The sequence below is a fragment of the Lygodium microphyllum genome, chromosome 24 (assembly GCF_053477565.2).
Source record: "Lygodium microphyllum isolate KBCC chromosome 24, Lygodium_microphyllum_v1.1.10, whole genome shotgun sequence".
Taxonomy (NCBI): Eukaryota; Viridiplantae; Streptophyta; class Polypodiopsida; order Schizaeales; family Lygodiaceae; genus Lygodium; species Lygodium microphyllum.
This window is the reverse complement of record NC_141158.1, coordinates 135495885-135784242: the sequence shown is the minus strand read 5'-3', so window position 1 is coordinate 135784242 and position 288358 is coordinate 135495885. Positions and strand designations below refer to the sequence as shown.

Below are 288358 nucleotides of genomic sequence, written 5' to 3'. Positions count from 1 at the left end.
TTGCATTGGAGCTGTGCTTAACCAAGAGCATCATACAGTAGCATTTGAGAGCGACGCCTCAAAGATCATGAGCTACATGCTCTAGTATATGAGAAAGAGCTTATGGCAGTGGTACATGCCCTTCAAGTATGGAAACACTATTTACTTGGTGCAGATTTTGTTATTAAAACATATTACCAAAGTCTAAGATACTTCCTCACTCAGAAGAAGCTCTCAGAGAAACAGATGCACTGGGCAAATTTCTTATCTATGTTTCATTTTCAAATCCTTCATACATCTGGAACTAAGAATGTGGTAGTAGATGCTTTATCATGGAGACCTCGAGTGAATGCAATCACAATTGTTTACCATAATGAGTTCATGGATTTACCCAAAATGAATGCAATTGATTCCGACTTCTCAACATATGGGATCAGCTTAACTCAGCAAGTCAGTCAATTATACCTTACTCAATTTGAGATGGTTATTTGTATCATCATCAAGCAATTTGTATAGCATTACCATTGAGACACAAGGTAATGGATGAAGCACATGCATCTCCATATGCTGGACATAGGGGTATTCTACCCACTACTCAAGCATTGGAAAGATATTTCTTTTGGCCCACTCTTAGAACTGGCATTGAAAGATATGTCTGTGAGTGTAAGATATGTCAAAAAGTAAAGTATGAAACCACTTGGTCTATTGAAGCCATTACCTATTCCCAATGAACCTTGGGAAAGTATAGCCATGGACTTTATCATGGAGCTTCCTCGCACACAAGTAGGCAACAATGCAATCTAGACTATCATTGATAGATTCGGTAAGCAAGCTCACTTTATACCTGTGCAAAAGACAATCAAAGCCGATCATATGGCTAAGCTATTCATTGTTCATATTCAAGCATCATGGCATGCCTTAGTCCATTATAAGTGTTCGAGATCCCTGCATGACTAGCCTCTTTTGGCAAGCTCTCTTCGAGAACCTTGAGACTCAGTTAAAGTTTTCATCCTCTTATCATCCTCAAACAGATAGGCAGAGTGAAAGTGTTAATTCTATTGTTCTGGACCTTTTGAAATCCTATGTCTCTAATAATCAAAGAGAATGGGAAAAGTATTTTCCTTTAGTAGAGTTTGCATACAATAACACGGTACACTCTAATACTGGTAAGGTACCCTTTGAGATCATCTATGGTAAGCCTCATTTACCACACATCCTTCTTACGAAGGATAAGATCTTTGCAGCAGCACAACAGATGAGTTTTTTAGAGACATTGATATAGCTTTCACTCAAGTAAAAGCTGCTATCTAAAGAACACAAGAGAAGCAGAAACGCGAAGCTGATAAGCATCGTTGTAAGTTAGATCTAAAGTTGGGACAACATGTTCTTCTTAAGTTTGAGAAGGCTTGCTTAAAGAAGCAGAAAGGTCAAAAGGGTAAAGTGGTTAAGCTTTCTAATCTCTATTATGGCCCTTTCAAGATCACAGATAAGACAAACGATGTGACTTTTTGTTTGGATCTACCAAGTCATTGGAACATTCATAATGCTTTCCATATAAGTTTGCTTCGTCTCTATATTGGAGAACCTCCAATGGAACCAATCAAGGAAGATTTGCCTGACATAAAAGAAAAAGAAGAGTTCCTTGTGCCTGAAAGAATTTTACACCATCAGGACAATACTCTAAGGTCAAGTAAGGTATTACGAAGGTATCTGGTTAAGTTTAAGAATTATCCCCCATTGGACGCTCAGTTTATGATTGAGAGAGAACTACAAGACTTTCTAGATCTTCTTAAGGACTATGTATCCCCTCTACAGTTGAGGTCAACTGTTTAGAAGCCAGAGGTATGTCACTAAATTGATTGCTTATTACGCATTGTCTATTTAATAAATTTATATCAATAAATTAATGACTTACTTTTCTTTAAGTGTTGATGATGATCTAGCATGGCCATGAGACCATTTAGGAACCAGTATTCCTAGTGCATCACTTAATGGGGTGATCAAAGCACTCTGATGGGGATATCTAGTATAGGCAGTACAAGTTATGAAGGGAAAAAGAAGTGTCTTCCAAGTGTAAGAGTGTACACAAGAACCAAGGAGTTACACATAAATGAAGAGGGATTCAGTTTTAAGAAGAGGAAGTGCATTAGCATTGTGTACATGTATTTATGTGTGCATCCGGGGATGCCTACGAACATTTACTTGTAAGTGTAATGAGCATTGTATTCATTTGGGGTCATCCTCTCCCTTACAAGTCAAGGTTTAAGGTCTTTTCTTTCATTAAGAAAGACAAGAGAGGTAATTCTCTCACTAAGGAAGATAAGAGACGTGATCCTATAAAAGTGAGGAGAGAGTGATTTTCTCTTTCTAAGGTCTAAAATGACACAAGATTTTGTGTGGAATCTAATCTTAAGGTTGAGGCCCAAGGCAATCTAATGAACTCTCCTTATCTATGACTCAAGGTGGTTGCATGGATCACAAGTTAAGAGTACAATTTAAAAAGCTGTTTTTTTTTTAGACATGGAAAATCCATTTTTAAAATATCTCGCGATAGAAAAATGATCTCTAAAAACAGGCCACTAGGGTTATCGAAAACAACGAGATCTACAACTTTCATGTTGGACATTTTTTCATCCGAACAATGCACAGAGAGATATCTTGAAATTAGTGCTACAAAGTAGGTCCTGGAACAACCATAACTTGCATGAAGATCAACTCAAGTCTCTCTCCAAGAAGAGAAGCTCTTGAAAGCCTATAAAAGAGGAGGCTCTCCTTGGGTGTGAGGGAGGTGGAAGGAAGCATCACTTTGCATGCATCCAAGAGAAGAAGAGAAGGTGCAACTGTTGTAGAAGCTCTGCTGAAATCAAGTACTGTGGAAGCTCTGCTGAAATCAAGTTCCAAGAGGAGAAGTGGAAGCTCTACTAAAATCAAGTTCCAAGAGGAGAAGAGAAGGTGCAAGTGTTGCACAAGCTCTGTTGAAATCAAGCGCCAAGAGGAGAGCCCTACACATATTGTGTAGGAGAGAAGAGACTCAAGAAGGATCAAAAGGTGCCAACTTCCAAGTTGTGTAAGTGTTAGCCGATTGTATACGGTGAAGGAACCGTGATCTTTTTTCCAAGATCTACAAGTAAGAATTGGTTTATGTATAATGGAGGAGCTTGCTCCTTGTCAATAATATAACTCCACAAGGGGGGGGACTGGCCCATCTTCTAGTCCCTAGTGTGTTGTCAGTTTCTCTCTCTCTCTCTCTCTCTCTCTCTCTCTCTCTCTCTCTCTCTCTCTCTCTCTACATATTTTTTTTCTCTCATCTATTCTCCCTCTGTGCTAGCATAATATTCTCCATATATATTTTAAGTATATAAGAAAGTCGAGTGTGTATCTCGAATCTTATAATACACTACCTAGGGGGTGTGTCTACCTTACTGTGTGGTGCATTGTGCTCATGTGAGTGGAACTAGGAGCTAGGTCTTACCATAGGTAAGCTTGGGTGGTGTCCCACACTTAAGGACCTAGTTCATGCATAAGGGAGGTGCGTGGTGGGTGCCACTTAGGGAGATAGGTCTAACCATAGGCAAGCGTGACCTCCCTAGGTATGTCTTGTCCTTGATGTGCCCTAAGCATGTGTAGTGAGAAATCAAAAGGGCTAAGGGGCTAGAACGGAGCCGACCGAATGAAGCCACCAAACACGCCTAACTTGAGAGCCCCTAGATGCAGTGCTTGTGGCCTATGTGAAGTAAGGTGGTCTAATTGCTTTGCTTGTGAGGTGCTTCTCTTTTCTCTTTGTTCTCCTCTTTTTTTTTTTTTTTTTGAATTACATAGTCATGACGAGAGCTAGTCTTCGTCATTTGAGTGGGGTGGAGATGGGAGCCTAGAGATTTATTCAAGAATTTCTAACTCTACAAGTATCCTTTGAGATTCAAGCATACCTGTAGAGTGGTAGTAGAAAGAAATGGATTATTGCAATGTGTAAAGCAACTATCATTCATATCTTCAAGGAGGGAAAAGCAAAATAAAGGGAGAAGAGCAGCTCACATAATCAATTGAGTCATGGTGTAGATGTCTATGAAATTGGGATCAAAATAGAGGGTTGGAAGCCCGCGTTCTTGTGGAGTGGGATCTTGCTTAAGTAATATTTTGGGTAGTCTAAGGTAAGTACAAGTAGTGATGAAAGTAGGGTCGGGGCAAGAGGATAATTCATCTACAAAAAGCAGACTATAGAGTCATACAAATCTTTGGATGTGAAGACAAGGGCCTCTTTAGGTTTAGTACAATTCGCATTGTAGATTATAGGGAAGTCGTATCGGCCGTGGACATTGGGGTCAAAATCCAATCCTCTTCGAAGGTACAACATGGACGTTGGGTTATTCCATCGAAGGGCAGGATGTTACAAAAAGCCATACAAGTGTCCATATTCATATCACATATGCGCCTTCTCCATGTGGGTTGGCACTCATAGCCACGCACAAATCTAGGCACTTCAAAAACTTTATTCTGCCAAAACTTGGCGTCTTCTGTGCCCCATAGGGTGGGATTCTACTCTCTTTCAGCCAACCATTTCTCCCCAAGCTTACTTTCGATATTAATCGCTTCTTTCACCACCTTGATTGAGAGAATCCTGCGCAAGTTGGTGGGGAATTGGAAACTAAGATCGAAGGGGTTTCTAGCAGTTTCTTGTTGTTCCTAGATTTTCGGGTCAGCGTGGAAGCTTGATGGGAAGTCGTACTGGCTTGGTGGGATAGGTACAGAAGGCCCTACAGCCGATTTAGCACTCTATCTCCTCCATGATTTCTTCACCATTTGCTTCCTCTTTTATCTAAGTGCAGCCTTTCTTTTTGTGGAGGTGTCTGCTTGTTGTTGTTCTTCTGGGCCCTGGTGGGGAAGGAGGTTGTGGGACTAGTTCCTCTTCTTGAGGTCCCAACTCAAAGCTTGGTCCACCATCCCCTTCTCCTTGCTGGTCTCCATGTGATGCTCCCTCTGTGAACCCTAGTGCATCTATTTCCTATGGTGTCAAGGCTGCTTGCAATAGGTATCTTCATTGCTCTTCAAGGGTTAAGCTGACTCCCACGGGTTGCAATGGCATCTACGGGCTTGCTCGCAAGGCGTTGCATGCAATCCCTAGCTTTTTCTTTATGGTCTCAATGACCTCCCCTTCCTCTATTAGAGCGGCGTTGGGTTTCCAAGCCCACTTGGGTGGCTTTGCTCTACTCTCAGCTAACACTTTATCTCTTTCTACCTGAGCCAAACGACGTGCCAAGGTTTTGACTCTTCTCTCATTGTGGTTTGCCTAGCCTTCAACTCTCTTCTTCATTTCCTCAAGGCTTTCCCCTTGCCTCCAAGCCAGTACCATTAGTCTCTACTCTTGATCTTCAATCTCTCTTTTCAGTCTCTATTGCTCCTCTTGCTCCAAGGCTACTTCTTGTTTCAAGTTTTTTATTTCTGTGTGTAATCTAAGGGTTTGCTCTTGTCTATATGTTTCCAATGTTGCCATGGCATCCCTGATATTTTCCATTTCCACTTGTAGTTCTTTACATAACTCTCCCAGCTCCACAACATTTTGCTATATCCTCATGAAGCTCTATTTTTCTTCGGCCAACCTTGCCTCCCACCATCTATCTTCTCCTTCCTTTGCTTTGAGTTCTTCTCTCAACTCGTATATTTCCTTTTGGCACATGGCCACTTGTGTGGTCTTCCAACTCAGCCATTGTGTTATTTTCTTCTCCTGCCTAGCTTTCTCTATGTGTGAGAGCAGCTCTTTGACATACTCATCGTAGTCAGTTGTTTGGCGTCAATTGTTGTAGGGATAGGAGTCGTAGAGGTTTCCACTTTCTATTGTTTTGGATCTTGTCTTGACTCGGTGTCTGATGCTGACGGTCTCTTTTGCCCAACAATTGTGGTTTCCACACTCTTCCCCTGTGTTAGTTCCTTATTGACAAAGTACTGCACCCAGGCCATGAGATTGCTGGCATCTATAGTCACTGTAGGTGGTGTAATTTCTGGTACATGTGCACTCAAGCCTGGTCCTTCATCTCTTCCCGAGCTCAAGACACCTAGCTGGTCTTGCCTGCCTTGTTGTTCGATGGACAAGCGCCTAGCTAGCGCGACATCCTCCTCTTCCTTTCTCTTCAATTCCTCCTCCTTTTAGTAGCCTTTCTTTTTCTCTCCTCTTCAACTCTTTTCGATTCTTCTTTCAATCTCTCAAACTCTTCTTTCAACACCATATTGGGGAATAGGGAAATTTCCCATAAGTTTGAGACATGTGATCAAATCTTTGGATTTGTCATAACTTGAACACTATAACTCCAAATAGAGCACTTTATAGCTCAATAGATTTCATTTTTCAAGTGCTTTTCAATGATAGGCCATATCATATGGTTTTGAGAAACTTATGGGCATGTTATCTAGGTGCCACCTTTTTAGTATTCAAAAAATGGGAATTGGGAGATTCCCAAACTCACTAATATTGTGTTTTCTCTTTCTTATTCCTTTGCTCCGCCTCTTTCTTCGACTCTTTCTTAGCTTTTTGCAAGTCTGCCTTCTCCTTTCTTCTTCTTGCTTCTCCCGTGTCGTCTTTTTCTTGGGATTTTTTGGTTTTCTTTTGTTGGACTAGGGTTCTGGTTCTTTCTCCTCCTCACGAACTGTTCTCTTGCTTGACTGTTCTTATTCATGATGGGAAAGTGACCTTCCAGGTGTTTCATCAGCTCCTTCCTCTCCATCCTGCACCTCCTTTACTACTTCTTCAATGATAGCAATCAAAATTTCCCCATACCCGATGAATGAGGCTTTGGATGACGGTTTCTTTCTCTCATATCCCTTTGATGCCGAGGATTCTCCACCAACCGGCTTGCTTCCCAGGGCTAGTGCCTTAGCGGATTGATCGATGGTTTTTCGCACGTAGCCATTCTAGTCTATTTCATCCAACGAGTGAGATACCAAGCTCTCTAGCATGGACACACTGATTCTATGCATGAGGGAGTTGTATCTTTGGCTGAAGAAGACAGAATGGATGACTTTTGCATGCATTTTGATTTTTGGGTTGGGGATGTCTTGAATGCTTATGCCATCATTTGTCAAGACTTGATCCTTCTTCATATTCAATATGGCATATATGCCCCCCTTCTATCTCCTTTCCACCTTGGATTCTAGACTCAATGCGTTCTCCACCAAGGCCTCACTGAGCTGAATATTCACTTGCTTAGCTCTGTCTTCCCTCCCCACAATTATCGTCCCACATTCCCTGTCATAGGGTTGTAGGTCCTAAAAATTTCCACACATTTGGTGTGGTCTTGTCCAAATTTCTTGAGGTACTTGGCTAGGTTGCATTGCTCCACAATCCTTTTGGCAAACTTCTCCTTAGCCATCACCTCTTCAATATTGTGGATACTTTGAAATTTGAGCTGGTTATAGGCGCAATTTTTTAGGAAAAGGCCATACTTCACTGTTTCCTCGTCCGTGAATGGAAGATGGTGGGCATGATCCTATTGTGTTGCCATCTTCAGCTCCTCCTGTCATGAAACCATGGTTCACCATTAGCGTTCTTAAGACACTTTCTTGCTAGAAGATAAGCAAGAGTTGATTATGCTTTTATGGAAAGAAGAACATGCTTAAACACAAAAAGAGAATTTTCCTTCAAGTAGTTCTATTCATTTTCAAAATTTTATGACACTTTTCCTCAATCACAAGTTAATTTTCATCTATTTTGGACCTTGATTGAGACTTTAAATTTTTCCTTGCGTGTTTCATTCCCCTTACATGTTTGATTGCACCTGTCGATTTCACCTTACTTCACCTTACCCCCTGCCCCCTTGGGAATGAGAAGAATCCTTCTAGGATTAGAGGCTGAGAGGTCAAGGGCATTGAACTCGTGTTCTTGGTGCTTTACTTCCACATGAGCCAAGCATAGAAATTCAAATTTTATTCTAGATTAGCATAGTGGTCCATGTTGAAAGGATAGATGCCTACTTGAGTGATGTAGGTGAGAACATCCATGAGGAAGTCATCGGAGTCTACTGGACTTGCAATGTGTAATTCCTCCTCAGTCAGAAATTGATCTAAATATGGGTTGGTCAGGAGGTGCTCTTCAAGGGGTCGGTTACGAATGGTGGTCAACACCCTATAGGAGGTTGGAGCTACATAAGTGGGGTCATACTTTGAGGTTTTGATGGCACATCATTGCTCAACATTAGTCATGATTTGGTAGCCCTCTAGCTCGATTTAGGCTTGCTTTCCTAGGCTTTTGAGGTTCTATGGGTTTTGCAGCTTGAGTATCTTGTGGCATGTGTGCCTGATTCATCTTGATGCTTTGGGTGGTCAAGCTTGAGGGCGATGTTTGAGTAGTGCCCTTAGCCATCTTGGCTTTAGGTACCCATATCCATGTATTACCCTCGTAATAGCCTTGAGCTTGCAATAAGGTCTTGGAGACCCATCACGACATTGACCGTTTGTCAATGTCGGTAGTTTCATCTTGGCCTTCTAGGTTTTGAGTGTGCATTCTTAGCCGTTCAGGGTTGTGGGAGTCTGCTTCTAGATGGCAAGCCTTAATGTTTAGGTATCCATTGAAGCTTTGGTTCATAGGCCTTAGCTTTGGCTTCAGTGATTTTCCTATCTTGAGGTTTGGGCGGGTTGGTTGTGACGGGTCATCAAGACCCCCCTCCTTAGACTTGACAGTGGGTTTCTCTACCAGTGGCTTTGTAGACTTTGAAGGAGTCCCGCAATCCTTGCTAAAAGTAGTGACTATACATACATTGCCTGTGGCGAGGTGAATACGCTGGGACCCGTAGTTGACATTGCAATGAGCTTGCTTTTTAAATGTTGTCCTTACAACGATTCCATACCTATATCTTTAGTGTTTGGCAACACATAGAAGATCATTGGTATGCTCTCAAACTTAATAGAGTTTGCTACTTTGCACTTTCCAAAAAGTGCATATGATTGGCCCCTAAATGGGCTAAGTTTGACGTTAGTGGGCTATATCGCGGCTTGCCAATTTGGGTCCAATGATCGTGAGTTAGAACATTAAAGTCACCTCCCTCATCGATTAGTGCATTGAGGGTGGACATGTGCTTTGGCAGTGACCATTATGCTTAGGTAAGCTAGTTATATTGCTTCCTCATCCTCCTCTTCAATCTCCGTAATTGTGGCCACTCATACATTGATAGGGGATTCTAGCATTGGAGGCTCATGTAATGGGTGCATGGGAAGGTAGTACTTCTTGATGTGACTGCCATTGAAGAAGCCTATGCTTGCTCCCTCTAGGGTTTCGAGTTCCACATTACCAATTCTGCTGATGGTGTGGACTCTAAAAGGCCCTAACCCTCTAAACTTCATCTTCTGTTTATGACCTTGACTGAGTACAAGAGTACTAAGTTTCCCTATTTGAAATCTTGCTGCTTGATATGCTTGTCAAACTAGATTTTGTGTCTTGCCTTCTCACATATCAATGTATGGATGGCTAGAAGTCAAGTTTCTGATAGGCGTTCTAGCTCAATTAGGCACTCTGTCCATGCTTCCTTTCCATCCCATTTCTCTTGTAGAGCTATTCTCAAGCTAGAAACAAAGAACTCCATGGGTAGAATTGCTTCAGTCCCATAGGTCAACCTAAAGGAAGTCTATCCTACAGCTATTTTATAGGCTATGTAGTAGGCCCACAAGGCTGCCATCAATTTGTTATCCTAGTCGCTGCATGAAGCAGAGACTACTTTGGTCAGGACATTCACTAAGATTTTATTAGTAGACTCAACTTGGCCATTTGCTTGAGGATAGTAAGGCAAAGACTTTTGATGATTAGAAAGGTATACAGGAGCTGAGTGATCACTTCATTAATGAAGTGCGTGCCTTGGTTACTAACCAGTTCAATGGGCATCCAAATCATGAGATCACCTACTCCCATAAGAACTTGGTAGTGGTCCTAGCCTTGTTCTTCCGAGTTGCTCGTGCTTCAGCCCACTTCGTGAGATAATCTATGGCAACAGTGATATATTTGGCTTGTGAATATTGTGTCGCATGACTAATCAACCCAATGAATTCAATTCCCCACTTCTCAAAAGGCTGTTTGCAATGATAGGGGTTAGCTCCATCTGATCCTTGCGAATCGGGACCTTGGTCCGTTGGCACTCATCACAGTGTTTACGAATCGTGTTGCATCTCGAAAGAGAGTAGGCCACCACAATTGAGACTGCAACACCTTGTGGGCTATGTCATATCTTTGTTAAAGTGTCCTCCTGCAATCCCGTCGTGTACCTCTGCCAGTACGTCATGCATTTCATGCTCACACACACATCTATGCAGCAACCAGTCTTGCCCTAGTCTATAAAGTTGGCCTACTAATCAGCTGATAGGGTTGGATTTTAAGGATGAGTCGCCTAAGTCAGGCCTTCTCAATAGTTCATTTAAGGAGTCCATGCTCAAGCACTTGGACTATGTCCTCTACCCAATATGGCATCAAATCAGCTCTAAATAAATCCCTCTTGCTAGACAGGTGAAACAAATGCACATCTAGAAATTCTCTGGGAAGCCCTCTCTAGCGACTTCTCCTGTGGGTATGCGAGACATATGGTCAACCATGTAATGTTGCTTCCCCTTGCGTACCACCACGGAGAAGTCAAATTCTAAAAGCAGAAGTAGACATTGAGCAATGTGTCCCATAGTGCAAGGCTTATTAACAAGATAAAGCAATGCCTAATGGTCAACAAAGAAGGTAAAATGCGTGGCCAAAAGGTAATGCCAAAATTTCTTTATAGAAAATACCATGGCTAAGCCCTCTCTCTATTATTGAGTAATTTATTTATGTATCTGTGAGTTTTCTGCTAGCAAAGCTCACTGGATAGTCTAGGTTGTGTTCATCAAGTTGGCACAACATAGCTCCCACAGCAAATTCCAAAGCATTGATGTGAACATGGAAGGTGATTGTCCAGTCTGGGGCTCGTAGAATTGGTGTAGTGGTTAGAGCCTTTTTTGATTCCTCATATGCTCGTTGGCATTCCTCGATCCACTTGAATATAATCAATAACTTGTATAGAGGTCTAACAATCAATGCATAGTTCAACACAAAGCACCAATAGTATTCTATGTGGCATAATAATTATTGAGCTCCCTTGCAATCCGATGGTGGTGGAAGATTGTAACTTTCGAGAAGTCCATGGAAATACCGTTCTTCAACACCACATGCCCTAGGATGCATTCGTGCTTTACCCAAAACTGGCACTTTAAGGGGTTCAACAAGAGGTGATAAAACCAACATCATTCAAAGATCGCTTGGAGCTTATCTAAGTGTTCCTTTCATGTAGAGTGAACACACAAATCATCTATGAAAACCTCTAACTCCTTCCTAAGCATGTCTTTAAAGATGGCACACATGAGAATCTGGAAAGTAGCTGGTGCATTAGTCAACCCAAGGGGCATGACTATGTAGGCGAAGGCATCCCACTCAATGGTGAATGCAGTCTTATACATATCATCAGGATGCACTTGCACCTGATTGTATCTCGAGAAACCGTCTAGGAAACTATAGGCTTCTTTACCATCCACTCTCTTGAGCATGTGCTCAGTGTATGTCAATGGATAATTGTCTCTCTTCATAGCAGTGTTTACCTTCTTATAGTTGATGCACACTCTGATCTTTCTATTATTTTTCAGCATGATCACTATGGGTGAGACCCAATTCGTGTGCTCAATCTCGTAAATGAATCTTGATCTCAACATCTTATCAATTTTCTCTTTCATTTTGTGAGCGTGCTTGGGATTCATTGGATATGATTGTTGCTTGACCAATGTTGCATTGGGTGTCATGGGTATGTTGTGAGTCACTACACTCAGATCTACCCCTTTTAGCTCATCAAGGAACCAAGCAAACACATCTATATACTCTCGCAAGAGAGCGATGAGACTTGCTTCCTCTTCCTCAGCAGTCAAGTCATCGGTTATAAAGACAAGTCATGGTATCTCCCCTTCCTTGGCTAAATTGACCTCCTTGACCTTGGTGGGTTATCCTTCTATTGGTTCACTAGCTTGCCCTTGGTGTTTGGCTCCCAACAAGATCACCACCCTATTGCCTTTTTTGAACTTTGTGAATCGCTTTGGTAGGTCTTTCAAATTTTTTTGCTCATTAGCATGTGGTTCCTTGGGCTGCTTCCTCGGTGCCTTAGGTGAACGGGTAGGTCCACTTTGGCGCATCTAGTCTTAGGAGGTTGAGGTATTTCAGGATCACTATTTGAGCTTACTTCCGACTTGGAATCAAACTCTCCGTCTTCGCTAGAAAGAGAGCGTCTCTCTTGGAAGTCACAGCAGCTCAGAGGGTAAATCCGTCCTGAATAATGGTGCAGCACTTGGTTGGACTAGGCCTACTTGCTCGTAATCTATCACTGCTATGTGCTCCAACCATGTGCAATTGCAATTCATGTGCATGATGCCTTTCTTGCTCCTAAAAACATTCCTCTTGCTTGGTTTGGAGTCTGCTCGTATCTGTTCTATCACTTGTCCCTCAATGTCGTATTCTATGGTGTCCATCTCTCCTTCACGTTGGTCGCTAAAGGAACAACATTCCTTGTATTCATCATTAGAGCTATCTTCATCCGACTGCTCGTTATCTCCTAAGTCTTGATATGGCTCCTCCTTTTCATTAGTGACTAAGTCCCAATTGTATATCAAGTTTAAGTCGTGCACTTTGGTCCATCGCCACTTAGGTTCATCCAAGAGATCTTGGAGAGGTTTAAGGTTAGCAGTTGGGTTGCTTGCCAGCTTGTTTGTTGGATGCTCTAGGATCTCAAGGAGTTTTCACTTGTTGCTGGGGATATGGAATTTGATAGGGTTTGGTCATTCGTTTGAGCTTGTAGCCATCATGGAGAGAATGGCACTGAAGGTTTGTCTCTGGGCTTACTGATTGCCTTAGTAGCCTTTGCTCATACTCCTCACCATCCAAGAATGGCATATCAATAGTGGCTAGCACGTGCATCCAATCTCACTCATCTTCTAGACAAGGGATATACTTAGTCAACAGCTCATAAGATTTTTTAATATGGGCGTCACCTTTCAGCATATGGCTAAGATGGCATCTAGGTCGACTAGTGTTGTCTTCCAAGTGTCCATCTCTACCCTCACTGCTTCTCTTCTATTACCCAAGAAAATTAGATCATTACCCCAGTCCTCTATGATGTGTGCATTGCACATCCAGGGCCAGCCTAGCAAGATGTCATAGTCCACCCCCTTCATGACTATAAAGTCAACGGAGAATTGGACTCTTGTGATCTTCAAGGGCCAGTTCTTTAGCACTTCGAATAGCCTTGCCTTCATTCTGTTAGCTAGCATGACATTAAACCTAGCATTCTCAACAAGCGGGTTAACCCAAGCCTAGAGTACTGCGTGGCTAAGCACACTAACTCCTGCCCACATCCTGTGTCTACAATTCCCTTTCTTGTGGTATCTCCAAGAGCTAAGACCGCAAGACAATGTGCATTTTTGTGCCTTCCCACAAAGCATTAACATGCAAGGATTTGGGCATTGAGTGCAGCGTCAAACTCGATATTTGCATCTCTGCATCATGTTCATGTAAGTCTGCAGCAACTTGCTCCATCAAACCTTCAACCCGTTGTTTCAGCTCTTGCCACAACATCAAATGCTACCTAAGCAAGTCCCCTAGGCTTAGTGTCACAAGGTTGGTTAGTAGTGTGGTGAGGAGGTTGCTAGCTACTTGCTTTTCTCCAAATCCTACATTTCCAAGCCAATGGCCTTAACTGATTCGTTGGCTCACATTTTTCGATCTCTGTCTAAGCGGAACTGCTTATGGCGTAGTCGTGTCTCTCAATTTTGGTCATGGTGGTGAGACTCACATGCTTATGCTTGAGAAATCATCAATCTCATCTTCCAATATGGACTCAGCGTCTTTTAAGTGTTCTTGGGCCTCTTTCACCCACTCCTTCACTTTTTTTATGTCTTCGAGTTGGTGCTTTTGGTTGGGGTATTCCTTGACCTTTGCACTTTCCTTCTCAGCCATCTTTGGAGCCGACGTTTCTGCCTTTGCATCTATCACCTTTTTTCTAGCAAGTAGCATTGTGGCACTCTCCATTTTTAGCGTGACCTTTGCATCTAGTTTCTTTTTTCTTTGCCTATTATGACTCTTTTTTTCAATTGAGGCTATGTCTAAGTTGCTAGGCCTTGGCAATGATATGCCGTTTGCTTTATTCGCACGTGGTTCATGACATGCAACGGGATGGGCATGGCCTTCCCGTTGAGTGTCTCTTGACAACAAACAACCTCGATGGGATTGATGGGCCTAATTGTTGCTGAACTAGAGTATGGTTTTCATCTAGGGAAATTGGCAAAGAGATGAGTGATTCCACACTCTATGCATCTAAGATTTTCCTTGTCACGGTTGGCCTGCTCTCTCTCGGGGCAACGCGAGGAGATATATCCTAGGTGACCGCAAGTCCAACATGAGATTTTGGCTCTTGGGTCTGTCGTCCTAAGCCTCTACCTCTACCTTTACCTAATGCCGTCATCCATATTGGTCTGTAATCCATAAGGATTGGATTACCCTCTTCGTCATATGAGACGTAAGGGTTCACATAATGTTCTTCGTCGTTCAACTCCTCCACATAGTGGACTCGCGCGTTGCTCGGTGGATGGGTTACGTAGGGTGCAAGTGGTCTGGGTATTCCTGTGGGGTTTATCTCCATCCTAGGAATGGCTGGTTTAGCATAGTTGGGTGCCAAGAGAACCAATGGGACTCCCCTTCTGAAGAAGTTTGATGGCCTATTCGCTAGATAAGAATGATTGTAAGGTTGCTAGTACGGAAGTCTCATTAGCAGTCTGCAATGCATGGCATCGTGGCCGAACCTACCACAATTTGGGCAAGGTCAAGACCTAGGGTCTTGACACTTAGCTAGCAGGCGGTTTTTGCTACAATACACACATTGAACATGAGGGCGTATTGGTCATCTCAACATCTCTTATAGTTTGGCTAGCTCCATCTTCATCTGCACTAGCTCCTAACTTGGGTCAGTGCCCTTTCCTTGTCCTGAGTACTTGGGCCTGATCTTTTGCTTGACGTTGAATTTCTCTCAAAGTTTCTAGGATTAGTCTCTTCTCGGCTTGAGCTCCTGGAGCTGGTCATCCACTCTAATGGCCTCTTCAAAGACCCTCGTTTAGTGTGTCTTACTGCAAGCTTGAGTTACCTACCAAGGCCTTGTAGAGTTCTTCACTCTGTATCCCATTGATGAAGACTGTGGGCATTGCTCTCTCTATGGATTGTTCATTCATCGGGATTCTCTTTAAGAGACTTCTCACATGGGTCACATAATCCTTGATGTCTTCCTGATCTCTCTTTTTCACGTTCATGAGTCATATGATAAGGTTATCTGAGCACCCAGCCTCCGAGAATCTCTTAATGAAGAGATTCTTGAGGTTATTGAAGTTATTGTGCTCTACAACATCTAGACTTGTGTACCAAGTCCTTCCCTTATTGCCTAAGCATAGACCGAAAGCTTGTGATCACTGAGCGAGATTGGTGATGTTGTTGGCTTCATAGACCTAATCCAATTGCTCTACAAAGTTGTAGGGATCGTTGTTTGGCTGGTATTTATCTAGCTGCTTTGCGACGTTCTTTGGGTAACAATTTGTATAGTCCTTGCTAAAGATGATGTATTGCTTGATGTGGTTGTATCTTTAAGCATGAATTTATGCGAGATTTATCGATAGAACCATTGAAGGACCTCTAATAAACTTTTGGCTTTGTGTCTTCCACCTCCATGTCTTGTGTGTCTGAAATATTTTGTTCTTGCTTGATAATGTGATTTTTCCATACCTTGGGTTGACCAGATAGATAGAGATCCATATTGTTTAATAAAGTATGGAGCATGGTTGTATAAAATATGCTGCATAGTCAACAAATAAAGAAAGTTATTAAAAAACATTATATGAATTCGACAATGAAGAAACAGACATATACAAACTTCTTGCCATATAGTGAGTAAAGTGTTGATCACCCCAAGCTTCTGTCATTGCCTTTTTGGAAAGGTTCAATTGGTTTTTAAAGTCTTTGAGATCATCATCATTCCATTCCGTCTTATCACAATTAAAAAACACTTTGTCTAGTGTTTTCCAAACTTTAGCTTTTCTATTCCGAGCTTGTCCATTATCAATGTGATCCTTAACTGCATTATGTAGGGATTTCCACTGATTAAATTTAATAGTTGAGCCACCATTTCTTGATTTTATCTTGCCAAGTCTCCCATGAAAGCCTAGAAACCTTCTAGCCTTCACTCCACCAATAGATGGTTTTTTTGGGACACAATTACCATCCTTAGACTTCTGAAGATCTGGTTCAATAACAACCATGCAAACCAATTGCAGAGAGAACTTTTTCAACCTTTGTTATAGCATCTGTTCTAGTTGATAATGGCTTCAGCTTCCATGCAAATCCTGTATAGAGATGAACAAGCTTTTCAATTATCCTGCAAAGTGCATGAAGTGTACAAATATGGGCATTCGCGAAAGCAATGTCCAAGTCTGGTTTAAACTGTGGATCCTTATTGTGCCTAGAGGGAGAACTATTCCAATTGCTTGAGTTTAACACTGCATCTGGTGACATGCAGTATAAGCAAGGAGATCTCGAGTTGGCTCCCTTTGATACATTATACATACATTTGGGTGTCTTTAGGTCACCAGCTATGTGCCACTCAATCCTGTAGTTCCCAAATCCTTCAACAAATAGCTCTTCTCCTGCTTGTTGCCTTTGAATAACATTAGGTATTGATGTTTGATGAAAAACCCAATATAATATATCAAAATTCTCAGTATCTACCTCAAATGCTCCTAGCCACCAGATGTTATATTCAGATTGAACACTAAATGATGTTGAGTGATTGCAATGACCTGACGAAAGTACTCTATTCATCAAGGTGATAGAGATTCTCTCCAATTTTTTACATTTCAGAATCTCACTTTCATCAAGTTTAATCACAAATCTAGCCACTCCCTGTGCCTCTGCTATTGACAAGTCATAAAATTTGATCATTAAGCATTGTAGGGTGGGCAAGTCAAGGAAAATATTGTTAAATTCATTGAATATAACCTCCTTTTTCTTGCCCTTGAAGGTAGCCTTGATATGAAAAGGCTCACCTAGAATCCCCATCACTTTGTTATTAACTCTCTATCTGATAGTCCTAACCACAAATGGCTTCGAAAGTATGCAATTGCGTACCTGTCCTTGCTTCATATTTGATTGTAAAGGCTGGAAAAGTTGCATATAAGCATCTTGACTGATACCAATACTATCCAGTGTCTTCTGTACTAATTCAGAATCCAAAGAATGATCATTTACAAATGACTCCAAGCATTGTTTCTTTGCCTTTTTAAATTTCTTCTTCTCCAAAATATCCTTTGAAACTACTGAAGAAAGAAGATGATAATAAAACTGAGATGCTTTTAAAGGATCTCTTTCACTTGCATTTGGTTGTAGAAGAGATCTAAGTAAAATTAACATCACAAATCAATACAAGTAATTTAAATAAAGCCATATTTAAGATTTTCAAAGTGAAAAAAAAATATGCCTTGCTGCTTGGATTCTTTTACCACAGCCTCCTCCTCCTCATTTGAGATTCTCAATATTTTTAAGAGCTCTTTGTGGATTTCGAGGGCCTAGTAAAGTTTGCTTTTGTTGATAAGCTTTGATACGCTTTTCCAATGAATGAATTTTTTGTTGACAATCCTCTAGCTTCTGCAACAACTCTATATTGTGTTTCATCAAAAGATGATTCTCTAGTCCAAGGATATCCTTTTCTGCAACAAGGTTAAGTGTATAACCTAAAAATCCATTGTATCCATCACCAATAAACCTCATTAATGATGAGCTATTATAGAAAGGAGGAGTGCTATTTCTGCTAGGATCTTTGGGATATAGCTTTCCATCTAACCAAAGATCAATGTTCTTCTTTCCTTCAAACCTCAGTATATGTTTCATAGACTCTGTAACCGTGATAGATTTTGTTCTCTTTCTTATTGGTTCATACTCACTATCCAACTCAATATGAAGATGATAGAGAGGTCTTTTATGAGAGCTACAGAGATCATTGGATGATTGATCCATAGCTGAGTTACAGAGATCATTGGGTGATTGATCCATAGCTAAGGATATGATTAGAAGCAAAAACGAAAACAAAGAAGAGACTACTAAGGAGGAGAAAAAAAGAAGAGAGAAACGATGGAGGGAGGCAATTGAGTATCCACCAAAATTCAAATTGAATATTAGTTTTCACTTTAATGAGGAGAGGTAAGATCTTCATTATGACAACCTTTGCCAACTTTATGGCGACTTAGATTTCTAGGTTTGATGTGACCACGAGAATATCACGACAATGACTTATTAACGAATTTTGATATTTTAACTTACCAAAATATAAACCTTTTAAAAATTCTATAAAATAATTTTATTTCTTAAATTGTTTTCTCTCTCGAGGATCTCTTACAGGGCATTTTCGAGACCTCAAAACTCCCCTAATGATAGCTAGATTAGCAAGATACCCTCCATAAATAACTCATTTTCTTGGTCATGACTCATGAGAAACCTCCTTCCCTTTAATTAAACTATAAATATGAGGTTTGAGAAGTTGTAGAATACATTAGATTTGAGACAAGAGAGGAGACTCTACTCGAATCAAGAGAGAAGAGCAAGATAGAAAAGGCAAGAGGAGAGCGAAAGATAATTCTTATTGCGAAGACAAGGGAGATACTTTGCCGCATTTCTAAGCCAAACCCCATCTCTTCTACCTTCATTCCCTTTTAAAATTGAGACTCTACTCTATTTCTTCTCAAATTCCTAATGTCTCCATCTTTATCAATTAAATTGAGATGACACATAGCTCTATTACTGAATTCTTCTCTACAATTCTTTGATCGAAGAATTGGACCATGGCCTCAAAGAGAAAACTTGCAAGAGCCGCTAGAGTGGGAGTCACTAATAATGCTATGGAATGTGCAGGGAGTGGGAGTTGCTAATAACACTACGAGTATGGCCACTACAAAAATGGAATGGAAAGTATCGGAATTACAAATGAAGTTGCGAATCCCAATAATAACCAAGTACTCGTTTTGAATCCCCAGCTGTCATATTTGACTAATATTCTAAATATTAAATATGGCAAATAGATCATTATCTCATGAATTGATAAAGAAAAATTGCATCCATGATAGTACTGAAAGTAAAATTTACATATAATCTCATGCATAGAAAATTTACTAAAGAGAATTTTTGCCTTAATAATTGTACTTCAAAAGAAATAATTTAGATTGCATGGGATTTATTACGAATAACTGGCATGGAAAATACTACCCTACATGAAAATAATTTATGATTTTATTGCATTAAGTAGGAATTACAAAGAATTACATTTAAGCACTATGATTTTTGTAATAAAAATATTTAAGTAGTTAGTTTTCAAATCCAAATTTGTACAAAATTGATGTGTAATAACCCCCCCTAAATCATTAAAATTAATTGAATTTTTTTTACTCCCCCCCTTGTCGACGTTGCCAGCTGGCAGGAGGGAGGGGGAGCTGAAGATGGCGATGACGAGACGAAGAAGGAGAAGATGGTGATGATGATGATGACGAGGGGGAGGCCGCGTGGCCTACCACCCTCTAGCTCCCTTGATCAGTCTGCATGGGCTCCCCGCCGCCATGCTGATTGATGAGTGGTGGTGGGTGGGGGAGACACCACCACCACCACTCCACTTCCTCCCCACCTCCCCCGTTATACCCCCCACCCCCCAATCAAAGGAAAAAAGGAGAGATGGCATGTTGCAAGGAGAGAGAGATAGAGAGAGAGAGAGAAAGAGAGAGAGAGAGAGAAGGTTCTAAAAGGTTTTCCCCTCCTTAGAGGGTGTCTACACGCATTCTTCCTTTTCCTTTTTCCCACGAACTTATTCCCTATCCCGCAAGCTTTTCCCCCCTTTTTGCCCCTCTACTTGAGCAAGAGGCTGCTGAAATTCCTGCGAGGGTTGCACCTAGACGAGAGGAAGATTAAGAATGGCCCCCAAGCAAAGAATATCGAGTGCAGGTGGCAATCCCACAACTAGCAAACAAAAAGGTTCTTTGCACGAGTGGATCACCTCCATGGTCACATCGTGGATCAACCTGAAAAGGGCACTGCTCGATTCACGGGCTGAAGGTGGAGTGGTGAAAAGGACAACCACGAGAATAATGTTTCACTCCTAGGTAGCTTGCGGGTCAGGTGGAGCTCTGGACACCCCTTGCCAAGTCTGGAATGGAGTTGAGGACCTCCGTGCCCCCAACATCTGTGGCATTGAAAGATCCTATTCTAGATGAAGGATGGAAATTGTGCTGCCATGTGATTTGGACCAATTACTTCTGCCGGACATAACGGACATATAATTTCTCTTGTATGGGTAGGAGAAATAGATTAACTTGAAGATAAGTTAAGGAACTTGTTTGTCAAAAAGACTGCTTGCTCTGTTTTAGCGTCGATACTATAAATTACGCGAACGAACCATGTTCCCTAAAAGGCTTAATTAAGGAAGTTGATTTTAAATGTCACATATAAATGTGGTATGACCAAATTAAATAACTAAAGAATGCTTATTGAGGGAAGCGGGTGGGCGGAACCCCCGACGGGTCTGCCTTACGACAGGGTGGTCCTAGAGAACTGGGAGGCTTCTCACAAGGTTTTACTAACATCCCACCCTTAGAAATTGTTAGGTTAGAACCTCGATTCATGCCGTTTTAAGGGATTGGAATGGGATTATACCCTATGGGTAGAGAGGTTGAGCAGCGCATCCCTCCCATTTTCCATTCTCCTTGAACCAAGTGCTTGGGTATCTTTGTGTAAAGTAGGATGTCCAAGATCCAATACTAGAATGCTATCAAGAGACCTGACCACTAGGAACCCTAATTTCAGGTCGATCCCAGTGGGTTCAGCCGCAAACATTCCATTGCGAGACGACTTGAGAAACCCTAGGCCACAAACCCCATAACATTCCATGGGAGTGTCAGGCAGCGTCTCTTAGATTCGTCTCTCGATGGACCGGTAAAAATGTGCCTAGACAATCAATAGGCAGGCACATTACATGATGGAACCTCCAATCGATAGATACAGATGTTAACTCTTAGAAAAATCTTGAGATATAATTATTAGAATTCTTTTAACACTAAAATATCTAAGGGTTTTGAATCTAGTGAGTTATCACTAGACAAAGGACCAACAAAACTCTGCTAAAAAAGATCATCGCAAAAGCTTTTGCTTATAGAAGTCCTTTAGAAATCTTGGAAGGATTGATGGGTTGTCTAAACCCTAGAGGAGGGAAGTTTTGAAAAATAAACTCTTTATTAAGATTTATCTTGGGCAATATCCAAAGGCAAAGAGTAATCTGAGAGGATTATTGGAAAATATTGCCACTTAGGCTAAGTTTAGCCTTGATATTGTCACCCTTAGGAAAATGATTGTCTTGGAAAAAAATTCATTAAGAATGTTATCTGTGATACACTTAAAGTAAGTTGTTTGTGGCTATAAATTAAATTTTTATTTTTCTTGAAATTTATCAGGATAAAGAATGGATAATAGGACACAAATCGACGATTGAGGCAATGTTCTTGAGCACAGACTGCCGAGACGGAGGCAATGTTTCGATGGGCACAAAATGCCGATTGAGGCAATGTTCCGTGATGATGCTAGACCTCCCCAAGGTCAATGTGAATAAAACCTACTCTAAGGGGTTTTTATTTTCGCATCAACAAGTATGGATCGACCATGATACAAAAGGTCCTATTGTAGGGAATTCTAGTTTGGCAAGAGGAGATGAGGATAGTAGGGGGCTCTAGTCGCAAATTCCTTAGACTCTTACGAATTGTCAACCATCCTTTGAGTCTAGATAGTATTCTAGAATTCCCAATACTAGTCTAGGGGAACTGAACTTGGTGGAAATAAAACCTTTGGGTTAACATCATATCCAAATAGGACAGGAAGCATTGTAAAAATATATTTTCTTCAAGAAAATGTTTGAGAAAGAATTGCTTTACATTGTTTTTGTGTTGTGAAATAAAGATGTGTACGAATCTATGCCAAAAGATAATCAAAGAAGCTATTTTTATATGTCAAACCTACAATGATAGGTAATTAGGTATTTAAAAATACTCTATCGAGGGAAGCACGTGGATGGTCCCTGACATGTCCAGACCTACGATTGGGTGGTCTTGGTTAGCCGAGAGCTTTCGCAAAAATTACGTTAGTAAATAGGCAAACAAATGGCCAACTAGATATTAGGTGGAATCTAAAGCATTGTTTTAGGGGGCCGAAATGGGATTTTGCCTTACGGGAAAAAGGATCAACATGCTACACTTCCCTTTGTTTCCCATTCTCTTTAAACTAAGTGCAATGTAAGTGCGCTTCAATTTGATTGATCCTATGAGAAATGGAAATTTGAGATATTGACACTAGCTGACCGATAGGTGACTTGACCAATATTAGAAACTCAAAACTCAGGTCGATCCTCGTGGGAATGTAAAGTACGGATGCTACTTGACCGATAGGTGACTTGACCAGTATTAGGAATCCATAACTCTAGTCGATCTTCATGGGAATGGTTGAAAACTTCCATTGCGAGGTAGGCTCAAGGGACATGGTGTAGAGGGCTCTGACATATAGTGATATTACTATTCTAAAAAACAAAAAGAGAAAAATATATTTGGTTATGGCAAAAAAGGGGAGAAAAATTAAAATTTTTTATTATGGAACAAAATGATAAAATTCCCTATCATAACAGGCCACCCCTCTCCAAGAAAATATGGTAACAAGGCTTGGATGGGAAGCCGATTGTGGAAAAGATAGTGACACCCCGCAATCCAAACTAGTTGAATCATCAGTTCATATTTCCATGATTTAGTTCCAAAGCCGCTTTCCTTAGTGCACTATGCCATGTGACTTCACTATACATCTGACTCCTACAAACAAATGGAATTTCTTATACACATTACAAGTTTCTAATATGTTGGCTATCTCTCTAAGTACGCATCTTCATCAGCAACGATCCAAAGCTGCTTCACTTGGCACACTATGTTTGAGGGGTGCCCTTATGATTTTAATTAAAACTTGATTTTTTTTAAAAAATAATTATTTTAAAAACAACAAAAAATACTTCCCTTCCTCTTCCAAACTCTCTCTCTCTCTCTCTCTCTCTCTCTCTCTCTCTCTCTCTCTCTCTCTCTCTCTCTCTCTCTCTCTCTCTCTCTCTCTCTCTCTCTCTCTCTCTCTCTCTCTCTCTCTCTCTCTCTCTCTCTCCCCCTTACCTCTCTCACTTGCCTACAAACCCCCAAAAAACCCTCCTCACTCTCTTTCTTCTTCTTCCCCCACCACCACCACCACCACCTCCTCCTCCTCCTCCTCCTTCATCCACTTGCCATGTCTTTCGCTCTCCCTTCCATTGCCCCCTTCCCTCTTGCTCCCCTCCTACCCCACCACCTTAAATCTCCACCACCACCATTATGGTTCCTCATTGTGTTGCCACCTTGCTATTGTCATGATGCCACTACCGCCCATGGAAACCACTATCGTGCTAACTACCCTAATGAGCTAACACCCTAGAACTTGGGTTCCCTTGCATTGTTGTGTCTTGAGCTTGTAGGGCCTCTCACTCCCTTGCTACCTAACTCCTCCAACATCCACCACTCAACATCATCATCGACATGTGCCCTCAACTATCCACTGTCACCCCCTTGACACTTTCGCACCTTGGCCACCCTTCATTGTCGTTGTTAACCCCAATGCAAGACAGAGAAAAAAGAAAGCAAAAGAAAATTCAAGAAAATTCAAAAATATGAAAAAAGGTAGACATAAGGAATAAGAGGAGAAAAGGCCAAAAGCACATGGGCAACCTTTAATGTTCAAGGTAAATGCAAAAGGGAAAATGTACATTTTAAAATGTAAAAGTGCCCCTAAATTTCTATAAAAGAGTGTCAAGATCCCTCTGTGCAATTTGTAACATGTAAATAGGCATAGGTAAATTGACAGTGTAAATAGAAGGGAATAGGAAAAGAGGACCTAAGCAAGATGGCCAGTCATGTAAAAAAGAGGATGGGTGCCCAAAAGGGATTAGGGCATGTATAAAAGCCAAAAAGTGAATAGAGAAGCTCATTCTTGGTGTGTGGAAAAAAGTCATTCTCCTCTTCTTTTTCTCTTCTTGTTATTCTTACTTGTGCTCAAGAGAGGGATTGAGGGAGTGAGAGGGAGTGAGGGAGTGTGTGTGTGAGGGTGAAGGACCATGGTAGAGAAGTTCTCCATCTTCTCCTCTCTTCTTCTTCTTCCCTTCTTCTCATCTCTTGTCTCGTGCAGCTATGAAGCATGGAGCTTAAAAGTGGAGGATTGAGATTGCTTGAGCCCGCATCTTGAATCGTGGAGTTACCAGAAGGTTCAAGAGAGAAGGGCACTCAATCAGGCATGGAGATAAGCTCACTACACTCGTAGGGTAGGGTACGCAAGGCTATGAGAGAGGGAGCCATTAGCATTCAGCTCAAAATGCTTGAGCAATAAGCGGCCCATGGGTCTTGGCAGTCGAGCATAAAGCTCCCACATTTTGGTTTCATTGCCAAAACCAACATATTTGAGCCTTGAGTGCTTGTGTACCCAAATCGAGCATTGGAATAGAGTTTTCTTTCCAAACTGGTGGTTGAGCTAGATAGGTAGGAGAAGGGACATTTGATCTTCATTGCAAGTAGGTGTTTTGGATTCTTGTGTTCGGAGTAAAGGCGCCTCCACCTATTCGCCCGTGTATTACTACACTGTGACAGTACCCACACCTACACACTATAGGCGGTGGCCACCCATCCCCATCACTTTATTCTTTATTCTTTTAGTGATAGATGAATAAAGGGAAGGCTAGTCACACATTGTGACTGTTGGAGTTCCCACATTGTGAGTCTCTCTCTCTCTTGCTCTTGCTCTCCCGCCATAGCTCTCCCATGCAAGCTTCGATCCTTTGCACCTTTCAACTGGTATCAAAGCATGGTTGCTTGAGCATTCGAGCTTGGTCCATGACTCTTTCAACATTCATTCGAATCCCTACACCATCGATTCTCACTCTTGGCAGCCCATATCCAACTCCTTCGAGCTCTGATCACTCCTCGGCTTCTCGAGCACCTACCCGGCCCATTTGGGCACCCTTAGGGAATTCCTTCAGAGGTATTGAAGCATTCTTTTGAGTGTTTATTTTAGCTTATAGGGTATAGCAGGAAGGGGTCCAACCATTGAACCCCCCCATTTCATATCTTGGGTCCTGCCTGATTAGGCTTGAAAAGGATTTGTATAGGCCTTCTTTAGGCCCTACTTGAGCCCCCCTTCCACCCCATTAATCCCACATGGACTAGTAGCATACCGAACAACATCATTCTTGTTTGGGCCAACTTGAAGACCTACAAAAAAATCGTTTTTTACTTCAACCCTCCCTTGGCACTCATTGGCAGCTTGAAAACACTTCATTTGTCACTTGGGAACACCCCCTTGATGCTCGACATTGGTGGTTATCATTGGCATTGATTTGTGGACTGATTTACCTTAGTCTAGGACTCTTTTCCACAGTCCACAAGTAGCCACAAACAATGTTACATCAGCACTTTATGTTTATGCTTGGTTGGCATTGACATTTGATGCCCAATTGGTCTCAAATGGTCCCCGAATGTTAGAGGAATGTATGCCTATTGATTGGCCATCATTTGGAGCTGATTTAATGACCTGAAATACTCAATTTTACATAGTAAATCACTGATGTACACTCCATGGCTGAAGCTTATTTAGTCACTATGCTTTTCCTATTGGTCAACAACGGGTGCTTCTTGGGTGTTTCATATGACTATTGGGATGCAAATGAAGGTTGGAAAATGCTTTGGATGGTTTCAGAATGTATTTTGAGCCTTTTTTGATCTCCATATTGGTTGACATTTACTTGACATTGGTCTACATTGGCATGCTTTGTGACAGAGGTTATACATATGGTCTATGTATGACCCATTTGTACATGCTTGATGCTTATGTTACCTACACATGTAGTTACATTGTTTGGACTTGAATGCTACTGGAGCTTCATTTGGACTTGACTTTGGATATTCTGGAGCTTATTTTGGTCTTGCTTTGGCTTGTCAGAGATTGATTGGGATTGTCTTCATGACATGGATGCTATGATTGGATACTTGAATATGCTCTGGATGTATTACTGATGTATGATCTTGGATACTCCATCATTGGTGCTCTTACATGCTTTGTTTAAGCTTATTTTCTTGACACTTATAGCTTTTGTGCCAGTGGGAGCATCTTTGTATGCTTATCACACATTGAGCAATGCAGGTTATGCATATTGAACTTTTGGATCTTTGAGATAGAGATCTCCTCATGGATTATGTATGATTGATATACCTTGGTCCGCATAGATGTACTTGGGCTGATTCGTCTTTGTATTCACTGAGAAAACACCAACTTGTGTCAGGTCTTGGCAGTGGTATGTACATTTTACCCTGTTGATTGGGGGTGTAGCAACTTTACTGATGGACTTTGTCTTGGATGTTGGCACATGTCAGTTTGACTATTACATGCTTGTTTATGCCCACTTGATGCAAGTTTTGCATTGACAATCAATGATTGACTTTGAATATTGGGTTTTGCCTATTGTCAGCTCTCATTGTACACTACTATTATAAATTACAGCAAGCATATATCTTCAAACTATCATGTATTTTTCATGTTAAACCATCTTGGTTTGATTTACTTTTGATGGTACTTTGTGGGAATCATCATTAAATACTCATTTCTCGCCATTTTTCCTTATTTTTTGTGGTTTTTTGGTCATTTTCTGCAGTTTACAACAAGCAGTTTTGAATTGTCTGCACTGTTTCAGCTTGCAGCACAGCATCTTCTTCCACTGACAGTGCTATCTTCAACATTACTAAGCTTGATGGTACGAATTATGCCTATTGGAAGAGCCAAGTTTGGCAAGTATTGATGCAAAAATCGCAAATAAAGCCACTAAGGTTGAGTGGAGAGCAGCATGAAACTATGACTAATGACGAATGGATGGAGCTTGATAAGTTATGCAAGTCCACCCTCATCTTGTCTCTCACTGAACAGATGCATTACAATGTGGTTGAGGAAGCATAGAACCTCTATGACAAGCAAATTCCTGCATGTCAAATGTATTGACTGAAACAGCTTATGGATCTTCCCATGAAAGAGAATGTGACCATATCAGCTCATTTGAGCCAGTTTCATGCTATTATTAAGAACTTGGTTTTGCAGGGCATTGATTTCAAAGAGGATGTCACTCCACTCTATTGTTCTTTCTTGGAACCCTTAATGAGTCTTGGGATCTGCACTACTTTATGTGCTTCTGCCACTACTTTGAAGCTATCTGATGTTGAGAGCTCTCTTCTGTAGTAGGGAGAGATAAACCGTCAGAATTTGGATGCCTCTCTTGTGTCTCATGCTTTGACAATTAGAGGCCGACATGATGGAAATGCAAAGAATGATCGTGGTAATGGCCGTGGATAAGATTCGTAGAAATCTCAATCCAAGTCACATGGCAAGTCGTGTAGTAAGTCTCATGGGAGAAATGCAAATCTGACTTGTCATCATTGTGGGAAGAAAGGCCACAGTGTCATGAATTGTGCAATGAAAGATGCAATGCAAGAAAATTTTTCTAATCACATCATAATACCTACTAAGTCAAGCATTAAAATTGAAGAGATCAATGTTATGCAGCCCGAGGATAGTGATGGGGATTATATCCTTGCAGCAGCTTTATCTAGTGCTTTGCGTATGTCAAACATACACTCTATGAATGCATAGTGTTGGCTCTTGGACTCAAGTGCATCCTTTCATGTGACACCTTTCCGAGAGTGGTTCCATTCATACCATTCTATTTTTCGAGTTTTGTGCGCTTGGGTGATGTGACTAGTCTAAAAACCCCAGAAATGGGCCGAAAAATGGACTCAGAAATTAATATGGGAAGAATTGTGCGTTGGAATAGCAAGCGGTAAAAATGAAAAATGTTCGGAAAAAAAAAGAATTCACAGGGCTGGCACATCAAAACTCAGTTTGGGGGAAATTAGGAGGGGTTCACGTGGAAAAAACATGAAAAATGCACTCAGGAGATTGATGGGCATGGGATGAGATGACATCTTTCCTCATCCTGTTGTACTATCTTTTCTTTTTCTTTTTCACTCCTCACTAAGGAAGATTCGCCTTTAAGTGGGAGGTTTTTGGGGGTAAAGGCGCCTCCACCTAGCCGCCCGTGTATTACTACATTGATAGTACCCGTGCATACACACTGCAAGCGGCAAGCACACATCACCATCACTTTATTATTTATTATTTTAGTGACATATGAATAAAGGGAAGGCCCCGAGGCCCCGATCACACATTGTGACTGTTGGAGTTCCCACATTGTGAGTCTCTCTCTCTCTTGCTCTTGGTCTCCCACCATAGCTCTCCCATGCAAGCTTCGATCCTTCTCACCTTTCATCTTGAAGTTTAGATAGATTGGTTTGGTTAGCATCAATATTTTCTTGTGATTTATAGGCAGCATTTAGGTAGGAACAAATAAGGGGAAAAGAAAGAAAAAATACAGTCTGGTTTGGTTGTAACAGCAGGCCTAAATTGGGGTGCAAAAGAGGAAAACAGGGTTGAAATCCGTAAAAAAGAGAAAGGGCCATCAAAGGAGTGTTGAAAAGGGGGTTTAAGACCATGAGGAAGGGAGAGAGAGCTCATTTTCACTTGCAGGATTGAGAGAGAGAGAGAGAGAGAGAAAGAGAGCTAATAGGCTGTTGCAGGAGACCAAGGGAGTGGAGATCGCATCAATTCGCACAATTCGAGTGCATATGATGCCTATAGGTGAGCCACCTCACTTGTTTATATCCCATAGATTGTGTCTGGAGCTTACATGTCCTTGGGCTTGGGAATCGAGCCCAAATGAATCGAATTTGAGCCACATTGTGCATTCACACAGATAGGATCGAATAGTCCAATTCCCAGAATATCAGACGGTTTGATTCAGTTAGAAACATCTAATGCTTGAAAATCAAAATCGTACTAAGCCTCTCTGTCTGATTTTTTACATGCTTTGACCTTACCAAACCAAATAGGGGCCAAACCCTAGCCATAGGACACCCCAATGTGCTACCAAGTAAGTAGACAGGGCAAATAGCAGATTCTCCCAAAGATTTGGCACTCAATAGTCCAGGAGTGAGTGCAACTACTAATCGCGCCCAATAGAGACCCTAAGGAAACCAAGAGGGTGGCTACAATCCATGCCTCAAAGCCACATTGGACCGAAACCGAACAAAGGGGGGAGCGAGACTTGCATCGAATCTACTGCATTTGCACATCACAATATTTAATCACTTAAAATGCACATGCAAAGTTGAAAGCCTAATTTTGCACAGTGCATGGTGAAGAGCACTATTCACAAGGCCGTTGCTTTAATTAGAGGAGTGTTTGGAATAACAAGGAGCTCATACATGATAACATAAACTAAAAAAACCCACCATTAGGAGAAGACCCAGAATTTCATGCAGGAGACTCGAGGAGCCAAACCTCTTAGAGAAAAAGAGAAATAGCACCATTAGGGACTCAACATTGCATGGCCTAATTAACCTAATTGACACCTTAGTGGCTCAAGAAACAGCTAATATGTTTGGCCCTAACACCAATTGCAAAAATGATGAGGCTAACGTCGTGGGAGATTTCCTAGTCAATATCCGGCAGATGATCAATCAATATGACTTGCAAACCAAGATGGAGGATCACGGCAGGCCAGTTGAGGACACCATAGCTAACCTTGAGGAAGAGTAGAGATTGGCAAGGAAAGCGCTGCAAGACATATCCGCACAAATAGCAATGGGTCTCTCGACCAATACCACAACCTACTGCCCCTCAATTGACTCTATCTAATGCTGCTTGTGTCCCAACCACTTCACAAGTAGTAAGCAACTCAACATCTGTGTTGCAAACCGCGTCTATCACACAAGTGCCTAACACGTGCCCTAGAGTCAATCGAAGCAACAACCACCAATTGTTGAGTTATGTAGCCTAGTCAAACCCCAACCCCCTATAGGACTTAGACCCTGTTATGAATGAAGATCCATTCTTACATTGGCCTCTGATCTAGCTAAGATTATGTGGGATGACTTGGTCACATGCATTAGATGCTTGGATGCCACCTTCATCGTGCTTGTTGAAAGCTATGACCAACTATTTGGACTTAGGTCTCCTTGACGATGAGCCTTTGGTAAACGGAAGTATGCATGCTGCCAATGCACCTGGGAAGAATCAAAATTCATGTTTTCAAAGTCCCCATGGTAGCTAAGGAGTTGATTGCCAATGAAATTTCTCAAGAGAGCAAGCTCGTAACCAAATATCTATCACATCCTATAGGAAGAGCAAGGTCTCTCCAACTAGTCAAGAACTCAAAGAGCTAAAAACACAAGGGTTGACTTTGACTCTTCCTTTCTACAAAAATGGTATGTTCTCCATCTCCAATGGGAACAAGAGGGCTACCAAATCATGACCAATGTTGAGCAGAGACGTGCCAACAAAACCATGGAGTATGATCCAACTTATGTAGCTCCTACCTTATTCAAAGTATTGGCCATCACTCGTAGTCGACCCTTAGAAGATCATGTTATGGCCCATCCTTGCTTGGATCACATCCTGAGTGAGGAAGAACTACACATTGCTAGTCGCATCAACTCTAGTGACTTCCTAACTAATGTCCTAACCTACATTACGTGTGTCAGCATTAGACCTCAAGACATGGACTGTCATGCAACCTTAGAGTACAACCCATAGTTTTACACTTGGCTCATGAATAAGTAAAAGCATCACACCCATGCACTTATGACCTTAACCCTTCATCCTCGAATCCTAGGAAGGATTCACATCATTCCCGTGGAGGAGGAGGTAAGGTGGAGAAGAAGGGGGTAAGGCAGAAAAGAAAACCTCATAGAAACACAAATAATAAAGGCACAAAAAGGGGAAGAAAACAGGAAGAAAACTTTAAAATCAAAACTCGAAAGTAAAAAGACAAATAAAGAGACTTTGCACTTAAGAATAACATTTAGGAAATGCTTGGTTGGAATTTACAGACTATTTGAAGCAAAAATTTCCATTTTATCTTTGAAGTCCCTTTGTTTCATGGCGTAAAGTTGAAATCCTTTTACCTTCATGTTGGACAATGGCCTCACAAGTGGACTAACAGAAGCTATTGTATCTTGACAAATGGTAGTACAAATTTCATTCTCAAAAGAAGAGCATAATAGGTACCGATTGGCTATCGAGATAAGAGTCTTCAACCAACACAAGTACCATAGCATCAGCAACCTGAGAGAACTAATAATTGTTGAAGATGTAGTGAAGAGGAGGATTGACCAATACAACCTTCACAAATACATGGAAAAAGCTGGACCATAGTAGAGGCACATAGTTCTTGAGAACCTTCGATGCAAGCAAGGGCAATGGCACTATAGTTGTTAGGTGAGGAGGCTCTCCCAGGAAGGTCAAAGCTACACTAAGGCCAGAACTGGTGGAGAAAGCATTAGGGCTTGCAAATGTTCAAGGAAAAGAATAGAAGAGGATGTATACACCATATTGAAGATCACAAAGGCAAGGGTGCACACTAACGACGAAAATAGCTTAGTGGACATTCCTGATACTACCTTCCAGCTGCAAGCAAAAACAGTGCATGCACCCTTCTCTAGTCATAGGTACAACGCACTTATGACAAGAATCCAAGTGTCCATGCTTGAAAGCATCATGACAGGATCCCTAGAGGAAATCAACATGAATGCTTATGTCTAAAGAACCATTGAAACTTTTGCCAAGGCACTAGCATCTAGGCGAAAACTGGCAAGGGGGTGAGTCACTGGTTGCCACCTTCGAATCTGATTGCAGAATGCCTACATCCAAAGCATCGACCATAGGGTTTAACCGCCATTATCCAAGAGGCAGTGGGAGCACTAGAAGGTGAAGAGGAAGTGGGGGAGACCCCTGAGAGATCACCACTCCACGAGCAAGATGAGTCAAGTAAAAGAATAGTGAGTGAGGGTGGAGAACAAGAGACGCCACCTAGCCAAGGAGGGACAAAGAAGGTGCAAATTAAGATTCCTCTGGAGAAGCAACAGGAAACCGAGAGGATGATGAGAAAAGAAAAGGGTGAGCTCCAAAAAAGATACAAGAAGAGTCAAAAAGTGTCGAAGAAGAGAGGGTGAGGAAATTGGAAGAAGAAGCAGAAAGACTACGCAAGGAGGAGAAAGAAGACACGATGAAAGTTATTCGCATGTCAATATAATAGTATGCCAAGGAGGGAGGAGGAGTTAGCTGCCATGAGCCCTTGCACATCCAATCCCACCAGTTCTCATGGCCCCGATTGCAACTATAACAACCACCCAAGGCACCACAAACACAGTGAACAAAAGCAATCTAATGGCTTGGGTATAGTATCTAGTGGGTAGAGTGCAAGAAATAGCCCTAGACTCAAGTGGAGGAGCTCCAATAGCGAGAATGAAGAGACCGACAGTTGCTACGGATGTTGAATCACATCAAGATCCTAAAAAGAAAAAAGTAGAGGCATCAACAATGTCGATACCCACAGCATTGCCTCCGTCGATAAGCTACGATGAGTATGTCAAGGAGCTCCTTGCGTAGCTGGAAAAAGAAAAAGAAGAAAAGAAGATAGCTATGGTTGAGATAGAGGCTAAAAAGGAAGCCTCAATAGCATTCCAGATGGAGAGGATGCACCAATTGGAAAGGTATCAAAAGGAGATATATGAGCTGAAGGAAGTACTCAAGGCCAAGGAAGAAAAAGACAATTGGCAAGAAAGGTTTGAGGAGGAAAGACAATAACTAATAGGGTTGCAAAGAGAGTATAAGTTCCTTATCATGCAACAAGAGGAATTAAGAGAGAAATTGGAAAGGATAGAGGAGGCAACAAATAGGCTTGCAGTAGAAGACACCTCAAAAGCCCATGAAGAGGAAAAGCATTATAAAGAAATGGAGGAAATGGAAAATAAGCAATTGTTAGCATTGGAAGAGCAAGAAAGGCTGAAAGGAGAGATGAAGCACTTGGAAGAGGAGAAAGAAAAAGCTACCCAAATGTGGAAAGAGCAAGAGTCAAGAGTGGTGGCTTTAGTCCCAAGACAAAATGAAAGTCTAGAAGAAATGAAGTAAAGAGCCCAAGAGTGGGTAGCTAAGAGCAAGGGAAGAGTGAAGGACTTAGCAAACCATCTAGCCCATGTGTGGAAAGCAAGAGGGTGCTAGCAAAGAGTAGGGCAAAAGTTGTGGAGACAAGAATGGTGGGCCAACAACATACTTTCCTCAACACCATTCTAGATGTCACACAACCAAAAGAGGAAGATGCCGCAAAAGTCTTGAAGAATAAGTTAGAGATTGCCCGCAGATCCATAAGGCATGGCTTGTGTGCCCAAATGCAAGAAATAGAAACCAGTCTAAGCCAGCAAGAGCAAAGAGAAAACTTGATAAGGGTAGGGTTGACCACCCAAGAAGTAGAGTTGCTAGGGTATAAGGAGGAACAAAGACCACTAGAGCCCACAGGAGGAGAAGAGAAACAAGTGCCACCTATTGAAGGGGGGCCGGATTTTGAGGTGGGCAAACAAGAAGAAGAACGCATCCCACAACCAAGCCCTCCACGATCAGAAGCACAACAAGAAGTGCCATAAGAAGATCCAACTCTAGAAAGCAAAGTTGAAGTTAGAAGGAAGAGAGAGAAGATGTTGGAGCAAGCAGCACGAAGAAGGCTAAGGGCACAACCCCTAGTAGTTCCAAAAGCCCCTATCCCACAAAAAGAAGAGTGCTTTCCTATCAATTGGAACATGGAACTCGCTGTATGGAAATAATGGGAAAATAAAAGCAAACCCTTTGAGTTTACCTTCTGATTCCCACCTTGCAATGAGTCGAGTGATATCCCCTAGAGTGGTGGAAGAGGTGACAAACATGGGTAGAAAGCTTGGGGACCGATGGAATGAAGAATTAGAAAAGATCCCAACACTGTGGATGATAGAATCACTAGACTATTGGGAAGATAAGGTCACGGAAGTGCCCAAGACTGTGAAGGGGTATGAAGCACAATCCAAGTGGAGGATAAGAATTTGGGATGCAAATATGGATGCATGGATGTCTTTATGTAGCACCCTACCCTACGAGAGAAATGACTTGACCTACATGCCATATCCAAGAAGGATAGGTATGGATTTCAATTCCAACATCCACGGCCTCTATGACTTCCCCAAAATATATAATATAAATGCCACTAAACCAAAAGAAGCCCTCACATTTTCTGTAGATGACTATAGGCCCTCCATCTCCCACTTCCTTACTAAGTTTTCCTCTTTCCCTAAGTCTTCGTTACAACTTGAAATTACCTTAAGTTACTTAGGGTTTTGCTCATGCAGGATCCTACTGCTCAAGAATATTGCCTACCACCCCTCTTTTTTGACTTGAATGCCGGCATACACAACTACGCAATGGTTAGACTCATGATGCGAGCCACACTTTTACCATCTTTTTTCATGGCTCTACTAGAGGATATGAATGATAGCCAATTCACTAGATGTAATCATCGATTCTTGTCCATAACCCCTCTAAACATATGCATGAATCTAAAGGGCTACATGCAGGGTAAGAATTTTCCTAGCAAGTCCCTGAAGCCCCCAACCTCGTCCTCCCATGACTAGGAACATGAGGAAAAAGATTTCACATACCTTCAAAAAAAAAGAGAAAAAGAAAAAATAAATGAAAAAATAAAATGAGTAAAGGAAAGGAAAAATCAAAAGAGAACATAAGCAATGCATCTCGCTTTTGAGGAGCGCTACAATCACTGTACCTAGGGGTTATCAAGTTAAGCATATACGATGGCCTCTATCAATGACCCAATTCCCAATTCCACTAGCACGCACACAATGCACTACACAGTAAGGTGGACACACCCCCTAGGCACAGTGCACCTTCTTTTCCTTTTCAAGTGAATCCAACACCCTGCAACCAACCATTGACTTCGAAGGCCCATTGCGTAGTAAATCCACTCTCAGCCTCCACAACCTCCACCATTTTGAAATGCTTCTTCTCCATGTCCAATCCCCACAAGGCCCCATCATCGATCCACATGGCAATCTTTCAAACCTTCAAGGTCACTCCCTCATCACGTACATTGCTTCTGCTTCTCTTACATCTCTGTTTTCTATCCTATTTCCTTAAATTTTTCACTCAACATCTAGTCTTTATCTAAACTCTGCTTCAATCTCAAGATTACATCCTGGTTCTTATCTTACACTCTCTCTATGGGCTCAATATTCTCATATTCTTATGGTCACACACACAATTCACTTCAACAGTGTGCCACTATCTCTTGAACAAATGCAATTGCACACACTCTTGGCTTCCTCCAACACATTTGGGATTCTCAAAATGTTTCCAAGTGCACATAAAAATCCTATCTCCTTGAGTTTCTCATTTTCACATCACTATCTCTCATTTTGTAATCCTAAATCCCTACACAAGATGTTATCCTATCACATTCCATCCACACTATATTTATTTATGTCCCATCAATCCCAATCTATCAAATCATCATTTCTTTCTATCTTATCCTATCCTACCTTCCTCTTGCAATCATCTTGCTCTAATTGTATACCCAAATCTCAATCATTATTATATGTTACATGGAAAAAACCTCATCAACAATCACAACTATTATCTCTTCCAAGTTTCTCTCAGTATCATCATGAAATGGTCTATCTCCTAACTTACCCGAATCATCATCTACAGATTTTATATTTCTCAAATCAACCAACTATCTTGGCCTTCCAAAGGAGGGGAAAGGAATGGATCAAGTATAAAGAAATGCATGAGTACATTGGTACAAACTACTTTGTATGGATAAAACAGCACATTGACACTAAGTATGCTATTATTGAAGATGTGATACTCAACTCTTGGAGTCCTCTCAAGGACAATATGCTTGAAATTTCTCATCAATCACTTGCTATTTTACACTTTTCTATTCATCAACAGCCTTTCCAAAGATCATGTCACAAGCACCTTATCAATCTCTATCTTATTATGGTATCTAGTGACATAGGGATCATATTTCCATCTACAAATATGCTCTCACCGTCATTTTACTCCACAACTATCAAGCTCCAATTGGAATATATCATCTATTTATATGATGAGCCCATCTCTTATCAAGTCTATCATGAAGCAAACTATGGTAATCAACTCTTCATCAAGGTATCCATCAACCAAAGACCAAAGATCTTCATCATCAACTTACATCCCTTAAATCATTGCAAGCAAAGATTAATGTATATCTTCTTCAACAACAAGGACAAGGTCTCATGCTATAGTCATCATTGTAATCTTACTTCTCTTGTAGCCAAAATGATTGGTAGAAAGTCTTTGTACTACAAAAGAAAATCCTATTTTCTTTTGAGAAAGGAGGAAGAATGTTACAACATATTGTTAACCTTTTCTAGAGAGGGAGAATGTTAGAATATTAGAATGTACTCATATGAACATGTACTTAGAGAATATCTAGGAAGACAATATCTAAATATTTAGAAGAACTAGATAAGATGGATCTAGAACATGTGGATGATACTTCACTAAGAGAACCTACCATATCCACACCTTCATTGTATATATATGCGTACTCTCACTTATTCCAATGCAAGAGTGTAAGCAAGTGTGCAATACAAGTGTGTGGTTCCTTCTCCATCTCATTGTCTCATTATCTCTCTCTTTCTCTCACTGTCACTTTCACTACACTTAAGGTTCTCTATCTACCGTGAAGCAATCAAGGTGGAGTAAAATGCATTGAATCAGGGTGGTATTTGAGAAATAAGAGGTATTGTCATGTCCTTTGAGGTAATCGCCTTTCCTCCATTCTAGACTTGCATCCACAATTGTTGAAACTTATTGGCATGCTCCCATATAGATGAAGACTTGTTAGGACTCAAATTCCTCATCTCAACCTCGAAAGATACCCACTTCTTCACAATTATCCAATTATGTAGTTGATCAAGCTCCAGCCATATCTCTTGAGCTACAGTTAAGTGCTCAATCATGAAAAAAAAGGGATGTTAGAATTCAATTTGTTGCAAGAAATAGCAACCTTGCTCCTTCTCCATGCACAACATGTTCATTGAAGCCTTCAATGGCTAAAAACTCAAACTTTTGTCGTGAAGAATCCTCTTGATCAAGTTTGACCACAATCAATCAGCCCTTCTACGCTACTCAATACCATGTCAAAGTGCAATGAATGCAAAAGCATATGGACAACACTAAAAGACAATGAACATGATAGAAAGGGAGAGAGAAAAGAGAGAAGAATGAAAAAATCTCGAGTCCATGAATTGTGGAATGAAGAGGGTAGATGTACAAGGGTTGTCAGTGTATCTCCTCGAGCTAGATCTCTCCTACAAACTTGAAAACAAACAAGTGAAGAGGGTAGGCTGAAATGACCAATAAATAATCATGAAATAATGGGAAAAATATGTCAAGTTAGCCAGTCAAATTTGGCCAATTGCTACTAGATTTGGCTGATCTACCAAATCTAGTGGAATACCACTAAAACTAGCCACCTAGACAACTGTAATAAATGCCATGTACTCAACTACTTGCTTGGCACTAAATTGCCAATGAAACTTGCTCGGACACAAGCAATTGTTGGAAATAGTGCCCAAACAACTGACAAGAAATGCGCAAGTCTCTCCAAGAGAATTGATTGCACCAACTATATCTTGAAAATGCTAGTCCTAATCTCTAACACACCCCCTCCCCTCGAAATCAACCAAATAAAAGCCAAACAACAACCTTGCAGACACATCATACCCTCGCCTATAAATCCCCCCAACCCCTATTCACACCCCCTCCCAACATGTAGAAACCACATCAAGCCACTCATAAGTCTCATTTTCACACAGCCACCATACAACTCCCTTCTCCCCGTGTGCCTTGCATCTCTTCACATGCAAGTGTGGTGTCTATGTGTCCCTCTTTGCCATTGTTCACACATGTGCGAGTCCATGTGATGCCTCAACGCAATTGTTAGTCGTGGTTTGCATGTGCTTTCCATTGTTGCATGTGCATGTGGTTTCTTGATTCTTGTTCATGTGCTCTGTGTGTGTGTGTGTGTGTGTGTGTGTGTGTGTGTGTGTGTGTGTGTGTGTGTGTACAAAATTATTCCATGAAGTTGTTGTTCACTTGTGTGTGTGTGTGTGTGTGTACAAAATTATTCCATGAAGTTGTTGTTCACTTGCCGACAGTCTAGGTAGATGTTGTTACTACCCATAATTCACGCATCCTTTTTTGTGGTGCTTGCTTGAATGGAAATTTGAATTTTGAAAAAATATATTTAAATAATAAACTTTAAAAATGTCAAAAATAAAAAATATATAAGGAAAAATTTAATTAAAAATAAAAAAGAACAAAGAAAACAAATTAAGGTAAATCAAACAAAGCACCCTAGGACAATTTTCTATATATAAACCCAAACCTTGCAAAAATGGCCATGAAATAATTAATATCAAAAAATCATAAATTGAACCTTTTTTTTTATTTTAAAGAACAACAAATCCCACAAAAAACCCAAAATTTTCCCTTGTGTCCCCATCTCCACACATAACCTTTAAAATGTATCTTAGAGCTTTTTTTATAAAATGCATCAAGAAAAAAACCCCATTCAAATCCTACCTTCCATGATGACATCCATTTTGTCCCATCATAATTATTTTATGATTATTTTTGAAAAAAAACCAAACAAAAGGAAATACCAGGAACAACCACACGTACATACAAATTCAATTCCAATTGCATACCATAATCACCATATATTTTTCTCTTTTTTGGCTTGTTCACATTTTCCTTATCTTCTCATTGAACATATTCTTTTGATTGCCATTGTGCCATACTTTTGTGGGCATGTTTGCATTCAATCATTTCCATTGTGCCACAGATTTAAGGTGCATTCACACACCCTTCAGGTTTTCTTCATTGCCCTTTTTCCTTACACACCCAACTACACCATTAATTGCTAACAACAACAAACCCATCCATAATTCGTGTGCATCCATGCTCAACCCAAATCACTTAAAGTAAAATAAACCTGCCATTCACAATCACATGTGCTTCATATCCTAAACACACCATTTAAATTTTTAATAAAATGAACAAGTCGTCATTTACGCATTGCAACAAAAGGTGCTCCACACATAACTTGTAAGAAATGAACTTGCATTTAGAGACCATTCCAATTGGGTCCATAGTCTAGGAAATGTTAATGCACTATGAATATTTAATAATGGATAAAGGGCAAATAAAATGAACTGACGTTTCCTTTTTAAGGTTTAAACCTAATATTTTTCGTCATTAATAATAATAATTGATTGCAATCAACCTATCATTAAACCTAAATCGAACTCCATTGCACAATCATCATATAATCAATGAACACGCTATGAGGATTTAACACAATATTAGTGAGTTTGGGAATCTCCCAATTCCCATTTTTTGCATACTAAACAGGTGGCACCTAGATAACATGCCCATAAGCTTCTAAAAACCGTATGATGTGACCTATCATTGGAAAGCACTTGAAAAATGGAATCTATTGAGCTGTAGAGCGCTCAATTTGGAGTTACAGTGTTCAAGTTATAAAAAATCCAAAAATTTGACCACGTGTCCCAAACTTATGGAAAATTCCCATATTCCCCAATATGGTGTTATTTTTGGATTATGCAAATTGTTTTAGTGTCTCTAACATAGCATTGTCTAGTATGTAGTCTAGTTGTGTGGGTGTTTTGTGGTTTTGTCTAATTGGCGGTGTATTGTGACGATCATGATTTTATGAACAAGGGTACACTATATAGTTTATTTTCTTTTTGACCGCCTAATTATCAGGTTTTGAGTGCTTGATTATATGCATATCGCCACGCTTTTGGTTGCACAAGTGAATGGGTTATGTTGAATTTTTTTCGTAGGATGTAGATTTCTCGGGGATTGTCAATTAGTGACATGTCTATTGTGTCTATGCTTGTGATCTTATTTGTGTTTTGTCTTCTATTTTGTAGGTATCCCTTTGTGTGTTTAGTGTGTGTACTTGTGTATAATCTGAATGGATTTTCAACCCATCCAATACATTCCCTTGGTGTCCTAGGGCTATTCCTCGCTTCTACAGTCAGATATTATCCATAAGGCCATCTTGTATGACTTCGTGGCCAAGTAATTCTAGCTCTTTCTTGAAGTTGCAGCATTATGTGATTCATTCTTAACTTCTTACAACAAACATGCAAGTCCTTTCTACGGCACCACTATCGCAATGACCTCTAAAGGGTTAGAGGAGGCTTTGTATCTTCCCTATCTTAGTGAAGCTTTTCCCACCACCAATCAACTCTTAGCTAATGAAACCTTAGTTGTGTCAATTGCTATGCTATCGGATCCATTTTGGAAGTAGTTATGCAAGTTCCTCCAAGCTAGATTCATGCCTGCCAAGATTCCTACCAATTTTCTCTCCAAGAGTTGTTCATTACTTCCCATGCTAAAAGGCATTGTTGTAGACTTGAGTAATTACCTTTGCACTAAAATGGATCAACATTTCTTTAAGGCAACTAAGGGTAATGTCACCAATGTTATTATGATTCCTATTTGTATGCTTTCTTAACATACTCTACACCTTCAAAGGATCTACTTCCACCACCTGTAGATCCTCCTATAGCTCCTTCTAATCCTATTGAGGATCTAGTCCCCGATTGAAGAAGATAAGGATTCTTCTCCTCCTCTAGTGATCTAGCACAAATGCTTAAAGTGTGTTGCTAACACAATACTTGATACAGCTACTATAGTGACTATTCATGCCACATTAGGAAGTTCTCTTCCTAACTTCCTCACATGTCCTAATCTCTATTTGGCACAAAGAGACAATAATATTGACATCATAGTTCCTTCCCTCCACCATCTTATGGAAAGTCACACTATTCCATTTTTTGTGCAATTTGTGTTCTGTTAGCTTCTATGATCTTCTATATGTTTTTGTAAATTATCTGTATGCTTTTATGTGTGTTCTATTAGATGAGTTCTTTGCTTAGGGATGAATTCTTACCTCGGAAAAAGAAGAATTGAAGCTCTTTATAGATCATTTAAGCAAAAGAAGTAGCAATTGAAGACCGAAGCTAAAGACTAGAAGTGACAATGTTATTAATAAGCTATAAAGGGACACTATAGTGGCTTTGGTGGCCTTTTAGATTAGCCATGCCTCTTGGAGGGTGTCCCCACAACCAAAGTATAATTTTGGGCATTCATTCTATTATATTCTCATCTATGAGTGATTGAAAGTATGTGTGTGTGTGAGAGAGAGAGAGAGAGAGAGAGAGAGAGAGAGAGATACTAAGTGAAAGATAGCCGATTTAGAGGTTGAAATATTAGATATGAGAGAGATTATGATAGCAAAAGAGATAATATGAAGTGTATGTGACTATATGATGGTGTATATGAGTCTTTATTCTCTTTTGTTGATTGCTATAAAGACAATGCGATGTTCTATTGAAGATTAATCTTTGGGAGATTATCTCTATTATGCTCACTTTATAAACCAAGTTAGTGTGCTAATAGATTCATTCCAAGGGCTCCCATACACCTTTGGCAGTGGTGAGATTTCAAACTATCTACACTTGTTAACCTATGTAATAGATAGTTTCCACTTGCTAACCTATACATGGATTTCAAAAAAAGCAGGAAAGTTCCAAAGAACAAAGCAAGACTTGTTGATACCTCAAACTCCACCATTGGAGTCTAGATTATGGCTTTGATGGTGGTGAGATTTTAGAATATATACCATTTATCAATATAGGCAATGAACTATGATCTCCATAAGCACAACATCATCAGTGGAGAACCATATTTTAGTAATTAGGCGATTCTTAGTCAATGGAGCATTGATTTGTGCCAGTTCCACCAACAACACAATATGGGCCTAAAGCAGATAAAGATTGATTCTTAACTTCCACCTTAACACTTTTGCATCATCAAATGATCTATCATCATAAACATATGATGAAGGAATCCAATACATTATCGGCCACCATGAGCTTTAACCTTCCTAATTAAAGAGTCAAAGAGGCACATACGCAAGAGAGACATGCTACTAAATGATACATAGTGTTGCTATTGTTCCTACAGAAAGCCTACAAATTCAAGGATTGCATTATGATAGAGGTATACGTGATCATAAACTCCTAAAAAAAGGCATAGCAAAGTACAACTAGAAAGGCCTTGCATACACGCAATTGTTGTGGCCTAGAAGAGCATCTATGTTAGCACCTTATATCATCAAATAGCAGTATTAACATGTCAAATATATCCTACCATGATAAATGTAAGGGATGCTTAAAGCTCCTCAAAGCTCTATGTCTTAACAAGTCAATGAAGTATAACTAATTTGACCTCACATCATTGCATTAATTAGATCATTATTATGAAAGAGAGTTGCATTAGTAGGGTGGATTACAAGATTATAGACTTCATAGCTTAAAATTTATATTTAGTTTCTAAAATTTAAACATCGTTGAATGTGAATGGACATTGAATGAACATGTCTCTATTTTTAGGTAATGCTAACAATAAAGGCAAACCCATCTTGGTTTTTAGAAAGTCACTCTCTCCTTTCCATATAATAATGCTCTTGTAAGAAGAGAAGGCTTCTTCTTCCTCCCATGATGTATCCTTCTCTTGAAGCTAATTGAAGGATGCACACTCTCTCAAAGCACAAATACATGTGGAGTGGCAAAAATAATTCATGGAGGATGCATATAGGAAGCAAGCATCTTGACTTGTTACAAAACAATATGTCCAAGGAAAATGCTAATTAGCACAAATTTGGTTGTGTTAACTAGATCTATGAAGATGTTCCACAAAGCAAAAACTCCTATCGTGCTATATATCATTGAAAAGATCTTGAAACAAACAATCTTGATGTATAATATCTATTAATTATGATTCGATCTACACCCAAAAAATTTAAAAAAAAAACACATGTCCATGTTTTAAAATATTACTGCTAATAAGTACAAAAAGCATAACACGTTAGCATGCTTTCACTCCAAAACCTTCATGGCACCCAGAGTTGGTGTTATGTGGGTGCTTCTAATGGATTTGTAAGTATGACATTATATTTCCATGTATTGTAGTATTTTTTTCTTTGATTCTACTTGTTATTGCACATTTTCACATAGTTTGTGCTTAGATTTGTATCCTATGTCTACTTCCATTGCTACTACAGCTCTCAACATAATGAAAGGATACAAATTAGTAATGAAGTGCACATAGCAACCAGGCCTAAGTGTAGCTACCTTGCTTTTTAGAATCCCACCAAGGAAAGGAAGGCATACCTTGCTTCCAAACACATCTATTTTATCTTCTAAAGTATCATGAGGCTCCCTCAAGATGAATATACATTCATTCGTTAACCTTTCATACTACAAACTTTGTTAGATATACCATTGCACATCAATATATTTTGCATGTAAATGCATTGTGCTTTTTTAAAGGCTATGGCAAGAGAGCATTGTAGCTTTCGCATAGTTAGTGATCTAGGTAGAAATAGTTACTTCTTGCCCATGAAAAATTTTGTAACTCCCTCCTTTGAGTTATCCAATTTGGTAGATCCTTTGTTATTGGAACAGCATCTTGCTTTACATTATAGATATGTTCAAATTAGTTGAGTTCTAGGGTAAGGAAATTGTAAGTTGGGTTTGAAACTATTAATCAACAAGTGTTTTTCAATGCCTCTTCAATTTGTTATTCAATTCCCTTTATATCACGATATAGATACTTTCTATCATAAGCTTCAAAAATGATATATTCAATTAAGAGTAATTGAGAAAATGCTCGTCATTCTCTCCAAAACATTCCCCTTATTAAACATGAAAAGGGACACTTAGTAAGCTATCAATCTCTTTTATTTTGAATTTGAGTTAGTCAAATTTCCATATCTTAAAAGAGCCCCTCGTAATCCATGAATACTTGATTCTATTGTAATTAAATTCCAAAACTATATTAGTAGGAAGTATTAGTCGATAATTGTTGTTCAATGCCCATATATGCTTATATACATGCATCACATCACAAGATTTGGAAAAATATATAACTCATAGCAAAATCTCGCCATTTTCTCTCCAAAGATCATTAAAGAGGTCCCCTAAGTTTACATACAATTAAGAGACACCAATGAACTCTCACCCAATATTGTTTTCCAATTTGATTGAGTTAAGTTACCATAGCTAAAAAGAGCACCTTCGCAATCCTTGAATAAATTATTGTTTTGTTAAATGACAAAAACCATATAAACTACCAAAGATTCAAACTAATTGCAGTTGTATATACCTAGATCCCATAAATCCAAGCATTTGAGACCCGTGCTTAAGTTTTTTGCTTGTCTATATGCACGTGTAATGTCATGCCCATGTGGTTGCCTAGAAATAAATTTACACACTAGAATACTCAAGTATCCTGAAAACTAACTATCTTCATGGAATTATTTAGACATTGTCCAAGAACTAAATTGGAAAAAGTTGCTCATCCCATAAGCCTTAGAGACTTAAAACTCCCAAACTTCTTGATAAAAAGCAGTGGCATCATTCATTGGGATAATTTGTAAAGCAAGGATAGTTATGCTCTTTTAGTCTACTCATCAACCTTGATAATGATGTAATTTCAATGCTTAATACATTTTTCCATGCTAAATATTTTCCAATAATTATCAATGCACATGTTGGGTAGCAAACGTCCATATAATGTCCTTCAATTTTTCAATATTTAGATCCTAGACTAATATATATGCCATGATACTTGAGAGTATTCAAACACTCAAGTGTCCTAAAAAGTGATTATTTTCATGAAATTGTTTTGGCATTGTTCAAGTACAATAGAATTTGCTCATCCCATAAACCTTATAGATTTAAAAAGCTCCAAAACTTTTTGAAGTCAAAGTTGCTTCATTCAAATGCTAAAATGATATTGTCCTAAGTTTGTGTATGAATATGGTCTCTCTTTACAATGGGATATTTTACCAAGCAAAGATAATTATGTGTCCTTGAGCATAGGCATCATGATACATTGATATTTATGTAACTTCAATGCTACTCGATACTTTTTTCCATGCTAAATAAATTTCCACACTTCATGCTATATAGGTTAAGCACATGATGAACATATTCATATGCATTGAATCAATTTAATGAAGACCCTTAAAGAGGATACAAGGTCTCTTAATTTGGTACAAGGCTAGTGAATCCTTACCACCATGAAACATATGGCATAAGTTTCTCTTTAATGGGTCTCTCCTCATCTCTTCCAAGCATGCACCCCACCCCCCCTTTTTTCATGCAAACAACTAATTAAACAACCCCATGTATGGTTCTTCCTTATTATGCTCCATCATTCTTACATCCTTGGGTACCTAGATAGGCACTAATAACATTGGTTACAATGGCCATAAAGTCACCTAGTACAAATTCATTAGGGGGCACTTTATGATTAGGGCAACCAAAACCTATTTAGAAGACTCCATGGCTTATCATATACATCGTTATGTAATCACCAACCTTGGACTCTTAGTCCATGGGCCAAGACATCTACATGATGGAATGGTGTGGACTAATTATATGAGACGTCAACACTTGGAAAGGAGACGTGATCAATTTAATTGCAAACTCCTAGGCTCAAAGGTGGGCTCCCTTTCGCCCTAGGGCTAAGAGTTATTAAAAAAATCTTTATCACAAGTATAACTCATGTCTCATGTCTCATGTGCAAGTTGGATCTTAAGTGGGTGTTTCATTAATACTAAGAGCCTATATAGCCTATTAATTGACACGAGATTCAATGAAATGTCCACCTAGAATCCAACCTTCATACAACACACAATACAAGCCATGCCCATTGCAAAAAACAAAGAAAATGGACATCAAATTCATCTCCCCAACACAAGGCCAAACAAGCCTAAGGAGCTAGCAAAGCAAAATCAATCACTACAACATCCTAGCGATTGTGCTCCATACCAACCACCTACACCATCCTAGCATGTAGATGCATTAGCCTACAAGCCAAGAGTCCCAAGATTGTCAAGTCCTTCACATAAAGCTCATTTGCACTAAACCTAATGTACCCCTTGGGTGAACAAGTGTAAGGCAATTACAAGCTCAAATCGAGTATCAAATAGTTGTCTTGGAGCTTTTTGACCTTGTAACATGCAAAAAATATAAATTTTAAGTATTACATTACAATTCCTCTTGTGAGGTTAACCTTTAAGTGCCAAAAAGTTGATTTGGAACTTTTGTGGTTATGCATCAACACAAAATGAGCATAATTATTATCCCAACTAAGAAGGAAAGTGTGAGATTATTAGTTATACTTTTGGAAAAGAAATTTTCAATGTCACTTTTGCACAATAAAAAAACTAGTAAGGATCGAGTAAGAATACGTAGTAAGTGTTGAAGCACAATACTCAATTCACCCTTATGTGCATATCAATACATAACAATCTGTTTTGTCGAAGGTTGAATTGTATATTTGCTTCATTTGTTTCCTAAATTCAAATACTACTGGAAAATGTATTTTTAAAAAAACAAAAACTAGAAAAGTGAAAGCTTGCTTGGATCTCCACTTTAGCTTCCGGTCACACAAAATTGCATACTTCTAACACCAAAATCAGATGCTTGAAATGAAGAATGTGTAAGACAGACTGATCCATGATTAGGATGGGCTTTGGTTTACAGGTAGGCAAATACATTTTCTCGCTGCTTGCCAAATGGATTATGTAGAGAATTCCAAGTGACTTTGAATACCGACAGTTTCCATGTGCACTGACTGCAATCCAAATACTCAAAAACAATTCCTGTGGTTTGTCCTTAGCCCAGTCCTTGATCGGCAGCATAGCACCAGTTGACATGAACCATGTTGGAAAAAAATGAGAAAAAATGAAGTCTGATGCTCAGGGCTCATTCTGAAATGTGGAGTAAAATGTCCCATGGAAGCACATGGGAAGCTGAACTTTAAACTTGGGAATAGCATGCTACACAGACACCGTGAAACTTGAAGGTGCTGCTAGAACTCGTGCAAAAGCTATGTAGCTATGGTTGTGATTGTGAACATCAATTTTCTTTCGGACAAATCTTGCGTGTATAACATCGTTGGTCAGCAGTAAGCATGTTACCCCATTCCCCATTCGTATGATTTTCTTTAACAGTTGATAGTATGATGAGAAATTGGCTATAATGGAGGGTAGAAATAGGAACTCATGGCAAATCCCAGAAAAAGGAGCCCTCCAACTGTGGCTACTGTTCGCTGGGATATCTTCAAGGCCAGCAAGCGACCACCCACAACTGCCAAAGATGTGCATATAGTGTGGCCCACAGTTGCACCCAATGTCACACCAACTGCATTCTTGTGAGTCGCCAACTGCATAAATCAAAAAAGAGCATGCCAAGACAAGATTTAATAACTTTTATCCCTACTTTTGGCATATAGTTTTTGCAAGTCACACTCCTTTCCTGACAAATGCAGAATACCAGAAAACCTGCAAAATTGAACATCAAAGAGAACAAAAAATCCTCATATGCCTAATAATGGTAGAGGATGTCGAATTAAAGAAGCAAAGATTGTGGGATAGAGTCAAAATTTGAAGGCACGGCTCATAGGATCCTGATACAAAATCACAACTAGTGAATATGCCATATTTCACATCTTCATTTCAGTACAAATTCTGAACTTGTCCAACCTACTTGTAAGAGTAGTAATAGTACTAGTACTAGTGGTCATAGTGGTTGTGGTAGTAGTAGTAATGGCGGTGGTGGTGGTCGCAGTGGCTGCAGCTGCTGCTGCAGCAGCAACAGCACTAGTAGTAGCAGTAGCAGTAGCAGTAGCAGGAGAGAGAGAGAGAGAGAGAGAGAGAGAGAGAGAGAGAGGATAGTAGCAGTAGTAGTAGTAGCAGCAGCAGTAGTAGTAGAGAGAGACTACATAATTGCAACTAATACCATTGTGATCAGGTTGTGTCTTCCCAGTTACACTTATTTCTGATTTTTGTAACCAAAGATCTCTACCAAATAAAATGAACACTGAAGTGTGGAAGTTCATTAAACACTACATTCTCAGCACATACCGCAATGGTTGCAATTTGACTTCTATCTCCCCATTCTGCAAGGAATGTCAAGATAAAGGCCTGCCGAAAAAACCAGAAAAGTGGTTGAAATGTCAATAGTGTCATCATAAAGAAATTATCCTAGGATAAAACATTGTAGTCTCCAGATATACTTGTTTCATCACAAAAATTTAAGAACTGACAAATTAAACTTTCTTGTGTACTGATGAACTCACTTTTCTTTTGCATATTCCCAAACAGATACTGCTTCTCACAAGCATAATGCATGCATCACAAGAAACTTGACCAGGATTTCATCGTAGCCTATCTTTGGCCTGATATGCTCCTTTTAACAGTGCCATAGCTTCAATTAGCTCTCAAGAGCTAGGGCAGAATTCTTCCAAGAAAGCCTCCTCAAGAATAACTAAAGAAGAAAGCACTCAAAATATCTGGTAAGGATTTTCAACTTACACATTCTCTGAGCTAAAGGTTGGACATAGCCTAGTTCAATCTCTAATGATCGATTTCATGGGGCAGTGGCTTGAATAGTTCATACTTGATCATGATTCCACAAGCATCCGCTGGAATATAATTTATTTTTAGTTGTATCCAGACTTTTTCCCTGTATTCTGAACTCCCTTTTCCACGTCTTACAAATCCAGGCTGGATTGTTGCAAAGTTCCAACAAGTTTCATATGTAGTTCAAGGGGTGAAGCTTCTTCATAAATGCACCATTAGAGGCTATGTAAGTTGAGATTTTTCATTGCATGAGCATGTGCCTGCTATACCCATTGAAGGATGATGTAATCCAGTTGAACACATAGCACAGGTGCATTAAGTTGCACTAGCTAAAGCTTAGATCTTAAATGCACTAGCTTAGGCTTAGATCTTAGACTAATTGAAGTCCATTTAGAACATCCCTGTAGTAAACTCCCTTTATGTTCGATTCTGGCATCCACATGGAGTAGATATATATGATGACGATGTATGCACACCAAAGGGTTTAGGAACGATCAGTTCTGGCATTTTTACCTGGATCAGACCAGCTCAGCCCATATCTAATCCTAGGACTTCCACCTGAGACAAGAAGAAATAACAACACAAGATAATGACTACAGGAAGAAGGAATAGATAAAAGAGTATTCTTGGCAACTTTTAAGATCATCATTGACAGAAATGTCAAACCTTATTTCCAATCGTTGATCAGGTGAATCAAGAGAGAGAAGAACCATATTGCCAAAACCAAGAGTGCCATGTGATAGCTTTTGACTGCAGAAAGTATACAAGTCAAAGAGAGTTTCCTTGGGAAAAGCCAGCTCTGATAACACTCTAAGATGAAAATGATGTGATCTAGGTCAAACTGGAGCTCAGGAGAAAAGATATCGCAGTTCTGGAACTGGTTGCAAATACTAAGCTGATTGCAATGGAATTTAGGGGAGCAAAGGTCAAGAATGTTGCATCTTGAAGTAGCTCACAAAAAAGGAGAGCACCAATACATGAAGGCAAGAAGAATCAATAGAGAGATTTGTGAGGGGTAGAGTTCTGCTTCTGACTTTCAGTCCAGAGTTTCTTTTTGCTTTCCTCAACTTTTCTCTCTTTCCAACTTTTGCTCTAACTTAATGGCTACACCCGAAAAAGCTAAAATGCAGCTTTGTTTTTTCTAAAACACTGATTTTACAATAGCAAGGCCAGGATGATGTCAAATCAAAAGGCCGACAAATATATATATATGTGGTCCAAGTTTGATGTGATCCAAACTTCAAAATAGTTTAGTTTCCGAATCTTTTTGTATAATCACTCAGATTGGAGGCTATCCATTCCATCTCCACATCCCTTTCGGAATGGATAGAGAGATACTGGGCCTGCAACATCCACGGACACAGTGGATCTTGAACTTGGAGCATCATCATACTCCAGTCTCGTCCCTCATATTTAGATCAGTCAGATGACAAGCTGTAAATTTGATCTTTCTTTATATTACCACGACCATACCAAATAGAAGTGGACAAAACAAATATTTGCATTAGGATCTAGGCAACAGGATGTTGAGAAACCCTTCACCCGCAGTTTGCGTTTTGCGTTTAGGGTTTGCAGCCCCAAAAAGGGCCGCCATCCTAGATTGAATGTGCCTATTTATAGGCCACTCTCTCGTTCATTCCTTACGGCTGATTCATTCAGTCCGTCACCTCTTCTCTCCAACCTCTCCACTACCCTCACACCCCTTTAGAAGGACATTGCGGTTCGTGGTTAGTGGCTGTCTTCATCATCTTCCTTGTGCTACGGCACCCTTGTTCCCTTGTATCACATTCACTCCATGATTCAGATCTTCATCATTCCATTCATGAGAGTTTATTCTCTCTTCTCTTCTCTTCTCCATGTTTGCCGAGTTCACTCCGTATTCCTTCCCGCCAACCCTACTGTCTCGCTGGTACGTCATCTTTTGACATGGTATCAGAGCTGGATCTGCTCAAACAGCAACAAAGATCCTCCACTCCAATGAAGGCAAAGACCGGTGGCGAGTTCGACATCCACTTCTTTTCTTCTTCAGCTGCATCAAAATCTCGTTTTTGTAGATTTCAGGTGTTTTCAGCTTGCTGCCCACACCCCTTTCGCGGAGGGCATCGCAGTCTTAGCTGTCCCTTGCTATCATCTACAGTCTGGCACCTATTTCCAGCCTTCCACCCGCAGTTTGCAACTGTTTACAGCAGAACGACTATTGCTGATCACTCTCCATTCAAAAAATAATCTCGTTTTTGCAAATTTCAAGTATTTCAGCTTGCTGCCCACACCCCAAACGTGGAGGACATCGCGGTCCAAGCTGGCCATTGCTGTCTACAACAGTCTAGCGCCTGTTTCCACCCTATCACACACTGTTTGGAGTTGATTTCGGCATATTGACTGCTGCTGCTGGTTTTTCCTACGTTTTTAGTGTTTCTCTCTCCTACAGGCTGTCCTGCCTACGTTTTTAGTCTTTCTCTCTCCTCACCTACGTTTATCTACTGGTTGCAACCTCTTACTGCTGGTCACATCCTCCTCCCACTAGCAGCTCACTTCAAGCCCTTCCACTGCCCTCCCATCCCTTGAGGCGAGTATTGCGGTTCATGGTTCATGGTGGCTGACCTCTTCCTTCTTCAGCAAGGCACACTGGTATCCATGGCTTCTTTACCAACAGATGACCAAACTACTGGGTGCTCCTACTGTGGCATCATCGGCCACACCACCGATGCTTGCCGACTTCGACCTTTGCTCCCCACCCCCCCGGAGTATATGTGTCTTCCACCAGGCAATCCTTGTGCCACCTCTCCTTTCTGGGCCAAAGAGATCGTTCTGCGTCGGCTATCAAAGTACTATGCTCAAGCCAATAAGACGCATTTGATGCATACTAAGTCCTTTTGAGCACACGGAGGATCGGTTGGCGTACGACCTCCTGGAGATCGTCACAACGCCAACGGCAATCTTCTTCCACTTATTTTCAGGTACAGTGGCTTCCACGACCTATGGATCTGCAATCCGCTCCATCGAGAGACAATGATTGTTTAATACCGTCTCCTTGTCAGTCTACTCCTTCGAGAGACAGTAGCTGCTCGACTCCTTCCTCTTCTTCAGCTACCCAGTCTGCTCCACTAAGAGACAGCGACTGTTGCCCACCTCTTGCTCATTCTGAGCCCCATCCTTCCCCACCCTTGACTACTCAAGTTCGAGAGGCTACCTCTGGGAGCTCTTCGGCACCCCAGATACCTTCTTCGACACGACCAGCGGCACTTCCTTCGTCATCAAACATTTCGGAGTCCATGATCCATGAGTTTTTGGATTCCCTATCTACTTCAGAGAGGGATTCAAAGGGGGATGTTATTTCTTTGCCCTCAAAGGGGGCATCTACTTCTTCTTCGACTTCAGCGTTGCCCCTCCACCTCCCACCTCAGAGGGGGAACCTACTCCACATGAAGTTCTTCAACCATCCTCTACTTTCTTGGGGTGGCTGTCTTTGACCAGTCATCTCTTCTACTGATATCCAAGATCTTCAGGTACCACCTAGATCGGGACCTCAGAGGTTCAGCTGCAACTTGGTGACGAGGCCTTCGTATTCCTTCCAGCATGGATGCATGTAGCTAGTAGCTTCTCTCTCGAGGTTGAGTTTCGGGTTCTCCAATTCACTCTATCTATTGTTCTTTACTACATGTTCCCTTTGCGGTGGAAATCTTGTATCTTTGGGATCCTCTACATCTTCTTCCTCCTCTTCTTCTTACCTTGGTCACTTGGTTAGCATGGAGCCACCTCCCGAGATTGAGTACGGGCATATCCTTATGGTTCTCGGCACCACACAAAGTCCGACATTCCTTCTATGCATTGCATGTTTTCATCATCTTTATACTAGGGCACTTGGGTAAGTGAACAATTTTCCCACAAGGGACACTGTCCAAGTGGCATCTGCTGCATGAGCATTCTTCAGCAAGTAGCATTGCATCTCCACCTCACTCTTCTCTTGTTCCCCTTTTTGGGCCTGACAGGGGGTATTGAGAAACCCTTCACCCACAGTTTGCGTTTCTGCATTTTGCGTTTAGGGTTTGTAGCTCCAAAAAGGGGCGCCATCCTAGATTGAATGTGCCTATTTATAGGCCACTCTCTCATTCATTCCTTGCGGCTGATTCATTCAATCCATCACCTCTTCTCTCCAGCCTCTCCACTATCCTCACACCCCTTTAGGAGGACATTGCGGTTCGTGGTTCGTGGTTCGTGGTTCGTGGCTGTCTTCATCATCTTCCTTGTGCTACGGCACCCTTGTTCCCTTGTATCACATTCACTCCATGATTCAGATCTTCATCATTCCATTCATGAGAGTTTATTCTCTCTTCTCTTCTCTTCTCCATGTTTGCCGAGTTCACTCCATGTTCCTTCCCGCCAACCCTACTATCTCGCTGGTACGTTATCTTTTGACACACGAACCACCACATATATCAAATTTAATATTTTTTTCAAGTTGGGACTCAATCTTCTGACAGAATCAAGGCAACAGGAACCATCATACATGCCGAGTAATCTTCTTTTCAAGTTGGGACTCAAACTTCTTATGATGCCATCCTTGCGAGGTATTTGAGGGACATTAAGATTAGGACAGTATATCAGAGAAATTAAGCCTTGCTTCATAGTGATGAACAGTATACCAGCAAGGCTTCCTTCACAATCTCAACATGGAAGAGAAGCTGAAATCAGTCAGAGGACCTAAAATTGCATTGCAAGTTTGCTGCTTTAAAGAGCAGCTCTGAGAATGGTAAGTAGTAGGGGGATTCAGTAGTAAAAAGGCGAACAGAGGTGAGCAAGATGCCAATAGTCATATCTTCAGATGCTATGAGAAGGAAAGAGCATTGCAGCTTTAAGCTTAAAAGGAAAAGTGAGGCTGCAACAGCAGGTAAGGTATGTCTATATGCTCTTCGAGATGACGAGAAAAGGGTTAAATCGAGTCTCAGATGAATGTGTATGATAGAGGCACAATGCACTATGAGAACTTCCCCTGCAACATCCCATCACTCCAGTCCAACCCCCATCACTCCGGTCCATGCATAATGAAATAGTCCAACTGTGCACTGTCTTTCCAGCAAAATGCTTCCAAAGCAATATTTGGACTGCTCATTCTCTGCTCTCTCACGTCAACTCCTCAGAAACCTAGTACAGAGACTGAAAATTTGTCTCATTTGGTGCTACATTTAATTGTCCACCACTAAAAAGAGATAACAAAGTGATGTATGTTAAATTATATTCACAAACATCCATGTAGAAGAGTTTACCCCAGAGTGGAATGGGCATATATTGATTTAAAAACCTTCGTAGTGAGGGAAGATTGTGTCATGTCAATCCTAAGTGTGTTCACATACATCACTACCAAAACATGATAACAATGCACGTCCGTGAGTTGTACTACTGAATTAGCCTACTAAGGGCCAAGATTGGAAAGCTAGTGAGTAGGGCTTTCTAAATGATAACAATTGTACAAGCAATCCAATAAGGATAAAGAAATACCACAAGAGGCACATGATTTGGTGCCATGTTTTCTTTGTGTCTAGATGCAAGTGTTTGATTTGTTTTTCTATCAATGAATATCTATTTTAAGATTAAATTCTTCCAAGTTAAAGCTCACTGCCCTTTGAGTCACACTGTACTACTTTCTATGATCCATAAGTCTCAACTCAAAAGAAAACTCCAATTTAACCTAAAATCAAAAAACGGTGACAAAGAATCAAAATATCCCAAGATTTGCCTAAGCAACAGTATACCTCCAAAAAGATGGGAGTAACAAAGCGTGAGAACAGCCTTCGCCAAAACGTCTTGCCTTGAGAACCACCTTCAAGCTTCTCTTCCACCTATACTATATCCAATAGTTTGACGATTACAATTTTGTAACAAACAAACATACTGAACTTGTTCATACAGTTATGCAACTATCAATAGAATGGTCATGGATGCTGCATGATTAAGAGATTATTGGAATGCAAATGCTACCAATTCTACCTATAGATACACATGGCAAGTTCAAAGAAGTTAGCTATGCGTGCAAAAATGAACAAGAGACCCCATCTGATTGAACAATAAGAACCAAACGCATATAATTACAAGACATGAAGAATTTAGCACTAGCAGAAAAAGGAAAAGACTCTCTAAACAATCTCCAACTGGCATGCATGACCATTACAAATGAACGGCAATCACCAAAGTGGTGAACAAATAAAATGCTGACATGTGACTTCGTAATTTGGGAAAAACAGTATATGGTTTCCAAGCTTCACTTAGCACTAGAAAGATACAAAAAAAGCACTCAGACAAGATATAATCAGCATACCTCTTCAAGCTCTTTCTGCGGTGTATGCTTGGAATCTGATCTCCAAGCGATATAAAGTAAGCGGAGCCCAAAAAATGTATAGAGAACTGCAATGAAACCGTCTGATTCAGGACATTTAACTTTTGGCAGTACAATAACAAATGTAACAATTATTAAAACAAGAAACAGCCTAATATGCAAATGAATGCCAGCATGTGCATATAAACATGCAGAAAAAACAGAACTTTGTACCAGTTGCTGCACTATTGGTGTGCTTTCTGGATATTAAGTTGGGTACTATGCGGCCCAGACCAGTTGAAAGTACCTGATCAAACCAGAGTGATAGAGGTTAACCCAGAACATTAGCACATATGCTTACTAGGTTGACTTGAGCATTGTGAACTGATGCCTGCAAAACAGTAAGTGACAAAGCTCAACTCACAACATTAGCACATCCATTGAGTATTCTAGAGGGGGGAAATAAAACATATCCACTGAGTAGGTTGACTTGATCTACGAATGATGATGCTTCAACATTTGAAACTATTTAATAATGTCTACATGATATCTCCTTAGGTGCAAGATAACGTTTCTGCAAGCCCAGCATTTCATGTGTTTCATCATGCCCATCAGCCACAAAGTTCCCAACAAGATTTTAGGATTGCTTGAGCAAGCTCACATAAATATTTGTGCGATCCATTTCTGCTCTGTGAATGGGATTTTCCTGGTCTTTTTCACCACTTCACAACAGCAATAATTTATTTTCACTGTTCATATAGAAGATCAAATGCCTTCAGGCTAAATAATGCAAAAAGCAAATCTACTGCTAGGCCAAATGACACAAAGGGCATACTTAACCTATCCTAGAGCACTCATGTCAGAAAGCTTGCAGGAAGAAGCATGTAACTACAATGCTGGACCACCTTTGAATGGCCTCCTCTATTCCTGCCATTCACAACCTTGGCTTATTGCTAAATAGGTGAGTTGGAGTAAGCTTCAATTGCAAGCAATGTGAAACCAAGGCTTAGAACATAAAACAAAACAGGTAGCTGATTAGAGATTACAGTACGATGATTTGCAAGATACAACCATTTGGCAGTCGGTTGGCATACTTGCCAGTGGCAACTCATCGGAAGCATTCCAGGTTTTGTCATACATGTAAACCACCTCCACTTGGACAGAGCACAAGTGTGTGAAACATGTTAGGCACTACTGCAGCCCGTGGCAAATAAAGTAATAGGTAAGGCATCATAGAAACAGGGGATGGCCCCCGAATGCTAGAACAGCATCCCAAGACAAAACTGTCTCTGGGACAACATCCCCTGTCCCGTCCCAACAAGAGGCCGCAGATGGGAAAGGACGCGTCCCCAGGAGAGGGACAGCCAGGGATAGCTAGGATGTTCACATGACCCTTCATACACAAAGTCACATATTTCAAATCACATGGCCCTTCATAACCACAAACCCTTTGCACACAGAATCTCTCTAACTTTATATACCTAAACAAGAAAGGTACTGTCCCACACCCTGACCCTGTCCCATGCTTTTGGCCATCCCCACCCCCCATCCCACATACCTATGCAAGGTGTATAAAGACCCTTAACAATTGAGGGGCCAAACAGGGTCAAGCGCTTGCCAAAAAAGTGACCCAGCAACACAAATAGCATTGATATAGTGCTTAACAACCTAGATATGACCCACCTACAGTGTGCTGGCAGGGACATCCTATCCATGCACAGTTCAGCTGCTCGAGCATGGACACAAATAGATGCGGGCAGATGCAGACTGGCAGCTGACTGCAACACCTAGCAGACCATGACACCAGTTGCAGGACAGGTGGAGCAAGCTGAACAGGCAAAAAGGTGAATTGAACCAGGTTGGAGCATTCTCAGGCCAGACTGCACTAAATGGGTCTCAGTTTTGCCTGATTAGAGCGGCCCAGATTGTAGACAGGACTTCTAATCACATAATTTTTCCAGCTCTAATCTTTCCCTTCTCCAGATGTAGGTGGTTATGCATATTTGCCTGCCTTCCCATATCTATTTTCTGTCTTGGACAGGTTTCTCTGCACTCTTAAGGTCCAATTGTGATGATGGAACCATTAGCTGTTAAATGTTTCTTCCCTGGATCTCTGCTCCCAGGTCCATAGCTGTTCTGCATTTCTGATGTCACTCAGGGACTCAGAGGTAATTATGGTGTTTGGCTGCTGTTACCCCAAAATTAGAGATGGCACACTATTAACACTGGTTCTATATTGCCAAAGGGATATCAGGCAATAGCAAAGATAATGTAGCATGTAGATGTCAGATCAAGATGTGTGAATGCAAAGCCAACCAATCCCCCTTGGCAGTTAAGGTGTTTCCATTGAAGCATGGCACGCAAAAGTCCATAGGCGGAACGAATAATTTCAATTTTATGTGACACAAAATGCAGCTGCATCAGAAGATTCAGTGTTTGCGACTACCAGGAGATTCAGCATTTGTGACTAGGTGAGGCCCAATCCAAACAAGATACCTTCTACTTATATTCATCCTGGAGGTACCCAGAGTCATTATCCAACATCTATTCCTCAAAGTACATAAACAGCATTTGTGACTAGGTGGGGCCCAATCCGAACAAGCTACCTTCTGCTTATATTCATCCTGGGTGTACCCAGAGTCATTATCCAACGCCTATTCCTCAAAGTACATAACAGAGTTATGCTGGAAGACCGAGTGAAGGCAAACTTGATGCAGATACATATGCATCTAGCTAAAACATACAAAGAGGTGCTCTACATCCAACCATAAGTAGAAAGAGCTCCATCAAAGCCTCCATATCTTCAGCCTTGTATGATTTTGTATGCAGCTAAAGTTGTGCCTTGCTTCAAATATTTTGAAGTGGATCTTGTGATCGAAACATCAGAGCAAAACCCCCAAAGTTAAGCATGAACAAATACAAGAAAGTTGCATCTTCAAAAAATATGCTCTGAAACTCAATGAGGGCACCCCAAAGCGTCCCCTTTTACTTGATGAAGTCCAACAAGAAAATTTGCACTTACTACTCTGAGATTTTCAAAAATTATGCTCTGAAACTCAATGATGGAACCCCAAAGGCATCCCCTTTCATTCGATGAAGTCCAAAAAGAAAAATTTTATTTACAACCCCAGGACATTATTGCGATGCAATTTAGCCAAGGCAGCGTTCCAGCAATTATTTAGATGATGCATAGAGGATGGAGTAACTCGTGACCAGAAAGCATAGAAATGATATACTCTAAAGGTTGAGTTGTGATCTGAGATTAATATGCTGGCAGCAACCATCCTTAATGATGAGATATTGGAACATGATGTTACGATCTGGATTGTGCATGTCACTAGCTTAACTCTTAGCCACTTACTGTCATTATTATGAGAGCGCTCAGAGCACCTGACAGCACAATGGATCGAGGATGCCGCATTGCCAACAATGCCGCAATTATGAACGTTTCATCGCCAATCTACAACGACACGATGGAAGTCAGCCTAGCAGTATTCTTCTGCAAACAACATCGATGGATTCCCAATCTTAACCGACAAGAGAGACCTCGCTGACTAGAATCATGGAGAAGCTTGTGAATAACGCATCAAATAGCCCTCCTGCTTTTGAAATGTAGGGATTGGCATATAATTGCCAGTCATCAGACCCGGTTGAATTTTCATCATCGGTGCCATGAAACAGCTGTGACAAAGGCCCATCTATCAGATCCACACCCCCAATAAGGCATGAATAACAGAGGATTGCAAAGGCCTCACCTTGACTCTTAGACTCCCACCGCCTTCCGTCGTGGCCTGGATGTCACGTTACACAGAATCATCAGTCTCTCTCTCTCTCTCTCTCTCTCTCTCTCTCTCTCTCTCTCTCTCTCTCTCTCTCTCTCTCTCTCTACACACACACACACACACACCCCCACCTGCTCACAGGCGCAACGAAGGACGATTGAGGAGACGAGGAGAAGGAACAGAGGGAGCCCGCCGGCCCATGGAAATCGTGGTGTCGCTGCCATGGCTCCTGGGCATCAAGATCCAGACTACACTGCTCAGCCAAGTTCCAAGTCACAATGGTAACAGTCCGGCCATGATGAATGTGTGCTTGAGTGCACGCGCGTGTGCGCGCGCGATTGAGCGAGAGAGAGGAAGCGATTGAGAGACCTTAGCGTTAATTGAGAAAATGAATGTTTCCAAATGGGCCAATTGATGATGATTCTAAGGCTTCTCAAAATGTAAGGCTTTTGAGAAAATGTTGAACGATTACTATGGTCTACTAACCGCACTGTGGTGATGTAGATATCTATCTATCTTCTCACAATATAAATGTTTCAATCGCATATTTTTTAAGAATGTTGAAGCCTGTGGTGAAGATCCATTTGCAAACTCTTCGTCGTTCGACTCCTACTCCTACCCCCTTTGCCCCACATCTAGTTTTGCACAAACTTTTCCTTTCAGTCGTACTCCACATATTAATTGCAATATTTGCAACCCTAATACTTCAAGAATGTGTACCTCACTAAAGAGCTTTTAAGTCCCTTAACAGCAACTTTATAGCTATCAAACTCGCAAACACTGCTTGGATATTGAAAATACTACCTCCCAATTTAACCAAGTTATCCACATGATTGACTCTAGTCCAAGGGAAAGAGTTCCTAGCCTCCAAAAATGGCCACAATCACCAAAGCTCTGATGGCATTGCAATCGGACATGGAGGCTGAGTTTTTCTATAATGTGAGAGTATAAACATTTTACATCACCAAAAAAGTTGGTAAAACAAGACCTATAATACTACAACTTCAAACCAAAGTTTTCATCAATTTGCTTCCAAAGCCATTGCAAGCTTCTTATGTGTAACACATGCGTCAACAAAAATGTTATTGCTATGACTAGTTAACAAGTGTCTAGTGAACTTGATGTAACCATAAACAACATGGTTCCTAAGGGACCGGATTGCCTAAGCTTTGTACAAGCTAAGAATTGTCCAAATATTTTCTGAGATCTCATTGAGGTCACCTCCATCACCCAAAATCATCTTCTTCTTCTAATGGACCATTGCAAATTTTCTCCATATCTTTTTTAATTTGCTTCGATAGAGTTCCAAAATAGGTGCTTCATGTCTTCTTCTTCCCTCTTGAAAAGGGCACAAAAGGGAGAAATTCTCTTGAAATCGAAAATCTTATTCCGACTCGGTGATTTATTCGGAAGTAGCACAACAAGGTGTTCAATGGAAGACGTGGGATCACACAAAAAGTTTTCTTGAGACATTTTTTCCACGTCTTGGTAGTGGCTTTGAGGTTCATCTTTTTTTCTGAGTTGTAGGGCTTGGCAATCTCCAAAATTTGCTCGCCATTAGGCTTTCTAAAGTCACTCCTCTTCTTTAGTGACAAGAGCGGGTTTGCCATCCTCATTCATCAGAGTGTGTAAGTAGTCCAATTTATCACGAAGGTACGCTCTAGCCTTTCTCCACCTTGGATAGGACAATGCACCATCCTCCTTGATCAAACAGACCTCACCGCCCTACCACGTTTCACACTACCTAAGCCACTGCCTTGGGAGCAAGCACCCAACTGGCCACCCTAAATACAGCTGCCAAGAGCTTGCTATGCTGCATATCACCACCGCCTATGTGGCTACAAATTGCTACTGCATGATAGCTATAGAATGCCACCCTGGTGGGCTATGCAATGCCATCTACTAGGCAAGAAGCTCGGAATGAGAATGCTGCCACTAGTGTTGCTGCCCTCAATTCACTAATCGACAGCAGGAGCAACTATAGATTGATTCACTAATCAAAGCAAGTGCAACCAAGGGTAATTCTTTGATCTATGATTCCTCGAAGAGCATGCGCTACTTGTCAACATCACAAATAACAGTGCCATACTATCACCTCCAATCCTCAAAGGACAAAGACCTGCTTATTTTCACTGCCGTGCCTGAGCAGGCCAGCTGGAGTAATAGGCATCAATGTTGGGATAAAGGGCAATGCCCAATACAGTACCCATGCCTGCTCTAAGAGGCTGGGCTTGTATATGACATATATACCTATCTGAAAACTTTATTGGGTACTCTTGAGTATCACAAAACTACTGTGTCATTGTCTCTCTCTCTCACCTGCATCTACAACTTCATTCCTTTGATCTCTACATTCAACAAAGTGGTATCAGAGCGCAAGACTTGGAGTTGGAGCTTGGCATTGGAATTGGAGCTTGGCAACAGGGTCAACAGGTCTTTTTTTGAATCTGAAAGGAAAGTGGAACCCAGGAGGAAGAAGCTTGGCTGTGAGAGCTATGGCAGATGGAGAGCAAGAGCCAAGAGAGAGAGAGACTCAAAAGTGGAAACTCCAACAACCACAATGTGTGACTGGGCCTTCCTTTATTCAAACTGTTACTAAAAGAATAAATAATAAGTGACTGTGAGACGGGTGCCCACCACCTGCAGTGTGCAGTGGCAGGTACTGTTAGTGTACTAATACACGGGCGACTAGGCAGAGGCTCCTTTACGCCCAACAACCTCCCACTTAAAGGTGAATCTGCCCCAGTGAGAGAGAAAAAAGAAAAGGCAATACAACATGTACACATGTACAACAGGATGAGGAAAAAGATGTCATCTCATCCAATGCCCATCAATCTCCTGAGGAAGGCAAAGAGCTTGGTAGTGAGGCTCTTCGTGAGCAAGTCTATAGGATTTTGCTCAATCAGAATCTTGACAAGGTCAACAAACTTGTCCTCAATGACCTTGCGAATGAAGTGATATCTCACCTCAATATGTTTCGTCTTTGCATGGAAGACCGAATTCTTAGCCAATTGAATGGCACTCATGGAATCTGAATGCAGTGTAGGCATAGCATCTGTCATACCAAGGTCAGCATCAAACGGCCTAACTAGATAGCCTCCTTACAAGCCTTTGTGGCTGCAATATACTCGATCTCTGTAGTAGAAAAGGCCATACACTTTTGCGCCCTAGACATCCAAGAGATAGCCCCTCCAGCATGAGTGAACACATAGCCAGAAGTGGACTTCCTACTATCTGCATGTCCTGCATAATTAGAGTTAGTGTACCCCACGACTCTTGTATCCTGGCTGCCATAACAAAGACGCATATCTGCTATGCCCTTCACGTACCTCATGATACCCTTCACAACATCCCAATGTTTCTTGCCAGGTGTAGCCATATAACATGCCACAACTCCAACTGCAAAAGAAATATCTGGACGGGTGGCTATCATGGCATACATAAGACTGCCCACGGCTGATGCATAGGGAATCTTAGCCATGTCGGCCCTTTGCTCATCTGTCTGCGGATAATCAGCCTGTGAAACTTTCACATGAGAAGGTAATGGATAGCCAATAGGCTTAACATCCTGCATACAAAAGCGCTCAAGGACTTTATGAATGTACTCCCTCTGTGACAGATAGAGTAGTCCATGAGAACTATCGCGCGTAATGCGCATACCAAGTATATCCACATAGAGTACCAAAATCAGTAAAGAATCGTCACGGGCTTTCTTCGTGTACAAGCACAAATCCATAGCACTGCGGTTGTAGCCTTGTGACTGCGTGAATGCATCAAACTTATGGTACAATTCCCTGGTGCCTGCTTCAAGCCATATAGACTCTTCTTTAGCTTGCACACTAGGTGTTCCCTGCCAGGGTTTGCAAAGCCCTTAGGCTACTCTATGTAAATCTCACCATGCAAGTCCCCATGTAAAAAAGCCGTCTTGACATCCATGTGGTACAAGTCCAAGTCAAGCTGTGCAACCAAGGCCAAGACTAAGTGTAGGGTGGTCATCTTGACCCGTTGAGTGTTGAAATGACTTGTTTTTTGGCTGATTTTTGTTGTTTTAGAGAGCTGAATGGTTGATTTTATGAGATGATTGATTGGTTTGGAAGTGGTTTGAGAGTGTTTTGGATGATATTGATTATGTTTTGGAATTTCATGATGATTTTCAGTGGAGATATGAGGTTCTGTGATGTTCTGATTGGTTCTGTATAGCTTCTGTTTTGTTCTGATTGTCTTCTGTATGAAGCATGGATTGATGATTGATGAAGATTGAGATCTTGTGAAAGCTTATTGAATAGTTTTTGAGAGTTTGGAATGGTTTTGGTACAAGTTATGAGGTTTTGATGACCTTCTGTAACCTTCTATAGGTCTTCTGTAGAGCCTCTGTCTCTGTTCTGTAACTGTACTGTAGCTGTTCTGGTACTGTACTGTGACCGTTCTGTATGCTTCTGTATGTGTTCTGTAGAATGTATGTGTAGCTTGGGAAAGTTTTCTAGCCTTGGAAAGAGGTGAATACAAGTGCAAAAGAGCTAAAAGAAGTCAAAGAAGTAGCTGCTGAAGACTCAAGTAAAGACTGGAGTGAAGTGACAGTAGTGAGCTATGAAAGGACACTGTAGTGGCTCTGGTGACTCTTCATATCAGACATACCTCTTGGGAGGGGTATCCACGACCTAAGAAGGATTATTGAGAGTGATTATGAGAGATTGTAGTGAGGATATGATGTATTATTGATGGAGAGAGAGAGAGAGAGAGTCAGAGATAGTCAATTCTATTAAAACAGAGTGATTGTATGTGAGAGATTGAGAGAGAAGACTATGAAGATATTGAAGATAAATACTATGTGATGTATTTCCATTCAAAGATGGTGTATTCCTTTGCTTTCTTTGTTCTATTGATGGATTTTGTGAAGATATTGAAGAATATGGTTGATTCTATCAAATCCTGGGAGATCTACATGATGCTGCATGAAGATTTGTTGTGCCTGGTGTTCTTTTCTTCATTGTGATCATATAAAACCTAATAAAAAAGCTTGTTGATGTTACAAGATAGATTTTCTTGCAAGAGAATTCCCTTTTCCTTGGTGTTCCTCTTGGGGCTCCATGACCACAGGACAAAAGACTTCATCAAAGTCAGCACCATGCTCCTGCTTAAAACCCTTAGCAACCAATCGAGCATTATATGTCGGCTTGGGGTGTCCAGGGGTACTTTTCAACTTGTACACCCACTTGCATAGCAAAGCCTTCTTACCTTGAGATAAGGAAACCAAGTCCCAAGTCTAATTCTTATGCAATGAGTCAAGCTCAGAATGCATAGCCCTCTCCCATGAGTGACAATCACCCCTGCGCATAGCCTCATCATAAGTGAGGCTCTCCTGCATTTGTAACCAGTACATAATCTATAGAGGGCGCAAAACGGTCAGGAGGTCATCTATCTCTAGTAGAATGCCTCAACCCAGGCTCTGTTGGCTGACCAACATCATGTGTAACATCAACATATCTAGCATCTGGGCCATGAGCATCAGGTGATGCTGCACGCTATCTAGCTGGCCATGGAGCAGGCTGAACGAGAGGAGGTGGCTCCTCCTAAAAGACAACTCTACGTACCTCAACCACTTTCTCAAGCTGCATATGCATTTTGTCCTCATGAAAGATGACATCATGGCTGCAGATTACTTTCCACGCCTGCGGATCCCATAGACGATAGCCCATCTCTCCTGCATCTCCATAGCCAATGAAAATGCATTTGACACTTTTAGGATCCAGCTTATTGTGTTTGTCCTTAGGCATATGGCAGAATGCCTCACATCCAAAGACACACAAATGATCATAAAAGGGGGGCTTGCCTGGCCATACCTCCTCTGCAACCTAAAAGTCAATGCCACTGCTAGGCGACCTGTTAATGAGATGCACTGCAATAGTAACTACCTCAACCCAAAAGTGTTGCGGTAAGCCAGCCTGGCTAAGCATGCTATGGACCCTTTCCTGAATGGTCCTATTCATGTGTTTAGCCATATCATTCTGGAGAGGGGTGTAAGGGGCGGTCAACTGACACTTAATACCCCGCTCATCACAAAACTGCTCAAAAGCACGTGATACATACTCACCCCCATTATTTGACCTAAGGCATTTCAGCCTTTTCCCAGACTGGTTCTCTGCCAATGCAAGCCAATGCTGAAATATGTCTAAGACATCAGATTTTCTATTTATGGGATAAGTCCAAACCTTACATAAGTAATCATCTATGAAAGTAACAAAGTACTTTGCCCCACCAAGTGACTGACAGGGCATGGCCCCACATACATCTGAGTGCACAAGAGCCAAGGGCTCACCCATGTATTTCTTACCAGACTTTTTATGTGTATTTCTAGTCTGCTTGCCATACAAACAATGATCACAAGCATCAAAATGCAAAGAGTCAAAAGGCGGAAGATACTGCAAAGCACGAAACATTTTCATTCCTTTAAGAGACATATGCCCCAAATGAGCATGCCAAAGGGATACATGGGGAATAGAACCCACAGATAAAACATGATCCAATGTGCTCCAGATACAAGTAAGGGATAGAGGCTGCCAAACTTGGCACCTCTTGCAAGCACAAGCCTGCCACGAGTAATCTTCCATGAATAGTCTCCAAAAGACATAAAATACCCTGCATAATCAAGCTGTCCAGTTGACATAAGGTTGCGAGTCAACGCAGGTACATGCCATACATCATGCAAAATAAAAGAACTACCAGAAGGAAACTGCAGCCTAGCATCTCCAATGCCCACAATGTCAAGAGACCTATCATCACCAAGACGCACAGAACCAGACATGGTACGATAGGTATGAAACCAATCTCTACAGGGTGTCACATGAAAGGATGCACCCCAATCCAAGAGCCAGCACTGCGCATACATAGAATGTACCTCAGAAGCTTGTAAGGCATCGCACGAAGAAGCTGCAAGTATGTAATCATCATTTGAATCAGTGGCCTGCATGACATTAGCCTCTTCTATCTTCACACTAGACTTTGCAGGTACAATACTGCACTCAGAAGACTTTTCTTGCACTTTTTCTTTTCCCTTTTCCTTGTGCTTATCATCGCACATTTTATGGCACTATGGCCTAATATGTCCTGCTTTCCCACAATAATGACAGGTAAGATCAGACTTCCGGCCACGGGACTTACTGCGACCACGTGACTTGGACCTGGACTTCTGAGAGTCTCTGCCCTTATGATCATTACCATACCTGCCATGTCTGCCACCTCTAATGGTCAATGCATGTGAAGAGCGGGAAGCATCATTGTTTCTCCTATTGATTTCCTCGGTCAATAAAGCACTCTCAACATCTTTGATTTTTAGGCCATCAAGCTTGTTCATGTATATGGCAGTACGAAAGACATCCCATGATTCAGGAAAGGTGCCAAGCAGAAACAACAGGTGCAAGTTGTATTTGAACTCAATATCATGTGACAACAGACTCTTCATGATAGCATGAAACTGACTGAAATGAGATGATAGGGAGATCCCCTCCTTCATGCAAAGGTCCATTAACTGCTTCAGTCAATACATCTGTGACGTAGGACTCTGCTGTGCATAGAGCTCCTGAATCTTCTCCCATAAATCCCATGCACTCTGATTATGATGGACCTCTTCTGAGAGTGACAAAATAACGGTAGACTTGCATAGCTCATCAACTTCCATGCAAACATCATCATCCATATCCTCAGGTTTAATATCCTTGAAACGCAAGAGTTTAATCTGTAATTTTTGCACCAAAACCTGCCATATTTGGGACTTCCAACACCCATAGTTGGTACCATCCAACTTGGCAATGTTAAAGATAGATGTATCTTTCAGATGACTAGCCATACTGTCCCAAATCAATGCAAAAAAGCAAAATTGCAAGTGGTTGTAATTAGTAGAAAATGCACTAAAACCACGGCTAAAACTGGCTGAAAGAGTGGATTTCACCAAGAGAAGCACCTGTCCACCAAATATGACCAAGATAACATCAAATAGTAAGTATTACCCTCATAAAAGTGCTCAAAATGTGCAGATTTCAGCTTGCTATAATAAATGACAGTAGTATGTAAAACTGTCCCAAAATGAAGCAATCATTGGTACATATGTCACTGCAACTGCCAAGTAGCAAGATACATCCAACAATGAGTTTCCAAGGGCAAGAAGATACCAAGAACTATCAAATCAATCACCTGTCAGGCAAGAGACATCTCATAGGTATAGAAGTCATGCATGTAATGGGTCTCAAGGTAAGAGAAGAGACCAAGCACAAGCACAATTGATAGAACAAGAAGCTCAATACATAACCGTTGAAGATGCATACAAAACTGACAAACCTGTGACAAAGATAGGTGCCTGCCCCAATAGGTGTATCAAATTAGCCCACTACAGGCAAACTGCAGACATAAAGCTCTCAAGAGAGCAAATGCATGTAACTGTCCCACAAGCTAAAGCTCATACGTAAATAAGACTCTGTGTACATCCGAATATACCAAGAGGCTCCCACTGGAAGTGAAGGCAGATGCAAAGAGAGCAAGCAACGCTCTAATACATCAAATACATAGCATCAAACATGCCAAATCCCAGTAGGGTACATCCGGAGCATAAATCCGAAGCTATCTCAGACCCGTAAAGCATAAGCCTGAAAGCATTCAAAGAGCACGTAACTGACAACCAAATGTAATGCCCAATAGATCCAAAATGCTCAAATATATCTGAAGATGAAGCTCCAAGTAACTGTCAAGCATGGGCAAACCAAGTGGCATCCATATTTGACTAAAGCATAAATGCAAGAGGCCTAAATGTCAAGCAGTGACAATAGACATAGACCAGTCCAAAGCATGCTAACTGAAGCCAAATGCCAGTGAAGGACGACCAAGTTAGAGCCTAATCCAAGCTCAAAAGTATTTTGGAACCAAGAAGAAGCATTTGGCAACCTTCAAATACATCGATATGATCATTCAAACCTCCAGTAAAGCACCCCGTATCCATGAACCAATGCATACACCAAGTAAATGAGCTTCAGCCCACTGTATTACAACAAGCAATTTACTGTTAAGTAAAGCTCAAATGGTGCTTAAATCTACTCCAAATCAGTCCCAAAGCATAGACATAGCATCCCATAACATCCGGGCATCAATAGGCATCAAACGGGCAATGCCAAGAAGCATCAAACAGTAAATGTCAAGTGCTGCCCTATTTTGACAGTTCTGGGATTGTGTATATAGTAAAGGGCTGAAGGGGGAAGGCACTGAATCGATCATTGGGAGTCAAGCACTAATACCGAGGAGTCAAGCAATGCTTAAGAAGGTTGCCAAGAGTGTCGGGAAGCCGAGGAGAAGTAGGGAAATGCCACGAGCAGGTCAGCCTAGCCCCTTTAAAATGCATTGAAAATTGTGTTAGTTATTCCTGGGGGCTAGGGGGTCTTCAACAGGCCTTGGGGACACTTGGCAATGTCAAGGGGGGTCCAATGCAGCCCCAGAAGAAGCCGATGAAGGTCCAGAAGCTCGAGGAGGAGGCGGGAGATCAAAACATACCTGCAAATGAAGGTGCCATGATTGCCATTGAAGCTTGGGTTGAAGCTCTTCAAATTCGGGCTGAAGAGAATGTTGGGCAAGCTCCAATGCCTTTGCTTTGATACCGATCAAAAGGGAAGTGGAACCTAGGAGGAAGAAGCTTGGTGGTGAGAGCTATGGCAGATGGAGAGCAAGAGCCAAGAGAGAAAGAGAGAGAGAGAGTCAAAAGTGGGAACTCCAACAACCATAATGTGTGGCCGGGCCTTCCTTTATTCAAACTGTCACTAAAAGAATAAAGAATGAGTGACTGTGACAGGCGCCTGCCACCTATAGTGTGCAATGGCGGATATTGTCAGTGTAGTAATACACATGCGGCTAGGTGGAGGCGCCTTTACCCCTAACAGAATCCTCATAGGTTGCAGGACAACCATAGCTCAAGTGTGTTGAAGCTTCTCCACCTCTATTATGTCTTCAACTCATAGAGGCTTGTGTAGGCATTGTGTAAGCCCTCTTTGGCTCTTTTTGTGCCCCTCCTTGGGCTTCATTGACTCCACATAGTGTTGTTGCCCTGCTTGAACAATCCATGTTGTTTGTGCCTATAGACAACAAGCCTCTCCTAGCACTTTTCAGCATATCCCTCATCATAGGCAATTAAGGAGTGCACACTTGAGCTCATGGATGCTTGGCATTGAGTCCTGGCATTGACATGTTGGTCCTGATATTGGCCTGGAGCACCTACCTTCAGATTTGGGAATGTGGTTTACACAGTTTATGAGTTTAAACAGTGCAGCACATATCTTTGTGTGTTTGGTGCATACAGATCATGCTCATTTGATGGCTATTGGATGTTAATGGATGTTAGATGTCTTAGAGATCATGTGGCATTGTCTTGAGGTCATTTGGAGCTAATCTTGGCAATCATTTTGCTCAGTTTGTAGACTTGCTTGTGGCTAGAATACACAATCCACAGCCTGCAATTTACAAGCAACTCTCTGTCCTTTAATGACAGTGGTCCTTAGACATGCATGTTGATCTGTATACATGCTCAAGTGATGTCAAGACACTGAGAAATGATATGCATATGTATTGAAGTGCATTTGGGATGATTTGGACTGAGATTTCACTCAGTTTTGATTGGGATTTGTTGGCTGGAACATACAAGGTTGAATGTTATTTTGACAGTACATGTCTCATGCATTGCTTCCACGCTTGATCTCAGGGGTTGAGAATGATGTACTAATGCTTGACTTTGATGTCATGTATGTGGAAACAGTCTTGGAAATATCTTATGCTTGTTTTGGAGGATTGAAATCTTGCTTGTGATTGTCATAGAACTGCAGGTCACAAGAACAAATCTGAAAGAGTTTTACTTGGACTCTGTGCTTCCCACTTGAGTTGGTAGACACTATTTTGGTATTTGATTAGCCGCATACACTTAGGGCAGATATTGGACATGCTTTATATGTCATCTTTCGATTGAAATGCATCAGTTTGTGTAGACATTTTGAAGTTGTAAATAGTGGACAACAAGTCTTGTCTACAGACAAGTCATACATGCAACTGTCAAATGCTTGTTGGACATACACTGATGTATGTAACTCAGTCCATATGTCATCAATATGTTGAGATATGATCAATAAACTTATTCGAATCAAAGATCTTGGAATCTCTTGCTAGTTGAAATTTACAGTTCTTCTTGGTCACTTGTCTAGACATTTTTGGCTTGCAATCTGTGTACTTTTGGGCTACAACTATGGCTGGAAGTAGTGACAGTAGCAATTTACTGCACATTAAGAAGCTTGAAGGAGCACAGAACTTTGCAGTTTGGCAAAAGCAGTGCTATAACATCTTGTTCCAAAAGAAGCAAGCGAAGCTGATCAAAGAGAAGGGGATAAAACCAACAAATGTAGATCAAGATGATTGGGATGAGTTGAACGAGCTTGCTCGCTCGACCATTGAGCTGTCAGTCTCCGATACATTGTTATTCAACATAGAAGGGCTTGATATTGCTTATGCCATTTGGACGTGACTAGAGGAATTGTATGCCCAAAAAAGTGCTGCAAGCAAAGTCTACTGGCTAAAGAAACTCATGGATTTGCGCATGAAAGAAGGCACTGCCATGTTTGCTCACCTCACTAAGTTTAATTCTATTTTCAGTCATCTTGTTGCCTTGAAGTTCAACATTGATGAGGAGTTCAAAGCTACATTCTTGTGATATGCACTTTGCCATAGATTTGGGATACTTTTAGGACTGTTATGAGCAATTCTAATGCTATGCTATTATATTCGGATGTAGAGAGTGCTCTACTCATGGAAGAAGTGAATCGGCAAAGCAATGTGTCTATCAAGTCTTCTAGTGCTTTGATACTAGAGGCAGATCGCAGCAAAAAGGGATATTTGACAACAAGGGATGCAATAAATCCCATGGTGAGGATGTTGAATACCATCATTGTGGCAAGAAGGGTCACTTCAAACGTGACTGCTATAGATGGAAGAAAGAGAAAGGCAAGGGCAATAAGACAAATGATAACAAGGGAGAGAAGAAAGAGAGTCAACCTGCTAAGAAGAGCAATGCAAAGATCGAAGAGGTGAATGTAATCAGCCATGAGAGCGATAGTGGAAATGATGTCCTCTTAGTCTCTTCTTATTTCAGTGCACATGCCATGTTTGCATATATGAATAATGACATGCACACTTAGATTTTAGATTTAGGTGCCTCTTTTCATGTCACCCCTCATCGCAAGTGGTTTTTTGACTACACTAGGGGCAAACACGAAGTTGTCCATCTTGGGGACAACTATGCATGTGACATTGCAGGTATTGGCAGTGTGCAACTACAGTTTCAACATGGATTTGTCTTCACTCTTTAGCATGTTATCGCAACTCAATAGGGCATGGAGGTAAGCTCACTACACTTGTAGAGAGAGAGAGAGAGAGAGAGAGAGAGAGAGAGAGAGAGAGAGAGAGAGAGAGAGAGAGAGAGAGAGAGAGAGAGAGAGAGAGAGAGAGAGAGAGAGAGAGACGGCTATGTGAGAGGTAGCCATTAGTGCTAGACTTGAAATGCTTGAAAGAATAAGCGATCTGTGGGTCTTAATAGTTGAGCTTGAGCTCGCTTCTGCAACCTTCATTTTTGTAAACCCACTTGCATGAAAGAGTCTTTTGCTCTTTAGGCAACTGCAACAAGTCCCAAGTACCATTCTTATCAAGTGATTCCATTTCCAACAACATGGCCTTGAAGGACTTCATGCTGTCTGGTCTAGTCATTGCTTCCTTGAAGCATGTTAGCTCACCATAGTCAGTAACCATGATATAATCTGTAGCATACTGCGCACTAGGAACAAACTCGTCAGGTGGCCTTAATGGTTGGGTCAACCTACAGAACGAAGGCTCGGCATTTGTAGGTTGTGGAACTTGCAAACCTGTATTTTTAGCTTGTTGTCCTGAAATTTCAATATGTTGTCCTAGCTGTCCTAACTGCATGTTTTCTTGCTGCAACTGTGGGTCATCTTGGGCAATACCTTGCTGGTTGACCTATAGAACGAAGGCTCAACATTTGCAGGTTGTGGAAGTTGCAAACCTATATTTTTAGCTTGTTGTCCTAAAATTTCAGCATGTTGTCCTGGCTGTCCTAACTGCATGTTTTCTTGTTGCAATTGTGGGTCGTCTTGGGCAATACCTTGCTGGTCATTTCCAGCACCATTCTCTGCATTTTTAGGGTCATTTACAGTAGGTATACGCTGTTGTTCATTGGGCACAAATAGCTATCTAAAAGGTACATCCTCCCTAAAAACAACCATCCTGACTTCCTCAGTCTTCTCGGGCTGCTTATGCATGTGATATTCACGGAAGATGACGCCATTGATGCGTACTATCTTTCTTTTCTTGGGATCCCAAAGTCTAGACCCCATCTCACCCTCACATAATATCCTAGGAATATGCATTTACAGGACTTTAGTTCCAGTTTGTTGCATTCTTCTTTCCGTATGTGCACAAAAGCCTCGCAAAGCCAAACACTCACAAATGTGCATAAAAAGGTGGCTTGCCCAACCACTCTTCCTGAGGGACTCTCCCCCCCAAAGACTTATTCGGTGACCTGTTAATTAGATGAAAGACTATCATAACTGTAATGTCCCCATTACTTAGTTCATAAACAATGTGCATATACATTCCAAAAATTGATTTATGTTGAAAACAAAATTGCACATTTTTAAAACTAGCTCTATATATGAAGATAATTGTTATTATTAATGAGGTATTATATACCAGTTCATAGAAGCAAGGCTTGGAAAACCCTCCCAAGACAAGCTTATTAAAACTATGTTTGTAGTATAGAATAATAAAAAGAACTAGCCTAGTGGATAGTCACCTGGCAGTTAAGTGCACTTGGGTGACAACAGTGCCGGGATGGGTGACCTCCCACGAAGATTTTCCTACAAGCTAGTGGGAGCTTCTCACACACAGCCAACAGCGCCAATGAAGCCTTCATAGCTCGTTGCCAAGTATGCCAAGGGAGTGATGCCACCCAACGATGCAACGCGTGGTGCTTGCCCATGCATACATAAATTTTTTATCTTCGCGCTGCAAAAACGGAGCTCCTCTCTGACGTCATTGATAATGTCATTGAAGACACTAAAAGAAAGTGTTCTCTCTTTGTCATTGATTATGTCATCGAAAAATGCTAAAAAGCAAGCGTCCTCTCTTTATCTCCCCCCCTCTCCCCCCCCCCCCCCCCCCCCAATTACTATATAAACAAGGGTAGAGCATCTTATAAAAAACACACACACACACAAATAATACACAACCCGTGTAGAAATCTCTCAGTTGTTGATGTGACGAAGCTCTACTACAAGTAGCCAACTCTCTCTCTCTCTCTCTCTCTCTCTCTCTCTCTCTCTCTCTCTCTCTCTCTCTCTCTCTCTCTCTCTCTCTCTCTCTCTCTCTCTCTCCACACCTACACAGAAGCGCTACTCAAATCCATCAAACTTCTCCCATGGCTCCCAAGAGACATCGACCAAGAGACATCGAGAGGCTGAGCAAGGTCATGCTCGGAGAGCTTCCCAACACGAGAAGATAGTCACTGCTAAGGGAACTCAACACGAAGCTGAAGCGCAAGTGAAAGTTACCCCTGACTCCATTCAACTCGAAGGACCACAACAAGCCGAGGTTGCGGTCATAAACCGTAATCACGATGGATGGCCGAATTGAGATAATTAGGAAATGATTACTATTTTATGTTACTACCCTTTTTTGCATCTCACGATAAAATGAGGGATAAGTTCGTAATGCTAGAAAAGCCCATAGGATAAGTTTGTTACATATAATTATGATTAGTTAAAACATATTAAATTTACAAAATCATATTAGTCTTATCAATTGCGTTTTAGAAAGGAACACAAAAATTGATGGAGGGGATAGATTCTATGCATCGCATGCATTAACAAGTGTGTTAAAACTGTTTTATGGTTATGACTACTTTTGGATTTGTGAATGATGAATGATGTCTCTTATGGTTTTGGGCTTGTATTAGTCAGACGGGTTGTGGATTGTGGTGGTTTAGGACGTTGGGGTCCCCAACCCAATGCTCCCTAATACTTTGCGGAGTGTGGAAAAACTCACCTATGGGTTGGAATCCTACGCTCTTGAGGGAGGTAGGTGTTTTTTGAAAAAACTCACCTATGAGTGGGGGTCCTATGTTCCTCAAGGAGGTAGATGTTTTTGGTTTTTGATCACTCGAGTACCTGAGAGGGCAAAGGGCCGAGTGATAAGTGCCCTTGTTATGTAGAATGGCTCCGGAGGCTCAAGGAAGCTTAGAGGGGCTCTAAGCCAGTAAATTCCCTGTTAACCGTGGATGGAGTGCAATCACATACAAACCAATCCCAAGGGATTGGAAGGTCCTATCCTAGGCTGGACGGTGTCTTTTGCCAGAAAGGTGATTTTGTACCACTCTATGGAGTGATGGTGAATAAAGTATCTAATTTTTGAATTGTTTATTATGTGCTAAATTGAGTTTAACGAACCCAGTTTAACAGAGTAATAAAAGAAAGTTGATTTCATATGTCCAAACAATGTGGTAGTATGCTTCGTTAATTAGAAAACTAAAGCAAACACAATTGAGAAAAGTGGAAGGCTTCGATCCTGAGACGGCCGAACACCTATGGTTGGGTGGACCCGATAAGTCGGGTAACTTTCCAACATAAGATAAAGTTGATTAAAACGTGACCCTCCCAATATAGATAGGATTAGTTACCAGGTTTAACACCATTTTAGGGGGTTGAAGCTGAGATTTTACCTTATGGGTAGGGGGATCGAGTTACACTTACACTCTCTTTGAACCAAGTGTGGTGCTTACCTCATCCCTGCCTTTGATTGATTACAAAGTGGTCTTTCTTAGGTGGGTGTTAGATTGTTGTTAGGGGTGACTTGTCCACGCTTCCCCTGTGAAGTAGAACTGAGATTCCCATGTTCAACTAAGTCCAAGGTATCCCATGGGGAGACATGATGGTGATGTGCATGGATATGAATTTCAATCGACTATTAAGAAAACTCCTTTGGGTCTATTGGAGGAGGCACCTCACAATAACAGCCTTTACCCAAAAGGCATGGGGTAATGCAGTATGAGACAACATTATATGGACCTTATCCTGTATGGTCTGATTCATGCGCTCTGCAACTCCATTTTGGCGTGGATTATGAGGGGTAGTGAGCTCCCTCTTTATCCCCTTGTTGTCACAAAATGCCTGAAAGGCTTTGGACACATACTCCCCACCATTGTTAGAGTGAAGACACTTAAGTGTCTTATCAGTCAAGTGCTCAGCCAATACTAGGAATTTTTGAAACTTGTCAAGCACTTTGTCCTTGCTACGAATAGGGTAAATGCATACCTTTCGAGTAGCATCATCGACAAATGTGACAAAGTATTTATTTCCCTTAGAGATAACCCTGGTAAACATCAGAATGTACTAACTCTAGAGACAAAGATTTTAATGAAAGAGATCGTTTATGAGACATCTGTGCATGCTTTCCATAAACACAATGATCACAGTGCTCAAAATCAACATAACAAAGACAAGGCAAGTAACCAAAATGAGAAAGTACTTTCATTCCTGTCTGACTCATGTGTTCCAACTGGCCATGCCATAAGGAAACACTTGGCTGCTCGATCATGACGACAACATGGTCATGTGCACACTAGATACATGAAGTCAAAAAGTATCACTCTTGCAACCTCTAGCAATAACCCTAGATTCTTTACAGATCTTCCATTTCCCATCACCAAAGGTGGTATGAAAACCATCATCATTTAGCTGACTAGTACTAATCAAGTTCTTGAGGTGAGGTACATCCCTAATTTTGCACAGTCCATCTTGAAGAGCACACCACTAGCATATGAGTGCCCGTAACATTGAGGATTGCTTTAAATAACAAGGAACTCACCCAAGATAAGATAAGCCGAATGAACCCACTGGTAGGAGGAGACCCTAGACATTGAGTAATGGCCAAGAACACCAAGTGCAAGCTTTAAGTGAGCTCGATCCTCAAGCTCCATTGCCGCAAGCAAGACAAGAGAAGAGAAGAAGAGAGGAGAAGATGGAGAGCTTCTCCACCACAGTCTCTCACCCTCACACACTCACTCCCTCACACTCTCACACTCCCTCTCTCAAGCACAAGCTCAAGCAAGCAAGAACAAGAAGAAGAAGAGAAAGATGAGAGCTACTTTTGGCCACACACAAGAATGAGCTCTTTATTCACTTTTCAACTTTATATACAAAACCCTAAATCCCTTTTGGGTGGTCATCCCCTTATTCCCTTTTTTATATGGCTGGCTGTGGCCTAGGCCCTTTTTCCCATTGTCCTCCTATCTTCCTAGCTTCCTTCCTACCGCCCGTCTATCTTTACAATTTGCACAGGTGAGAATTCGGTGCTCTTTTACAAAATAAATCATGGTGTGCCTTGCGCTCTTTTACGAAAGTATTGACTTGCACTTTTTTTGTGCTCCTCTCTCCTTGATTTAGGACTTTTTTGCACTTCCTACATTTCCAGATTTTTCTTGGCGCCCCTTCGTTTTACGTTTCACTTTTGCCTTAGCCTTGTCTTCTCCTTTAGATTTTCTAGATTTTCCACCTTGTTTGTTTGAGGGTTAATATTATCCCCCTCCTAGACTAGTGCCAGTCCCATGGCACTCACTGTCGTAGGTAGTAGGCTTTGGCATCCACCGAAGACATGGGTGGAAGGGACTGCTACGGTTTGCCGTGGAGGAGTTTTGGTAGTGGTGCAGATGAATGTTGTTGGGGGCACATTGTTGGCCTAATTGGCTAGTGATAGGGTTGTTGGAGTTGGTAATAGGGCTGTTTTTTGTTGGGAGTTGACTCATAGCGGGCATAGGTGTCAATGTTACGGGGATTCTACGTGTGACGATTCTTTGGTGGGCTTGCATGATGATAAAGGATAAGAATTGAGAGTGGAGTGTTTATGAAAAGTTGACATTGATACTTTTGATAGAGTCTTCAATACTTGCAATTGAAAACCTCTCATATGTGGTCTCTCCTTGGGGATAGTGCTAATCCTCTTATCCTGTATAAGACTTAGTTTGATTAGTTTGGGAGACAAGTCAGGAACTCTAGGCGAGCCAAGAGTAATGTCCTACACTTGAGGACCCAAACAATGTATAGATTGTGGTGTAAATATTATGTGAGTGCACATGCATACTTAGATATTACATAGTCAGAAGACTGCTGGTCTGGTCCCTCATAGCAATGTGTGGATGAAGCAAGGGTTCAATGGGGTGGAAAAATTTGTCGATGTTGAGGAGACATACACTTGAAGGCTTCTTGAGACATCATTTGTGATTTTGTCAACACGATCTAGCATGATTGAGCTCATTGATGCCTTAGCTTTTGGTAGCTGGTGGCTACTTATATCGTTCGAAGAGTACGGTCTACTACCCATGGTCTTTCGTGCCTTACTCACCGCTATTGATTGCGATGGTACTAAGGTGGAGCGCAAAAAAGAATCACGCAATTGGTTCAAGGTGACAAGTCTAACCATAGGCAAAATAAGCTCCCTAGGTATGTCCTGCCCTTGATGATGTGCCCTGAACAATTATGGGGGATGTGTAAAGGGCTAGGGGACTAGGGACGTAGCCAACCGACCAAGGTCACTAGACGTACCTAATTTGAGGACCCCTAGGTGATGTGCTATGATCGTGGATGCTTTTTTTCTTTTTTTTTTCTTTTCTTTTTTTTGTTTTCTCTTTTTCTCTCTTTTTTGGGATAAAATGAATACAACCATTGCAATACGTTGAGGCTATCAGCCTCTCATTTGGATTGGGAAATGTCGAGATCCAAAGGCTATGAAAAATGGATATTACAAATATGATTATATTACTAGCCTTAATGCTAGAGGAATAGTTGTTGAGATGGAGAGATACACTTGGGATTTTGCAAACCTCTTTGTAACATGTGACACATCAGTACAATTTAGGTAGCAATTGCAGAGAGCTAGATATAGAGTTTGGCCAAGAAAGAGAGAGTAGCCAATGACTATTCTTTGGGTCATGCTCAAATGCAATGTATGCTTTCTGCAGGGGTGATTTTCTCTTATAGTAGCAGGGCTTTCATCATGGCTCTTTGTTCTTGCTATTTATGTTACTTTTTCAGTAATGGTTCTTCGTGGGGTTGGTGGTCTTGTAGTGACTTGGACATTGAATGCTTTCATATAGAGACTTATGTCATCCTACATTCACTTGGCAACTTGTGAGAGTACATGCAAGTCATATGCTTCAACCATAATGAAGAGGTGCAGCTCAAAGGGACATCACTTATCTAAATCTCATGGTGTTGACTTTGATGCATATCACATGTGCTTGATTATCATTGCTTGTGTGTGTGCTAGCTTTGCTTTTTTGGTATTGTTTATGCACAGTCACAAAACTCATTGTTTATTTATGTACACGTTTATGAATCCATGTCACTTCGTGAGAATAAAAACCAATTGTAGAACTCAGGATTGTACTGGAGTGTGGGACACGCATCTAGTAATCGTGACAGCCTACTTAATAACATTAGATATTTTGCAACATCGAGTAGTATGGTACCTTGTTCGAGTCTACTCGCAACATGTAGCTCCTCCTCAATGAGAATTTTAGCAATCAGATAGTTCTCTTGGCTAGTTTCAGGGCTAAGTCCATACCTCGGACAATAGACAGTACTCAAAAGGAAGTTGATACCACATAGATTGGGTCTCTTTGAGACCGCCATTTGGCCAATCACTCCTCTAAGACTGTCATAATCTGGGCTCTAAGTTCGGCCATTGTAGCGCAATTTTCAAATTGACATTTTTCAAATTGACTTCGACCCTCTGATTGTTGCTTTAGTTACTCTATCTCTAAGAGATTTGGTTACCAAAGCGCTTCGTTAAATGTCACAGTTAAGCGTAGTTCGTTGGCTTCCTTGTCAGAGATGAGTTGCATGCATTCATGTAGGAGCTTGTCATAGTGCTCGTTAAGATATTCTTGCTCTTCCTAGGATAGCGAATATGGCCAATATTCCTCAAGCTACTCCCTAGGAAGTGTGCCCATGTCTGCAAGGATGTAGACACGTGTGAATAATTTGAGTTTAGCCTCCAACTCGGTCAAGCACTCTGTGACACTTCTATATTCTATGAAGGCTTGCTCGGTTGCTATCTCATGCAAGGTTTTGGGAGTTTCCCTAGGCTTTAGCATAGTTCGGGGCTCAGGCCTAGATGAGCAAGATTGGACACTACTAGGATTGCTCCCGTTTTTGGGTTTTTCATGTTTCTCCTGAGGCTTTGCTGCTATTGTGTCATGGTTCTCCTCAGATGTGACCAGTATAGTTTTGTCAACTTGTTGTGATAGTGTTGTATCCACTCTTGATTGGTCAATGTAAGTTCTATTGTCGGTGGATTGAGTGTTGCAAGCAACTGTTGATGGTAATGGTTGCTTTGATTTTTTAGAACACATGGATCTATCTGAGGTTTCACCACCATTAGGAGAGATGGCAATGGCTTCATTGGTGGATGGACTCGATGCTTTATTCCTTAGCTCTCCAATGCTCTTGGTCTCAATCTTCTTGATGTCTAAAACCACTTGCAACTCCCATTGTTTTCATTATTTTCTCCTCTTTTTCTTGGGCAATTGAGGTGTATCCTTTAAAGATTCAGGACCCTAAACTAGGTCAGCCCCGTTGACGTGCTTGGTTTGGCCTGCTAGATAGCCTCGCTAGGTTGTGAGGGTACAACTACCTCTCTTTTTGGAGAGTATAGGTCTTTAGCCAATTCCCTTTCATTTAGCTACTCATCTAATTGCATTAGCAATTGCTCCTGTTGGTCGAGCGTCTGCTCTAGGATCTTGTCCTTACTCCTTGAAACATGCCTCCATTGCTTCTTATCAGAGCAGGTGTTGTGTTTAGATTTGTTTTTCTCTTGCTCAAGAGGTTTAGGTGACTCTAATGTAGAACCAAGAGACAATTTAGGATTTGTGTCATGTAGAATTGGACAAAACCGGTAAAGAAGTTAGGGTTGTATTGATGGGAAGCATAGGGATCTAGAATTGCAGGGTCTTGAGTGAGGCAAAAGACATATGCACTAACATCAAGAACCATGCTCCCTATTCCTGGCCTGCTAGCCATGTGTAGATCTTCTTTTAGGAGCACTTTATCGTAAAAGGGATGTTTTTGGTTAGTGTAAAAAGCTGGACCTCATGGATCATTCCCAACACTCTTAATGAGGTCGGGGCAACATATGTGGGATCATGTCTTGATATCCAAAGGGCTTTCCTTTGCTCAGCGAGTGTCATTAGTCGATGGCCAACTCTGGCTACCAAACTGCAGTATAGAGTGAAGGTATCAAGCGCAATTCTCTAGCTGTGGCTTTTGGGATGTCCTTTATGACTTCTTCAGCAGCTACATAGCGGGAGAAAACATGTTGTTGCTCATCCCAAGTCAGGGGTTCAACTATGAGCTTGGTGTGCTCTGGTGTTGGCCTTCCGATGTCCACATGGATGTACACACGTGTGATGGCTATCAGCTTGTGATCAAGCTTCATCTTGCACTTCATCTTTGGTTCATTGGTAAGATGTGCCATCTCCTTGGCCAAATCTTCAAGAGAATTCTCCTCAAGCCTAGGTTTTAGGTGCTTCAGAAGTGTTGGAGGTGTCAAGGATGTTGGTTGCAACAACTCTTCCGCAGGTGAATTGCGGACACATTCCGCAAGGGGCATTGTCACGGCCAAAGGCTGTGATTGATTCTTGATTGGAAGTAGTAGCGGCTAGTCGAGTGGACTGGCTACTGTTGGCAGACTATGGTATCAAGTCCTTAAGCAGATTGGAAGTGATCATGTCTTTTGTTACCCTTTGCGCATTCACTTGTGCAGATCGAGGAGCTAGTCAAGGTTGATTGCACAGGCATATCCTTAGGCTGAGAATTAGAGGTGGTGTCATGTCGCACATCTTGGACATTTGGAAGCTCAGATGGAGATAGAAATTGGGATTGAGAAGCTACACTTGACAACTATTGTTGTGCTCTCTGTATACTTGATTTCAATCGTGAGGGGCTTAGTCACTCCAATATTGTTGACTCGAGACTTGGATTTTCGTTTAGATTTCCTCCTGCACTTCTTTGCTTTTGATACGACATGGCCTTTAGTTGACAGAGGCGGTTTAGCCGGGGGTTTTGGTACCCAAATCCATTGGTTACTTACGTAATACCCTTGAGCACGTAACAACACTTTAGATATCCATTGCAGCATTGTGCTAGCTCTCCATCGATACCTTTGTCTATAAGGCTTAGGCTTCTTTTGTGATTTTCTATGATATTTATAAGTCCAAAGCCTATCATTGGCATTGTCTCTTGACCTTCTTGTTTCAAGCATGGCCTCACTCACTGGTTCTCTTTGTTCAACATGCACTTGTATCAACTCTTTTAACAAGTCCTTGCTCTCATTACTAGGCTTACTTGATATGTCAAAATGTTCCTTGTCTTTCCCTCGAGATTTAAAGAGGTCACCCTTGCTAAAGGTTGTAATTATCCTCACACCAGGTAGTATCAAGTGTATCCTCTGTGCTACATAATCGGCCTCACACTTTGTCACCCTTTTGAAGGGTCTTCCTAGGAGGGTTTCCTTTCCACAATTTGCACTATTTGGAGGAACATGGAATAGGATAGGCAAGCTTTCTATTTCAATAGTTACAAGGATTGTGGGTGTCCCCCATCCCCCCTGGCCCACAGGGCCATTACACTAAACACCATGCACAATTTGAAGGACTGTTCGTAGTGAAGTTTTGAACTACTTGCTCTATATTTCGGCCTAGTGATAGATCTATCATGTGCTTTCGGCTCTATACAGTCTCCGAGCTGGTTTCAAGGCTTAAATGTGTCAAATTTGTATTTTGTTTACCTGTTCAATTTTGAGGACACATAAAAATTGGACCAACCCAAAATTGATCTGACTCCCAATTTTTGTGTGTCTGATTCTAAGAATCTGATTTTGCGAGTTGGATGTCCAATTTGACAGGTGTCCAATTCTAGATGGTTCAATTTTTGTGTTTGATTATGGGATGTCTGATTTTGAAAATCAGATACGGTATATCTCTCTCCCTTGCAGCCTCTCGGGGTAACTCCTTGTGTCTCTCTAACTGCTCCCCATGCCTCATATTTATAGCTAAACAAGAGAAGAAGGGTTGTGGCTGAGAAGAAGAGCTCTTTATGGAGGGGATCTTGGAAATATCAGTGATCTGATGCTCAAAGCACAATATATGATGGTTCCATTGGCTCCGAAAGGGGAGTAAAACCTCCAAGACACTTGGTTAGAAATCTTCTAGATCACTCCTTTTTCTTCTCCCTATTCGAAGTGATGTTTATTGCCTGTAAACTGCGATCGTGACGTGCACGATTTCACTAATCCTTCTTTTTTGTATTAAATCTCCAAAACAAGTTGAAAAAAACCACTTGCTTTTTTTTCATGACATCCCGTTCTATAAATCTCCATAGCTTTTTAGGATATTTACAATAAGTAATATCTAAAATATGTTGGTTTTTCCAAAAATCTTTGGACCATCCATACTATACATATTAGCACTAGTGATTAATATCGCTCATAACTCTCGTTCACGTTGTAACTTCTATAAAGGGTGGCGGTCCTTGTCAATTCGGGAAAAATGTCAGATTATGACTCTCGCTTTTTTAAAAAACTTTTAATTAAATGAAAATTGTTAGTTATTAATGTTAGTTAGTTTTTTACTTTAGTTCGTCTTTAGTTAGTAATCTTACTAACTTATTAATTGACTAACTAACTTTCAAACTAACCAAATCATTTTTTACTTGCGTGGAAGTATTACAAAACTAAGTATTAGACAAATGATCTATGTTCAAACACAGAGATATTAGCCAAGAATGACCAAGACAAGCTCTAGGAGGACACTATGACAAGTTATGACTCCAATATAGAAGGAGATCGTGATTCTGACCTAGAAATTCCCAACCATCCTAAGCTTGAAAATCCAAAACTAACTTCCAATCCATTTGAGGTGAAAACACTTGTAGTATGATGCATGCAGTGATGAGTCAAAATATTGGAGTCAAAAGAAACCACATGATCTACCACCATGCTTCACAAAGTTTTTGAAAATTTGATCAAGTAGTCATATTATTTGAGGCTAAATGGGAATGCACATCCAATGAATCCCTTGAGGGGCCATTAAAGGCTAAAGAGGTGAAGATCATTGAGCTCAAGGAATCCCCTAAGTCTGTATATATTACTAAGGACCTTGATGACACGAATGAAGCACAGCTGGTAGATTTGTTAAAGGAATATTGAGATGTATTCACATGAAACTACTTTGACCTTAAGGGTGTACCACTGCAAGTCCTTACACACACCATTCCACTCAAGCTTGATGCCAAGCCCATGAAGCAAAGAGCCTACCCCATGAATCGCTATGCCCATCATGCTAGGGAAGAGATTGAGAACTTGCAATAAGCAAGATTCATCTATGAGATTGATCATAGTGATTGGGTATCACCCAATTGTTATGGTACTCAAGAAGAATGATAAAATATGAGTATGAATCAATTACAAGAAATGAAATTCCATGACCTTAAGAGACCATTATCCTTTGCCCTATATGGATCATACAATTGAGTGAGTGGTAGGGAAGAAAGCTTACAACTTCTTAGATGGATTTTCAAGGTATAGTCATATACAAGTCTACCTAGATGGTAGATCATAAATTACATTTGCCACTGAATGGGGAGTTGCATTCTAAAGGCTCATGTGCATTATCCTTAAGAACATGCTTAGGAAGTGGCTCGAATTTGTAGATAGCCTATGTGTCCATTCTAGTTGGGAGGAGCATCTTGAGAAACTCTAACTTGTCTTTGAGAGATGTCGATAGTATCACTTGTTTATGAATCCTTTAAAATGCCAATTTTGGGTAAAACATGGCATCATCTTGGGTTATGTTGTACCCGAAAATGGCATTTCCACTAACACAATGAAGATCAAGGTTATTATGAATCTCTCTCCACCCAATAATCCAAAGGGAAGACAATGTTCTATTAGCCATATTGGGTACCATCGTAGCTTTGTTCTTGATCATGTAGCAATTGCTTGACCACTTTATAAGATCCTAGTCGCTTGGGCATGGATCAAGGAATGCTAAGCCTCCTATGAAGCATTAAAAAAGGCTCTAATGATTGCATCCATTTTAAGAGCCCTGGACTAGATAATTACATTCCATGTATGCATTGATTACTACAAAATTGTGATTGCAATTGTATTATGCGAGATCAGTGAACATATGGATTTTTCAACGAGTTTTGCTAGTTGGGAACTCATTGAGATTGAAATAAAGTATTTGCCCACAAAACATGAAGGCTTAGCAATGGTTTATGCTATAAAGAAAATTTGACATTATCTTCTTGCTACACATTTCACGTTCTTTGAGGAGTCAATCATTGCTTTATCTAGCGAAAAGTATTGTGCTACCAAACACATTGCTTGTTGGCTTCTCTTGTTATTGAAATTCGATTTTGCTATTGTTGTGTATAAGGGAAAACAACACTTCATTGTAGATCATTTATCATGGGTGATCAGTGGCAAAAAAGCCATAGAAGTTGATGATCAATTGTCAATGCTCACTTGTTCCATATTCATCACAAAGCTTGGCTCTTTGAGGATGACTTGATTCCTCAATGGGCAGATTACATAGTCCATGTCCTTAAGAAAGGTCTACTAGAACGACTAATTGAGAAAGTATGAATCACACACCTCTAATTAAAACATGACAATACCAATTGATCATTGGTCAATTATATTGTCTAGGGCAAGATGGTCTTCTTAAGAGATGCACATGTGAACATAGGATTGAGACTATGTGATAAGAAGCACATGGTGGCATTGTTGAAGGATACTTTGACACAACTATCACAACCAGAAAGTGCTTCAATCATAATTATGGTGGCCCACGTTATTTAAAGATGATGCCCAATCTATCAAGCACTATGAATGAGTGCCAATGGAAAAAGTTGCCTACAAAAAAGTGTAAAATGGAACTCACACCAATGATCACCTATCAACCCTTTGAAAAGTGGGGTATAGACTTCATGGGACCTATCAGTTTTTAACTCCTCAATATTGACAAGCTTAATACACCATCACGACCATGAACTACATGATAAATGGGTGGAGGCTAGGACTACTCAAAAAAATGATGCAAGTACCACATGCTTAATTGCTGTGAGAGCAAGTCGTTTCACACTTTGGATGCCCTATCCAGATTGTCAGTGATCAATGGACCCACTTCATAAAAGAAGTGATTCAATATCTCCCATCCACGTTCTTGGTCATCCATAGAAAGTTCAACCCTTACCACCTCAGGCAAATGGCTAGGCAGAGGCTAGAAACAAAGTTCTTATTAGCATATTGACAAAAACCATCTCAATATCACATGCAGATTGGGATCACAAACTTGTTGTAACTCTTTGGGCCTATTACACAACTTATAAAATTGCGCTACATACCAAACTCCATTTTGACTTACCTATGGCCTTGATACCATCATACTAATAGAATTTTTGATTCCTAGTCCGCATATCAATGTCCAAGAATGGTGGGAAGGCACTATGCATGGCAACATTGCCTAGTAGAGTTGGAGCATTTAACAGAAACTTGGTTAGCTACTCATGTCCCACTTACAAAGAAAGCTCAATGTAAAGCCTGATTTGATAGCATGGCAAACAAAGAAACTTCAATCACGAGATATTATTTTACTCTATTAAATTAAAGGCCATAAGCAAAATTTGAAGTTAAGATCCCTTGAACCATTCCACATCCTTGTCATCTATCAAGACAATGAATGTTGAGCTAAAAACTTTGGATGGCCAACCCATTAGCCATTTCAATGGTAGCATGATTAAGAAATACTGTTCACTTAGACATCCCTCACATGAACTACCCATGGTGAATGTAGACAATCCCTTGCTGCAAATAGAACAAACTTTCTACAAGTAGTTTGAGCAATACCAACATTACCTTTCCCTACCACTTTCTAGACCTTTCCCCGCTACCATCCATGTCAAAGCGATTACTATTAGCAATGTCAAAATGGATGACACAAACCTATTACCTCAGTTGTATACCTTTGTCTTCCCCTCCTTGTGCTACAACCCTGATGGTTAATACATTGATATAGATGAGGGCTCCAATCATAGCATTCTTTCTTATTGCTACTAGAGCAACCTAGGGCAACCAAAATTGCAAGTGAGAGATGCAAAGTTGAAGCCATACGATGGATTTTCTTGTTCCTTACTAGGCAAATGTAAAGTGACAATCACTGTGGAGATTGAGAGCATCCTGCTCCTCTTCTATGTTCTCTCGAACACTAAGGGCCTTTGGCACCAAAATCCTCCTAGGCCAAGACATTCAAGTTTATCACCAACTACAATGTCAACTATGTTGGCAAACGTATCCATCTCCGATTTGTAGATAGTGTGTGATAACAACATTTTGCTTCAAGGAGGAACTAGTTGACCATGCTAAGATAACCCATATCCCATAGCCTAGCCCACCCCTTGCAACTGCAATGCTCATAACCCAACTCTTGACAAATCAAGCCCATAAAAAACCTTTGTCAGTGTACCATCATAATGGCATTGGAGGTCAATATCCTATATGCATGCTTCTCAGCATCGCATCCCTCAAAGAGCCAAGTGAAGGCAATCACACTAATGCCATTGGCCACACTATAACCCATGCATCACATTGTGTTGGGCCCCTAAATCCTTGCTAGAGACACAAGGCTATTATGAGGGCTATTGTAAGCTTTGGTTACCTAGACTACCTACACATGCCCCTAGAGCAACAAATCTTAAAACATCCACAACCCCCTCTAGATTGTTCTCATTTACTACATCATTTAGTCGAATTCAAGTAGAACCATTACACCATACTCTTGCTAAGAATAAGGGTAACCTGCCCCTCATACAATCTTGCAAAATGATCACCTACATTTAGAAGAGGATGTCCTTTCCAACATCTACACACGCATCCCATATAGAATAAGCCAATATCGACCCCCTCCACCAACTAAACTCAAGAGATCACAACAATGCCAATCAATCTATAAAATGGCCAAGGACTTGTCGATACTTCCTAAAAAATCAATTGCATATTGATTTGTGCAACCGAATTCAATATTTGACACTTTTACTAAACTTTTTGCACTCATAGATTTAGGATTGGTTAACCTTGACATGCTTTTGCTTGCATCATCCCAGTGACATCCTACATGGGAAGAACATGAGTATTGTGTATCTATTTTGCAGTCTTGTTCTTAAGGACTCTTGTACTATCAACAACTTACACCAACTATGCAGCTCTACTTCTTGCTTCCTAAACAAATGGTACACAGTTCATGAGGCTACAACCCTTGGATGAAAAATCATCATCACAACTAAATACTAAAATGTCATTATCTTCTTGAAGTACGACACCAACAATCTTATGAGACCACATCCCTCCTCACAATCATTGAGTTTTGTGCATTGACTCTGCCAAAAGAGCTACTTTACCACCCACTCATTGACAAATTGTTGATCAAGAAAGGAGCTCCACGTTGCAAGCCATTTCAATGGACCATCACTCCTAGATGACCTCACATTATATCTTTGTGAGTTACTTGTCTAGCATGCCAACCTTGGACTCTCTTGCCGAACTGGAGTACAAGTTGGACTTCTACAAATGGTGGATTCTAAACCTTTCTCTTAATTATACTTAAATAAAGCCACCCATTGTTTTGCATATAATAATAACATTGTAACATAAAAGCTTTTAAAAATCTTACCCTACATACTTGACGACCTCTCCAAAGTTGGGAAGCTTTACTCAATTTTGTAGGAGGGTGGGAGATTGATGCCAATGACCATGTTGACAAAGGACCATCAAGCAACTTACCAAAACCAACCAACAAGGCTGCCAAACATGTAATAGCTATTATAATGAGGTGGTAAGAAGTAGATAAGTTGTGACTTTTAATTGAGCAATAATTTGCAAGTACAGAGTATAGGTACAAATTTATTTGGCATATGAATGTGGAGGCATGCTTTGAGATTTCATAGGAAAAGTAACTCATGAATACTTTCATGGCTTTATAGGACTTACAACATCCAATAATCAAAATCATCATCAAGGAATGTCTTAATGAAGTCAATAATATATTCACAACCCTACAACATGCCAACTTTGGCATTAAAGTGAGTATGTACAAAGTGGGATACATTTGATTCCAGAGCACAAGTAGTTTAGAGAACCTAGTAGCACATCACTAGGAACTTTGGGAATTAATGTAGGAAAAGTAACTCATGAATACTTTCATGGCTTTGTAGGACTTACAACATCCAAGAATCAAAATCCTCATCAAGGAATGTCTTAATGAAGTCAATAATATATTCAAAACCCTACAACATGCCAACTTTGGCATTAAAGTGAGTATGTACAAAGTGGGATACATTTGATTCCAGAGCATAAGTAGTTTAGAGAACCTAATAGCACATCACTAGGAACTTTGGGAATTAATATAGCAAGATATGAGTCAAGCACCTTAGCCCTATCCATTTTGCAGCATGTAAAGCCACTATCTACTACTACCACCACAAAAAAAAAACCCTTCAAGTTGAAATTTAATGGAAATGACAAAGACCATTGGGAGACCACCATCATCGAACTTACCTTGAAAGTAGAAAAAAAATCTTTTGGTATATAGAGAAAATTCAAGAAATATGTAAAGGCACAAAAGCTGGTAGTAGTACCCCAGTAATGGAAGGACCAAGTTGTAACCCAAAGGGGATGCCCCTACCACTTCCTCACATACAACAAACCCACAACTAGCTAGCTCAGGGTGCCCAAGTGGTTCATGGAGGACATCATGATAGAGTATTGTAAATCAAGACCTTAATACATTATGGTTGGAATGCATCATTGAGTCTCTTTCCAAGGCCCACAAGGTCTATGAGCAAGTTACAACCTCCAAACTAAACCACATGGAGGAAAAAGACACCATTGTAAATTATGGTGGTGCCTTGTCTCATCTTATAGCAATCCATATTGGCATCGTTGCACAAGCCAACACAATACCTCAGCCACCACCACCCAGCCTAAAACAACATGAAAGGAGTCAGAAGACCAAGCAAAGTGACAAATATGGCACAGGGAAGGGGATGAGAACAAAGAAGACAGGAGACTAGTGGAGAAGATCTCAAAGTTAAATTTTGACAAATGGGAAGCTAAAAAAGAACAACTTTCAAAGTAGGAGAAAGAAGATTATGTGAGGACTACTAGGGAGTCTATTGAACCCTTGATGCATCAGCAAGTACAATCTTGGATGAAAGAGGGGAGAGCAGCTCCATGAAAGGTAAGGAACAAGCAAGGGAAGAGCCTATTACTCCAACTCTCCTACTTGATATACAGAAGAAGATGGAGCAAATGCAAACCCAAATGAGGCAAATGGAGGAGCTGCAAGCTCTGGTTTCTAAGCTTACAAAGTGGCAAAGAAGCAAGCTTTAGAGTTCCTAACAAAGTTGGAAGATTTAAAAATTGCCCTTTAGGGAAAGGTTGAGGAACTCGATGAGAGGGAAGCAATGCTATGGGAAAAAATTTCATAAAACAATGCAAGTCAATAAAAACTCTCTACGAGAAGAATTCCAAAGGACATTACAAGAAAAAGAGAGTTCATTGAGGAAATAACTTTAGAAGGAACTACAAAAAAAGGAGAAATCCCTATGGGATGAAATTTGTGAGACCAACATAAAAGATTCATCATTAATAAAAGAGCTATAGAAGTGATTGGAGGAGAAGGAGACCACCCTATGGGAAACCATCATTGAGCTTCAAGAAACAAGGATAGACCTAAAAGAATACATGAAAGATAATGATACACTAAGCAAGCAAACAATTGAATTGAACCACCAATTGACACAAAACAACCTTGGACTTTCTCAAGAGAAGGCTAAGGTGTAGCATAAGGAGAGTGAACACAAGGAGCACTTGCAGGAGATAGAACAATAAAAGATCACATATGATACCCTACAACAAACAATATCTAACCAACTATTCCAAGTTGTAAACTCTATGGAAGGGGAAGCACAACGACTACATAGCACCTACAACTATGCAACTCACCAAAAGAGTATATCCTTAGTAAAGGATGCCTCTAGAATGCACTTAGGCTTGTCCCTGAGAACTGGTTAAGCCTATTAAACTTATTTTTTTAAAAGAAAAAAGAAAAAATAGGAAGAAGCACATTGACACACTCATAGCACCTAGGGGCCACCCTAGCCCACTCCCCCACATCACAACCTCAAGGCCAATCAAGGACATGACACCCCAAGCTTACTTGGTAAATGTCTCAATAGAAGCTTGAATGGTTTTATGAGCCAAGGGAGGTGTGAAGAATGGAATCATGGGGTGAAGTCTACTACTGTAATTTCTCTATTCTCTAACTACAATAGCAAGGTTTTACTTTCAACCTCTATGATGAGTGCAGTGTTTTGCTAGAGGTATTGTTGTCGATATGAGAAATAGCCTAATGGCTATTTCATTTTGAATTGTTGATGGTGTATGTCACATGTCAGTGGGTTTTCATAATTTAGAGAAGGAAAACGAGAGTTTTAGTGATTGAAGGATTAGAATATTGCAAAGATCATGTACTAATATTGAAGGTTGAATATACGACTTGAGTTAGTAGAAACTTTAAAGGATTCACAGTAACTAAAATAATTAAATCGTAGATTTCTTTTAGAATGGAAATATGTTTTCATGTGGGTATATTTTATGCTCACATAATACAAGTTTTCTATAGCTCTTGAAGCTTTGCATGTCTTGAGATCTTTGTGGTGTTTTATAAGAGAAGAGTATATTAAAATACATGCTTATCCATGTTGGTTTACATATTTGAAATAAAAAACAAATTATTACATGCTACACTCCTGCAATCCCACAATTCTGCAATCCCTTAAGCACTCACCACTCTATAGCAAATTTCAAAGTTGCATAATGTCTATCCAAGAAGAGTATGCCAAAATATATGTATTTTCATGTTGAATACATATCTGAAATGGAAAGAAATAATTCGTTGCATGCAACCCTATACTTTTCGTGGTTCCATAGTATCTGTATTGGCACCACTTGTGGTGAATCTTGAAGCTTTGTAGTATTTTATCAAGGAAAATATGCTAGAATATATGTTTCTATGTTAGAACACTAAAAGAGGCAATTTATTGCTTGTAGTTTTGTAGTCTCTACAACATTCTGTGTTACTTGCAATGGCAGACACCTATAGCTGCGATTACCTACAACAATAGTTATCTGCAAGGGATGCACTCCTAAATAAAGGAAAGCCAATAAATCTACATATTTGGGCTTTCATAATGCTGGATTGAGCTCTTGATTGAAAGAAATCGATGTAGGAAATGTTGTTTTGCCTTCTATAGCATCGATCTAAAAACTTTTGTTGAAAGAGATTCTTAGCATGTCTTGTGGTGTTGTCTTGGAAGTTGATAGAGGCCAACCACCTAATTCACCTACCATAGATTAGTGCCCCTATTGAGGAACTCTCATTGATCGTATCAATTGTGGGAAGTGTAATTTTTGGAAACCAACTTGTACACAAACTCAAGCATGGTTGTGATTGGGTATGAAGCTTTTTCTAATATTGAAGACAAAGATGCAAATAAGTTTATCACAAAATTGGAAAGGATGGCCTACAAGGATCATAGAGACATTGATGTTGATAGGCTTTGAATAGAGGGATATTGAAACTGAAGCTCAACGAACAGTAAGAATTAAAAAAGGGAAACAAATTGTAGATGAACTAGAGACTATCAAGAAAGCTAGACAAAGAAGGAGAATTCAAATGGGAGATTTTGCCTTGGGAGTCAATCAAGTTCCCTAGAACCTATTTGAGAATTTAAAAAGTAAAAAGGCTAATGTTACATATGGACAATTGTTGCAAATGGGTTCATCCTTGAGGAGACAATGGCATGAACTAGTTAGTATTAGAAAAGGGAGGACCAAAGCTGAGCGTGTGGGGGTTGTACATCTGTCAAATGTGAAGGATATTGTACTTGTTATGGATGAATGGATATATGGAAGGAAAGTTGATCGAGTTTATGTAGATGGTGGTGCACAAGTCTGTGTAATCACTGAAGAGACAATGTTGCAAATGCATCTTAAAATGACAAGGAAGTCAATGTTTAAGGTTAAAGTGGCTAACAACTCAAAGGTAAAGTGTTTGGGAGTTATTGAAACCTTAGAGATTAATATTAGAGATGAGATCAAAGGGCATGCTTGGACTTTTGTGTTATGTTGTGAAGCTAGGGCCATATCCTCTCATTTTGGGGCGATGATGGTTGATTGGTATGAGATCTAGACAAGATTGTTATAAAGGCCATTCGATGTCCAAAAGAATAGAAGAAAAGACCAGATTCTATGTAAGAAATGCATAACCTGTAGTAGGAAATCTATGACTAGCAATAAGAAATAAATGGTGGGATACCTAAGCTCATGAAGATGCTCGAAAATGACTTGATTGATGGTGAAAGAGCTAAATATTTAACCATATTTCAAAAATACCTGAAGGTATTTGCTGCTAAATATTATCAACTAAGTGGTACCAATAATATTGTGCATCGCATCAAATTGAAAGAAGGATGTAAACGAGTAGCTCAAAAGCTAAGAAGACTTAGTATGATCCAAGAAAGTGTACTCAAAGTTGAGATTCAAAAATTGTTGGAGACATGGTTTATTTACCCTTTTCATGATGCAAAATGAGGTACGTGTCAGGGTCTTTTCATATGCTAGCTAAATATGTGTGCCTTTTATAGAAAACAATCCAAAAAGATCCTTCAAATTAAATTGAAGAGGATGCATTCTTACAATAGTAGATAAAGGAGAAGATGAGTACTTTGCTAGTTTTTATGCCTCCAAATTGGGATGAATCCCTTTTCATCAACATTAGCATTGGAAAGAATGCAATTCGAGCTATTTTGATGCAAAAAGGGAAGGGGATGTTTTACATAAGCGATCTATTGGAGCAACTAAAAAGGCTTGGATGGAAGGATAGCTATTAGTATAGGGGTTGGTGTACGCAATTAAAAGATGGAAATCATATCTAATTCAAAGGCCATTTGTAGTACTTAATAATTCCCAGTTGCTACCATAGGTTTTGCAATTTGCTAAAAATGCCCCAAGGGTAAATAAATGGCTATGATTTTGTAGGAATTTGAATTTACTTGTTTGAAAGAGGATATAGTAAGAGCTAATTTAGCTTAAATTTTGACCTATAAAAAGCCTATTGACAATGTAGTTGTTGTAAAACAAAAGTTGATCCCGCATCCTCAAATTCATGAGGAAATGAAGGATAAAAACACCACTTTGTTTTTTTATGGCAACTATAGAAAAATGCTTTTTAAAAATGGAGGTTTGGGATTTCATTTTGAATGCTAAAGGTTAATAAGTTTTTTTAGAAAGTCATGAAAGCAAAGGAAATACAAAGCAATAATGAGGCTAAATATGCAAGCTTACATGTTGGTCTAAAACAATTTTATATCAGTTATCAAGTAAGTTCAAAATGTTTGGAAAGCTAAAGAGGAAGTTTTGAGGAACTAATTGTTCAAGATGAAGGGGATGCTTAAGCAGTTGTAGAAATGTGAAATTTGGCATATTAGCAAGAAAATTAACACTAGAACTCATGAGTTGGTTAAAAATGCTATTTCAAATCATGTTGCTACCATGAGAATAGACAATCCTAGATGCAAAGGTAGGAAAAGCTTTCATTTGATTGAAGAATTTCTAAAAACTGGCAAGTTGAAATATTTGGCTTATAGAGGTAAAAGGTTTGCAATTGTTAAAAGGGCCAAGTCATACGTGCTTATAGACAACCAGTTGTATATGAGAGGGATGGATAACATATTGAGAAGAGTATTTGACAACTCTAAAATTCTTACTTGTTTATCTTTATCATGAAGAATGATGTGGAGATCACTTTGGATTTGAGCTAACCAAAATGAAAATCCTATGAATAGGACTTGTTTGGCCTAAATTGAGTGTTGATATTGCTCACTAGTGCAAAATTTGACATGCTTGTTAGTCATTCATTGAGAGGGTGTTGATTTTAGACTTTACTAAAGGTATTGTTGCCTATGGGCCATTTGAGAAATGGAGTTACCTTTTTCAAGAATTACAATAATAAAGTCTTATATCCTTACTACAATTGATTACATGATCAAATGTCCTGAAGAAAAAGCCACTTAGAACTATAAGAAAGAGGATGTAATCCAATTATTTATGGAGGATATATGTTGCAAGTTTTGGATACCATTGGAAATAGTAACAGATTAGGGACTTGTTTTCAAAAATAAGCTATTTCAAGAGATCTGAGAAGGAAGTTAGATTTGAAGCATAGGTTTGCTACCCCTTATTACCCTCAATACAGTGGGCTAGTAGAACCATTCAATTAGACTTTGGAAAATATTCTCTTTAAACTTGTGGAAGTCCATCCAAAGGATTGGAACAAGTATGTCTATCAAGCTTTATAGGCTTGAAGGACAATTTAGAAGATGAGTACATGTTTCACCCCTTTTCATTCGGTATACAATTAGAAGGCTATAAGCCTATGGATGTCCCATTTCCCACAATGGTGCTTGTAAGAAGATGTCAACTAGATTAGCTAGGGTTGAAAGTTAGCCAAGGATTGAGATTGCATATGCTATAGCTAGATAGACAACAAGCAATGGATTGTGATGAGAAACAAACTTCAAAAAGAAGGGAATGGCTCAATACACAAGTGAAGAGGAAGGACCATGATAAGGGAATGTTAGGCATGAGATATGACAGTAGTCTTGCTTCTACGTTTCGAACTAAATTTTGAGTTAGATAGGAAGGACCCTTTATGATCAAGTAGAAGTTTGAAAATGGTACTTATATGTTACAAGATCTAGATGGGACGGTTCATAAAAGCAGGTTCGATGGATTTTATCTCAAAAAATACTGTAATTTGTGGGGTGAAGTCTTCTACTATAATTCCTTTGTTATTTGACTACAATAGTAATGTTTTGCTTTCAACCTCTCTTTTCCTTTCTCCTATTGAAGGAAGTGCAATGAGTGCAAAATTTTGTTGGGGATAAATTGTTGGATGAAGTCAGCTATTGTAATTCCTTTGTTCTTTGACTACAATAGTAAGGTTTTACTTTCAGATCTCTTTACCTTTCTCTTACTAAAGGAAGCACGACAAGACTAAACATTTGTTGGAGGTGGTGTTGTCAGTACAAGAAATAGCTAGAGGACTATTTCATTCTAAGTTGTTGATGGTGTACATCACACATTAGTGGGGTTTCACCAATTAGAGAAGGAAAATGAGAGCATGAGGACATGTATTTTTGAAACCTCACTTAACATGTAGGTTAATTTTTAATCACATGGTTAAGTAAATGTTGCACATGTGAGGTGTGATTGGGGTTAGAGTAAATTTATGAGCCTTTGACTCAAGAAAATCACAAATGTTAAAGGAAAAAGTTGTTATAAGTTATGCCACCCAGATATTTGGTGGTATTTGGTGCCAGTTGTTGGCCTAGGTCATTCATTTGGTGATAAGTGTCAGTTGTTTGGTGACATTAGAGAAGTGGTGTTTAATGGTACCTAATGCCAATCCGATGGTCAAAGATGGTGCAGAGACACTTAGGAATGGAAGTTCCCTAGCCAATTTAATTATTGGCCAATCATATTATTTTTCTAGGCACTGAAATAATGATTAGTTTAATTTTCAATATTGTATTGATGTTGAAGGTGGAATACACAACTTGAGTTAGTGGAAACTTTGAAGGATTCTCAACAGTAGAAATAATGAAATTGTAAGTTTCTTTGGGAATGGAAATACATTTTCATGTGGGTATGTTTCATACTCGTATAATACAAGTTTTCTACAAATCCTAAAGTTCTATGGATCTTGAGAGCTTCATGGTGTTTTATGAAAGAAGAGTATACTAAGTTACATGCTTGTCCATGCTAGTATATAGATCTAAATTAAAAAACTATTTGTTGCCCACAATCCCAAAGTCATTGTAAAACTCACCACTCCGCAACAAATTTTGAAGTTTAATAATGTTTATTCAAGAAGAGTATGTTGAAAAATATGTATTTTTATGCTTTTTGTAGTCCCGTAGTACTTGTAATGGCAGCAACACCCATCATGGATCTTGAAGCTCTGTAGTATTTTATCAGAGGAAATGTGCTAAAATATATGTTTTTATACTGGAATACATATAAAGGACTAAAGATGCAAATTGCTTCCTGTAGCTTTGTAATCTCAATAACACTCCGTATTACGTGCAGCGATAGTTACCTATAGTAGTGGTTACTTGCAGGGGTAGTTACATGTAGTAATTAGCTCCTTAAAATAAGAAAACCAATAACTTTGAATATTTGGGTTGTTATAATGTTGGATTCAACTCTTGATTGAAAGAATTTGGCATAGGAAACCTTGTTTTGCCTCCTTTGACGTTGATCTGGAAACTTTTGTTAAGAGAGATTCTTGACTTTTGTCATGTGGTGTTGTCTTAGGAGTCAATAAAGGCCGGCCATCCAATTCACCTACCAACATTCCAACTTTACTTATGCCAGCTTTTTGTTCTTGCCTTTTTTATTTTGTAGAGAGAGAGAGAGAGAGAGAGAGAGAGAGAGAGAGAGAGAGAGAGAGAGAGAGAGAGAGAGAGAGAGAGAGAGAGAGAGAGAGAGAGAGAGAGAGAGAGAGAGAGAGAGAGAGAGAGAGACATGAGTGAGAGTGAGGGGGAGGGACCAAGAGGGTGAAGCCTCCATCTCTTCTCATACTTTCTCATGCCTTACCGTGCTCTCTTCTAGTGGTGTTGGTAGTAAGAAATACATCTATATCAGAGCATCCTTTGCTTGAGACAAAAGCAAACACAAGAAAGCTAAAAGGACTAAGGGGGATGTCCAGACACCTACGTGTGGACATCAATTTGGGCACCCATATCCAAAGGAGTATAGGTTTGAATGTTGTTTATCAGTCATTTGATGCTAAACATGAGAAACTTGAGAGTCTAAAGGAATATATAAATGCATTCCCATGCCATGTTCCTGTGATCCCCATTCATTACAACATGTCATGTGGCTAGTAGTCTCCTTGAGCTTACATTGATGAGTGTGTTATGTGGCCACCCTAGCCAGAATATGACATTAAGGATCATCAATGATTTTCTTGGCAAGAAGGTAACTATCCCTCTTGCTACACACACACACACACACACACACACACACACACACACACACACACACACACACACACACACACACACACACACACACACGTGTGTGTGCACATGCGCATACCTCATATACTTACTCTTCTTTTGCTATTTTGGGATGCATTAGAAATGTAGTCTATGATTTTTTGATGAGAAATTCTAGTCTTGAGGAAGGAGAAGGTTATTGTTATGCAAGAAGCAAAGGTTGTGGTAGTGTATGTTACTTCGTGTAATGATTTGCACTTTGTAATCCTTCTGGGACCTGGTAATGCACTCTTTGCTAGCTTTGGGGTCTTTCAAAAGTGCAGCATCACATCGTCTCCAACAACATTTTGTGGATCTTCAACATCCAATTTGGTCTTGTTATTTCCCTGCTATTATTGATGTCGCTTGTAGCCACTTCATCAATCTTATCCTTATCGTCAATATTTTTATGAATGTGCTCGCTGTCATCATCACCACTGAAGGGGCCCAAATCACTACCATCTCTACCTAAAGGAGTAAATGAAATGCTACTAGATATGCAAGGAGAGGGAGTAAGAGTACCATGTAAAATAATGTAACTCCCAAGCACACCAATCAAAGTGTAGATGAAGGAGAGCAAGCCTAGATTCTTGTGCCAAATTGCAAAGTTGACACCTCCATAAACCAAGAGCACTAATCTAAATAATGGCTCAACAAGTTACCAATATCTGGTCCTGCATCATGACCTGCAGTGCCAAACAAGTGGAGAAATTAGTGAAGCTGGGAGACATGGTGCGCTTATGCATGATCTGACCTATAGAGAAGGAGGTCGCCAAGAAGCCCAAACCACAAGTTGGCAACAAAGAAGTGGAAGCGATACTTGAGGAATATTCATATGTGATGCTAGCAAAACTACCCAAAGGCCTACCCCCCTAAAGAGAGGTAGACCACAAGATTGAGTTAATCCCAGGGGGAGTCCCACTAGCTAGAGCCCCATACTACACGAATCACACCGAACTCATGGAGTTGAAGAAGCAATTACATGAATTGGAAGAGCAAGGATTTATTCGACGCAGTAAGTCTCCCTTTGGTACCCTCATGTTGTTTGTTAAGAAGAAGGATAGGGGGCTTGGATTATGTATAGACTATAGGACTCTTAATAAGATCACCATCAAGAACAGGTATCCCATGCCCTTGGTTGAAGACCTATTAGGTAGACTCCATGGAGCCAAATATTTCAGTTGCATAGATCTTAGGTTAGGGTACCACCAAATCCATATAGTTGAGGAAGATATTCCCAAATTAGCTTTTCGTACCCAATATGGAAGCTTCGAGTGGATCATCTTGGGGTTTAGACAGAGCAATGGATCGGGTGCCTTTTATGGCTTAATGGATGGAGTATTTCGGCAAAGATAGATGTATTTATCATTATTTACATAGATGATCTCCTAGTGTATAGCAAAACCTAAGAGGAACACAAGCAACACCTAAGATTAGTCTTTGAGAAGTTGAGACAATCCAAACTATATGCCAAATCCAAAAAATGTGAGTTTGCATTGAAGGAGTTCGAATTTCTAGGGTTCATCGTAGGCGAGGAAGGCATCAAAGTAGACCCCAAGAAAGTAGTCGCTGTGAAGACGTGGCCAGTGCTAAAGACAATTAGAGAAGTTTGGGAATTCCTAGGGTTCACAGTGTTTCGTAGAAGATTTGTCAAGGATTACAGCATGGTAACCACTCCATTATCCCACCTAACTAAAGGAGATAGATATTTCACATGGGGGAGTGAGCAACACACTACATTTGAGCTAATGAAAGAATGTATGAGTTAGACCCCCGTACTCAAAGTGCCAAACTTTACTAAAAGATAAATAAACTAGATGGAGCACACATGACAAGGAAATGCTAGCAATAATTCATTGCCTTAGAAAATGGAAGCACTATGTACAACACAAACACAAAGCTGTGTTCACAAACAATATCATTCAAATACTTCTAGTTGTCCTAGCCCAAGTTATCCGCCAAACAAGCCGGATGGCTCGACTTCCTAGTAGAGTTCGACTTGGAGATCAAACACAAGCTAGGGTCCACAAACAAAATAACAGATGCACTAAGTTGCAAGGCTGATTTGAAGGCAGTGAGTGTGGTCAATAGCAACTTCCTTGAGTTAGTGAAAGAGGCTTTAGAACATGGCCAAGAGATGCTCAAGGTCATAGAAGAAGTGAGAGTTGAAAGGACATCTCATGGTATGTATGCCATGGAAGAGGGAATTTTGTTTGTAGGCAAGAGATTGTACATTCCCAATAATGTAGAGTTAAAGAAAGTCATGATACAAGAAGTGCATGATGGGAAGTTAGGGGGATATAAGAGACAAAGCAAGATACTCGAGGCCCTCTGAAAACAGTTCTTTTGGTAAAAAATGAAGGAGGAATTCATAGACTATGTCAAGACTTGTTCCACTTGCCAACTAGTGAAAGCACCACGCTCCAAGCCAGCAGGTTTACTTCAACCAATGTCGGTACCTAGCCGGCCATGGGACATCATTAGCATATATTTTATTGTGGAACTCCCTGAATCCCATGGCTATACCATCATCTTTGTAGTGGTGGACTATTTTTTCAAACAAGTCCACTTTATGCCTACCAAGCCACCATTGAATGCCAATGAAGTAGCCCGCCTCTTCTTCATGCATGTCTTCCAGTTACATGGGCTACCCTTAGCCATTGTATCAATTTGAGATGGTCACTTCATGAGTGACATGTGGAAGAAACTCTTTAAGACTCTGGAACCACAGTTGAGATTCGCATCATCCTTCCACCTCGAGACAGATGGGCAAAAAGAAAGAGTGAACCAAGGCATTAAAGACTATCTCAAAAGCTATGCCAGGGTGGACCAAAAAGATTAGGCATTGTATCTCGATGTACTCGAGTTCCACTACAATAGCTCAATTCATTCAGTACTAGGTTTCACACCCTTTGAGTTAGCCATAGGGAAAAAAATCATCACACCCTTAGCCTTAGCCTTCAGAGTTGCCAAAGCCGAAGATTAGAATGCAAAAGACTTCTTGAAGAAATGGAGAGAAAGAAATGCAGCCGTTAAGTAGAGTTTGGAAAATGCAAAATCACCATGACCGAATAGGCCAACAAAAAATGCAAGGCAGTCCTCTTCACCAAAGGACCAAAGGATGCATGGTTTTGGTGAGCTCTAAGCATATGTCCCTTCTAAAGAATATGAGCCCCCGACCTGCCAGAAAGTATCTATGTCTATAAATACATTCCATGCATATCTTCTACATAGGTTTTATCCCAACACCCAATGGGGACGACACGTTCCATTGCTTCATTCCAACAGCCCTCCGGAGTAAAAGCAATCCTTTGGTGCCGGGAACACAAAGGTTATCCTGAGTACCTCACCAAGTGAAAAGGGCACCCTCTCAAAGAAGCCACTTGGATTTTGAAAAGCGGAGGCCCATGAACATGGCAACAAGGCCTTTGCTACTTGGCTCAAGGAGAATCCCAACAATACTTTCAATGTACCTTGAGTCACCACTTAACTTACCATAGGACTTGCAAAGCCTTCACTCCTCAACGTGTAATTAAGTCGAGGGTGGACTGGCATGGAAATAAGAATAAAAAAGCAAACTACGTTTAGATGGGCAAACATTGGCCAGCTTGATAGGAAAAGTTGTGTTAAGACCCCCAAAAGGTTACGTTAAGACCCCACTAATGCGTCAAGTCCTAGAACCGGTAGACACTGACTAGCTTGTTAGAAGGAGCTGTGTTAAGACCCCAAAATGAGTCAATAAACATTACCCTTAGATTGTTGAGGACGACAACAATCCATTATGTGGGGGTCGATGTAAAGGTACTTCCTTTAAGGTAATGCGAAAGAGTTTTTAATAAAAGGTGCTGTAAAGTTATAATGGACTATATACATATTCTTTCTTTGTCCTTTTAATGATGTGAAATCATCTCACATTTTGAAGTAAGTTATTTCTTTCTATTTGAAGAAAAAGAAGAAGTTAAAGATAAGTAGAGTGTTGTCATGGTATGAATACTTGATTGGCGTTATCAGCCACTACCATGGCGCTGGCGTATCGTCTGGCGGGAGTTCCTGATTGTGTGGCTCATCAAACTGCAAGTGCAAGAACTGAAAATGTCGAGTTACCATTAGCATTGCTTGGCGGAGCAGTGCGTCTGAGGGTGCATGATGCTTCAAAATATGGGATTCCCTTCCTTCCCGAGAAGACGCGTAAGGCTGTGTGTGTTCCATCCAGGAAACCCATCGTTTACGGCTATGGCAGACTCACCACGGCTGTTAGAAGCAAGCTCTCGGCTGATCAAGAAGGGGAGGAATCCACGGATGCAGATTCCCAATCGAACAAGGTCGCATTGTTCTCTTTGCCATTACTCTCGTATGTTATCTTGCATCTCCTGAGAAAGCAAGTGTGCTGGGACTCATTGGACAGTTAGGGATGTGTCCTGCCGAGTTCTTATGTAACGTGTAGTACACTACAGTGGACGATTGATGGCATTAGAGGTTTGGAGAAGTTAGATAAGGTTGGGCCAGCCTGAGCGAGCAGTTTCGCTTGAGGTGAAATTGTACAAAGGTAATGGAAATTTTGTTAACCAATAACATGAAATTACCCACGCTGTAGACAACTAATAAACAAAGAAACATAGGCTAGCCTTTACAGCATGCCCATCACATAAGTTTCGCATGGACGAGGATGATATGGAAAGGCTTTTCATATGCGGTAATATATCAGCTATTCATGCATAAGTATGCTTTTTTTTTTTCTTTGTTCTTTTGGCTCCCCAAAGGAAGGAAAAGATGGCGTGGCTTCAGTATTTAAGAGTTATCTGCCTAGTGATGGAGGGTGAATGGATGAGATAGATCCAAACGACTACCTTGATGTCCTCTAGCCCTTATGGATGCTTTTCCGCTGAGGATAACTGCAATTTAAAGGGGGGGGGATATATGTCATCATTTAGGACATTTTTTACTTAATCCTACAAAGATTGTCCTTGCCTTTGGATGGGGTATTGATGTGAAAAGGACTTTGGAGCATTTATTGAAAGCTTTCAGGATTTTTAATTGAAGGTTTCATACCTTTTTATCAAAGTAGACAAAGGATTAAAGTTCAAGCCCCAGTCACAACTAGACTATGATGCCTGTTTTCGGACTTGTTTTGGAGATGTAAGCTTCACAGCTTCGAGTTAGGGAGCATCTGCAGTAGTTCCTATCTTTTTTGGTGATATTAGAAGGATCACAATACTTGGAAGATAAATTGTAATGCTTACTGATACACATATTTTAGAATCTTTAGGTATCTTGAAATAAAACCTCTTGTACAACATCTAAGTTTTTGGAGATTCCTTTTGATTTTTGTAGGTCATGGCACAATCATGGACAGTCCATCACAGTATCCTTGCGAATTCAAGCATGTCTTGCATGTCATGGAAGAAATCTTGAGCTTGGCGAATTAGAACTTTTCCAAGCCCACAAGGATTGGATGATTTGGCTTAAATCCATACATCAACATGAATGGGCTACATCATATACTTAAATGCTTCTACTATTGAAGGGAATTAATTGTGGAAGGTACCTTCCCAATTTGATTGCCTAAATGCGGCATATGCCCTAAGCATATATTGCAAACTGCAATTGCTTCTATCAATTTGTCCATTTGACTCAAAGAAAACATCTCACTAGAAATGTTGGCAATGAATGTTGAAAGTTGATCAGAAACAATATCTTTAGGCAATCCATATAATTTGTATACATTATTGATAGATAAAACAGCCAGCCCATGACTTTTTATTATTGACTTGGTGGCATAAACTTTGCAAGTGTATTCATGGCTACCCATATGGCATCAATTATTTTCTTGAGAAAATTCCATACGGCATCATTACCACAATTAGTATGCGGTAAACTGAGTGTAAAATCCATTGAGATACTTTGCCAGTTGACATTAGGTATCTCCAACAATGATGTATATTAGCCTTTTGAAGACACTTTGCCTTATTTACTTGGCATAAGTTCCACACTTTTAGATTGTTCTCAATGATATTTTTCGTTTTTGGCCAGCAGAAAAATCTCTTGACCAATGCAATGCGAATATCACGACATTCAAATAACATCTTTTGCTTAATGTCTTTGATTGCTAGTACGGGTGCTCCCCCGTTGCAAAACAATTTTCCGCTTTGGATACAATACTGTTTTTGTCTTATCTGCTTAGCATGACTCACCCTGTTTTTGGGAATACACCCTAGCCTATATGCGAGTCCTACCATTGCTCAACCTTGTTCCAAATTTTACTAAAATGGCTATTAAAATGACACATCATCCGAAGAGATAGAAATTTGTCAAAATTTCAGCTATTGAGAAGACATTCACTTCAAGTATCTAATTGATGGCATCAACAACTTGATCAGAGGATCCTTTGTAATGATTGATACCAAAGTCAAATTCTTGCATGAGTTCAATTGACCTAGCTTTAGACTCTCTAAGATTGTCCCGATTGTACACGTAGTGCCAAGAGTGATGATTAGTCGTGTCTCAGGGGGAAGGGGAAATTCATGGCTTTTGAATGTGAAGGATAACGGTATTACTCCCTTAGAGCCTATATAGATATGAAGATTGGATGAGAGGATTTGGACTTTGATGGTGAAAGCCTTTTGGAAGATGGCTGAGACATTAAGTCTTAGTGTGTGCTCTTGAAAGTCCTAATGCTCATGATAGCTCTCAAGTGTCAAGAGCCCTTGGCTTTGATGCCATGTGAGAGATGTATGAACAATATGACTACCAAAAGAGTGCTCAAAGAATGAGATGAAATGGAATGCACTAAATGAACAAGCAAGGTGAAGGGTACAAACTATGCTGATCTGGATTGCAAAGAAACTGGTTGGGAGGATGTTGATCAACTATGTGGTGGGAAAGAGTAGGAAAATGCAGTTGTAGTTGGTTGCATTGATGACATGGTAGAATGTATTTAATGGCAGCAACTGTTAGCAGAGTGCATATATTGGGTGTTAAAGTTTGTAGTTTGTGTGCATTTCATTTTTTTGCTAGAGCCATTTTAGGCTGGCCGATTGGTATTCAAGCGCCATCTGTAGCTGGCTGACTGGTTGTTATTCATGGGATTCTTTCTACCTATTTATTGGCAGTCTCTCCTTAGTCATAAGTCATCATCATATGATTCCTTCAGCACGATTGCTTCCAAGTGGAGAGAGGAAGACCAGTGCACGCCGTTGGTGATTCGTAGGCCATGCCATTATACTACTCTTAAGCTTTGATACATGGATTCTATTTCTGGAGTCTATCCTCCTTGAGTTCTGTGTTCTTACTGTTCTCTTTTCTGTTCTTTGTGTTCATTGTAGTCTATATCAACAGTGTCTCTTTGCTTCTATTGCTCCACATTTTTTTGATATGGTATTAGAGCTTGTGCCTCTTGGTTGTGGTGCTGTCTATGTTGAGCTACAAATGCATTACAAACTGACTAGCTCTTTAAAACAGCCCCAAAACATGTAAATTACCAAAAGTTTCATTAAACGGTGCATAGTCCTAGAGAGCTTCTGTGTCCAATAAGCAAAACCCTAAGTTGGAAGGATCCTTCTGCATCTATAAATAGATAGGCTGCCCACCATTCAATCCATCCTTGTCTTGTAGGTTTTGGCCATCAGCCCTCTTCCACTAGCTGTCCAGCCCCCAATGACTACTACTATGTGGTCTATAGCTGTGGCCCAACCACCCATTGCTGCCAATGATCAGCTGCCTTCAGCTTCAAGCAGCTACATTGCCGCGTTTGCTAGTCCTAGCCCCAAAGGTTGCTGCATTCTGGTTTTCGGCATGTTGCCCTTTCATTTCCAGCATTGGCCTGCTTTGCATTTGCATCTACAACAAGTCAGCTTTGTGTTTTCAACACTTTTCTTCATCAACCTTTGCTCTGACTGGTGGTTGCTGCACTCGGAATCTGTCTCTGGTGGACGATACACATCGATTCCCTTAACCCGTTCCCACAAGAGCCACTGGCTATTGGACAGCTCTACCCTTGAGCATTTTGTACATTCTCTTATTCATTCGCAACATAGATTCATTGACTTCAGTTTTCTCATTCTTCTCTATTCGTGTTTCTGCATTTTGTGTTTTGCATTTTGTGTTTATTATATTACTATCTAAGTTAGTGTTTTAGCTATGTTTGTACATTCTGTGTTCTTTTTGTGCAAAACCTAGCTATCTTAACATGGTATCACAGTTAGTGCTATTTTAAAAGATTATTATGTGGTGATTGTGGAGGCTTGGTTTTACACGAGATACATGAATGATACGTATCTGATTGATGATGGCTTAAATGGCTCCATCTTTGGATCCTTTGATGCTTCTTCAACAACTCCTTCAATGGAGGCCTTGATGAGGCATTTGATCTTGATTTGGAGGACAATGCTCCATCTACCAACTTTTCTTTTAGGGATCGTTCACAATGACCCAACTCTTCTTCATTTCATACTTCTTCACAAGGTACATCTAGTAGAAGCACTCCGTTGATGAAACTGATCACCTTAGTTGATGAAAGGCTATCCACTTGGGATAACCAAAAGCTCAAACTCTTCATAATCAAGCCCAATGACAAGTTAGTATAATCCATTTTTGTGTGAATCTAATTTTGTCTATACTGCTCCTTCTATTACGTAGAAACCAATTGTAAGTCTCCATGGGGACCCAAATTGGTACCAATATGGTTTTGAAGAAGACTATGTGTTTAGAGATGTTCCACAAGGTAATCCTTCATCCTTTGTTTCATTTGAGTGTAACAAGCCTTCGTCCTCGGATAGGGTGGTAAATAACCTGATTAAGCACTATTTACAACAATTAACAAATTCATAAAACTGAAATGTATACTTCACCATATAATCTTGGACATTGGACACCCTATTGGTTCGAAAATTGGTGTCCCTTTCAGTATTTATTTAACTTAATTAAAGAAAAAGTTAATGCACAATGGGATTCTCCCAATCCGTTTTGGTATTTCGACTTCCCTTGCTGTCCAAAATGACCAGCAAGTCTTCAATTTGATTTGTCTCTTGATTTGGGTAGTCAATTGGTCTTCACTTGCTTTGATGGAGATGGAAAATGCCCCAACTTCATTGATTTGCTAGTCTCTCCACTTGAATTTGATTGAAAACTGCTTCAGTCCTATTGAATCCAAGTCTTGGAGCCTTCAATTTTTGGCATGCTTTCCGAGGCTACTGTTAAATCCTAATTTTTGCTGCAGATTAGGGTTTATAGTAGAGAAATCTGAAATTTTTGAGTCTCTGGTGATCTCAATGCTCTAATCTATAAAGTAAGGCTAGAAGATGAGAGAGAATGCTAAGGAGAGAAAAAATTCAGACTTTCTTTGCGAAGAACTGAAGAAAATCTGTCATTTACTGCTCTTTCGTCCTCTTCGGTGCAATGTACTTTTGATTCGTTTTTTGTGCCTTCTTTTTGTACCTCTTCTGTTTTGCAATATACTGGTAGAGATCATGTGGAAGAAAGAGTCCAGTTTGTTGACTACGGAAAAGGTTTTCTTGAGGACAAATTCTTGTATGTTAACACACGTCGAGGGGATTATAAGAAAAAGTCAGGTAGCTTTTTTTCTGCCCTTCCTTTTTCCCATCTACTTCTCATAATCAGAATGAATTTGGTGTTCCTTTCACTTCATTATATGGTGCATCATCATCTTCACAGTTTCATTTTCAGTCTTCAAATGATAAAAATGAACAAAAAGAATCTGTACCTTATACACCTTACTTTTAAAACCCACCCATCCCACCACATTTTTCCGTTGCTTCACCACTCCCATTTACACCATTTACATTTACATTTTAGACACCTCATGTCACACTGCACATGATATCGGGGGGTTATGGAAACATAGGCACATCCTTTAGGACCTCATTCTTCCCTTAGCTGGATGGTGTTCCACTTACCTTATACACACTTTCAGGATCATTGCAGTCTGAGTATCCCACTCAATCTCTTCTAAGTGTGGATCAGTTGCCTCCATGGCATTGCTTAGTGGACCTTTTGGCCATCCTGTTGTGTCCTAGCCTCACTTTGAACAAGGCTACCGTGTCCTAGTGTCTCCACCTACACCGGCACCTTATGGAAACATTCATGTTCCAGTGCCTCCGTATCAATCGACACTCATTGGACACTCACAGCCTCCTTGTGCCTATCCACCTCTTCCCCCTCTCTCTTTATCTTATTAGACACGCCCACCTCCACCATCTTTCCCACCATTATCTTTCACCACCTACTTGACATCTCATGGTTCTAGCTCATCTTCTGCCAAGAATGCATTTAATGACAAGACTCGTTTTAACGGGTCAAACTTTACTAGGTCAAATTTGATGAGACATGTTCTTGACTCACAGAACCTATGGGATCTTGTGCAGGGGTTGGAACCCCAACCCGATCCCGCATTTGTTCCATACGAGGTCATCCGCTCATGGAAGGCTAGGAATGCCTCCGCTATATTGTCGAGCTGATGCAGGGCTTATTACCTGAGTTTCATTCTTAGCTTCAACATTTTGACTTAGCGTCCTAGCGATGGGCACACTTGATTGACCGCTATGCGGCTCGGAATAGGACTCGTCGTATTAATCTTGACCATGAGCTTTAGCTTTTCAAAATCACTGACCGGGATGACTTGAAAGTCAAGTTGATTGAGTATTGACGTCTCCTCTCGCTGAATTCTCCATTACGGGGACTTCCAAGTTCTCTGACAATGAGGTCACATTGTTCCTAAATAAACTCCCCAAGAAATACTTCAATTTTGTGGAAGGAATAGTTTCAAAGCCTACCATGCCTACATTCTATGAATTTGAGTGTCAGCTGTTGCGTTCCATACGATTGTTCGATCAGTTTTATACGAATTCCTTTTCAGAGGGGGCTCTTCTTACTCATTCTCAGAAAGAGCAACAAGGGAAGGACAAACCAAACCAAACCAAAACAAACCTCCACTCAAAATCAAAATCAAACTCAAAAGCTAATCAATGTGGGGATTCTCAAGGAAACTCCCAGTCACAACTTAAACAAGGGTGGCAGAATGTACCTAAAAAGAATAGGTATTGTCAACATTGTCAAAAGGCTGGCCATTTTGACGACGAGTGTCGATCAAAGGCACGAGGCACAGCACCAAAACCTAAGTCTCAGACCCTCGCCCCTCAGTCGGGTAACCCCCATCAGGGAAAGCAAGGTGATGAGTTTACAGGTGTCAGACTCACACTGCCACCGCACAGCCATCTCAGTCGACAACGTTCTCAACTCCAAAGGGCTTGTCTGAGTGGTCTGCAGAGGTCTACATCGTCTCCGTAGAGACATCCGATACGAGTCTCGTTCACATCTGTGAGTTGTCTCCTGACAAGGTTACTGCAGAGGCCCACTCGTTACAACCGAGTACTTCAACTCCAGTTTCGATTGTGGACAGTGGAGCTACACATCACATGACTCCTATAGAGGACATTTTCCGTACCCGAGTCCCTGCAGCCGGGCAGATCCGTGTAGGAAACAACTCCTTGGTCAAGATTCAGGCTCAAGGTTGCGTCAGTTTTGCCACTGACAAGGGTCTGGATCTGGCTTCGCTGGACAATGTATATCATGTTCCTCACCTTAGGGTGAACTTGTTATTTGTTCAGCAGCTTTGCCGGCTGCGGCGAGCAGTTTTCTTTACAGTGACAACAGTCCAGGTCCTTGACTCTCAGATTGGTTTAGTGATTGCTCGCAGTGAGGCACAGCCTAATGGCCTATACCACTTGACTCACTTTCTCACTGAGCAGACTGCCGAGGGCTTTGTTTTCCATAGCTTCCACGCCTTAGCTACATCTCGGGAGCCTATGCACAATGAGCGTCTTTGGCATTTTCGCTTAGGGCATCTGGGTTATGACTCACTTTATGAGTTGTCACACCGTGAGCTGGTTGAGGGCCTTTCACGCCTGAAGCTAGCTCGAGATGTCTGTAAAGCATGCTAGCTCGAGAAGCAACACCGTATTCCATTTCCTCAGCAATCTACACATAGAGCTGAGGAGCCTCTTAGATTGATTCACGTTGATCTTTGAGGGCCGACATCCACTGCCGCTTTGAACGGCACGCTATACTTCTTTTTGATAGTGGATGATTATTCTTGATACATGTGGGTATACTTTCTCAAGCATAAGTCAGATGCTTTTATATATTTTTCTGCTTGGGTGCTGCTAGTTCATAAGCAAGCTGGTTGCCGTGTCAGGTGCATGAGGAGTGATAACGGTGGTGAGTTTATCTCCCACAAGTTTGTGAGTTTCTATAGAAGCATGGCATTTCTCGCCAGCTTACCTCTACCAACTCCCCCTCTCAGAATGGAGTCGTAGAGCGTAGGAACCTCACAGTTATGGAAATGACATGCTCTATGCTATTCGCAGCAGAGCTTTCTGAGCGCCTTTGGGTTGAGGCTATTAACGCTTTGGTGTACATCCTCAACCGATGCTCGACTGCGGCTCTTCCTCAGAAGACCCCGTATGATGCATTTTTTTGGCTCCCGGCTTGCTATTTCCCATTTCAGAGTCTTCGGGTGTCGTGCGTACACACACACGCCTGATGACAAGATAGGTAAGCTTACTACTTCGGATCAGACACGGCCAGTGGCTACGTCTCTTGAGTCTATTGTCCACTTGTCGAAGGATATTATAGAACAGCCCTTCGATGCACACACCTATCGTTCTGTTGTAGGAAAACTTCTTTGATTAATTCACACTAGGCCGGATTCAGCTTACTCAGTTAGCATACTTCAGTATTTCACAGTACCTAAGATGTCACATTGGATTGCATGTCTTCGTGTGTTGCGTTATTTGCGGTGTACTTTTTCTTATGGCCTAACATATGGTTCTGGTTTATGTTTACAGGGGTACACTGATTCTGATTGGACAGGAGATCTTGACACCCGGCGTTTCCATGGCGGCTACCTCTTTACCTTGGGCACGGCTCCCATTTCTTGGTCTAGCTGTAAGTAAGAGCGGTGGCGGCTTCCACAGCCGAGGCTGAGTATCGAGCTCTCTTCGATGGCACCACTGAGGCCATCTATCTGAGGAGTTTACTTTACTGGCGGCACTTCATTTTCCATGTGACTCTCCCACAGTTGTCTATTGCACATCACATCACAGACACCACAGACACCACAGACACCACAGCTGTCCAATCATCACACCACAGACACGGCATGTGGGAGTCTACTTCCACTTTTCTAGAGAGGAGGTTAAGCTAGGCACTATTCGCCTAGAGTTTGTGCCTTCATCACATAATTTTGTAGATATCTTGACCAAAGCGGTCAACTAGCCGGTTCTTCAATACGTGCTATCCAGGATCGTCTTGGGTACACCCTCCCCTACTTCTTCAGCTTGACGGGGAGAGGGTGCTTTCCTCTTGCTTTCCCTTCCAGTTTGAGAGGGGGCAACTTCTACTCTTGATCGTGACAGTGATGATGCTTACAGTTTTTGGACATTACATTCCCTTATTCTATTGTATTGTATTATGGGCATTTGTAACTTCATCCGCACTGTCAAGACGACCTGATTGTAAAAGGGCACTTGGACAAGTGAACAATTCCCCTGCGAGGACACTATCCCAGTGGCACCGTTGCATAGCATATTGCATGAGCATGACATCTTGCATCTCCCTTTGCATTACCCCATGCATTGGCATTCTGTTCATGTAAATATGCATCTGTGCGCATTTATCCCTTTTCGGTCTTTTGGAGTGGTCGACTCTAGGATCCACCGTATTCGTAGCATAACACATGGCAGTTCTCCTAACGGCAGTTTCCCTACCCTTGCTTGCTTGTTTTGCTTGTCTTGTTGAGCCCACCATCCTCTTTTTTGCCTTTCCACATATTCACCACACGATTGGCATATACACACACTTGTTCTCATCCTTAGGCACTTATCCTAGTCAGTGCGAGGGATTGGCTTGCTAGTTTTGTGCTTGACTTGGGTTTAAAACTCTTTTTATCTTTTCCTATCTGTCACTTAATAGGCCGCTGCCTCTATATTACTTATGTATTTTCAAAACATTTCAAAAAAAAGAAAAGTCCATTGATTCCATTTGCCTTTGTAGGACTTGGTAGGCCCTTGGGCAGCCGTCGAGCTGTCAGAGTGCAGCGATGCGGAAGCGTGGGACCAAGACTGAGAGAGAGAGAACGCAGAGAGAAGAGAGAGAGAGACAGTGGATGATAATCTGCTGTTTAAGCGTGCTGTATACAAAGATATGCAGATATATACACGGGCGCAATGCGCTGGACTGCGTGTCTCCACCTCGACGATGCAACCTGTTGTTCACCTCGAAGTCCGTTGCAGTCTGCACGATCTCCTGTCTGAAATCTGCGAACAGAGACGGAATCTGTACGTATCTCCAGCCTGGAACCTGCGTACAGAAGTGTGTGGGGAGATTGCTGAAGTATCGGCTATAAATAGCCAAAAAACTGGGCGCCAAAATATGCAGGTCGGCTGCATTAAATGCAGCCGACTTCCTGAATCGGGTCGGACTGCCACGTGGTAGTCCGACTGTGCAGTCCGATGGGCTGTCTGTCTGGCTGCCCGACTAGGACCTGATCTCTCTAACACCCTCTCTCAGAGCCTGGGCGGGGCAGAAGCCTGAGGGATTTGGCATGTCTCCGAAGTAGAGCCTGGGGAAGAGCCTTCATAAACAAATTTGCAAGATTGTCCTCCGTCTTGCAGTACTCCACAGCTATGGTCCCATCCAAAAGCTTCTCTCTGATGAAGTGGTACTGGATCTCTATGTGCTTCGTCCGGGCATGGAAAACAAGATTCTGGGCCAAGGGAACGCAACTCTCATTGTCGCATTGCAGCAAAGTAGGACGAGTTTGGGAGCAGCCAAGCTCCTCCAACAATCTCCGAAGCCACACAGCCTGACATGTGGTGGAAGACGCGGCCCGATACTCCGCCTTAGTAGACTAAAGGGCTATCGTGGGCTGCTTCTTGCTACTCCATGAGATAACACCTGCATCCAAGGTAATACAGTAACCTGTTGCAGACCGCCTGTGGTCCACATCACCGGCCCAATCCGAGTCGCTCCAACCTGCAAGTACAAGATCTGAACCACCTGTGCCTGCTGGATAGTGAATCCCTAAATCAGATGTCCCCCTCAAATACTGAAGTATCCTCTGGGTAGCCTACCAATGCACCGTCTGAGGTTCACTCATAAACCCCGCCAAGAGCCCAACAACAAAACAAAGATCAACACGAGTGTTGAGGAGCCAAATCAATGATCCAATCAATTGACGATAGCGGGAAGCATCCACTATGGGAGAAGGTGAATGGGATGTGGCCTTCCAGTTCAGATCCATAGGAGTAGAAATGGTCCGACAATCCTCCATCGCAAAAGAAACCAAGAGCTCCTGTACATATCTCTGCTGAGAGGTGAAAATCCCCCTCTGAGACTGATAAATCTCATGGCCCAAGAAGAAATGGAGTAGACCCAAATCCGTCATCTCGAACGTCTGATGTAAAGCTGCCTTCGTCTCTTTGACCTTCTGTGCATGATCACCTGTGACAATCAAATCATCAACATACAACACAAAAAGCTCACAACCAGCCTCGGAAGTGTGTACATAAAGCTGCGGATCGGCCTTGGAACGCCGATATCCCAATTGTGAGACTGAAGGAACGAATCAATCTTCTCGTTCCATGCACGCGGAGCCTGCTTGAGGCCATACAAGGCCTTCTTCAACATGCAGACTTTTCCATTTGAAGATCCAAAGCCAAGAGGCTGCTCTACATAGATCTCCTCCTTCAAATCACCATTCAGGAAGGCCGACTTCACATCCAACTGGTAGACAGGCCATCTCCTATGGCTAGCCAAGGCAAGAACAGCTCGAATAGTCGCCATACGAGCAGTGGGGGCAAAAGTGTCATGACAATCAATCCTAGGGCGCTGTGCAAAACCTTTAGCAACAAGGCGAGCCTTATGCTTGTTCAAAGAACCATTGCTAAGGTATTTGGTCTTGAAGACCCATTTGACGCCAATTACCTTCTTATTCGGGGGGCGAGGCACGAGATACCAAGTGCCATTCCTCTCAATAGCCTCCAACTCGGCTTCCATAGCTTTCTTTCATGGTGCGGACTATAAAGCCTCCTTCACGGAGGTGGGCTCTTGATCCTGCATAACACGGGTCATCAAACAATAGTTAGAGCAAACAAGCTCCGTAGAATGTGCCTGGTGCCTCTGTGACCGCCGCGGACTATCCTGCGGTCCCCACTCCTCAGGGATCCCCTCGATCCCTGAAGCACGGAGTGTGTCACGGGCCCAACGAGGAGGAGGCCAGACCTCTCCTCGTCGCTCTCCATTAGTTGAAGACTCTGGTATATCCACCGGTGGTAACTCCTCGGGGGTGACCGGTGGAACAGTAGACTCTGTATCAGAAATAGAATCGGAATCAAAAGGCGCGGGCTTCAAAGGAACTGTCTTGGGAGCCCAACTATCCCTTGGATCTCCAAAAACGGGATGCTCCTCACCCGCTACTATGGCCGGAACCTCCACGAACCGCACATCTCGACTGGTGTACACATCCCGCTTGACGGGATCATACAAACGATAGCCTTGGGACTGAGAGCTGTAGCCAACAAACACCTGTCTTCGGGAAGCTGCTTCAAATTTATCATGATGAGCCTTGGGAATGTGAACATAGGCATCATACCCAAAAACCCTAAAATAAGAAACATCGGGCTTAGTCTCAAAGTAGGCCTCAAAAGGTGTCATCCCATCAATGGCCGAAGTGGGGGATCGGTTAAGGATGTGGACTGAGTAGCCACAGCCTCGGCCCACAGAAATTGAGGTGTCTGTCGGTGCTCCATCATGGTGCGCGCCATCTCGATCACACTTCGGTTCTTCCGTTCAAGAATACCATTTTTTTGAGGAGTGTTGGTGTTAGCAAACTCCTGGTGAATACCTTTATCTGCACAAAAACGAGCAAACTCATTAGAAACAAATTCACCACCCTTGTCGGATTGCAAGGTCTTCAATGTCCGGCCCGATCAGTTCTCCTCAAAGAGAAGCCAATCCTTGAAGTGGAGAAGGCCTTCGACTTCAACGCCAAGAAATAGGCCCATGTCATCCTGCTGTAGTCATCTACGATCAACATGAAGTACGAGCTCCCTCTCAAGGACTCGTTCCTCATAGGGCCACAAAGATCCGTAGATACAAGCTCCATCGGTGAAGTAGACCGCCGCGAAGCTTTGTTGGGAATTGCATCCCTATTCTGTTTCCCACGAATGCAGGAGACGCATGGCTGCTGGCTCACCACTATGTCCGGCAACCCTCGAATAAGGTGTCCACATGACACCCTCCGAAGATAATCATAGTTGAGGTGACCAAACCGAGCATGCCATAGCTCTGACTGTGTCTGAGAGATAAGAAGAAGAGTAGGGAGGGCGGTAGAAAACGTCAATTTGTAGATGCCGTTCTCCTCATATCCTGATGAGAGAACCTTCCTTGACCCACGATCAAGGACTCGCACCGAATCACTGTCAAACTCCACCAAAAGTCCAAGGGAACAAATCTTATGAACCGAAAGGAGATGATACCCTAAACGTGGCACATGCAAGACCTCTGAGGTATGGGTATCATCACGTCCATCTGGAATTAGCTGCATCTCACCCCGTCTTGCAATAGACACCGAAGAGCTATCTCCAATGAGAATCTGCCCACGCGAAGGTCGCAACTGGGCAACACCATCTGATGAAGGAGTCATATGCCGGGAGGCACCACTGTCAACGATCCACTCTCGAGCCTGGGGAGGTGTCATCGCAGCATCAGAAGCATTCGGTGTAGAGTCCTCAATGACAGCTAGATGAAGAAACGCAGCTGATGAGGGTGCAGCCACCGCTCCAGAATCCTTCGTGTCCTTGTCTTTGTCAGGGCAATCCTTCTTCCAATGGCCAGTCTTTCCACAAATATGGTATGTGGATTCTTTGTCCTTGTCCTTCTTTGACTTGTTGTCCTCCTTCTTCTTCTTTTGGTTCTTCCCCTTCTTTTGAGAGGCTTGACCTGTCAAGGCTTCCGACTTGGAAGCATGCTGTCCCTTCAGTTGTTCCTCTTGGTCCAAGACTATAGGAACCAGCTCTTCCGACCGAAGAGTAGACTCTCGCCCCGAAGCAATAAGGGCGGAGTAGAAAGCACCGAATCGTGGTGGCAACTGGGACAAGAGTGTGATCGCCATGTCTTCGGAGGAAACCGGCTTCCCCGCATTCTGAACCTGCATCTGAAGCTGTCTAAGCTTGTTAATGTGCTCCCGCAACGAAGAAGACTTATTCATGGACAAGGTCCGTATCTACACCTCCAAAGAAACCCGCTTCATAAGGGTCATCTGGTTATATATCTGATCAAGCTCCAGCCATATCTCCCGAGCCACCGTCAAGTGCTCGATGTGGGCTATCACGGCTGTAGTACATGACAGACAAAGAAAAGAACGAATCCGGGCATTTAGTTTGTCCCAGTGAGACTGTGTCTTAGCCAACTCCGCACGAGCAGCGGAAGAGAGTTTGGACTCATCTCTCACCGAAGGCCGGTCGATCTCCTCCTGTACAAGCTCCGCCAAATCGTAGGACTCAAGGATGGCCAACATCATCACGCGCCAGATGCGGTAATTGTCGCAATCGAGCTTTTGATCTGCGGGAAGAGCCGGTAAGACAGGCACCTTCCGGTCCATGATCGTCTGGAACTCCAAGTCAATCTCTGTAGACATCTTCATCTGTAATGCCTTCACAAACGCAAAAGTAGCCCCCTCTGATTGTGAAAACGCAGCTTGCTAGGGCTCCTTCTTCCGCGTCCCGAACCTTCTTCACCCGCCGGAGGCGATGAAAAAGCAAAATCTGCACTTGAAGACTGAAAACTCAGCCTTCCTCCTCTTCAAACAGCAGCAACAGCAGCAAATCCACCAACTGGACTCCTTTCCTGTGCGCCCACGCTCGCTTTAGTCTTGTTCCGAGGCGCAGCCCTCCCGCTCGCCCTCAAACACTGGAAACGCAGCCTTGTGTTGCGATGGAAACTCCTCTTCAGGTTGGTTCCTCACTCAGTCAGCCCTTCTACACTGCTCTGATACCATGTCAGAGTGCAGCGATGCAGAAGCGTGGGACCAAGACTGAGAGAGAGAGAATGCAGAGAGAAGAGAGAGAAACAGACAATGGATGATGATCTGCTGTATAAGTGTGCTGTATACAAAGATATGTAGATATATACACGGGTGCAGTGCGCTGGACTGTGTGTCTCGACCTCGACGATGCAACCTGCTGTTCACCTCGAAGTCCGCTGTAGTCTGCACGATCTCCTGTTTAAAATCTGCGAACAGAGACGGAATCTGCACGTATCTCCAGCTTGGAACGTGTGTACAGAAGTGTGTGGGTAGACTGTTGAAGTATCGGCTATAAATAGCCAAAAAACTGGGTGCCAAAATATGCTGGTCGACTGCATTAAATGCAGCCGACTGTCCTGAATCAGGTCGGACTGCCATGTGGCAGTCCGACTGTGCAGTTCGACTGTCTGCCCGTCTGGTTGCCCGACCAAGACCTGATCTTGCTAACACGAGCACCCTTGGTCCAATGCCCTGGCCTCTCTGGGGTGATTACTTGGGCTCCCTTGGTAAGATAATCGTCGCCTCTGTCGTCTTGGTAGGCCACTGGGCAGCCGACGTACACCCTTTGTCCGATGCTCTGGTTGCTTTGGGGTGGGACGCCTTGGGGTAAATCCAAATTTAGGCTGGCCTACTTTTCTCGCCCTATTTTGGGTCTGAGAGGGGGTGTTGTGGTAAGAATTGCTCTTAGCCACTTAAACAGTCCCAAAACATGCTTATTTTAGCCAAAACCCTAAAACGAGGAGCGGATCGAGAGAGTTAAAGTGGGAGAGGATCTAGAACCCTAATTTTCTATAAATTGGTAGCTAGCCCTTCACTCTTCCCCCAATCTCGTTTAAGCAGGTTTCAGGTGTTATCAGCTTGCTGCCCACACCCTGTTTGCGGAGGACATCTCAGCCCTTGCTGTCCATCAATGTTTCCTACAGTCTGGTGCCTGTTTCTAGCCCTCCACATGCTGATTGCTGTTGTTTTTGCTTAGCGACTAATTGCTGATCATTTGCATTGCTGTTGCACAGCCTACCGCGTCAACAAACTGCTGCGTTTGCAGGCCCTAGCTGCCGCCCTGACAGTTGTCTCTCTCCTGCTGCAGTTGCTGTAGTTTTTCTCTCCTGCAGGCTGTCCTGCCTGTGTTTTTAGTCTTTCTCTCTCATGCAGGCTGTCCTGCTTGTGTTTTTAGTCTTTCTCTCACCTGTTGCTTGCGTTTTTAGTCTTTCTCTCTCCTCACTGCTGTCTGCATTAGATCCAGCTTTTCACTGCTACGTTTGCTGGTGTTTGGCATCCGGAGGCTGCCTTGCTGCGATTCGAGATCGGTTCAGAGTATGACACACTTTCCAACTCATTATCCCTGCTTTGATCCTTAAGATACAGGAGTTCGAGGTTCAGTATTCATTCACTGCATAGTGTGTTTGTTGCACGAGCATCATATTATTAGTAGTCATATCATTTCATTTATTCATTGTGTTCATTGTCTTTGAGTTACCCTAACCCTAACCCTAACTGTGTTTTTTTATCAATCTGTGCTTTGTCGTATGGTTTGTGTTTATGCTTCTGTGTTAGGGTATTTTCTTTACACCCAGGCTTGTCGATTTACTCTAATCTCAGTTACACCTCACATGTACACCATTTACTTAACCATGTGGTGAAAAATTAATCCACATGTTAAGTGAGGCTTCAAAAATACATGTTCTCATGACACGAGTATGAGTTTTGGTGCTTCCCATTTACCTTTACATTTCTTGCTCTTCCCTCCCACATTACTTCACATTTAGATTATTTTTTCTTTTGATCTAGATCCTTACTTTAGACCTGCAATAGGTTATCTAGTCTTGGTGCACATTGTCTTTGATGTATAGCAAAGTCTTAGGCAATGTATTTAATGTCATCTAGTTTCAGTGCACGTTGGTCACCCTTTAATACTGTGCCTTACATGCACTTGTAAGTGCGTTACTCTTTGTCCTTCGGTGTGGGGAATCCCCCTCTTGCACATTGTACCACCCTTGGTTGCTCAAATGTATGAATATCCATCTTGTATTGATGTGTCACTCCCTTCTTTGAAGGCGACAAGGAGTAGAAAGGAATCGTGCACACATTTAGATTCAATTCCACCTTCCCCTTCCCTGATTGACCCTAAACACAGACCACAATCTGGTGCCGATGGTCAATCCCCTTCTTTGAAGGAAAAAGGGAGTGGCACGCTCATACCCTCACAAAGACCCTCTTGACACTTATTGCCTAAAAAGAATAGGTTTTGTACATTTTGCTAGTGTTGGGAATAAAGGCCCTCGTGCCTTTTAAATGTGCTTGGGTGTGAACACACCCTTGCACACTTGTACTTTCATATATATATATATATATATATATATGTATGTATGTATGTATGTATGTATGTATGATCTAAAGAGGTATACTCGTCATTGTACCCACAAGTTGTGCTTACTCTCACTCTCAACTCTGCATTCTCTCTGTGTCCCTCTGTTGGTAGCAAGCAGTGAGTGTCTCGATCCTCGCACCACCTCTGAGCTCAACAAATTGGTATCAGAGCTTTGGCTAAGGTGTTCGCGTTCCTCAGAGTCCGTGCGAGACATCTCCAGTGTTTTACTCGCGCGAAATCATCAGGTCGCCATTGATTTCAGGCACGTGTGTGTGCTGCATTGTCAGTCGATAGTCCAGAAAACCTAAATTTTTCACAGGCGACAAGTCGTTTTTGACCTAGCATGCAGGCAATAGGTTGTTGTGAACTAAGCGGCAGGTTTTCAGGTCAGCGACTGGTCACGATTGAAGGGGACTGGCTGGTGATAGCTTTTGTGGCATCAGGCGGCAGTTTTCTGCAAGGCAACAGGTCACGACATCAAGCGGCTGGTCAATGGGAGTAGATTCGTCACTTTTTAGGCATTTTCTCGTCATTTTTTTGGCCAAATTCTTGCAGTTTTTCATCTTCCACTACTGAGGGTTCGCATGCTCAAGTACAGTGCGCAGATTTGTGCAGATTTAGGCCCAATAAATTGGGGCTTTTCCAGATTGAGTGCTGTTCATGCAAAATTGAGGCATTTGCGTCAGAAATCATAGACATTGTGCACGTTTGAATTGGGGATTTCGCCAAATTTATTGAAATTTTGCTCATTTGAGTGAAATTTCTCAACATTGGACCCATAAAATTTGGGGCTTTTACTGTATTGGTGAAATTTTGTTCAGTCGAGTCAGATTGGCTGACATTGGTGCACATTTGGACCGAGAAATTTGGGGCTATTGCAAAATTTTGTGAAATTTTGCTAATTTTGCCCGTTTTATGCTTTCGGGAACATGTATTAATGCAATCGGGACAGATCGGGTCAGTGAAATTTGGGGGTTTTTCTGAAATTGCTCTATTTTGGCAAAATTGGCTTGTTCTATGCATGCTAGAGATAGTGCAGATGTATGGTTGATGATTTGAGCACAAAATTTTGGGGCTTTTGACCGTGCGTGTTAAATTTTATGCCCGTGGGTACATGTACAACAGAAATTGCAGCTAAAATTTGGGACTTCTCATGTAATGTGATGTATTGGCCCTTGGAATAGTTGTAATCAGTTGTGGAGTGCTGTAGCACATGGTTTGGTGCTTGTGAAAGTTTACTTATAGATCTGAAATTTCTGCTTCTATGTGGTCTTTTATTGCTGGTTGGTACTTGTTTGTACCTTGGTCACTTGTGTGACAGTTTGGGCCTGCATTTGTTGACTTTTTTGGTCACATTTGGGCTGAAAATTATGGCTGGCAGCAGTGACAGTAGTAATCTCATGCACATTAAGAAGCTTGAAGGAGGACATAACTTTGCTGTCTGGCAAAAACATTGCTACAATATCGTGTTGCAGAAGAAGTAGGCAAAGCCGATTAAGACCAAAGGGACAAAGACCGCAGACATGGAACAGGAAGATTGGGATGAGTTAAATGAGCTTGCACGCTCAGCCATCGAGCTATCGATTTCTGATGCCTTTCTGTTTAACATTGAAGGTTTGGATTCTGCATATGCTATTTGGACTTGACTGGAAGAACTATATGCACACTAGTGCCACAAGCAAAGTGTATTGGCTGGAAAAGCTTATGGATTTGCGTATGGAAGAGGGTACAACAATGTCTACTCACTTGAGTGAGTTTAACTCCATTTTCAGCCAGCTGGTGCCTTGAAGTTCTTGATTGATGAAGAATTTAAGGCTACGTTTTTGCTTTGCACTCTGCCAGAGAGTTGGGGTACATTCAGGACTGCTATGAGCAACTCTAATGCGATTCTTTTGTATGCTGATGTAGAGAGTGCTCTACTCATGGAAGAAATGAATCGACAGAATAATGCATCCGGTAAGTCTTCCAGTGCTTTGCATACTAGGGGCAAATCACAACAAAAAGGCAAATCTGATAGCAAGGGACATAGTAAATCACATGGCAAGGATGTTGAATGCCATCATTGTGGCAAGAAAGGTCACTTTAAACGTGACTGCTACAAATGGAAGAAAGAGAAAGAAAAGGGCAAGAAGATAGATGATAGCAAGGAAGAGAAGAAAGAGAGTTAGTCTAAGAAGAGCAGTGTCAAAATTGAAGAGGTTAATGTAGTCACTCATGACAATGATAGTGGGAATGACGTACTCTTGGTCTCTTCACACTTTAGTGCACATGCTTTACTTGTAGACATATGACATGCATACTTGGATTCTCGATTTATGTGCTTTCTTTCATGTCACCCCTCATTGTGAGTGGTTCTTTGACTATACAGGGGGGTCGATATGGTGTTGTCCATCTTGGGGACAACTATGCATGTGACATTGCAGGTATTGACAGTGTGCAGTTGCAGTTTTAGCATGGTTCTGTCTGCACACTTCAGCATGTACGGCATGTATCTTAGCTCAAGAAGAGCTTGATTAGCACAGGGCATCTAGATGACGATGGATTTTATGCCACTTTTGGTGATGGAAAATGGAAGATCTGTAAGGGATCTAGAGTAATTACTAGAGGTTGTAAAAGTGATACCTTGTATCCTCTCTATGTATATAGTTTAAGTGATCATGTTGTTGCTGTGACCGAGCAACCAAGTGTTTCTTTGTGGCATGGCCGGTTGGGACACATGAGTCAAATTGGAATGAAAGTGCTTTCTCGTTTGGGTTACTTGCCTTATCTTCATTATGCTGATTTTGAGCATTGTGATCATTGTGTTTATGGTAAATATGCACAGACATCTCATAAGAAGTCTCTTTCGCTGAAATCTTCTCCTCTAGAGTTAGTACATTCCGATGTAAGTCAGATGCTAGGATTATCTTTAGGGGGATATTTTGTCACCTCTGTCGATGATGCTACACGGAAGGTATGGGTTTATCCTTTTTGTAGCACGGATGAAGTGCTTGATAAGTTTAAAAAATTCTTGGCATTGATTGAAAATCAGATTGATAAGACACTTAAGTGTCTTTGCTCTGACAATGGTGGGAAATATGTGTCCAATGCCTTTCAGGCCTTTTGTGACAACAAATTGATAAAGAGGGAGCTCACCACTTCTCATAATCCACCCCAAAATGGAGTTGTAGAGCGTATGAATCGGACCATACAGGATAAGGTCCGTACGATGTTGCCTCATGTTGCATCACCCCATGGTTTTTGGGTAGAGGCTGTTATGATAGCTGTACACTTGATTAATCGGTCATCAAATAGGTCTTTGGGGGGGGGGAGGGGGAGTTCCCCAAGAAGTGTGGTCGGGCAAGCCACCTTCATATGCTCACCTGAAAGTGTTTGGTTGTGAGGCTTTTGTGCACATTCGTAAAGAAAAACACAGCAAACTTGAGCCAAAGTCCTATAAATACATTTTCCTAGGATATGGTGACAAGGGTGAAATGGGGTATAGATTATGGGATCCCGAGAAAAGGAAAGTAGCACGCAGCAATGATGTTATCTTCCGGGAAGATCGCATACATAAATAGCCCGAAATGAGTGAGGAGGTCCGTAGGGTTGTATTCCGGGAAGAAATACATTTTGGATAGCAAAATATGCCCTCTGTACAGCGGCAATTACCTCCTGTAAATGAACCTGTAAACGCAAAAAATAATGCTGGAAATGATCAGCCAGCTATTGCCCATAATAATGAGCCACTACATGTGCAAGAACAGCCAGGACAACAAGCTGTTAATGTTGATTTGCAGGCTGAAATGCCAGGACAGCAAGCTGAAAATGTCAACAGCTAGTGAACAATGATCATTGGGTTAGGAGATCGTCTAGGGCTACTAGAATACCTAATAGATTCATTCCTGGTGCAAAGAATGTGGCTGTTTATGTCATGCTGACAGACTATGGTGAACCGTCTTGCTTCAAGGAAGCAATGGACAGATAGGACAGTAAGAAATGGTATAAAGCCATGTTGTCAGAGATGGAATCTCTTGAGAAAAATAGCACTTGGGACTTGGTGTAGTTGCCTAAAGGGCAAAAAACCCTTCCATGCAAATGGGTTTACAAGATGGTCACTTTTGGTTTCTTACCAAAGTACAAAGCAAGATTGGTTGCGAAGGGGTACAAGCAGGAACATGGAGTTGACTTTGATGAGATCTTCTCTCCTATAGTCAAGATGACTATATTGAGAAACATTTTGGGCTTGGTTGCAACCGAAGATATGGAGCTCATACAGATGGATGTAAAGATTGCATTCTTACATGGTGATCTGCATGAAGACATATATATGCAGCAGCCTGAAGGGTTTGTGGAAAAAGGGAAAGAGAAGATGGTATGTAAACTCAAAAGGAGTTTGTATGGGTTGAAACAAGCACCAAGAGAATGGTATCATAAGTTTGATAAATTTATGCAGTCTAAAGGTTTTCGTAGAAGTCAAGTGGATCACGGCTTGTACACCAAGAAAACAGTAGATGGGAACCTGATTATGTTGGTTCTATATGTTGATGACATGTTGATTGTTGGCAAAGGTACTCATGCCTTGGACTCATTGAAGCAAAGTCTTCATGGCAGCTTTACATGAAGGATCTTGGTGATGCAAATCACATTCTTGACATGCGAATACTCAGAGATAGGTCAAAAAGATTACTCTATCTATCTCAGCAGGAGTATATCTCCAAGGTTTTGCAGTGTTTCAATATGGAGAGGGGGAAAACAATTGGGATTCCATTGCCTCCATATGTGAAACTCAGTGTAGAGGACAACCCTACATCTGATGATGAGAAGGCTGAAATGGCCAAGATACCATATGCTTCAGTTGTTGGCAGTTTGATGTATGCTATGGTTGCTACACGTCTTGACATTGCCTTTGCAGTGGAAGTGGTTAGCAGATACATGGCAAACCCTGGTAAAAAGCATTGGGAAGCAGTGAAAGGTATTATGAGATACCTCAAAGGCCCAAAGGATTTGTGCATCTGCTTTGGAAAGCAGAAGGCATTTGTCGTTGGCTTTACAGATGCAGACTATGCTGGTCATGCAGATTATAGAAAGTCCACTTCTGGGTATGTGTTTACCTTCATAGGAGGAGTAGTCTCTTGGATCTCCAGGCTACAAAAGTGTGTAGCATTGTTTACTACAAAGGTAGAGTATGTGGCTGCCTTTGACTTTATGGCTTTCATGTCTAATGGGAGAGCTTGTCATTACAGAGTTACTTGTTCTCCATTGTGATAGTCAGAGTGCTATCATGCTAGCACGGAATCCCGTCTTTCATGCAAAGACGAAGCACATACAGGTGAAGTACCACTTCATTAGAGATGTACTTGACAGCAAGAGCATTGAGCTTGTGAAAGTGCATACAGATGATAATCCTGCAGACCTTCTCACGAAGGGTCTTCCAGTAGAGCGGTGGTCGAATTAGCTTGATTATTTTGTGATGTGGTGGATCTAGCTGTTAGAGAATCATTTCCTGGACAGCAGTATGACCCGAATGCCACATCAGCAGAGCAGGTGAGTATGGCAGGGTGCCACGTCAGCAGGGCGGATAGGTGCCATGTGGCACAGGTACAGTCGGGCAGCGAATTCTGTAGTCGGACAGTTTTCTGTATTATTTTATGCAGTCGGCAGCTGGGCATTATTTCTTGACTGACTATTTATAGTCAGTTTGTGGCACATTCTCAGATATTATTCTGATCTTGAGATCTGTTAGAGTTGGTCTGCTGAGATTGACTGTGCTCAGGCTGACGGAGATCGAGGTCCTCAAGGTGGAGACACGCAAATATTTTCTCTGCACCCATGTATATTTCTGTACTCTTATACAGCATACTACATTGCAGATTTTCTGCGTTACACTGTCTCCTTTTCTCTCTCTCTCTTCTCTTTGTGTTCACTCTCTCTCAGTCTTTGTCCTACGCTTTCGCATTGCTGCACTCTGATATGGTATCAAAGCGGTGAAGACGGACTGACTGAGTGCTGAACCTACCTAAAGAGGAGATTTCAGCGCGACACAAGGCTGTGTTTCCAGCATTCGAGGGTGAGCGGGAGGGCTGCGCATCGGATCAAGGCTGAAGCGAGCGTGGGTGTGCGGGAAAGGAATCCAGTTGGTGAATTTGCTACAAGTTATTGCTGTTCGAAGGGGAGGAAGGCTGTGTTTTAGGCCTTCCTATTGCAGATTTTACCTTTTCATCGCCTCTGGTGGGTGAAGAAGGTTTGGGCGTTTGGGCAACGGAGGAAACAGCCCTAACAGGCTGCGTTTACACAGTCAAAGGGGGTTGATTTTGCATTTGTGCAAGCATTGCAGGTGAACATGTCTACAGAGATGATTTAGAGTTCTAGGTGATCATGGACAAGAAGGTGCTTGTCCTGCGGCTCTTCCATTGGATTAGAAGCTTGATGGTGACAATTACCGCATTTGGCAGGTGACGATGTTGGCCATTTCTGGAGTCTTATGATTTGGCGGAGTTTGTGATGGAGGAGATTAATAGGTCCTCGGTAAGAGATGAGTCCAAACTCTTTTCCAATGCTAGTGGCGAGTTGACCAGGGTCCCAGCCTCATTGGGACAAATTGAATGCCAGGATATGTTTTTTTTTTTCTGTCTTGTACCACAGCCATGATAGCTCATATTGAGCACTTGACGGTGGCTCGAGAGATATGGCTGGAGCTTGACTAGATGTATAACCAAATGACCCTGATGAAGAGGGTTTCTTTGGAGGTACAGATGCGAACCTTATTCGTGAATAAGTCTTATTCGCTTCTGGAACACATCAACAAGCTTCGACAGCTTCAGATGCAGGTTCAAAATGCGGGAAAGCCTATTTTCTCCGAAGACATGGCGATCACTTTGTTGTCCCAGTTGCCGCCACGATTCGGTACTTTTTATTCCTTTCTTATTGCATCAGGGCGGGAGTCGACTCTTCGGTGGGAAGAGTTGGTTCTTATGGTCTTGGACCAAGAGGAACAATTGAAGGGACAGAATGCTTCCAAATCGGAGGCTTTGATTGGTCAAGCCTCTCAGAAGAAGGGGAATGACCAAAAGAAGAAGAAGAACAACAACAAATCCAAGAAGGACAAGGAGAAGGAATCGACCTGCCATATTTGTGGTACGACCAGTCATTGGAAGAAGGATTGCTCCGACAAGGACAAGAAGGATACCAAGAAGAAGGACACGAAGGATTTTGGAGTGGTGGCTGCACCCTTATCAACTACTTTTCTACACTTAGCAGTCATTGAGGACTCTATATCGAAGACTTCTGATGTTGCGATTATAGCTCCCCAGACTCGAGAGTGGATCATGGACAGTGGTGCTTCACGGCACATGATTCCTTTTTCCCTTGGAGTTGCCCATTTGTGATCTTAGCGTAGGCAGATTCTCATTGGAGACAACTCTTCTGTGTCTATTGCAGCGCAGGGTGAGATGCAGCTGATTCAAGAGGGTCGTGGTGGTACCCAAAACTTCCGAGGTGTTGCATGTGCTAGGCTTAGGGTATCATTTGCTTTCGGTCCATAAGATTTGTTCTCTTGGTCTCTTGGTGGAGTTTGACAATGATACTGTTTGAGTCCTTGATCGTGGATTGAGGAAGGTTCTCTCAGTAGGGTATGAGGAGAATGGCATCTACAAATTGAAGTCTTCTACAGCTCTTACCTCTCAGACATAGTCCGAGCTATGGTATGCTCGGTTTGGCCACTTGAACTATGAGTATCTTCGGAGGGCGTCGCGAGGGTCGTTTGTCTGAGGTTTCCCGAACATAGTGGTGAGCCATCAGCCATGTGTCTCGTGCATCCGTGGGAAACTGCATCGGGATGCGATTCCCAATAAAGTTTTGCGGTGGTCTACTTCACCTTTGGAGCTTGTATCTATAAATCTGTGTGGCCCGATGAGAACCGAGTCCTTGAAGGGAAGCTTGTACTTCATGTTGATCCTAGATGACTATAACAGGATGACATGGGCCTATTTCTTGACATTGAAGTCGAAGGCTTTCTCCCACTTCAAGGATTGGCTTCTCTTTGAGGAGAACTGACATGGCCGGCGACTGAAGACCTTGCATTCAGACAAGGGCGGTGAATTTGTGTCTAATGAGTTTGCTTGTTTTTGTGCAGATAGGGGCATTCACTAGGAGTTTGCTAACACCAACACTCCTCAAGTGAATGGCATTTTGGAGCGGAAGAACCAAAGTGTGATTGAGATGGCATGCACCATGATGGAGCACCGCCAGACGCCTCAATTATTGTGGGGCGAGGTACTGGCTACCGCGGTTCACATCCTCAATCGATCTCCCACTTCGGCCGTTGACAGGATGACACCTTTTGAAGCTTACTTTGGGACTAAGTCTGATGTCTCTTATTTCAGGAATCTTTGGGTGTGATGCTTATGTACACATCCCGAAGACGCAGCGTGACAAGTTTGAGGCGGCTTCTCGATGATAGGTTTTTGTTGGCTATAACTCCCAATCCCAAGGTTATTGTCTGTTTGATTCCGTCAAGCGGGATGTCTACACGAGCCGAGATGTGCGGTTCGTGGAAGTTCCGGCCCCGTCCTTGGAGATCTAGGGGAGAGTTGGGCTCCCAAGATAGTTTCTTTGGAGCCAGAGCCTCTTGTTGGAGATTCTTCTTTTGATTCGGAGTCTTCTCTTCCACCAGCCACCCCAGTGGTGTTGCCACCGGTGGATGTTCTCGAGTCTTCAGCAGATGGAGAGCGACGGGGAGAGGTCTGCGGAAGAGGTCCGGCCTTCTCCTCGTTGGGCCTGTGACACACTCTGAGATTCAAGGATCGAGGGGATCCGTGAGGAGTGGGAATTGTAGGATGGACTATGAAGGTCACGGAGAAATTAGGCACATTCTACGGAGCTTGTTTGCTCTAACTATTGTTTGATGACTCGTGTTATGCAGGATCGTGAGCCCACTTCAGTGTGAAGGAGGCTTTGCAGTTTGACCATTGGCAGAAGGCTATGGAAGTCGAGTTGGAGGCTATTGAGAGGAATGGCACTTGGTCTCTTGTGCCTCGTTCCTCTCACAAGAAGGTGATTGGTGTCAAGTGGGTCTTCAAGACCAAGTAGGTATTTTGGATAAGCACAAGGCTCGCCTCATTGCTAAAGGTTTCTCAGTGCCCAAGCATTGACTTCCATGATACCTTTGCCCCCACTGCTCATATGACGACTATTCGAGTTGTCTTGCCTTGGCTGGCCATAGGAGATGGCGTGTCTATCAGTTGGATGTGAAGTCGGCCTTTCTCAATGATGACTTGCAGGAGGAGATCTATGCCGAGCAGTCTCCTGGCTTTGGATCCTCAGATGGGAAAGTCTACAAGTTGAAGAAGGCCTTGTATGGCCTCAAGCAGGCTCTGCGTGCCTGGAATGAGAAGATTACCTCGTTTCTTTAGTCAAAGTTGGGATATCAATGCTCCAAGGCCAATCCTTTGTTGTATGTGCACACTTCCAAGGTTGGTCGTGCGTTGTTTGTGTTGTATATTGATGATTTGATTCTGACAGGGGATTATACACAGACGGTCTGAGAGACCAAGATAGCTTTACATCAGACATTCGAGATGACAGATTTGGGGCTTCTTCATTTCTTCTTAGGTCACGAGACTTATTAGTCTCAGAGGGAAATTTTCATCTCTCAATAGAGATACATTCAAGAGCTCTCGGTGACTTTTGAGATGGAGACTTGTCGGACCAGTTCTACTTCTATGAATCCTAATTGGAAGGCCACTTCACACTCAAATTCTCCTGTGACGGATGCTTTCCGCTACCGTTAGTTGATTGGATCCTTGATTCGATTTCTCAATATTTGTATTGATCTTTGTTTTGCCGTGGGTCTTTTGGCGGGGTTCATGAGTGAACCCAAACAGGTGCATGGGCAGGTTGCCCTGAGGATTCTTCGGTATTTGAGGGGGACTTCTAACTTAGGGATTTTTTATCCAGCAGGTACAGATGCTTCAGATCTTGTTCTTGCAGGTTGGAGCGACTCGGATTAGGCCGGCGATGTGGACCACCGACGGTCTACCACAGGTTACTGTTTTACCTAGGGTACAGGTGTTATCTCTTGGAGTAGCAAGAAGCAGCCCACGGTAGCCCTTTCTTCTACTGAGGGCAGAGTGTCGGGCCGCGTCGTCCACCACATGTGAGGTTGTGTGGCTTCGGAGATTGTTGGAGGAGCTTGGCTGCCCCCCAGACTTGTCCTACTCTTTTGCGGTGTGACAATGAGAGTTGCATTGCCTTGGTACGGAATCATGTATTCCATGCCCAGATGAAGCACATTGAGATCTAGTATCACTTCATTTGGGAGAAGCTTTTGGATGGGACCATTGATGTGGAGTACTGCAAAACGGAGGATAATCTTGCAGATTTGTTCACGAAGGCACTTCCCTAGGCTCTTCTTCGGCAGCATTCTAGATTCCTCAGTCTTTTTGGCTTGTCTAGGATCTGACAAGGGGTGTTAGAGAGTCATTTCCTGGACAGTAGTACGGCCCGAGTGCCACATCAGCAGGACGGACAGGTGCCACGTGGCACAGGTATAGTCGGGCAGCAGATTCTGCAGTCGGACAGTTTTCTACATTATTTTATGTAGTTGGCTGCATTTAATGCAGCTGACCTGCTTCTGGGTATTATTTCCTGACTGACTATTTAAAATCAGATTGTGGTACATTCTCAGATATTATTTTGATCTTGAGATTTGTCAGAGTTGGTCTGTTGAGATTGACTGTGCTTGGGTTGACGGAGATCAAGGTCCTCAAGGCGGAGACACACGCAGATATTTTCTCTGCACCCGTGTATATTTTTGCACTCTTATACAGTATACTACACTGTGGATTTTCTGCGTTACACCGTCTCCTTTTCTCTCTCTCTCTTTCTCTTCTCTTTGTGTCACTCTCTAAGTCTTTGTGCTACGCTTCCACATCGCTGCACTAACCATCCCTTTTCATTCTTCCCAGGGGGCACAGTTACTTGAGAGATTGTAAACTATCTATTTTTTCAAAAGAATTTTTTTTTTTTTGATGTGGTTGCAACTTTTGGTAGGTCACTAGTCGCTGACATGCACCCTTTGTCCGATGCCTTGGCCGCTCTAGGGTTATTACTTGGGCTCCCTTGGTAAGATAACCATTGCCTTTGTAGTCTTAGTAGGCCATCAGGTAATCAACATGCACTCTCTGTCCAATGCCTTGGTTGTTTTGGGGTGGAATGCCTTGGGGTAAAAGTGGACTCGAGGTTTTCCTCCAGATCCTTCTTGGTACCAGTTTTGGGCTTGAGAGGGAGTGTTGAGCTAAAAATGCATTATAAATTGATTAGCTCTTTAAACAGCCCAAAACATGTAAATTACCAAAAGTCTACAATTTATGCCCAGCCTCTCATTGTTGCCGGTGATCAGTTGCCATCATCTTTAGGTGGTTACATTGTTGTGTTTATTGGAGTTTCCACACAATGGTCTTGCTTTCTTGAGCTCAAACCTCCATTGCTCTTGCTCTTACTTCCGCTCGTGCTCTTCTTCTATTTCACTCTTGCTTACCTTTTCAAATGGATCAAAGCAGACATTCGAGGAGCTTCAGCCATTCCACTTCAGCTTGAGAAATATTGTTTTTCTTACTGGAATGAAATGGACTTGTTTACTAAGCTTGTAAATAATAGTCCATATCCCATCATTCCTTATAGGTGTCTTAGGAAGCTAAAAAATAAAGTCCATTGCAATGCTTTGCCAAGGCCTATCTTAAATAGACAAGGGCTACAACTTAGCACCTTTTGCTTATCATGTGTTACAACTCTATAGAAACAGAATTTGTATACTTTTTCATTAATTTGTCTATATAATGATTTATTAAATTTGTTTCCTTTGCACTAATTATATATAAAGAAAAGTGCATTGGAGCTAGCCACTGATGAGTGGTCACAGGTTATGGTGGACCCACACGGTGGGTTAGAGAAAATATAGCTCACACTTCCACCTATATGGCCCGATTGGGTACTTGTGACCAGAACTCACGCATATCAGGGTTAGACTCGCACACAGAAAGGATTGATACCTTGAAGTGTGGGCTAGATCCGCCAAAACAGATAGTTACAATCAACAAGATGGCATGATCATGAAATGCTTGTACAATGTGCATGTGTGTGTTGAAAGCTTGAGATGCACATTTCTTTGCATAGGAAAGTCACATGAAGATTCTGATACTGTTTTTGCGATGTACACGGAAAAAGCTTTCATATGACACCTATATTGGGGAGTCTCTAAATTTTAGGAGGTCCCTAAATTTTAGGAGCCTCGAATTAGCCTAAAAATGCTAGTCCTAAAAAATAGGGATGACATTCTAAAAATAGTAAATTCTGTACCCTGACTGTGCTTACTAAATTTGGTTGTTTCTATTCTTGACAGTATTCAGCCCAAAAAGGAAGGCCATAGAGAAGAGACAAGTGTCAAGACACTTGTCACACAAGTTTCCAAGTGTCCCACCACTTGCCACATCTCATGACATGTGGCTGGACACTTGTCTTGTGCTACTCCACTTTTCCCTTTTGTACTAGCTCTTCCCTCTCCTATAAATAAGAGCTCGTTTTTTTTCATTCAGCATCATTTTTCTTTGCTGTAAACTCATGTGCAACACCCACAGATAGCCAGAAACTGGCCCATCTATCCACATCATCATCCCCCACTTCTCCATTATCAAATTCCTTCATATTCCCTCTTCTATCACTGCTGTTTTACAGGACAGCAAGCCTGTGAATTCATTACAGTACCTTCTTCTCGAGCTCTTTCTTCCATTTGAGCAACAAGAAGCAAGTCCTATCCATGTACTGCTGATCAATGATGGAGAAAGGCCGATTTCCCCTCTTTCTTCTCTCATATTGTAAAGAAATCAGTTCTTATCATTGCATAATAGATAATGCATGTGTGTTTGTACATCTTTGCATGATCTTGTGAGAGTGAGATTTACTTCTCCTCACTCTCAGGTTGATTGTAACTGAGCTTTTCCCTATGGGACTTGGGTTGAGCAGAAATACATTCCTTCGGGGGGGGGGGGGGGGGTTTGCCCATCTTCAACCCTCAATCTTGTCTCCATTACTTTTACATTTTCATGGCTATAATTTTGTGAGTAATTTTCATTTTCAGCTTTAAGTGTTCATTCTCTTTTATATTAAATCTTAAAAATAAGCGAAAGTCATAATTGTTAAGCATACTACGTTATTCGGGGCGTTTACATCATGCTTTACCGTCTGGCATACGATGCATATCTTAACAAACTGTTCTATATCATGCCTCAAAGCTGGCCAATAGAAGAAATGCTCCATTGCCTTGATCGTGGTATCAATACCTCTGTGTCCTGCATATGGAGGAGCATGACTTTTAGTGATAACTCTAGGCCTTAACTGCTTTGTGATACACAGTCGTCCATGCATTAGAAATCCATCTCTTAGCGCAAAGTGTTCATGTCTTTGGCCATTGCAAAGCTGATCATAAACATTAGCAAAGTCCGAATTAGCAATATATTGCTCTTTCATGGCATCCAACTTAGTGTGATAAACCATGTTGATGGCTGAAATTTGTAGCTTACGTGATAGTGCATCAATCATAACATTCTTTTTACCATCAATACAATTTGAAAATGAAACATAGAGAGAAAATTTGCCCATCTCATATGCTTCTTTGACTACTTTGTCTGCATCAGAAAGTACCTCAAAGTTTGATGGTTTGTTTGTAGTGTGAAATCAGCCCCTAATAAATAATGTTTTCACGTAGACAGTTCATGAATTACAGCCAAGAGCTCTTTCTAATAGACCTGTAAATTCTTTTTTGCACCTTGGAGAATTTGACTCTCATAAACCACAACTTGGCCTTACCACATGCATCACATTGAACTATGAATGACTTTCTTAGATCGGGCAACACAAGCACAGGATCTGAAGTTATCTTTTCCTTCAACTTTTCAAATGCTGAAATTTCCAGTGCTATCCATCTAAATGGCACATCCTTCTTTTGCAAGGCATGCAATGGAGATGCAATTTCAACAAACCCACGTACATACTTCATTTAGTAAGAACATAAACCCAAGAAGCTAGGGAACTCATATACCTTTCTCAAAGGTGGCCATGATCATATTGCCTCAACCTTTGCAAGGTCCATGCGAATACCATCAGCCGATACAATATGCCTTAAAAAGTGGATTTCATGCAAGAAGAATTTACTCTTCTTTTCATTGATAAACAGTGTATGCTTACGCAATTCATTGAACACAATGTTTAAGTGTTTTCTATGCTTTGCCTTGTTCTTTAAATAGACAATCATGTCATGAAAGAAAGTGCCCACAAATCCTCTATGTGGCTTGAAGATACGATCCAGTATTCGATTAAAAGTGACAGGAGCATTCATAAGTTCAAAATGCATAAAAAACTCGTATAATCCAAAAGATGTCCTAAAAGTTGTCTTAGGCCCATCTTCCGGTCTAATGCGTATCTAATGATACCCACTTTTCAAATCTATATGGCTAAATATGACTACCCCTTGCAATCTATCCGTAACATCATTGATCCGAGGAATGTAATCTTGTTCAGAGCACGATAATCAATGCACATACGCCATGAACCATCCTTTTTTTGCACCAAAAGCACTGGAGAACAAAAGAGAGATGAGTTGGGCCGAATCAACCCTTTTTCTAACAACTCATTTACCTAACTCATAAGCTCCTCCTGTTGGGCTGCACTGATGCTGCAGGGTGGCTTATTAGATGGGCTATTTCCAGGGATAAGATCTATGCCATGATCTTCTGGCCTTTAAGGCGGTAGTTGTCCTGGAAGTGATTGAGAGAAGCAATCAGCCTACATTTTCAGAAATGACATACGATCTTTCTCTAACATAGATATGTTTCCAACATTCTCACTATCATCTTTATCCTTAGTAAAGACCAAGTACGATGAAATATGATTTTTCATTACTTCAAAAATGGAGCTATAGATATAACAGGGATAGATTTACCTTTCAACTTTACATCAAGTGTGAGTACCTTTCCCTTATGCTGAATAGTGATCTTTTTTACATGAGAATCAATCATTGCATGCATACGGTGACACCATGGCATACTGAGCAATACATCATACCCCTCAAATGAAGAGTTTGGCATTATCTTTGGTGCATCTTGCTGTCCCGAAGGTGTAGAAGACGTCTTCTTCTTCTTGCCTTTTTTGTCCTTATTCGGAGCATTCAAAAATCGGGTAAATTGAGGATCCCTTGCCAATTCAGCAAAGAGATTTGTTACCGTCCTCATTTGATTCTTGAATTGGTTATTAAATTCCTCTTTACTTTGGTGGTCATCAGCCCCCTTATGCCTTGAAGGCCGTGCATCTGACCCAATAGTAACATTTTCACCTTGTTGTCCATGGTCTAAGCCTTATCCAAGGTGAAGCATTGCATTTCCTTCATTCCCATGTGAATGTTCATACTAAGAGGCATCATCAGTGCTTGAGTCTATCTCACTGTATAAAGACATATTGATGTAATTTGTTAGTTGTTGTTGGTCCCAAAATTGGTGCCCCTTTTGGTATTTATTTAACCTAATTGAAGAAAAAGTTGATGCACTATGGGATTCTCCCAATCCCTTTTTGTATTCCAACTCCCCTTGTTATCCAAAATGACCAGTAAGTCTTCAATCGAATTTGCCCCTTGTTTCGAGCAGTCAATTGGCCTTCACTTGCTTTGATGGAGATGGAATATGCTCCAAATTCATTGATTTGCTGGTCCCTCCACTTGAATTTAACTGAAAATAGCTTCAACTCTATTGAATCCAAGTCTTGGAGTCTCCAATTTTTGGCACGCTTCCGGAGGCTATTGCTAAACCCTAATTTCTGCTGATGCAGATTAGGGTTTATAACAGAGAAATGTGAAATTTCTCAACCTCTGGTGATCTCAATGCTCTAATCTTTGGAGCAAGGCTGGGAGATGAGAGAGAATGCTAAGAAGAGAGAAAATTCAGAGTTTCTTTGCGAAGAATTGAAGAAAATTTGTCATTTACTGCTGCCCTGTCTCAACAGCTTGTAGATACAAAGAATTGAAGAAAATCAGTCATTTACTACTGTTGCCTTGTTTCAACAACCTATAGATGTTGTTACTTATTATCGATTGGTCTTCTCTTGCCCCTGGCTGCCTCAGAAGGTTCTCCAATGGCTGCAAATCAGACCAACAACATCTCTTCCCTCTCTCTTGCAGGCTGAATACACTAAAATGACTCTCCAGTCTCTAAAGGCGTTTTTCAGTTTTGTATGGATATTTTTGATAAGTGGCAGTGTTTCCAAATGGTTTTTTCAGCATTATCCATAATTAAGTATTAATTTTCAGTCTTTAAATATTAAAAATTAATCTAATAATTATTTCGGTACCTTGAAAAATAATTTGACTGGCCAATAATTAAATTGGCTAGGCAACTTCTATTCTCGAGTATCTCTATGGCATCTTTGACTATCAGATTAGCATTAGGTACCATTAAACGCCACTTCTCTAGTGTTACCAATTGACATTTATGGCCAAATGAATGAGCTAGGCTAACAATTGACACCGGATACAATCAAGTACCTGTGCGGCATAATTTAAAACAATTTTTGCCTTCGACATGCGTGATTTCCTTGGATCCTAGGCTCGTAAATTTACTCTAACCGTAGTTACGTCTCACATGTGCAACATTCACTTAACCATGTGATAAAAAATTAATCCACATATTAAGTGAGGTTTAAAAAATACATGTCCTCACGACACTTGTGATCATTGCTTATATGGTAAGTAGGCTCGTAATGCTCATAAGAAGTTTGCATCTATGTGTATGGATGAGCCATTGGCTCTTGTTTATTTCAATGTTTGTTGTCCCATACCCTGTCAGTCTTTGGGTGGTCCTAAGTATTTTGTTACGTTTATTAATGATTTTTCACATAAAGTTTGAGCCTATTTTATAAATGAGAAATTAAATGTTCTAGTTACTTTTCAATGCTTTTACTTTGGTTGAGAACTAGTTTGGACATGGGTTGAAGAAAATGGGGGTGAGTATGTATTACATTTTTGTGATAATCGGGGCATTAATCATCTATGCTTTCTTTATCCCATCCCAGAATGGTGTTACTAAGCACGTGAATAGGATTATTCTGGAGAGGGTTCGTAGTATGCTCAATCATGCAACCTTACACCATATGTTTTGGACTAAGGTAGTTACTATTGTAATTCATTTGATTAATAAATCCCCATGCACTTTGGTATTAGAGTTGCAAAGGAGGTTTGTTTTGGTAAATCTCCCTCATAGGCATATTTGAGAGTCTTTGTATGTGAGGCATTCTGCTATATTCCCAAAGACAGGTGCAATAAGTTAAATCCAAAGTCTATCAAATGTATCTTTCTTGGATATGGTGATGCAAGTGAGATTGTCTTTGGGATTCGTAGGCTAGGAAAGTTATCCACATTGATATCATTATATTTCATAAGAATAAGGTGAATAAGAAACATGAGCAAGTTATTGAGGTACTTAGGGTAATCTCTCAAGAGGAACCTCTTGTTATTGTATATCCAACCTCTGTTAGACAGCTTGCAGTTGTTGATGCTGAAGTGGCCCAGGATTCGCCTATCGTATAAGATTATATTGATGTTGGATAGAGAGGATAAGATATCTCGGCTCCATAGCTAGTCTTTCAACGCTCTACTAGAGCCTCATGTCCTCTAGGTCATTATGAGCCTTCTATGGATTATGGCATGGTAGCAAACTCTGTTTAGCCCCTTATGAGGAGGCTATGTGCAAAGGTGACAATTGTTCTTAGGAGTGGGCCATGTAGTCTGAGTTTGACTCATTGCAGAAAAACCACACGTGGGGATTGGTTTCCTTGTCAAGTGAAAAATATGCATTGACATGCAAGTTGGTGTATAAGTTGAAGAGCACCTATGGTCATCCTAAGCTAATATATAAGGCTTGTTTGGTTGCAAAGGGTTTTAAATAAGAAAATGGAGTTGACTTTGATAAGATCTTTTGAAACCAGCCTTTTTTCCGTGGATGGGTGGTAATTTCCTGATTACAACTTAGTTACAATAGTAACATCTATTGCAAAATTGAGAAATGCAAAACAACTTACAATCTTGGACAATGGACACTTTGTTGGCCTTAAAAGTGGCATCCCTTTCAGTATTTCTTTAACTTAATTGAAGAAGAAGTTGATGTACAATGGGATTTGCCCAATCCCTTCCAGTATTGTATCTCCCCTTGCTATCCAAAATGACAAGCAAGTCTTCAATTTGATTTGGCCCTTGATTGGGGTAGTCAATTGGCCTTCACCCGCTTTGATGGAGATGGAAAATGCCCCAAATTCATTGATTTGCTAATCCCTCCACTTGAATTTGATTGAAAACAGTTTTAGTCTTGTTGAATCCAAGTCTTGGAGCTTCCAATTTTTGGCACGCTTTCCGAGGCTGCTACTAAATCCTAATATCTACTGCAGATTAGAGTTTACAATAGAGAAATCTGAAAATTTTCAGCCTCTCGTAATCTCAATGCTGTAATCTTCGGAGCAAGGCTTGTTTCAATAGCTCGTAGATGCTGTTACCTACTATTGATTTGTCTTCTTCTACCCCTAGTTGCCTCAAAAGGTCCTTCAATGGTTGCAAATCAGACCAACAACATCTCCTCCCTTTCTCCTGCAAGCTAAATACACTAAAATGCTTCTCTCCAACATCTAAAGACGTTTTTTAGTCTTGCATGGGCATTTTTGACAAGTGGCAGCCTATCCAAATGGTTTTTCCAGCATTATCTATAATTAAATATTAATTTTTAGTCTTTAAATATTAAAAATTAATTTAATAATTATTTTGGTGCTTCGAAAAATAATTTGACTAGCCAATAATTAAATTGGCTAGGTAACATTCATTCCCAAGTATCTCTATGCCATATTTGATTATCAGATTGGCGTTAAGTACCATTAAACGCCACTTCTCTAGTGTCACCAACTGATACTTATAGCCAAATGAATGACCTAGGCCAACAACTGGCACCAGATACCACCGAGTATCTGTGCGATATAACTTATAGCAACTTTTGCCTTTGTTGACATCTCGTGATTTCCTTAGGTCACGGGCTTGCAAATTCTCTAACCTCAGTTACACCTCACATATGCAACATTTACTTAACCATGTGATTAAAAATTAATCCACATGTTAAGTGAAGTTTCAAAAATACATGTCCTCATGACAACCCTTCCCCTTAAAATCCTTGTAATCATCCTCGATTGCATTGCCAGATGCATCAAAAGCAAAATAGTGGATTGGAATTTCCACAAGGCATCATAGTTAACACCACATTGCGCATTGTTGCTCAGTCATTCCGTATGCCCAACACATGCTGAAAATTACCAGCCAATCATAACATAACATAAAACTAACAAAGAATCTCAAAAACATTGTCAGGTTATCATGTGACATGCCTATTTCTCATGAGCTCAACTCATTTGGCAAAACCAAACCATGGCATGCAATTGAGAGAGAAAAGAAAGAACATAGAAAATGAGATAGAAAAATTGTATAATGCTGACTGAAAAAGGGCTGCGTACATTTCTCATGATGATGGACTGAGGCCCCTGCACAAAGCCCAAAGAGGCAAGCTAGTGAGGGTGCAAAGGAACATTAGGAGAGGAGAAGAATTTGGGATGAGGAAAGTGGGAAGAGAAAATGCTGGCTGGTGAAGATTGACTGCAAACAGTAACAAAAGTGGTCACGATGATGAGATGATATATACTGGCTTAAAGGCAGCAGCCATAAATGACCAAAATGACTAATATTGGCCGACATGCTATAAAACAGGTAAGACCATCAAAATCTGCCACTTGACCATGAAAAAGGACAAAAGTGACGTTTGCTAGGAGGATAGCGTGTAGCAGCAAGAAGAAAGTGGCGATTTGAGAAAATGTGCTGCTTTGCTCTCGAAAAGCAATCAAGACATCAGGATCAAAGACTGGACAACAAACAAGGCTACATGTGTGGATGTGGCGCATGGATCAGAAAAAAGGCTGTCTCCATCTAACATGCGGAGGATGAAAAGATTGGCAAACATGTGTAGTGCTAGAGCTCCCAACGTCCTTTTTCCCTACTCAGGCTAGGGCTCACAGCTAGGAGATGAACATAGAGAGACATGGAATAATACAATTACTAAGCATAGTCACAAGTGGTGGTCATTTTTGACCTTGAGATTGCAGTAACAGCAGCTTCTTTCAGCCCCATGTCCCATTCCATGTGACTATATAGTCACAAGTGATGGCAATTCAGCCCCATTCCCTTCCCGTTTTGTGTCACTTGTCATTATGCTGATGACAAGGGGAGTACATGTCAAAAGAATTTGTTGCATCTCTCTCGTCTTGCGGGATCATACATCAATGCACCCACCACCCTACACACAACAAAATGGATTTTCCAAGTGCAAGAATGAATCACCCTTGGAGATGGCTGCACATATGCTAAAAGAAAAGTATTTGCCTTACAAATTTTGGCTAGATGCAATTATGACAACATGTTATTTGCTGAATTATTCACCCATGTGGGCATAAAAAACTAGTGTGCTCTATGGCTATGAGGCATGGAAAGGCTGAAAGCTTGCTTTCTCTTGTATATGTATTATTTCGGTGTCTAGCTTACACAATCAAGACCAGACAATTTAATGCATATTCATTGGGTATTGTTCAGAAAGCAAAGGACATGGGTCATGCTAGCTTACCACAGGCAAGGTTATTGTCAGTAGCGATACTGCCTTTGCTGAAAATGCTGAAACGCCTTTGTTGGAATGCAAGGAACAGCCAATTGTTGTTTGTTCAGCTCTCAATTTTATGCCGAAAATTAGTCAATTCAGACTGTTTTTCACCATTGATTGGGATAATTACTATGATGCAGAGACCAAAGACAATGCTGGTATGCTGGAAGCAAGAACAAGAACAGGCCTAGATGGCTGTTAGATACTTCGTGAGAAAATAGACATCTTGCTCCACTTCCTGGAAGAACAAGAGCAGCAATCTGTCATGCACCATGGAATTTGGTAAACTTTGCATTGTTGTCTACAACATGTGATGAAGAGTCATTGTGTGTTGAGGACACATTGGAGGATGAAAATTGGTTTGCTACAATGAAATATGAGCTAGATAACCATAAAATAGTAGTGGAAACATAGATCGCCACAAGGCTTGATTAGTTGAAATGGGAAATGCTTAGAAGCAAGGGATTGATTATAAAGACCCACCCACTTTGTGTATGATGACCACATGCATAGTCGTTACTCTGGTTGCACACTATGGATACCATGTATTATGAACAGCAAAACAGCTTTTCTGGATGGGTATTGAAGAAGTTTACGTCACTCAACCACATGGTTTTGTGTAGCAGTAATCATAGTTTGTATTTATTGGTCTTTTGTCTTTGGATTGTAACTTTCCAACTAGAGTTAGGGGGCACCACTTTCCAAGCAAGATCCTCCAAGCATACAAGCGAGGAGAACAAAGAAACTTGAAGTATTATAGAACTTGGTAAATTTTGCATATTAGCAAAATATAGTTTATTTTAGAAAGAGGAGAATTTAGGAAATGATCGTTAGTTTGTTAGATATTTGTAAAAGATATTAGCTTTGTTGAATACTGTAATGGGTCGGTTTTGAAGAACCCACAAACAAAAACGTCTTAAGAAAATGTTGATAGGGGTGGGGAGGGAGGTTTCTTCAAGGCAGCCATCTATTTTCTATCAGTTCTATTTGCACAAAAGTTTTGTGTGTGCTAACTAAATTTAGTTTTCTCCTCCAAAAGAGTAGTCACAAACATCTTGTTAATTGTGTCGAGAATAAGTTAAACCCATTGCCTTATAAACATGAGCAAGCCTGGTATGTGCATGTGCATTTTAGATGCAGTACAAGGATAGAGATGGGAGGGACACGCTAGGGTGTAGCCTGCTCAAAAGTTTTTACTTATAAAGTTGACGACTCCTAGAGTCACCACTGTTATATTTCAAAATTCAGTTGTACTGTTCCTTAGTCCCTGCAGTTAGGTTTCAGTGTACCCTTTCTCCCTCTTGACATGTACATGTTCAATATCTAACTTCTTTTCTCCTCATCTTGGAAACAGCTGAACTTTGAGTCTCAGTCGGATCTGTTTCCAAGATGGGTTATCCCCTGGGATGGGAAAACAGTCACATTAACAATGATGGCTTTTGGAGGAAGGTACATTCCAGGCCAATTTTATTCACTCGATTCTGCAGCATTCAAGTAATGAAGAAACTTACAGTCATTATCTAACAAGGTACACCCTTTAAGCTAAAAGTTGTACAATGGTGCAATCCTTGAACCCTTGGTGAGTGTGGTGTCAACTTTACTTCCTTTCTTCTCTTCTTGAAAACACACTATTGTGAAGATTTTCCTATGTGAAAGTCACGTTTTTACTTGTTTAGTGCTGTTGCTCGTGTATATTGAAACTTACGTATGGTTTATGTACTTGGTCTTTTGTGTTTGGTATGGATTGCTGAACTTCTTTGGTTAAGCTAATATGCTTATGTGCAGTAAACTGATGTTAGTTTCAAACGAGTGTCACTGAGCTGATTTGTGCTGTATGACTATTTGATTTTGCCATGTCACATGGAGACACTGATTTGTTTTGAGAATTGAGATCTCGAGCATTTATTTGGCACATTGTTTTAGCCCACAGCAAACAATGCTGAAATAAAACTTGTGAGAGATTTTGTCTTGTAATTGACCTGCCTTTTTTTTTGGTGTTTTTTGGAAGCTTCCTACTGGCAGGATTGAGTTTATCAGTCGTGAAATCAATTCTTGGCTTCAACCAATGGAAATTCCTGGACTTAGATGAGCAAGCGCTTTTGATATTTGTCAATCAGCTGTAAGCAATTCTGATAAGAAGTTGGGATATTGCAATAGTTTGAAACACATTTAGTATGAAGCTAAATGGTTGTCTTAGCTTGCCTAAAAGAATCTCTTTTTCCAGTCTGCAGACAATTGCTGGCATAACAGTTCTCAATCTCTCCATCAGCAAGTATAAACCGGTTCCTGATGACCTTTTTCGTTATGGTTGGTCATCATTTCATTCCTGTTACAACTATTGATGCAAATTTTTCTTGTAACATTCATTAGTTGAGCCTTATTATGAGATTTCTCAAACACCATGTGTTTTCAGAACCATATGCCAAAAATTGAAGTGATTTGCCCAAGATTGTACACAGTGATTGTGCCAGATTATGTTTGATGTGACATCAACACCAAAATTTTCCAGATATGACATGTGATTGCTTTTCAGAAAGATTTTGCTAAGATTCCTCAAATAAACTTCATAGTTTGTTGCATAAATTTGTATTCTGCTTTGCAAAGGTGAGGGGTCGTTTTATCAATTTATTTTGAGATTTCACAGTGTGTTTTATCAATCTATTTTGAGATTTCATTGTCTTTAATTCCAATGTTTGAAAACTTGCTGATTACAAAAATCTACAGTGATTAGGCCCTTGTTCATACAGGAACAACCCTAGACTAATTAGCTACCCAATATAGCTGACTAGAACACGAAGTAAGGCATCGTCAGCTGGGCTTGTGATTGTGAATAAGTAGAAAGCTCTTGAAACACGTGTCTTTGCTTTTTGTCTATGAGAAGCTCTTACTCTTCTGTTTTGGGAGACCTTAAGGGACGTTTAACTGGAGCATTGTGAAGGAGGGGAAGATGTATTTGGGGTAGAGGGAGCTGCCTCTTTCAAAGATGAAGACAACTCATATAATGTTCATTTCTCTATGCAAACATCATTGAGTTATTTGTGCAAAATGCATCACTATTATTTCTCTGACCTGTCTATTTTCTTTGTTTTAATATGTGCATGCCAGTCAGCAAATTACAAAATGCCACTAACTTCTGCTTGAGGAAATAAACATAGACTTTCAAAGAAAAATCATGGAATATAAATGAATATGCACTAGATCAAGTGTGTTGGCTGCCTAATATTTAGTCTTTATGGGGATTGAAGCTCAGTGTTGCTTGGCTCCAAGACAAGCTGTGTAAACACCTAGCCTATTCTTGAGTCTAGGTGAACTTGTAAACTGTATCAACCCTAGCATGCTTTTGTAAGTTGGAAAATGGTGAGTGTCCTTGGAGTTGTGATACAAAGACACTTCACTTTCCTTGTAAAAAGTTGACTTGTAAAAAGTTGACTCCGTGCAAATTGTAGTAAGATGGAGCTGAGTCAGTGAAGACCACCTTGGTGCCTCTAGCTGAATTATGTAGCAAGATCAATGGTCTCTGCACACTACTCATCAGAGTAAAATGCCTCGCCCATCAAGGCAATCTGAGGATCTGAAATCAAGTTCATGGCTGTTTTAGGAACATACAAAAGATCCCCAGTGAGTCTAGGAGTCCCACGAGAGTACTATTAGAATGCTGCCCTCTCTTGCTAAATCATGGTGCTGGCTATCACCACACAATGTTGTCATGGGTACATTGAAAGTTTGAAAACTGGTGGTGTCTACACATGTGATGTTTAGTGGCACTATCAACCACATAAGCATAAGATGAGAGAATTGGGTTCGATGTGTGACAAGCAGTCTCAATAGAATCTCAAGCTCGTGTATATCACTGAAGGCATTTTGATGATACACTAGGGTTTGTAGAGAAAATATAGTGTATGAACACGACTGACACAACTAACTCAGACAAAACACGAAATGAACAAATGAGAATGAATTGATAAATCAATGAACAAAACAAGTATGTGAGGTGTGATACAACAAATGCTGAAGGAGCAGAGGGCTGTCCAACAGTCACAACCTCTTGTGGGCAGGTTGAGGGAGAGTTTTGTCCTCCCGAATGGATTCTGAGTGTAGCAAACAGCAGCTTGATGATGTAGACCATTCTGGCAGCAGCACGGATGAAGAGGATTGCTGCACTGCAGCAGCTCTGTAGAGGATGAGGGAAGCAGAGGCCACAGAGTGAGGATTGGCTGATTGCAAAATAATGATGCTAGAGAGATGGGCATCTGCAGGAGTCAGGCTGAAAGAAAAACACAGCATTCAATGATAGTAGCAGATGCAAAGCACAGTCTCTAACAGCCTTGTGACAGCTTCTGAAGGCTAGAGGTGTTAGAGAAAAAGTAAACACAATATGGTAGGATGCTGGGATGAAAAGGGCAGCTGTTTTGATGGCGACTACAGCTGATTGGGCTGGGGATGGCAGGAAGAAGCCGAGAGTGGCAAGGCAGCAGCAAGGTATGATGGCAATAATTATTTAGGTAGCAAAGAGAGGTCCAATGGCTGAAGGGATGAAAGTGGCAATGACCAATGATTTCCTTTTGTAGAACTTTCTGAACCAGTTGTCCTACCAAACTTCTTGAGTGTTGTACTTAATAAAATGAATTTTTGGAATAAAATTTGGAGCCATAAAATGCTAGAAGAATATGATAAGTTCTTGGAAATCCCTAGGTGGTTCAAGACCCCCTCTCATGCCCAAAAAAGCTGATAGAAGGGAATGAGATAAAATTTGGAGCCTTTAAATGCTAGAAGAATATCATAAATTCTTGGAAATCCCTAGTTGGCTCAAGACCCCCTCTCATGCCCAAAAAAGCTGATAGAAGGGAATGAGAAGTAGGCTCTAGTCTTGATCCAAAGGTCCCACACCAGAGAGACCAAGGCATTGGACCAAGGGTGTCATGTAGAAGTACCCAGGGGCTTACTAGAATCACAAAGGCAACAAATATATTCTTTTGAGTCGCCCAAGAGATCCACCCTAGTGAAATACGCCATAGAGACCAAGGCATTGTTGTCATGTAGGACTGCGAAAGGCATAGTCACATTGAATGGAAATGTATAGATCGAAGGAGACTCCTTTTGGGAACAAGAACGAGGGCCCTAAAAATATTTGAGAACACTACATTACTGTGATACATTTACAAGCTTTGCACCATAATATGATTCAAGGCCCAAAACATATAATTATTTTGACGTAGTATTGCACAACACTTTGGTATGATTCAAAAGTGACTTAAGTTTCGGATTTCATCCCTATACACCCTAAGAGAGCTTCATCATGCTGTGCATGCTTGTGGAATGGGAAAGGGAACATTGATGCTTATGGAATGTGTTCCCAAGTTTCTTAATCCATGGAATGAAGTTTCATGTGACTATGGCCCAAGGGCCTACTAGGATTGTAAAGGCAATGGATTTTTTCTTTTGAGTTGCCCAAGGGGTCCACCTCAGTGAAATTAAGGCATGACCAAGGTTGACACAAAGGACTGGAATGATCATAATGGTAATGGATTACACCTAGGGACTTAGAGCTTTATTTGTTTGCTGTTTTTTTAATATGTGACCTGGCTCATCAGTTCATACCAAAATGCAAGTAAAGTACAAAACCACTGTCAAGTTCTTGATGTAGAAGATATGATGAGATAGAGAGTAAATGTTGCGAGTAGGGTAACCGCTCGAGATCCTAAGGTGAGCAATGGAAGCTCATGATGTTGTGCTTGATGAGTTAAAAGGGAACATGGTACAAAAATGCATGGGTTTTCGATTGGAGGATTGCCCAAAATTGTAGGTTTTTACCTGTCCAAGTGCCCATAAACTCAATTTTGTGCAAAGGGAATGCAATAAGGGGCATGGTTATGTAGTACAGGTTCACTTGGATAGTGTCCTTGTAGGAGGATTTGTTTACTTGCCCAAGCACCCTTTTATAATCAAAACATAACTGTAATGTATGGGTAGATGCAAAAAGGGATGTCGATGTTGAAGATAAAGAAAAACAATGCACCTCTCAAACCATGTATATTGATGCTAAAGGAGGAGGAGCTCAAGAGGTGCTGAGAACGTGATGCAACAGAAGAAGCACCTTCACTGGAAGGGTTTGAAGCTCAACCTTGGGAGGGAAGCCTCCATGCTGGTCAAAGAAGGGCACAACCAAGAGAGAGCATGGAACTACGGAGACAAAGTTGAAAAACCATGCCTCCAACAACCCAGTTAGGACCAATGTATTCTTGCTTATTAGTCCTAAGTTGAAATACAAGCCTGGCATATAAGTACTAGAAGAGAGACCAGGAAGGATATATAATTACTTTGTATTAAGATGCTCTGGTGCTTAGCTAAAGATGAAAGGAAAATCTAATGAGTGTGTAGCGGTAGATAAAACAAAATAGTTAAAAGTCCTAAATATACACTTAGCCTAAGGACATTTAACCTATGGGTCGAACTCGATTAGCCTATAGAGCTATGAAGAGATCGAGCAAGACTAGCCTAAGGATATACTAGCCTAACATATTCAGAGAACCTAGATGAGGCTATAGCCTAAGGGTAGGGCCACCATTGAGCATGTCATTGAACAGGTCTTTGCAAAAGGAAGTCATTTTGAGTGGGTGAACCTGCACAGATTGTGGATGTATCTTGAGTCTTCATGAGGGTGACCTAATGGCCTTGAGGACTTAAGTCCAAATGAGGCTCAACAGACCAGTTAGCCATGCCTTAAGGAGTTTTTGAAGGCACTGAGTGAGGGGGCTGTCCATAGCCACATCAACAGCAGGTTGCCACAGGCTTGTAGGCACCAAGAGGAGTAGGTAGGATGGAAGGAGGTGCAAGAGCTGGACTGCCTTTTGGTTGCCAATGGGTATTAGCTTGGCCATTGAAAGGTGATTGAAAAATGAGAGACTGTGCAGAAAGTACGATTTCAGCAGTAGCAAGATCTAGGGTTTACAGAGAGGAGAGGAGAGAGAATATGCAATGTTGATGCAATGTGGAGAGGAGAGAGGATATGTAATATCGATGCAATCTGGAGAAGGTTCAAACAGGGAAAAGATGAAAATGATGAGAGAGAGCTGACACAATTCTCAACCTAGCCAATCCACGACACATTAAAGTATTAAGTAATGTGTTCTTTGGCAGGTAAGGTTAATGCTTGCCACATCACTCTTCATTTATTGGTCCTAAGACTTCTTCACAGATTAACTGGCTTAAAACTTACAACTAGTTGTCCAAGCCCGTATTCATACAAGTACACATGTTTGCATGAATAGTTTTGGCTTCCCTATGTGCATTAAAGTAATAGACAAATGGTTGCAATTCTCAGTGTTTCCTTGTAATGTCACATTAATTAACTTCAAATTAATTAATGTGACATTCCCTCCCCCTTTAAAAATGTTTAGTCAATTGAGTAAAACTCAACTCATTTATCATGGGCATTCTTCTAAGGGAATCTGCTACAATATTGCATTTCCCTTCCCTATACCTTAATTCAGAGTTAAACTCTTGAAGCAGGTCGGCCTATTTGGTCTTATGGCCCTTCAATTTTGTTTGAATAGTAAGCCACTCAAACACTATCATTTCTTTGACATTATACAAATAGTATTGCCATTTCTTCAATGCATGTACTATTGCGAATAGATCCCTCTCATAAACAGAATAATTCTGTTGTGCACTATCTAATTTCTTGCTTTCTAAAGCTAATGGTTGATTCTCTTGTAAGACCACGCCTACTGCAAAGTTACATTAATTTTGACCTTGAAGGATCTATTGGGATCCACTATATTCAAAACCAATAGGTTTTTCAAAGCTTACTTTCTAGTTTGTTCCCCATATAAAATCTTTCCCTTCAAATTGGTTAGTTAGTCATGGTAACAACTATCTTGGCATAATCTCGAATGAATTGTCGATAAGATCCAAATAAACCTAGGAAGATTTATAGCTCTTTGAGGTTTCATGGAGATGGCCATTCTAGTATTCCCCCAGCTTTTTCTGGATTTGTATTGATTTCCTCTTTTGAGATAATTTATCCTAATATCTAACCTCCTTAGCACAGAATTTACACTTGAATTCTTTGGTAAAAAAGGAAAATTTCTCTTAACAATTGAAATTCCTTTAAGAGATATTCCAATTTTTCTTCCAAGGATTACAACCAAGTGACCCAAATAAGGCTTTAAAACCCTATTCATGAACTTCATGAAGCATTGTAAGATCAAACGACATTAGCAAGAATTTGTAGGGCCCATACATGGTCCTTAATGCCATCTTGGAAACATCTTCGGCCTTGATTCTAGCATGACGATAGCCAAATCTCAAGACTATTTCTATACATGATTATGTTTCCCTTAATTGATTAAAAAAGTTCTCATGGCCTTGGCAACTTATCCTTTACAACAATCATATTTAGTGCTCTATAATTGACACAAAGTTGCTTAAAACGGATAAAAAATTGTACATATAATTTTAATATCTATACTGAATGTTAGGACTCAAAGTAATACACTTTAAAATAATACACTTTAAACATTTAGAGACTTTATACTAGAAGTTTACATATTAAGAGCTTGAGGATAGAGAAGATGGCCAATTGAGAGCTTAAAAGTGGAGGCAAGGTGGAGATATGGCGAAGGAGAGCTTCGGGGAGTGGGTTTAGAGAGCTTGAGGAGAGAGAATTTGAGAATAGAGAGCTTGAAAGTTGAGCTTGAAATTTGAATTTGAAATTAGAGAGGGAAAGAGAGGGAGAGAGAGAGAGTATATTAATGTCTCTAAAAGGCCAATGTGGCCTATGAGACCAAAGCAATACATACAATGATGATGGTGTGTTTCTCATATGGAACGAGAAAAGATGAAAAACATGCCTGTAAGATTGAAAAAATGAAATAGTGTCCTATGAAAGGGAAACATGTCAATGATCTAAAAGTGAAAGTAGAAAAAGGAGAACTCTCCTTCAATGAGATGTTTGTCCTCTAAGGAGATGTATCTCTTCATGGCTGAGGCGTCTCGGCATCTGTCTCCTGTGGCGCTCAATGATGGCTTTAATTTGTCTGTGGTGTGTATGTCTAGGCCTTCGTCCGGGTGGACGTGGGCGTCTAGACCGGCTAAGTGCCACTGCTCTATCCAAAGGGACACCTATAGAAGAGTCCAATGATGATGTACTCCTATAGGCTGTGTGGCTGTAGTAGTGGTATCTGCCATACTCTATCGTGTATCAGTGAAAAAGTCAGTGACTGCTCTGTGTCTGTGTGAGCCGAGCTGTGGGGGCCTCCTACTCTGTAGAATTGTTGCTCTGCTCCTCTGGAGCTCCAAGAGGAAGAATCCCAAGCATCTCTGATTCTCAAACTGCATGATCCGTCTCAGGGGTCCAAAACCCTCTTGAAACAGACAATGGTATCTACCTCGTATATCATAATATACAGTGCATCGGCAGATGTAGTGTTCCTCTGTCTTTGGCTCTCTGTCGCATAGTGGGCATGTGCGTTCCTCTGTCTGTATACCCTCCCATCTGTCTGTCTCAATTCTCAGGTGGTGGGATGAGGTGCGGATCTAACCAATAACTGTGCATAGTCTGTGAGGCAGCTGTGTGTCCATGTAATTGGGTCGGGTGATGAAACCATCCTCAGATACCTGAAGGAAGTGGGTCTGGTAGTGTGCCATCCTCGTGCCATGGGGAGAGGGGGGTTGGATCTAGGTCTTCTCCGTATCTAACTTCAGTATGTCTGCTCTGATCACATGGTTTAGCTCTGATTGGCTTAGGTCAAGTGTAGGGCAATCCAGGCTATAGTCAAAGGGGGGTAGTCTGTCAATCTGCATCCCATGTAGACTCATCCATGTACTCATCTAAGCATACCAACAATGTCTGTCACCATTTGCTGCTAGTTGTCTAGAAAAGGCCAAGGCTAGCCGTGAGTATCTATCTTGGGGGAGCTCCCATAGTCTATGTATGAAAGTCACTGCTTGGACCAAGGCCTCAGCCACCATGGGTGATGCTCCCAACTTAGCTCTGATAATCTCATGTGGGGTCGAGCTCTTCGCTCGTATCATACGTGAGATCATCATGACCAGTGGTCTTTCCATATGCTCCCACCCATCATAGTATTCCTTCTCTGGTCCATCCTGGTCTCCCAAAGGCTGTCTCCTCGTGTGAAAGAGACTCGGACTCCAAATAGCTGCCCCATATAGGAGCGTGGGTGTAACCAAGGTATCAAAAAGCCACAATTTGGAGAGAGAGAGAGAGAGAGAGAGAGAGAGAGAGAGAGAGAGAGAGAGAGAGAGAGAGAGAGAGAGAGAGAGAGAGAGAGAGAGAGAGAGATTTGGGGTATGTACAAGTGTGTTGTGGAGATGAATCCTAAACAACACCTACAATTTATCCCAAAAGTGACCCCAAATGGTCACAAACAAGCACTTGAAACAGTCGGATAGTTTCCATTGGACGTGATTGGATGTGTCGTATTGGACAAGAGGGATTGGACGAGTTGACCTGTCTGTTGGACGTGGACAACTAGGGGATTTACTTAGCCTCGCAGAGCTTTTAGAATTGGGTGTGCATCTTAAATTGGTCATATGGGATGGTCAACTTTCTTTGTCTCCGTGGTTATCATTTGCCAAGGCCTAACCAAGTAGTTGTTGCTGTGAAGGAATGGACAACGTACTACATCATCATTTGCAGCCGAGTGTGATAACATTGTTAGAATAGGATGTGTCGGGAGAGCAAAAACCAGTGGGCTTAGAGGGCAGCCTTGTCTAATAGACTTGGAAAGAATGAATGGCTTTGTAAGACTCCCATTAAGTATGACTCTTGAGGAAGAGCCCCGATAGTGTAAATCAAACAAGACATTCTAGGCTAGACTCCATCTTTTGCATGAGTTGGCTAGAAAACACCATTCAAGATAGTCAAAGGCATTCTCTAAGTCCAACTGAATCATTACTAGTTCTTGATCTGTATGTTGAGCATAATCAATTCCCATTTGCACATTCAAGATACTATATAGAATGTTCTTGCCCTTGATAAACCCGTAGTGAGCAAGATGCACAATATATTAGGAAGGTGTTCATGTAGTCTATTAGGCAACACCTTCACAAAAGTTTTATATATACTGCTCATCAAGGAAATAGGCCTCCAATGTAGGAGTAGAGTACAAACGCACCTTTGGAATCAATTTAGTAACGCCCTCTTTCCACAAGGTGGGCATGATCCGAGTTGCCCAGACTTTTAACACATAGTGGTCAAGGGTGCTGCCAATTGATTTGCATATTTCCCAAAAAATTCATTGGTGAGGCAATTCCAATTAGGGCTTTTATCCTTGGGCAAGTGTCATGAGGACGTGAAATTTTGAAATGCTTTAATCTTGTTGATAACATTTGATTAAGTTATTAATCAAATGTGCAAGGTTGTTTAAACACATGTGATGCACATTGCAGATATTCCATAGTAACAGGCCAAGAACCCTGAGGATGCAATGGGTGTCAAAGGAAAAAGTTGGGATAAGTTATGCCGACTCGGTTCTGTTGGTTAGTTGATATCAGATTGGATCCTAGGGTAGTGGTTTGGCCAATAAGTGTTAGTGGTGACACTGACGAATAACATTAATTAATTAATTAATGCTAGTCTAATGGTCAATAGAGGTCGGGAACCACTCTAGGTTGCAAATGGCCTTGCCAATTCAATTATGGAAGGACACATTTAATTTTGGGCAAGGTAGGGCTAAAATTAAATTTTAGGATTGTTTAATTCTGAAAATTAATTAAATGGCTAGATAATGCTGAAAAATGGGTTTAGAAAACTGTCACTTGGCAAAAATGCCCATGCAAACTGAGAAAACGTTTTTGGGGGGACTGGATCTCAGCCATTCAGTTAGTTTATAGCTTGGGAGAGGAAGAGAGAGTTGCGGGTCCATTTTCTGATCAGAGAATAACAATTTGTTGTAGAAGACAGCCATTTAAGGGCCTCAGCAGGGAGGGGATAGGAAGGAGTCATCTTTCAAGGGCTGGCAATGGCATTGCTAATTAGATGACAACATTTTGGAGGTATCTAGCAATAGGTGACTGCATCAAATGTAGAGGCTGGAGTAGGCAATAGGCGGGCTTTGGGGTTTTCCTTCGAAGAAAATCAAATTTCTCTCTCATCTTCCCTTTCTCTCATCTTCTTCAATCCATTCTTAGGAGATCTCAGCATTTCTTAGCCATTTTGAGAAGATCTCAGTCAAATTTGGTGGATAGCAGAGAAATCTCTGTTGTAAACCCTAAATTTTTGTAGAAATTAGGGTTTGATAGCCACCTCAGGACTCGTGTCAATTGGTAAAGGCATGGTATATTAAATTCAGCACCTAAAATTTGTATAATTGTCAGGGAATTCAGATGCCACCCCATTCATTGTAATTTGGGGTAGCGTTTGGCCAGTTGGAGGTTCCATTTGTGCAAGTCCTTGATGAAAAATCAAGGGGCAATTGGCCCGAATTGATTGCTGATTGTTGCTACAACGAAGAGGCTTTTTGGAACAGCAAAGGAGATTGTGAATCTGAGCTTGCACTCATTCCATTAGCAATCAAGTTAAAGAAATACCGAAAGGGGCATTAGTTTTGGGGCCACCACGGTGTCCAATGTTCAAGATTGTCAAGGTAATTTGTGCATTTCAAGGTATATTCATTCGCTGATTGCTGTAGTTAAGAGATTAATTAGGGAATTACTGCCCTTCCCAAGAAGGAAGGCCATTTTCAACAAGTATACCAAAACATCAATCACCTCATCTTCACATACATTCGCATCTAAACTCACAACTATATTGGGCGAGACTTGATCCTTGATGAGATCATAAAGCATAGATTGGGCTGATATTATTCTCTTTGAAACGTGTACTAGGGACCCAAGTGGAAATATTATTGACACGTTATAAAACTTATGAATTTGACAATTGTTATCCTAGAAGCCCTCTGACAAGGCACCAATCTTAGCCTATTGGTAAGAATGCAATAGAAAGGCTTTAATGAGATCCAACAACTGCATAAATAGAGAAATCAAGAGATGATCATTTGGAGAATCAACCAAAAACAAACACACCAATGCCGGGAACATCCAAACTTTGTCTACGAAGTGAAGCATGATGGATTCCATATTGTTTGACAACTCTCTACACATTTGAAACCAATAAGTCAAAGGAGACAGTCCCCTTGATTGGGAGGTAAGTGAAAAGTTAAAACTAATCCAACAATTGACTCACATATCCATCAAATATTTCATGACAAAGAAACAAATAGTTGAAATGCATGGCAACTTGCCCAAGTAATGCGTGAAAATATGAATTTGCTGTTTGAGCATTACATACTCTAGCAAAAAATGATCAGAAAGCACATAATGCTGTAGAACCTTAATCTCTAGAACCTCTAACTAGAAAGAATCATCATGCATAATATACATGCAATCCAATTGACTCCAAGTTCAAATGACAGACATGATTGTAGTTGCCTCCATCATTCACAACGGCATGAGACATCATTGGATGCATAGATACCAGCTAGCCATAAAATTTCACCCTCGTATGTAATCTTCACAACAAGAAATCTGCCCAATATGTTCCTTCTGATCAGAACAGGCTGAAACTTCTCACGTACAAAGAATGCTTCATTGTTGGGGATCTTGCATAAAACAACTTGAACCTGATAGTGAACTATCCTTCTAGCTTCTTTATGACTTTTATGCTCAGCATCACATAGAACATCCCAAGTATTAGTATGCAAAACTCTCAAGATGTCATATTGTTTGCTAAGACTAAAGAAGGAAAAACTAAGGATGTGGCTATCATTGTGTTCTTCCATGAGCAAGTCTTTGCTAACAAAATTATGACAAGGTGGGAAAGTATGCCTAGGGTGGGGTGTAGGAGGAGACCCTGGAATGGATGTAAATAGTGCAATGGGTGAGGAACCAGTAGACCAATCAACTAATTCTTCAAGGGTGCTGAAAGATATAGGTGGCTATGGCTATCGATGTGCCACATGTCTAGTGGCAATTGGGCCAGAAGGAGTAGATGTTAGAGATTAGTTATCCCCTAGACTAGCATTTCTTAGGATACATTTCGTGCAATCAGTTCTGTCAGAGGGACTTATGCATTTCTTGTCAGTTATTTGGGCATTTTCAGCAGTTGCAATGTATGGGTACTGGATTATGGGCAAGGGCAGTGCCACATGGTAGGCTGAGGTCAGATCAGAGTTTTTTGGGGCTGTGTGCAGCCAATCAGCTGCATTTATGAGACTGCTTGTTGGTTGGCCCATTTTGCAAGCCAACCTGCCTATTTTTTATGCATGCTTTTGTGCTATGTATAGCACTAGTGCAGCCTGCCTTCCTCACTTTTTTTACTTTTTTTTTTTTTCAGGTTGGTGAGAGAGATCCAGCTTGAGGAGATACATTGACAGCCCTTGTACATCTGCCCTCTTCATTTCAGCATTCATTGACTGCAGAATTCTGCGTTCTTCTTTTCTTTTCTCTTTCCCTCTTCTCTCGTGTTCATTGTCTTTCTGACTTGTCCATACGCTTCCACATTCATTGCACTTTGACATGCTATTAGAGCAGCGTAGAAGGGTTGACTGATCATGGGCAGACCTGATTGGGAGGATCCTTCGTGACAAATATTTGTGTTTAAAGCCTATGAAAGATCAGGTGAACAAGTACAACACGGAGAAGGAGCGAAGTTGTTTTTTGTAGGTCTTTGTTGTTTGTGAAGAAGGCTGTATTTTCAGCCTTTTGTTGTAGATTTTGAGTGTTCATTGCCTCTTATGGGTGAAACTCTTTGAGGACGAGTGGAGGAAGCCCTAATAGGCACTAGCATCATGCATGGAGTCAAAGGGGGACTACCTTGGTTCTTGTGTAGGTCATCCCACTTAAAATGTTGACCAAAATTGATGTGGAGTTTTAGGCTATTATGGATTGTAAGGTCCCCATGTTGCTCGCTCTTCCTTCAAATAAAAAATTGATGTGGAGAACTATTGCATTTGGCGCATGATGATGCTTTCTATCTTGGAGTCTTATGATTTGGAGAAGCTTGTGATCGAGGCTATAGACTGTCCTATAGTTTGTGATGCCTCCAAGCTTTTTGTAGATGATAAAACTGAGTTGATGAAGGTACAAGCACATTGGGATACATTGAGTGCTTGTATCAGTTCTTTCCTATTTCTCTCTTGCACTCCCACATCGTTGCTCACATTGAGCACTTGACCATGGCTTGGGAGATATGGCTAGAGCTTGATTAAATATACAATTAGATGACCAAGTGGGTGTCTCTAGAGGTTCAGATGTGGACTTGAGTCCTAACAAGTCTTCTTCCTTGCGGGAGCATGTTAATAAGCTTCAGCAATTGCAGATGCAAGTCTAGAATCCAGGGAAGGCGATTACCTTGAAGGACATGGTGATAACTCTTCTTTCTTAGTAAGTGCCATGATTCAGTGCATTCTATTTCGTCTTGATTGCTTTAGGGCGGATAGAGATCCTTAAGTGGGAGGAGTTGGTTCCTATGATCTTGGAGCAAGAGGAACAACTCAAAGGTCAAAATGCTCGTAAGTCGGAGGCTTCGATTGGTTACTCTTTCCAACCGAAGGAGAAGAACAACAACAAGACAAAGAATGACAAGTAGTCCAAACAAGACAAACCAAGGAGTCTAGCTGTCACATATATGGCAACACAGGTCATGGGAAGAAAGATTGCCTTGACAAGGACAACAAGGATACCAAGAAGGAGAAGACTACAAAGGACTCAGGAGTGGTGGCTGCTTCTTCATCGGCCGCCTTCCTCCATTTGGAGGTGATAGAGGATATTTCTTTGATGGCCTTTGATGCACGATAATAGCTCCGCAATCTTATGAGTGGATTGTGGACAATGGTGCTTCCTACCATGACTCCTTCAGATTGGATTTCCCTATGCGTTCGATGCATGGGCATATTCCTATATGTGATAGTTCTTTAGTCCCCATCAAAGAGAAGGGTGATATGCAACTATTCTTGACGGCGGGCAAGGCTGTGACCACATGTCAAAGGTGCTCTACATGTTGGTTCTAGGTATCATTTGCTTTCAGTGAGCAAGATAGGAGAATGGAGTCTACAAGATGCAGTCTTCTTTTGCCTTTTATTCTCTTCTTCTTTCTTCACAAACTCAAACCGAGCTTTGGCATGCTTGGTTTTACCACCTCAACTATGAATACCTTTGGAAGGCAGCTCATGGGGTAAGCTAGTACGTGGGTTACCAGAGATTGGGGCGAGCCACTCGCCATGTGTATCTTGCATTCATGGCAAACAACATAGAGATGCTATTTCCAGTAAGGCTTTTCAATGGGCTAAGGAGCCCTTGGAGCTTGTTTCAACAAACTTATGTGAACCCATGAGGACGGAGTCCCTTAAGAAAAGTTTGTATTTTATGCTAATTGTCAATGATTTTAGTAGGATGACATGGGTGTATTAAATATTTCTTGGCCTTGAAGTTCAAAGCATTCTTACATTTTAAGGATTGGTTGATCTTTGAAAGAAGAGAATAGGTTTGGCAGGAAACTCAAGACCTTCTATTCCGACAAGGGAGCTAAGTTTGTCTCCCAAGAGCTAACTCGTGTTTGGTTCCAAAGAATAAAAGAGAATAGGTTTTGGCAAGAAACTCAAGACCTTGTGTTTTGACAAGGAAGGGGAGTTTGTCTCCCAAGAACTAACTTGTGTTTGGTCCCAAAGAAGAAAAGAGACAAGTTTGAGCCAACTTCCAAGAGACAAGTGTTTATGGGATATAGCTTGCAATCCCAAGGATACAGGCTTTATGATCCCGCTTCCAGTAGGTGTACATGAGTTGAGATGTTCGCTTCATGGAGTTTCTAGCTATAGAGGGGGGTGTCGAATATCCCGTTCTTGGAGATCCATGTGACAATTGGGCACTTGCTCCTGTGCCTTCGAAGCCTTTGCCTATTGAGGCTCCACCCTCAGTGGAGGAGTGTAGTGACGGGCTAGGCATGGAGATTGGAACAAACAGTTGTTATGTACAGTGAGAGATAGAGAGAGAGATAGAGGAGAGTCGAGAGTGAGCCCGTTTGTAGGTACAATGACGATAGTGTACCTTTAGGTTTTCAGATAGATATATATGTGTAAGTACAAGTGCTAAGGGTGTGTTCACACCCAAGTACATTTAAAAGGCACGAGGCCTTTATTCCCAATAACCTCCCACCTAAAGGCAATGTGCCCGAAGAGGAGAAAAGAATCAGCTAAGTCTAGGTGTGTACAAAGTTGAAATACATATATCTATCCAACTCCCATCATCTGTCGGCAATGAGCAAACCGCTCTGCTGGAAGGCCCTTCGTGAGAAGGTCTCCAGGGTTATCATCTGTATGCACTTTGACAAGCTCAATGCTCTTGCTGTCAAGTACATCTCTAATGAAGTGGTACTTCACCTGCATGTGCTTTGTCTTTGCATGAATAACAGGATTCCGTGCTAGCATGATAGCACTTTGACTATCACAATGGAGAACATGTAACTCTGAGGTGCCAAGCTCTCCCACCAGACGTGAAAGCCATAAAGCCTCCTTGCATGCCTTAGTGGCAGCCACATACTCTGCCTCTGTAGTAGACAATGCAACACACTTTTGTAGCTTGGAGATCCAAGAGACTGCTCCTCCTGTGAAAGTAAACACATACCCAGAAGTGGACTTCTTGTAGTCCGCATGACCAGCATAGTCTGCATCCGTAAAGCCAACAATGGACGCCTTCTGCTTTCCAAAGCAGATGCACAACTCCTTTGTGCCTTTGAGGTATCTCATAATACCTTTCACTACATTCCAATGCTTCTTGCCAAGGGTTGCCATATATCTGCTAACCACTCCCATTGCAAAGGTAATATCAGGACATGTAGCAACCATAGCATACATCAAACTGCCAACAGCTGAAGCATATGGTATCTTGGCCATTTCAGCCTTTTCATCATCAGATGTAGGGTTGTCCTCTGTACTAAGTTTCACATATGGAGGCAATGGAACCCCAATTGTTTTCTCCCCCTCCATATTAAAACGCTGCAAAACTTTGGAGATATACTCCTGTTGAGATAGATAGAGTAAGCCTTTCGATCTATCTCTGAGTATTCGCATGCTAAGAATGTGATTTGCATCACCAAGATCCTTCATGTCAAAGCTGCTATGAAGACTTTGCTTCAATGAATCCAAGGCATGAGTATCCCTGCCTGCAATTAGCATGTCATCAACATACAAAACCAAGATAATCAGGCTGCCATATGTTGCCTTCTTGGTGTACAAGCAGTGATCCACTTGACTTCTACGAAAGCCTTGGGATTGCATGAATGTATCGAACTTATGATACCATTCTCTTGGTGCTTGTTTCAACCCATACAAACTCCTTTTGAGTTTACATACCATTTTTTCTTTCTCTTGTTCAACAAACCCTTCAGGCTGCTACATATATATGTCTTCATGCAGATCACCATGTAAAAACGCAGTCTTTACATCCATCTGTATGAGCTCCATATCCTCAACTGCAACCAAGCCCAAAATGGTTCTCAATGTAGTCATCTTGACTACAGGAGAGAAAATCTCATCAAAGTCAATTCCATGCTCTTGCTTGTACCCCTTTGCAACCAATCTTGCTTTGTACTTTGGTGAGGAACTAGAAGTGACCTTCATCTTGTAAACCCATTTGCATGGAAGGGTTTTCTGCCCTTTAGGTAATTGCACCAAGTCCGAAGTGTCATTTTTTTCAAGAGATTCCATCTCTGACAGCATGGCTTTATACCATTTCTTGCTTTCCTGTTTGTCCATTGCTTCCTTGAAGCAAGACGGTTCACCATAGTCTGTCAACATGACATAATCAGCCACATTATTTGCTCCAGGAACAAATCTGTCAGGTTGTCTAGTAGCCCTAGACGATCTCCTAACCCAATGGTCATTGTTTGCTGGATGTTTCTGCAAATTTCCATTTTCAGCGTGCTGTCCTGGCATTTCAGCCTGCAAATTAGCTTTAACAGCTTGCTGTCCTGGCTGTTCCTGCCCATGTAATGGCTCATTTTCATGGTCAATAGCTGGCTGATCATTTCTAGCATCGTTTCCTGCATTTACAGGTTCATTTACAGTAGGTATTTGTTGCTATACAACGAGCACATTTTGCTGTCCGAAAGGTACTTCTTTCCCGAATACAACCCTACGGACCTCCTCAGACTTTTCAGGCTGTTTGTGTATGCGATCTTTCTGGAAGATAATGTCATTGTTGCTCCTTTTCTCGAGATCCCATAATCTATACCCCATTTCACCCTCGTCACCATATCCTAGGAAAATACATTTACAGGACTTTGGCTCAAGTTTGCTGCGTTTTTCTTTACGAATGTGCACAAAAGCCTTGTAGCCGAATACTTTCAGATGAGCATATGAAGGTGGCTTGCCCGACCACGCTTCTTGGGGAACTCTTCCCCCCGAAGACCTGTTTGGTGACCGATTAATTAAGTGAATGGCTGTCATAATAGCCTTTGCCTAAAAACCATGGGGTAATGCAGCATGAGAAAACATCATATGGACCTTATCCTGTATGGTCTGATTCATACGCTCTGCAACTTCATTTTGGGGCGGATTATGAGGGGCAGTGAGCTTCCTCTTTATCCCTTTGCTGTCACAAAATGCCTGAAAGGCCTTGGACACATATTCCCTACCATTGTCAAAGCGAAGACACTTAAGTGTCTTATCTATTTTGATTTTCAGCCAATTTCAAGAATTTTTTAAACATGTTAAGCAGTTCATCCTTGCTATGAATAGGATAAACCCATACCTTCCGTGTAGCATTATCGACAAAGGTGACAAAATATTTCTTTCCCCCTAAAGATAATCCTGGCATTTGACATACATCTGAATGTACTAACTCTAGAGGAGAAGATCTCAAAGAAAGAGACTTTTTGTGAGACGTCTGTGCATGTTTGTCATAAATACAATGATCACAATACTCGAAATCAGCATAACAAAGATAAGGCAAGTAACCCAAATGAGAAAGCACTTTGATTCCTGTTTGACTCGTGTCCCAACCGGCCATGCCACAAAGAAACACTTGGTTACTCGGTCACGGCAACAACATGGTCACGCACACTAGATATTTGAAGTGGATACAAAGTATCACTCTTGCAACCTCTGGCAATAACCCTAGATCCCTTACAGATCTTTCATTTTCCATTACCAAAGGTGGTATGAAAACCATCATCATCTAGTTGCCCTGTGCTAATCAAGCTTTTCTTGAGCTGAGCTACATGCTGTACATGCTGAAGTGTAAAGAAGAGCCATGTTGAAACTGTAACTGCACACTGCCAATACCTGTAATCTCATATGTATAGTCGTCCCCAAGATGGATGACATATCGACCCTCTATATAGGCGGAGAACCACTCACGATGAGGAGTGACATGAAAAGAAGCACCTGAATCGAGAATCCAGGTATGCATGTCATCATCTGTATTTGCAAGTAAAGCTTGTGCACCAAAGTGTGAAGAGACAAAGAGTACATCACTCCCACTGTCACTGTCATGAGTGACTACATTCACCTCTTCAATTTTTACACTGCTCTTCTTAGGCTGATTGTCCTTCTTCTCTTCCTTGCTATCATTTGTCTTGTTGCCTTTTCCTTTCTCTTTCTTCCATTTGTAGCAATCACGTTTAAAGTGACCCTTCTTGCCACAATGATGACATTCAATATCTTTGCCACGTGATTTACTGCGTCCCTTGCTATCATATTTACCCTTTTGCTGTGATCTGCCTTTAGTATGCAAAGCACTGGAAGACTTACTGGATGCATTGTTCTGTTGATTCATCTCTTCCATAAGTAGAGCACTCTCTACATCAGCATACAAGAGAATTACATTAGAATTGCTCATAGCAGTCCTGAATGTTTCCCACCTGTTTGGTAAAGTGCAAAGCAAGAGAGTAGCCTTAAATTCCTCATCAATCATGAGCTTCAAGGCAACCAGTTGGCTGAAAATGGAGTTAAACTTACTCAAGTGAGTAGACATTGTTGTACCCTTTTTCATACGCAAATCCATAAGTTTTTTCATACGCAAATCCAATACACTTTGCTTGCAGCACTCTTTTGTGCATACAGCTCTTCCAGTCTAGTCCATATAGCATATGCAGAATCCAAACCTTCAATGTTGAACAGGAAGGCATCAGAAATCGATAGCTCTATGGTTGAGCCTGCAAGCTCATTTAACTCATCCCAATTGTCCTGTTCCATGTCTGCAGGCTTTGCCCCTTTGGTTTTGATCAGCTTTGCGTGCTTCTTTTGCAACAGGATATTGTAGCACTGCTTTTGCCAAACTGCAAAGTTATGTGCGCCTTCAAGCTTCTTTATGTGGATCAGATTACCGCTGTCATTGCTGCCAGCCATGATTTTCAGCCCAAATGTGACAAAAAAACAGCAAATGTAGGCCCAAAACTGTCACCCAAGTGAACAAGGTACAAACAAGTACCAATCAACAATAAATGACCATGCAAAAGCATAGATTTCAAGTCTGTAATTAAATTTTCAAAAGCACCAAACCATGTGCTACAACATTCCACAACTGATTACAGCTGTTCCAAGGGCATATGCATCACATTACATGAGAAATCCCAAAATTTCAGCTGCAATTTCTGTTGTATATGTACCCACAGGCATAAAATTTGACACGAATGGTCAAAAGCCCCAAAATTTTGTGCTCAAAACATCAAGCACACATTTGCATTTTCTTTGTCATGCATAGAACATGCCAATTTTGCCAAAATAGAGAAACTTCAGCAAAACCCCCAAATTGCACGGGGTCCAATGTGCATCAATGTTGAGAAATTGGGTAAATTTCAGCCCAGTTTGTGCATGTACATGAAAAGCCCCAAATGTCGGGGACAAAATGTCACAAATTCCTGCAATTTTTGAGACATATTTGCTTGTCCTGCATCACAATCCCCAAATCCGGGAAAAGCCCCAAATTTTCGGGCCAAGATTGCACAGATTTCAGTGAAATTGACTCATTCAAGAAAAAATGTCACTTGCATTTGAGAATCCAAAAAAAAAAAAATCTGAGGTCTGCACATTCAATGTCTGCAATTTCTGGTTCAGAGAACATTGCAGTGTGTGTCGGGCACAAATTTGGGAAACCCCCAAAGAGAAAATGTTGCATAGATTTGGGCTCTGTGCTTGCTCACGTGAACATCCGGAAGAAGGGAAGTAAATCTTATTGAAATTTTCTGATTTCAATTTAAAGAAAAAACGGGCGTTGACTGCCCGTGGTCCATGCGGCTGCGTGACGTCCGTCACTCATGCAGTCCCCCCCCGTCGCCCGTCACGTGCGAGTCAATCGTGGAGCCCCTCCGTTATGCAACTCCCCCTGTTGTCTGTCTGCAAGTTGACAGTTGCGTGGTCGCCTGTCAGCAAAGCTCGCTGGCGTCGTGGTCCACGCTGGACCCTCGACCAGTTGCCTGCCCGTTATGCTTGCATCTAACACTCCCGTCAGTCCCTGTTGGTCGTCGCCACGTTGGTCAGCTCGTTTCGTCAGCTGCCATTGCCTACTCTGTCCGACTGGCGACTCTCGCCTATTCACGACCTGTCGCACCCCGTCCAACAATCCGTTGACTTGAACTTCGTGAGTCCTGTCGTCCACGATGTCTGCAGCCCAACTTGCAACTCGGACTCTGCCGTTGACTCTTGCAAGACTGATGGAGTGTTGAGCATCTGGGCTCTGATACCAATTTGTAGTGACAGGTTAGGCACGGAGATCGGGACAGACAGTTGTTATGTGTAGTGAGAGACAGAGAGTGAGATAGAGCAGAGTCGAGAGTGAGCCCGTTTGTAGGTACAATGACGATAGTGTACCTTTAGGTTTTTAGATAGATATATATGGGTAAGTACAAGTGCTAAGGGTGTGTTCACACCTGAGCACATTTAAAAGGCACGAGGCCTTTATTCCTAACAAGGAGGAGATTGCTTCACTACTAGATTCACCCATTGAGTCAGCCCTAGTGGATATTCCATAGACCTTGGCAAGATGGAGAGTGGCGAGGGGAGTATCGACCTCCTCCTCATTGGGCTTGAGATACACTACGTGATTTAGGGATTAAGGGAGTCCTTGAGGAGAGGTAGCTACAAGATGGTTTGTGGCGTTCTTGGAGGAACCAAGCACAGTCCACCGAGCTTGTTTGTACTAACTACTATTTGATGACCCGTGTGATGCAGGATAGGGAGCCCACCTCAGTGAAGGAGGCTTTGCAGTCACAACATTCGAAGAAGGCTATGGAGTAGGAGTTGGGTGCTATTGAGCAAAATGACACTCGGGATCTTGTGCGTAGTAGGAAGGTGATTGGTGTTAAATGGGTCTTAAAGACTAAATATCACAATGATGGCACTCTGGATAAGCACAAGGCATGGCTTGTTGCAAAGAGCTTCGCATAGCACCAGCCAGGGGTGAATTTCCATGGTACCTTTGCATCTGCAACTCAGATGACTGCCATTAGAGCCATTCTTACCTTAGCCAGCCATAGGCGTGGCTAGTTTATTAGCTTGATGTGAAGTCTGCCTTCCTAAATGGTGATTTGAAGAAGGAGATCTATGTTGAACAGTCTCTTGGCTTTGCCTCATTTGATGGATAGGTGTGCAAGTTGAAGAAAGCCCTTTATGGCCTTAGATCGGCTTCATGTGCTTGGGGCCATTGGCTGAGAAGGAACAATTACCTGTCAAAAAACAAGGGGAGCTTTAGGATGATGAGTAGATTGTAGCATGACCTCATAAAATCCTCTAGGACCCGCAAAAATTTCCTCCACACATTCTGCTTGCAAAATGGCATGCAGCCACTACTTAATCCATAACAACATGGGAATTCTGTCTGTGAAAAACAAGATAACACGTCTTTCATGAAAAGAGGAAACCAATGTCAAGACATTCTTTGTGTCCACATACATGTCAATAACATCTTCATCAAAGTTCCAAAGATTATTTTGTTTGTGTTCCACATATTCCCCAAGCAAAGAGTTTGCAAGTTCCAGCAAATGTTCCCAATCTAACTCTTGTGATTCCTTTCATCTGAATGATTAGCAGCTTGGGTATAAGATAACATCTGAGGTGCTTGCAAAGACAACCCATTGGATCCATGCATAGGAGCAGTCAACCGGCTCAGAATCAATATGCTGTGTCATTTCTTCTTTATATGGGTAAGTACCCAAAGATGCCACTGCTTGATCAATAAAAGACGTGTCCAGATCTGCCATAGACACTCGCCTGTTGCTGCCCACTGGTCTGGCTGTGAACGTCTGTCCATTGCTGCCCACTGGTCTGGTTATGAATGTCTGTCTGCAGGTGACTCCATCAGCATCAGTCAAATCAAGAACTTTCTCTGCATGTCTCTCTTGCCTGCAGGTCTGCCTAGCTAGGCCTGCACACTGATCTGCATGCCTGTCTAAATTCCTAGATAAGCATGTCTGTTTACAGGACTGCATGCCCCGTTCTTCTGTGGGTCTGAGTCCCAGGGCTACACCTGTACAAAACTCGATTTGCAGAAGATCAGATAACCAAAAGAGTACAAAAGTCATGGCAAAGAAGCATTAGAGATTGCCGTACCCAAGTCCTCCTTGGAAAGGAGATCAGTGTACTGAATAAGATTAAGGTGCCAATGTATAAGACCTTGCAACTTGCTCAGGTGAGTTTGCACCTCAGATGCGGAATCAAAAACAAAAGCATTCCAAGCCGTCCAGTTGTGCCAACAGCCCCTAAAATCGAGCAATGGAAATAGAATCTTCATATGTGGTTGTGCCAGAGAAGGGTATTTGGGCTGACCAAAGACCCAATCAAAGGGGTGCAGTGATGTGCCAACCACATCTTGGTCAGGTTGCCAATGTAGAAGACCTTTCAACTTGTTGAGGTGAGTTTGCACCCCTGATGCGGAATCCAAAACAAAAGCATTCTGAGATGTCCAATTGTGCTAGCAGCCCCAAAAATGGAGGAACGGAAACAGAAACTTCATATGTGGTTGTGCTAGAGAAGGGTATTTGGGCTGACCAAAGACCCAATCAAAGGGGCACAATGATGCACCAATCACATCTTGCCAAATAGTAGATAATAGTGACCAAGTTTTCTGTGCCAAAGGGCACAAACATATATAGTGCAGAGGGTATGAAAGAGAGACCACCAAAGAGTAACCATGTGGGTGTGTGCATCCAAAATAGCCCCACCACCCATACTTTTATGAGTGCAAGCATGGCTCCAAGGGATCCACAAGATACCTACATGTAAAGTGTCCTTTTTCCATAGCATAAAGTGAATGTGCTCAGTAAGAACCCTCAAGGTGGAGGTAATCCAAGGCAAAAGCGGCAAAAAATATGTGAGCATAGGAAGCATAATGGATTGCAACCCACCCCCCCAAACAACCAAAAAGAAAAAAACAATGAACAAGATGAAACTGATGACTGAACTAGGGGGAATCTGATAGTCGATATTAATGAGATGATAACGATGCACAATGATGACATATACGACATGACTAAAGCATGTAACTATAAGGAGTGAAATGGACGCGACCAAAATAGAGCTGGGCACAGTCTTAAGAGAGAGTAAGCAAGGATTATGCTATATTGTTTATAGCAAGGCGTGTGCTGCTTTTGACAAGCAGACCATGAAAATTCTTTATTGCAGGTGAGCAGGCTCAATTATGTGGCATGTCTATATGACTAGGGAAGCTTGCAATCAGTCCTGAAGCTGTGCTGAGAATACAACCAAAGCCCACTCTGTCTTAGTCTTTGATGACAGCCATTTTTTGCTGGTTCAGTTTGCTTGGTAAAAGTTGATGGTGGGGTCAAGTCAGAGCTGCTTGGAGGCTGGATTAGACGTGGTTTTTGTGTGATCATGAAAGCACAAAAAGAGGAAGCAACAGAAGAATGCATTGCTGGTAGAAAAAAAAGAGAGGAGCAGGGTGGGTGGGGGGGGGGGGGGGGATAGAGGCATGGAGTATGAGAAGATGGCGGAAGAATGGGCCACACGAGGTATAGCAGATTTTTGTTTTGATATTTTTTATTCATTTTATTTTCTTTGAGGGGCCCCTGGTGGCCCTGCAAGGGGGGGGTTGTGTTATGGACCTTCACAGGACTTCATGGTAAAACTTGTCATGAGGCACAAAAAGGCATAGTGGAATGGCACACAAGATATATCAATAAGGAATCTTTGTATTCATGATATCGAAAGATACAACATTGAGGCATATCTCAGGACTACACCCTCGTGACGCCACACATATGAGGGTTCACCACTGAGTATAGGGATTCACAGGTAGAGTGGAAACCAAGCTGAGCTCAGAGTCACAACTGCTCCTTATATAGTTTTTGGCTCCTATGCCATGGTATAGCTACAAAGCCCATACCCTTACATTGACTTTCACGGGACTTCATGGTAAAACCTGTCATGAGGCACAAAAAGGCACAGTGAAATGGCACACAAGATATATCAATAAGGAATCTTTGTATTCATGATATTGAAAGATACAACATTGAGGCACATCTCAGGATTACACCCTCGTAATGCCGCACATATGAGGGTTCACCACTGAGTATAGGGAATCACACGTAGAGCGGAAACTAAGCTGAGCTCAGAGTCACTACTACTCCCTATATAGGTGTTTCTGGCTCGTACGGCATGGTATAGCTACAAAGCCCATACCCTTATACTCATCCTCACTGAATGAATTGTTGCCCTCAACAATTAAGGGTGGTTTCTTGACTCGTTCCGGGGTCTTAACACAACTTATACTATCAAGCTGGTCAGTGCCTGTCGATCTAGGACTGACTCCTTAGTGGGGTCTTAACGCAGTCTTTTCTATCAAGCTGGTCAGTATCTGCCCCACTACGAATTGGGGGTCTTAACTGAGCTTATGCTATCAAGCTGGCTAGGGTCTACCCATCTAGACTTAGTTCTTCTATTGTTTTTGCATTGGAGTCCACCCTCGACTCAATTACATTTGAGGAGTGGAGACTTCATAGTCCTAACTTGAGGTGGCTTGGTGCTTATGGCTTTGCATGCCAAGCTTTGTAGGCGCGATCCCAAGCTGTCGCGCTGTTGGGGTCAAGGCGTGGTGGCGCGGTTGTTGCCATGTTGTGCCATGCCTTAAGGAAGGCAGTCCATTGAGTTGCTCCTGGCGCTGAGCCTCTCTTTCTTCGTGCCGTCACCTTGGGCCTTTGGGACTTGGGTCTCTTGGTTCGTTTGCCAAGATGCTTCACCCTCATCGCCAAGTCAAGTACTTGGATTGTTTTCTTTGGCCTCTTTGCAAGATCTTTCTTGCTTGCTTTATACTTAGACAAGCTAGTTAGTTCAACTTGCCTTCTCGCACGAAAGGTGCGGTCTTGTTGCATGGCACCTCTTTGGCTCTTCTTAGTCTCGTTTGGAGTTGAGATTCTTGGCGGGGAATGGACTAAGTCATCACGCTTAGACGGGATTTTGGTTTGCGGAAGTAGAGGTATCCTTGAAGTTCTTGGGGTGAAGCCCATGTGGTGCTTGGTGTATTACGGATCCATAGGATTGGGATAACAACTCCTTGCATTGCTTGCAGCCTGAATGTCGAGATCTCAATCTTTGTTAGCATTGAGTATGGTCCCAACGGGTTCCATAGACCAAAGACATTCGCCTTAAGAGTGAGTTGGAGAGTTCTCCAAGGCTCAACTAGCAAGGTTCCCTTCCATGGCACTAAGTTACCTTGGTTGGAGGATATTGCGAGCACTCCCTCATGCTCTCCCTTCTTTAAGGCTTTGTCCTCTGACTCCTTCCTTTCAAGCTTATTAGGGTTTACCTCTTCGGGCTCAAAGGCATAGCCAATGACTCCATTGCTGAAGTGCACTTGGTTCTTACTTTGATCTAATTTGGTTGGGATGGGATGTGGCATTGGATCAAAAGCTGGGGTTGCTTCATCCTTAGCCATGAGTTGAGTTTGGGGGGTTTTGGAGGCATCTTCATTTTCATCTCTCATCTTGGCTCTATTGGCCTGCCTCCGTTTCTTGGCGTTTGGTTTCGTCGTCTTCTTCGTCTCATTCTCATTCTCTTGCTTCTTTATCTTTTGCTCTTATTTCTCCCTCTTGTTTCCTATCTTTTTTTCTTTGGCCTTCTTGCCTTGATCTATCTTTTCTTGCTCGTCTTGCTCTAGCCTATCTTCTTCCTTTGGCTTCCTGGCTCTCCATATTTGTTTCTTCAACTTGTTTTCTTCATCTTTTTCTTACTTTCTTCTTATTGTTTTCTTCTACTTGTTTTCTCCTATCATGGTATAGCTTTTTTTCTTGTTCTAGCTTTTTCCTAGCTAACTCTACTTGTTCTTCTATCTCTTTTCTTCTCTTTTTCTTGATCTTCTCTATGGCTCCATCTAACAAATCTCAATAAGAATCTCTAACTCTTCAGTGGAAGAAGGAACTTTGTAAGCATCCATTGAATTTTCCTCTTCTTGGTAATGCCATTTCTTTCATTTTCAGCCTATTCTGATGCTTGTTTATGGCAAGTTTCCTCGGCTGCGCTCCAAAAATATGGAGCGCCAAGAGGAACACCAAGGAAAAGGGGTTTCTAGTGCAAGAAAATCTATCTTGTAACATCAATAAGCTTTTATTTTATTCTTTTGAGAACCACAACAAGAAAAATAACAAATCTTCAGGCAGCATCATAGTAGATATCTCCAACGGATATGATAGAATCAACCATAATCTTCAACATCTTCATAGAATCCATCAATAAAACAAGAAACACAAGAGAACACACCACTTTGACACGAAAATTTATGATTGCATGTCCTTTCTACTTGTAGTAGCAACACTCTCCTTGAAACTTCTTCTTATCTCATCCCATATTTTCATGATTCTCTGCTTCAACTATTTTTCTAGCCTATCATCATTGAACTGTGAGGGTTTTGTTGATTCTTGTTGTTGAGGTTGTCAAGGTCGAGGTATTCCAAGATCTAGGCTGAGCTCACCTTCCCCCTCTTCTTCTTTATTCTCTTCTAACTCCTCTCTCTTTTCTTTTTCTTTACTTGTATCATCAACTAAAGTAGAAGTGTTGGTTTCATATAGTAGATGCCCTGCCCCAAGTGCTTTCGTCCTTCCATTCTCATCTTCTAACTCTATCTCTTCATCTACTTTTTCATCGGAGACATTCCGTACATCACAGGAGGGTGTCAACCTTGCCTCACCCTCAATCTCAATGGGTAGAGGTGTTCCAAGATCAAGATCGAGCTCATCCTTCCCCTTTTCTTTTTCTATCACTGGTTCTTCAACCCACTGGGCTGCAACTTGTGGGTACAGTGGTTCATCCCTCTGACATGTCCACCTTGCTTTCTCTTCTTTTCTGTATCCTAACTCCATCATAATACTTTCTATCTTTGAACTCACATCCATTTTCCATCCTTCTCCCTTCACATAATATTCCATCATTTCTTCCTCTTTTGGAACTTCTTTGGTTTGGCATTCTTTAGAATAGGGGTAGTCGGTGTAGAGGTATTCTCCTTCCGGGTGGTAGTCAATGGAAGGGTGTAGTACCCATCTCCTTTAGGAGGGTATTCGTGGTCGAAGTATTGATCCTCAAGGTAGCCTTTTGGGTAGTAGTCGGGGTAGTAGCCGTTGGCTTCTTCTTAGGGGCGAGGTGTTCCAGGATCAGTGTTGAGCTCATCCTCCCTCTTTTCTTCATCTTCATCTTTGTTCGACCATATTTCTTTTCTTCTTTCACTTGTTTCTGCTTCTCTTGGCTCATTGGTTCTTCTTTGGCTGGCTTTGCTCCATTCTTAAGCTCTTAGACTCTTTCAGCCCGTATCTGCTTCAAGTATGGTTCGGCCCTCTCTTTGGCTTCTTCAGATCTAGAGGCAGTCTCCCAATCCTACCTTAGCATGATTTTCTCTTGTAGCTCCGTGTCGAGGTCTCGGGCCGTCTTCACTTGCTATAGTTTGGCTCTCTCTCGCACCATGATCAACTGGTAGTCAACCTCTTCCAGGTCTTTGTCCAACTCTTCAGCCTTCTCTTCAAGATTATCCAGCACATCTGCTCCTTGTTGGGTCTTCATTAGCATCTTGATGGTTTTCTTTGTTTGCTCGATCATTTTGAGCCGTAGCTCTTTCTTCTTGTATGTGATTTTGAGCTAGTGACATAGTTCATCTTGCTCTTCAAAGAAAGTGTCCTCCCACAGCCTCAGCTCTTTCCAAGATATTTTGAATGGAATGCCACGCCTTCCTATCATGCCACGGCTCTCTCTCAACTTTGTTGTCACATTAGGTTCTCTTCCAATTTCTAGCAAAAAACTCGCCCAGTAGGGCATTGCGACCTGGGGCGTCGTGTCGTGTCGTGTCATGTCGTGTCATGTTGGGGTCATGTCACATTGTGTTGTGTAGGGGTTGTGTCATGTCGGGGTCATCACGTCGAGTTGCACGACGTGTTATGGTAGGATCTCCTCCACATTCGTGAGCCTGCTCCCCTTTTTAGCTAGTATACTTTGTGCTAGAGTTGCTCTGATACCAAGTGTTACAGACCTTCACGGGGCTTCACGGTAAAACCTATTATGAGGCACAAAAAGGCATAGTGGAATGGCACACAAGATAGATCAATAAGGAATCTTTGTATTCATGATATCGAAAGATACAACATTGAGACACATCTCACGACTACACCCTCGTGACGCCGCACATGAGGGTTCACCATTGAGTATAGGGAATCACACGTAGAGTGGAAGCCAAGCTGAGCTCAGAGTCACAACTACTCCCTATATGGGTGTTTCTGGCTCCTACGCCATGGTATAGCTACAAAGCCCATATCCTTACCGGGGGGGGGGGGGGGGGGGTGGTGTGCCGAGGGGGTTGTGTGAGTATTTGAGATAGAGAGGAGATAGTAGGGATGAGAGGGAGAGGAGATGGTTTGGCCAAAAGGGAGGAGAGATAGTTTGCAGGGAGGACCATGGTAGAAGATGGGGAGTAAGAAGGAAGAGGAGACTTAGTGGGATGGCAGCAGCAGATTCCCAGTAGGAGGGGAAAGGAAAGCAGATTGAAGATCTCTTCCACTTCTCAAAGTTCTCAGGTCTGGCATCGTAAAGTTTGTAAACAAACCAGGAACTAGAAGCCACCTTAGGGTGAGATATTTTTCTTCTTCCAGGCTCTTTCTTGCATAAATAGTCATGTGATTTGTTTCTCCACTGTTGACAATCAATAGTGGTAGACCTCAAATGTTAATGAAATTTGGTTAGTTATGACTAAATTTTGTGTTTTTGTGTTTAATTGTTTCTTCCAACTACACCTTCTTGTGAAATCTTTCTGTTGTATTGTGTGTTGTACTTGTCATTATAATGTTATTAGTTTATCTTGTTCTGGGGGTGTGTCTGGCATAGATTTCCACGGGTAAGTATTTGAGATGGAGAGGAGATAGCGAGGATGAGAGGGAGAGGAGATGGTCTGGCCAAAAGGGAGAGGAGTTTGTCTGAGTGGAGGGCCATAGTAAAGATGGGGGGGAAGGAGAAAGGGGGGACTTGGTGGGATGGCAGCAGCAGATTACACAGTAGGAGGGGAAAGGAATGCAGATTAAAGAACTATAAGCTACCGTAGGGTGGGATATTTTTCTTCTTCCCGGCTCTTTCCTGCATAAATCGTTGTGTAATTTGTTCCTTCACTGTTGACAATTGATAGTCTAGGCCTCAAACGTTTTTGGTTAGTTATGGCTAAGTTTTGTGTTTTTGTGCTTAATTGTTTCTTCCAACATCATCTCTTTCTTATGAAATTTTTATGTCGTATCGTTTATTGATACTCGTCATTATAATCTTATTAGTTTATCTTGTTCTGGGGATGTCTCTGGTATAGTTTTCCACTGATCTCAGGTTGGAGCTGCTTCCTCATTGTCTTCAATGTTTCTCAGTATTCTGTACCTTGAGCAGATTTGCAGAACCCATTTGATATATCGAGTGGATGGTTGGTCTGGGGACTAGTGGGTATTGTCATTGGTGCTGCTGCTGTTCTGCTTGCTGGAGTCATCACTACAACTTTGAATGGTCAACCCTTGCCTCGAGAGGTTAATATATTCTCAGTGGATATGTTTTCATTCAGATGTTCAGTTGCTTGTTTGTTATCCTTCTACTCCTCAGCCTTTGCAAAGAGGTGTGTAAGTAATGACTGTAATGCATATTTTTACTGATTCATGCAATGGATGACAACATAAATTATTATTGCAATATCAAATTTTTTATCTCACCTAACAGCTGGGATTTTGAAGTACAATTGTTGTCTTTACTTCTGAAACATTCCCGTAAGAAAAGAATCTTCCAAACTAGCAGAAAGCTTTTATATCTTGGAAGTGTTTCATGAAACTTGTATTTCTCTGAAATTCCATGATAGGCAGTCACAGCACCTTTGTTCAGAGACCCCCAAGAACTTTGGCCCTAAGTTACGGCCAAGTGTGAAAAATGGGTCGGTGTACCAAAAACACATCCTTCACTGGCTCTTCAGATTATTGTATGTTTGTACTGGAATGTGAGGGTGACATCACAGGGTTTGGTTTTGAAAACTGCATCAGTTTGAAACTCCCTGTGGTTATTTGCATGTGTCTTGGCAGGAAGCATTGTCACACAGAATGAGACTCTCCACTGGTGACTGAATAGACAACAACCTAATCCTTTGTCAAATGAGATATTGGGAGATGTCTTGTTATGAAAAAGGATCTTAGGAAAAAGCTCAGCAGAATGGGCAATTTCTTTGAAATTTTAGGAAGGTTCATCAGAGATTTAAGGTGCCTAGATGTTTTTGAGCACTTTTGGAGTTGACTCAATGGGTGACCACTTTAGAACAATCCCTTCCCCAGCCTTCAAGATTAATAAAAGAGAGTTAGGTCTTACCCAGAGAAGGCGAAGGGGCTAGCCATTGACTTCTATAGACAACTTTTTCAGCAGGAGATGTTCTTGGCTTGAGCGGTCCATAGCAAGGAGCAGGAAGGATAAAATACCATCTCTGGTGATGGATGAGATGGGATTTTACCTTTTACATCCTTCATGGAGCAAGAGTTACTCTGAGCCTTGTAGTCATAGCATGGGCAGAACTGCCCAAGAGACGATGGGCTCTCCAGGGCATTCTTACTCACTTTTTAGGAGTAGATGAAGGACCCTCTGTTGTAGGCCTTTCAGGAGATGTTTAACTTTGAGCAGATTTTGGGCAGTTTGTTTGCTAGTCTAGTTTGTTTCGTTAGTGGCCTACAAGTCACTGGTGAATATAATAGCAAACTTCACCCCCTTCTTCGAGAAATTATTCATGACACCTTAAGAGGTTCGTCTAGGATTGGAGCATCTTGGATAACATATTCACCTTCTTTGAGGCTATAGAGTCCCAACACAGTGGGCATAGGACTACTCTGTTGGATTTTGAGAAGACCTTTGTTAATTGGGACTTCTTGAAGGGTACCATGGCCCAATTGGGCTTTCCTTAGTGGTGGACTAGTGGTGTCTCCACATTTTACAGGTTGGCTAGGAGTAGGGTGAGGAGGGTGAAAAGGAGCCAAATATTGACTAAAGAAGTTAATGAGATAGGGCTTTCCTTTAGGTCCATAGCTCTTCTCGCTCTTTGTGGAGGTGATGTCCTATTTCCTTCACGTGAGTCATCGGGTTGAGGGGTGTTAACCGCTCGTGAGGATGGAGGTAGAGTTTCTGGACCCAGTGTATGCAGATGGCATTGACTTCATGGTGAGGATGATAAGCTCCTGTTGAAGAGGGTGAGACTGACACTGGAGATTTTATGAACACAACAGGTGCAAAAATTCAACTAGTGGAAGTTAGTAGGTTTTCTTACAAATCCAGACTCCAGCACTAAATTGGGGGCTTCACTTGGGCTTCAGTTGAGGGCACGGGGCAAACAATCATTAGATGCCCTAGGCTCTAGGTGGGACTCAACATCACAACCACCCAATGGTTGTTTCCTGCATAGACTCTATTTGATGTAAGCTGGCCTATTGGAGCATGACTTATTGCTCCCTAGCAAGTTGGGTCAACTAGGTCCTATTAGCAATGACATGCTATATAACTTCTTGCTAGTGCTTCTCTTCATCCTATGTTTCTTAATTATGCCACTTAGTTCAATACTTCTTGTGAGGTCTATGGATTTTGGAGCTAAGATCGCCTAGCAAATCATCATCAAACATTGCTCAAAGGGAGGCTTAGGGATCATTGATCTAGACTACTAGAGACAGGCTATTCTAGGCAAGTTGGTGGTCTGAGGGTTCACTCGAGGTTAAGTAGACTTGGAATGTTCTCCTCCAAGAGGGTTTCCATGAGTGTGGTCCCTGGGTTGGAGGAGATTGGAGACTCTCTCTGAGATAGGTCTTTATTGTGACATTGATCATCCTTCCGAGAGGAAGGTATTAGAGGAAATGTTCCGAGATTATCTATCTTTTGTAGTGTTCTATGAGTTAGGTAGAGCATGTGGAAAATGTATTAGCGCAAAGCTCCCCACTTTATGATTGCGACAGGCTATAGCTTATGGAGTGTATACACATTTTAGTGGGTTGTTTGGGAGGTTAGACTTGCCTACCCTATCAGGGTTTAGAGAGATACTAAAGCCAGCCTATAGATCAAATATATAGGGTGGTCAACACAAACTTATAATAGACATATTATTCAATTCAACAAATGATAACAAAACCTTGAGAGCTAGAGCACTTTTGCACAGTGGACGACACTAGATTGGCCCTCAAGGTGAGCACCCCTTATGGTATTGAAAATGAGCCTTTTTATGAACCACTTGTGGCCCACCCATGCGATCAACTCAGCTCTCAGAGACTGGCACTCTCTTTGCTAATGATTCCTTGCATGCTTGGGACTTCCAAATTCACTCCAATTGCTATGTCCTCAGTTGCTTTCACCAACCTTGACCAACGATGAGCTTTGAATTTGTCTTAATTCAAGCATATAGACAACACGGTTGTCAGGTACGAAAGGTATAATACAGTACAATACAATAAAATATGGTATTAGTTTGTACCTTAAGATTTTATAAAGTATGGTACAATATTAGTACCAAAAAAAAAAACTTGGTTATTTTGCGCTACATATGATAGAACACATGTTTAGAGCTAAAATAGCAATGTAACTTGAGCTAATAGGATGACTATTTGAGCATAACAAGGCAAAGCCTCATGTGCTACGCGCTACAAGTAGACATATGGGAGTGGATGGACAGGGCGGCTCTTCGTTCTTTTGTGTGCACATGAGAGAGAGAGAGAGAGAGAGAGAGAGAGAGAGAGAGAGAGAGAGATGGCGAGGAGCGATGGCGGAACTGGCTGTGACGGGACGTTCTTGCTGCGGCGCTTTTCCCTGCTCGTTCTGCTCGTCTAGGGCAGCGCGTCAACCAGGATTCGGCTCCTGCCCCTCCACGCTGTGTTTTTCGTGTGCTTCTGCAGCCTGTGTTTCGCGCCCCCTGCCGTTGCCCTAATCAGCGCCCGCCTGTGTATCGTGCCCCCTGCCGTCGCCCTGATCTGCGCCAGATCCGCCGCTGGTCGCTGGTGCTGCGCCAGCGAGCAGCGCCCTTCCAAGCTGCCCCCTCGACGCCTGGCCTGTGCCTGCCCCTTTGCCCCCTTCCACGCTGTCCCCTCGACGCCTGGCCTGTGCCTGACCCTTTGACGCCTCGCCTGCCCTGTCGACGTTTGCCCGGAGCAGAGCACTCCGTTTGTGGTCGGCTGCTCTGCATCAGCGTGGAAGCCTGTTGCTGCCGCGTTGAAGCCTCACTGGTGTCTGCCCCGTTCCCGTGCGCCTCGGTTCATCTGCGTGTGTTTGTCCTGCTCTCCACAGGAGCCCCGTTGCAGTCCTGTTGCTGCAGCCGGGTGGTTCTTTGATTTTGCAGGTCTGCGGGACTTGCACAGAGAGAGAAAGAGAGAGAGTGAGGGAGCGAGCGAAAGCGAGAAGACAGCAGTATGGCTGGCCTGGATATGGATTTTCTAGACCGGACGGTGGCAGCCCTTGGCCTTGATTCCGATACAGAGGAGCCGGAGGATATGGTGCCATGCACGGAGGAGCTGCCTCCGGGTTCTGAACTGCCGCCTGCAGGCAAACGCTCCAAGCATACTTCAGACGAGCCAATGGGTCCTCAGGAACGTTCCTATGCGCAGGTTGCCTCTGAACCTGTGGATTCGCAGGAAATTGTCCAGGAGCATTTGCTGGACTTTGCCAATACTCTGCTTGGCGATTATGTCCAGCATAATAATGAAACTTTCTCTGATGCGGCTGCGGATGATGTGCTGGAAGCCACGGTGGACCCAAAATCAGTCTTGCGGTCCTTCTCGGTGTTTTATGACCGCGCAGTTATACTTTTTTTCACCGGCAGGATCCCAGTGCTCTCACATATTCGCCAGTGGATGCACCATTTATTGCAAGGGGAGTGTGTTGAGGAGATCTTCCTTGGACCTCGCGGCTTTTATGAGGTGCTGTTGAAATCGGAATCGCATCGAGCTGAGCTCCTGTCCAGGTTGCCACTATTCTTTGATCGCCGCTTAGTCCATGTGGTACCATGGCGCCCTATGGCTGACTTCCAGCGTCTGCTTCAACGAGAATGCCCGGTGTGGGTGGAAGTGGAAAATTGTCCAGCGGTCTATTGGCCATTGTTGAAGGATGCGATGGCGGTTGTGGGCACAGTGCTGGTTCCCCCAAGCCTCAGGGCTATGAACCGAAACCGTTTATGCATGTTATGGGATACGGCCAGGAAAAGGCCTGCGTGGCTTCGCCTCAATTGTTCTGGCATGCATCCTTTGCATTTTCGCCTGAAATGGGGCAATTTTGCCGGACACTGCTTTTCATGCGGTAAATTAGGGCATTTTATGGCCGAATGCCCGGAACGGCAACCGTCTTCTGAGGAGGCGCAGGTTGTGCAGCCCAAGGATGACATGGTGCTTGATGCCACAACACAAGAGACCCTTCAGCCACCTACTGTCATGGATAAAGGCAAACAACAGGTCCGGGGTTTGGATTCCCCTAGCATTGACTGGATTGAGGCACGACAAAAAAAAGGTAAAAAGTTGGATGCAGGCCTGGCAGATCCTGGGCCTAATGCTTCCCCGGATTCCGTGCGTACGTACACGCGCAGGAAAGACATGGTCACCTCACAGCAGGTTGCGCGTACTATGGCCCCGTCTGCCCCCCGTAATCCGTCTTCAAGGAAAGTCTATTCAGAGGGCCCTAAGGGCCCACCTGCTAAGCTGGCGTTTGATGCAAAAGGTAATGCAAAAGGTAATCCCCGCCCCACTCCCAAGGCAGTGGATTTCCCTTCTACCTCTAAAGCAGGTCGCTCGAATTCGTTTGCAGTATTGACTGACTTTCTGGATGAGGGTGTCCTGGATGCTCTCGCGGAAAAGGTGCAATCGAGGCAACAGGCGCCTCGTTCCTGACTTCCTTTTTTGAAAATATATGATGATTGCCACGTGGAATGTGCGAGGCATTTGCTCTCGCCATAAGCAACATACCATGTGGACTGTCTTGCATGAGAACCAGTGGGATGTATTGTGTGCAGTGGAGCACAAAACACGGTGAGGCAGGAAAAGTTGTGGATTGTCATGGATTCCGTCTGTTTTATGCAGGGACACATGCTAAGCACTATTCGGGCGTGCTGATGATTATCCATGAGAAATACCAGCCTGTTCTTGTTAAAAATGATGTGGAGGGCCGCTTTCTGGTAATCGAAGTCTTATTTGAAGGAGAGATTTTATAGCTGCTGGGACTCTATGCTCCGAATGATCCCGCATCGCGACGGGATCTATGGTCGACTTTGCAGGGCTCCATGTCACTTGGCCGCAGGGGGTTTTTGATGGGAGATTTCAATATGTGTGTTGACTCTTCTCAGTCCACCTCAAGGCATTCGGTAATGGATACGCCGGAAAACCGGGTGTGGAACTCCTTTGCTTTGCACGTACTTGAGCAAGATCTTTGGTCGTGGCTTCACCCTTCTGTTTCAGGTTTTACTTTTCATTCCGCACAATATGCAACCACTTGGTCGCGGTTGGACAGAATGTATATCATGCAGGGGGATGATTTTCTTCCCGAGATGCTGGAGATGGAGGTCTTGCAGCAATATGCGTTGTCGGATCATTTCCCCCTCCAGCTTGAGATGCGGGCACAATCTATTGCACCTTTTATGCAGTTGCTGGATAAGCTCCCTTTACGCTTCAACCCCTCTTATTTGAAGCATCCAATTTTTCAAGGTTATATGCAGCAATTGATCGAGAGGTTCTTATTGGACTTCGCCTCTGAGGGCTTGGCTTCATTTGCACGCCTGCTCTCTAATGTGCAGCGGGTTGCTCGGCAGTATGGGATTCATAATGCCTCTCTTTGTCGCCGACGTCGACATGCAGCAGAGGACTTATTGGCCTTGGTCCGTTCCTTGCTCCTGGACTCTCCAGATGATGATTTTCTGCTGTCACTGGAGCGGCGTTTGGCCCATCTTATTCAAGTATTTAGCTTGAAATCTTATCAGCAGGCGAAGCTGCATAACTTGACTGACACATTGCAAGATAGTGCCTGCCAGTCTCATAAGTTCTTTCGCCCTTGCATGCTACTTCGGCTCGCGAAAATATGACTCGACTCCAAGATTCGGAAGGTCGCATGGTCACTGATCCGCAGACCATTATCAATATGTGCAGAAATTATTTTATGGATCTTTTTGGTTCTTCTTCCCTGCCTTCTAGCCAAGTTACGCATGCCCGCTCGGTCTTCTATCATCTGGTCCGCCAGCAGGTTCCATCTGATATGCAAGCCACTTTGGAGGCGGATATTTGCGAAGAGGAGGTTATGGATGTTTTGTTGCACCTGTCTAAGGATAAAAGTCCTGGTTGGGATGGTCTCACTAATGAATTTTTTGAGCACTCGGCCACGTAGTTGGTAAAGCCATTGGTGGTCATGTTTCAGCAGGTTTGGGAAACAGGGGTCATGCCTTCTTCTTGGAAAGACGGCCTTATCAAACTGATTCCCAAGGTCCCTTCGCCGTCAAAGCTGCAACACTGGAGACCAATTTCGTTGATGGGCGCGATGTATAAAATCTTCTCCAAAGTGCTGGCAAATCGGCTCCACAAGCACCTTCCAGCTATTGTGCACCCTCTCCAATATGGTTTCATTAAGGGCCGCAACATTTTGCATAATATCTTAAATGTGCAAATGGCTATTGACTATGCGCGGCACTCCAATCAGCAAGTGGTCTTGATTCAATTGGACCTGGAAAAGGCGTTTGACTGTGTGGACTGGTCTTTCCTTGCAGATCTCATGTCTGCTATGGGCTTTGGTATCTGGATGTCCTGATTGATCTACACCATTAGTACTGAGGCTTCTTCAAGAGTTATGCTTAATGGTGGGGTTACAGAGCCATTTGTCCTTGCACGCTCAGTCCGACAGGGTTGCCCTTTGAGTCCTCTCTTCTTTGCCTTGGCGACTCACCCGGTCCTTTCAATGTTATCCTCCATGGCGGCTTCTGCCCAGCTGGCAGGGTTGTCTCTTCCTTTGGGGCAGCACTTCATTAGCCAATCTTTGGCTGATGACTCCTTTATGATTTTGCAGGCGGACAGGGACAACATTCGCAAGGCATTGGATGTTTGGACGCTCTTTGGTCAAGCCTCTGGTCTTCGCATCAATGCCTTTAAGTTAGCCATTCTCAGTTGCACGGAGCTTGATTTACAGTCATTAGGTTGGCAGGGCCAGGTGGTTTCCCGTGGCTCCATTGTCAGGCATCTTGGATATCCATTGGGGGTGGATGTACGGCCAAAGGACCTGCTGGAGTGGATTTCACAAAAACTGGCCGCGAAGTTTATGTATTGGAAGTCTCAAGCCTGGCCGTTCCATGTCCGCCTCAAAGTGGCTCAGACAATTATGCTACCAATGCTGACGTATTTCCTGCCATTACTGCCATGGACGCCCACTACTTTGGAGGCTCTCACTCATCCCATTCGTTTCATGCTATGAAAGAAAGATTCACTGCAGGCAGGCATTTCCTGGATTTCATGGTCACATGCATGTACTCCTAAGCGCATGGGTGGTGGAGCTAGTTTGGACGCGGAAACTCATATGCTGGCTCTTCGTTGGTCTCTTTTTCGTGCCATGTGTGTGGATCATCACCCGTGGACCATCATAGCCCGTTATTTTCTTGAGGACAGCGGGCTCCGCCAGGGTAACACACGGCTTCGGGCCTCATGGTGGCATGTCCTTAATGCTGACTGTCGATTTTCTAGTCCCTGTTCCTCTTTGTTACTGCACTTGGTCGGCTCTTGGAAAGTGGTACTCCAAAAGGCCCGTTGGCATCCTGTAGGGGACCGCTTGCAGACTAATTCTTTTCAGCTGGAATTGTTTGCAGTATCCAGATTACTTTCATGGGAAGATAAACATCAGCTCAGACCAAGATTTAACCGCATGGCCCGTTTGGGTGTGACTTCGATTGTGGATGCTACCCTTGCTACTCGCAATGTCCTCGCATCGTTTCGGACTGCTAGGAGACTTTTCAGGATCCCGCGCGGATACTGTGATTTATGGGGGAAGCTTTCGTCGGAACTTCAGGGTAGGCAACCCTTTCCTGCCCTGGCTATGGATCGCCCTTGGCAGGACTGGGACCTTGCAGGCCGGTTGAGTCTGGAAAAGGCCTCTACTAATCAGGTGTATCATCTTCTCATTAAAGATCACCAATGATTGGGTGTGAAAGCTAATACTATTTGGGGCTTGCGGAAATCACTGTCATGGTGGCAAGCAACGCTGATGGAGGGATGGCAGAATAAGGCAACTTTCAAATGCAAGGTCTTTCTGTGGCGGGTAATGATTGGTGGTCTTCCTCTTGCCTCGACCCTTTCCAAGCGTCGAATCTCGAATGGCAATTGTTTCTTCTGCACCACTACGGCGGAATCGGCCCGACATCGTTTTCTTTCTTGCCCGCTCGCCAAGAATATCTGGTCACTCTTGTCGCAAATCTGGCGCGCAGTGGTGGGGTCCTCACTGACTCCTTTCGATTGGGTTTTTGTACGCCCAAAGTATCCCACAACGCCACCGTTACATATGAAGATCTTATTTCACTTTTTCAGATACTGGGGATGCTAGCACATTTGGACCACCCGAAATGCTTTTCTCTTTGATTCGGCCTCTAATGTACCGCGACATATTGCAAGGTTTAAAGGGCTCTTGCATTGGCAGCTAGATCTCATCAGGCACTCTGACTTGCTCCCTCGGGAGGATTTGCATTCTTGGCATTTGGCAATTGCCTCTGGGTCCTTGCCATGATTGGTGTAATCTTTTTAGTATACTAGTGCGGGGATTTCCCACACGTTGGCCTCTAATGTACCGCGACATATTGCAAGGCTTAAAGGGCTCTTGCATTGGCAGCTAGATCTCATCAGGCACTCTGACTTGCTCCCTCGGGAGGATTTGCATTCTTGGCATTTGGCAATTGCCTCTGGGTCCTTGCCATGATTGGTGTAATCTTTTTAGTATACTAGTGCGGGGATTTCCCACACGTTGGCCTAGGGCCCTCGTGTCTCTTGTACTCATGTAATCATGTAATCTTGTACTTTTTTTCGTAATTAATACAATTACCTTTTACGAAAAAAAAGAGAGAGAGAGAGAGAGAGAGAGAGAGGCTTGGAGAGAGAGAGAGAGAGAGAGAGAGAGAGAGAGAGAGAGAGAGAGAGAGAGAGAGAGAATCTGGTCATTCTTGAGAGAGAGCGGAGTGGAGGTCGCGATGCCGCCGCCTGCGTGTCCCGCCTTGCCGTTGACCGGATGACTGTCGCCCCTGCCCGCCATCGTTCCTCCTCGCTATCGCGTGTCACACCAGTGGCTCCTGCTCGTCGCGGTCCTGGTCGCCATCGGAAGTCTGTCGCCTGTCAGATGACTGCCTGCCCTTGTCGCGTGTCCTCTCGCCCGCCCCTGACGACTGCCTGCCTTGTCCTGTCAGAAGACAGCCTGCTCTGTCGCCTGTCCTTTCGCCCACCCCTGACGATTGCTGCCCTGTCGCCTGTCAGAAGCCATCATCTGACAGCCGCCATCGCCTGCCAGACGTGTCCGCTCTCGCCTATCGGACGCCACCCTCGCCTGTCGGACGCTGCCCTTGCCAGTCAGCCGCCGTGGTCGTCGCCCCCGCGAGAGGCCGTATCCTCTGTTCGTGCCTGAGCCTGCGCCTCTGGGTTCTGCGACCTACACACGGAGACAGTGCAGCCTTGCCTTTCCACAGACACCGAGAGAGAGAGAGAGAGAGAGAGAGAGAGAGAGAGAGAGAGAGACAGCAGTATGGCTGGCCTGGATATGGATTTTCTAGACTGGACGGTGGCAGCCCTTGGCCCTGATTCTGATACAGAGGAGCTGGAGGATATGGTGCCCTGCACGGAGGAGATGCCTCCGGGTTCTGAACTTTCGCCTGCGGGCAAACGCTCCAAGCATACTTCAGACGAGCCAATGGGTCCTCAGGAACGTTCCTATGCGCAGGTTGCCTCTGAACCTGTGGATTCGCAGGAAATTGACCGGGAGCATTTGCTGGACTTTGCCAATACTCTGCTTGGCGATTATGTCCAGCATAATAATGAAACTTTCTCTGATGCGGCTGCGGATGATGTGCTGGAAGCCACGGTGGACCCAAAATCAGTCTTGCGGTCCTTCTCGGTGTTTTATGACCGCGCAGTTATACTTTTTTTCACCGGTAGGATCCCAGTGCTCTCACATATTCGCCAGTGGATGCACCATTTATTGCAAGGGGAGTGTGTTGAGGAGATCTTCCTTGGACCTCGCGGCTGTTATGAGGTGCTGTTGAAATTGGAAACACATCGAGCTGAGCTCCTGTCCAAGCTACCATTATTCTTTGATCGCCGCTTGGTCCATGTTGTACCATGGCGCCCTATGGCCGATTTCCAGCGTTTGCTTCAACGAGAATGCCCGGTATGGGTGGAAGTGGAAAATAGTCCGGCGGTTTATTGGCCATTGTTGAAGGATGCGATGGCCGTTGTGGGAACAGTGCTGGTGCCCTCAAGCCTCAGGGCTATGAATCGAAACCGGTTATGCATGTTATGGGACACAGCCAGGAAAAGGCCTGCGTGGCTTCGCCTCAATTGTTTTGGCACGCATCCTTTGCATTTTCGCTTGAAATGGGGCAACTTTGCAGGCCATTGCTTTTCATGTGGTAAATTGGGGCATTTTATGGCCGAATGCCCTGAAAGGCAACCGTCTTCCGAGGATGCGCAGGTTGTGCTGCCTAAGGATGACATGGTGCTTGATGCCCCGACATAGGAGACCCTTCAGCCACCGAATGTCGTGGATAAAGGCAAACAATAGGTCCTGGGTTTGGATTCTCATAGCACTGATTGGATTGAGGCACGTTAAAAAAAAGGTAAAAAGTTGGATGCAGGCCTGGCGGATCCTGGGCCTAATACTTCACAGGATTCCGTGCGCACGTATATGCGCAGGGAAAAAATGCTCACTTCACAGCCGGCTGCGGGTACTTTGGCCCCGTCTACCCCCCGTAATCAGTCTACAAGGAAAGCCCATACAGACGGCCCCAAGGGCCCACCTACTAAGCTGGCGTTTGATACAAAAGGTAATGTGATTACTCCCTGGGATCGGCGTTATCCCTGCCCCACTTCCAAGGCAGTGGATTTTCCTTCTACCTCTAAAGCAGGTCGCCAGAATTCGTTTGCAGTATTGGCTGATTTTCTGGATGAGGGTGTCCTAGATGCTCTCGCGGAAAAGGTGAAATCGAGGCAACAGGCGCCTCGTTCTTGACTTCCTTTTTTGAAGATATATGAAGATAGCCACGTGGAATGTGCGAGGCATTTGCTCTCGCCATAAGCAACATGCCATGTGGACTGTCTTGCATGAGAACCAGTGGGATGTATTGTGTGCAGTTGAGCACAAAAGTCACGCTGAAGCAGGGAAAATTGTGGATTGTCATGGATTCCGTCTGTTTTATGCAGGGACACATGCTACGCACTATTCGGGCGTGCTGATGATTGTCCATGAGAAATACCAGCCTGTTCTTGTAAAAAATGATGTGCAGGGCCGCTTTCTGGTAATCGAAGTCTTATTTGAAGGAGAGATTTTATGGTTGCTGGGCCTCTATGCTCCGAATGATCCCGCATCCCGACGGGATCTTTGGTCGACTTTGCAGGGCTCCATGTCACTTGGCCGAAGGGGGTTTTTGATGGGAGATTTCAATATGTGTGTTGACTCTTCGCAGTCCACTTCAGGGCATTCGGTAATGGATACGCCGGAAAGCCGGGTGTGGAATTCCTTTGCTTTGCGCGTGCTTAAGCAAGATCTTTGGTCGTGGCTTCACCCTTCTTTTTCAGGCTTCACTTTTCATTCCGCACAATACGCAACTACTTGGTCGCGGTTGGACCGAATGTATATCATGCAAGGGGATGATTTTCTTCCCGAGATGCTGAAAATGAAGGTCTTGCAGCAATATGCGTTGTCGGACCATTTCCCCCTCCAGCTTGAGATGCGGGCACAATCTATTGCACCTTTTATGCAGTTGCTGGATAGGCTCCCTTTACGTTTCAACTCCTCTTATTTGAAGCATCCAATTTTTCAGGGCTATATGCAGCAATTGATTGAGAGGTTCTTATTGGACTTCGCCTCTGACGGCTTGGCTGCATTTGCGCGGCTGCTCTCTAATATGCAGCGGGTTGCTCGGCAGTATGGGATTCATCATGCCTCTCTTTGTCGGCGACGTCGACATGCAGCAGAGGACTTACTGGCTTTGGTCCGTTCCTTGCTCGTGGATTCCCCAAATGATGATTTTCTGCTGTCACTGGAAAGGCGTTTGGCCCATCTTATTCAAGTATTTCAGTTGAAATCTTATCAGCAGGCGAAGCTGCATAACTTGACTGACACATTGCAAGATAGTGCTTGCCAGTCTCATAAGTTCTTTCGCGCCTTGCATGCTTCTCCGGCTCGCGAAAATATGACTAGACTCCAGGATTCGGAAGGTCGCATGGTCACTGATCCGCAGACCATTGTCACTATGTGCAGAAATTATTTTATGAAACTTCTTGGTTCTTCTCCCTCGCCATCTAGCCAGGTTACGCATGCCGCTCGGTCTTCTATCATTTGGTCCGCCAGCAGGTTCCATCTGATATGCAAGCCACTTTGGAGGCGGATATTTGCGAAGAGTAGGTTATGGATGTTTTGTTGCACCTGCCTAAGGATAAAAGTCCTGGTTCGGATGGTCTCACTAATGAAACTTTTGAGCACTCGGCCACGTAGTTGGTAAAGCCATTGGTGGTCATGTTTCAGCGGGTTTGGGAAACAGGGGTCATGCCTTCTTCTTGGAAAGACGGCCTTATCAAACTGATTCCCAAGGTCCCTTCGCCGTCAAAGCTGCAACACTGGAGACCAATTTCTTTGATGGGCTCGATGTATAAAATCTTCTCCAAAGTGCTGGCGAATCGGCTTCACAAGCACCTTCCAGCTATTGTGCATCCTCTCCAATATGGTTTCATTAAGGGCCGCAACATTCTGCATAATATCTTGAATGTGCAAATGGCTATTGACTATGCGCAGCACTCCAGTCAGGAAGTGGTATTGATTCAATTGGACTTGGAAAAGGCGTTTGACTATGTGGACTGGTCTTTCATTGCAGATCTCATGTCTCCTATGGGCTTTGGTACCCGGATGTCCCGATTGATCTACACCATTAGTGCTTCGGCTTCTTCAAGAAATATGCTCAATGGTGGGGTTACAGAGCCATTTGTCCTTGCACGCTCGGTCAGACAGGGTTGCCCTTTGAGTCCTCTCTTCTTTGCCCTGGCAACTCACCTGGTCCTTTCAATGTTATCCTCGATGGCGGCTTCTGCTGAGCTGGCAGGATTGTCTCTTCCTTTGGGGCAGCACTTCATTAGCCAATCTTTGGCTGATGACACCTTTATGATTTTGCGGGCAGACAGGGACAACATTCGAAAGGCATTAGATGTTTGGACGCTCTTTGGTCAGGCCTCTGGTCTTTGCATCAATGCATTTAAGTTGGCCATTCTCAGTTGCACGGAGCCTGATTTACAGTCATTAGGCTGGCAGGGCCAGGTGGTTTCCCGTGGATCCATTGTCAGGCATCTTGGATACCTGTTGGGAGTGGATGTACGGCCAAAGGACCTACTGGAGTGGATTTCACAAAACTGGCGGCGAAGTTTATGTATTGGAAGCCGCAAGCGTGGCCATTCCATGTGCGCCTCAAAGTGGCTCAGACAATTATGCTACCAATGCTAACGTATTTCCTGCCATTGCTGCCGTGGACGCCTACTACTTTGAAGGCTCTCACTCATCCCATTCGTTTCATGCTATGGAAGAAGGATTCCCTGCAGGCAGGCATTTCATGGATTTCATGGTCACATACATGTACCCCTAAACGCATGGGTGGTGGCGCTATTTTGGATGCAGAAACTCATATGCTGGCTCTTCGTTGGTCTCTTTTTCGTGCCATGTGTGTGGATCATCACCCGTGGACCATCATAGCCCGTTATTTTCTTGAGGACAGCGGGCTACGCCATGGTAAGACACAGCTTGGGGCCTCCTGGTGGCATGTCCTTAATGCTGACTCTCGATTTTCTAGTCCCTGTTCCTCTTTGTTACTGCACTTGGTCGGCTCTTGGAAAGTGGTGCTCCAAAAAGCCCGTTGGCATCCAGTAGGGGACCACTCGCAGACTAACTCCTTTCAGCTGGAATTATTGGCAGTATCCAGATTACTTTCATGGGAAGACAAACATCAGCTCAGACTGAGATTTAACCGCATGGCCCGTTTAGGTGTGACTTCGATTGCGGATGCTACCCTTGCCACTTGCAATGTCCTTGCATAGTTTCGGACTGCTAGGAGACTTTTCAGGATCCCGCGCGGATACCGTGGTTTATGGGAAAAGCTTTTGTTGGAGCTTCAGGGTAGGCAACCCTTTCCTGCCCTGGCTGTGGATCGTCCTTGGCAGGACTGGGACCTTGCAGGCCGGTTGAGTCTGGAAAAGGCCTCTACTAATTAGGTGTATCATCTTCTCATTCAAGATCACCAATGGCTGGGTGTGAAAGCTAATACTGTTTGGGGACTGCGGAAATCGCTGTCATGGTGGCAGGCAACGCTGATGTAGGGCTGGCTGAATAAGGCACCTTTCAAATGCAAGGTCTTTCTTTGGCGGGTAATGATTGGTGGTCTTCCTCTTGCCTCGGCCCTTTCCAAGCGTCGAATCTCGAATGGCAATTGTTTCTTCTGTACCACTACTGCGGAATCGTCCCGACATCGTTTTCTTTCTTGCCCGCTCGCCAAGAATATCTGGTTACTCTTGTCGCAAATCTGGCGCGCGGTGGTGAGGTCCTCACTAACTCTTTTCGATTGGGTTTTTGTGCGCCCAAAGTACCCCACACCGCCACAGTTACATATGAAGATCTTATTTCACTTTTTCAGATACTGGGGATGCTGGCACATTTGGACCATGCGCAATGCTTTTCTCTTTGATTCGGCCTCTAATGTACCGAGACATATTGCCAGGCTTAAAGGGCTCTTGCATTGGCAGCTAGATCTCATTCGACACTCCGACTTGCTCCCTCGGGAGGATTTGCATCCCTGGCATATGGCAATTGCCTCTGGGTCGTTGCCATGATTGGTGTAACCTTTTTAGTGCATTAGTACGGGGATTTCCCACACGTTGGCCTAGGGCCCTCGTGTCTCTTGTAATCATGTAATCATGTAATCTTGTACCTTTTTCGTAATTTATACAATTACCTTTTACGAAAAAAAAAGAGAGAGGCTTGGAATTGCATATTCATCTTGGAAGCTAGGAGAGAGAGCGAGAGAGGTTTGAAATTAGGATAATAAATAGAAGGCTTGGAAGTTGCAAGATATTGTATGGTCCATTCTTCATGGGCAAAAAATAGCCTTTTTTTGGTACGAGTTGGTGTGGATAGGTACCATACGGTCCTAAACAATGCATCAGCTAGAACATTCTTTCTACCTTCCACGTACACCATTTGAAAGTGAAACATAGATAAGAAGTTTACCCGGTGCATATGCTTCTCAGACAACTTTGTTTGGGTAAGAAAATAATCTCAAAGTTTGATGATTGTTTGTTTGCATTGTGAATCAGCCCCAAGTAAATAGCATTTCTAGGTAGGAGTGTGAATTACAGCCAACAACTTGCAGGTAGGAGTGTGAATTACAGCCAACAACTCTTTCATAGACCTGCAAACATTTTTCTGCACCCTACAACACTTTGCTTTCATCAGCTATTACATGTCCTTCCTACATCAAGACATCACCAATGCTCTTCCTGCATGCATCACACTGGACTATAAAAGCTTCTTGGAGACTTGGCAAGATTAACATTGGAGTGGGCGTAAGCTTTTCTTTCAACTTTTTAAAAGCTGCAAATTCTTTTTCAGTCCATTTGAAAGGCACACCTTTTTCCGCAAAGCATGAAGAGGCGAAACAATGCTTTATTAACGTCTACAAGAGGCCAAAATGACCTGTGAGACCAACAGTTACCAAACAAACCACCAAAGGTTTTGGTAAAAGATTTATGCATTTTGTTATGGTTTTGTTTGGCATTTCTAAGGCTAAAGTAGCTACCGATGGTACATCCACTAATTCGTGTACTCTCAAAAGGTACATTAGGCCAAGCTATCCTCTGGCCTAGTTTTATTAGCAATGTGTACTAATGCTTTGGGTTGGGTGGTGCAAAATGAGCTGTGAACAAAGGTAAAATCAATAGGATTAAGCTACTTGATGATTCTCAAATGGTGCTGAATTTATTTATTGATGAAACTAACATATTGTGAAAAATGATGGGACATCAATTAGAAACGTTTGGAACTGCTTGAACACCTTATGTATGGCCTTTCGCTCTAGGATAAATCATAACAAAACATGTATGAGGAGTCTAATCAAGCTTCCACCCCCTTTCTTGGTTGATCGATCAAGGCTACAAAATCACCACCACCACCAGTTCGTACTACGTACGAGTGCAACACTTACTAGTAAATTTTTTTAGCCAATGGTGATTGGCGATTTGTAAAAGACTGTTATGTTAATGTAATGTTTTTTTAGTTATTATGGAAACAACATGGTAGTAAATAACTAAAGAATGCTGGGTCAATGGGTGGAGCTCTCAACACCAGCAATTTGGGGTTCTATCGGATTAGTCAAATGGCTTTCTAACATATTGCTAGATCAGAGCTGAGTGATCATGGTTGTGTATGTAAAAGGATAGATCCCAACCTAACACTGTTTTGGAGGAACTGTGTGGTAGCACACTGATCCTTGAGGTTGTGGAAGACCAAAAGACTACCATTGTCTGTGAACCAAGTGTAGTGTTAGCTACTCTCATCTTTGTAACCATTCTTAGATGGGTGCTAGATTGTTGTTAGGGTCATTGTCCGATGTTCCCTATGAAGTAGAATTCAGAACTGCTCACATCTAAGTAAGTCTATTGTTCCTAGAAGGGGGGAGTGAATGATATTGCTTGTGGAATTAAGAGATTTGGTTGACTACAACTAAAAAGTACCTTTCCAAGGTTTGAACAAGGGGTACCTTATAAAGATGGATAGAGAGAGTTGTACTAATGTCTAGAAGGGGCGAAATTGGGATACCTTTTGAATTCATGGAACTATCATGTTTCCCAAGTAGTTTAAAGACACAGTAACCTAACAAGAGACATCTAGCTAGGAAACCAAATAACTAGGGTATGGTATAATGTGGAACTTATATGACATGTTGTGGGGAGGAAAAAGGAGGATCAGTGTCATCACATTATATGTTGGGAATAAAGGGTCACCATACCTTTTACGGTGTTTGGGTGTGCAAGCACGGTCGCATCCTTACATATGTACTATATATATATTATCAAAAACCTAAAGTGGTACACTTCGAGATTGTACCCACATTGAGTCTTCTGCTCTCTCTTCCTCACTTTCTACTTTGCACACACACACACATACACACACAGCTAAACGATAAGATTAAAAAGCTAGAATTAAAGATAGAAGCTCAAGATGGGGAGATTCAATCACTTAGGCAACTACTAACTAACATTCGGCTCAGCCCCAAGCTAGAGGAAGGAGAAATTCAACCTAGCATGGCCGAGGAACTCACCTGCATCAAAGAGGAAGTACAATAATTCCAAAAAAAGGAGGAGATGATGAATGAGGCTGTTTCTTGGGCAAAGATGCTCAAGAAAACCCAATAGCAAGTAGAGGAGACGGAGCAATGGATTCAAATTGCAAAGAAGAGGAAACACCTAGCACACGCACCTACAACAACCATAATCAATGACACATTGGAGGAGGAACAAAAAAGGAAAATGAGAGCACTCCATGTTCGGGTGACGGGGTTGAAGATGCATGAAAAAGTGGATGAGGACACCAAGGGACTATACACGTTAATGAATATTAAGAAAGACACGCATGTCTCCGCTTGGAGAGTGGGCAAGAAAAGCACAGAAGGGGAGAGCTCAAAAGAGCGTGTACTCATTCTCCACTTCCCCACTATGGAGGCTAGGAGAGACTTCCTAGCCAAATGCCGTACATTGAAGGGGATCAGTGTGATTTTGGGTGACGATCTCACTCCAACCCAACTAGCCCACATGAGGGAGTGCATGCCAAAAATTAAGGCAGCCAGGGTGGAGGGCAAACTCGCCTTCTACAGAGGAGGGAGAGTGGTAGTCATGGAGAGGCACCACAAATGACGGTGTGAGACCTATGGGACGAGCCTTGCAGTGGCAGTTTGGAATTGTAATGGAGCCCTCTAATTGGATGTGTGGGAGCTTTTGAGGAGACATTTAGAGGGAGAGATATAGTGTTCTACTCAGAGACACATCAGGGACCACATACTACACTTCCACGGGTGACAAGCTATATGTGGGAGTCAGCTTGTAGAAAGGAGACATGCACAAACCATAGTAATCGCGGGTCGGGAGGAGTGGCAGTGTTATTCAGGGAGGAGCTACAGCAGATGATCCAGGTAGTTTGCAGAGATGAGCAGGCCAGATACATGTGGTGAGTGTGCGTGTTGAGAAACGCACTTTGTATGTTGCCATATGCTATTTCCCCCCTATAATGTCCCGATACGCCCCACCCAAGGGGAAATCACCATATGTGTCTTTGGATGAGGATATTTAAGAGTTCTCGAAGGAGGGAGAGGTTATCTTACTAGGAGACTTTAATGTCAGGATAGCCTCCCATCAGGTGTCTTTCTTTGATGCATCTGAGGAGATGCTACAGGAGCAAGATGTGTCAGAGCTACAGCTAGAGAGGACATCTCAGGATATGGGGGAAGTCATCGAATATGGGAGATACCTTGTGGAGAGGCATAGCACACAGATTGGCCATTCTCAATGGCCTTGCTAGATACCCCTTATTCGGCGCCTTCACATGTTATCCTCACCGACATGGTGCGAGCACAGTAGACTATGTTCTTGCTCCACCGATGTTGATATCTCACATCCAGGATCTCTCAGTATCCCCATGCCTCCTTGGAGTTGCAGTGGATCATGCCTACCTATCATTCACCATCAACCTCCTATTCACTGACACGCAAACCCATCATGCAGCTCATCGACACCCGAAATACCTCTTTTCCAGAGATATAGAGGATATCTATGAGGCTTAGATTGTTACATGATGCAGACCCCGACATTCCATTACAGGAGCTGACTCAGTAGTTCAGTGAGGCCCTACACATCGTTGCAGGTGTAGCCTTCCCACACTCACGACCCACACAGAGAGCCTCCACCGGGGTGACACCTCGGAACAGCTAGTATGATGGTGAGTGCCGTGAGACCAGAGCACAGCTACAGAGAGATAGCACTGGGGTCCACTACCCACAAACAGGCACAAATACTCTTTAGACGCCTCACACGATGGAAGAAGAGAACATTCTTGGCCTAGTTGGAGCGAGACCTATATGAGTTATTTTTGAGTCAGGACTCTAGAGAGGCGTGGAGGCTTTTCAGAGATCATGGCTTGAGCACACCTATTATGTCCATTGTTGTATTGGAGGAGTATGCATCTAGTCTTTATATTGTGGAGGGTCAGCCACCTCTTCCTGACCCACTTGAGCCTTGTCCAGAGACCACTTTCTTTATAAAACATAGGGTCCGAGAGGCCATTGACAGACTTAGCAGAGGAAAGGCACAAGATCATGATGGATTAGTAGCCGAGCACTTGATCCATGCTAGAGATTTGGTGGCAGGATTCCTAGCTTACATGTTTAACAGAGCCATGTGTGAAGGCCTACCAGAAAGTTGGAGCACGAATACTATTGTGCCTGTCCTCAAGTCAGGGGACCCTACTCTATCCAGTAACTATCAGACTATCATGGTTGGATATACATTGGCTAAGTTATATGCTTCCATCTTTGAGCATGAGTTAAGGAGGTGGGCAAAGATGTGGGGTCTTAGAGCACAGGGACAGGCTGGCTTTAGGAGAGGCTTCTCCATATTGGATCACATCCTCACACTCAGAGCGATCATTGAGGAGGGAAGGGCCCATGGCCGACGGGCCTATTGCTGCTTTGTGGACTTCCGCAAAGTCTTTGACACAATACCGAGAGACAGGCTGATACATAGATTGCATGCCATGGGAGTACCGAAAGAGCTCAGTTGGGGTATTTTGGCACTGTATGAGAGAGTTGTTGTCCGGACACCTGAGGGCCTTTCGGCACCTATTTACTCCACCATTGGGGTGAAGCAGGGATGCCCCCTCTCTTCGACATCATTTGGCCTATACATTGATGGGATTGCTGATTATATTTCACAGGAAGGAGATAGAGGAGCTCCACTAGCTGGCACTTGGATACCTCTCCTATTGTATGCAGATGACATTGTATTGATAGCTGACTCTCCAGAAGGTCTACAGAGACACTTGGATACATTACACTCCTATACTTTGGACAGTGGGCTTTCAGTGAACCTTGGTAAAACCAAGGCGATGGTATTTAATACTACACCACAGTGGGTCAGAAGATCAGCACCTAAATTCATATATGGATCTGAGGAGCTGGAGTATGTGGATTCTTATACATACCTGGGAGTCTTATTCACATGGCCCACCTTCTCTATGTAAGAGGTAGTAGACACTAGACTGACTCGCGGATACACAGCACTAGGTGGTTTGGAGAGGATGTGCTCACAGGTGCAATTCCAAGAACCCCGCACCAAGCTATGGCTCTTCGATACACTGGTCACATCCACACTACTTTATGGAGTACAGATATGGGGGCCCAATCTTGACCACCATAGCAGATCAGGGCACACTTCGATGGAGAAACCCCTAGTGTCCATGATATCCAGGATGATCAAATGTAAGGCCTCAGTGCCACATGAGATCATTACAGTCGAGCTAGCAGCTACACCGATTGTGGTAGAGGCCCTCACCCGATTGGTCGCATACATACATAGCATATGGGACTTACCCAGACACAGATATGCATGGTTGGCCTTTGAGTCCTCCAGGCAGCTTGCCAGATAGGGGGATACTTCGTGTTAGTATGCACAAATATCGGCCTTGTTTGAGCTGCATGGCTTTAGCATGGACAAGTTGCCCCCCTTCCAGTACTCCCTTGATGCACCATCTCTTGATCTGAGCAGGTTAGAGATTCACAAGATTATCAGGATGGATCTTACCCAGTTGGATATCAGGCGGACATGGTTGATGCCAGGATAGGAGCTAGGGACAAAGATGGCTTTCTACCGCCAGCATTTCCTTCATACTACAGATGATGGATTTATTGTTCGCCTGAGATACATGGACACCCACCTTTCCCATGGGATCAGATGTCCTATTGGCCAGTTGCGCACCTCCTCACATCAGCTAGAGATTGAGACTGGCAGATATAGATCCATCCCACCAAAGGAGCACATATGCCAGATATGCCAATTAGAGCCAGAGACAGAGGAGCATTATATCTGCCGCTGCCCAGCGTATTATGAGGTCCGTAGTCATTTCCACTCTCTCTTTAGAGACGGATTTGGACCACTATCCAGAGTCATGAATTTCACCGATCAACGATGCTTTGGCCTCTTTCTTCTTGAGATACGACGGGTTCGTGACACGCGCCTCAAGAGTACAGCTGCTCTAGGACACCGAGGCCCTTCGCAGAGGCAACTCACAGACTTCTTTCCAAAGGAGACTCAGAAGACTTCAATACAATTACAGCCACAATCCACACGAGAGCCTCTCTCACCACCATAGTCCAACCAAGCAAGTGCAAATCACACGATAGAAGGTAGGTCAATGCTGTCACGACATCACGATTTGGCAGCCATTTTTTGCCATTTTTAAAAGTAATTTTTTGCGTTTACTTCCCTTCCCATTGATAGGCGTTGCATGCATAAGCATAACAAGAAAATTTGAACCGAAAAATTGGGGCTTTTCTCAGATTTGGGGATTTTGATTCAGAATAAGACAATCTTACTCCGAAATTGCAAATTTGGTGCACATTTGCTCGAGAAATTTAGGCCTTTTCACAGCTTAGTGAAAATTTGTCAATTTTACTGAAATTTCCGCATACCGGACTTGAGAAAATTAGGGCTTTTGCAAAATTACATCAAATTGTGCAAGGATTGCCTGGTATATGCACTTGGGTACATGTATTAATGCAACCTTTTGCACATTAAGAAGCTTGAGGGTGCACACAATTTTGCAATATGGCAAAAAGTGTGCTACAATATCTTGGTGCAGAAGAAATAGGTGAAACCCATCAAAGTGAAGGGAATAAGATCAGCAGGTATGGAAGAAGAAGAGTGGGATGATTTGGATGAGATTGCACGCTCTACCATAGAGCTCTCAGTGTTAGACAAATTGCTATTTAACATTGAGAAGCTGAATTGTGCATATGAAATGTAGCGAAGACTTGAGGAATTGTATGCTCAGAAAAGTGCAGCCAGCAAGTTTTATTGGCTGAAAAAGTTGATGGACCTTCACATGAAGGAAGGTACAGCCATGTTTGTACATTTGAATGAGTTAACTCAATTTTCAATCAGCTGATTGCTTTGGATTTTCACATTGATGATGAGTTCAAGGCTACTTTCTTGCTATGCACTTTGCTTGAAGGTTGGAATATTTTCAGGATAGCTTTAACTCAAATGCTTAGTTGTTATATTCTGATGTGGAGAGTTCTTTGCTGATGGAAGAACTCAATAAAACACCATATTGGGAAATATGGGAATTTTCCATAAGTTTGGGACATGTGGTCAAATCTTTGGATTTGTCATAACCTGAACACTATAGCTCCAAATTGATCATTCTATAGCTCAATAGATTTCATTTTTCAAGCACTTTCCAATGATAGGTCACATCATATGGTTTTGAGAAACTTATAGGTATGTTATCCGGGTGCCACCTTTTTAGTATTCAAAAAATGGGAGTTGGGAGATTTCCAAACTCACTAATATTGTATTATAAGCAAAATAATTCCGCAAACAAGTCTTCTAATGCATTGCACACTAGGGGCAGATTTCAGCAAAAGCGCAGTTCTAAAAATAGAGCATGCAGCAAGTATCGTGGCAAAAATGTGGATCGTCATCATTGTGGTAGGAAAGGGCACTACAAACGGGACTGCTTTCAATTGAAGAAAGAGAAAGGCAAAAGCAAAAACGCTGAAGACAACAAGATTGAGGAAAAGGACATCCAACCTGCAAAGAAAAGCAATATGAAGATAGAGGAGGTAAACATAGTTACTCATGAGAATGACAGTGAACGGTGATGTACTCCTTGCTTCTTCTTTGAGTGCACATTCATTGATTGCAGATTCTGATGATGACATGCACACTTCGATCCTTGATTCACGTGTGTCTTTTTGTGAGTGGTTTTCTAACTACAATGATGGTGCACATGGTGTTGTCCACTTAGGGGGATAACTATGCATGTAACATTGTAGGTATTGGCAAAGTGAAATTGGAATTTCAGCATGGCTCCATGTTTGTTTTGCATAATGTAAGGCATGTATCTCAACTCAAGAAAAGCTTGATAAGCATAGGGCAGTTAGATGACGAAGGCTAGCACATAGCAAATGGAAAATTTGTAAGGGCTCTCTCATTGTTGCCAAGGGCTCCAAAAGTGATACTTTGTATCCTTTGCATGTATCTAGCGCGCACAACCATGTAGTCGCCATAACTTAGCAGCCAAGTATTTCTTTGTGGCATAGCCAACTTTATGGTAAGCATGCTCAAATGTCACATAAAAAATCTCTCTCTAAAGTCTTCACCCTTAAAGTTGGTACATTCAAATGTATGTCAGATGCCAAGGTTATCTCTAGGGGAAAATAAATATTTCATTACTTTTCTTGATGATGCCATACACAAAGTATGGGTTTATCTAATCCATCGTAAAGACAAGGCCTTGGATAAATTTTATTTTTTTTTTGCACTTACTGAAAATCAGACTAGCAAGACATTAAAGTGGCTTCGCTCTGACAATGGTTGAAAATATGTGTCTAAAGCCTTTTAGGACTTTTGTGACAGCAAAGGGATTAAAAGGAAGCTCACCGCTCCTCATAATCCACCCAAAAATAGTGTTGTAGAGTGTATGAATAGGACCATTCAAAACAGGGTTTGTACAATGCAATCACATGCTGCTTTACCTCATGGATTTTGAGCAAAGGCTGTTATGATAGCCTTACTTGATTAATCATTCACCAAATAGGTCTTTTGGGGGGGAGGGGGAGTCCTGCAAGAAGCGTGGTCGGACAAACCACCTTCATATGCTCACTTGAGAGTGTTTGATTGTGAGGCATTTGCACATTCGTAAGGAAGAAGGCAACAAACTTGAGCCAAAGTCCTATAAATATATTTTCCTAGGATATGGTGATGAGGGTAAAATGAGGTATAGATTATGGGATCCTGAAAAAATAAAAATTGTACACAACAATGATGTTATCTTGTGGGAAGATGGCATGCACAAATAGCCTGAAAAAACTGAGGAAGTCAAAAGGGTTGTATTCTGAGAAGATATACCTATAGGACAGCAAAGAATGCCTTCTAGATAGCAGCAAATACATGCTGTTAATGACCTTGAAAATGTAGGGAATGACGTCGAAAATGATCAGCAAGATATTGCCCATGATGTATCACAATGTCAGCAAGAATAGATGCCTTTCGAACAACCAAAACCAGTTATACAGCATGCTGAATCTGTAGAATAGCAAGCTGTTAATGCAAATTTGCAAGCTAAACAGCAACAAATCTTGATCATTGGGTCCGTAGGTCAACCAGAATGCAAAGACAACCAGATAGGTTTGTTCCTAGTGTCAATTATGTGGCTGATTATGTCATGTTAACTGATTGTGGTGAGTCGTCATGCTTCAAGGAAGCAATGGGTAGAAAAGATAGCAAGAAACGGCATAAGGCTATGTTGTCAAAGATGGAATCTCTCTTGAAAAATGGTACTTGGGATTTGGTGCATTTGCCTAAAGCGTAGAAAGTGCTACTATGCAAATGGGTTTACAAAATGAAAGTCACTTCAGGTTCTTTGCTAGTGCAAGGCACGACTGGTTGCTAAAGGGTATAAGCAAGAATATGGAATTGATTTTGATGAAATTTTTTCTCATGTAGTCAAAATGACTACTTTGCGAACCATTTTGAGCTTGATTGCATGTGAAAATATAGAATTCATACCAATGGATGTAAAAACAGCTTTCTTACATGGTGATCTGCATGAGGAGATCTACATGCATCAGCTTGAGGGTTTCGTTGCACAGGGAAAAGAGCATATGGTATGTAAACTCAACAAGAGTTTTATGGGCTGAAACAAGCACCAAGAGAATGGTATCATAAATTTGATACATTTATGCAATCTCAAGGATTCCATAGATCTCAAGTTGATCACTGCTTATACGCCAAGAAGGTAGAAGATGGCAACCTTATTCTCTTGGTTTTGTATGTGGATGATATACCAATTACAGGCATGGATGTTCATGCTTTGGACTCCTTGAAGCAAAGCATGTGACTGCCACTAAGGCATGCAAGGAGGCTTTATGGCTTTCACGTTTGGTGAGAGAGCTTGACATTACAGAGGTTCCTATCCTCCACTGTGATAGTTGGAGTGCTATCGTACTAACATGGAATCTTGTCTTTCATGCAAAGACAAAGTGCATATAAGTGAAGTATCATTTTATCAGGGATGTACTTGACAGCAAGAGCATTGAACTTGTCAAGGTACATACTGATGATAACCCTGCAGAACTTCTCATGAAGGGTATCCCAATAGAGTGGTTTGCGCATTGCAGCCAGATGATGGGGGTTGGATAGTATATGTGTGTTTCAGCTTTGTACATACATAGACTTAGCTGATTCTTTCCTCTACCTTCAGGCACGTTGCCTTTAGGTGGGAGGTTGTTGGGAATAAAGGGTCACTGTGCCTTTTACAGTGTTTGGGTGTGCACACACCCTTACACATGTACTATATATATATTATCAAAAACCTGAACTGGTACACTTTGAGATTGTATCCACATGGAGTCTTCTGCTCTCTCTTCCTCACTATCTACTGTGCACTCACACGCACTCTCTGTCTCTCTCTGCTGACAAAAAGCATTGCGCGTCCCAATCCTTGCGCACTCTGCTAACATAATATTCTCATGGGCCCATATTCAACATGGGCATGTCAGTCTGGTCAAATGGCAAGACAGTTTACTTGTCAATGAAGCTAAAATCAGGAGAAGCAAAGTTTTTTTCATTTGACTGAAGTATCAAACACTACATGAGCTCCTGGAACATTCTTAAACAGTGACACGTTTATGCTGTGTGTATTTGGGTATACTGTCTATGCCTGTTAGCACACCTAAGAACCCAGGCATTGGAAACCCGATAATTGTATTGAAATATTGCTTAGACAGAAAACCTATTTGGATGGCAATGGTATTTTGCACCTGGATTATTTGTTTTGTGCTGCAGTCGAATAAGCAAGTGAAGTTAGAGCACAGACTTGTTATATTGCATATCATATGGCTGTTATGAAGGCAACTACTCTTCTGAGTTCAAGTTGGTTGTACCACTTTTGTGACATGTTTACTTGGCCTTTATTGCTGGTTGATCATCAGGAGCAAGATGCATTGTTACGGTTGCTGCCATTCATTGGAGTATCAAAGTCTAGGTTTTCCTTTGGATGCCTTTGTTTTCTTATATTGGTTCTTTCTCTTCGAAACTGTTAATTAGATAACTGAAGTCTGTTTACAAATCTTCCAAGGTGGTTGGTCTTTGTTTCAGTACTGCTCTGCTGTTAGCTGTGACAGGAGTTTTGGCACCTTATCTTGAGGAAACTGCCTTCAGGGGCTACCTGATGGCATCTTTGACTAAATGGTAGGACATCAGTGCATTTAAATGGTTTGAGATGTTTATAAAAAGATCTTTCCTACTCCTGCAACAATATATTTGTATGACTCCAGTCCTGGCTCATGTATTGTGGTTTTCTTATGTGGTAGGTTTTTTCATGGTTTCAGTTTATGCACACCGCTTTCCTAATTCCCATCAAGAGATTTATGTAAATTCACCCACCTTGGTGGTTTTTTAAAAGTAGGCTGTACGCACTAGAATTGCAAATAATTTACACATTAGGATTTTTTCCTGGATTTATTTGATGTGGTCTTCTCTATCATCTATCTTGACAATCCAGGGTGCCAACATCTGCCTCGGTGTTCATAAGTGCAATCACATTTGCTTGTGCTCACTTTACACCTGGAGAACTACCTCAGTTGTTTGCCCTAGGTATGTGAATAATTTTTGAAATGTTTTCAATTGCTCCGCAGACAGTGTGTGTACTGGTTTGAAAACTGTTCAGATTCAAAACATTTGACTCAAAGCTATTCTCACAGAGGCAGAATTTTAATGAACAAATAGAGGGAATAACGGAGGGCTTTTTACGAGTTGTTTTAATAGCATTAAAGGGTTTCATCCTTAAGGCTTGTATTTTGAAACAAGTTCAACCCATATGCCACGGCCATATGGGAACTGCCGATGCCAATGTTTCAAATCCAAACAGTTGTACTATCACAAACTGATTACTAAAAGCTCTCAACAAGGAAATAAACCATTTGAAAGAAGTTTGTCTCATGTGTTGAAGTCTTTATAGATTAAAAAAAACTAGGTATACCATGTCAAACCTTCAAGGTCTCTGCTCACTCTAATCCACCTCCCCCCTTTTCCTGCACATCCTTTCCTCTCAGTTTAGACTTGCCAAAAGTGCAATGTAATTTCATCCACTTAAAATTGTAGATTGGCAAATTTGGTAGTCAATATAGAAGTAAATGCAGTATTGCTAAGTGTTGGTGCCCCTTTTTTTGGAGATATAAGGTAATGTTAGCGGTGGGCATAAAGTGAAAACACTTTCATTTTGAATGGGCATCTTTCAACTACAAGAATGGCTTCTAGAGTACCCCAGATATCCCACAGTGTGAGGTATCCCTTGCTTTCCAAAAGGCATGATGTATGTATGCATGACCAAGATCCCATATATTTGCTGTCCTTGTCCTCAAAGCAAACATTTGCACCTGCTCATTCAATGCATTGGGTCATGGGTGCATTTTGAGGCTGTGCTGCATCCACCTTTGCTGATACAGGTTATCTTGGATATTTAAAAGGTGCTGTCCTCTTTTCACCATTGCTGCCCTTTTTTGAAGGCTGCAAGAATTTAGCAAAAGGTGGGTCTTTAGTGAGCTGAGACAAAGTACCCACTATTGCCATCAATTAATAAAGCATCCGAATCCTCTTCTTCTTGCTGATTTTCAGCATCATGATGCATTGAAGTTCTGACTCCATGACCAAAACTAGCATTCTCAGTATGCTGTGCATGTTGAAGGCCCATTCCATGATCTAGCAATGCATTATTCTCATTATCCGGCTTATCCCACCCTATCCAAGACCTCCCCAAGGCTCTATTGAGCCTTGCTTGAGCTTCTAGTGTGGTCTCCTGCTGCTGTAGTATTGCCAGGACAGCAGGTGCCATTTGTGCTGGCAGGCCAGTCCCCGTTTCCTGATCAGATTTGATCCATCCCACCTCATCTCCAGCTTGTGGCACTTGCTCCCAGCCTTGGGCAATCACTTGGCATTGTACCCAGCACCTTTGGCGTGAGTTTGGGCGTCATTTGGAGCTCCTGGGATCAGCCATTGTCTCATTGTTTATGACAGGTCTGCTGTAATATCTCTGGGACAGCCCATTTCGCAGAGTTTTGGAGCTCTTACTGATGCCTCTTGGTGCTCATTTGATACTAAACCTTTGGTATATCATTTGAACATGTCTTGAGATGCTTTATGGGATGTATTGAACTTGCATTGGCTCAGTTTTAGCAGAGATTTCACTGCTCTAATACAGTGGACGGCAAGCTTTTATCAAGGAAAACTAAATGCCTATTGTTCTCGGATGTCATTCAGGTGCTTCATATCAATGTACTAATGCTTAGCATTGGTCTACGTACTTGAATATGCTATGAGATGCTCTTGAGCCTTGATTTTGAGCTTGGTGACATTTATCTTGGCTGCGGCTACATACCTTTGTTTCTTCAGTGGCTTATGCAATTACAGGCTTGAAGAATCCATTTGGTTTTATGCTCCTAGCTTATGCTTCATATATCTTGGATACTTAGATATCATGTACTTGATGTTTTCAGCTTGCATTGCTCATTTGGCATTCAATTTTGTTCCAATGGGAGTTATACTACTTTGGATGTTATATATAGCTTTGGATTTATGCAACTGAGCTTGAGCTCATTTCATTGAGACCGTGGGACACTTACTTCATGTACATGCTCTCTTGATATATATTGGATGTAGTTACCCTACAAGGGACTGATTTGATCACTTACTTTAGACGTGGCACTTATATCTGTCAGTGTGTTGTTAATAATATTTATATGCTTCTAGGTTATGTATTGAGCTTTGCTTAGTGGGTTATATATTTGGCAATTCTTTTCTCTTATACCCTAAGGTCTCCTATGTGCATGATATCTATGTCTACTGCATGTATGGTTACTGACACACCGTAATTGTGACAATCTTGAGTGCCAATTGTTCATAGTCTGTCTTTCTTGGTTGCTCACACTTGGTTATTGGTATATTGCCGTAGTTTAGCCGGTTATTCAGTTTTATGCATTCTATTTGAGGACCATCACTTGGATTTGATAGTTCCTTGATTATAGTTTGTGAACAGTTCATTGAAGGGAGTGAGCCCTGAAGTAAAAGCATGGAGCAAAAACAAGAGCTATGGTGGAAGGAGCGAGAGAGAGAGAGAGAGAGAGAGAGAGAGAGAGAGAGGATTCCATTACGAAAAAGAAAAGAGAGAGAGAGGATGTGGGAACTCCAATAGTCACAATGTGTGACCCGCCTTCCCTTTATTCAAATGTCATTGAAAGAATAAATAATGAAGTGATAGTGATGAACACCTACCACTTGCAATGTACAGGTATGCGGATACTGTCAATGTAACTAATACACGGGTAGCTAGGCACAGACACCTTTATCCTTAACCACCTCCCATTAAAGACAAATGTGCCCCTATAGTGAGGAGAGAACAAGAAAAAAGTAACAAAGTACAAATGTACATAAGTATACCAAGATGAGGAAAGACATCATCTCATCCAATACTCATCAACTTTCTAAGAAAGGCAAAGCCCGCCACTGAGAGACTTTTAGTGAGCAAATCTGTAGGATTTAATCAATTGAGATCTTGATAAGCTCAATAGACTTGTCCTCAATGACCTTTCTGATGAAATGATAATGCACCTCAATGTGTTTTGTCTTCACATGAAAGATTGGATTCTTGGCCAACTGAATAACACTCATAGAATCCGAATGCAATGTAGAGAGCACATAAATGATGCCAAAGTCTGCCACCAAACGGTCTAACTAGAGAGCCTTATTGCAAGCCTCAGTGGCTGCAACATACTCTATCCTTGTAGTAGATAGGGCTTTGCATTTTTGCACCGTAGATATTGAAGAAACAACACCTTCAACAAAGATGAAGACATAGCCAGAGGTGGACTTCCTACTGTTTATATATTCTGCATAATGAGAGTCTATGTATCTCGTGACTCTTGTCTCTTGGCCACCATAACAAATACACATAGTTATGTCCTTCAAGTACCTCATGATACCTTTGACAACATCCCAGTGCCATCTGCCAGGTATAGCCATATAGTATGCCACAACTCCCACTACAAATACTCTGTTGGGACGAGTGGCTATCATGGCATACATCAAGCTACCCATTGTGTATGCATAAGGGATCTTAGTCATCTCGGCCTTCTGCTCATCAGACTGCGGACAATTGGCCTGACTAACCTTCACGTAAGAAGGTAAAGGACAACTAACAGGCTTAACATCCTAGAGATGAAACCACTCAAGGATCTTTTGGATGACTTGACCATACCTCCTTTGCAACCTGATAGTCAAGAGCAGTTCATGGGGACCGATTTATCAAGCGTACAGCAGTAGTAATTGCCTCAACTAAAAAATATTGTGATAAGCCTGTCTAGCTAAGCATACTGTGAACTCACTCTTAATTTGTCCTATTTATACGCTCAGCCATACCATTCTGGGATAGAGTATACGGGATGGTAAATTGACGCTTAATACCCCTCTCGTCACAAAACTGCTCAAAGGCTTTAAAGACATACTCACCCCCATTATTTGACCTTAGGCATTTTAGCCTATACCCAAACTAGTTCTCAACCAAAGCAAGCCAATGTTGAAATGTAGCTAAGACTTCCGATTTTTGCTTAATAGGATATGCCCATACCTTATGTATATAGTCATCAATGAAAGTAATGAAATACTTTGCACCACCTAACGACTTATAGAGCATGGGACCACATATATCTGAATGAACAAGAGCCAATGGCTCACCTGTGCATGCCATACCATACTTTTGATGCGTATTACGTGTCTGCCATAACAATTATTATAAGACTCAAAGCACTTATAGTCAAGGGGCGGAAGATACTATAAACGAGTAAGCATTTTCATTCCTTTCAAAAACATGTGCCCAAGGCAACGATATCACAGAGATACATGTGAAACTGCATCCACTGCCAAAACATGGTCAACTGGCCCAAATACAAGGGTTAGAGAGTATTGGACTTAGCACCACGTGCAATGACAAGATTCCCATGGGTAATCTTCCATGAGGAATCACCAAAAGAAAGTAGATAACCTACATCACGCAAAGTGCCAACAAAGATAAGGCTCTTTGTGAGAGCCAGTACATGATGTATATCATTAAGATTAAACATACAACTTGAACCAAAGTGTAGCTAAACATCCACAATATCAACTATCTCCAATACTAGGTCATTATCCAAACGAACAGATCCAGTCAAACTACAATAAGAGTGAAACCACTCTCTATGAGGGGTCACATGAAAAAAAGCCCCTGAATCTATCAACCAACACTGGGTATACCTTGACAAAGCATTAGTCAGCTATGAAATATCAAGAGAAAAAGCTGCAAGTATGAAATCATCATCAGATACAATCTGCACAATATTAATCTCTTCGACCTTAACACTGAACTTACTAGGGATAATGTTACGATCATCATTTTTGTCGTATGCTTTACCCTTAACCGTTTTCTTTACACTTATCCTCGCACATTTTATGGCATTGTGGCCGAATATGCCATGCTTTCCCACAGTAATGACAAGTCAATGAGGACTTACGGCAACAGGACTTACTACGAGACTGTTCATGTGATTGAAAGCAAGACTATTAAGAGTCTCTGCTACGACGATCATTACCGCCCCTACCATTATTGCTTGTAACAGTTAAAGCATGAAATGTACGGGAAGTATTAATATTCTTCTTGTTAACCTCTTCAGTCAAGAGTGCACCCTCTATATCCTACAACTGTAACCCATCAATAGGTATATTGGTACACATAGCAGTACAAAATGTATCCCATGGTTCAGGCAATGTAACTAAGAGGAACAAGGGAAGAAGAGCGCCCTTGAATTCAATCCCTTACGAAGACAAATAATGGAGTGAAACTCATTTAAGTGGGCTGACATAGAAGTGCCTCCTTCATGTAAAGGTTCATAAGTTGCTTCGACCAATACATCTGAGAAGCGGAGCTTTGCTTGTCATAGACGTTGCAAATCTTTTCCCCGTAATTCCCATGCGGACTTTCTATCAGAGACAACATTATAGGATACTTGCTTAGGGAGAGATAATATAATGGTGGATTTGCATAGCTCATCTAATTCAGCCCAATCATCTGCATCAATAAGTTCGGGCTTGACACCTTTATTTTTGAAGGGCGTAACCTCCATTTTCTGCACTAAAACTTGCCACATTTGGGCATTTTAGTAGTTGTAGTTGGTGTCATCCAACTTGTCAATATTAAAGATAGCACTATCACTCGAGCCACCAGTCATAATGAGGGCAAACAAGTGCACAAATAGTCAAAACAGATTGCTGTAATAACTGCAAACAGCCCTAAAACCACTGCTAGATCAAGCTGAAAACAAGTTGTACTAACCAAGTAATGAACTATCCACAAACTCAATGCAAAGAACTATCAAATGAAGGTGGCTACTCGCATAAACAGTGCAGTAAACTGCAATTACACCATACTGAAGATGAAGTATATCAATAAGAAATCAATGCCAAAGATGGGCAATCACTGATATAAAACAAACTGCAACTGCGAGGAAATAGCTCCGACTAGCAGTGAGTGAATAGGTGATTGGCAACGAGGACTGTCAAAGAATGAGTGTGTCAGACTGTGATATATCCTAAAGGCATAACTGTTATGCAGAGTGGGTCTCACAGGTAACAAAAGAGACCAACTAGAGGCACAACAAACTAAGCAATGTAACAGATGCTGAGTACCTAACCAACCAAGATGCATACATCACTGACAACATTGTGACAGAGATAGGTATCAGCCCAAAAGTAATGTTAGATCAGCCCACTAAGCATCAGCTATGTACATAAAGCATGACAAGAGCATATACATGTCACTTAGTCCCACCATCTTATCGTAGAACCCTCAAGCTCAATTGCATAATCAAAAGCTCAATGTAATCTCCAAATGTCAAGAAGTGGCTCCCATTGGAACAAAAGTTGAATGCCAAATGAACAAACAAAGCTCAAAACGTCATGTGGAAGGCATCCATACATCCAAGATCCAAGTAGCATATATCCGGGATCATTTGACCCAAGTATCTTGCAAAGCTCTTACTGGAGCATCAAATATCCATGCATAATAGTGAATGACAACCAATGCCAAGATTCAAAGTCTCCAATCTCAGCTCAAAGACAATCTGGAAGCATAACCAAACATGTAACATGAACCATAAGCATCCATATATCACCCGGAATAATCGATAAGCACCCGGGAGCAATAGGCATATGCTTTCACTAATAAAATAGGCTTCAGCCCTGGTTACTGCAGCAACCAGATTGCTGTCAAACTGAGTAAGAACAGTGCTCAAATCAGTTCCACATTGAGCTCAAAGCATAGGCATATCATCCCCAAACATGGTAGCATCATACATAGCCATTCGGGCATCAAACGGGCATGCCACTGATCATGGGACATTGAAGACAGAAGGCTGCCCTATTATTACAGCCTGTAAACTGTAATGCACAATTAATAGCTGAAGGATAACACTCCAATGGAGTGTTCAAGTAGCAAAGACCAATGTTAGGGTGCCAAAGGGTAAATGCCCAGGAGTTTCCCAAGGAGTAGGGACCGAATAGGAAGCAAGAGAAGTACCAAATGAGGCAAGAAGAGGGGCAGGGATAGCAGGCGCAAACATGCTACCTACAGCCCCTCTTACTGTAGCTACTGCTGCCCCCAATGTAGCCAAAGGCAATGATTGTTGGGGCCAAGGGAAGGCTTAGAGTAAGCTTTAGTCTCCTATCATTGGGAAGAAGAGAACCAAATCATACCTCTCCAAGCTGAGCCATGGCTGCCATTAAAACTATGAACTGAAGCTTTTCTCCACAAGTTGAAGTAATGTCAAGTTGAGCTCCTCAATATCGGTGCAATAGCTCGGATACCAGTTGAAGGGAGTGAGCCCTAAAGTGGAAGTGTGGTGCAAAAGCAAGAGCTATGGTGTAAGGAGCAAGAGCAAGAGAGAGAGAGAGACACAAGATGTGGAAACTCTAGCGGTCACAATATGTGACCGGCGTTCCCTTTATTCAAATGTCGTTGAAAGAATAAAGAATGAAGTGACAGTGACAGGTGTCCGCTACTTGCAATGTACAGATGTGTGGATATGCAGGTACTATTAATGTAACTAATATACGAGTGACTAGGCACAAGTGCCTTTATCCCCAACACTCATCCTTCTAGCAGTTTCTCTTGCTTAGCCCTTTTGGCAATTTTGCTATCATATACAACATCCTGTTTGTCTTAGATTGTGCTTTCATCTCTTGCATTATGGTTGGTGGGTCAAATGATAGTGCGATCTTTAACATTGAGAAGTTAGATGGCACAAATTACAACAATTGAAAAGACACAAATCTGACAGATTCTAGTGTAGAAGTTGCAAATTAAGCCATTGAGACACAAGGGTATAAAGCCTAAACGCTTTGATGTGGAGGATTGGGCTGAACTGGATGAGTTATGTAAATCTACAATCATTTTGTCACTCTCCAAGCAGGTCTATTATAATGTTGTCTCTAACGAGGAGACTACATGTGAATTATGGAATAAGATTCGCAATGTCTATGATAAGCAAAGCCATGCCTTTCAAATATATTGACTGAAGCAACTAATGGACCTTCGTATGAAGAAGGGGACTTTCATATCTGCCCACTTAAATGAGTTCCATTTTATTTTCAATCACTTGTCTCTACAGGGAATTGAATTTAATGACAATCTTCCTTCTTTATTATTGCTAGTTACATTGTTCAAGTCATAGGGCACATTTTGTATTGCTATGTGTGTTAATATACCTATTAATGGGCTAAAATTGCAGGATGTGGAAGATGTTCTTTTGAATGAAGAGATTAACAGAAAGAATGTAGATGCTTCTCACACCTCTCATGCTCTGACAGTCAGAAGCAATAATAGAAGCAGTAATGACCACCATGGGAGAGAGACTCAAAAATCTCATTCTTAGTCACATGAATAGTCTCATAGTAAGACCCATGGCTATAAGTCCATATTGACTTGTCAATATTGCAAGAGACGGAGTTATATTCGGCCATAGTGCTATAAAATGCATGATGACAAGTGCAAAGAAAAGGGAAAGGGTAAAGTACAGGAGAAAAATGATGATCGCAGCATTGTCCTTAGCAAGTCCAGTGTCAAAATTGAAGAGATTAATGTTGTACAGAGTGATTTTGATAATGACTACATACCTATAGCTTCTCTTGATGTTTCACAATTGATTGATGCCTTGTCTAGCTATGCTCAGTGTTGGTTACTTGATTTAGGAGATTCATTTCATGTCACCCCTTATCGAGAGTGGTTTCACTCCTATCGTAGCATGACAAAATCTATCAGATTGGGTAATGACTTGGTATTGGATATTGTTGGTATCGGAGATATCCAAGTATAATTTTCTTCGAGCAATATGTTTACTTTACATAATGTATACCATGTTCGTGCTTTTACCAAAATCTTGCTTCCAGTTGAACACTTGGATGATACAAGTTATGTTGTATCTTTTGGTGATTCCTCACGGAAGCTTACTCGTAGGAATCTTGTCCTAACACGAGGTACCAAGTCTAGCACTCTTTATCCATTATTTGTATCTAGGTCTATCAACTGTGTTTTGGCAGTGGCTACAATATCACATTTATTGTTATGGCATCTTCACCTTGGACGCATATCATTAAAGGGAATGAAAATGCATATCCATTTGCAATATTTTCCGTTCCTTGACTATAAGTATTTTTATTCTTGTGATCATTGTTTTTATGGAAAGTAGACTCTTAATTCACATAAGAAGTCTAGTATTACAAGCATGGGTGAGCCTCTAGCTCTTATTCATTCTGATATTTGTGGACCTATGCCTTGCAAGTCGTTAGGTGATGCAAAGTATTTCGTTACTTTCATTGATGATTACTCGCATAAGGTCTGGGCATACCCTATAAAGTAGAAATCAAAGGTCTTGGCTACCTTCTATTACTGGCTTGCTTTTATTGAAAACCTGTCTAGGTGTAGGTTGAAATGCCTACGATCTAACAATGGGGGCAAGTATGTATCTAAAGACTTTGAGCAATTTTGTGATGAGAGAGGTATTAAGCATCAATTGACTGCCTCGTACACCCCACCCTGAGCAAGTTCGTAGTATGCTTAGCTAGGCAGGCTTACCACAATACTTTTGGATTGAGATAATTACTACTATTGTACATTTGATTAACCGATTCTTATGCAGTGCTCTTGACTATCAGTTTGCAAAGCAGGTATGGTCTAAAAAACTATCGTCATACATGCTCATTTACATGTCTTTGGTTGTGAGACTTTCTGCCATGTTCCCCAAGACAAGCGCAATAAGCTGGATCCTAAGTTTGTAAAATGCGTCTTTCTTGGTTATAAGGATACATGTGAGATGGACTATCACCTATGGGATCTGTAAGCTCAGAAGGTTATCCGCAACCATGATGTTTTTTCCATGAGGAGAAAATGTATAAGTAGCCTAAGCAATTCATTGAGGTATGCAAGGTGATAATTCAGGAAGAGCGTTTTGTTATCTGGCTATGTCTTCACCTTTGATGGAGGTGTTGTTTCTTGGATATCGAGGGTGCAGAAATGCATAGCTCTATCCACTACAAAGGCAAAGTATGTTACAGCCACTGATGTTTGCAAGGAGGCTCTCTAGTTAGGCCGTCTAGTCACAAACCTTGGTACTTTTTATGTGGTTCCTACCCTACATTCGGATTCTACGAGTGCTATTCAATCGGCCAACAATCCAATCTTCCATGAGAAGACAAAGCACATTGAGGTGTGTTATCACTTTATCCAAGAGGTCGTTGATGATAAGTCCAATGAGCTTGTCAAGATCTCAACTGACTAAAATCTTGCATATCTTCTCACTAAAAGTGTCTCAATAGAGCATTGTGTCTTCCTTAGAAAGTTGATAGGCATTGGATGAGATGACATATTTCCTCATCCTGTTGTACTTTGTGTGCACTTGTACTTTGTCACTTTTCTCTTATTTGCTTCTCACTAGGGTCATATTCACCTTTAAGTGTAGTTGGGGGTAAAAACGCGTGTACCTAACGACCCGTGTATTCATTACATTGATAATACCCTGTGAAGGTGCGGGGGTGTCCATCACTGTCACTTCATTCTTTCTTCTTTGAGTGACATTTGAATAAGGGAATGCCAATCACGCATTGTGAGTGTTGGAGTTTCCACATCCTAGTATCTTGCTCTTACTCTCTTACTTCTTCCACCATGGCTCTTGCTTCTGCTCGTGAGCTTCCTCCCTTTTGGGGTCATACTCTTTTTTGAAAGCCTCAAAGATGCAATGCAAGTGACATAGATGCACAATATATGTGGGTTAGGATACACATATAAAGGCCACATGATATTTTAATTCTTATATGCTATTTTCCCCCTACAAATTCAAGATATGCATCATAAGATGGATCACCATTTGATGTATTGTACAAAGATATAATAAAACATGGTAGCTTGGGAGAGATACTATTAGTAGGGGACTTCAATGCATTGAATTGGGGCTAGACAAAGTGACTTGTGTATACAACATGATGCCATGTTTAAGTAAATCGATGTAGATAAGGTCGGTCTACACAAGATATCCCCAAATACAAAAATGAACACTTATGGAACATACTTACTAGCTTTGGGTAGTGCACATGGATGGGCCATTTTCAACAGCTTCTCATGCTGGCTGAGATCAAACACCTTGACATTCTAGAATCCTAAGCGAGGAGCAAGTACAATGGATTACTCAATGAGATCACCAATATTAATACCTGATGTCAAAAGCTTTGACATCTCAAGGCTCGACCCATCAGAATAGTAGCTGACCATGCCATCTTAACCTTCTCAATTTATTGCGAATGTATGAGAGATATATTATGGTACCCCCCCCTAGGCACCCTAGATACCAATTTGCAAAGGAGACCTCACACATATAGTGGTTCTATATGTGATAGGATACGAATGCTAAATTGTGACAAATCATTAGAAGAATGCACAATGGACTTGGCGGAAGCTTTGCGTACTTCAACTATGTATGCATTCCTATACACGGTATTATTAGGCAAACCTCCACACTCTACAATTTCCCAAAATGACTAGTATGATGATGAATGCAAAGACACTCACACGTAATTATAGAAGAAAATTGCTTTAGGCACTCCAACACACTGCCAAGCAAGGACACTCTTGAGACACCTTGTAGGGGAGAAGAAACGTGCTTACTTGGCAAAGCTTGAGACAGAAATATATCAGCTATTCTTGGGACGAGACAGCAAAAGAGCATGGAGAATATTTCATGAGAGGAAGCCTCCTATACAATTCACATTGCTTGATGCTTAGGTGCATTATGGGAGACAGTTGTATGATATACAACAGCAAACATCCGTACAGCCTCCGCAAACCTTTAGGCCAAAACAATGGCCATTTTTCACTAGTAAGATAGTTAGAGATGCAATTTATAGACTGTAGGATGGAGAGGCATAGGATGAAGATAGTCTAGTAGTAGAACACTTAGCACACACATGTGACATAGTGGCACCCATACTAGCACAAATGTTCAATAGGGTTGTTTGTTAGGGATTTCCTGAGATTTGGTTAAACCATACTATAGTTCCACTATTTAAAAGCAATGATCCTTTGATCCCTAGCAACTACGAGACCATCATGGTTGGCCACACACTAGCCAAGATATATGGCTCCATATTGAAACATGAGCTTAGTGCATGGGCTAAGAGGGAGGATAGAAGAGCACAAGGATAGATTGGTTTCAAACATGGATACACCACATTGGATTACATCCTTACACTCAGAGTAATCATTGAGGAAGGATAGACTCCAGACAAGAAGATCTATTGTTGCTTTGTAGACTTTTGTAAGGCATTTGACGTAGTATCTCGAGCATGTTTCATGCAGAGATTATAGGAATTCAGTGTGCCAAAAGGTATGCAGTGGAGCATCTCTACATTGTATGAGATAGTGATAGAGCATATACGCACATCTAGAGGGATATCCAAAAGAATTGACTACACCATATGTAACCAGCCTTCCTTCCGTGGATGGGTGGTAAATCCTTGATTACAACTTAATTATAGCAGCAAACAATTAATGCAAATTTGAAAATACAAATTTACCTACTAATCTTGAACAATGCACACTTGATTGGCCCCAAAATTAACGCCCCTTTTGGTATTTCTTTAGCTTTATTGAAGAAGAAGTTGATTTACAATAGGATTCTCTCGATCCCCTTCGCAATCCGAACTCCCCTTGCTGTCCAAAGTGACCAGCAAGTCTTCAATCTAATTTTCCCCTTGATTCGGGCATTTAATTGGTCTTCACCCACTTCATGGACGATGGAAATGCCCCAAATTCAATGGTTGGCTAGTCCTCCACCTAAAATTAGCTGAAATTCACCTTCAACCCTATTGAATCCAAGTCTTGGAACTTTCAATTTTTGGCACGCTTCGTGAGATTGTTGCTAAACCCTAATTTCTATTGTAAATTAGGATTTACAGCAAAGAAATTTATTTGCAATTTCTCAGTCTCCAAGGATCCAAATGCTGAGATCTTCATAGCAAGGCTGTGAATAGTTGGGAGATAAGAGGGAAAGCTGTAGAGAGAGAAAATTCAGAGTTTTGTCACAAAGAATGATTGAAAATCAGTCAAATGCAGTTGCTACTATGCCACAACAGCTTGTAGATGCAAAGAACTGAAATTTTTTTTGTCATTTACTGTTGTTGCCCTGTCTCAACAACCTGTAGATGCTGTCACTTGCTGTTGATTGGTCTTCTCCAGCCCTTGGCTGCAAATCACACCAGCAGCATCTTCTCTCTCTCTCTTGCAGGTTTAATCCACTAAAAATACCTCTCTCTAGCCTCTAAAGACGTTTTTCAGTCATGCATAGGCATTTTTGACAAGTGACAGCCTTTCCAAACGGTTTTTCCAACATTCTCTATAATTAGATATTAATTTTCAATCTTTAAATTCTGAAAATTAGTCTAATAATTATTTCAGTGCCCTGAAAAATAATCTGACTGGCCAATAATTAAATTGGCTTGGCAACTTCCATTCTCAAGTGTGTCTACATTATCTTTGACCATCATATTGGCGTTAGATACCATTAAACACCATTTTTCTACTGTCACCAACAACTGACACTTATGGCCAAATAAATAACCTAGGCCAACAACTGGCACCAGATACCACCAAGTATCTGTGCATCATAACTTATAGCAGCTTTGCCTTTGACATCACATGATTTCCTCGGGTCCCGGGCTCGTAAATTTACTCTAACACCAATTACACCTCATATGTGTAATATTTACTTAACCATGTGATTAAAAATTAATCCATATATTAAGTGAGGTTTCAAAAATACATGTCCTCATGATAGCCCTCTTCCTTGAAGTCCTTGCAATTGTCCTCGATTGCACTGTCAAATGCATCAAAAGCAAAGTACTACACTGAAATTTTCATAGGGCATCATAGTCAACACAAGATTGCGCACTATTCTTCAATCATTCCATATATCCAACATATGCTGAAAATTATGAGTCAACATAACATAGCATAAGACTCATAAAGAATCTCAAAAACATTGCTAGATCATCATGTGACGTGTCCATTTCTTATGAACTTAACTCATCTGGCAAAACCAAACCATAGCATAGCATAACCAAGCATAAATCATAGCTAAAATATCAATGGCATCATAACCTATGGTATTATCCATGGAACTAGATATAAACCATTGAAAAATAAGCATAATCTGATCATAAACCGATCACTTGTTGATCTGAGAATTGATCACAAACCACTGCAAATGTGACCCCAAACTGATCACAAACTCATTGCAAAAAGTGACCAGCAATCAATGCAAAACTGATGCAAGAAGTGACCATAAACGGTTCTCAAGCTGATAAAAAACTGAGCTGAATACCACTAAATATTAATGATCATACGCAAAAAACCAATATTCGATAATCAGCCCCAAATGATCATTAACTGATACTACACCAAGCATAACCAATGCCATACCAAGCATAACTGATTACACACCGAGCATAATGGATGCAAATATACAGTCTCAGAGCTACAGTGAAAATCATACCGATATGCATACCAAACATAGTGACTAGTACACTGAATAGTGATCCCTTGGCAAACATTCTGTTCAGTTATAGTACCCTAAATGTATATTGAATACATTCGAGATCCACTACTTCTAGAGCTATCCATTACTAAGGAGCGGAGGTGCTAGCTCCCTCACAAGCATCGGGTAATACTCTGGACCTCCGCTCTATTGAACATGATTGAGCCCTTACCCTTGATCTTCCTCTCTGTGTGCCAAAATCTACTTTGGTACTATTATTTCATCAAGCTCTTCAACCTCCGGCTGAATTTCAACAGATACATCCTCAAGCACATCTCCATGAAAAGGTCTAAGCAAGCTCACATGAAAGGCATTGTGTATTAGCCAGTGTGGAGGCAATTTCAGTCTATAACATGTATCACTAATCCTCTCCAACACTTGAAATGGCCCATAGTATCTCATAGACAACTTTGGATACAATTGCTCTTTGCCCTTCATCTTTTTCAGCTGTGCCTTTTCAATTTTACATCCAAAGTATGGACTTTGCCTCTATGGAAGAGGGTCACAATCTTATCATGAGTATCAATCACTACACGCATACGATGACACCAAGGCATACCAAGCAAGACATCACATCCTTCCAATGGAGCAATAAAGAACTCATTGCTGTCCATATAACTTTGAATGTGCAAACGAAGCTTTCCAATGATAGGAGTAACCAACTCTGCATGTCCCTTGCATGCCATACCAATCTCACCCATGGGCCCCATCTCATCCTCTTTGATGCCTAAACAGGCTGCCATATCAAGAGAGATGAAATTTGATTGTGCCCCTAGATCAAGAAAAATCAATGCATGTTGATCTTTAATTTTGCCCCATGTCCTGCAAAGTACAGTACTATCTTGATTAGGCTGATCTGCCGCTACATCAAGCAGTAAACCAGCAGTGGTTTTGCCTTCCTTTCCCTTATTATCATCCTTTTCAGCTTGCTGTTTATTAGGACAACTGCGTGCCAAATGCCCTTCCTGTCCACAAATATAGCATTTATTTGCAACCATCAGCTCCTTACGTCGTGCATCACTTTTCCCACTCTTTCTCTACGATCTATTTCTTTTTCTAGCCCTATTTTCAGATCTGCCCTGATTTTCAGCTTTATTTTCAGATTTACCCTTTTTCTCATCCTTTGCCTCTTTGACATGTGACTTCGCATTATCATTGTGGAATCTTGCATCCTTTCCACACAACAATGTGTCGGCTGTAGTAGAGTTTCTATAAGCTAAGACATGCTGGAAATAGTGGACTTAATGCAAAAATCCCAAATACCGTATGGCAAACCACTAATATGCTTCTCCACTTGCTCATGGAGGGGTAATGTGTGATAAGAAGTAACTGGCAACTGTGCATCCCAAAACTTCTTATTGTACTGATCCAAGTTCTTGCAATCTTTGGAATTCAACTAATTCCAAGGTGTCATAATGTCTACTTCAAAGGTACTTGTCAACCAATTTGAAGCAAACATTTGCTTGAACTAGACCCAAGTGGTAGGTGACTTCCCTTGGATAAAAAGTGTAGTCCACCATTGCGATGCATTTTCCATTAAAAATGTGGTTGCCTTGCGTATCTTAGATGCCTCTATGAAGCTGCCTCCAAAATAGGCTACATCAAACTGCTGAATAAGAACAAGTGCTTTCAGCCTATCTTGTGCACCACTGAAAGGCTTAAACTTCACGCTTTTGCCACCTTCATCATAGTCCTTCGACGGACCTATGGGAGTCAAGTTATCATAAATGGGCTGCTGCAAAAAGGGTGCATTGGCTATGTTTGCATAAAAAACCAGCACTATGTGAAGCACCTACATGACTAGTACCAAATCCTTGTGCTCCAACAGTCCCTGGGGTTGCTGATACATATCCATATGGCCCGCTTTGTGCCCCAAGTATCATGCCTATGCTGCCATACATGGAATTAGGCATTCCACTTGCATTACCCGGATACATTTGGTGTTGTGAGCCATGCATTGGCTATTACATACCATAGGGGTTTGTGCCATACATTCCCATATGCGGTGCTTGTCCAATCATAGCATGAAAAATGGTACCACCACCAAAGTATCCTTGCTATTCCATGCTTGCATATGCATAATTGCCTTGCTGCCCATGTTCCCATGGATTAGCACTAACAAGTTGGCCATGCATTTGCACTTACTGCCCCACAAGTACCAACTATTTGTGCTCATCAGGCATTGTGGGCTTTTCTAAAGAAAGCTTAGGCATTTCCTTGGGTTCTTGTGGCTGTCCCAAAGCTGTAGAAGGTGTCTTCTTCTCTTTGCCTTTGTTGTCCTTCTTTGGGGCATTCAAGAATCGAGTAAACTGGGAATCCTTTGCCAATTCAGCAAAAAGATTTGTTGTTGTACACATTCAATCCTTGAAGCTATCATCAAATTCTTCAGCCCCTTGCTGGTCATCAACCTCTTTATGCATTGAAGTGCCAAAAATTGGGTATTTTCCCACATTTTCAGCATGCTGTCCGTACTGAGAACCATGCCCAACATTAGTCATTGTATTTTCCCTTTCACCGCGCGATTGACCAAGGAGTGATGCATCCTCTCCACTTGATCCCGTATCAGCATGTGAAGACATGCTTGCTGTAATTCACTATTGAGAACAATTTCAACAATAATGCAATAGTCCCAAGTTGCAATCAAGTACCACAGGCCCACCAATTCAAAGGATTTGATGGTATCCCGGCAATGGAACCATGTAACCAGCCTTCCTTCCATGGACCGGTCGTAAATCCTTGATTACAACTTAATTATAGTAGCAAACAATTAATACAGATCTGAAAATACAAATTTATCTACTAATCTTGGACAATGCACACCCGATTGGCCTAAAAATTGGCGCCCCTTTTGGTATTTCTTTAGCTTTATTGAAGAAGAAGTTGATTTACAATGGAATTCTCTCGATCCCTTTCGCAATCCAAACTCCCCTTGCTGTCCAAAGTGACCAGCAAGTCTTCAATCTGATTTGACCCTTGATTTGGGCATTTAATTGGCCCTCACCCACTTCATGGACGATGGAAATGCCCCAAATTTAATGGTTGGCTAGTCCTCCACCTGAAATTAGCTGAAATTCACCTTTAACCCTGTTGAATCCAAGTCTTGGAGCTTCCAATTTTTGATACTGTTCCCAAGATTGTTGCTGTAAATTAGGGTTTACAGCAAAGAAATTTGCAATTTCTCAATCTCCAAGGTCCAAATGCTAAGATCTTCAGAGCAAGGCTATGAAATGGCCGAGAGATGAGAGGGAAAATTATAGAGAGAGAAAATTCAAAGTTTTGTCGTAAAGAATGACTGAAAATCAGTCAAACACAGCTACTGCTCTACCACAACAGCTTGTAGATGCAAAGAATTGAAGAAAATCAATCATTATTGCTGTTACCCTGTCTCAACAGCCTGTAGATGCTGTCACCTGTTGTTGATTGGTCTTCTCTAGCCCCTGGCTGCCTCAAAAGGTCCTCCAATGGCTGCAAATCAGACCAGCAGTATCTCCTCCCTCTCTTGCAGGCTGAATCCACTAAAAATGCCCCTCTCCAGCCTCTAAAGACGTTTTTCAATCTTAAATGGGTATTTTTGACAAGCGGAAGCCTTCCCAAATGGTTTTTCCAACAATTTTTATTATTAAGTATTAATTTTTAGTCTTTAAATTCTGAAAATTAGTCTAATAATTATTTTGGTGCCTCAAAAAATCATTTGACTGGCCAATAATTAAATTGGCTAGGCAACTTCCATTCCCGAGTGTATCTGCATCATCTTTGACCATCAGATTGACATTAGGTACCATTAAACACCATTTTTCTACCATCACCAACAACTGACACTTATGGCCAAATAAATGACCTAAGTCAACAACTGGCACTAGATACCACCAAGTATCTATGCATCATAACTTATAGCAACTTTTTCCTTTGACATGTCCCAAGCTCGTAAATTTACTCTAACCCCAATTACACCTCACTTGTGCAACATTTACTTAACCATGTGATTAAAAATTAATCCACATGTTAAGTAGACAAGATATTTGTATACATTCATAGGGGAGGAAGGATTGGAGCTAACCTAGCTAGAGTATTGATACCGATACTACTTTATACAAGTGATATTCTACTTATCTCTAACTTACCAGAGGGCTTGCAACACCACTTGGATGCATTGCATGCTTTTTGCAGGGATAGAGAACTCGTAGTGAACCTTGGAAAAACCAAAGTGATGGTGTTCAATACATCGGCGGCATGGGTGACCCGATTTGTGTATCAATTCACATTTGGAGAAGATGTAGTGGCATGTATAAGGGAGTATATATACTTGGGAGTCACCTTTTTTGGCCCAAGATTTTCACTGAGAGGGGAAGTTGAAGCCCAATTAGCAAGAGGTTATGCAGTACTTGGGGCCCTCTAAGAGTCAGTGCACTCATGTACAATTTCAAGAACATTACACCAAATTATGGTTGTTTGACACCTTAGTCACCCCTACTCCCCTGTATGGAGCTGAAATATGGATTGTAGCCTATACCACAGATGGCTGACCCTACTCATAGATCACACCAGCCCAAAGAGAGAACATTGTGATGGTTGGGATTGCATAGAGAAGCCATCAATAATGATGATATCACGTATGATCAAGAGTAAGGCCTCTACACCACATCCTATCATCAAAGTAGAGCTAGTGGCAACACCCATGGTTATAGAAGCACTCTTGAGAGCAATTACATTCCTACATAGGATAAGGAAGCTCGCACATCATAGATACTCTAGATTGGCATTGGTTCTTCCAAACAGTGCAGAGCTAAGGGAGAAAGACTGTTGGTACTCACAAATGACAACATGGATGAGCATACATGGACTATAGACATCAATCGGCTCCCCCCATTTGACTTTAGTTTGGGTTGCCCTAAACTTCTCCTTACACGACTTGAGCTGAATTCAATCATCAGAGCTGACATTTTGAGAGTGGAAATTTGGACCATTTCAGGATGGAGATTCTACGCTGATCTTGAGACCTATAGAGGGACCACTCTAGCTAGATGTGTGTGTGTGTGGTCTTTAGTTTTAGAACCATTTTCATTTTAATAGATCTTAGCATCATATTACGATACATTTATTTCATGTAACTTCACTTCAACTTTATTGTGATGAGATGGCATTGGATATAGATTTATTGGTCTTTGTCTCATAGACCACATTGGCCTTTTGCAAACGTTAATATTTCTTTTTTTCTTTCTTTTCTTCCTCATCTACTATTTCATGTATTGGATAAGAATCAAGCATACATAAGGCCATCTGACCAACATGGAAGTCCCACATAAATGATGTTACACCTCAAGTAAAGGCTAATTTTCCAATCTAGTATCCTTGAAAGTTATTTTTTTCAATCGCCACAGCTGCTCTCATAGAAGAAGTTTGCCATAGATGCATTGTTGAATCCTTGCTACATGCAAAGAAATGACCGATGCAGAATAAGAATCTGGAAAAATCCCCTAATAGAGAGGGACCAGCTAAAATCATCTGATCCCATTCATGTGTTTCCTCCTGCTGGTGCAATTTCTGCAACAGACCAAAGTTCTTTGATGTGCTGAAGCTGCTGACAAAGTTCAAGGAAAAATGGAAATCTGAAATTCCAATTAGTATTTGAACCCTCACTTAAAAAGCATAGCAGTAACTTGAAGTTCCAATAGTATAGTGGTAAACTGCATTCCAATATCTAACTCTCAGCTCCATGCAACAAACTTGGAAGCAATCCTGATCAAAAGTTCTTTCACCTCTTTGGTGAGGCAAGCCTGAAGACTCGAATTTTAATGACAGGCTGCAGCATCGGAAGAATATGTCATGATAGAACTTAATGACTTTGATTGTAACATGCAGGAGTGGTTTTGGGATTTTCTTATGCCAAGACACGCAACCTTTTGACACCTATACTCATACATGCCCTATGGAACTCAGGAGTTATTATACTCCTAACTTTTTTGCGTGTAAGTTCATCTTCAATTTAAACTCCTACCTGGTCTTAGCTTTCAGTTTTCTCAGCTACATTGTGCTTATCTTGTTGATCCAGTTGCAAAGGCCCTGTGTGAACTCCCTGCTGGTTTTACCTTTCAGTTTTCTCAGCTAATTTCTGGTTACTCTTTTTTGTGCAGTCACAAGGGTACAATATTCAAGAGCTTATTTAATGATTTTCGATTGGAGCCACTGATGGACAATTTAGAATACTCAGACTGCCATACAGGAAAGGATAGACTCTCTCTCTCTCTCTCTCTCTCTCTCTCTCTCTCTCTCTCAAACCCCAATTTTGTAAACTCTTTAACATTTCTTACTCTCTTTGGCCCAGTGTTTTAAAAAAGGGCATCTTCTGTTTTGTGTTGTGTACATGGAGAAAATCATGAAGGCATCATACATAACCAGAGAAATACCTAGTCTGCGAAAGACTCAATATCAGTTCTGCATATGGGCTTTTGTCATGTGTGAACAAGAGATCGGATGTTTCAAAATGTGGAAGTAGTAATGTGTGCTAAGTATGAGCCTCCTTAAGCTCTTGAAATGTTTGTAGTTCAACAAGTCGAATCAATGCATCTAAGATGTTGCCCTAAACATATCCTAATTGAACTGCCTAATGAGTGGTAATCCATTGGCTGCTGCTTTTGTTTTTATATCAGCACAAACAAGTTTTTTATGCTCTTTTGTAGAAAAACTGAAGAGGTGGCTTAGGGCCATGTTCCATCTCTGATGTTGTATTTACTTACACCAGATATTAATATATCTACCACATTAATTTTAAAATATGAATACGGTCTTGTCCTTATGATATTTTATAAGTTACAATAATATGCATAGATCAAGTCTTATGTACTAAATGTCTTTGTAACACCTATATTTTTGAAGGATTGAATCAATATTAAATTTTGAGCTTGAAGATTGACTGCAGGTGTCATGCATTTGATTTGTGTATCAGGACAAATTTTAATACGATGAAAAACAAGACTAGTATTTTGAACTAGCATTCTATGCATACCTCATACAGGGTTCTATTGCTTCTCGATCTGATTGCAAATCATGTGTATAATTACACAACATTTATGTTTTGCAAGTTGATGTATTCTATGAATATGTATGCTTGTGCATGGTTCATGTCCAAGAGTGCTTGTGTGAATATGTATGTGTCTTATCTATGCGTGATCTATGTCTGAGAGTGTTGTCTAGAAGTGTACGACTACACGTGACTGATTAGTGTGTAAGAGTAGTTAGACTGTGAATGCATGATTGTGTGCTCATGCGACTATGAGTGGTGGTTAGGGTGCCCAGGAGTCAATGTAGTGATGCCCAAGGTCAGAACACGAAAGTGATGACCTCGAGTGTGGAAGTGCCTGTAAGCCCATGTGTGTGACTCAAGGTGATGAGTGCAAGTGTTGCAAGAAGGTGGCCAACAAGTGATTGTGCCAATGTGTATGGGATGGTTGTGATGATAGCCATGTGAGTGAGAATGACTATGAGTGGATGGTTACCCTTGTAAATTTACAAGTGAGTGTCTACAAGCAGCATGTTTGAGAGTCTGAGTGGGTGAGCGTGCCTCATGACCATGAGTGCATACCTCTACAAGTGCGGATATGATAGCTAGTCCATGAATACATGCCATCAGAGCATGGTGGAAAGGACCTCAAGCATGACAGGGTGGTAATACCACAAGTTCATGCACCGAGTGACCCCAAGCAATGGGGGTTGTTGTCCACCAAGTCAGCAATTGTAATGACCACATGCATGGGATGGACGAGGTGGCACGAGTGAGTGCATATATGAGTGTGCTATGCTCGTGATTGATATGAGTGCTTAATGAATATGTCTAGCAATGGGTTGAGTGCATACAGTGACGATTATACCATATTAGAGATTTTGGGAATTTCCGAAGTCTCACTTTTAATAAATGTCTTCATTCTGTGAATGAAAGGGAGCACTTAGATTTTTATTTTTGTTTTTAAAATGCACTTTGTATATTATAAATGTGAAATCACACACATCTTGAGAGCTTAAGTGATGAAGTATTAGCTATGTGACTATTAGGAGATTTGGATTTCACTCTATCTTTTCTAGCATACTAACAAAATGCAATGTTGTATGGTGGTGGAAACATCAAGAAAGCTTTGCTAGGATATATATAAGAAATTTTCAAGTTTAATATAAAAATACAATTGTTTGAAGAAGCGTAGAGAGATTTTAAAATACAAGAGCCTCAAACATTATATGAAGATATGTTATCATGGCAAATTTTTATAATGTTATAGATTTGAAGATATTATAATATGAGGTTCTTCTTTTAGATATAGCATCATCTCAAGTGGCATATATAAGTTTCATGAACTAAGACTTTAAAAGAGTCACCACCAATTAGGTGTGGTTTGAACACTTGATTTGATATCATATAGTAATAAGTTTGAATAGCCTATGATGTAATGGTTTTTTTTCTTGTGTAAACCAACAAACACAAGTATGTTAAATAATTACTCATTTCATTTGTATTTATATATATATACATTATATATAAATATCTTTTGTAAAAGAGTTTCATCTATCTTAACAATATATTGACAAGATAAATATTAGCTTTGGCTAAAGTCAACTAGTTTAACACTTTGAATAGCTAAATAAACCTTCATATTATAAAATGAAGTTTTATATACATAACTAGAAGTTTATGATTTTTCTAATATCAAATATTTAACCTTAGACCAATGGCTTGTATTTTTTTAAAATGGATATAAATTTTATTATTAATTAGGATTTAGTTGTTAGCTAAGATATAAAGTATAAAATTAGATTTAAGTCATTTTATAAGAAATTTTAACATAATTAACTAATGTTATTGAAAGAATTAAAAACATTAAGTAAATTCTCTCATTGATATTGGTGGTGTTTAAAAACACCAAATTAACTATATAAAACACTTTAAATTTTTAACAAGCATATGTTTTATAGCCATGTAAAAGCTCTTAATATAAGGAATATATTTATTATAGAAGTTAAAATTAGTCCATATAGAGTTACTATCTTGTTATATCATGTATATTGAAAAATGTAACTTTTGTAGATTTTATTTAAAACATTTAGCTCTACTACTATTTATGAAATGTTTTTGATATCTTAACTGATAAGCAAGTTACATTGCTTCCATATCTTTTAAAGTAAAGACTGAAAAAGTCTCCTTTAACTTTGACAATTGTACGATATTCAATGTAAGAGAGATGACGTGAGGCATTTGTTGAGAATGTATAATAAATTATCTCTTCAAGTAAAAAGTGATTAAGGATTGAATATATCTTTCATCTTTATTAATCATGGTCTCGTGTGGTGTTGATGATGAATATGAAATATCATCATTCTTTGCATTAGTCCATTTATCAATAAAAACCTTGAATTGTGCATACAATTTGTGTCCATGTTGAACTGGCTCTTCTCCATATCAATCAAACTTAATGGCTTCACATGCATCATGGTATTTGCCTAAGCAAGTCAAGTATAACAGAAGTTCTTTGATTAAGATAGAGTCTCCACTATCAATATCAAATGTTTTTTTATAAATGTAATTCTCAATAAGGTTCGGACATCCTTTGTAAGGACTGTCATCTATGACAATAGTCGTGGTATACTAACAAATATCTTTATATTGATGTCATATATACTTCAAAGACTTGAATATTGCTTCTACTCCCATCTTATCTATAGCTTATATATGATTTTGAGTGGATATCTGTGATATTGTTCTTGGTTTCAAACCATGATTTTTTTTTTCATGGATCTTTAAGTACTTAATAATTGCCATGATATTCTTATGAAAAATTGTTGACCAAACTATCACTTGTAATCTTACAAATAAGGCTTCAAGAAACTCCATATATCTCAGTCATCAAAGAACAAGTCATTGCTTTTTCATTTGAAAACTTTGGAACTTCTTAGACTTAGCAAAGCATCGTTGTAAAAGAAGACCATGAAGATCAAGTATTACACATAATTGTGTTGTATTTCTTATCAAGGATATATAAATCACATCATCATGCTCTATAGTTGTTAAATCTGTTAGATATCCAACCATAGATAACTTAATTGAAGTTATAAAGAAGAAAAATAAGCATGTTAGATCCATTTACTTTCTCATCATTCTACTTAATGTTTGAGCTATAAACTGGCATAGAACATTAAAGTATTTCAACTTCATATTAACAAATATATGCATAGATACTAGTTAATAAATAATCTTAATAAAAGAGACATTTAACTATGTGGACAAATCTAACCAATGTTAATATCATGAAGTAAAGAAAATATATATGATGATTTTTTTGTAGTTATTTTTTTATGCTTACTTTTTATCGCTAATTATAAGTATACTTGGGCTATTGATAATAGATGATTATAATTAGTTACAAAAATTATCTTATCATTATAATATTAAATATACTCATATTTTAAAAAGGCCTTCAAATTTATATATAAAAAGGTGTTTATTAGTCTTAATTATTTTTTAAAAGTTAAATATGATACATTTGACCATGTGACCAAAACTACTGTCACGTATAAGTGACACATGACAATTTAATTGAGATAAAGTATACTTTATTTAGATAAAGTTTGTATAGTTTCTTCTTAAGGACTAATCACTACTTTTGAACTAGTTATATCCCATAGATATTTAAACTTATGAATTGTAACAAGTATTTTATCTTAATATTGCATATACGCATCTCAAAGATACATTGGAGGTGAAATCTTTGTTGTAATATATGCTAGTGAGGTAAAACTTCTTTGGGAGGTGCACTGAAACTTTTTTGGGGTGTGCAATATATTGTTAGCTCTCTTATCCTAAGGTACGTGCATAGACATACACTAGTAATTTAGTAAAAGATATTATAAGAGGTAAGAGATTTGACCATGTGGATAAATCTAACCGAAACTAGCATGACAAGATCATTACACAACACATATAAGAGTTTAATTGAAATAAGATCTTAAATAAACTTCAGTAAATTTTACATAGCTAGCTCAAACTTTTCGTTATGATAAGTATTCTTACACACTAGATTACAATATCTCCTTTAAAGAGTTATCCTTACAAAGTATGAAAATTTTTAATGAACTCTTTAATATTATTTTAGCAAAAATTTTACTTAAATAGATTTTTAAAACCAAACATGCTTGGTATCTTTTGTAAAAAATAAAGACAATTTCTTTAAGCAGTATCACTAAAGGAAGGAAATATTGCAAATGCTAATGGAGGTAACTTTTCAAGAAAAAAACCAAAATACATCAATGTGTCTTCCTTTATGAAAGGAGAAGGAACAAAGTTTAAACACCTAAAGTAGCCTTCAATTTCTCTTTCATAATTAGACTTGCTATATCTTGGCTTGATTTTTCTATACCCTTAGGTAGTACTTCAAGAATTTGAACTTCAGTAGGAGGAATCTCTTGGAAATTTGAATTTTGTTTGGCACTCTCATAGACTCTTCACAATTGTGCTTCAACTTCTCTTTGCTCTTGACTGTTGCAAACCACTGCAATAGTCTTCATGTGATTTACCAATGCTACCTTAGATACAAGTCCACTTGCATATACATCAAATACAACCTCAGAGCATCATTAAATGTTTTGATTGTAGTCCCCATAACTTTCCTTTTCTTTCTCAAAATAGCCTTTGCAATCCTTTGGTCTTCAAGGTCTTCATCATTGCACTCCTTGTCCAAGCCTTCAAAGTCCAAAATGGAAGGCTTATTAATATTGTTTATATATCGCTCAAATTTTATGAAGCTTTTTTCCATGGTCACTAATGTCAAAACCACAAATGAATCTATAGATCCAAAAGCAAAAATTATATCCATTGGTAGGAAGTCAACACTCCCAACTAGCATGTGATACTTGCAAAAAATGCTTTCAAGAGTATTTTTCAAAGTTGCCATTTGCTTTCGATCAAAAAATGATAACTTGAATTGTTTAAGTTCACATATCACTTGTAGTAGAGTGAATATAACCTTTCCAAACTTTATAGAGTCCCATTTCATTCCCTAAACTCCATGTACAGCATCTAGAACAACAATTCCAATGGTAATTGGATCTCTATAAATATTATATATAAGATTAAAGGTTTCTAAATTTCATCTGACAACATATACACGCCAAGGCAAACTACTGGAGGATTGAAGAGGATTTTGTTTTTTTCCGATTAGAAAGTTCACAATATCTTTTGCTCCATTTGGTAGGGACCCTGCATCAGCTCCACGTGTGAGCTTCTTTGATATACCCAATCATTGCAAATCCCTAAAATATTTGCATAGACATTGATTTCATAGTCATCAACAAGCTCTTCCCAAGTCTTCATCACAATGCTACTTTCTAGAATTGAGGCATTGAAAAGAGTAACTAATTTATCCTTTAGGACCCTATCTTGCTTGATTTTCTTAGCCCTTGTTTCCATGTCAAACATAACTTCCTTATCCCATTTGTTTCTAAGAAAAAGGATATGACCTTCATTGATCTCCTCCTATAATTTAAGGATGTCTCCATCCTTTATACCTATAAGGCAATGAAATGCAGTAGGAAAAGGTTGCCTTCCCTTCTTTCTTGAACTCTCCTCGTGGGATATAAGCTCACCTCTAGAATATCTCTTTATGATTTTGATCCAACTATCAAATATTTCTTGGCAAGTAACAATCATATAGCAATCTCTAGATGCACAACTTTCTCCTATGTATGCCATGAATCTCTACAAAAAAAGAATCAAAATAGTGAGCATAGAACAAAAGAAAGAGCATCACACTAATCTTCACAAAAAGAGAAGGTAAGCTTATATGTGATTACTTGCCATGGTACTGTTTAAGAGCTTATCTTAGAAATTATTGGGGTTTTGGTGAAGAACCAAATGCTAGCCACTAATCTCTTAATTGTTGAAGTTGCTCAACATAAGGGACATTCTTCATAACATTATGTGATTCCATATTCGTCATTCGTAAAAGCTCAATGCACATTTCGGCTGGACAATCAACTAATATTATAGCATTTCTCGTGGTGTATAAATGCTTGGTCACTAGATAACGTGTAGTATTACTTTGAATGTATATCTTTGTTGCATGAATTGAGTGAAGCCTCGATATAATCAAATAACTATAAGTGACCCACTTATTAGCATCCACCTCATCACGATGCATGGGTCTCTTCTCATTGTTGGCTTGTACAAAATGCATAAGATATGCTGATGTTGTTGGATTCATGGGATTCTTTATGAAAGATGTGGCTAGATTTTCCACATAATCCCAACATAGTGACCTATGAGCATACAAAGGAGGTGTCTTTTAGCACCTATCACGAGAATAGGATATTATGTTGTTCGACCAAATGGAAAGAATTTTTCAAACATATGAAATCCAAATTCTTCCTTCTTTCCCTTCTTCTTACCTATCTTAAGAAAATCAAATGTTCTTTCTACTCGACTTTAAGAGAAATTATTGGCTTTGCATATATAACTTCCAACATGGAAGGTAAAGTGACATTATTCTCACTAGTGTCAGTAACCATACTAACAACTAGAGCTTGTGACAAGGAACTTTATTGAGGTGATTTTGACTTTGAGCTTGTGGGGTTTGGTGTATTATTTTCTTCTTAAGGAGTAGGTGAAGATCTCAAGTCTATTTGTTTATCTTGGAGCTTCATTCTTTTGTTGGGGCGATCACCTTTTCGTGATAGGAAAAGTAGCTCACTATTTTGGATAGCTTGGAATGTTGATATAATGTCTTATATGCCCTTTACTCCTCAAATAAGGTCTAACCCATTTTTTTCAAAGAGTGTTCTTCGTCCTCTTCAATACGTGCAAAGTGAAATGACAAAGGATTAAGTTTGTATACTACATCTTTCCCTTGATCTTAACAAGATTACATGGTATTCCCTCTTTCCCAACCATCCATTTGTTATCTTCTCTATGATACCATCTTGTTGCAAAAATACAATATCTCTCTTTTCGAATGTGCTATCTCTCTTTGTCATTGAATAGTTCTTCAAAGAGAAAAAGTTGTCAAACAAAAGTAAATCTACAAATAGTTAAAATTCACAAAACCTACATAAATGTATAAGATTTCTAGATTGAAATTTGAAAACACAGCACCACAAGATTTTACAAAATACAAGATAAATATACTCCAAAGGGACTTTCATAAAATGAAATATTTAAATTTGAGATTAAGTATGGTATGAGATCTAACCATAAATACATATGTTTATGTATCAAATCTCATGGATTATTTTGGCCATAAGTTAGCATTAATTATGTTTTTCTTGCAATAATTATATAATAGAAACTTTGCCATGGACTCTGGTCAGAAGATCAAATTCTGTTAATAGTGAGACTTAGCCATGGGCTTAACCAAATGGTCGTGATAATAAAATGTTGAATGTCAATGTAATATGAGATAGTGAAAAATCATGGTGGTTATGTAGAAAATCTCATGGATGGTTTTGTCCCTAAGTTAACCTTGGATTTCTTTTCCATGTAAGTTTCCTATGCAAGGATCATACTCTAGGAACTTTGCTAAGGTTTTTGGTCGTGTCATCAAATCCTATTTAATCAAAGAACGAGATTTAGTTTAATATGAGATCCACCCATATATCAATGTGGTTATGTAGCAATCTCATGACTCCTTTTGGCCCAAAGTTAACATTTTAATTATTGTGCATGTAAGTTTTCCTTTAAAGGAGTCATATTATAGAAACTTTGCCATTGGTTTTAGCCATGTGGTCAAATCCTATTTAGTCATAAGACTTATCTATGAGATTGGAAACTTTGCCATGGTTTTTTATTAAAGGCTAGTTAAACAAAGAATGTGGTTTATTATAGTATAAGATTCACATATAAATAAATGTGGCTATGTAGCAAAATCCCACAGATATCAACATAAGGTAATGTGAAAAGCACTTGAAAGGTGGAGATTTGACCTCATGGTAAAAATTACAATATATATATTTATGTATTTATAAACTAGCTTTAACCATATGGCCAAATCTAGTTTCATAACGGTATGAAGAAAGTGGTTCATTTGTTGCAACAGGTTGTGAAATTGGATTTGACTATATAGCCAAATATCATTTTATAGTGAAATGAAAAAGGTGATCTCATGGTTTGCAAGATGTATGAGATTAGATTTGATCATATGGTCAAATGAAACAAGAATGGGGGATTCTTGGATGCTAGCAATGATGAAATATTTGACTATATGGTCAATTTTTATTTTGTAGTGGAATGGACAAAGTGGCTAATTTGTGGCAAAATGATATGATATTTGTATATGACTGTATCAATAGGAAGTTATGAAATTTTGAAATTTAAAAAATGGTTTATGGAAACAAAGTGGTTTGTTTGTTGCACAACAAGTTTTAACCACATGGCCAAACTTCCTATAAATATAGGTAATTAAGAAGTTCCAAGTAGAATATGGTCTTCCTTTTTGGAGATAATATAGAATATGTTTATCTTAGAAGATTTTGCCATACTGCCAAATCTAGCATACCCAAAATTTGTGTAATTGAACCCATCATAGATTCAGTCTTAATTTTTCAAGATTAATTCCCAAAAAAGTAGTATGTTTGTGTTGCAAGGCAAGATTTAGCCACATGATCAAATTATAAAAAGTATGGAATGCTATGTAGAAAATAGTATTTCTTATTAGAAGGGTTGATAATGCAAGAAAGCATCTGACCAAATGGCGAAATGTCATTCTTATAGTAGAATAAACAAAGTGGTTGATTTATTATGAGATATTGTGATATTGCAAGAGTCTTTGTTTTGGCCAAGAGATAGCTCAAGGAGAAGATTTGGCTGCATTACCAAATCTCACAGTATATTGGAAAAAATAACGAAAACTACATCTTATATTATGAGAAAAGATTTGACCACATAGCCAAATCTGAGTTTATATTGGATAAAATAACAAAAAGTACTTCTTATATTGTAAGAAATTTTTTTACAATATGGTCTAATCTATAAATTGATGAAAGATCATGATGTGTTGTTAGAATATCAAATTTCATCCTATGGAAAAATCATATATTACATTCCATATAATATGCTTTATTAAGTATTGGTAAGTGTTATATGGCGATATGCTTATTGCAAAAGCATAAAGAATATAACGATCAAATACTATGAAAATGAATTTAAATAGTATAATAGAGAGTGCTATAAATAAAGTATAATACGATGCATTAGAACTTGATAAAATGCTTTAATATTAGTGAATGATACATTAAATATAAGGCTAGATTTAGCCTTGAGGCAAAACCTTAAGGTATATAGCATCACACAATAGAAAGAAAGGTTAGTATTTTGAAAGCACTCATTGATGAAAGCATTGCATAAATCCTTTATTTCATATTTGCATCCAAGAAATTTTTTTCAACATTACACAAATCATATATTTCATATTCATAGCAAAGAGAGAATTTTTAACATTGCGCAAAATCATATTTTTAGTATTCACAGCAAAGAAGCTATCATTTGCAAGGTAGTGGGCATCAAAAAAGACAAGTACTCCAAGAGATCAATCAAGCAATCACGAAGAAAAAGAAAGCATTGAATTTCCAAGAGTAAGTGCCTAATCTCATTGCTACAAAAGCAAAGATTATATTTAATTTTCATACGTGATCCTTATTTAGATAATGCTTGTTGTGCTTGACCTTAATATCATTCTATACTAATCATATAAAAATTTAGTGTGATTTGTAGTAATTGCATGGATTGAATTGATCAAGAGAGAGAGTATGCATTAGTAGAGATTAGAAAGAAAGTGAAGAATCACTAGTACCAAATCAGTGTAGTTTAACTCAAAATCAGAAATAAAGTAGAGAAGAGTTTAAAACCCATTGTAGTTAGTATAAGTAAGCAATATGTGCTATTTGAAATGTAATAGAAATCATCCATGAAGTAGACCAGACATGTTGCGGAGTGGCGATCATTCACTGCCCTATAGAATTGTTAAACCCTTGGGGCAATATTTTTTATTTGAAGATACATACAGATTTGGTCACAATACCCAAATTCAAATCAAAACTTTCACTGCACAATTTGTTTCAATTGAGAAATGAAATAGTAGAGAGTACTCATAGAATAGCAAAAGGATAAAACCACCAAAGATTAGAGCCACAAAACTTGCAGTAAGTGAGGAGCAACAGGAGTAGAGATAAAAACACAGAGAATTAGGGATGCAAAACCTACAACTGTAAAAGCGCAACAAATAAAACACTCAAGTCGGAGAGTTGTGTGAAGAGAGAGAGAGAGAGAGAGAGAGAGAGAGAGAGAGAGAGAGAGAGAGAGAGAGAGAGAGAGAGAGAGAGGGAGGGAGGGAGAGAAACTCATTTTGAAAAACGTCATGATTAGTTGTAAAGACCGACCTCGTGAAAAGGATCATTTAATGTATCGTGCTATTCGAATTACCATAACTTGTTATGGAATACAAGTAGATTTAGATATTTTTTAAACTATTCTTTAATTTATTTAAATATCTCAAGTCGCATTTTTTTAATCACATAATGGCTATACCATCACCTGTCAGGGTCTATTGGCAGTCCCCGGAACCCGCCACTAGGGGCGTTGCCCCCAAACCCCCATCGAGGGGCTTTGTCCCATGGATCCCCCATTGGGGGCATTGCCCCCAAACCCCCCACTGAGGAAGGACGATGCCCCCAAACCCTCGCTAGGAGTGTTGTCCCAACCCCCCGCCCCCCCCCCCCCCCCCCCCCCCCCGAACCCATAATTGGGATATTGCCCCTATTTTTACAACTAGAGATATTTCGTACATACTCCCTATCATACCATGTTAGATATTCTACTCTCGAAATGTCACTAAGGTGGCTTCAAAATCCTCAATGACGTTACACATTACATATTAGACACATTAAATATACATAGTCTTATAGAATGTGATTTAATATATTTTAATTATATTTATTAATTATTAATAAAATAAAAATATAATATAATTTTTAAATATATTTTGATACTATATTTCATCATATACACATAGTACGATATATACAATGATAAAATCTCCATTTTCTCACTTGTACAGGTAGCATGAATAGCGAATTTTATTTTGGAGAAACTATGATTTTGCTAGTTGATCATGAGATTGTTGCACTTGGGAGAGTGCATGCAATACATCCAAATGAGACATGCCATGGAGAAACACATCAAGATAGATACATTTTAGTGGGCTATTGATAAATGTCTAAATGTAGCAACATATTTGCCATTCCCAACAATTGATACAATGAAGGTTCATGAAGCTGTGGGTGGGTTTGCAAAATGGGAAAAGAAAGATGTAGTGGGTGTTTCAAACTCAATAACAATTCATGACAAAGGAGATGATTACGAATCAAACCATGTCCTACCTTCTGAGGATGTTGACGTGCTTAGCATTCGCGAAAGTTTGAGAGAACGTAGAGTGATGCTATGGAAAAAAGGTAATACGATGTGTGTTGGGACAGGGGTTATATTATTGGCTTTTCCATATGATGTGATAAACTTTGAATTGCTGGGAGAAGAGGATGTTAGTGTGGTGGTAGATATAGCCCTTGATCAAACTACATGAACATATATAGATGACAACCTCTGATGTGTCACTTTGGAAACATAGCCTATTAAATAGGTCACCTTTGATGATGGAACACCGTTGCTATAACAACAATCATACATGCAATTTATCTCTACAAATCCTTGTGCCAAAAACATGGAAGATACTAATGAGGATTTTGTTTCTGTTTAAAAAATCAATTTTTGTTCACAAAAAATCATATTGTTTGGTCAATAGAAAGCCTCAAAATTTTTGCCCCTAAAGATGCAAAGCCAAGAAAAGTGTTGTCAGTTTGCTAATAAAGAATCAATGCAACAATTACGTAAATACTTTTAGGGATTGCAATTTGAAGACTACACTAACTATTTTTATGACAAGTTTCAGTCATCGTGCAGGATTGATCATGTGGGAACAAGGAAATATAGCTTCATCTTCAATGGACAAGCGATATGTGGAAGGGCATGGTATGAGATTCATGGAATCCCAATTACATCTTTTACAAGTACAAAACACAATTTGAGCATGGCGTGAGGAGGGAAATGCATGGAAACAAGGGAGTAATTAGAGCAACTTGGGATCACACAGAGATGGGAAGAGCCATCCTTAGAGACTTTGTCAAGAAGAATGTAGAGCAAATGCCACATAAGAGTAGAACAATCTAAGATGGATCAAGAGAGACACAGCTGGTCATCCCGGATATTTACAAGAAGGTAGATATATGGATAGAAGTAAATGCAACATTGAATGGTATTGGATGTAAGCAAATGTCCCTGTCCACCTTCAATCGTATTTGGAACACAAAGTTCAAGCATGTAACCTTAGCAAAGACAAGTGAATTCTCCAAAAGTAATATTTGCTCAAAGATCAAAGAGCAACTTGCAGCAACAATGTGTTTTCAAGAGCAAAATGTGCTTCTAAAAAAGTGTCAATGTCACATGCTACAACAACAAAGTTGTCAAAACATATACTATACTTGGCGCTTGGCCTAAGCAGCATTAGATCTAGAGAAAAACTTGTGCATCTACATGATAAGATGGACCAGCAAAAGACAGTTATCCCTAGGTTAAGGCTTCGATCAAAAGAGACTAAAAGATCTATTCAACTACCAACTTCTTTAACAAGCATGATTACACATGGGCATGGAGAAGGCAGATATGGACATTTCTAACTTGATCTATGGCCTCACGATCCTAACTTCACAATTGTCTCATTGTCCTTGTGCTTCAGGAACTTAGAGCAACTACACAGGCATACAAATGGTTATCTACAACTAGATGGAATGTTGAGATCAACCTCTGTGCTACTAAAAGCCCTCAACTCAAAAAATGCATGGGACCACCATCAAGGTGTTACATAAAATAAAGCATGCATGGAAGATAATGCACCACAAGATGGCCATCATCATTTCAAACGATTGCCACTGAACTTGCTACTTCAACTTGATAATTATGGATCAAAAAATAAAAATCGCTATCTCTTTGCATATTTATCCTTGCTTGTTGCACAAGGAACATTCAAGATGATCCGCTTGGGTTTCTCATGGTGGGTCTCATATACATGAACACATTAATGCAACGTTCAACAAATTTTCAAAGAAGCTAAGGATGAGCATGACCTTCACTTTTCCTCATCTTATGCAACATTTTCAATCATGTCAAATGACAAGTCCTACACCTTTCTTATTGATATATGTGCCTAGCTTTAAAATATACATTGAGGAATACTTGAGGGATACTTTTGTGATTCCAAAGATATGCTTGTTGGTCACTCAAAACATCTTCAATTTTAGTTTTATAAGCAAGGAGATACAGCTGCCATGCAATACAAGATGCAGATGCATCCAAAGTTCCCATACTAGTTGGCAAGAGAAGGTGGCATTGAATTATGGAAGAGAGACTTTGCGAGAAAGCCTACTCTTCCAAAGGGTGTCCCAATGTTGCTACCCATGTTCGAGTATGTTAAGGATCGTCAAGAAGTAGTAAGTGGAGTTAAAGATTATTTAAAGTATTGGGGAAGATGGTCAAATGTACAAGGACATGAAGTAGAGTTCACAAAGTTTATAACACCAGTGGTTGATTATTGGAAACATATGTTCTATGCTCTTCAAACTCCAAATGTCCAAGAATATTTTTCAAAGATTTTTGGCCAAGAACACAAAGCAATGTAACCAATATATATGTAGATAATGCAAATGACTTTATTGGATTGGAAGAGTGGAATGATCACTATTGTGGTCCTCTCAGCAAATGACCCAAGCATGTCTTTGAACCAATGCTTGATGTTAAGAAAGATGACTTTGTGCTTGTTAGAACTTTAGATCCAATGTATCCAATATGGCTTGGTATTGCACAAAGGAGGTGGATAAAAATAGAAACTCCAAAAACTTCAACAAGGTAGGTATGCAATAGTGGGCACTATTTTGTTGTTGTCAAAATGCTACAGATGCAGAGGTGTATCTTAATTGTTGAGATAAATATTGGTTGTGCAACAAAAAAGATCTTGAACAATGGGAAACAATAGATAGCATTGTCTTCTCTTGGATGAAGAAATGTACAAAATCTCCCAAAATTTTTAAAATTCCCCCAAAGGTTGTATTAAAGGCCAAACAAAGTCTACAAGAATCCACCGATTGAAGATTTTCAAGGATATTAACACTAAGGTGTTTATTAACACCACCTTTTTGAGTTTTTTTCAATCTCTTGGAAACAACCATGAGCAATAATATGTTCCATTGCACCAAGTTCCAAATTAATGAAATTCCCAAAATTCACAAAATCCATTTTGATTTGGAATTCCCATATTGATGGAAATTTCCCAAATTCCTAAATATGGAGTTAAAAGCAGAGTGTTTGCCCACCAAGTGCATAGGACTCCAACAAATGAGATCTAAGGTTAAGTTGTTTACCCCCCTTATCCATGTCTTCCCTTAAACTCCTCTTTTCCCCACCCATAATGAAGTATCTGACACACAATGATGATACTTCAGTGCCTATTTGATGATATTACACAAACATATACATGAACATATGCAATATAACCAAAAATTTTCAAACATGATTCATTGATCATCTTATCTCTAACGCAATTTTAGGGGGGTCATACCATGAACTACAACTATGGAAATTCTATTCATGGTGTGTGTGTGTGTGTGTGTGTAAACAACTTTAAATTTAAAAAAACTCCTTATATTTTTTGAAACCATTAAGAGTCATCTACATTAGGACTCTATAAATTGTTTACTCCTTAAACTTGGATTAGCTCCTCTTGTACGTTCCTAATTGTTCAAGTTAAAATACTCATGTTTTAACACGTCTTTTATATTAAAATTTTCTCTAAATTATTTTAATTTTTTTAATATCCACATGTGGTGCTTGGGACTCTACAAATATAGTTATATACCCACTTTATACTCCAATAATAAGTGTTACATTGATAGGGCAAGCTAATTTTGATCCCAAAGAGTGTCTTTTTTCCTCTCCTCTTAAAAAATGGCATTTTTTATTTCTAATGGTACACCTAACCATATTATAAATTCATGTAAGAATTTTGTATGTTTTGTCTTGCTCTTCAATTCTTTTAAATCAATATTATACTGAAAAGCTCTATCTACAAATTTCCTCTATTACCTTACATTTCTTAATGGAACTATTCAGGGATATGAATAAACAACAAGGAGACGTGAAGAAATTTGACCTTAGATTAGGAGAATATTTCATTGAATATGCTCTAAGATTAAATAGAGAAACTTCAAACATTGTAGAAGAGAAGTTGCAAAGGTAGAAGCAAGCTCCCGTGGGTTATAAGGAAAGAAAACGTCGACTGCTACTAATATTGTCACTATCATTGAATAGTGGACAAGCATGGAAAAGGCATATACAAGCATTAAGGTTCATAATCTTCCATTATTGTCACTATCATTGAATGTTGGAGCTTAGAAAAGGCATATACAAGCATTGAGGTTCACAATTTCCCATTGAAAGACAATCTAAAATTACTAAGTTCTTTGTTTCTTTTTTTGGGAGCTTTTTTTATAATGTCGGCAAGGTAAGAGTCAACAATTGGAGCTTCTAAAGGTGTTCTTAAAATGCAAGCATCTGGTCACTATTTTGAGAGACCCTTGATATTGAGCACTCCACCTTGCTACTTTAAATGAGTTTCGTATGGATATTCCTAATAGTTTATCAATGGAAAAAGTTCAAATCACTTACAATAGAACTACAGTTATACTGCAATTATTCGATAGGATTACGAGACTATATATAACATGTGATAGTAAATGCACTAGCTCACAAAATAAAACTTATGGTCTAGATCTATGTGACAAACATGAAATATGTTAATTGGAGAGTCAATGAGATAATAGTTTTTTATCGAGGAGCATATAAAGATACAAGGACAATACTCTTTTATGAAGGAGCACATGGAAATTCAACGAATTAAACCTAGGAAAACATTTTCTATGAGTAAATTGAATTCAATAATATTCTGTTGACCTAATTAAATTACAATGCATAATGACTCATTTTTGCAAGGTGCAATGTAAAGAAAGTATTGACTTGTAACATGTTCTTGATAATGTGGTACAATATACTTATGTATTCTCTATTGATCAATTGAAAAGTACTCATAATATTATTATGTGTTTTAGGGTTGATGATACAAGAGGAGTTATGTAAGCCTCCAAGGTAATACCAAACTCTTAGATTGTAGGAGTTGGGTCCTACTATTCTACCAATAAGCATTACAACAAATACAATAAAAAAGAATGCTTATCAAATCAACTTTGGAGTTCATTGTGAAGCTCCAAAAATGCCAAATTGTAAAAGGACATAGTTGAAAAGAGCAGGTCTTGTATTATTGAATTATATAATGGCCTATGCCATGCCAAAGATAAAACACTCATCCATTATCTAGTGTATAATCAAAAAAGAAAATTTGGTGGCTAGTACTAGAGCTGAGGTACCTAAGAAGTCACATAATATATTGTCATGGATCTTTCAAGGAACTCCCTATTCTGACATAATTGTGAGGTAAGCAAATGTTGAGAAGCCGTGTAGAAGAAGTTGAAAAAGTTAATGTCAACTAGCACTTGGGTGGTCATCTCAAAACACTTTAAGTATATGTTGAACTATGACACTAAGACATTGGTATCACTACCTTGTCCATATTATATAAAAACAAATAATTGTTCCAAGTCCTTGAAAAATGTCACATGGAATGAAGTAGAACTAGCGTGCAATAGAAAGGAGTTGTTAGGTTTTAGGTGAGATGACAACACCACACTCAAGACTCAACAAGAAACAAAAAGAAGGGTTGGTAAATGAAGCTAGTATTTGACTTGGGATCGAACTAAGAAATAAATCTCTCGAAACTTTCAAACTCCCCACCCTCTTATAACTCAATGCTCAACCTTCACCTCACTCTCATATACAACTCACATGCAAAATCTTGCAACCAATTCAGGTTTTAGGTGAGATGACAACACCACACTCAAGACTCAACAAGAAACAAAAAGAAGGGTTGGTAAATGAAGCTAGTATTTGACTTGGGATCGAACTAAGAAATAAATCTCTCAAAACTTTCAAACTCCCCACCCTCTTATAACTCAATGCTCAACCTTCACCTCACTCTCATATACAACTCACATGCAAAATCTTGCAACCAATTGTCTCAGCTTCCACTCAACAAACCATAAATATTGAAAACAACATTTCCTCCACTAGAAATGACCTCAAGAAAACACTTCTCAAAAACATCCAATGTATCAAGAGCTCAATACAAACATGAAAGAGCTTTGAAAGTGTTAGAAATTTTTTTTCCTCAAAGTAATTTAATTTCTTTCTTTTTTTCAACACAAAAAATTCATGAAACCAAAAACCCTTTGTACTGAATAACCAACCTTATTGTTTGTTGTGACACCACTATAGTGCACACTTCATGAATAAAAATAGGTCTCATATATGGTAAAGATCCTTACATCAAGTCCTCTCATATGAGCTTTCTTTTTTTAAAGCAATCACTCTTCTTAGAACCATTTTTATCACCATAAAATTTGAATGGAAATCAATTCAAATGACATTGTGCTAAATTGTGCTACCAACGAGGAGACATAGGATGTGAAGAACCATTAGCCAAGGACCCAAACATGTTCTCCAACAGCTAGATCTATTGTCAAAGATAATCCATGCACATTTGATCATATAATATCTTGTACTAGGAAATGCATTTGGTGATCATGTATACTTAATATGGTGAGTTCACAAAAACATGTGTCCAATAAGCTTCCAATGCCACATCTAGCAACTTGGAATGCCCTAAGTATTGTTAATGTCTCATTGGTGACACCACTTGCAACCTTTGAAGAGATAGGAAGGGGCAATATGAGAAAGGTGTTATCAAATTTTTTTTGCTACAATGAGGTACTCTCTTTCACTTCAACCTCCAAAACAATCTCTATTAATGATGTAGCTCTAATACCATAATAAAACTTGTGTGGTGAAAGAGAGCTTGCTCAAAATATTACACCAAACACACACAATAAATGTGAAACACACAAAGAAAGATGAAGGCCAACACATTTTCTTACTAGTTTTTCTTCCTTCTTTCTCACACAATGGAATGTGCACTAAGTGTAGATATGATACAGCATTAGGAAAAGCGGCCTACAAAGTCAAACAATGCATAATCAAGTATGTTAAAGTTGTAAGTAGATGTAACTAACCAAAAGACAATGAGTCAATGGCTATGTGAGGATCATGATGACCACTGATGTACGTGACCCATCTTGCATGGTGTTCCACCATCAATGTTTGCATACATTGAGCTTGTCGGCTAATGTGGTACTTTGGGAAGAGTGATGGACATATGTAGCTTCTCTATTAGATCCTATGTTGGAGGATGAAAAGGGTAGCTACTAGGATGAAAAAAAAAAAGAGAGAGATGCCCTACTTTCTAAGTGGGGATCACCAACAAAAGAAGAGTGGAGTCCAAAAATGTAGGAAGCTACCAAGGGGCCAAAAGACATGCAATGATAACCATGGAAAAGGAACCAATCCAAGTTTAAGGTTTTCCAATCCATCCCATACAAGACCCTTTTGGAGTCAATAATTTCCCTAATGTGAGGTACTCTATGTACCTTCATCTTAGATTCTCAGGGTACTTGAAGGTCCTACAAAGTGTCTCATTAATATTTAGTGATTATTTGATAGCCATACCAAGATCCAAGACTGCCTTATAAATGGATTCTTCCAACTCAATTTAACAGTTTTTTATACAACTTTCAATAGAGATTGTAAGTTGTGCATTTTTTTTACTTTTTCTTGTTCAAAATTAAAATGTTGTCCCTTGCAAAAGTCATGAGTATTTGGATAGATGGTATTGATGCTACCATGTAAGTAATACTAACACTATATGAGAGTGAATAGTAACAATCAACCCAACAAATATATGAATTTTTATTATGCGTAATAAAGTATTATTGAAGGTATTGATGAGCAACCAAGGTGATCATAGCTATGATTCTGATAAAACTTACATAAAGTACAATAAGAGACAATCATGATGACTGATGTGGTGAGGGTCACAAGTCTTAACATTATCATAATGGTAGGAGACATAATATCCAAGAAGTAAGTAGGCATATCCTAAGAGCATCCTAAAAAGTTTCCTCAAACAATATGTGCATATGTGAGCCTAGTACTCAATGTACATTAAATGGGACATAGCTAAGAGCATCCTAAACAACTTGCTCAAACAATATGTGCGTATTTGAGCCTAGTACTTGATGTACATTAAATGGGACATAGCTTATGGGCTTTCTTGGTGCATGATTGACTATATTGGGCAACTGAGGTTAACAGAAGTCCTAATTTTTCCAAGGATATTTAATCTACAATAGCATTACTTTTTAAAACTCATATTTACTTGAGTTGTAACTTAGATTAAAGGTCCTTGGACTATGGCTCAAATTGATGATAGCTTTGTTAAGAATTATTAGTTCACACTTGGATTACTGAGTATTACACAAAGTCAAGTAAGATTAATGTTAAACATTACTAATATTGAGCATGTAGTCATCCATAATGGAAATATCCTCTCCTTCCCATGTGGCAATCAAGCACATGGACTTTACATGTATTAGAGGCCTATTCCAATAAGTACTTTGTTAAAAGAGGTTTAGTCCATTTCTTCCTTTAATGGCACACTCATGGATTGGCAACATAGAAGTACCATTCCAAGATGTAAAGTTCCATTCCCCTTTCCTAAAAGTAATGTCATTGATCAAGATCAACACACACCTTATCACCAACTTTATAAATAAACATGCTAATACTCTAGCATTTGGACAAGCCACTAAAAATGCTGAAAACAACTTGTAGAAAAAAAAAACAATTTTTCCTTTGAAATAAAGGCTCTAAAGATGTGTGGATTGAGAGTAAAATGGATCAAAATTTAGCTTGACATTGCATTGCCATGAGATACTTACATGCTATGGAACCACGATTTCTTTGAAACTACCTAGTTAATAGAGTAACCTTGAATAGATTATCTCAACAAGTGTACACCACAATTTTTTGAATAATATTTGGAAAACTCTTCTAAGTACACAACTACCAAAATGCTCTATGTTCTTTCAAGTGACTTTGATTTTGGGCCTTATGGACAACTTCAACATTGAAGAAACCATGCACTCTTGAAACCTTGTTGTTTCATTTGTACAACTCTAGATACTCCTAGATTATGGCTACTAATGATGTAGATACTTCTTATATTGATATGCATTGCATTGTTGTTATTCTTCAAGTATACATTGTCATAAAGTCTATTCACTTGTGCATAAATGACCTTAAAAGCCCATTTCTAAAAAAAGCCATCCATGCCTATACATGCACATGTGCACATGTAATATGCATGCACATGTAATGTGCACACCAACATTGTAAATGTGTTAAATAGGTCAAAATATACTAGATTGGTTTTTGTAAGCCATAACAATGAGTATGATGTCCTGACACAAATACACATATTTATCTATTCTTTTAGGACTCTAAATCCAAATCATCCAACAAGGGATATTGTCAAAAACTAATTATGTCTTCCTCCTCTAATGTCTATAAGAGGAGAGACTAGTGTGAAGTTTGTTACACCATCCTTCTTCTATTAGTACTCTGCCTTGTGGGATGATTCTCCAAAATTGAGATGGTAGAATGCCACTAATCACGTCATGCTACAAACATGAATATAGCAAGTAAAATATAAATATATAAAATTGCATTATCAAATAGAAGATGTGCCAAAACAAGCATACATCAAGCATGGGCAACATGTGTCCTTGATGAGCATTGGAAACTAGTGTTTCGCAAGCAAAGAATCACTAGCATGCATGTCTTAAACATGTAGCACTAAGGACAAAAACCCTCAAATTTTAAATTAAATTCAATAACATAAGAGACATGGTATCTATGTCTTGACTATAAGGCAAAACAAGAAGACAAGGAATAACTGCTTCATTGTTTGTACAAGGACCAAAAAGGGTAAGTTGATTTATCTTAAGGCATGTTCACATTTGGGGGGAAAGAAACTAGTGTGTGCTTTGAGATTAATATCACCTCATCATTTTATACATTATTTCAATTCTTTGAACTATAAGAAAATATTGAATTAAAGTTCAAAAATCCTCCCCAATATAAGATGAGAATGATTCATGTATGGTTGCAACCACCACCCAAAAAAAAAAGAGTTCAAAGCCCAGTAATGATTCTCAAGGTTACAAGACAGTCGTCTCTACCAATTACATAACTTTCACACAAGTCTCCAACATTCCACTTTCATAGTTCTGTAATACTCGTAAAATGATGACTTCAAATTTCCTTTTCACATGTTTATCAGGGCCCCATTCTAGAAGATTGAATTCCCTTATTACTTCATTTTCATTCCATTCTTTCCCTACACTCTCAACACTAGAATTAACACATTTAAAAGCATAGGGAAAGTTGACAATCACCCAACCCAAAACATAGCATCTATTGGATTTTTCAATATATTATTTAGTAGATGAGATGAAATTTTGCTTTTGTGCACCTCATGGTCTTTAACATGCCAAATTTATGAGCCAACATGCAATCTCACATGGCACAGCCATATCTAAAGACAGGAATGTCTTAGAAACATAGCCAAAACCATTTAAAAAGGCACGACTTTAAGAATGAAGAAAATATACAACCTTACTACGTGAAGGTAAAGTTGTGCCCATTATTCTCTAGACAATCACTTATTTGTCATACAGAGCAACATTTGTTTTCGTTAGATAAGACACATGAATGGCCACAAGGGGGATCCCTCCAAATATTAGCAACATGTGAAAACCATGTTGGCATTTTCCTATGCACGATAGAAGACCTCCCCAAACGAAACGATAGGCAACGCTTGATCACACTAGGAACCTCCTCGTTGACCTTAGACTCAACACAAATACCATGTGAACATATACCTCCAACCAAGTGATTTTCTCGAGACTCCACAAAACTTAAAACCACAACCATCCAATTATGAGCCCGTGTGTTAAATGCTAGGCCATCACCTTTGGGAATATGGAGCGACTTTAATCTCATCCACAAGCTTGTCTTTCTTGGAGTGTCAAATTTTTCAACAATTACCATCAAATATGGAGTGATTATGCATAATGGTTTTTTGCCTTTTTCAATCCCCCCTCAACACACTCATGCTGTTAAGCAAAAATAAATGAAGTGTAATTATAAGTCAAATGTTTCCATTGTTGGGCCCAAAGACCTTGTTTTTATGTTAGTACTAGCCTTGATTGCTAAGTTCATATAATTGTTTTTAATGATTCAGTAACATAATTAAATGCAATCAAAGTAACAAGGGTTTGCTTGGGTATACTAAAGCATCAATGTATTGTAGGTTTTGTTTTGCATTTGTACTAGGTTTTTAGCAAAGACCTTTCAAAAGAACTTCAAAAAAGGAGGGATACGACCACCAAAAGTTAACAAGAAAATAAAGCATGAATAAAAACTCTAAAAGTTTAATGTATTGTAGGTTTTGTTTTGCATTTGTACTAGGTTTTTAGCAAAGACCTTTCAAAAGAACTTCAAAAAAGGAGGGATACGACCACCAAAAGTTAACAAGAAAATAAAGCATGAATAAAAACTCTAAAAGTTTAATGGCTTTGGTTTATTGAAGCTTCAATTACCAAGAAGTAATACCACAAAGAAGTATCAAGTTACATTCATCATCTAAATAGCACATGCCCTTACAAGCAATGTTAATGAAGCTATGATGAAGGTGTAGAGTTGTGAATTATATATGTGATTATCCATTGCCATGGCCTCAATCCCTAGTACCAATGATTTGTTACCAATCATAACTAGAATCACAAAACTTGGGAGCCAATAAAAATGTGCACACTCCTCTTATTTCAAGTCACTTAACTAAAGGCCAACACGATGCTTCAAGAATGAACGAAAATGAATTGCAGGTCTTCCACTTGATGTATAAATAAGAGGCCCCTTGAATGGGGAACCAAAAGAGGCCAGCAAACAGAGGAATTACAAAATGTGCTAGCAATGCAAGTTTGACCAAGTAGTTCCAATTGATGAACAAAAGGATAGTTGTTAGGCAATGATGAAAGTTCGTGGTAGAGCGGATAAGCTTTTAGCATCGGATATCAAAGCTAATGCTCGCTCATAAACACAGTTTGAAAACTCATAAATGTGATGTGCAAATGTGTGCCTTCCAATACATTCCCTTGCTTTTGCACTAAATGCAGACATCCAAGACCACCCCAACCCCATGCAAGGCTTTTACCTGTAAGCATCAAATAATGTTTTTCAAGATCATGGCAAATTTGGACCATTTAAGTAAAAGAATGTTGTATTCCATAAATATAGCAATATGCCCAGTTTTGTTAAGCATGGAGCATTCGTGTTTGCAAATATGTTTCATCAAACATTCCAATGGATGTATTTTTGTGAATTGTATGGACTGCCTGCTGATTTGAATTCAGATTTATACCAGTAACTATTGCATTCCTGGTAACTGAGTGGCACAAACTTTGTCAAAACAAGAAAACAGCTTTCAAGCTTATAAACTGCTTACATGAAGCTACTCTCTCTAACATCCCAAAACTCAAAGTATACACCTGGAAATCAGCAATCACGAAACAACCATAAAATATTGTACTAGAATCTTCTCAATGGATCTTTTGAGGTGAAAGCAATTTAGCCTTTCTCAAGGATCAAATCTAGGTAGGATATAAATTAAACACTGGAGATTATACGTAAACATTGTAAGCAACTAAGTTGGACTAATCTTGCACAAAATTAGCTGAACAAACCTCATTGTAACTTTGTTATTATTATCAAAGTGTCATCTATGGACGAGCCATTATGCCCATAGAATTGTCAGCTACAGAATACTTACGCAATGATACCATGTATTCATCTATTTCGCAATCCCAAAACAGAAGCTATCCCTGCAAATACCAAAGTAGATAAGATTTGTGGAGCAGCATAGATAAAGCAAAACACAGTTAATGATTCCTTGATTTACTAAATGAACCAAAAGAACAGTGCATAACTCTAACCCAAAACTTGCAGTCTAGTAACTGCAAGAATCAGCAATTTCTATAAGCCAGATTAGAAATCACACTCCAGTCACATGTCTACTTTGCAATACATTGAGCATGTCGGTAGCCTCCATGACTTCTGGTGTTGTTACTTGGGTGCCTTCAAAACAATCCATTGAGCGTAGCTAACTACGTGGACCATTTTCCACAAACCTATCACCTAAAGGTGTAAACTAACTTTGCAGATAACACTTTTCTGAAGGAACTACATCCAAACCAGACAATACACCCAATGTAATGTCAACTAGTTCCATACACCGAATGTGATGTCACATTATTCAGATAAGCCATGAATCTTACAACTGGTTATGCCTCACGATGTTCAATGAAAGACCCTGAAAGGCCAGATGTTCCAATAAGACTAACCTGTTGGCACAGAATTATAAGACAGGATGTTAAACACATTCATGGCTATCAATATAAAATCTCAAATGAAACATACAGTGGATCTTACATTTCCCCATTCAGGACCTAGGCCACTGCACCGCTGTCTGATGTGAACTAGTATGCTTCCTAGTTCAATCTCTACCTTCTTTTTCAAATAATATTCTTCTGGTTTGAATGCAGCCAGATAATTGTTGTATTTTGAATATGCTGCTTTCAGTGCATCAACGTATGTTGGTGGTAGTGGTCGTACCTTCTGCATCAAGACACAACACATTACGACTCCAGCAAAGAAATGGCATATCCCCAAAATGTTTTCTATCAGAGCAAGTAAAGAATCCATAGCAATCAATATAACTGCTGAAAAACAAAAACTCCAATGTTTTTTTATGACAAGGTAAACTGGGTCAGACTGACCTGCCCACTCAGTCCATTCAACTCATCTAGTGCCATCCTCAGTGCTATTAAATTTCCAGCAAACTTTTCAACAGCCTCAGCTGCACGCCATGCATTAGTCAGCTCTTCTTGGCCTGTAACATCATCTGTCTTCTTGCTGAGGGCAGCTTCAACAGAATCTTTAGCTTCATCAGGAATTTCTGACCAGTTTTCTGCAAGGAGTTTGCGGAGGGCCTTCAGAATATCAGGATCACTGATGGCAGGAAGCTCGGCAACACTTGTGCTCAGCCATCGCCGTTGGTTGCAGATAGGTAAAAAATGCAGTTTCTCACCTAAAAGTTCAAACAGGAAAAAATCGGCGAGATCCTTGTGATTTGTTTGCAATGCAGTATTCATGAAATCTGCCATAAGTTATTATCGCTGTTTTTCTGCATATGCCCTCTTTACTGACATTTTTATCATTTAGGGCATTCTGGAGTGCCACATTGGTCAAAATTCTGCATATGGAAATTTGTGGAACAAATCTGAAACTAGCATGGAGTGGTGAACTCCTCTAAAGAGGAGAAGAGGTAAAAGTCTTCAGGCAACCAACCTTGTCTTAGTTTGTGAAACTCAATCAACACCAACAATCTATGGCAAAAGAGAAAGATGGATGGATCTCTGCTGCTATACCCAAAAATTAGGCAATATGATAAAGATCTTAGACACACATGCACTCCTGAACCTTGCTCCTGTAAATTCAGTAAGTGGGCAACAGATTTGATAGCATCTGGTGGTCTACAGTAGGGCTGAATTGCATGCAACAAGGAAAAAAGAAAAACTGGTTTTAATAGTTATTCTACATGATGCACTATGTTTTAGTTCCCAATCAGTTATGAGCTTATGTATCAGGGGCAAAGTTGAGGACTATAGTTACAAGCCCAGCTGCTATTACTAGTGGTGCTGCTAGTGTGTCATGACTCATGACTACTGATTCAGCATCCCATCTTATGACAAGAGGAGCACAGTCATCAAAACCATCAAGCCTCTCTTAAGAAAAAAAAATGCTTTTGCTAGTAATCACAAGGGTAAAGGAAAGGCTGGAAAGTCTTCTAGTAAACCAAATAATAATGCTTGGGCTTCATCAGATGCAAATGCAAGTGATTGAGAAAGAAGAAAACGGTAACTATTGCAGGAAAACTGGACATGATTTATTGGAATGCAAGAAGCACATTGTTACAAAGAAGAAAAGGCAATCTAGACCTCTGTTGCATGATGCAAATGCAAGTTCAGATGACAAGAATGAGGCACTTTGATACTGGTTGTTGGGTGGGTGGGTTGGGTTTTCTTTCTTTGAGCCCAGGGACCGGGCAGGGTGCTAGGTGGTAGGTGGGTGGGTGATATGTGGGTGTACCTTTGTCAATAGTGTTTCACGTGCAGCAAAACGCATTGACATCGTTGAGCTCCCATCAGTCTTAAGTAGTGCATTTACTCTTTTGGAGATACTTTCTGTTCTAGGGATTAAAAAGAACTTACTTCCAATTCCAGCCACTGCCAACACTGGCTGTAGAGCCACTTTTGATGGTCAACCTTATGCACAGCAATGCCTTAGTGCTCATTGGGACACTTGTTAGAGGATTGATCATAAGTATCAAGATAATAAAGTCCTAATGTGAGAGTGCCATTCAATACAATAGAAGAAGGTACCCGATCATCATTAACCGCACACCAAGGGCCATCAAAGAGGACACAAAAGCCTGAAGTAGCAGTGGCTGAGATGGAAAGAAGGTTGTCCTTAATGCCTAGCACATAAAGGACATTCTATAACGTTATGGAAGTGCCAAAAATAGTATTAACTTGCACAACACAAATGCCTTCAATTGCATAAGAGCCATTGTTTGCACACGACTAAGCCCCCCTTACATATATGAGAAATGGATTAGAAATGATGTGCTTAGAAGCACCACTACCGAAATACCAAGTAGAAGCCGCATCGGTGATACAAGAACAAGCATCATGTATAGAAGGATTATACTAACATTCCATGAAGAAAGTGTATTCCTTGTTGTCGAGGTTGGCAATCTCATTGGTGACAATGAGACCGGTCTCCTTCTTTTTCTTCTTTGATGCAATGCGCTTACAACATTCACTGATATCGTGCCCCATCTTTCAACAACAATTGCACCTCTTTGGTTTGTTGGATGTACCTTTGGAGGGATTGGAAGATAGTGGACCACCATGGAAAGGTATCTTGGAGGAATTATTTGCATTGCACTGTTGATATAATGATGCAGGCTTATCCCATGCTTCCTTGGATGTCTTGTATGATCAGATGTGTGGGATGATAGCTCTTTGCACAGATATAGCAATAAAGGTATGTGCTTGGGCATCATGGCCATCCCATCGAATCAGATGTTGAGTGGGATGCTGTCATAGAAGAAGATGATTCAGCATCATGAGAAACACCTCATGATATGGATGCAAGAGGTGGTGCTGATGTTGGAGAAGCAAGCCTTTGCTTGGTGCCATTTGCAATATGCCATAGATTCTTCGCGACAAGAACATGTCACATCATGTAAACCCACATTGGATAATTGGTGCCATCGAGCTTGTCGTCAGTGCCAAGCATGCCTAATAAATCATTATTTTTGGTAGCCATGAGTGGAAATCAGCAATAAAATAATTCTTTTCAAGTGAAGAGAGAAACTATATGCCCGAATAATAATAAACCCCTCATAGAAAAGATGTTGCCTACCTCAAAGAAGTCAAATAATATAAAGAATAATAATTTTTTCTTGTTGTTTTCCTGTTGAGGAGAGAAAAATGTGCAAAAAATATCTATTTTCAAAAATAAAATATTACCTGATCAAGGCAGTAGTCAGCAATATGCTGAAATCAAATATTAATGGCTGAAAGTGCTCCAACGATGTGAACAGTAAAAAAAATTGATCAAACTTCGCCCAATAAATGCAACAAAATAATAAAATTTATCTTCAATGTAGATGGAGATGGGCACGAACTGTCCCGCAAAGGACATCTTCAACGCACAACAGTCGAAGGAGATGATTTGAAGCAAAAGCCCCAAATTTTGACAGCCCAAAGACAATTTTGGGAGGGGTAGTTCATATGCCGGAGAAGGGAAAATGGGCAAAAGCCCCAAAAGTTACCTGAAAATTATAGAGAAATTGAAGAAATTGGATAAAATTATTACTGAATTAATGCTGGATGCCACGCCTCAAGGTGAATTGAGCCTCAATATAAATGAGTTTCAGAAAATCCCCAAATTTCCAGAAGAAATTGGGATGTAATTGAGCTTAAGTGATAAAAACCCCAAATTTTATCGGGAATTTGAAGAGAAAGTTGACGATTTTTGTGACACTTTTATCCAAAGGATACCAAATGTCGCACACGATGATGAATTGAGCCTTAATGTTAATGAAGAATCCCAAATTCTTGAAAAAGCCCCAAATTTTACGATGAAGTTTGGGCAAAATTTGGTCAATGCGGTGAAAAGCCCCAAATTCATTGATGGCACTACCAAATTTCTTCAATTCGATGAAAATTTTGGTGAAATTGATGGAGAATCCCCGATTCTTTTGGGGCAATAGGCATGAATAGGGACTTGCTAGAAATAAAACAATGGATAAATAATGTATTTGTTTAAAGTTTTGAAGCCTTTTAATTGATTTGATGTGTCACGTCAAACGAAGATAGGCGTGTTGACATGGCTGTGGGACAGATGGTGTCTGTCGACTACAAGGCGAAAAGGCCATGTTAGGTCAGCCACTTCAAGCAGTGTGCAGGTCGCCGTGTTCATGTCAGTAGACTAGCATGGTGATTGGTTGGTGGCAGGTTGGCATGATTAGTGTGACTTCAGGTAGCATGTGTTAGCAGATATGTCAATTCATGGCTGAGTTTATGCATGTGATTCCATGGGCTAGGGCACCAAGATATTATCATGATTATGTAGGCATTTTTCCTAGTGTTTTATGATGGTCATTTTAGCATCTATTGCTGGCCGATCTGACATTATTTATGGCATTATTTTTTCCTATTTATTCATGCTTCTCCTCAACATTCATCATTATAATAATTCATCACCTAATTGGTTCTAGAGGAGGGAGAGGAGCAGGTGCCAATGACTTCACAACCGGTGACTCACATTGGTTCTATACTGTCTTATAACTTGGTATATGAATTCCATTTCTCGAGTATCTCTTGTTTTTGAGTTCCTTGTGCAATGTTCTTTTCTTTTACAATGTTTCTCTTTCCCTTTCCTTCGTCTCTTGCATACAGCAGTCTATTACAGCAGTTTTCCACACGCTTCCATCACTACATCCACTTCTGACAACATGAGGCTGGCAGCAAATCAAGTTGGTGGCCTGATGATGGACAGGAGGACTAGTAAGGGGATGGCAATGCAACAAAACTAGTCAGGTGATAGCAATGTGGCTAACCGACAGCTCATGTAGGATGAAGGCGGTGACCAAGCTGCAAGCTAGCGCAAGAGCTGTAGGGCCAAGCCTCAAGCAGCAATTGGTAAAGAACACGTGAAGGTGGCGGCATGTACGGCAATCACCAATGAAAAAATTAGAGCCGATGCAAGGGCAATGGCTCAAGGGGCAGCAAGTCGAGTGGGAAGAGCTCAATGGCAATGTGATCACGAGCGATGGCGAGGGTGAAGAAGGTAAGTGGCTTTGATACTACTATTGGCCTAGGCATGGAGCGATTGTGTGATAAATTTAATGAAAATTTAATGAGAATGAAAGAATTGATCAATGCACAACAATACTCAATCACGAATGAGAAGCAATGATACGTACTGTTCCATTCATGATTTCATCATCCTAGGAGTTTTGCTCTTCTCCTAGCATGGAGGCTTCTCCTCTCGAGGCTGATCGTGCAATCTCTCTTGATGCTATCATGGCGGTGACTTTTATCTTGTTCTTCCAATTGGGATGCTTCCTCGCTTCATGGTTCTCGGCACCACATGCAAAGACATCCAACTCCTCTTTCTCCTTTAGCATCGACAACCACAATTAAGAAGGGGTTGCTACCCTTCTTGGTATTCTGTAAGTTTCAACACTTGTCTTCGATATCAACCTTTCCACCCCTGTTATACCTCCTCTTGCATTTCATGATTTCATCATCTTCGTAAAGGGCGCTTGGGCACATGAATAATTTCCCCAAGAGGAACACTATCCAAGTGGCACCTCCTACAAAAGCATTTCACAACATGTAACATACTCATTGTGCAAAGCACCACTTAACAAATCCTAAATTATTTTCATTGGCAATTTTATACACCACACCCTATTACTTCATCAACCTTTCCTCAACATTTACACCCTTGAGTGGATAGGTAGCTTTTCTATTTGATGGGTTGGACCTAACCATTTTTTCTCAATCTCCCATATGAAACAGTTACTTTATTGACCACAAACCATCTTTCAAGATGTAAGCGCCCCGAACAACGTAGTATGCTTAACAATTATGATATTCGCTTGTTTTCGAGATTTAATATAAAAGAGAATGAACACTTAAAGCTGAAAATGAAAATTACTCACAAAATTACAGCCATGAAAATGTAAAAGTAATGGAGACAAGATTGAGGGTTGAAGATGGGCAAACCCCCTCCCCCCCCCCCCCCCCCCCCGAAGGAATGTATTTCTGCTCAACCCAAGTCCCTTAGGGAAGAGCTCAGTTACAATCAACCTGAGAGTGAGAAAAAGTAATTCTCACTCTCACAAGATCATGCAAAGATGTACAAACACACACGCATTATCTATTATGCAATGATAAGAACTGATTTCTTTACAGTATGAGAGAAGAAAAAGGGGAAATCAGCCTTCTCCATTGTTGAACAGTAGTACATGGATAGGGCTTGCTTCTTGTTGCTAAAATGGAAGAAAGAGCTTGAAAAGGAGGTGCTGTAATGAATTTACAGGCTTGCTGTCCTGTAAAACAGCAGTGATAGAAGAGGGAATATGGAGGAATTTGATAACGAAGAAGTGGGGAATGATGATGGGGATGGATGGGGCCAGTTTCTGGCTATCTATGGGTGCTGTACATGAGTTTACAGCAAAGAAAAATGATGTTGAATGAAGAAAAACGAGCTCTTATTTATAGGAGAGGGGAGAGCTAGTACAAAAGGGGAAAGTGGAGTAGCACAAAACAAGTGTCCAGCCACATGTCATGAGATGTGACAAGTGGTGGGACACTTGGAAACTTGTGTGACAAGTGTCAAGACACTTGTCTCTTCTCTATGGCCTTCCTTTTTGGGTTGAATACTGTCAAGAATAGAAACAACCAAATTTAGTAAGCACAGTCAGAGTACAGAACTTACTATTTTTAGAATGACATCCCTATTTTTTAGGACTAGCATTTTTAGGCTAATTCGAGGCTCCTAAAATTTAGGGACCTCCTAAAATTTAGGGACCCCCCCAATATGGGTGTCATGTGAAAGCTTTTTCCGTGTACATCGCAAAAATGGTATCCGAATCTTCATGTGACTTTCCTATGCAAAGAAATGTGCATTTCAAGCTTTCAACCCACACATGCACATTATACAAGCATTTCATGATCATGCCATCTTGTTGATTGTAACTGTTTGTTCTGGTGGATCTAGCCCACACTTCAAGGCGTCAATCCTTTCTGTGTGTGAGTCTAACCCTGATATGCGTGAGTTCTAATCATAGGCGCCCAATCGAGCCATATAGGTGGAAGTGTGAACTATCTTTTCTCTAACCCACCGCGTGGGTCCACCATAACCTATGACCACTCATCAGTGGCCAGCTCCAATGCACTTTTCTTTATATCTAATTAGTGCAAAGAAAATAAATTTAATAAATCATTATATAGACAAATTAATGAAAAAGGATACAAATTCTGTTTCTATAGAGTTGTGACAGCCCTCTGGCTTTTATTCAATTGTCCTCACCTGAAAAGCTTCTTGATATGGCTGAAGAATGTCTGGGTAATCCTTCATGAATTTTTCATCTACCCACTGTGCATCTGTTGTGGGTAGATTCTTGAATTTTAGTAAGAATTTTCGTGTCACAAGGCCACTTCTCGTGGTTCGATCCTTGTGAAACAAAATCTTTTCAGGTTCCAAGAGTTGCTCTGTTTCTTCAACTTCTGGGGGATCTTCAGTAATGGATTCCTTTGGTTCTGGTCCTATATAAGGTTTTAGCAAACTTACATGAAAAGCATTGTGTATTTTCCAATGAGCAAGAAGCTCAAGTCGATAAGAATCTTCATTTATTTTCTCAATCACTTTGAAGGGTCCAAAGTATCTACTGGAGAGCTTTGAAAAAGATGAATTTTGACCAGAACCTTGTTTGAGCCTGTTTTTATCAAACTTTAGCAAGACATATTGACCTTTTTCAAAAGCCAAAGGTCTTATTCGTTTATCTGCTTGCTTCTTTTGTCGCTCTTGGGCAACTTTGATAGTGGCTTGAACTTGATCCATTGTTGTTTTTAAATCTGAAGCAAACTCATCAGCAGCAAAAATCTTATCTTTAGTGCGAATAATTGGAGGAGGAATCACTTTACCCTGTACTATTTCATTTGGAGCTTTCCCTGTGGATGACTGCACTGTATTGTTGTAAGCAAACTCCAATAATGGAAGATATTTCTCCCATTGTGACTTATGTTCACTAACATAAGCTTTCAACATATCCAAAAGAGTGAGATTCTTTGAGGATGAAAAGCTAAGGAGAACTTTAAAGTGGTTCCCAAATTCTCAAATAAAGCACGCCAAAAGTTACTTGTGAATTTGGAGTCTCTATCTGAAATGATCTCAGAAGGCATACCATGTAATCTGAAGATATGTTGAATGAAAAGTCTTGTAGCTTGTGCGAATTTCAATGTTTTATGACATGGAATAAAATGTGATTGTTTGCTGAATCTATCAATTATGACCCAAATCATATCATGACCTTGAGGTGTTCTTGCAATACCTGAGATGAAATCCATTGTGATAGATTCCCATGGATCTTTGGGCACTGCAAGAGGTTGCAACAATCCTCGAATCTTCTGCCTATCATATTTGGATATTTGGCATACCAGACAAGCCTCAATGAAGTTATGTGTATCTTTTCGTAATGTTGGCCAATAAAAGTAGCGCTCAATTGCACTTAGAGTGGCTGCCCTCCCTCTATGCCCTGCATAAGGGGGTTCATGACTTTCTTTAAGCACCTTTTGTCGAACAGGAAGAGTGATACAAAGGCGATTGTTCATGAGAAGGTAACCGTCTTTGATGGAATAATCTGGATGAGAACCTCCTTGCTGTAAATTTAACCAAATTGCTGCAAAATCAGTATCTTCATCATAAGTATTCTTCATCGTTTGAAAATCTTCATGATGAGCCACTGTAATAGTTGCAATGCGAGGCACTCTAGAAAGTGCATCAGCAACTACATTTTGTTTCCCTGGAGTGTACATAATTTGAAAATGAAACATAGACAAGAAATTTTCCCATCTTGCATGTTTCTCCTGCAAATGCTTTTGAGTCTTGAAATACTTCAAGCTTTGATGATCGGTTTTAATAAGGAATTCATTGCCTAAAAGATAATGTTTCCATATCTTTAAAGCATGAACCACTGCTAAGAGCTCCTTTTCATAAATGTCATACCTTTTCTCCACATCATTTAGACGGCGGCTTTCAAAGGCTACGGCATAGCCTTCTTGATTTAGCACTGCACCAATACAATCACCGCAAGCATCTGCTTCCACCACAAATGGTTTTACCAAATCTGAAATGATAAGAACAGGTCGAGAAGTAAGAGCTGTTTTCAGCCTTGTGAAGGCTGCCTTCTCTTTTTCCTTCCATTGGAAAGAGATCTTCTTCTTTGTAAGGTCATGAAGTGGAGAAGCCATATGTGCAAAATGCTTGATGAAGCGGCGGTAATAAGAGCATAAGCCAAGAAACGATCGCACCTCATGTACATCATGAAGATGAGGCCATTCTTGGATTATCCTGATCTTTTCAGGATCCATCTGAATCCCTTCAGAAGAGATGACATGCCCAAGGTAATTTATTTTATGCATGAAAAAATCGCTCTTTTTACCATTTACCAAGAGTTGATTTTGTTGAAGTAATTGTAGAACGATTTCCAAGTGTTGATGATGCTTCTCTTCATTCTTGCTAAAGACAAGAATATCATCAAAGAAAGTACCGACATATTGTCGATGCTCTCTAAAGATGCGCTCCATCATTCGATTAAAGGTGGCTGGTGCATTGGTTAATCCGAAAGGAACCACCAAGAATTCATAAAGACCGTATGAAGTGCGGAAAGCAATTTTTGTGTACATCTTGTGGTATTACCTAATTTGATGATAACCACTCTTTAGATCAATGCGGCTGAAAACCTTTGAGCCTCCTAGACGATCCAAAATGTCGTCAATTCTGGGAATAGAAAACCGATTCTTTACAGTGATTTTGTTGAGGGCTCGATAATCAATGCACATCCTAAATGTGCCATCTTTCTTTTGAACAAGAAGAACCGGTGAACAAAATGGTGAGCTACTTGGCCTAATTAGCCCACGGTTGAGTAGGTCTTTGACTTGCTTTCTGATTTCTTCTTGTTGAGAACGGCTCACACGGTATGGTGCTATATTAGGAGGAGAGCTGCCCGGGATAATATCAATATGATGGTCTTCTGGCCTTTCTGGGGGAAGCTGATAAGGAAGATCTTCCGAAAAACAATCTTTATACTTTTCCAAGAGCTGAAGTTGCTCTTGGTTTTCAGCATTCATATTATCTTTTACATCAGTGACATAAAGCAGACAACATTGAACACAATCCTTAATTGCTCTAGAGACTTGAATATGGCTTACCATAGGTATGGTGTCTCCAGAGACTCCAGCTTGGAACTTGTACTTCTTGCCTTTGTTGGTGAGTTCTACCTTCTTTTTCTGAGAGAAGATGGTTGAATCTACTCTATGATTCCAGGGCATGCCAAGAATCACATTGCAACCATCAAGGTCTCCGATACAGAAGGTATCTTCATCACTGTAGCCTTGAATTTGAAACTTGAGCTTGCCAATGTAGGGTATCACAGTCTTCACTGTGTCACCTTCATCAACATTTAAAGCTTGGCGAACTTCTGCCAGAGTGTCCATCTCTTCATTCTTTAATCCAAGCTCTTTAGCTAATTGCAAGGAAATGATATTTTCATTCGCCCCAAGATCTATCAAGAATAGTGCTTGCTTACTTTGCAACTGTCCCCAAGCTTTTAATAATTTGCGCGTCTATGGAGTGTGAGTTGTGTCTGCAACTACATCACTGATAGCATTGATTTTCACTGGCGACTTAGGCTTGTTGTTAGAAACCTTGCTTTGTCCCTTGTTTGGACATTGCTTCGCTATGTGGCCTGTTTGTCTACATTTAAAGCACTTCCCTTCTTTCATGAAGCGTTGCTTTTCTTCTTCGGAAAGTTGCTTTGCTTGTGGGTATAGATTGAAGCGAAATTGAGGAGCATTACGAGGTGCATAGGGCTTCATCTTCTTTTGATTTGATGGCTGCTTTTGCCGTTGTTTTTGTCCTTCATTTGGGGCTGAATACTCCTCATCATCAGCTACTCTCTTCTTATCATTCTTTTGGAATGATTTGTTGCCATTGTGCTCCATTTCCCATGTCTCAGCATGGTCAATGAGTTCCCTGAGACTAGAACAATGATAATGATTAAGAGCAGTACGAAGTTTAAAATGCAAACCTCCTTGAAACTTCCTAAGCTTTTCCGAACTATTGATCTTCTTAAAATGTTGGACCTTCAAAAGTAGCTCCCAAAATCTCTTGGTATAGTCACCAAGTGACTCATTTTTCCTTTGCCAAAGCCGATCCCATTCCATTTTTACATCTCTTTTGAAATGAACAGGAAGAAATTGGCTTTGTATCATGCGAACAAAGGACCGCCATGATTTTGGGGCAGCACGATCATATTCCAACCCCGTCCACCAAGTATGGGCTAAGTCGGTTAAATGTAAAGCTGCAAACTTAATCTTTTCTTTTTCTTTATACTTGTCACAACCATACAAAATTTAAAATTGACGAATAAACTTCAGAAGAAGATCAGGTTTTCGAGAACCATCATACATACTGAACTTAATCTTCTTTTCAAGTTGAGATAGTGACTTAGTCTTCTTCTTCTTCTTATGCCTTCGTCCATGCTCGGATCTTGAGGTTGAAGATGATGAAGTCCTTGATGGGGATGAAGATGGAGACGAGGGTGAAGAATGTCGACGCCTTTGACGATGATGAGGTCTTCCACGAGAAGGGTGTGACTCTTCGTTACTAGAAGAGGATCCATCAGAATAGGCGCCAGATGACTTTGAAGAAGAGGATGAGCTTCGACGCGATCTCTTTCTTTGTCTTGAAGTAGAATGGGACTGTCTCTTAGAAGTAGTTGGACTTCTTGATCGGCTCAGTTTCATTGGTATGGCTTTGTCTCCTTGAAGTAGATGGGCTTCTTTCCTTGAATTCTTTGGGATTCTCAACTTTTTCTAGTTTGACAAGTTGCTCATGAATTTGCTGATTCTCCTCTCTAAGACTTTGAATGGCTTGAAGAATAGCACTCGACTGATCCATTGAGACTCTTAAGAAAAAAAAATATGCTCAAGCACTCAATGCAAGGGCTGAAAACAAACAAACTTATAATTGTAAGCACTACCAGTGTTGGAGTGAGGACCGAGCCAAATCTCTGATACCACTGTAAACGCCCCGAAGTAATAAATTTCTGCTCAACCCAAGTCCCTTAGGGAAGAGCTCAGTTACAATCAACCCGAGAGTGAGAAGAAGTAATTCTCACTCTCACAAGATCATGCAAAGATGTACAAACACACACGCATTATCTATTATGCAATGATAAGAACTGATTTATTTACAGTATGAGAGAAGAAAAAGGGGAAATCAGCCTTCTCCATCGTTGAACAGTAGTACATGGATAGGGCTTGCTTCTTGTTGCTAAAATGGAAGAAAGAGCTTGAAAAGGAGGTGCTGTAATGAATTTACAGGCTTGCTGTCCTGTAAAATAGCAGTGATAGAAGAGGGAATATGGAGGAATTTGATAATGGAGAAGTGGGGGATGATAATGGGGATGGATGGGGCTAGTTTCTGGCTATCTGTGGGTGTTGTACATGAGTTTACAGCAAAGAAAAATGATGTTGAATGAAGAAAAACGAGCTCTTATTTATAGGAGAGGGGAGAGCTAGTACAAAAGGGGAAAGTGGAGTAGCACAAGACAAGTGTCCAGCCACATGTCATAAGATGTGACAAGTGGTGGGACACTTGGAAACTTGTGTGACAAGTGTCTTGACACTTGTCTCTTCTCTAAAACCTTCCTTTTTGGGTTGAATACTGTCAAGAATAGAAACAACCAAATTTAGTAAGCACAGTCAGAGTACAGAACTTACTATTTTTAGAATGACATCCCTATTTTTTAGGACTAGCATTTTTAGGCTAATTCGAGGCTCCTAAAATTTAGAGACCTCCTAAAATTTAGGAATCTCCTAAAATTTAGGGGACCCCCCCCCCCCAATATGGGTGTCATGTGAAAGCTTTTTCCGTGTACATCACAAAAATGGTATCCGAATCTTCATGTGACTTTCCTATACAAAGAAATGTGCATTTCAAGCTTTCAACCCACACATGCACATTATACAAGCATTTCATGATCATGCCATCTTGTTGATTGTAACTGTTTGTTCTGGTGGATCTAGCCCACACTTCAAGGCGTCAATCCTTTCTGTGTGCGAGTCTAATCCTAATATGCGTGAGTTCTAGTCACAGGCGCCCAATCGAGCCATATAGGTGGAAGTGTGAACTATCTTTTCTCTAACCCACCGCGTGGGTCCATCATAACCTGTGACCACTCATCAGTGGCCAGCTCCAATGCACTTTTCTTTATATCTAATTAGTACAAAGGAAATAAATTTAATAAATCATTATATAGACAAATTAATGAAAAATGATACAAATTCTGTTTCTATAGAGTTGTGACAGCCCTCTGGCTTTTATTCAACTGTCCTCACCTGAAAAGCTTCTTGATATGGTTGAAGAATGTCTAGGTAATCCTTCATGAATTTTTCATCTACCCACTGTGCATCTGTTGTGGGTAGATTCTTGAATTTTAGTAAGAATTTTCGTGTCACAAGGCCACTTCTCATGGTTCGATCCTTGAGAAACAAAATCTTTTCAGGTTCCAAGAGTTGCTCTGTTTCTTCAACTTCTAGGGGATCTTCAGTAATGGGTTCCTTTGGTTCTGGTCCTATGTAAGGTTTTAGCAAACTTACATGAAAAGCGTTGTGTATTTTCCAATGAGCAGGAAGCTCAAGTCGATAAGAAACTTCATTTATTTTCTCAATCACTTTGAAGGGTCCAAAGTATCTACTGGAGAGCTTTGGAAAAGATGAATTTTGACCAGAACCTTGTTTGAGCCTGCTTTTATCAAACTTTAGCAAGACATATTGACCTTTTTCAAAAGCCAAAGGTCTTCTTCGTTTATCTACTTGCTTCTTTTGTCGCTCTTGGGCAACTTTGATAGTGGCTCGAACTTGATCCATTGTTGTTTTTAAATCTGAAGCAAAAACGGTGAACAATTCAAGAGAGTTTCATTGAAACCCTAATTTGGGAGAGTCCATCCACATCTATAAATAGACAAGCTACCCCCATTTAGTCTTCACCTTTTGTGCAAGTTGCTCACTCTACCGTGCAAATTTCATGCTTATTTAATAAAAAATGCAAAAACGGTACACAATTCAAGAGAGTTTCATTGAAACCCTAATTTGGGAGAGTCCATCCACATCTATAAATAGACAAGCTACCCCCATTTAGTCTTCACCTTTTGTGCAAGTTGCTCACTCTACCGTGCAAATTTCAACCATTATCCACCTACCATCTACTGTCCAACCATCAAGGACTACAACCCATCACTATTCAGCCCTAGGCAGCTTGTTTTCAGCCATCACCCTACTATTTGGAGATCTCCATCTGTTGTGTCATCATAGCACCTAATTAACCTGCATTTTCACCATCTAGTGCCAAGTGACAGACTGCTATCATTGCTCCCACCAAGCAACTACTACAGTAACTGTGTTTTTGTTGTCCAACAGGCCATCTACATCAGCAAACACCTCTCTCATTGTTGCCTAACAGTTCTCTACCTCAAATGATCAGTTTTCAATCTTCTTTGGAGGTAGATTGCTGTATTTACCAGATTTAAGCCTCCATCGGCTATGTTTTGGTGACTAGCCTACTGTCCTTCATTATTCAGCACTCTCTCATCTCCGACTGGTGGTCATAGCTATCATGAGGACATGTATTTTTGAAACCTCACTTAACATATGGACTAACATTTAATCACATGGTTAAGTAAATGTTGCACATGTGAGGTGTAACTCGGGTTAGCGTAAATTTCTGAATCCGGGACCTGAGGAAGTCACACGATGTCAAAGGCAAAAGTTGTTATAAGTTATGCTACACAATTACTTGGTGGTATCTGGTGCCAGTTGTTAGCCTAGCTCATTCATTTGACCTGAAGTGTCAGTTGGTGACACTAGAGAAGTGGCATTTAATGGTACCTAACGGCAGTCTGATGATCAAAGATGGCACAAAGATAATCATGAATGAAAGTTACCTAGCGAATTTAATTATTGGCCAACCATATTATTTTTTAGGGCACCGAAATAATTATTAGATTAATTTCTAGTATTTAAAGACTGAAAATTAATCTTTAACTATGGGTAATGCTGAAAAAACCATTTGGAAGGTTACCACTTGTCAAAAATGCCCATGCAAGACTGAAAAACGTCTTTAGAGGCTGGAGAGAGACATTTTTAGTGTATTCAACCTACAAGAGAGAGGGAGGAGATATTGGTCTGATTTGTAGCCACTGGAGAACCTTCTGAGGCAACCAGCGGCAGGAGAAAACCAATCAACAACAAGTGATAGTATCTACAAGCTATTGAGACAGGGCAGCAACAATAAATGGCTGATTTTCTTTAGTTCTTTGCATCTACAAGCTGTTGAGACAAAACAACAGCAGTAAATGACAAATTTTCTTCAGTTCTTTTCGAAGAAAGTTTGAATTTTCTCTCTGTTTAGCACTCTCTTATCACCCAGCCTTACTACAACCTTGCTCCGAAGATTATAGTATTGAGATCACCAAAGGCTGAGAAATTTCAGATTTCTCTATTGTAAACCCTGATCTGTAGCAAAAATTAGGGTTTAGCAACAACCTCGAGAAGCATGCTGAAAATTGAAAGCTCCAAGACTTGGATTCAACAAGGCTGAAGCTATTTTCAATCAAATTCATATGGAGGGACCACAAATCAATGAATTTGGGGCATTTTCCATCTCCATCAAAGCAGCTGAAGACCAATTGACCACCTAAATCAAGGGACAAATCAGATTGAAGACTTGTTGGTCATTTTGGATAACAAGGGGAGTTGAAATCCTAATAGGGATTAGGAGAATCTCATTGTACATCAACTTCTTCTTCAATTAAGTTAAATAAATACCAAAAGGGAAACCAATTTTGGGACCAACAGGGTGTCCATTGGCCAATATTGTAAGTTAATTTGCATTTCTCAGTTTTGTAATAAATGTTTAAACTGTAACTAAGTTATAACTAGAGAATTACCACCCATCCACGGAAGGAAGGCTGGTTTCAACAACACTTGAGATCTGTCTCCAGTGGACGTCACTCTCCAATACTATTGCTCTGCTCTTGCGCACTCTGTGCGCTCTTCATTCATTTACAGTTTTCATTCACTTCAAAGTTGTGTTCTTTCTCTCTCCTACTTGTATTTGTTTTTGTGTTTGAGTTTTAAGTTTTGCTTTTAGGGTTTGAGTTTTGCACATCTGTGTCTGTTTCATTGTATTTCTATCATAGTTGTACACTCTATGTTTCCTCAGTGCAAACCCTAGCAACTACTCCACAGTTTTCTTCACAATTATTCCTATATTCCAGCCATAGGAAGCTATCAAAGAGTTGGCCCCGCTGATCAAGAGGCCATTGAAGGGAGGTGACAACCACCCCTATACGCTGTCTACAGGAAGTAACAACAATTTCGAGGCCCACAAAGGCAAGTGACTACATGTGGAACTCCTATTGATGGTAGGCTGTAATCAATCAGCCATTCACAGCACAACAACATTAAACCTCAGCCAATTCGATGAAACTCTGAAATTTCCCTTTCTGTAGCTCTAGCTTTATTGAATGATGTCATCCTTAGTGAATCTAAGGAAATCGTGTCTATGGAATCACATCCTCAACTAAAACTTTAAGGTATTATTCCTCTATGGGAAACATGAGGACCAATGAGAACTGAGCTGAAAATGCTTTTGATGAAATCCAATATTATTATTGTTAAATATCTTAGTAGGGCTGAAGGTGTCGTAGGAGATATTCTATCTTGATTCTTTGTCTTTCTGTGGCTGAACACTAATTTACAGCAAAAATGAGGGTTTACCAACAAGCCTGGGAAGACTACTCAAAATTCAAGGCCTAGTACTTGAGATTCAGCAACTGAAATTTGGGAATTTTGGAATTTCAAGAGGCTTCCTAGCCAACATTAAGTTTGGGGCAAAATGTTGTCATCAAAGGCGCAAATTGAAAGCCAATCCCCAAGCAAACCAAGGGGCAAATTGGTTTGAAAGCTTGTTGGTTGCTATGGACATCAAGATGTATTGAAGATTAAAGGAGATAAGGATGGATCTCAATGTACTCAATCTTAAGCAATACAAGTTAAGGAAATACCACAAGAAGGGACGCCAATTTTGGGGCCAAGATTAAGTGATAACACTTGCATTTCCATTTTATATGTGTTGCTTGCTATAATTTCAATTAAATTAGGTTTACACCACCCTTGCCAAGAAGGAAGGCTAGTTTCACCCATAAATAGTCTCATTCAAAGTGTTATCTTCCTCAAATTGAGTTTGCTTCTAACATTGCTAAGTATTCAGCTACTAGGGTTATGTGCGGTTGTGAATCAAAACCACCAATTCTCGTTGAGCTCAAGGGGGTGAAAATACAGTTTGCGATCAACCTTCTACATGATACAAGAGATACTGACAATTGCAAGAAGAGAAAGCACTAAACAGGCCAAGATTATGCCGCATTTTATGCTAAACAACATCATAATCCTTGAAACCTCCAAGAAAGCATATGGGTTTACCTTAAAGTCCCAAAAACTTTGGTTCGATGACTACCAACAAGTGCTATAAATTATCTTCGAGATATTGTGGTCCTTTTCAAATTACCAAGAAGATAAGTAGTGTATCTTGCGAGCTAGATTTATCTTCGAAAATCTAAGTTCACCCTATGTTCCACGTTAATCATTAGAAAGAACGATTAGGACAAGGGTGAACTGATTGTTCCAATTGAGGAAGTCCTACAACTCAAAGACACAACTCAATATTTTTCACTCGAACCCGAATCAGTTCTAGACCTTAGGACTAAGCAATCCCATCAGAAAGTTTGCCTCAAGTATTTGGTCAAGTGGAAACATTGCACGGAGTCCGAGGCTACATGGGAGTCGACATGTTTGTTAAAGAGTCATTTTCTCCACTTCGTCCCTTACGATATTACTAAGGACAACAATCATTTATAAGGGGGGAAGTGTTTTATCCTTGGTCATCTAGATGGGCGCTAGTAGCATTGGTAACTATGGTTATGAAGTGACTTAGTGTAATGCACTAAGGACACTTCAAAGTTGGGGCACCAAGTCCTATTTCTAGGACTCAATGCCCTATTGTGCACATCATTGTGTGATCACCACTCTTGGACTCTAGGCTTGTTGGCTAACACATCCGTACATCAAGATGGTGTGGACTCATAACATGGGGCAGAAGTCCTTGGGACATGGTCATGACCCAAAGTGCTACTAGCTCCTAGCCTCAAGGGTGAGCCTGTTTGGCTCCTCTATGGCTAGGAGGTGAGTTTGATGTCTAGTGCCTTATATTCATGAATGAGGCTTGCATCATATCTCATGTACTAGTTGGATCCTAGGGAGATGTTTCATGATGGAACGGAAAAAGGAGGTAGAACAAAAGGCACCAACAAAGGTAGAAGTAACGATAAGAGGAAGTCAAAAAGAAAAAAAAGGTAGAGAAAAGAAGGTGAATGTGAGGGTTTTTAAAAGGGTAAGAGAGAGAGGGGATAATAGTAGAGGTAGAGGTAGAGGGAAGTGCTTGAAGCTTGCATTTAGAGGTATACACTTGAGGTGAGAGCTTGATTGCTTCAGGGGTGTGTGACAAGTGATAAGGAGTGTCTCTTAAAAGACAATAGCAGACTAAATTTTGAAATATGCCCACTTTGGAGCCAAACAGCCAAAAAACGGCAAAGTTTGGCAGAACATAAGCCCAAACAGTCACTTTTTTGGCCATTCATTCTGTACAGATCATATGAAACACTTTCAGACATGGATAGAAAGCGACCATGGTTACACCACATTCAAGTCAACTCAACTGATGTCGTGGTTGCTGCGTTTCAGCTCCAAAGTAAACCGTCAAGCACTCAAGCTCTATCACTGTGTAGTTCCATTCCCTATCAATGACCTTTTGGCTTGCATAATATATTGGTTGATCTAATTTAGAGGGGCCCTTTTGACATAGGATAGCACCTAGCTCTTCAACTGATGCATCTGTGTGTACATGAAACTCCTTCGTCCAATCAGGAGGCTGTAAGATAGATGCTTGGATAAGGCACTGTTTTAGGGTATTAAAAGGCTTCTTCACAATCATCAGTCCAAAGAAAATCAGCATCTTTCCTTAGGAGCTTGTGCAAAGGGGCCGCCTTGGTTGCAAAATGTGTAATAAATGAAAGGGAGCGACTGATCGAAGGTTGGACTCGAGAGCTATGGCAGGAGAGCAAGAGCAAGAAAGGGAGAGACTAGAGATGGGAACTCCAACAGGTTGTAGTTCTGCTATGACATATCTACTGGTTGGAAGCCTTAGTTGCTCTGTTTTGATTACTGGCTTCTATGTATGACCAGGCCAAAAGGAGTTCTCTCTTTTTTGTATCCAGCCTTGCTTTGTGGAAGATTCAAATTGAGTTTGTGCTGTTCTAGCTGCATTTTGACATTCTGTCAATGCCAAATATCCTTTAAATAGTATAGGCATGGGTGTGATTGCTCAATATGGTCCCCACCATGTCAGTATGTGGTGTGCAGTTCAGCTCTGAAACTCAATTCTCAACCAGAGTCAGTGCTGTTCAGTCCAGTTAAGAAAGTTAGGGCAGGCTGTATCATCCACAAAGATGTGGGGTTTGGAGCCCATACACTAAACATTTGCCTTACCCTTAGTCTCAAATTGCATTCAGTTTAAGTTTGTGTTTCTGAATTGTTTGAAAAGTAAGAATGACAAGTTCATGTGGAAAAACCAAACCATGCAATCTAGAATACCCATGGACAGATGTACAAGCAGGTGTATAAATAGACAAAGAATAAGCTAGACAGTAGGATGAGTAGAGTGCCCTGAATTCACGACAAGGCGATGAAAAACTTAAATAATTCAGCTCACAAAATGGAGATGAAAGTTAGTTGCTACGCTTACGATGATCAATGCACGTTTGGCTTGTCATCAGTTTCCTGAAAACTAAATCACTGCTTGTTAATGATTTCTCACAAGTCTAACAATTCACACATACAGAGATAGACCTTAAATTTTGGTTCACCCATAAGCATTGCAAATATATTCAAAAAACACTGCATTTATATTGTTTGAACCACCTTCCTAAATGTCAAGATTTGCTTGCTTTTCAATAATGATACACATAACTTTACTTACACATTTCCACGAACCTGAACCCAGAAAAGCACACCCTCTTTCAAGTAAACTTCTGTTGACTCGCTCTATGTTGTTTGGCAAGCAATGAAGTTGGGATAGCAAGCCTTGATTTTTGTATAAAGAACTTGTTGTAAATCCCCTGCCATCTACAAAAACACTTATAAATTACTTTTAATTTTAAAAAATTAAAAGCTTTGGAAAGGTAAATTACAATGTGTGTTTCGTTGTTTTCATGGCTTAGTTACATCAATTATGCATCCATGGAATCTAAATAACTAAGAATGTAACCCAGAATCTGAGACCTGTAACATCTGAGGGCAATCACAACTAACAAGAGGAGGAGAGAGAGCAGGCAAGAAAGAGAAGTCCAGCACACATCTTGATGCATAATTTATAAAAGGCCAGATTACTACCCAAGCTCAAACAGTATACAGGGGCTAAGTATCTCGTCACAACCAAAAATATGGAAAGGAACCTTGTCTATGCATTAATGGCAGCATGTACTTACCAAACATCTGCATGACTGTAAGAAACTTAGCGGCAGCTTTCAAAGATGACTTCCCCTGCTTCTCAGCAATATAAAGATTCTGGAGAGTATTGTTCAGCACTCTAATCCGCACCATCTTCAGACGCCCTACGCAAATGTCAGGTTCCATCAGGAAATTTTAGCAACAGTAAAACAAAGTGAAACTTTTATTGCAAAGCTTCTACCGCTCAGAATTATCAGGTATTGCTTAAGAAACTGTGAGGCCTTGATTTGCATCCATATGTGATGAACACTGTGGCGAAAATGGATCTCTCTCTCTGGACACCTCTCGACCTCTGATCGACCAAGAGTCACAAGACAAAGCAGATCGACACAGTCCTACAAAATACATGATCAAAGATTCACAAAAGCAGCGAGATCAAACCTACGTTCCTGTTGTCGTGCTGGAGAGAGGACAGGGAGGGTGTTTAGAAAAACCGAGGTTCCAGTGAAAGGGACCAGTACAGTGGTTTAATGGTCCTGTATTTATATACGTTCGCCTCCCCCCTCCCTTCCCCCTCAAGTGCTTTACATAGAATTTCTTGTAATACTCTAACTTGACACATCACATGGCATATCAAATTGAAAAAAGTTTGGGTGTTTTGATATTTTTATTAAGTATAATTTTTTAGAAATTATTTGTAAATGAGTGATAATGAGAGACCAATATAGTGACACTCAAATATGTATTATTTTAAGTTGTATATCATTTTTAAAAATATTTATATTTATAATATCATTATTTGACTTGCATTAGGTTTATATATGATACATGAGAATTTATATTTTAGTTGTAAGTGGCTTTTAAAAATACTTCTTTTGTGAACAACTATTACTAAATTGCGGTGGGGCACATTTTGGAGTAGAAGGGCATGAAGCCATTGATGTTGTTGGGGATCTTCATGGTATATACCTGTGCAAATAGAGAAATGTTCAATATTGTTGGGGGTCTTATTGTTGTCTTAAGGTCATAAACCTACAACCAAATAATGTGCACTTCCTGGGTTTGGTTATGGGTGGGGCTTGCCTTATTGTGTTGTGAGGGTTTGTGCAAGCGTGAGTGTAATTGGGACATGGGTCAAACTCCAAACAAGCTTAGAGTATTGCCCCACGCTTAAGGATCCCGTTAGTGTGGAGGGAAGTGTGATGATGCATCACTCAAGGTGCAATGTCTATAAAGTGAGCATGGGGTGTTACACCCTTGATAGGCCCTGAGAGTATGAGGTGGAGAAAGGGCTAGGAGGTTAGGAATGGAGTCTACCAACCAAGGCCATACGACACACCCAATGTGAGAGCCTGTAAGTATTATGATCATGGATGCACCTGTTCTAATAAGTTTTATTTTTTTTCATCTTTTTTTCCCTGTTTTCTTTTTTCATTTTATCCTCTCTTATGTTGTTAGAGGAAGTGGCTTCAATGACTTTTCTATGCAAGCCCTACTCATTATGTAACTTTTTAGGGCTAGCCTTGTCGTTAGTGGTATTGTCAGGAGGAAGGGGTAACTATAACTTGTGAATCTACTCATGCTCATGTCCACTAACAACTTGAGATAGTAAATTGGTAACATTCTTGCTAGATGGAATAGGCTTGCCGTATCATACATATAAATTCATATGATTATGTCAAAGAAGAGTATGTGAAGGCCCTCTTCTTTTATTGCTTTTCATTCGGTTTAACAATATGAGGAGCTATCGCACATAGTGACAAAAACTAAATTGAGGCAATTTGAAAAATCTAACATGAACAGCTTGAAGGACAGCACCAAATACTTTTCTCGAAACTTAAGGTTGTCTTTTTTCTCTACGGGCATTAACATTGAAGAGAAAGGGAAATCATACTGCCCATGCTTTTCACGATCATAATTGACCCTGTGTCTTTGTGGGTAGCACATATATGTGGAATCTCCTCTTTCAAGGGGTGATGCATTGCAAAAAGCGAGCCAAGCCTTCATGTTGACTCACACAATGTTTCTATTCCATTTTGGTTGAGGCTCATATTTTGGGCACTTCAAACATTTTGGTTAAGGCTCATATTTTGGGCACTTCTAGCACTTTATCATGCTAGTAATCCATCGAGCTCCTACTGCCATAATCCAAGATCTTGGATATGCTTTAACCACCTTTTTTCTAACCATGTGCCTACTCTAAAAATTTATTGTGTAGCCCCAAGAAGGAGAACCTTCCTAAGTCCTTTTGGAAAATAGAAAGTAAATTGCATAAGTGAATCTTGGGACTCCCATTATTCTAGCATGGAGACTTCATTATCCTAGAGCTGATAGGGTTTGGGTCTTGCCTTTGTAGAAAAGGCACATCTAGCGCTCATTGGGGTGATGCATTGATCTCCCTCCTACTTCTTTCCCTTTTTTTTTCCCTTCTCTGCTTGGCTTCTATCATTACTTGTAAGGAGGTGGTTTATTCTATATGTTTAAGCTCTTGTGGCATTGACTCCATAGCATCCTTTGGGTTCCATTCTTCTGCCTCAAGCAATGGAGGGGTGGGTAGCAATTCTTCTATAGCTAGAAGCAATTAGTTGCTAAGATGCCAACCTAAAGGATAGGGGAAACCCTAACCCTAGCCCACATTGAGGATATATAAATAGCCCAAAGGTCACTCTCAAGTAGATGAGAGAGTGCACCTTACTTATACTTGAGCAACTTACTAAGTGAGATCTTTTTATTATACTTGAGCTCTCTTTTCCCTCTTGTGCACACATTTTCATGCTTCCACTCTGATATTTCAACATTGTATTAGAGCATCTCTGATCCAACAAGCTTCCTCTAACTCCATCTTGACCTAACTACACATGAGAAGTTCATTTCTCAACCATATCTCTTAACCTTCATAGCCAATTAGGACTTGCAAACATTGGAGGAGTTGGTGTAGCCAAAGGAGGGCATATCTTGGCTTGCTTTCTTTTGGAGACCTCTTTCCCAACTTAGGGTGCATAAGTCTGGCACCTAAAACCTCAACATTGTGTGTCATATAGCTCCACATTGTAGAACTAGCAGAAACAAGTGCAGATTTGACAATGCGACAATCAATGTGGCCCTATGTGCTGCAAACGATGCAATGATGGTGGACAAAACATTTATTATCAAAGTGCTTGACAAAACATTTATTATCTTGTATGTGCATAGGCGCTCTGTTAAATATTTCATTATTTGATATTTGTATTTGGGTACATCCCGACTTTTGGATGCCCTAACGCCTTACTTTATATTTGGGCAAACACAAACGCAAAAGCAAAAGCATGCTATTTGTAAAGTAGACTATTTTTGAGCTAAAGATAAATAAATCTATAAATACATGCCTTGTGAAGTGCTCACACAAGGCATGGGGGGAGATTGCACCCAAATTGTTTCTTTTGTCTCATGTCGTGCAAATTTGCTTTTGCTTTGTATTTGAAATTATAAAGGTTTATAAAGTTCTTTGTTCTTGGGGACCTTCTGACATTCACTACGCATGCGTATAGCATCTGATTCGCGCAGCAGTGGTATCAGAGCTGAGCTGACATCAAGAGCTTCCAATCGCTTGCCATCTCACACAAAGGTGAAGCTTCTAGAACGAATGGGCTCTACAGGCTGTCTCGTGACGAATTGACAACACAGGCGTGTTCCTGGTGGTGAAGAACCCCTTGCTGTACCCTCGATCACAAAGGACCTCTCACATCAGACAGAGCACCACTTAGGAAATCTCCTTTACAATTCATTTTTCTCTCAAAGAAAAGTAGACAATAGTTTAAAAGGTTTGAGCTTTACACAAGCTTAAGGTACAAGCTTTTTTTTTTTAAATCAACGATTCGTAGGCAAGAGTATGTCTTCAACGACGATGACGATGGCAACATCCTCTGACAACAGGTGATTTTATAAAAAAAATGAATTACTTAAGCTTAAAAGCTTAAGTCAATTACGTTACTTAATAAGGCTTAGTCATCCAAGTCACAACTCTCCTTCCTCAAGTGGTTGTTCACACTATCTTTTACACCAAATTGGTTCTCAAGCTTCTTCAAAATTTGTTCACACTTGCAGTGTTGGTGAACCAGATTCAGCAAAGAGCACTGTCACACGCAAGCCTAAGAAGATCACGTTTGTGCTTGAACAAGCCATCCCAATTGTCAGGATCATAAAAGAAAATTCGCGACGGTAGCATAACACAAGCCGTTTATGAAATTTTTGAAGCACTTACTTATACGTTGCTTCCTCCTATTTAAAAGCCATAAAAAGCAAGCCAAATAAACCCGAATTTGAGCTACACTCATCCTTCTAACAAGATTGTGAGTATGTGAGGTTGTTTGAGATTTTTGTAGGATGTCAGATCATAATATGGACGATTTTATGGGCGAAGGCGATTTGCCAGAGCCGACTATGGAACGGAAATTGGATGTAATCATGATCCAGCTTCAAGAAGAGCAAAGGGAACGTCAAAACTTGCAAGCACAATTGGTTGCACTTCAACAATCCTCTATCAAGCAAGACGGAGCACAACCTCAAGATGTCATTCGACATATTATTGATGCGATGCTCGATGCACATGCTCTTAGGAAAGAGGCCAAGATAAATAAAAGAGAATTTAAATTCCACACTTTTAATGGGCAACGTGATGGCAAAATTGTTCTTGCTTTCATTGGTCAATTTGACGACTATTTTCATGAAGAGTAATATGCTGAAAAATGTACACTTAAACGCGTCACTAACCATTTAGCAGACAAAGCATCGTTATGGTGGACTGTTGTCCACAAGAGTGTTAATTGTCCCTCTACTTGGGAAGCCTTTCAAAAGAAATTTTTGCAAAATTTCATTGCGCCTCAATTCCATGAGAAAGTTATCGAACTATGAGATCTCCTGCAACAAAGAGATTGTGAATCCATCCCGCAATACACTGAGTGTTTCTGGAGTGCCTTACTCAAACTTCGAATGCTTGAAGATATTCTTAAGGCGACCCACAAGTACAAGTACATGTTCTGGTTTGCTTGGTCACTTCTATGCGGATGTGAATATGTTCAAACCAAAGACTTTGAAGGATGCGATTTCTTTAGCGCATGATGTGGAGGATAAAATTCTTGGACGAGAAAAGCGACCGCAACAATTTTCGGTTAATAATAACTTTGGTACAAAGCAATTCAATTCTAATTTCTGAAAATTCAATCAATATCTCTTTGTTCCTTCTTCTTTTCGTAAACCCTAGACTCGACCTCCTGCTTTACCATCAAATACAAATTCAAACCCTAAGCCTTCACTCTTGCTAAATCCCAATATACCCAAACTTTAAGCCCTTACCAACAATGTCTCCAAAGCAAAGCTTATGGTTTGCTACAAGTGTCATCAGCATGGACACTTAGTAGCGAACTGTCAGTCCAAGTATCAAGTTGTTCAAATCAATCACTTGGGAGCAACTGATGTGACAAGGACCATGAAGATATGCTAGACTTCAGTGAAGATGATGATGATATCGATAATGCTTCAGATACTTTACTAGGTATGCCAAATCCTCATTCGTTATTAACAATGAAATATTTTGTGCATGGTCAAGAAAATATTGTTTTGCATGATGATGGAAGTACACATGATTTTATTTCCGCAAAGTTGGTAAAAGAATTGAATTTATCTACTATTCCAACTCATTATCACATAAAGGCTATATTCTTAGGTATTAGATACAATGGTACACAAGAAGTGCATGATTTAGAAATTAAAATCGGTGATTATGTTGAGCGTAGAAATTTCTTGGTTGTGCATTTGCAAGCTAGTGATATTACTTTCGGTTTGACCAATGTACCAGCTACATTCAGTTGTATGATGAATCGTATATTTTTGAAGTATCAAAATTGTGTGATTGTTTTCTTTAATGATATTTTGGTTTTAAGTAAGGATGAGAATGAGCATTGTAAACATCTATCTTTAGTTTTCAAATTGTTAAAAGAGAATCAATTGTATGCTAACCCCGACCAGAGTAAAAATTTCCAAACTCAGATTGAATACTCAGGTCACATTGCTTCTTTTGATGGTATTCGTGTTGATCTTAAAAAGATAGAGCCAATTTTGAATTGGCCAATCCCTAAAAATATGCATGAGTTACGTTCTTTCTTAGGCCTTGCCAGCTTTTATAGAAAATTTGTGAGAAACTTTTTATTGCTTGTATTGCCTTTGACAAAATTGTTAAAGAAATGTGTTGTGTATCGTTGGTCTGACAACCAGCAAAAGTCTTTTGATTTGTTGAAACATGCTTTAACACATACACCTGTCTTGCAATTACCTGATTTTAGTCGAACATTCTTCCTAGTAGTTATTGACACTAGCGAATCAGGAATAGGAGCTATCCTCATGCAAGATTCACATCCCATAGCCTATTCTAATTGTAAACTTAAACCTTCTGAGTTGAAGTATTCCACCTATGATAAAGAATTGTTAGTTGTAGTTCAAGCCTTACGTCAATGGAAATACTATCTAATGGGATCAGAATTTATGATTAAAACTGACAAGCAAAGTATCAGACATCTCCTTAGTTAGCCACAAATTTCTGACCACCATATTAAATGGGTTGCTTTCATTCAAAGTTTTCATCCACTTATCCAATAGCATCCAGGAAGAGAAAATGTTGTTATTGATGCATTGAGTAGAAGACCAAGTATCCATAATATTTATGTTCTATCCTTTGATTCCCTTACTCTTATGAAGGATACCTATGAACATGACCCCAGTTTTCAAGCTGATTGGAAGAAATTCGTCTCTAATAAATGGATTCCAATTGATTCTTCGTCTTATTCTAATGGATTTATGTTTTATGACAAAAGATTGTGTGTCACTGTTTAATTTAGATAATTTGTGTCGCACGAAATTCATTGTCCTCCATATCAAGCTCATAGATGTATTATTTCCACTTTAAGAACATTGGTTGAAGATTTTTACTGACCGCAAATGGAATCTGATATTTCTAACTTTGTTTCTGAGTATTTAATTTGCCAAAGAGTCAAGCGACACCATGGTAAGCAATATGGCTTGTTAATGCCTTTACCAATTCTTGACCGTCCATGGGAGTATATTTCAATGGATTTTATAACTGGTTTGCCTAATACACTAGCTAATCATGATATGACTTGGACTATAGTAGATCGATTTAGTAAACAAGCATATTTTCTACCATGCAAGAAAACATTAACTGCATCTCAAGCTGCACAATTGTTTTTAAAGACCGTTTTCACTAATTATGGTTTGCCAAAAGTTATTATTTCTGATCACGATTCTAGATTTTGTAATAATTTTTGGACTACTTTGCTAATTTGGGTACTAAGATTGATTTCTCATCTGCATTCCATCCTGAAGCCAATAAACAAACAAAAGCTACTAATAGTACAATTCTAGATCTTTTATGTGCATACACAATTTCAAAACCACAAACATGGGACACGCATTTGCATCTACTTCAATTTGCATACAATAATACACCACACACAGCTACTCATAAAGCACCCTTTGAAATCATTTATGGACATAGATTGCCTACACCTGTCACATCATTGTCAAATTAAGTTAAAGTTGTTGATGATATTACCAATATGCATGCTACTATTTTTGCTCAAGTTAAAGATATGATTGCGAAAGCCCAACAATCATATACTAAACAAGCTAATAAGAAAAGACAAGCCATGAGTTTCAATGTTGGTGATTATGTTTGGTTACGCATTGAAAAGAGAAGATTGAAAAGTGTTGAGAAACACATGGTTGTTAAATTAACACCTAGGTTTTATGGACATTCCAAAATAATTTACAAGATAAATGACGATGCATTTAAATTAGAACTACCCGAACATTTGAAGATCCATAATACTTTTCATATCAGTTTGTTACGACCTTTTAAAGGCCAATTACCCGTCCACCCTGTCTATGAAAACTCTCCTTTGTTAGAAGAAGAAACTGAAATCCTTAAACCTGAAACTATTCTAGACACTGACTTTGTGACCACTAGAACTAGCCGTAGATATTCTAGGTATTTGGTTAAATTTAAAAATCATCCTATTGAAGAGGCCCAATGGATGTACACCCGTAACCTAAGTGCTTACCCCTCACTGCTGGCTTTGCATTGAGCTAATAGCAATTGAGGACAATTGCTATCCCACCCCAGGGGTATGACGCTAGGAGGCATATTTCATGGTGGATTCCGTGACCACAGTGGTTTCCGTTAAACTATTTATTTGCCAGGGCTCGTACACAAGGTGGATTCCTTGTGCGAGAAGTTGACGGGGACACTTGTTCTTTTCGGGCTCATATTAATTTAATGTGCACATGGGTGATTCCCTAAAATACATATTAAATTAATGGGGTTTTCGAGTTTAGAGTGCACACTCAAATTAAATTAAGATTAGGACAGAGTTCCAACCTATTTAATTATTTTGTAGCTGAAGACTGCTAGGTATTCACTTTTGTTGGGTTTTATTTAATTATTTCTAACAATTGTAAATGCTTCAGTTGATGTAGAGTAAATGACGGTGGTGTTGGGTAGTATCGGGCAATGGCATGAATCCAAATGCCTAGAAGAATTACTATTTTTGATGGGTGCATGCCTTATCACTCAAGGTGTGGTGCCAATATTTATTTAAGCATGTTTATTTATCAAAGCGCTTGACAAAACATTTATTCTCTTGTATGTGCATAGGCGCTCGATTAAATATTTCATTATTTGATATTTGTATTTGGGCACATCCCGACTTTTGGATGCCCAAACGCCTTACTTTATATTTGGGCAAACACAAACGCAAAAGCAAAAGCATGCTATTTGTAAAGTGGACTATTTTTTAGCTTAAAGATAAATAAATATATAAATACATGCCTTATGAAGTGCTCACGCAAGGCATGGGGGAAGATTGCACCCAAATTGTCTCTTTTGTCTCATGTCACGCAAATTTGCTTTTGCTTTGTATTTGAAATTATGAAGGTTTGTAGAGTTCTTCGTTCTTGGGGACCTTCTAGCATTCACTACACACCATAAGCATATTCATTAAGTGTTTAACTATCATCATCTTACTTGACTATTGCAAGGCTATGTGTTAGATATAAACACATAGATCATTTTCATCTCTTCATCTAATCCTATTTGTCTAATTACATATCAGTTCTATTTACTTGGCTTAAAACATCACTATATTTGCTTCCACTTTTATTGCCCATCTTGTAAAAGATTAGACACTACCATTGCCTTGTGCAATCGGTATAAGACCTTCCTATCATGGCATATGATGATATAAAGGCTCAAATCTGCAAGTTTAATAAAAGAGACTTTCACCCATGGTAGGTATTAGTGAAATATAAAATGATGGAGAGGGGTTATTGGCCCTTCATGAAAGAGACCAAGGTCATTGATCCATCCAACCCTATGGATGTAGAAGATGATGAAAGAGCCCAAGCCATAATAACGTTGCACTTAAATAAATCCTTAATCCACTAGATTGATCAACTTACAACTTCAAAGGAGAAGTGGGACAAGTTCAAGAAATTGTATAGTGTGAGAGGAAAGAGTTTCAAAATCTTTCTCAGAATAGAGTGTTTCAACTTGTAATATAAGCATGGAGAAGACTTGGGAAAGTTCATTTCCGACATGAAGGTCTCATGACCCAATTAGTTTTGGTCCAAGCTCCAATTGTTGTTAAAGAAGATGCCATTGCCATACTTTTAAAAGTTGTAAGGAAAGTCTTTTCAACTCTTATAACTACCCTAACAAATGCACCAAATCCTACACTTGAAGGTATCATACAATCTTGTTTGGATGAGGAGAAAATAAATCAACTAGAAGGTAGCACCAACTTAGCATCTACCCCAACAACCCATGATCAACTCTTAGTCCATATTGTTTCTACTAAATGTTCATTTTGCAACAAAACAACATATTGTAAGCAACTATTGAAAAAAATATCCTAACAAGATGAACTGCAACAAATGTAAGCAAACAGGACATATCACCGGTAAATGTCCTAATTTCCCTAAAGTACCAAAAGAATTGGAGGCCAACAATGTCTCCAAAGCACCTAATGACCAACTTTTTTTGTATCTCTTGTATCATATTTCCATAAATATCCTTGTAGCCTATTTTTATAAAGGCATCCCATTGATTCATTGAGGGGGGAACCATTTACAAAGCTATGCAATCCAATGTTGCCTTGGCATTTTGGGGGGGGTGTGTGGGGAAGTGTTAAAAGTATAGCATGAGAACCCTATGTAAGCAAGGGTGCATGAGGAAAGGTGAGGTGTGAATGGATTGAAGGGCAAGGGAAACCCTAACCCTAGCCCACATTGAGGCTATATCAATGGCCTAAAGGCCACTCTCAAGTAGATGAGAGAGTGTACCTTAGTTGTAGTTGAGCAACTTACTAAGGAATATTCTTTTTATTGTACTTGAGCTCTCTTCTCCCTCTTGTGCACACATTTTCATGCTCCCACTCTGGTATTTCAACACTTAGGCCTTCTATGGAGAGCCCTGCTTCCCTTAACCATAGCACATAACCCCCCTTTATCATCATGTACTTGCATTGTGACATGCATGTTTTCATGCTTTGTTTGAGTGCTCTCCTAGTGAGCTATAACTTTCTTATAAGATTCTCAATAGTGTCTCCACTTTGTTCTATTACTTCCAGTATGGTATTGGCAAAGTTTTGGTACTAAATTTGCATTGTCTCATCCACTACTCTAGTCCTTTGTTTTGCCAAGCTCTGGTCATACTTGTGCCACTTTCATGACTAGATCAAGGATATGGTTTGCATTATTCTCTTTCCATTGGTCCATTTGTTGTGTTCTATGAGCTTAATTAAATTTTGATGCATTGTCACCTTTAATTGATTGGGAAGAGTGGTGCATTAAAGGAAGAGAGACTGGGAGGGAGGTTACGTGACTACTGACATCCTATATCTCCTCGTCCCCACCCTCTTTGCAAGGGAGGGAAAAGTGAAAGATTTAAAGGTGAGAGGGTGGTCTTAACTACACCTATCGATAGATACAACATTTATTAAAGGCAAGGTTCTTTAAAGTTTTTTGCTTTAAATTTGAAGCCTTTTCTTTATTATTGGTTGTTGTGATCACTGCACAATACACTCCATTGTGCACTATATTTAACCTTACGCATGCATACACACAGAGACTCATGCATGCACACTCATACTCGCACACATGGTCATAAGGCATTTGGGCTTCTGTTGGGTTCCTCTACCTTTGGCTAGGTGCCCACATTATTCGCAAGGGGGGTCAATGGGCAGAAAGAAGAAGGAACAAGGCACTTGCAATGCCTTAAGTACCATCTCGCCATTCCTTATACACATTGCCAAATGATAAAGCATTTATTAAATTCAAGATTCTTTAAAGTTTTAGTGCTTTAAAATTGAGGCCTTTTCTTTATCCCCCAAGTTGTTGTAATCACTACACAGTGCACTCCATTGTGCATCATACCTAATATTACACACAAGCATATATACACACATGCATACACACTTTTGGACCCACACTCACCCTCATGTACATGCTCACAAGGTAGTTTGGCTCTCGATAGGTTCCTCTCCTTTTTCCCTCTTTGGCCAAGTACCTACCTTGTTTACAAGAGGGGATTCAAAGGCAAGAGGCAAACAGAACGAGGCACTTACAGTGCCTCAAGTACCATCCCACCATTCCTTGTAGGCCTTGCACACATCTCACTACGAACCTTGCACTCCCTTACATGTATACCCTTACATTTGCACACATGTACACATACACTTAGACCTTGTGCATGCACCCTTGCAAATAAGGCTTGCACACCACAACCCACTTGAGCCTTGCACTTGTATTTTGAACCTTAGATCCTTGGACGTAGGATCTTTCCACAAGCATGTAGACCTTTACATACGTGCACTAGACCCTTGCATGCACTCCTATGCACTTGTGAGTGCATCTTGCATAGCGCACAACCCACCCTCTTGCACATGCACATTGTCTCTTAGTGCACACCCATAAGCACATCTTACACTTGCACAATAGGCACTACACAACATTGTACTTATCTTGCATCTTAGGCACATTATAGTGAACTACACATTGCATTAGTGCACTACACTTAGGTACACTTGCACTGTAGTGCACTTAATGCAAGTTGGGAACATGTACTCAATGTGATAGGATATTTGGATGCACTCTTATTATTTCAAGAGCTTGACCACTTAGTGAGCAACTACCTCTCACATAGCATATCACACATGAATGCACTAAGTATAGTCTCAATGACAAAGGACACCCATAACATACTCCATGATCCAAGATGCACCTCCTAGATTCTCAAACTCTCTATGGCAACTCCCTCTTTCTTTGAGGTATAAGTGTTGTACTCCTACTACCCAAGCCACCATTCATTGGGGATGTGCACTAATTGTCCCTACTTTTCAATGGTCTAGGCTCTCTTCACTTCCACTGGGTTTTCCTAGACGTGTAGGGGTTGTGGCTTCTCATCCATAAGCACTTGTAACTATTACCCTGGATCCACTTATTGAGGTTGTGTCTTTCATGGGGTAACTATTTTAATAGTGGAGCCCCCCACACTTGAAACATTTAACCCTTGTGGTTGAGGCTTGGGGTCTCCACCATTATGTATTTGAGTCTGCAAACCTATAAGATGCACTGAGGGTTAGTCTATAGTGGTTGTTTCCCCACGTCTAACTACTCCTCTTGGTACCAAGGCTAACTGTGTGGCTGGGGTTATTCCTGAGATTTGGCCCTGAATTTATGAGATGGGGCCTCTTGGGGGATTAGGTCTCAAGGTCCAAGAGTTGGTGGTAAGGTTGGTGTTGAATCTAGCTTGACTCCCTTGTGTTGTCCTCCTCCCTTTTTAAGTCAACTAATCTTTCAACCATCCTCATGGCCATTGCCAAACTAGTTGGTTCTTGTCTTTCAACATCTCTCCTGGCTCACTCTTACATATTGAATAGACATCCATGTAACTTTGTGTCTATGTCCATATTGGGTAGTTGCAGCATCAACTGCCTATACTTACTAACATACTCCTTTATATTTCCTTGTGTTTGCTTGAGATTTCTCCACTCATCTCTAAATTTGAATTTTTGATCTTCAGGATGAAGTATTCTTTCAGTTCCTCTTGAAGCTCTTCCCATGAAAAGATAGTTTGTCCTTACTCTTGTTCCAGTATGTACCAGCTACTTGTAGCATCCTCCTCTAGGTAGATGGCTACCACTTCTCCCTTCTTGTCTCCAGTGATTCTAGCATACTTCAAGTATCTATCTACCTTCGCAATCCATTTCTTCAAAGTCAACCCATCTCTCTCTCCCTTGTACTTGGTGGGTTGGGCCATCTTGAACATGCCATAGTCATCTTTTGAACTCTCACTCTCCTCTTCATCCTTATTGTTTTGCCACTTGTCTTTCTTCTTGCTTCCTACTTCAGCTACCTTATTCTTGTCTTTCTTTGTATTGTGAGCCCTCCTAGATGTGTCCCTCGTAGCTAACCTATCTGCCAATCTATCCACCTCTTCTTGTAGTTTGTGTCTCTTCTCTTCCTTTTATTGTTGTATCACCCACTCCTTGTAACCTTGCTCCACTTCAAACTTTCTTATCTTTTCCTCCTCTTCTTCCTTCATTTGCATATTCCTCCAAAGTGAGTCCAGCAAACTTGACATGCCCTCCAACTGTTTCTCTAGTCCAACTACTTTTTCTTCCTGAGCTTCTCTCCATTCTTGACCTTGGATCTTCTTCCTCTCTTCAATCACAGGGGTGGGTGCACTCTCTATCCTCCATATTTTCATGGGAAGTTGTGCCTTGACCTTGGTGTTGTCGATGTGAGGAAGCTGTGTTTCACCTTGGGATGGTGGTTGTGCTGTAGGGAAGCCGTGTCATGTATTCAAATGGTGACTTGTGTCGAGGTCGTCGTGTCGAGGGTTGTTGCATTGGGGGACGTCATGATGGGGGTCAATGAGATGTGGAGTGACACGATGTGGGTCGTCACGACACAATTTCAGGACACTGGATCTTCTCTCCTACTTCCATTGATTGAGCACTCCTTTACTCTGAGCAAGAGTTGCTATGATGCCATGTATAATGCACTTGCTTTCAATCACTCACTTGACACAACACAAAAAGATAACACAATATGTGAGGGCAAGGTATACTCTTGTATTATTCAATGAAAGAAACGATACAACATAGGGACATCCTAGGACTGCACCCTCACGACGCCACACATGTGAGGGTTCACCGCTAGGTATAGGGAATCACACATAGTGTGAAAACCAAGCAAGGCTCAAAGTGGCTACTACTCCCTATTATAAGTGTTTCTGGTAGCAAACACCATGGTGTAGCTACAAAGCCCTTAAAAGAGGGGGGGGGGGGGGGGGGGGCAGAGTACTTGGTTGTTGTGTGTCCCCTTGTAGGTATGCATTGGCATCGGAGCTAAATGCATCTATATGGAGAGTCCCTTTCCATTGTGCCTTTCCTATGCCATTTTATAGGTTTCCACTTGAAAGTCCAAGGAAGGTTTGTGCAATTCTTGGGGGCAAACTAAGAGATCTTGAAGTCAAATACTATGGTTTTATCTCCTTCCTAGCTCTTCGTACTTGTTTTCTAGTTTATCCAAATCTTCTCACTACTCGTCATACCCTTTATAGTAAAGGGGATGGTCAATCACTTTCTAAGTAGGAGCCTTCAGGGAACTCAACAATCTCAAGTGGAGCTCTTGTACTTCAGGTGCCAACTCCACCACTAGCTGAGGTCCTTGAGGCACGTTACTTGTACTCTCTCTTGGCCTATCAAATTCTTGGGATTCCACAAAGTTTGCCAATGAAGACATGATTTCCAATGGCTCACAGGAAAGGATAGCTTAGCTATGATTCAGAGGATTTTGGTGTTCCTACTCCTATAGCTTCCAACTCCTATTCTTTGTGTCCAATACCCTTTAGATATTATTTAAGTGCTTCTTTGTTTGGTGCTAGGGTTGGGAGATTGAGTACTTGGATGAATTCCAATCAACTCAATGTTGCATTAGCTAAGCTCACTTATGCCTTCCACAATGTTATGTCATTATTTCCAATTGTGGAAACTATATAGATAGATTTTCTATAGAGTTCCTATTGTTGAAATACTATAAACTTAAACCACTTCTACCTACACTTTAAGATAACTTTATTTGCTCAATGAGTTTGCTATTCATTAGTCAGTCTCCTTAATGTTTTCCCCATTGAGTTTTATTTACTTCATTCTCGGTTCATGTGACTGCTTTAATCAAAATTGTATCGAGGGTTTGTTGTAGATTGGCACAAGCTAGCTTCAGTTATTCTTGGTATTGTTGATTCTCCCAAGTCTCTCTTTTGCATTGAGCCATCTTAGCCTTTTCCTGCTCTAACTATATTCTCATGTCTACCATTGAGCTTGCACTTCCTCATGTTTCTTCTTTAGCTCTTCTAGCTCTTTATCTTTTACTTCTACTGCTATGTCTTTTTCCATCAGTTGTGCCTAAAGGTTTTGTAGAGTTGATGGTTGGCTTGCATCACAAACATCCTATATGTCTCCTGGGTATCTCCTAATCTATCTTATAGCCCCTATTTTCCTTGAAGCACTTCCATTTGATCCCTTCTTCTAAGTTCCTCACATAGTAGCTTTAGGGCTTCCAGGTTCCTTGCTATGCTTCGTATAAGGTTGCGTTCTTGTGAGCTTATGGTGGACTCTATCTATGGCACTTCATATCACCTTGTGAAGTGGATGTGACTTCTTTAATGGTTTTGATCTTCTCTAGACTAGTGATTTTGTTTTGCAAGCCTTGTATCTAATGTGCTACCACTAAAGCACTTCTAGGTCAAGGCTTTGCAAATTCTCAATTACCTTTTCTTTTCTTTGCTCGAGTTAACTTCCTCTTGTCTATACCATAATTGCTTGATTTTACTGATTAAGTGTATGGCTAATTTCTTGTCTCTACTATGCAAATGACTCTAAAATAGCCCTTTGAATATTCTACTGTGTTCCTTCATCTTGGCATATATTATTTTTACTTCCTTCTTGCTCCTTTTTTTAGTAGCATGAGCTATAGCTTGTTCTTCAAGAGTGTCTCCTTCATTAGAGTCCAAGGTAGTTGAACTCTCCTCATTCTCATCTCTACTTCTCTTTTCTCCTTTTTGGCTAATTTGTTTCCTACTAGATGTTTGACTTCTAGTTCCTTAAACCCTCCTATTGGCAACTGCTCTCACATTGATCACCCTAGTGAGTGCGCTTGCAAAGCCTATGACCATTCCTTTGGGCTCAAAGGATCTCACATCAAGAGTCAGAGCTGGTCTTTTTGTGCCTTCATAATAGTTTCATGGCCTCTAACCAAAGGTTGTTTTAGATCTCTAGCCAAGAGTTGTTTAGTGAGCACATCTTCCAGGAGGTGTTTGGGAACCCTCATTTTAGAAGAGTAAGGTCTATTATTAGTGAATATGTGGTGGAATGCTCATGTTGTTGTGCACAACACTTCCTCCGTAGTAATGGCACTAAATTGTACACCATGTTAAGTGAGGCTGAATGATTTTTTCCATCTTTGTAGAACTATGGAAAATCTTATGGGTCCTTTATATTTTCCTTATTTATTTTGTATTCCACAAGCAAGATCTACAAGTTGTGGTGTGAGCATCACTTTATCGATTACTTACCCTTGCCCAGTAGGCTAACATACACTATAAGTAGTGTGATAAGCCAATAGTGCTACCATCAATTTGTTATCCCAATATGATTGTGAGCTTGACACAATTTTGGTCAGTATGCTGATCAAGGTTTTGTTCATTGATTTAGTATGACTATTTGCTTATGGATAGTAGGGTGTTGATCTTTGGTGAATGATTAGGAACATAAAGAGTAGTTGGTCCACTACTTCATTCATAAAATGTGTTTCTTGATCACTTACAGTTTTTGTGGGGCATCCAAATCTCGATATCACATATTCCCACTCGAATTTAGGTGTTATTTTTGCACCATTCTTTCTTATAGCATGCACTTCAGCTCATTTTGCCACATAGTTAGTGGCAACTATGATGTATTTTGCTTAGCAATATTATGTGATAGGGCTAGTGGGTCCTATGAAGTCAATCCCCCATTTCTTAAAGGATTAATGTGTAAGAACTCGCACAAGTTCTGCTTTATCTTTTTTGATGGGTATCTTTGTGTATCGGCATTCATCACAGTGTTTTACAATTTATCATGTATCCTTGAATAGTGTCGACCACTACAATTAAGATCGCCAAATCTTACATACCATGGTTGTCGCATCGAAATGGCCTCCAACTATTCTCGCATGTGCTTAGTGCAACACATTTTCAATTTCATAATTGCATATACATCTTCTCAATAATCCATCTTGCCCTAGCCTATAAAACTATCATGCAATTAGCTAATAAGGCCTTGTTTTTATGAGTAAGCGTGTAAGTTGAGCTTTCTCTATCAGGCACTCAAGCAATCCATTTTTCAATATACTAACAATATCATTGGCCCAATAAGGTGTTAGGCCAAATTTAAAAAGCCAAGCCTCTTGCTGTAGAATAAACAACTATGAATCTAAGAGATTATCGTCAATTCCAATCACTTTCTCTCCACTCATCACTCTTGACATGTGGTTAGCAATGTAATGCTGCTTGCCTTTTCTCACAATAATGTTGAAGTCAAATTCTGGTAGTTGTAGTAGTAGTAGTAGCCATATTGCAATGTGTCCTATAGTGCATAGTCTATTTAGCAAATACATCAAGGGTGGCAAGGAGGCAATGGCAAAATTTCTTCACAGCACACATTGTGCCAACATGTTTTGTGGTGGAATAATTGATTTTAGTTTTTGTAAGCTACTAGCACAATATGTGGTGGAATAATTGATTTTAGTGAAGCTCATAGGGAAGTCAAGTTCTCTTAGATGGTAGGGCATGGCTCTAATAGGACTTTGGATGCATCAATGTGCACGTGGAATGTCAGTTTCTAGTCAAAGGCTCGTAGAATAAGTGCACTAATTAGAGTTTTTTTTTAAGGCTTCATAAGCCTGTTGGCACTCTTGGTCCATTCCCAAAATATCAAGAGTCTATACAATGATCTCGCTATGGATGTGGTAATTGAGCACAAAATGCCTATAGTAACCAGTGTATCTGAGAAATTGTTGAAATTCTTAAACATTTTTTTGGTGGCAGCGATAGTTCCACAATGACTCAAATAATTGGCCACCCCATTCTTGGAGACAACATGCCCTAGAATTATCCCACGCTTGACCAAAATTGGTATCTTAGTGGATTTAGAGATAGTTGATATTGCATGCACCATTGGAACACTGCTCAAAATTTCTCTAAGTGCTTGTCCCATGAGGAATTGACATAGAGGTCATTAATAAACGCTTTGAGATACTTTTGAATCATGTACGCATTAGGCACTAGAATCGCTAGTGCATTTATTAACCCAAAGAGCATGCCAATGTAGGCAAACACCCTCCATTCAGTGCTGGGCAAAGGCAGTTTCGTGTTAATCATTAGGGTGCACTTGCATTGAGGGAGCTATAAACCTCCTTGCCTAGCATGCACTCGATTATGTGCTCAATGTAAGGCAACAAATAGTGGTCATTCTTAATGGTTGCATTTATTTTCTTATAGTTAACATATGTTTGGATCTTTCCATTTTTCTTGAGTACTTCCGGGATAGTGTGGGTGAGCACATGCAGTGGGACTCCCTTAAGGTCAATGTAACTCCATGCAAACATGTTTTGGAGTTCCATAAGAAGTGCAATGAGTTTATCTTCTTCCTCCTTTGCAAGATGTTGACAATATATGTGGGTTTAGGTAGGAGGCTATCCTTCCCTAGCAAGATTCACTTCCTTGACCTTCATGGGTCCCTCGATTGGTTCCCTAGATTTTCCTTCCCTTTTTGCTCCCAACAAAATGACTACATAGTCTCCCTTTTTTAATCGAATGAATTTTTTTAGGAGGTCCTAGGGGCTTTTTTGATTGTTGATGTTAGATCTTTGCTTCCTCGAGTTTCCTTTAGCTTTCTTTGTTATAAGTGCACTAGTAGCTTCATGATAAATTGCTTTGTTGGAGTTGGCTATGGAGTTTTTGGATTAGATTCTGTACCATCATATGACTTCAAACTCGTCATGTCTAATTCTTGAAGAAATTTTATATTTTCATCTTACACTTCGTCAACCTTGAGTACTTTAAGAGATGGGATGAGGTCTTACAGTGTAAACCCTATTATCTCATGATCAAGCACCTCCAAATATTCAAGGTATTCTAGTTCTGACTTCATTTTCACCACTCATGTATCTAAGAGTAGTTTGTCTACCTTTCAAGGTTAAGGATCTATTGCAATTTGTTCTATGGTTCTATCACCATTAGAGTCATAACTTTGGACTCATTGTCTTCCTCGCCTTTGATTTTCTCATTATTGGAGTTTTCAAGATGCAACTAGTCTAGTATGATAGTTGAATAATACTTGGTACAAGCTTGCCCAATTTCATTCCCACTAATGTAGTAGCTCTTTGAAGTTCAACATCTTGGTCTTGAGATCGTTCTTTAGACATCATCACCACTGTACAAGAATTTTTCTTAGCTCCTAGTGGTTGCTAGGAACATTGAACCCTACAGTGTTTGGCTTGGATGGTCTTGGGCTCATCATGAGGCATACTTGTTAAGGTTGGGGATCTTGAAACTCCTTATATTGTACTCATTGATCAGGGTTTAGAAATATATGTCATGGTTTGTATAGCTTATATGAGAATAGGCAAATGGCCGATAGATGTTAATCATGGATGGAGGATGAACGCAACCAACAATTCTCCAAGATATTTGCATGCAACATCCATGAATGCCATTATTAGCTATGTACAAGATGAGCATCACTTTTTGTGTAGGACTCTTCTTCTTATCGCATTATTATTTGGTAGCCATACATCACTATTGTACATATGGAGATGAAATTTTTAGATGATGGATCACCTTGTGTGCATGGATGAGGAGTTGTTATGGTAAGAAGGTTGTTTAGTTTGTTATAGTTTGTATTTATCATGCCAAGAATCAAGATACATTGAGAGATTATCCATTACCACCAAATGTAAAAGAATTTAGAGAGCTAGGTTTTTAATGAATACCATTGTAAAGTGGGACTACGATGGTGGTAACTGGAAAAAGCTCTCGCCTCATATCATAGGCTATGATACTTTTTCTTGAGGATTCATTGGATTTTCAATAGAGGGACTTCCATATGTTTTTAGGAAGTTAAGACCATGGACATGGCTAAAAAGGAATATATTTAAAAGGTTGGAAAAGATATGAGAAGACATGGTACTATAGGTGAATGTATTTTTGGTGTATACGGTGGATTGTCTTATGTAGATACATTGGTTGAAATTTTAGCTATGCTTAAATCTAAGCAAAATTTTGAAAATGGTGTGATATAGGTGTGTACTTTGGATATTATAGTGAGTGCAATAGTTCAACAATATATACTCAAAACACTACCCCTAAAAAGAGGCCTAGGGCAATGAGTGACATCCCCAATTGGGCTTCAATCACAAAACTACAAGATCACTCTAATGACTAAGCCCCAACAAAAGTGTAACCCTTAGTACCCATTTCTAAGGGCTTGGCATGACCATTGACTCACCATTGCATGTAATGCTAGTTGACTTATAACAAACATGGACCAACACCATGCTGTCAAAACACTATAACAACACCCCACCCATTGGCCTCTTGCTTATGTCCATCCTCATTTCTTGGGGCCTAACTTACCCTCTAGAGCTAGAGCACCATCTTCTCTTGGACAAGGTCCTTCTAGAGGAAGAGTTACATGTTATGAGCCAACTCGAAGGCCCATCACTGTCTCTCAAAATTGCCATTGCCTTGGTAAGTTGCCATATTGACCCTTTGACTTAGATTTCCTTGTAGAACTAGAAGGCCCATCACTGTCTCTCAAAATTGCCACTGCCTTGGTAAGTTGCCATATTGACCCTTTGACTTAGATTTCCTTGTAGAACTAGAATACAACCCTCAATTCTATGATTGGTGGCTCCCAAAATATGTCACACAACCATCATGTATGTGAATAACACCATCCACTCTTTGTAAATAACCAAAAATTTCTTATATGCACACTTACAACACCTTTTTCTAACTAGGAAGCTATTCACTATTGTTCAAAAGAGGGGGATAATGAGCATAATGAAATGCTAAAGGGAGGACATTGAAATGTATTGAGAATGGAATGAATTATAATATTGAAGATAGGAGCATTGGGCATCTAAAATACTATATAAAATCATATAAAGTAGCCCTACCCCTTGTAAGTGTCTTCATTTGCTAATTTGTTATCCATTTCTTTGTCCAAATAATATCAAATAAATAGGAAAATCTTCACTCTACATATTTTTTGGTTTGCATAATGGTGGAATAGGAACCCACTCAAAAAGTAGGGCCCATCAAAGATACATGAAACCATGACAAAAATGTCTTTACTTTGGAGCAACAAGAGGCATTCAACCAGTGACCGATGCTCTAAAGGAACATAGTAGATTTGAATTTTTGCCTACTGAAAAGCATGGACAAGGCCATATCAAGCAGTGATAGGGCCAAAGTGATGATCAATGAGTGTGAACTTTTTGAATATATCAACATCATAGGCAAGCTAGCACGAATGCTTGGTTGCATGAATTTCATTTGGGAATTTAGGCCAAAGACCAAAAGCTCTATAGTGTGCATATAGAAAAAGGGGAAAGGACACTTGCTAAAGTTGCACTCACATTGAAGTTGATGGAGCACATCTTGGGAATAAGAATGTGGGACGAGAGGTTTGAAAAGGCCAAGAAAGTAACAACGGTGTCAAACATGTGGCGTGATAGGGGAGACCTTAACAATGATGCACTATTCTTCAGTTCTATCCAAGATGAGGATTTCAGAGTCGCTACTTAAAACTTCCATATTATAAGTTAAGCCCAACATGTTTGCTAGTTGGATCCCCAAGGGCCAAATGGAGGATATCATGAGAAGAAGGATAGGTAAGTAAAGTTTGAATGAATTATGGATTGAGGCCATCATAGAGTCCATCATGAGGTCTTAAAGCATCTTGTGTAGACCACTAAGGAGATTGCTCACTAATGCAAAGGTAGGGACACACATGTCTGGCTCCACCATGACTAGAACTAGAAATTTAGTCGTGAATACTTAGTCATCCACACCCGAGACTCGGCAATAACAAAATCCCACCAAGCTAAAGGAGGCACAACCTCACAAAGTATGGCTACATAGGGACTAGGAAGGGCAACAAGACATGATAGATTAAGGAGGAAAAAAAGCACTATAGGTCAAGAGAAAGGCTAGGAGAAGAGGAGGTGGATACTAACACATAGGAAACAAAGGAGGAAGTGAAGAAGAAGAAGAAGAAGAAGAAGAAGAAGAAGAAGAAGAAGAAGAAGAAGAAGAAGAAGAAGAAGAAGAAGAAGAAGAAGAAGATGATGATGATGATGATGATGATGATGATGATGATGGACAAGAGACCACGATCGACCAAGTAGAAGAG

General features: G+C 40.7%; 3 protein-coding genes across 11 annotated transcripts; 1 reads left to right on the top strand and 2 right to left on the bottom strand.

Moving 5' to 3' along the window:
• Positions 1 to 46712: 46712 nt before the first annotated feature.
• On the bottom strand, positions 46713 to 59181 carry LOC148015700 (GDT1-like protein 4). Its single transcript, XM_087664913.1, has 9 exons — positions 58898 to 59181; positions 58740 to 58775; positions 58531 to 58665; positions 58346 to 58444; positions 55219 to 55291; positions 54988 to 55073; positions 54425 to 54511; positions 48177 to 48236; positions 46713 to 47476 (listed from the first exon to the last, which is right to left on the bottom strand). Exons 1-9 carry the CDS (start codon positions 58988 to 58990, stop codon positions 47288 to 47290), a joined length of 858 nt encoding a protein of 285 aa, XP_087521039.1. The 5' UTR covers positions 58991 to 59181; the 3' UTR covers positions 46713 to 47287.
• A 41900-nt stretch (positions 59182 to 101081) lies between these two features.
• LOC148015699 (CAAX amino terminal protease family protein) lies at positions 101082 to 219823 on the top strand. 6 transcript variants are annotated; one of them, XM_087666024.1, is made up of 11 exons: positions 101313 to 101445; positions 102455 to 102664; positions 140698 to 140792; positions 141352 to 141462; positions 141568 to 141650; positions 171209 to 171342; positions 198315 to 198367; positions 198481 to 198573; positions 198887 to 198978; positions 219402 to 219508; positions 219674 to 219823. In XM_087666024.1, exons 3-11 carry the CDS (start codon positions 140773 to 140775, stop codon positions 219704 to 219706), a joined length of 726 nt encoding a protein of 241 aa, XP_087522150.1. In that variant the 5' UTR covers positions 101313 to 101445; positions 102455 to 102664; positions 140698 to 140772; the 3' UTR covers positions 219707 to 219823. The 6 variants fall into 6 exon arrangements, 5 of the variants coding, with proteins under 5 accessions (XP_087522148.1, XP_087522149.1, XP_087522147.1 ...); XR_015688472.1 differs by lacking the exons at positions 102455 to 102664; positions 219674 to 219823 and adding an exon at positions 198696 to 198754 and having other exon boundaries at positions 101082 to 101445; positions 219402 to 219438; XM_087666021.1 differs by lacking the exon at positions 102455 to 102664 and having other exon boundaries at positions 101084 to 101445.
• Positions 219824 to 243619: 23796 nt separating this feature from the next.
• On the bottom strand, positions 243620 to 266381 carry SDH5 (succinate dehydrogenase 5). 4 transcript variants are annotated; one of them, XR_015688483.1, is made up of 9 exons: positions 266233 to 266372; positions 266029 to 266139; positions 265826 to 265951; positions 265332 to 265463; positions 245571 to 245881; positions 245224 to 245409; positions 245070 to 245135; positions 244565 to 244616; positions 243620 to 243949 (listed from the first exon to the last, which is right to left on the bottom strand). XR_015688483.1 is itself a non-coding variant. In XM_087666103.1 (8 exons), the coding sequence occupies exons 2-7, from the start codon at positions 266078 to 266080 to the stop codon at positions 245076 to 245078; spliced, it is 867 nt and encodes a 288-aa protein (XP_087522229.1). In that variant the 5' UTR covers positions 266081 to 266139; positions 266233 to 266365; the 3' UTR covers positions 244465 to 244616; positions 245070 to 245075. The 4 variants fall into 4 exon arrangements, 3 of the variants coding, with proteins under 3 accessions (XP_087522229.1, XP_087522230.1, XP_087522231.1); XM_087666103.1 differs by lacking the exon at positions 243620 to 243949 and having other exon boundaries at positions 244465 to 244616; positions 266233 to 266365; XM_087666104.1 differs by lacking the exons at positions 243620 to 243949; positions 266029 to 266139 and having other exon boundaries at positions 244465 to 244616; positions 266229 to 266381.
• Between the last annotated feature and the right edge of the window lie 21977 nt (positions 266382 to 288358).

Coding starts and splice junctions, on each gene's coding strand:
- LOC148015700 (XM_087664913.1), bottom strand. CDS start 58,990: ATGGCAGCGACACCACGATTTCCATGGGCCGGCGGGCTCCCTCTGTTC. Junction 58,445..58,530: donor CCATGATTCTAGTCAGCGAG/GTCTCTCTTGTC, acceptor GTGTCGTTGTAG/ATTGGCGATGAAACGTTCAT. Junction 55,074..55,218: donor CACCAATAGTGCAGCAACTG/GTACAAAGTTCT, acceptor GTTTCATTGCAG/TTCTCTATACATTTTTTGGG.
- LOC148015699 (XM_087666021.1), top strand. CDS start 101,143: ATGGCGCTGGCGTATCGTCTGGCGGGAGTTCCTGATTGTGTGGCTCAT. Junction 141,463..141,567: donor TTGATATTTGTCAATCAGCT/GTAAGCAATTCT, acceptor CTCTTTTTCCAG/TCTGCAGACAATTGCTGGCA. Junction 219,509..219,673: donor TACTCCTAACTTTTTTGCGT/GTAAGTTCATCT, acceptor TTTTTTGTGCAG/TCACAAGGGTACAATATTCA.
- SDH5 (XM_087666103.1), bottom strand. CDS start 266,080: ATGCAAATCAAGGCCTCACAGTTTCTTAAGCAATACCTGATAATTCTG. Junction 265,952..266,028: donor ATACCTGATAATTCTGAGCG/GTAGAAGCTTTG, acceptor ACATTTGCGTAG/GGCGTCTGAAGATGGTGCGG. Junction 245,136..245,223: donor TAGGTCCTGAATGGGGAAAT/GTAAGATCCACT, acceptor CTGTGCCAACAG/GTTAGTCTTATTGGAACATC.